Below are 276,569 nucleotides of genomic sequence, written 5' to 3'. Positions count from 1 at the left end.
TGTACAGTATAACCTATACATAGGAAAAGATAATTCTAGAAGGGGAAAACCCTTCCCTTGGCCAGTTGTGTTTTTAAGCTTGGTAAATTGAGTTCCCTGCATCTCCCTCTTTTGCTGGAAGCACCAGGCCTGCAGCGAGGCAATGTTGTGGCAACCGGGCTCAAGCCAGGTGGCTGAACCTGTCCCTTGCCCACGGGCTGGTCGAAGGAGCCATTCTTCATCTCCTCTAGCCCTGTATAGGTCAGAGCACTCAAACTGCTGTCAGCTGCAGCAGAGGCCATGCTGGAGGTGAGGGGACAGGTGAGGTTTGTGGCTGGGTTCGTTTCCATCACAAAGAGACGAAGGAGAGTGGTGGCAAAAAGTCGAGTGGGAAGGTGGTGAGCGGTCCCTCGGTGGGGATGCGGGGGACAGGGACATGGCAACGCCCGGGGTGGTTACAAAGCGGCAGGACCACCTCCAGGGACTCAGGAGGTGAAACTGCCAAGGGGCAGTAATTTCTAAGCGGAGATTTCGGGAGCGCACGCTGGCAGCACCTAACACACAGCTGCGGCATTGCAGGCACGCACGCCCCACACGCAGTGCGGCACACGCTCCCCAGGTAACGCGTGGGCAGCATAGCACGTGTTCACCTGCCCTCCAATCTGGCCTGGCTGTTTGCATTATTTTTTCATCATCCCTGAGCTCTGCAATCATGGAGGGAAACCAAAAAGAAGGCTGAGGTCCTTTCCTGTCGCTGTCCTTGGGGTCCTGGTTTTAATAAAGGGCTCATATGCTGCTCCAGTCCTTCCAAAAGGCACTAAGCCCTGGGCCTGCTCACAGCTGGCCAAAATAACGCTGAAGGTTTGAGGGCTTTTTTTTTTTTTTTTTTTTTTTTCTTTTCCTTTTTTTCCTCTTTCTTGATTTGGTGCTGCCTGGTGAGGCTGGACTGGGGACCTGCGGCACAGAATAATTCAAAGATGTGGCCACAGCCACACCATGGCACCCAATATGTGGCATGGGAAGTTACTACCAGCTCATCCTCAACAGCAGCCAGTCAAGAATCCCCCCTGGTGTTTAAGGATGCTCCTATCTGGCCTGCACAGACACGACTCTCCTCTGCCACCGGAGGAACCACCGGGACGGGTCAATGCACCTCCCGGGAACAGACCCACCATCAAGTTTCTGCTCCAGCACCAGTCATGTTGGGCAACCCCCAGCAGTTTAGCTACAAGATCAGTGAAGACAGTTGCTGGTGATGGGCAAGTTTATAGGCAATGACAAGCTGTGAATCACAGGAAAATCAGCAGGAAGCAGATGCGCGAGACTTCTGGTCCATTAGGCTCCCAGCCCAATGCACCTCTCCCCACATTACAGGCTATTTTGGGAGCATTAACAGTAGGCAAAATTTCAAACTTTGCATGCGACTTGTTCTGCTCTTGCCATGAAAAGCAGCGGCCATTTTCCTAGACTGGGAGTCCCCTACCATGAGCAGCTCTGAAAAGGGAATAGCCACTGGGCAGGGAAAGGAAGCTGCTTTTTTTGGGGGGGGTGGGGGGGTGAGCTGGCACCACATTGGATGTGTGCCAAAGCAAACCAGCCCATGGGCTTCCAGCCACAGCAGCATGTCCCTGCTTGCAGGGCTGCGGGGAGATGCAGCTCTCCCTTGCCTGGCCCAGTCCTGCACCCCGCGCTTCCCCGGCTCCAGCCCAGCTCTGCGCTTTTCTGGGAAGTCAGGGAGCACCCCTGTCCAGGTACGCAGACACCCCCGGGTGCTGCAACCCCCTGCCGGCTCAGAGGCATTGCCAGCCAGCTTTAGCTGTTATACATTCAAACCCGTCCTTCTGTAGGGTTTTACCTGTATTTTAACTACTCCATCCTAAGCCGTGAGCTGGCTTTTTGTGCAGTTCTCCAGCAAACTGAGTGGTTCTGCTGAGTACACTCTTCTGGAGCAGCTATAAATGATTGCACCCCACTAGCACACACTGGGACAGGCGTGAAAAGCAGACCTTCCCAGGGCACTGGACCTTCCCAGCCCTCTTCTTATGCCTCATTTTTGCTCACAGACTCAAACCGCCTTTGCCTTTGGCTCCTGCGCTAAGAAGAAATTAGCTGTTGTCCACAGGCATGGTAAAAATTGTCTTACCTTTCAGGCTGCGTGGCATAAACCAGACACAAACCCTCCCTTTGAGAAGCATTTCCGAGCAGGTCTTCAGCTCTGGTGTAATTCAGCCCTGGGAGCTCATAAAAGGCATGTCTATGCTTTCACTGAGGCACTAATTGCTTCCACATTACAATCCCCTGCATGCCGAGGTTTAGCGTCTGTCAGGAGCACCCGTTTTTGTTCCCGGCTGGTGCTGTTGCTAGCTGGCTGCTGCTCTCGTGGCACGGTGTGACTTTTGCAAAAGCCCTTCAACACCCACACAACTCGAGCCCCTGCACTGGCCCAGCTCACCGCTCGCCCGCCTGGGTTGGACCCAAGAGGATGCTGGGCATGGAGTCACGCACACCCCTCCCCGCACATCCCCATGTTGGCAGCAAGCCTGGGTATGGCTCCGGCTCCCCCTGAACCCACGTGCAGCCCACCCATCCTTGTGAAAAGGCTTTTTTTTTTTTCAAAACTAGGGGACCTGCTACACCAATCACTTGCCTTGGCTGCAATTCTTCATGTCCAGCCCCTGGGCTAAGGACCACCGCTGTAAGAGAGCCAGGTCTTCCAGTCACTCTTTCTGCATGCAGAGCTGTTTGCCTTTCATGTTGTGTCTTTCCTGGACTTAGAGCGGCAGAGGAATGTTACATGGGATGCCTGGTTTGGATTTGTCAAGCTAGTTTGAACAGACTGCAGCCAGACCCTTTTCCTGCTTCCCACTTTTGCTGAGAGCACTCTGCCTTTTTCCATGCCTGCTTTCCTAGGGCTGCTCCGCATAACCCCCCAGATGAGGAGGTGCAAGCAGAAGAGGCACTTTCCACTGTCTTCTCCTACACCCTCTGTTAAATCAAGGGTGTTAACGGCATGAGACAGGTTCTCCTCAAGGCACAAAACATCGTGTATCTGTGTGACGGCGTAAGTAAAAACCGATGCCTGTGGTTAGCTCCGTCTGGAAATGCCGTTGTAGGCAGCAAGATGGGGCTGGTGCCGGGTTTCTGCCGGCTGGCCCTGTTGAGCTGTCTGAACATAGCTGCAGTGCAGGCCAGTGAAGACCATCTTTAAGCATCATCTAAACTACAGCAACTTCTCCAGCCCAGGCTGCGCACCCACAGAGGAGCACACAGAGGCAGTGGTGGGAGAGGGAGCCCAAGCGATGCCCTGCCAGGCTACTCCCGGGCCCATCATTGGGGCCATCAGCCCGTCAAAGGCCCATCTGCACAAGCCTCGAGCTGCAGAGGCAGACAGGAACCCAACTGAAGGACTCCTGAGGAATGAATGCCCTGTCTGGGCCCCTTTCAGGGCTGTGTTTGCAGAGCCACCAGCTGAAACCCATCACCATAAGTCTTTGTCTTGGGGGGATCTCATCAATGTTTACAAACACCTGAAAGGAGGGTGCAAAGAGGAGGGAGCCAGGCTCTTTTCAGTGGTGTCCAGCGACAGGACCAGAGGCAATGGGCACAACCTGAAACACAGGAGGCTCCCTCTGAGCATCAGGAAACACTTGCACTGTGAGGGTGACGGAGCGCTGGCGCAGGTGTTGCACAGGGCGGTTGTGGAGTCACCATCCTTGGAGATCGTAAAAAAACATCTCGACACAGTCCTGGGCAGGCTGCTTTAGGTGGCCCTGCTTGAGCAGGGGGGGTTGGACCAGAGGACCTCCAGAGGTCCCTTCAACCTCAACCATGCTGTGAGTCTGTGTGTCACCAAGCTCTCCAGGTCACCTTCTGGGACAAGGGGGAATTGCTGTCTAGGGGTGTGGGACACATCAGGGGATGCAGGGGAAGAACATTTTGGGATTGCACAGGACTTATTGTGGGATGTTCGGGGGAGGAATCAAAGGCGGGAAAAGGGAGGGATTTAGGTGATTTGGGGAACAAGTGTGGGAAATAGAGAGGTAAGGGGATAAAGAGGGCTAGTTGCGTGTAAATAGTTGGCTAGTTGGTATGCTTGTCTGGCCATGCCCTGCACCTGATCAGCACAATCTCTCCTGTCCCCTTATTAAATTCCTTTCTAACTTTCCTGGGTGAGGGCTCTCTATTCTGTGTCCATGCGCACATATGGGGACAGCAACTGGAGTCAGACGGTGGGTCGGAGGAGCTGCGTGTCCACGGTGCAACATCTGAAGTGGGGAGGGGGGTGCAATCGCTAGTGAAGATCAAGCTGGACTAGCTGGAGAGCAGGTGAAGTGGCCTGGGATAAAAGGGGCATGGGGGTCTCTAAGGGCCAGCTCAGGGTATCAGAGCACCTGGATGTCTCCAGGAGTGAGAGCACACGGCTGTAGGACCAGGGGAGCCCTGGCCAGTTGTGTGTCTGAGCGAGACTGCCTGTGCTGGTGCCAACTGGAGTGGGGCTGCAGCCTCAGGGGCTCCCATCTCCAGGTGCCAGCAACTGGGAGAATGGCATCCAGGGACCAGCAGTTACTGGGCAGATTGAGTGTGTGAGCCCAGCAGCTGGAGCGATCCACCATGTACGTACATGTGTGCGTCTGTGTGCGCATACAGGCCGTTGGTGCTGTCCGTTCGCTTTAAGTGCTGCGTGTCTGTGATCTGTGTGGCCAGACGCGCATGTATGCGGTGTGTACGCGTGCTCTGTGCCTACTGGGAATACCTCGTCAGCCTCACGAGTGGTTGGACCTGGCAGGATGGAGCTGGAGCAGCCTCACCTCCTGTCACCTGTCAGATCTGGCATGATATGCTTTCCTCGAACACTGGCCTTCCTGCTGGAGCTTTTGTTTAGTTAGCAGGATGCTTATGCCCACACAAGAGTGCTTTGTCAGCGATTTGAAAAGGATACAAAGGAGTAAGTGCCTTTGAGAAGTTTTATTCTACACTCTCAGTTTCAGAAACCTTTACACAAACTACAGAAACCAAATCAAAGCAGAGAGTTGCAGAAGTTTCCTCTTCAGGCGTATGAGCAGCCTACTTTTCATTAATTCACCTTTCCTGTGTCCAAAAGCAGGGCATTGTGCTCCCTCATCTTGCCCAGATGTTGAAGGACTGAAAGGACCTAATTTTTCGTTAATGTTGTTGAATTACTATCATACCCACACTGGAGCATTCCCTGCTCCTCCCCGCTCCCCCCCCACCTCCTTCAACTCTGGAAACACCATAAAGCCTCCAAGAACAAGGTGATGATTTCTGGCCTGTGGGAGCATGTCCGCAAGAGAAGACCTGCCCTACGAGCAGCAAAGCCAGCCCAGGGCAGGCAGGCAAGTTTCCATCCCGTATTTCAAGAGGGAACAGGTAAAGGGATTTGCTCATAGATACCGGCAGGTCCCAGGGAGAAGCTGTTTCACCTCTCATAGCAAGGTACCAGCCACTCAGCTCATTCAAAACGGCTGCGGTTCAGTAGCTGGATCAGGCATGGACTTGTGGAGTCCCGAATCAGGCACTTTACTTCCCCCCAGGCCTGCTTTCAAAAAATGTGCCTGTCTGCCTTTAAAAAGCAGTCCAAGCTCTCCTGAATATCAGTAAGCAACAAGGTTCTCCAGAGGCTGTTCTGTCTTCTGCCTTGCTCAGATGAAGTGCTATTTCCTCCCTGTGCTTTTCAGGTTTTCCACCAGGGAAGGAGGCTTTTTGGTCCTATAAGCAGCAGTGCCTGGGATCCGGGCCCCTCTGATGGTACTGATGTACGGCAGAAGGGGAGGCTCCCGCACCACCAACGCGGTGCCCTTGGGAGTATAGGCTCGGAGCAGCAGTTTCTCTTCCGCATGAGCTGTCACTGCCACCCAACCTGCACAGCCAAAAAAAATGCAGACAGTCAGCAAGACGAGTGACTACTATCGGAACGAGGGTTCTGACGCAAACTCAGTGCCTCCTGTGTTGGCTCAGAACCTCAGCTACCCAGGTGAGATTCTTTGAGAAACCAAGCTCAAAGGTAATATCCAGCCCTTCCTCAGTAGAAGGCAGCACCTAAAGCCACATCTTACTCTCCCCAGACACAGCTCTTTTCTGGTGAACTTAAGAGGGATGGTGGGAACTACCAAAACCACAATAATAAAACTTTCCAGTCCATGGCCCTTTCCCTCTCACCTGGACAGCGGACAGTGTCACAGCCATTCCAGATGCTGTGGAACTTGTATGGCAGCCAGAGCATAAAATATTCCAATGTGGTCATCCTGTACAAGCATGGTTGTTAATCTCCATTCTTGGAGGTTGCCAAGCCTCAGTCGGACAAAGTCATGGCTGCCCTGATTTTGTGTTGGTGACAGTCCTGCTCTGAGCAGGAAACAGGGCTTCATCCCTTCAGAGGCCTCTTCCCATCAATGTTTTTAGGATGTAGACCCTGCAAAGCAAACTAATGAAGAAATATTAAATTACCTGCAGAGGAAAGCTTGATATCTGCGACTGCCTCAGTGGTACCAATTCCTTTCAGTGTAATGTCCTGAGGGACAAGCGGGGGGAACTCTTTCATTCGCTCTTCCCCACCCATGGGAACCTAACATCAAAACATGGAGAAAAGACTTAAGTTGAGAGATGCTTCAGCACTCCCACCTTAAACTGGCAAGCAAGGTACAAGGGGGAATAAAGGTATTAGGCCATGGTTATCCAAGTAAGAGCTGGCTTGAATACCTACAGGAGCTATTTCACGTTTGCCAAGAACAGAATCGGGATCACATCCAGAGCGATCCAGCGGGAGCTCAGAGGTGAGCAAAGATGGAGTGCCCACTGCAGGACCCTGCTGCTGGCTCAAGCCAGCTGCCTTGATGTGAGCGACAGCACTTGTTCTCAATGTGGGCAGGAAGGGAGCTGCCAGGACAAGGACAGCTCACCCCATCCCCCATCAATCTGCATGTGCTATACAGTACGTGGCAATACCAAGGGAAAAGTCAGACCACCAAAATATGCAGGGCTGTGCAGAGGATCCAGTGGGGAAAGAATAAGAAAGGTACATTTTTCAACTGCAATCTGTTCTGAAACCCCAGTCTGAAGTTTGCCATGGAAAATACCCCCATTGCTGCCTGCACTTTAAGGCTTTTCAAGAAAAGCCAAGCATCAGAGAGCAGAGAACCGCAAATCATCATCTTAGCCTGAATGCTAGAAACAGAAACTTGGCCGAAATGCATCATCTTGGGTGCTCTCTCCTAACACAGCTGCAGCCACGCAGTCTGTACAGGACTGTTCCACACCGCAGATCTCCACTCTCCCACTGCAGAAGTCCCCTGACATGGGCTGGTTTTCCCCATGAACTTTTCCCCAGCCAGGGCGCTTCACCAGGCAGGACAGCCTGCCTATCTGCAAGCAAGAGCCCATGACAGCACCTCCTCTTACCTTTAGTAACTCTTGGCCAGCCTGCTTCTCGTAGATGGCATCTGCATTACTCAGGGTAGAAATGTGGACTGGCAATAGGTTAGAAGCCACGACAGAAAACCAGGCAGGCTTTTCTCCCTGAAATAGATGGCAAGAGGAGGGTGTTACTTACGATAACAGAAAAGTAGCCCTGATTTGCTCTCTCCTGCTCTGTTTCTTTCCTGCATGTTGAAAACCTGTTTGACTGATGCCCTGTCTTTGTCCAAGGAGGGGTCCTTGCCTCTGTCACTGCAGAGCAGCCAGAGTTTACATAAACAGGGGAGCTGAGCTTCCAGGAGAGAAGCGCCCATGGCTTCACCATCCTGCCTCAAAGCACCCTCAACACCATATCCCTGCCATCACATCTGCTCAGCTCAGGCAAATCATCTAAGGGATATCTTTGCTCAAGTTCAATTCCCACGGACAAACTCAGTGTGGTTATTTAGCAAGAGAGGTGATGGACATCTGTTTGGTGCTTCTTTTCTTATCACTTTACATTTCTAACATGCATCTCTCATCAAATGGTACATGGTTCCAAGCTGCTCTCAAGCTATGCAAAGACCAAATGTGGAGCAATTTCAGCAGGCACTCTCATAACTTTTGCACTTAAAGCAAACAAGGTTACAGAGGGGAAAGACCTCTACAAACACTGCTAGCAGCCTGAAATAAGGAAACCCAAGTGCAGCAATTCCTCCAAGCTCCTCACAGATTTAATCTGAGGCAGGGGGTCCTCTATCATGGTCTGAGCACAACTGTCTTCCTTCAAGGTCTCTGGAAGATGTAGATATGCAAGACTGATACAGCAACGGGCTGAGACAGATACTGAGAATCTCTGGGGCCTTAAAAGTCCTAAATGTCTACCGTCTGCTGTCCTAAAATAGCCACAGCTGAGCTTGCTAGGAGCACCATTACATGGAGAATGGGCTTATAGCACAAAGCCTAACTGTCAGCTCTGCTGCACTGGACATGTCTCTCAGCCTGATTCTCTCTCACCAGGAGGTGGTGTGACACTCCTTTACCCTGACCTCAGGTTCCCCAGGCTGCCAACACCAGCTGCATTCTCCACAACTCCCAAGAACAAAAATCATCCCTCATGACAAAACAACCCCTTGGGCAGCCCTGTGGCCAGACTGCCTGCCCTGTCCTCTTCATCGTGTGAAAGGCCTCGTCCATGCTCACAGGCTGGCCTGATCTCGCAGCGTTTCCGCAGAGGGTGTTTACTGCCAGCAAGATGTCACCACCTGTACCGCTGTCCTCCTTTGTCAGGGATGCGAATCCAGGTGCTTTCTCAAGTGCCTGACAGCACCCAACCAACATGCCTAGTTGTTTTCTGAGACAGTATGGATAAAGACAGTTTTGTTTGTTTTTATTTTTTCTGCTGGGTTGCTCTCCTCACAAACAGCACTTTTTCTGAGTGACGCGTTACTCCTCTGTACTGCCCAAGCTGTGTTTTGAGCTGGGGCTCTGGATTCTCACCTTAACTATGATGGAGCTCTCCTGCCACACTGGCACACTATTACTTACAGAATCCTGTTCCCTTCACTTTTTTGCTTTTCTTCCAGCAGGTCAAGAGTGTCCTCAGCAAAGTACCAATTCAACATTTCTATAGTGATCTTGGAAAGCTGACGGAAACAAAGGAATAGCCATACACGCCCTTCCCAAAATGGGGAAAACTACTGAGAAAGGCATTATCCTAAGCGCTAGACCCATATCTGGAAGAAACCACCCCTTCCAGAGGAAACATCATGGGAGGTCAGCTCCACACAACTCTATAAAGGTGTATAGCATGAGCTTTCTAATAAATGGAAGAAATTGGCAGGGACACACACACAGAGCACCTTTAAAAATATTTTTACAGAAACTAAAATATATGTACATTTAATTGCTTCCTTGGGCAAATTCTTCAGAGAGGTCTGGGTCAGGAAAGAAAATGCTCATGCTTTTTTCTCTTGGCAGACAGCTTTCACGAAACACAGAAATGAGGAAACCCACCTATCTTCCCAGTTAATTCTGGCACTGTCCTTCTTCCCTCCCTCCCTGGTGCCTTTGTATGTTATGGGAAGCATATCAAGCTGAAGGCGTTTGTCAGCATTCAAAAGCAGTTACCATTACACAATATAAAATACTGCAAACTGGTAACAAGTATCAAACCTTTCAACTGCAACTCCCCATCCCAACTCATTTTGACTTTATGCAGTGCTTTATTAACAGACTCATCATCTCAAAAGCAGCAAAGAAAGGGTCTGGGAAAGCTACCCAGAAAGCTTTTTACTGCATGGTACTATAACAAGAGATGAAGCAGCTGCTCAAAAAATCCTTTCTCCCCTTACCTCTAAGTAGTCTACACGTCCCAAGGCTGCTAAAAACAAGACCATTCCTGGCTTGAGAATGAAGGTCCGTGGAATGATGGCATGTGTTGGCAAAACCAGCTTTACTTCTTTCTCTGTCAGGAGATTTAAAACCTGCAAAATAAATTGCACTGCCATAACTCATTCCAGATGTGTCAATGGGGACAATGAAATTAATATTGGTATTACATCGCTAGAGGAAAAATATCAGTGTGAGGAATGTCTAACAGAACAGTTCAATTCTGGTCCACGCAGTAAGTGAGAAATGGGAGGAGGTAGGGATGTCACCAGTCTCCATGGCAATGCAGGGTCCATAGCAAAGTAAAACAGCTGCCAGGAGCCTGCTAGACCACGGGTTTGGGAATCCTGGATCTGGCTGGAACAAGCTCACACAAGATTTACTGTGCTTTAGCATGAGCGCAGCCATGTGCAGAACTGGCAACCACCTTTGGCTATGACATTTGAGTTACTCCACTTAGGCAGTGATGCAAAGTGCTGAATCATTACTAGCAGCAAAGCGAGTCTCAAATATCTCACTGAGAGAAAAGTGCTGGATCAGACTGTGAAACAACTAAAACTGCAGGATGACCAGCCTGCCCCACAGTGTGGATCCCCACCCCAGGCACCGCGAAACAAGCTCTCCCATCTGCGAGGGCTCCCAAATGCTCCTGCTGCTTGTATTCCTCTCTTCCCTTTCATCTCTTGGCTTAACTGGCTCATCTGTTTAGGTGCTAACTTGTTTCAGTAAAATGATCCACCCCAAAGTCTACTGAAAAGCCAGCGACTTAACCAGCAGTGCCGCAGCCACAGCGGTCTGATTGCTTCCTAGAGGAGCACTGTTCAAACCCAGCTAAGAAACAACGTGCAGGCACAGAAATTCAGCGCCTTGAAGGAAATAACTAGTCTCCAGGTTGGTGGTGACTCTTTCCTAGAGACAGGGAACTGACAGCAGAAATGTTTCCAACTGTGCCCCCCATGCATGCAACAGTCATGCAAATGCAAGTTTGTAGCAGTCTGGCCATGAGGATTAACCTCAATTCAGCATTAAAAGACCAAACTAACAAGGGTTGTGGTGCAGCCAGAACCCCGAATGCTCTTCCTGTGTTCACAAGCAGACAAGCTTTAGCTTGAAAGTCAGGGCAGCCTTCAACACCAATTCTAAAAGACTGGGAGGCTTTGCCCTGCTAGCTGCAGGTTTTCTAATGTGTTTGGCAATGCTTACACCAAAATTTGAGAGTCATCAGTAATCCTTTTCTATGCTTTCCACAAGTTTGGCTTTGGAAGGAGTCATGAGGAAGCAGCTGAAAACAAACCTCCAAGGAACAATGACAAAAATGTAATTCCATCACATGCTAACAGCCACTTTCCCTCTCTCTTCTTCCAAAATAAAAAACAACCTGCTCGTAACTAGAAATCTCCCCTGCCAAAATCTGCCACATAGACCATCTACTTGTCCTCCAGCCAGATCGAACACTGACCACAGAAACAAAATTTGATCTGAGACTTGGCATGTAGCTCTCCAAAGGCACAGCAATGATAACCGAAATCAGAAACAGCAGCAAGTATTTCTGGATGCAGGAAAGCCCACTTGTTTTCCACACTTATTCAACTCCAGAAGAGGGGAAGAACACATCCAATCTCCAGTTACCAAACCAGGTCTCTAAGCTGATGACTGTCTTTACACTGGACACTAACTAGCTATCAGAGAGCAAAGTTCCACAGTAAAGTGGGTTATGATCTAGCAAACATATCTACTAGAAGACCAGTAGTGTTCTAGTGTTCATGAAAGCAGCATCTGCACTTGAGCTGTGCAGTCTCAGTACAGCTCTTGCACTTCCTTCTCTTCACAACTTTCCTATCTCCTTGTACTTTTTCATCTTCCCAAAGAGATGACCTGCAGCTCTGCATAGATATCAAAGAGATCAAAAAATCAAAACATGACTTTTTTGGATGTGTGCACTACATCGGCACTGGCTTTAGAGCCATTGCTCTACTGAAACATTGAGGTACTGGAGCTATTAACAGGAACACTGCAGATCCTGTTAGCTTCAGGAAACCGCTTTCTCAAAGATTTGGTTCAGTCACACAACGCTGGTTATCGTCCTAAGCTCCACCTTCTTCAGTAGACCAGCAATGCTAAAAAAGTGCAAACTTCTTTGGGTGATGCTGGTATAAACTTGCTTATAGCACTATTGCTTGCTTCCCTTCATTCAGATGTTAAGAAAGCTTGCTGACGCAGTCATACAGTTCCTTTGCAAAGATCACAGTATGCGCTATTCAGAAATGCAACAGCGCTAACACAATGAACCCTTCCTAAGTAAATACAAACCATATTTTAACACAATTGCCCAAAACAAAAGAATCCTAACGCCAGGACTGCAGCAGACGTACTCTCCCACGCGCACAGCTAAGACGGAACAGTCCTCCCAAACCCTGACCTCCTGAAACACAGCACCACAGAGTACCTACGCAGTTTTCCTTTACAATCCCTGGAGTATCAAAACACCAGCGAGCATCCTTCACTTCGTTGTATGTGAACTCTTCCCTTTCCTCACGCTTCCTCGGGGAATGCCTGGGATCTTCATCTATGCTGTATGAGAGCACGTCAGGGTCAAAGTCAACCACATGGCTAGACTTCTGGCGTTGAAATGTTCTTCCAACTCTGCCTGGATTGAAACGAAAGGTTTCCTGGTAATTAATTTATTAATGTGCTTTTCCTTCAACTAGACACCTGTTCCTTCCCTTGATTAAAAAAGATGCACGTTGGTAATATAAAGGTGATAAAGATGCTATGTGGCTAGAAATTTGTGTGTTCAAAAGCCAAGATGCTAAGAAATTCCTTCTATAACTCTTGCTTAGCACTCCTGAAGCCTAAAAACCTTAGCAGGGACCGGATCACAGATACCTCATTATTTCCATTTTACAGTAAAGCACGCCGCCTTCTTTTTTCACTGCCTTAGACTGTCAAACACAGAATTATTTGAAAATCAGAGCTATCTTCTGGCAACCCCCTCTTTTGGATACATGCTAAAATGATGCACAACCGCTGCGGCCTGCAGCCAAAACGTCATTATTTAAAAATGAAACTTGTTTTCTTCCTTTGGGAATGAGAGATGGCCTACATTGCAGTATCATTCTAAACCACTAAGCTATCTGAACTAGGTTAGTAAATGCCTGGCTGATGGGAGGTGCACTGCACAGAGGAAACCTCTGCGATGATACTACAACAGCTGAAAAACAAGTACTCGAAAGAAATACTAACGATGCTACTTACAGAGGAGCTAGAGGTCTTGCACCCACTACTCTGGGAACAAAAACTGGCCAAAATAAAAGTTTGGAAATTTTCTATTGCTACTACAGATAGCATGTTTTTCCCATAATTAAATGGAAATGAGTTCTTTCAGAATGGGAAGAAATTACCTGCCAAAATCAGCTGGATCCTACAGCAAATTAAGGAGTTAACAGTCCTTTGTGTAATGCGGTATTTTCATCAGGGCAGAGGGGCAATACCTTTACTCAGGCAATACTCACCCACTAAGTAACCTTCCTTTTTAAGGCGATTAAGGTACTTTTTTTCTTCACTGCTTAGCTCATCTTCTGTTTTTGTTGCCTCCTCTTTCAGCCTCTCCTGCCTTCGGAATATCCTGTCACATGTAGGATTAATAATTGGAAATTTCAACAGGTTCAGTGTTGTTCCTGGAAAAAACAGAAGGCATGTTTGGGCTTCTGACTACCTGGCACATTTGAGCTCTGAGGAACACGGGAAAAAAAATTGCTTCTCCAGCTTTTGGGTGAAACTCAGTAACACAAGGTTGGAGGTCGAACTACAGATGCTCTCATAAAGTACTAGCCTCCCAAGCCAGGGTGGCAGAAATGAGGCATCCATCTGCTTGAGATCTGCTCTCCCTGTGGTTTGATGAAACAGGTCTCAAAGCCAAGTGGTGCCAAGACTGGCTTAACACACCCCAGGCAAGTCCCACCTCCAGGCAGCTTCGTTTGGCCTACGATTGTTTTACAGGTATGCGCCAGTCCACCTCCAGGTCTCTCTCTAGACTGGAGGACAGCCCTGATCGATAGGGAGATGGCAAGGCATGCAGATCAGGTACCGTCCCCACTGGCAGGGGAGCACCCGGGCTGGCTCTGGTTTACCAGCCCCCTTAGTGCTACGAGACACACAGCACCCTCTGCGCAAGCCTCGCGCCCTTGCCGCCCTGAGGAAGGCGATGATTCGAAGCATGGCGCAGCACCGGAGCTCGCTGCCCACAATGGTGATGCTTCGGGGTGGCGGGCGCCCGTTCGGTGACAGGTCCCCCTGCCCCAGGGGTGGCCGAGGGGAGCCCTGCAGAAGGCCCAGGGCTAGCTGGCCTCCAAGTGCCCGACCCCGTGCGTGACCCCAGTGCGATGGGAAGAGCTGTGTCCCCAACCTGGCCAGGGGGAGACGGTGGCCCTGTCGACGGCATCGCGGGCACGGGACTTGCAGTAGTCGGAGCACAGCAGGGTGTTGAAGAGCGTCGACTTGCCGGAGTTGGTGGCGCCCAGCAGGTAGACGTCGCCGGCGCACCTCCAGGAGCGCTGCAGCCGGCTGACCAGCCCCTCCATGCCGAAGCCCGTCTTGGCGCTCACCAGGCGGACGTCCACCAGCGGGGCTCCGCGCAGGCCGGCCTGGGCGCAGGCCGCCTCCACCCGCTGCCGCAGCCGCCCCAGGTGGCCGGGGGAGTCGGCGGGCAGCAGGTCCACCTTGTTGCCCACCACCAGCAGCCCGGCGGCGGGGACGTCGGGGCCCAGCAGCGCCGGCAGCTGGGGCAGCACCGGGTCGGGCAGCTCCATCACGTCGAGGAGGTAGAGGAGGAGCGGGCCGCGGCCGTGGCGCGGGGGGCGGCGCAGGGCGGCGCTGACCACCAGGCGGTGCTGCTCGGGCGGCAGCCGCAGCCGCAGGGCCCGGCCGTGGTGGGCCAGCAGCCAGCAGCGCTGGCAGACGGCGCCCCGCAGCCCGGCCGCGCCGGCCAGGCCCTCCGACAGGCTCTGGTACTTCTCCGCCGGGACGAAGCCCGGCGCCGCGTCGTCCCGGCACTGCAGCTCGGCCCCGCAGCCCGAGCAGTTCACGCCGCTCGGCGACACCGAGGGGTCGGGCCGCCCCACCGGGCCCCGCTCCCGCCGCTGCCCGCCCCGCTCCCGCTCCCGGCGGGGCGCTGCCGCTGCCGCCGCCGCCGCTGCTGCCGCTGCCGCTGCCGCCCCGCCCCGCTCCGGCTCCGGCTCGTACTCGGGGAAGACAAACGGCTCCTCCTCGCCGCCGGCTGCCGCCCCGCGCCGCCGCAGCGGGGCCCAGGGCCGGGCGCGCGCCAGGCGGGACAGGAGCGCGGGGGCCAGGCGCTGCATGGCGGGGCCGGCGCCGGGCGCGGGGCGCGGGGGCGGGGCTCGGCAGCCGCGCATGCGCGGCCTCCTGGGGGACGGCGCGCGCAGCCGCCCCGCGCGTGACGCCAGCAGCGTGCGCGGGCGCCGCTCCGCCGCCATCTCGCCGCCGCTGAGCCCCGCCGTCCTCCTCCTCCTCCTCGCTCCCCTCTCCCCTCCCGGCCGCCGCCGCCCGCGGCTCTTCCCGCCGCCACCATGTACGACGCGGACGAAGGTGAGGGCGCTGCGGCTGCAGGCCGCTCCCCGCCGGGCCTGTTCCCCCGCTTCATCCAGGCGAGGCGGGCCGGGGAGCCGTCGGGCGCCCGCGGGGCCCGCGGAAGGCGGGAGCGGGGGTGCTCCGGGCCTGGTGGGGTCTCCCGCAGGGTTGTGTGGCCCTCCGGCGTCCGGGAGCGCTGATGGGGTGCCGGAGGGTCCCTCAGGCCGCCGTCTGCCGCCTGCCCCCCCACCCCCGCAGCAGGTGAGGAGAGACACCGGGGTGGTTGGAGCCGGACTTAAACGTTGTGCTTCCTCGGCAGATATGCAGTATGATGAAGACGATGATGAAATCACCCCCGATTTGTGGCAAGAAGCCTGCTGGATTGTTATTAGGTGACTTTTTAAAACTTGCTGTTCTTAACACTTCAGCGTGCGTGCTCTTGGTCTTACAGGTAACATCCAGTTTGCTAGCAGCGTGTCATGGAAGCTGCAGGCTTGTGTAGCAGCAGTGTTATCCTTAGGGATTAAGAAGCCCTACTGACCCCCAGTGGGGTACGCTGTTTTGAATGAAGTAAGAAGTGATTTTGATTCAATATCAAGCACATGATGTTGCCTGGTACTCTCACAGCTGATGCTGGCATTAAGAAATCATTACTTAGCTATTTCACCATGTTAGTGTTTTTCTAGCAAGACATGAACGTCTAAGACCTGCAGCTTCTTGTGACTGTTAAGGAGTGGGATGCTGTGTGGAACTGAGTAAAAAAGCGTTTCTCCGGCTAATTGCATCATTCATAATATGTATACGGGTGGTGTCTTAGGGCAATAGTTGCAAACGGAACAGTAGATCTTCCGGGGGTGGTCTTGCAAGCAGTCTGGATGAAGAGCAGAGATGAGAAGCTTTGGAGGCAGGAGGAGGTCCTTTCTCTTGCAGTCCAGTGGAGAGAGCTACCTTTGCTTTCAGTTGGGTAGGAGGTAACGGAGGCAAGTCCTTCAGCTGAGGCTGCACCTCACTCTGTATGAGGAAACGCTTTTTTACTATGAGGGTGACCGAGCACTGGCATGGGTTGTCCAGGAAGGTTATGGAGTCTCCATCCTTGGTCGTATTCAAAAGCCATCTGGACGTGGTCTTGGGCAGTCAGCTCTGGGTGACCCTGCTTGAGCGGGGTGAGAGGACAAGGTGACTTCCAGAGGTCCCGTCCAACCTCAACCGTTCTGCGATACAGATTGCCCTTTCCCTTCCTCCTTCCCCTTGTGCAATAGCAGACCGTGCTAGCAAGATTCACTGTGGCAACAGCACGATAGACGAGGGTGTGTTCTCCTTCTTGGGGAAGCCTGAGGTTATTGGTAGGGAGGTAGATCTTACCAGTTTTCTCTAGAGATCTTGGCAGCGATGGGGCAGAAGCTGAGGTAGTGGTGGGTTCCCTGGCTGGCTTCAGGAATGTGAGGTAGAGGAGCTTGCTGGCAGGAGCTCATGCAGCAGATGTGTTTAGGTCATCCCATTAAAAGTTAGGCTGTGGGGCTTTGAATTTAGGCTTCGATTTTTACGGTTAGGTTATGCTGGGTTGAAGCTGGGTGACACAAAGGCTAAGGGAAATCCAGAGAAGGAGTGAAGCAGGGAATCTCTGTGTGGCTGGAGCAGGGGGAATCCAAGCTAAGAAAAGTTCTGAGAACTGTTACCTTGACTTAGGGGCATGCACTCAGTTTATTGCAGCTTGGAAAATTAGTTAAAGCAAAGTAATTGATATACATTGTTGAAAACTTCAGCTGAAGCCACTTTTAATGAGGTTTCAGTCATTGGGTTTCCCTTCTAATTTAAGGTAGACTGTGCGTTCAGTCATGGCTTAGCCAAGAGGTGGCAGCAAGCCTGACGCTTTGTGGTGTCTGTGCCTTCAAACACTGAGAGAGAATTGTTTAGCATTTTTCAGCATCTGTGTTTGAAACTCATGCCTTGGGAAAAGTGAATGAATTTGTTTCTGTACTGTATTTCATGGCTTTTGAAGGTTTTGTAATAAATAAATCTTAAGCTTGTTGATGTATAAAATACATGAATTAAATTAAGATCTCTTGTTCACTAATTCACTCGTTTTTTTTTAGCTCCTATTTTGATGAAAAAGGTTTAGTCAGGCAACAGTTGGATTCTTTTGATGAGTTTATTCAGATGTCTGTGCAGAGAATTGTTGAAGATGCTCCACCAATTGATTTACAAGCTGAAGCCCAGCATGCCACAGGAGAAGTGGAAGAGCCGGTAAGTGGAGACCCCCAGCAGAGGGGATGTGTTTTTACAATGCAAAATGATTTTAGGTGGGTTTTATTCAGCCCCCATCTCAAGAGACGGAAACACACCCGAGTTATGACGCTGCTCGTGCAGTCAGTAGGACAGAAGTATGAACTCTTTGGAGTCTGAGGTACATGGCTAAGTCTCCAGATAGTCAGGTATATGGCTGAGAAACATATGCCAGAGCTTTGTTATCCATGGCATCGAACCTCCCTCTCCTATAGAGTTACTCTCACTGGCTGGTTAAATTGTTGGTTGAGTTGAGAACTGACCAAGAACAACTGGCTGCTGCAGCTCATGTTGTCAGTTACTCTACGAAACTGCACTGACAGGGATGTAGTAGAGCAAGTCAGGTAGCCAAAAGCAAACCATGTTTTGGTGGGATTTTGATTTTTCACTAGCTTTACCATAGCAAGAAAGGTTTATGACGGAAAACTTCTCAGTTAGCTTTCTTTGGCTGAAGTCAGGTCCAGGTTTTCCAAGGGTGCCGTTGCTCATCATCTTCCATTGGCACCGTGTTCCAAAGGAGAACAAATTGCCTAAGGTCTGCGCTGTGCGATGGCTCTTCTGCAAGGAGTGTGCACCTTCTGCAGTGGCTGCGGTGCTTTCATCCTTATCCCTCGTGATGTGGTCCCTGTTCTGTAGGTCATCGGTTCCCCTGCTATCAGTCACTACCTTGCTGCTACCTTGTAAAGATTTAAAGGAACTTTAGGACACCTGAGCATTGAATTGTTATGCGTTTTGACTGTTCCTTTGTATTTTTTTTGCAGGCAAACATCTCTACTTCCTGTAGAGAGAATAACTGAGATTTCTTTTAGTTTCTTTGTTAGACAAACAGTTCATAAGGAGAATCACAGTGAGATAAATGCTTAATGTTTCTTCTGTTATTCCTTGTATATTGTGGAATTCTCTAGCTGTGCAGTTCTGCAGTTGCTGTATATGCTCTATGTGGTTAAGGGTCAGATCGCAAGCGTGGTATGTGCCTGGCTTCTTTTTGCCCAAAAGCTAGTATTTTACATTCTCAAATCAGAGAGGTTAGTTTCTTATTCTTATTTATCAAATTAAAGTTTTTAGGAATAGGCCTAGGTGTGAGAAAAAGGAAACTTGCTTTTTCCTTCAGTCACTTGCAGGCAAACTATTGCCTCATTTCAAGATACTGGATCAATTTAAGGAGACTGAGTGTATTGGACTAATTTGACTTTTTGTTTCTTTGTCCCTCCACTTCTCAGCCTCAAATTTTGAAGGCAATTTGGGCAATTTATAGCACATGAGAGGGTTTAACAACCATGCTCAGAGATAGGAATTATGGTAAACACGTTCTCCATGAGAGCGCTTGCATGAGAACTTGGGAAACTTGGTACTATACCTGGCTGCTGCTGCAAATCCAGGAAAAAGGTGTTTCTTTGGGTAAAAGTTGAGAGAATTTTTCTGGCCTACAAAATGTTTGCCAACAAGTCTCTGCTACCTACTATTGTAGGAAGCTTTTGTGCCTTTCTGAAATCGGATTGTTTTCAGGTCTTTTCCGATAACTCAAGTCTTACTTTGTTTATTGATCCTATAGAATCATCCTAGGAACTGGTGTTACCCAACTTGCTGTGTTTTCAGTTACTGATAATGGTTATCCTTCTCCAGTAGCAGTTTTGGTTAGTAATAAGTAAGAGAGAATATCTTGAATGCAGAAGGCTAGTTATTAGTGTATCTTGTGGGTAGAGCAGCAATGATGCTTCTGTTTGTCTGAAAGCAGTGGGTTTTTTTGTTAAATTGATACAGTAATCTGTTTAATCTGCACTAGGTGGTTTTGTTTCCTCTGGAGATGTTAAAAAGATGGTTTCTGAGGCTCTGTGTAAGACAGAATGTATGGGATGGGTAATTTGCACCTTTGCCATTAGTGGTGAGTCCAGAGAAAGGGCTGAATGTGAGGATTTTGAAAATATATTTTAGAAAGGGTAAACCAACTTGTGGCATAAACCATAAGCTGACTTTCTTCCCTGCATTGGAGCTTGCTCTGCTAAAGCAAGCATTGCTTTGGTGGTGTGCTACAGCAGAGTCCTTATGGCTGAGATATGGTAAAATGCCTGCATGGAATTCAGGTTTTGTTCTAGTAATAGATATTCTCAGCTGGCTTCTAGGCAGATGCTTAGTAGGGGTGGCAGCACTGTAGTTCTTTATTTGTGTTAGCTTTTGTTCTGCAAAGGGGCATGGTGGAAAATAGCAACTTGAAGTAAAGGTTGTAAGGCAGCAAGCCTTTCAATTTGTATACATGCAGGTCTGGTGATTTGCTCATGTTTCCCTACCCGCCTTGATTTTGGTCTGTGAAGGACTGCTTTGTGAATAGAGTGGCTCATGTCTAGGTCCTTTTGCATGCAAGGAGGCCAAGAGCCGAGTTGCCTCGGCATGCTTGTGCACCACACGTAGAAAACACTTGAACAAAGCTACTATTTTATAACTGCTTACTTTCTTTTAAGTTCTAGCTCCCCCTGCCAGATACACAAATGCACTTTGATAAGAGTATTGTTTTAAAACTTTTACCCCTTTATTTTAAATGCAAGGCTTTTGATGTAAGTGAACTGAGTGCTCTAAATCTCATTGCAGTAGGATTCTGAGGGGCGAGTGGCTCTCAGAGCAAAATGAAGATCCTGAGAATTGTTCTGTTGCTGAAAGGTATCTGTCCTTTCATGCTCATGGTTTCACTGCAACACATGGAAGGATTTCTGTGGAACCAAAACAAAGCTACTAAATTTAATGTTTTATGCACGGGAGCAAAGCTTTACAAAAACTTGTACCTTGTTTGATATTTCAGCTATCTCATTGTATGTGTTGAAGCAGATTCAGATTTTTGCATCATAAAACTAGCAGTTTTATCTAACGTTACATAAACAATAGATATCTAAGTAGGCATATGTAAGGCATATTCTATTTGTTAATATATTCACTGACTTGGCAGATTTTGAGTTTGTTAGCTATTTTAGGGGAAGAAGATGACCTATTTGGGTACTTTATTCTTCTCTTACCAATGGTGTTGACCCTTCAGTTTCCTCTGTTCTTTTTTTTTTTTTTTTTTTTTAATTAATGAAGTGTTTAGAAATTATTGGAAGTTTTTGAGTGGTTTTTTTTTTTTTTTTTCTTTGATCTAGTCATCTGAAGCAGGATTGTTTCCATACCTTTAGCTCAGGACATGCGGCAACATTGGGTACTGAGCTCTAGGGCTGCTTTTGAACAAGCAAAATGGATGTTTCTTCCATTTCAGGTAAATGCCTTCTTGTTTTCCAGCCCCGGTATCTGTTGAAGTTTGAACAAATCTATCTCTCCAAACCTACACATTGGGAAAGAGATGGAGCGCCCTCACCTATGATGCCCAATGAAGCCAGACTGAGAAACCTAACGTAAGAACGAACTCTGTAGTGGATAAACACATGGAAAGACTGGCCCTGCATTATAAATTGATAGTCTTTTTCAATTTAGTAGTGCCTTGAAAATGTAATAATTACTGCTCTATTTAAATTTTGATGTCTAGTTGTTAAATCCAGACAGTGGTTTGGTAATAATGCTTAATATTACCAGTGAGTGCTTGAATAACTGCATTTGTTATCTTTCTGTACAACCCGGAGTAATAACTGACGGATAACACAATGGTGTTTTTATTCTGTAGGTATTCAGCCCCCTTGTATGTGGATATAACTAAAACGGTTATTAAAGAAGGGGAGGATCAGTTACAGACACAGCATCAGAAAACTTTTATAGGAAAAATTCCTATTATGTTACGTTCAACATACTGTTTGTTGAATGGCTTAACTGACCGTGATCTTTGTGAACTGAATGAATGCCCGCTTGATCCTGGTGGCTACTTCATCATTAATGGATCAGAAAAGGTAAGGGATTATACCTTGCACAGTCATCTTTACAGACACTGAAAGTTCTGGTACTTGTTTCCATATGCTTTGCCAGGAACGTAAGCATTTTTATTCCAGTGTATCACAGTTACTGCAGGCACTCGTAATCTTATAGAAAGATGGGCTTTTAGTCCTCTGTTAGGACTTGCTCGAGCCACCTTTTCTTTTTCTCTGAGGCACGTTTCCCTTCTTCAGTTTCATAAACTGTTTTGCATTGAATGCCATGAAGTACTCTAGATATTTTCCTTTCCATTTTCAATGCTGCAGAGCAGCATGCACTCTAAAATGAGGTTCTACTTCACTTGGAGTCTCCTCCAGTGTGTTCACAGCTGTATAGATGCATTTTGTTATAAGAATAGGTTCTTCCCTCCATTGCTGTGGATTCAGCTTTAGCAAATCATATCCTCTCCATGCTTGTGCCTCACCAATGAAACTGCCAGTTTTTTGTAACTGATACAAAAACCTGTATTTTTCTTCTTGGGGGGGACGAAAGAATCTGTCTTTGACCATCAGAGCTGGCATTTAAATTTAAATGCCTGTGTAGTGCGTTGGCCTTGGAAACAGATAGTGAAATGCTTTCTGTATCAGTGTTGTGCCTAAAGCTAGCACAAATGTCTCAGAACAACTAGCAGATGCAGTAAGTACGTCATAGAAAACAGTGCTCTCAGAGTCTTTTGTTTTGGTTATTCTGTCTTAACTAGGTGTATGTTTTGCTTAATACTGTATTTTTAAAATGTAGAGTATAATCCAGCTGAGTTTGGCAAATTGACTTCATGCTGTGCAGCGCTCTTAAAGTTCAGGCACCTGAGGGAATAGCAGTAACACACTGTGCTTGTTACTGACAGCGTGCCCTTTTGTCAGTTATTTACTAGTGTTCTTTTTTCTAACACAGGTTCTGATTGCTCAAGAGAAAATGGCTACAAACACAGTATATGTGTTTGCAAAGAAGGATTCAAAATATGCCTACACAGGAGAGTGTAGATCTTGTCTGGAAAATTCCTCTCGACCAACAAGTACTATATGGGTTAGCATGCTGGCCAGAGGTGGGCAGGTATGCCTAAGCAGTAATAACCCCTGCCCTGGGGCTTACAATAAAGATTGTTTTAGGAGTTTTGTTACTCCTGTCTCTTCATGTCATTTACTTTCGGGATTTTGAGCAGAAATTTCTTCTGATGCTAAGTTGTAAAGAAGGTAGAATTAAATGAAAATGTATTCTGTTTGTCATAGATTACACCTGTCTCTGGGACAAATAATTTGAGGATTGAAATGAAGACTCAATTTGTGGCAGGTTTTAGGGCGAGGCTAAAAAAAAATTTTAGAATTACTGCGAGCGAGTTTTTGGAAAATCCAAACAAGCTGTGTCCTGTTTTTTTGACAAAGGATAAGAATAGGAGCAGGGACCCTGTCTTTGCTGATGGCCAGGCTAGTGTTTGGATGTGTTTTGCAGACAACATATTAATTCATATTTAACATCTAATTGTGCCATCTGTGAGAGGGAATAAGTGCTATTAATAACTTCAAAAGCAGAAGGTATCAGTACTCATTTACCATTGCACTGATGCTTGGAAATTCCCAAATGTTCCAGGAGTAACTTTAATAGAAGCCTTACACCACTCTCGCTCCTGATGCCTGGGGCACTCTTGAGTGGCTGTCCCTCTGCATCCCACAATGTTTGTTTCTTTCTGGGAGGAGGGGGGAGCAGCTACTTGAATAATCTTGAGAATGGAGAGTCTTACACAGTGGATTAGAAAAGCTGGGCTTGAGCTGACAGAAGGAAAGCTGAAGGTGGATAGGATTGCTCTTTGCAAAAGGGAGAGATATTATGCATATGGGTGAATGAGCAATATTATTTAAATTCCTTTGTGTCAGCAAAAACTTTCAAGTTTTTGCAGACTTCTAAAGTTAGAAATGTTTTTAAAATAAAAAAAGTCACTGCTGGAGTAAGGTTTCAGAGTAGCTCCTGAGTTGACCTGCTAAGAAGTCATAGTTTCCTGTAGTGCTTGAATAAATACACTTATACTGTATCATCCAAATCCAGAGACATATTTTTATGTAAAGGCAAGATCATTTAAGACTAATATATGTTTTTCCCCATCTTTTCAGGGTGCAAAGAAGAGTGCTATTGGTCAGCGCATTGTAGCAACTTTGCCATATATCAAACAAGAAGTCCCCATCATAATTGTCTTTCGTGCACTAGGCTTTGTGTCCGACAGGGACATTTTGGAGCACATAATATATGATTTTGAAGATCCAGAAATGATGGAAATGGTAATATATGTTAAATAAGTTATTTCCTGGCTGGACATTTGGTGATGTGTAGGTGTGGCTAAACATCATTCAAAGTTTTGTTCATTTGCCAATTGTAATTTATTACTTTATTATTTTGGGGGGTTGTCTGTTAGAAATGTCAAAAGTTCTCTGCCTGAACCTATTCTAATGAGTATTTTAAGTGAACAGAGTGCAATGGAAATTTCAAAGAGTTCATGTGTATCTGGAGAGGTACCGTCTTACTTGCTGCCGTTAACTTTAATTGTAAAATCCCGATTTATAGCGGAAACAGTAAAAGGTCTAGAATGTACTTGAACGAGAACTATTTTCTGAAGTTCAAACTATTTTTTTTATGCTTCCTGAGTGCTCCATTACTGTTTTCTGCTGCTCTTCAAAGAGCTACTATATTAAAGCCAGAAAGAACTGGATCAGTAACTGGCAGTTCCTGAAAAGAATCCTCAGCAAACTACTGCTTATTTTCCTTCAATGCCAACAGGCACTGGGTGCTACAGGATTTTGCTGTATTTTGTGCATTAGGTCAAACCTTCTCTGGATGAAGCATTTGTCATTCAGGAGCAAAATGTTGCTCTAAACTTCATTGGATCAAGAGGTGCAAAGCCAGGTGTCACCAAAGAAAAGAGAATCAAGTACGCTAAAGAAGTCCTGCAGAAAGAAATGCTCCCGCATGTTGGTGTCAGTGACTTCTGCGAAACCAAAAAGGCCTATTTTCTAGGGTATGTCTATGTATTTTCTGTCACACATCTGCAAAGGCACCCTGAATACAGATTTTGTTCACATAAACTTCAGGGCACTGATATATTTTTTTTTGTAGCTGAGAAAATGCAAATGTTGATAAAATAGAGAAAAAAAAAATTGAAACAAAACAAGCCTGCAACACATTCTGGATCTTAAGTTAGATGTGATGGTAGTGATAAATGACTCTTTTTGGCATTGCGTTGCATGGACAACATATACAGGTCGATAACTAATGTGTAGATAACTACTAATAAGCTGTTTGTAATGTCTTTAAAACAACTAGCACATCTCTTGATCGCTGCTTATTGGTGTGCAGATGAACTGTACATCAGAAGACTTACCATTTTACACCGGATTCCACATGCTTAAGCATAGCCCATATTACAGCACAGGACAGACATGTAGCAGAAGATGCATTGCCATCATGATGTAAATATTAAATTCTCTCTGTAGTTACCTGAACTTTCAGTGGGTCGTGCACCTCTGTGTCCTGAAGAGGTCTGTTTTAGATCAGCAGTATCCTAAAGATCTAGAATGGACAACCTTTAGGAAACGGTTCACTCATTTATCTATGAAAGCCTGTAATCTTTGTTGTGAATGTCTGAGATCAGTTTAAAACATGAACTATCTTATTTGCTTAGGTATATGGTTCATAGATTGTTGCTGGCAGCACTGGGAAGAAGAGAGCTTGATGACAGAGATCACTATGGCAACAAAAGACTGGATCTTGCTGGGCCACTGTTAGCTTTCCTGTTCAGAGGGTAACTATAATATATACATTTTCTTCAGAGATAATTAATGGTAGAGGCATTGCCAGCTCTGTGCTTCTAAATCAATCAGACTATTCTGTTGTGTCTGATATCTGGTCTTGGGCAACACAGCCTGTGTATGATTATGACTTTTTCATGGAGTGGGTAAGTTTCCTTTAATAGTAGGTGGCTAGCATCAGCTTGTTTTGAAGCATATTTTGTGCATGTTCACAAACAGGTTAATTTGTTTTGTTTTTTTGCCCCCCTTCCTCCTCTAGTTACAGATTACTTGCTTCTGTTCAGGAGGCCAGTGACATTTTTTCCAGATAGTGCTGGGTAGGCTGAATTGCTACAGTACTGTTTAATCATGTTTCTTGGCATCTTCTTCTACAGAATGTTTAAGAATTTGCTGAAGGAAGTGAGAATATATGCACAAAAGTTTATTGACAGAGGGAAAGATTTCAACTTGGAACTGGCAATTAAAACGAGAATTATTTCAGATGGTTTGAAGTATTCATTGGCAACTGGAAACTGGGGTGACCAGAAGAAAGCTCATCAGGCCAGAGCAGGAGTATCTCAGGTACAATAGCTGAATAAGGCGTGGTAGCGTTTGTCAGGTTTATGGAAGAGTTTAACATTGCTTGGCAGCCATGCATGTTGTATGTTAAATAGAGCCATTTTTAAAAGGAAACTTCCATAGCTGAAACAGATGAAGATCCAAATAGTTGAGTCTGGCGTGGGGTTTGGTTTTTTTTTTGTTGTTGTTTGGTTTTGGTTTTAGCTGTTGTGCTCACTGCTAAACAGTTGGTGTAACTCTTGTAAAGACTTTTTGTGTTAGAGCATATGCTTGTGTGTCTGGTCAAGTCCTACTCCCAGGGAACCTTTAGGGAGGATGGATTTCTTTAATTGCTTCCAGTGCTTCACAGGTGGTTAAAGAAACTTGAGTGATACCTTGTAATATAATAGTTACGTATTCCACAGCTAATGAATGATGAGGAGCACTGACTTTATTAGCCCACAGCAGTGCTTAGTTGACCTTATTTCTCATAAAGGTGGAAACAGGAAAGAGGTGAGAGTTTTTAAATGCCAGCACATTTTGTTGTCTGGAGCCCTGGTGAGATCATAATTTGGGGAAAGCAAAGTTAGGAAAGGGGCGAAGATGGTAGCTGTCCCTGGGTGGTGTGTTGTTGGTGTATGTGTATGAGGGGCTTGTTTGCTTTTTAAATAAACTCTCACATTTCAGGCTGTAAAATTAAATTTTCTTAAATTTTTAAGAAGCCTTGAGCAGACTCTGAAAAGAATGTAAATGCTGATTTGCTCCTAATAACTAAGTCGTCTTAGTTTTTCAAACTAAGTTTGAAAAGATCTCTGTGTCATTGTACTGGCAAACCTTCCTGGTGAAAATGCAGCTTAAAGTATTTTTACGAGTATCACTCATTCTAGTTACCTGATCAGAGTAAGCTATACTATAAAAAACAGATTTTAAGGGTAAGCTTAGTCTAAGATTAATGAAGGTGAACTAAAAAGTGTAGCTAGCAAAAATCAGAGCTATTTTAGTTCTTTTGAGGTACATAATTTCTAGAGGGCATTGATCCTTTGCTCTAATATATCATGATGCCTGTCAACAACATAGTTAAGAAGCTTTGACTAACTGAATTCCTTACTACGTGCAGGTGTTAAACCGCCTGACTTTTGCATCTACGCTTTCCCATCTGAGACGCCTGAATTCTCCAATTGGTAGAGATGGTAAACTGGCAAAGCCCAGACAGCTGCACAATACGCTATGGGGAATGGTTTGCCCTGCTGAGACTCCAGAGGTAACGAAAGTAGTGTTTATGTCAGTGCTTACTCATGCCTAACTGCTTTTATACGCTAGTTGTTTTATAGCCATGACACTTGTGATGATCACTTGAACTTTTTTTGAAAGGCTGACATGAATATTTAGCTTTATAGTTAACTCTGTAGTTGAACGGTAGCAATTAGTAAAGTAGATAGTGTGTTTTGTGTCCAGTTCCTTGAGGACTTGAGGTTTAAGTTCTTGGATCTTCTTGGGGGAATCTCTTGATTTGGAAAAGCAAGTTAACTTTGTGTTTCTACTAGGGTCATGCGGTAGGACTTGTGAAGAACTTAGCCCTCATGGCTTACATTTCTGTGGGGTCTCAGCCATCCCCAATTTTGGAGTTCTTGGAAGAGTGGAGTATGGAAAACCTGGAAGAAATATCTCCAGCAGCAATAGCTGAGTACGTGCAAATTAAACTATTTAAACAGACTTAAGCTTTTTATCCTGCACAGTGCTTCAAGGGTTTGGGTTTTTTTTGTTTTTGTTTTTGTTTTTTTTTTTTTTGGTCTTCTTTCTAGTGCTACCAAGATCTTTGTTAACGGCTGCTGGGTAGGAATACACAAAGATCCGGAGCAACTCATGAATACCCTAAGGAAGCTCCGTCGTCAGATGGACATCATTGTGTCGGAGGTATAAATTTTACACCTAGAGTTTGGGTGTCTTTTTAGATGAGAGAGGATAGTGCCTTGATACTACTTTGCAAGCTCTAAATAGCATTATTTGCAAGTCTCTTTCTGAACATACTTCACATTGCTTGTTTGGGTTTTTTTTGTTTGTTTGTTTTGGGAGGTTTTGGAGGTTTGGTGCTTTGGAGTTTTTTGTTTTTGTTTGATGTTGTGTGTGGTTGTTTGTTTTTTTTTTTTAAAAGAGGATGTAGTTGAAAAAAACAGATGAAAGTAGTCTTGTGAAATGCTTCTGTTTCTAGGAGTGTTAATGTTTGGTCTGTGCTGCTGATAGCACCTGTAAGGCCTTTGCTTTAGGGAACTTTGTTATCCTATTTTGTGTTCCGTAGGTTTGATTCCAGGCTGAGACTTTACTCACAGTGTGCTGCTTTCTTGTACAGGTCTCAATGATTAGGGATATTCGTGAGCGAGAAATCCGCATCTATACTGATGCAGGCAGAATTTGCCGACCTCTTTTAATTGTGGAAAAACAGAAGTTGCTGTTGAAGAAAAGGCACATTGACCAACTGAAGGAACGAGAGTATAACAATTACAGGTGAGATATGTTCCTGAAATTCAACTGAATGTCTAATTTTCCACCTTGGAAGCTGCAGGTTCCCCCAGATTGGAGAGGGAAATGTTTAAAGCTTTGTGCAGCACAAAGATGCTTTCTCTGCCTGGTAGCTTAATTCATTTTTGTATCACACTGAGGCAGTGGTAGTAATAATAAGCCAGGGACGTCCTTGTTCTTGTAACTGCTGAAGAGACCCATTTTGTGTGTTAGTTGAGTATTTCAAACACTGGTTATTCAGTTGGCAGGATCTCGTGGCCAGTGGTGTAGTAGAGTACATTGATACACTGGAAGAAGAGACTGTGATGCTGGCAATGACTCCAGATGACTTGCAAGAGAAAGGTGTGGCATATTGTTCAACATACACGCACTGTGAGATTCACCCATCTATGATCCTGGGAGTATGTGCATCTATTATCCCTTTCCCTGATCACAACCAGGTCAGTGCATCACTTCTGACATCCTGCCTTTAATGTTGATAGAAACCCCACAGGTTTATGTGTAAAGAGCTTTATGTACATATATACTGGTCTTCCTTTGTCTAGTCTCCCAGGAACACATACCAGTCTGCTATGGGTAAACAGGCTATGGGAGTTTACATTACAAACTTTCATGTTCGTATGGATACGCTGGCACATGTGTTGTATTACCCTCAGAAGCCCCTTGTAACAACACGCTCCATGGAGTACTTGCGATTTAGAGAGTTACCAGCAGGTATGTTGCTAGTTAATGTTTATTAAACAAAAATACTACTGTTTAAACTATGTCACAAATGTTGTGTGTAGAATATTTAGCAAATATTTAGCAATATTTAGCAAATGTATGTAATTTAAAAATTAATTATAGGTTAAATGTTAGCTTGTAGCTGGACACCTAGACTGCAAAAAATACATTGCTAGTGTTGCAGCTGAAATGACTTTACCCATATAGTCTGCTAAAATCTAACTGGAAAAACGCATTTGCTGTATTGATATTTGCTAGGTTCTTCACAAGGGGTCACTCCTGACTCTGTTTTCTACCCAAAGCTGCATTTGCTGATGCTGTGTGGTTTTTGTGTGTGGGACATGGGAGATTTTATCTCGCAAAGGGTAGAACAGCTTCGCTGTAGAGAATACATCTTGTTTTGAGTTACAAGTAATGCCTGTCTGGCATGTGTGTATCCTTTCGAAGTATTTGCTCTGCGTATTACAGGTATCAACTCGATTGTAGCCATCGCATCATACACAGGCTATAACCAGGAAGACTCTGTCATCATGAACCGTTCTGCTGTTGACAGAGGCTTTTTCAGGTAAGACTTTGTAAATTTTTGTAACTGATTGGAAGCAATAAAAAAACCCAAACAAACAAACATTTACTGAGTTGTCCAGAGTTCATCTTACATTGGAAGACACCATTCTCCAAATCTTTCCAACCTGAGAAGCTATTTAATTTTTTTTTTTTTAATGGGGCTGGAGGGAGCAGCACAATGAATACGGTGACTGTGTATCTTAGCAAAACACAGTGAGGAATGGTTCATCGTTTGTGTAACCTGATTTTCCACTCTGTCTTCCCAACTCTTCCATTTTGGTCTTTACTCTGTTTACTGTTTTTTGTATGATGGTTAAATGAAGAACTATTTGGACCTTTGCCGTTATGTTTTCATATAACTCTTGCCAGTTACATGAACCCCTTAAGGGCAATGTTGCAGCTTTGTAATATAGTCTTGTCTTTAGTAGCATGACAGTTGCTACCAGTGAGGTTTGGCATGTTCCTCTCCTCAGTCGGAAGTGCTGTTGGGACAACTGGCAACTGATGCGACTTTGTGCATTATAGGTTTTAGGTGGCTGTGGTTAGCTGTGTAGCTGGTCAGTGGGTTTCTAGTTTTGTTCATTTTCTTTTGTCCAAGTTCAGCCCAAGCAGTGTGTGCTTGGTATCTTGGATCTACTGCCTTCCAATGTAGAATAAGTATGAGACTATTAGATTTTTATGGCTCATGTGAAGCTTTTATAGGACATCCTGTGTGCATGGGAGCAATTAAATGTGGATATTATTTATCTGAAAGGCTGTGGCTTTGGTGTGCTGGCAGCAAACAAAAACACCTAAAGCCCCAGAAAGAGGCCTATATAAATTGAAAGTTTTCCACTGCAGCTCAGTTGTACTGAGTGTGGCACTGCAAGGCAGCAGTAGAAGCCTAAAAATGCTTGCAAAATGGCAGGTATAAGGAGAAAAGTAATATGAGAATGGTATGATGATACTGTGAATAATCTTTAGGAATAATAACTACTTTTGAGATGTCAGGCAGATCCGAAGGTCTCTGCAGTTAATCAAGAATTAGCACGTTATCTATAGATTACTTTGGCAATACCTGAAAAATGACCATCAAAATCCCATCTGAAACTGGTTTTTGTTTGTTTGGTGGGGTGTTTTTTGTTTTCCCCTCCTCAGTGATGGTCAGATTAACAAGACTTTAGAGGAAAGGTTGTGTGGCGTATGAACATTAGTTGTTTTGGTTGTCATTAGTAACAGTGGCCATAATATGTGATAAAAGGGTGATTATAGTGAAATTGAGATGTACAGGTGAGGAAAAATGATGCTGGTTTCACTGGAGAAGGCTTTATAACTTTGTTTCAGATCTGTGTTCTATCGCTCGTACAAAGAGCAAGAGTCTAAAAAAGGGTATGACCAAGAGGAAGTTTTTGAAAAGCCTACGCGTGAAACTTGCCAAGGTAAGATATAGGAGCGTACGAAGACTGAGGTTTTTAAATTAAATTTTTGTGGGCAAGGTTGTTAATGTTGTTGAACTGATTCAGTCTTTATTTTGGGACATATAAAAATAGCAGCAATGCCTGGATTAATAGCAAAATACATCAGTGAGATATTTGCATAAAATTATCTTTAGACATTTTAGCAGTAGTCTGAAGTTGTACGCAGACTTGTTTAATTTCTACAGAACATCAAAGCCAATATGTTGAAAAATTTGGGAGTCTACTTTTTTCTTTTTTTTTTTTTCCCCAAGGTATGAGACATGCAATCTATGACAAACTTGATGATGATGGTTTGATAGCGCCTGGGGTACGTGTGTCTGGGGATGATGTCATCATTGGCAAAACAGTAACGCTCCCAGAAAATGAAGATGAACTGGAAAGCACTAACAGACGTTTCACGAAGAGAGACTGTAGCACTTTTCTGCGAACTAGTGAGACTGGGATTGTAGATCAGGTCATGGTAACCCTTAACCAGGAAGGATACAAGTTCTGCAAGATTAGGGTGAGCACTGATCTGTGTCTGCTTTCTACTTCTAATCATTTTTGTTCTGTGTTTAAGTTACCAATTGAATGTTTTCCTGTGGCTTACAGGTACGCTCTGTAAGAATCCCACAAATTGGAGATAAATTTGCTAGCAGACATGGTCAGAAAGGAACATGTGGTATCCAGTACAGGCAAGAGGTAGTGATTTTTTTTTTTTCTTCCTTGTTAACATTTTCTCTCCGATCTTTTTAGCATTGGAACTGCCTTAAGTGAGCTGTCTGTGTAATATCTACTCAGGTGCAATATATTGGCTTAAATTTAGCTAAAATATGTTTAGAAAGAGACACAGCTGCTTCTTATGTTGGTACTTCAGTGCGTTTGAAATGTTTTAAAAGATTTAATTTGAATCCACTCAACTGCTTTTCTTAAAGCTGATATTCTGGGAAGTACTGACTGTCTGTTTCCCTGCTCCAGGATATGCCTTTCACCTGTGAAGGCATCACACCTGATATAATTATCAACCCCCATGCCATCCCTTCCCGCATGACCATTGGTCACTTGATTGAGTGTCTTCAGGGGAAGGTAAGAAGAATCTTTTATGCTGCATGTCTGAGCAATATGAATTAAAATGTTTTTTTGTTTGTTTTGTTCTGTTTTGGTTAGGCTTTTTTTGGTAAAGATACTACTCCCTGGTATGTGTTAATCCACTAAAAAATAAGGATTGTTTTCCAGGTACTTGATAGCAAAAGCAGGTTTCTTGGGGAAGACCTACAATCCTGTAAATTTTGTCCAGCAAGTCAGACTACAGTGTACTCTCTCATCTGTTGCTTTTATTCCAAAATGTCCTGTGACCTAGAAAAAGGAGTAGCAAAATTGTTGATACTGTGTATTTTTTAAAATCTCACTATAAATTGTGTAGCAATAAACAAAGCAAGATAGAGTACTGTCATGGGCATGGAATCTCAAGTTCTGGCATTAAGAGTTAGAACTGTTTGAAACAGCTTAGTGTTATCTGACCAGTCCTTCAGAAATCTGACAAGCTTTTGCAAATCTCTTCTCCGTAGGTGTCTGCGAACAAGGGAGAAATTGGTGATGCTACACCTTTTAATGATGCTGTCAATGTGCAGAAGATTTCCAATCTTTTATCAGATTATGGCTATCATCTAAGAGGAAATGAGGTATAATCGAAATATCAATTCACTGTAATTTTTTTAATATACATTTGATGGATAGTAAGGCTTATGATTCAGCAATTGCATTGACTACTTCAGGTCCTCTACAATGGCTTCACTGGTCGAAAAATCACATCACAGATCTTCATTGGTCCTACATATTATCAGCGGTTGAAGCACATGGTAGATGACAAAATCCATTCTCGTGCAAGAGGGCCAATCCAGATACTTAACAGACAGCCCATGGAAGGTAGATCTCGGTAAGGATGTTTATTAGTTTCTATATAGTGTTTTCTTTTTCTTTGAAGTTTTTAGCCCTAAAAATTAGCTGCCTCAACTTTGCAACTAGAACTTAATTAGCTGACCCCAACTAGCCATCTATTTTCATGTTAAGCCATCCATTTTCATGGCTTAAGATGATGTACTGGGTGCAGGTGTCAAGGTTTTGGTAGCAGGAGGTGCTGCTGGGGTGGCCTCTCTGAGAAAGGACCAGGGGTTGCCCTGTGCTGGACAAAGCCACTCGCAGCCGGCTCAAACAGACCCGCCGCTGGCCAAAGCTGAGTCCCTCTCTAACACCGGTGGCGCCTCTGTGGTAACATATTTAAGAAAGGGTAAAAAATGCTGTGCAGCAGCTGTGAGAGAGGAGTGACAAATGTGAGAGGAACAGCCCTGCAGACACCAAGGTCAGAGAAGGAGGAGGGGAGTTGGTGCTCCAAGCGCTGGAGCAGAGATTCCCCTGCAGCCTGTGGAGAGACCATGGTGAGGCAGGCTGTCCCCCTGCAGCCCATGGAGGACCATGGTAGAGCAGAGATCCACCTGCAGCCTGTGGGAAGCCCATGCTGAAGCAGGCTCCTGGCAGGAGCTGTGATCTGTGGGGGACCCATGCTGCAGCAATCTGTTCCTGAAGGATTGTACCCCGTGGGAAGGGCCCATGCTGGAGCAGTTTGTGAAGGACTATCCCATGGGAGGGACCCCACACTGGAGCAGGGAAAAAGTCTAAGGAGGAAGGAGGAGCAGAGAGGAGCTCTTATGCACTGACTGCATGACCCCATTCCCCATTCTCCCTGTGACCGTGGGGAGTGGAGGAAGGAGTTGGGAATGAAGGAGTGAAGTTGAGCCTGGGAAGAAGGTAGGGGAGATGTTTTTAGTTTTGTCTTTGGTTCTCACCATCCTACTCTAGTTTCATTTATTGCTCATTAAAAATAATTTTTCCCATGCTGAGTCTCTTTTGCTTGTGATGGTAATTGATAAGTGATCTCTCTGTTTTTATCTTGACCCATGAGCCTTTCCATCTTATTTTCTCCCCCTGTCCTGTCAAAATGGGGGAGCGAGAGCTGCTTGGTGGGCATCTGGCAGCCAGCCAGGGTTAAACCCACCACAGATAAGTAGAGAATAATTTAATTGTTTACTTCATTTTGCTATACAGTTGTGCTGTGGCTCTTAGGTGTCTGACATCTGCTTTAGAAATGCTCAGCAGCAGTTACAAATTATTGTGTTTGCATTCTCTCTATAACAGTTTTATTCTGATGCGTTAGAGGAAAATTACTGCACAGCTTTACTCCTGTCTTGTAATACTGCTGTTGTGTTTCTGATAAGTTACTTATTCCACCACCAAGAACTGATGTATTTTGCCAATGAACTCAAAAATTGAGTTTGTTTTCTTTTCTTTTCCTGTTTTCAGTGATGGTGGCCTTCGTTTTGGAGAAATGGAACGAGATTGCCAGATTGCTCATGGAGCAGCCCAGTTCCTGAGAGAAAGATTGTTTGAAGCTTCAGACCCGTACCAAGTCCATGTCTGTAACCTCTGTGGAATCATGGCGATTGCAAACACAAGGACTCACACCTATGAATGCCGGGGATGCCGCAATAAAACTCAGGTACGTGTGGTTTTCATCAACCAGTGTTTCTCTTTGTGGCTAAGAGGAAATGCCACTCAGGTGAACAGGAGGATGGGGAAGTAAATATTTAAAGAAGCACCACAACGATTGCTGTTTTAGTTTCATAACTGCTTTAAGTGTTTATAGTGTCCTAGTTAATTTGGATGTTTCCTTATTAATTTTACAGTGTTGGCTTGTCACTTGGCAGGAAATGCTGTTCAAGTATTTTGCAGTGCAGAGTTTTCAGAGACTTTAAAAGTAAATCCTTGAGAGCTTATTTTTAGAAGTAAAACTCAGAATCGCAGGAATTTAGAGCCATTGCCCTTGTGACTGTCCCCATGAAGACATTTATGCTTGCAGAGCTGGGTCCCCATGGGAGGTCTTTTGTGTTGCTTTTTTTTTTTAATTAAAAAAAGCTCTGTACTGTGTGCTTGGTTACAGAACTATGTCAAGGGAGAGTGGCAGCAGATATAAAAATAGTTGCCTTAAACAGGCTTGTTCTTGTGCTAAGGACTGACTGCTCCAACTCTAGTAACAGCATTGGGGTTACTGAAGAGATGTGTGCTGGAAATTTTAACTGCATTTACCGCACATCAGGCACGCTTCGCTATGCATATGTTCCCTTGTTAAACGGCTCTTACTTAAGATCCAATCCCTTGGCTGCAGGTTTTATCATTAAAAATGCATTCTGGATAGCTGCTGTGTAGCCTCCACAGACAGTCTCAACTTTCCTCTTGCTTTGTTACTGTCTGTGAGCAAGTCTTGTCAAATGCTTTCATGCGTAACTTCAGATTCACTTTTGAGCCAAAAACTTGACAAGTTATTTGTGTAGAGGGTGGTGGTAGGAGTGCTTATCACAAGCCTTTTGAAATCTCTTTCCAGATATCTTTGGTTCGGATGCCCTACGCCTGCAAACTCCTCTTCCAAGAACTGATGTCTATGAGTATTGCACCTCGTATGATGAGTGTTTAGCCTTTTAAAATTTTTTTTTTAAAGTGATGAGACTGAAGTACTCGGGTTTTGTTTCACTTTGTGTAGGTTGAATTTAGCAGATAAGTAAAACTGTATTTTATGTGCTGTTTAAAAGTATGTTTATTTCCTGTAAATAGAATTAAAATTTGTAATTAAACTTGTGAATCTCTTTATTTGTGTATCTGTGAAAGAAGTGTGCAAGCAGATTGGTAATCAAAGACTAAGGGAGTTAAGAAGGAATGATTAGTGAGCTAAAGAAGCCAAGAGGTTGTAGCTAATTTAAAACTGTGCATAAGTGAAAGTCTTCACATCGCATCACAGCTCTGCACCATCATCTGTGGAAAAACAAAAACACGTTACGCTCTGTACTGTTCCAAGGGGTAACATCACAACATGGGCAGAAGCACAGCGAGTGAGTGAGCTGAGGGTGAGACCTGAAACCCCCTTCCCTTCCTTCCCTTCCTTCCCTTCCTTCCCTTCCTTCCCTTCCTTCCCTTCCTTCCCTTCCTTCCCTTCCTTCCCTTCCTTCCCTTCCTTCCCTTCCTTCCCTTCCTTCCCTTCCTTCCCTTCCTTCCCTTCCTTCCCTTCCTTCCCTTCCTTCCCTTCCTTCCCTTCCTTCCCTTCCTTCCCTGCAGCAGCAGGGGGATGGTAATAGATGGCATTTTTCTGTGCTGAGATCACCTGGACATGGGCCGCAGACTCCCTAACGGCGTAGTGTGTAGCTATGATGTCTGACACTTTGTTCCATTAAGGCTATTAATTTCCTTTAAGTAGTCGTGGACTGCCAGCTTACTGCTTAGCTACAGCATGCTTACTTGAGAGCTTTCCTACAGCTGAAAAGAAACAGCTGTGACATGTGGTGTGCACAAAAGAAATAAACCATGAGGCGATACAGGCGGCACTACGGCCTCGCAGTAGAGTTACTGTGAGAGTGGGGGCGAACATCTCCTCTTCTGGGGTATACGTGTGCTGCTCATGGCGCGACTCGGTAAAACTCAATTTCATTCACATCCATAAATAAGATGTTTGAAAAGGAATTGGAGACTAGCTAAAAACCTTTAGCAAAGTTGCTATGCATAAGTGATATTGGGATTCATTTTATGCTCTTATTTCAATGCCGGGTCCTGTTAATAGGAAGTCTTTCAGCTATTCAGGGATAGAAGGATACAGAAAGTCAAGACTGTATCATTTGGATAAAGCTACTGGGATTATAACTAAGGATTATGTCCAAAAGTGGATTTGGGCAGCACAGTGGTCTCTAGCTGGATGCTTTGTTCCCAGTGCCTCTGCCTCTAGCACAGCTACACTTACTGCTCCAGCTCTCCGGATTTATTCCGGAGCACACTAAGCCATCCTCTTTGCAGCTGGAATGAGGGTGGTTGGTTTGCCATCGGCTTTGTACACAGCCTGGCAAAGAGGACCTGGGTTTGAAAACTGGCTGAGGGCTGGAGGGTAAAGGCTTCAGGTCTTGCTTCAAGGCCTGCTGTGGCCTATATGTCCCCTCCCAGGTTTGAGACTCCAGTATGCAGAGAGAACGGCAGGGACGGGGATGTTTGCCGGATGGGCAAGAATAAGGAGGTGGCAGGGACTTGGGAGGAATTTAAGTGCCTGGAGTTGCCCCTCTGTTTTGGGGCTGGTTGTGCCAATGATGCTCCCAGGAGAGACGGGCAGGTTTGGAAGCATCCTGAGAACAGTGAAAGGAAGATACAAATTTAGGGCTGGAAAACTACTGAAAGTTGCTTTGTAAAAACCCCAAAAGGTGTTTTTAATTTGGTATCTTCATCTCCAGTACTTTACAGCACTTGGGGGGTTATTTAACAATCCCTTGAGAACTCGAGCAGCTGAGATTTGCTGGGGATGTTTTGCCAAACCCAGTAAAAGCTGCACGTTAAACTGATACTTTTAGCGTGCATTTTTTTTTTCAGAAAGCATTAAGCAGAGGTGGTCATTCCGTATCAAATAACTGAGTAAACTGTTAGGGGAAAGAGCTGCTGCGTGTTCAACCACACAACCTACCTTTGGTCAGGGCTATTTCGTGCAGAGTTTCCACAACGTGGATTTTTGCAGAAGCTGTTGCCTCTCCTTTGGCATTCGATGCGTGACACTCATACTCTCCAGCGTCCTCTTTGCTCAGAGGAGATATCTAGGGGAAGAAACACACACTCTCATCCTCCAGTAAGAATCCTGTGCATAGGTGGAGGTGATTTTGTTTTAAAGTATCTTTATATAACTCGTTAATTGCTTGAGACACAATGAAATGAACAGAGTGCATGAAGTAACAGTTAACCCTTAGGGACCATGCTGACTGCATGATTTCTTCCGTCTGCTCTAAACAGCCTGGTTCAGATTGCGGTGGCTCTCTCCAGTAAGGTTTTGGACAAGCACCTACTCCTGTGGATCAGCCTAGCTTTCTTCTCCTCTGCTAGGCCAGATTACCTGTGCTGTAACGCTCCCTCCTTTTCTTTTATTGTTTACTTAGTCTGGAGATGTGTCAGACCACTGCATGCTTGGGAAGGGGAGGGAGGCGGGAAGAAAAAGCCTTCCTACAATATGCTGCATCCAGTCAGTCAGCTCAGCAAAATCATCAGCTCAAATCTTTCCCTCTCCTTGTCTGCACCTCTGCTTTTGCAAGTGGTGCGGGAACCAACGCCCTGAGCCACAGCTCCCCTGCTGCCAGCTTCTCTGCAGCTGAGAGCTGTCATACTTGCAATTTCTTCACCGGGATGCCTGGCAGCTCCCTCTGGCCACCCTCCCGCTTCCCTCTGATGGCGGCGGTCGCTGGTTAGCCCGCAGGTACTCCTGGAGCTTAGGAGCTCTGCTGAGCGAGAGCTGATGGCTTCTGCGCTGTGCAGGTCTCAGGCAGGTGATGTGCTTCACCGAGGAAAGGACAGTTCTGCCAGATCTACAAGGGCTCCTCGGCTGTGGGTCTGTCTTAGGGATGCCTTGCCTCTGTACTGATTCCTTCCTAGACGTGGAGCAGGTCTCCTTCCCGCTAATGGCAGCAGGAAAGGAATGACATACAGAAAGGAGATCTTATATTTAAGTCTCGCCTTGTCTGACTGTAGAATGCATGCTTTTACCGCATGCTAGACAGAGGTGAAAAACTGCAATGGGTGAGGCCAGAGCCAGCAGCCACCCCTACCCTTCATGCCTAATTCACGCAGGTTGTTTTCCTCTAAATGCCCTGGTTGTTGCCGTGTGTCGTCTGTACTGTTCTCTGTTCGTGAGTTGTTTGCAAACCGCACTGTACTGTTTGTGCAGCTCTGTGCACACACAAAGTACTTACCAGCACCCAGCCAGTCACTTCGTGTTTCTCAGGGCCCCCTCGGGTCTGGATAGCTAAGTTTTCCCGGTCCCCAGGCAGAAGCTCCATCCTCTGGACACCATACTGCCCCCGAATTATCTAAACGGAAAGGCAGAAAGGTGTGAGAACTTTGGGGCTTATTTATGCTAGAACTGTTAGGACCATACCCGCACACAGACAAGAGAGAGCAACAGTAGTTTTACCTGAATGTGTTTTGTGCAGGAGCAGTGGTTTTTCTAGTGCCAGCAGTTCACCTTATCCTCCGTGTACTGCAGCCCCACGACCCAGTGCCTCAGCGTCCGCGCTGGGGCTGCATTCGCCTTGCCTCAGCCGGAATGGATAGAGCAGCACCGCTTTCTGGTGTGGACGGTGCTGGGCAGTGGGGTGTGCAGACCTGCCCTGCACTGACGGTCTCACAGAACTCATGTGCGTGTTCCCAAGGGTGCGTTTAACCCATCAAACGATGCCTGTGCTGAACAAGGAAGATTCGGCTGCCTGCAGCTGCTGGCGGCCGTACATCAACCCAGTTCAGCAGGCTGGAGCAGCTGCCTTCTGGCCTGGGACTGGGGGTCAGCAGGAGCTGACTGTTGTCCCGGTTTGGAGAGGCTCCCCTGCAGCTTTCCTGATGATCAGGCTTAGCGTGGCAGTAGCAGAGAACTGAGTGTCTGACTGTTGCTCCTGGAATGGGCTCTCCCTGCATGACCTACCCTCTTCCCGACAGGCCAGGGGCAGCCCTGTCGGTCTCTGCTGCAGCAAACCGGGCAGTCCCTCCTGCTGGGCACAGCGCCGATGGGAGAGCAGCAGTGCGGTCATTCCTCAGCACTGCCTATCCGAGCCCAGAGCACGGCACGGGATAAGTGGTGCTCAGCCCTCGTTATCACCAGGTCAAGCAGTCTCTCGGCCATGAGGAAGAGGCACGAAAAGCAGAGCAGCACTGACAGTCCGTGTAAACACAGCATCTGCTTGTAAACAAGCAGAAAATGCTGCCTGGGTCAACATGCCTACATTGCGTGCTCACCTGACAGTCTGCTCTGGGGCCCCTATGAATAGTTTGCCGTCTCAGAAAAGAGCAATCTCTGGGCCAATCTAGTTTTTTTCCCCTGTAGTATTCTTAATGTAGTACTGTTTCAGCTTAATTTTAAGACCCCTCCCACGCGCTCACAAACCTGCAGCATTTGAAGAGGCTACAGGGGCCATGCAGTGGCTCTCAGCCTTACGGCTGGGATCCCCTCTGCTCAAGACTGGCCCCTGCCCTAAGCCAGGCGTTACCAAAATCAGCACGCTGCCAGCTAAGGGAGGTAACTGCCCCATGCGGTTCCTGTCCCTGACGTGGGCGAGCCCTGACCAGCCACCTCGGAGTCACTGCCAGCAGCAGGGTGACAGCAGGTCAAAGGACATTCCCTGCCTGCTCTGAACACCAGGCGCTACCAAGAGAAATGCAAGTCCTGGTCTGCCTTGGGATCAACAAGAGTTTAGAAAAAGATTAAGCAAAGCCAGATGTTCGGGGGTGGACAGAACTGCACTCGCCAAAGACGTGTGTTTCTGAGGAGGGCTCTGCTATGGCCTTTGTGCTTAGCAGGCAGTTCCAGCTGCCTCAGGTTTGCTGTGCTCTAGGAGCTCCTAGCAGGGCCCTTACCTTGTTCCAGATGAGGACAGGGGTTGGGATGCCTATGACTTCACAGCTCAGGTAGATCTGTGCTCCTGTCACATTCCAGATGTCCTTAGGAGGGGTCACGATGGAGGGTCCTGCAAAAAGGGAGAAATGCTGTTAAGCACCAGGTGACTGCAAGCCTGTCTCCTTGCTAGCCTAAGTGGGGCCAGTCGCTTCTGACAGGTTTTGAGGATAAGGTGAAGGAGGACCCTCCTTGGAGCAAAGCTTGCTGGACTGATTGCGCATCACAGCACTTCTCCCTCCAAAGCTACACACGCATCCGACCTTAAGCTGTTCAGGCTGATGGGCACTTGCCCCAGATGGAAACTCAGGTGTTGAGCGGTTCAGGGGATCAGCCCATCTACTTGCAAGACTTGAGGTCAGAGGTAAGACAGTGTTTGTATCCTGTTACCTCAGGGCTGAGCGGGACTTTACAAACCGCTGCCTTTGCTCACCACGCAGCCACCGAGGGCATCGTTGACACTCAGCTGGCATGGAGGAGAGGACACCCCCAGGAGGCAGGGTGGGTCCCACTCACTCTCCCACGCCACAGAGAGCTCGGCCAGCTTTGCAGCATCCTTTTTCCCAGCATGATTTTAATCTGCAGCAAAGCCCACGGCAGCTGCCTAGCTGAATTCAGTGTAACGCTGCTCCTGTTTTACCTGTGTGCAACACTCAGCCAAAGGAGGCTGGCTGGAGGGTGGCAGAGCTCTCCCTGGGGGGACCCAGGAAGGGACCAGGTGAATGAAGAGCTCCGTTTTCCCCAGAGAGCTCCAATCCCTGGTTAAACAGGGAGTTGTTTCCAAAGCCAGAAGGGAACAGAGCTGTTTTGCAGATCTGGCTGGAGATGTTTACCCCTCAGGCTGGGAAATGTTGGAGACGTAATCCATATCCTAGGAAGGGAAGAATGGCCTTTTCTGTTCAATCTGTCTTTAGTGGGGCTGTTTTGCAAAATGCAGCTATTAATTCCCCACAATAGGAAGCGCAGACCAAAAGGAGCACATAGTGTTTATTTCCACTTATTGATAGCTTGAAGAATGCGGCAGATTTTCACCGCCTGCTCTGAAGATGCAGGCAGTAACAGGAAACTGAAGCTCCCATTAGGCTCCACCAGAGGAAGGCATTTCCCATGCAAACAACTACTCCAAAGCCAGCCTGACTGAAGCCCCTGGGTATGCTGGCTCACAGACCATGGCTCATTCCCAGCCCCACAGAAGAGGGGCAGGTTTGGGTCCTGATGCCCCTTCTGGGGTCCTGAACATGCACTGTCCTCAGCCCTGCACGTGCGCTCTGCCCTGCAGCGCTCTTGCAGGCAGCGAGGAGCAGGTTTCAGGTGCATCCTGCTGCACCAACATCTTCCAGCAGAAAGCTGGAGTCTTTTTTCCTCCTCAGGATCTGGGAGCAGATCCACACTGGTATCACCAGCCAGAGGACATCAGCCGTGTCTCTGTCTCAGCACAAGGGATGCTGAGGTGGGTCCCCACTCCTGAGCAGCTGATGTGACCCCAGACAAGTATTTGCTCCTCTCTTCTGCGACTTCCCTCTCCAGGAACGACTATACACAGCCTGTTGGTGGAAAGCTGCTAAGAGACCAGGGGTGGCTGCAATCCAAATTCTCCCTTACAGAGGTATCCCAGTGCTGGTTTTAACAGGAGGTAGCTGCATAGAAGCAGGGAATTTTTATGTGTAGCCCCAGGTGATGGTTAAAACCACACCTAATGTAAGGGCTGGTTTCCTGGCAGACATCACAACCCAGGTGCTCCTCATCTGCACAGAACTGAGACTCAGCTGAGAAAAGGATTTAAGCAGCGTTTCATTACATCATTTACCCTGTTGCTGGCTGTGCTGCTGCATGAATTGATTCCTGCGCACTGGCCAGGAGAGGGGTGCGTCAGAGTCACAGCACCCTTTCCTGTATGGAAGGGTGCTGGAGTTATCCTTGCTCCAGGTGGCCCAGAGCAGATCCATACCTCCAGACCGTGGCCAGCTCTGCACTCTCAGCAACACCCCGCTGGAGGTTGTTCCCCCTGAGAACAGCCGTAGCGTAGTATGGCGGGGTGATCCATGGGGCTAGCACCCCCAGCGCCCTCCTGCCTGAAGCACTGCCTGGCTCCTGCGCAGCAGCAGGGCTGTGGCCAGCCCAGGGTATTGCCGTCCCCATGACGGGGCCACCTGAGGTCACGCACTCTGCTCCCCTTCCCCAGGGTGGCCGTTTCCTCCACAGCCCTGCTGTTCTTTTTCTGGTGTCCCTCGAACAATAGGGACAATGGGGCGCCTGGCAGCTCCGGCAGGACACGGATGTCCCCCGGCGGCTTGGCTCATCCTGTGCTCTGCAAGGGCCTCCAGCAGATGTGCACCCAGCACAGCCAGCTGCTGCTGCCGCCTTCTGCAAAACCCTCCACGTGCAAGGTGCCCTTCCTAGGGCAGAGCTGGGGGCCTGTCCCCGAGAGGCAGGGCTACGTTTGCCCCCATATTACACCGTCCTCTTTATCACCGGTTGCTGGGGTTCTCCATGAGGCAGGAAAAACACAGCTGCCCCCACATGACCACCATCTCCCACCGCAGAAAAGGAGAGATCCTGATTCTTACGTTAAAAGCCAGGTGGACTTCAAGGCACCGTTACACTCTTCCAGGATCTGGCTCGATTCTTCCCTGGCTGGGAACTGGCAGCATTCAACACACCACTAAACCCACTGCCTGAGGTGCCTTCAGTATCAGCTGCCACTGAGTTTCCCCCTGTATCAAGGGCCTGGACGCCCTCTGCCTATGGATGTTTGCTTGCCCTGCCAGGAGCAGGTCACACCAGGATTTTTCTGCAGCAACTGCTGACAGGGGAAAAGAGAGAGGGAACTTCTACCCAGGCGAGGAGAAATCATTTCTCTTCCCTGGAAAGGGGAATTGCCTGCACGGCTTCACAGCGAAGCTCCGGCTGGCTCGGCACAGCAGGCACAGCACAGCTGGAGCTGGAGCTGGGGACGTACATCCTGATCTAACCAGGAGGAACGTGAGAGTCTGCCTTTGGCTGCAAAATGAACCAGGAGCATTCACAGGCCTCTGCCTCTGTCCGGCGCAGCCCTGAGGACGGAAGGGAATACACATCCCCAGAGATGCAACCGTGTCATGCAAAGAGTCAGCGTGGTCTCTCCGGATATTTGACTTCAATCCAGACAGCCAAAACTCTAGAGCTGGGCTTCTTCCTCCACTAAAAATAAATGAGAAAGGCCAAGAAGTCAGCAGATTTAAAGTCAAACCACCACAGGCCGCAGCAGTAGCTAGACTCCCACCACAGCGAGCTGACGCCCAGGTGCGTGGCAGCCACCCTGCTTACTGCCTCTTTTGGTCCCACTCATGCTCTCTCCCACAGTCCCCCGAAGCAGCCAGAGATGGACAGGGGACACGGCAACCTGCCACAACAGGAGAGGCAGGGGACACCTGAGCCTTGCAGGGGCTTCAGAGGATGCAAGGACATTCCCTCCTGCAAGTCACCCCTCTTGCTTCGGGGGTCCTTGTGAAGGGAGCAAGGCCACCATGCACTCAGCAGGACTGGAAACAAGCCCACCTTGTAGAGAGCAGATGATTCCTGCCGGCAAGGAGCCCCTTGGCCCTTGCCCTGCAGCCTGCATCTCGGAGACCTTGCTGCTCTACTTGCAGCACTGCCCACAAAGGGGAACATTTCTCCATCTGCTTCTTTTGGGCTGGGGACTTGTGGGTTGCACCCGCTGATGAAAATGGTCACCACCATCAACGTGGCTGAGCGGTCTCTGCTCCCCGGCAGGGCCTGAGCCCGGGGCTCTGTGGATGTACGGGACGCTCCCTGCCCGTACTTGCCCCGACGGCGCAGGAGCTCCTTGGCCAAGGGGACAGCGCAGGCGGCTGATGGAGATCAGCTGCTCTTCGCAGGCACTTCAGGCATTTCCTCCCTGCTCTGCCCATTGTTCCTAAGACAAACAGCTCTCCCCGGCCCGGGAAGGGGCTGATTACAGAGCCAGAGAGCTCATTCACCCCGGGAGAGGAGCCTGAAAGCACAGGGATTGTTTTTTCTGCAGATCACAGGGAGCTGACAGCCTGCGTTATGTCAAAAGCAGCAGCCGGAGAGGAGTTCCCACTGCTGCTATGCAGTTGCTTTTCTGCCACAGCAGCATGCGGCAGAGCCTGTGATTTCCTCGATGAGGCCATCACTTGGCATCTGTTCCCGACACCCCTCCCGCCCCGGGCACCTCAGCCCGCTCAGCCAGAGCAGGCAGAGATCGGGCATCTCCCAGCCTGCCCCTCGCTGGGACCAGGACGGTCTGTCACAGCTCAGGGTTAGCTGGTCCTCACTGATCTTCCTTTCGTGTCCACACACACGAATAAATCACACCCCAGCGAGCAGAGCAATAACTTTTTTGCTAAAATCAATGGGGCTACAGGTATGTCACTAAAGGCAAAAATAAGCTCGTCACTAAGCACTGTGGGGTACGCCCTGGCGCTTAGGAGCGCGTGGGAAGTCCCGACCACGAGCACACAAAGCTGCGTACTGCACGCTGAAGCTGGTGCCAGCCTGGTTCCCAGCCAGCCCTCCTGAGCACTGCATCGCCGTGCCACAGCCCCGGATGAAACACAGACTGGGAACGTTCCCCGTGAGACAGCAAATCAAAGCAAAAGCTAGACATGGTTCACCCTCACAAGCTCTTGCAAGTCTGAAAATAGACCCAGTCCAGTCTCCTAAGTTGCTGGGAAAGTATTTTCCCTTCAAAATTACTTTATATGGAGAAGGGGAAGCCTTCCGTAAGCAGCATCTGCTCATTCTAGCTGACATGGCCTCAGCTGCTCCCTCCCAGGTCAGCGCTCTGCAAGACGCAGCAGCAGATGGGAAGCGCAAGCAGCTTCTGTCCTTCACCATTCCCAAAGCTGCCTGCTGCTTTCTGGCAGATTTACAAGCATCCTTCTTTACCTCTTTCTGAAAGCACTTCTCCCTCTCCTTTAACCTGGCCTTGAAGAGACTAAGGAGTTACAGAGAGAAGCTCTGAGCCATCCAGACCAAAGGAGATGCTGGATGCCAAGCCTGTTCGGATGCTCCCTCTCAGACTTCAGCAGCCCAGTGACCCTGGAAAGGCTGCAAACATGAATGCAGCTTTGCCCCAAGCCCTGGAGACTTGAGACTGAGTCAGCGTGAGGCAGGACCCCGGGTCACCATCTATCTGCCATGGATCTCCTCCTGCTTCCCACCCCACCAGGTTCATCATGGAGCAGACCGGTACAGCTGGAAATCCCACCCCTGCTGTTTTACCATGGTTCGGGAACGCTGCCTTCGGAGACCTTGTGCATGACCTTTATAGGGCTACTTATCGGTCCTCCGTGGAGTTACATATAGGTGGGAGGGAGAACAGGGCGGCACTGCAAAGAATAAAACCCCAAGCCCTTTCTCCCTTACTTAGCACGCAGGATGGGTCTGTGCTGGCCCCAGCATTGCACCCAGGGAAAGGGCCGTGCCTCTGCATGCCTCGTGCCCAGCTCAGTGGTCTGCCACATCCAGCAGCGTCCTCCACGCCATCCGAATCTCAAAGCTGGGGTAATGGGGAGGCCAGTGTGGCTGAGGCTGCTCTGAAGCTCAACTGAAAGCTGATAACCACACTTGCCCCTGGAAGCAGCCAAATGGGGAAAGGGTAAGCCCTCTGAGCGGAGATGACATGGCCCTGGCTAGCAGACCGCCACAAGCCAACCTCTCTCCTGCCTCTTCCCCCCGTCCTGCCCTTTTTCCCCACCTCCCCTTCCTTTTGCCAGTCTCCGAAGTATGCTGTCCCTGGGCTCAAACAGGCAGTGGCTTTCTGCAAACATGCCTGCTGCTTCCCAGCCATATCTGGATGCGTGTTTGGGTTTTTTTGTCCCGGACTTCTCAGATAAGCTCTATCAAGAAACTTCTCTCCTCCTGGCCATCATCTCCCCTCTTCTCTTTGTGTGACCTTGGCTCAGTTTTACTGTCATTATGGCACAAGGAGGACCACGAGCTAGGGCCTGGAAAGAATGCAAAAAGCTTGCAGTGGGAGACACAGAAAAAAGGCATGGCAGCATTTATGCACGGAAAAGCAAGTAGGGCTTTCAAAAGTCCGTCCTGATTAGACTTGTTACGTGGTAATCTCCTATTTAGTATGAACCTCAATCAACCTCAGCCCAACAAAGGATTAAACGCATTTTTTTAAACACAGCATGCCTTTCCAGCAACAGAAAAAACAAACATGGGGAGGAATTTGCTGATCTGTAATCATTCCTTCCTAGTGATTTTGGATATGCTATGATGATTGAGAATGAAGACACAGGTGAAATATGGGATCCTCTTGGGCAATGGAGGCATTTGCAGAGTCTCCGGCATTACTGGTGCTCTCCAAGACTCTGAGCTGCCGAGTAATATATTAAACAGCTTCCCTAACAAGATTTTAGCACAGTAACCATAAAAACTCAAGCTCCAATGAACCAAAACCTTTTCAAATAACTCAATGCCTTTTAAGGAGGAATTTATGGCCTATCCTACAACAGCGGAAAAACCCAAAGTTACAGATGAATTTCAAAAACACAAGCATAAAGCTTCAGCCCTTAAAGCTCTGTCTCAAAATCCCAATGGGCCGTATGCTGGAAAAGCAAGCACCACACTGAATCACATCACATCCCCACGTCATGCTCCATCTGAAAGGACCTGGGGTACAAAACAAAAGGTGTAATCCCACCACACACCTGCGCAGCTCTGCTCTGCCACAGACCCTCTGGATGCAGCACAAAAGTGCTGGCAAGGTCCACCTGCAAATGCAACGCTTTCCTTTGCGGTGGGAGAAAGCCACTGCTGCAAGACCCCCACTCCCAGCTGATGCAGAAACCCAAACCAGCTTCCCAGGAGAATGAGGGAATTTGGTACATTTCCAACCACAGATAACTTAGGAAAAACTTGTCTAAATCTCTCTTTCCCCGGCAAAGAAGAAAGCATTCATAAAATGTGGATATTCTTTTAAGTCCCTTAAAATCCAGGAAAGGAAGAACAGGAGGAAAGATCTAAAGCAATCTAAGCCACTTGTTAACTAAAAAGCACAAAACCAGAAGAGTTTCTTGCAAAATGTGATCGGATATGAACTATGTTCTCTGGTGTCTGAGTTGGGAGCCTTTGAATTTAAGGCAGCTGTATCGGGAGAAGATGAGCCAACATCAGAGATAAGAGCAGTCCACCGTCTCCCAGAAGGCCTTCCCCCAAACCCCTCTTTCTGCTCTACTCTGGCAGTGGATTAAAAAAACAAAACAAAACAAAACAAACCACCCTCAAAACTAAAATACTTCTGGCAAAGCCTCAACAGCTGAATTTGGATGGAACGAGACCACAGACGTGATTTCTGTTTCTTGTTTTAAAATTAACCTGTGGGAACTTGGCACCTCTTTGTTTGTAGTTTTATGGGACATCAAGGCACCAGCAAAGCAAAACCACTGCTGGGGTAAAGTGGTGGGAATCTGCGGGGGTGTACTTGCCCCTGGGGCTGCCAGTCTCCACAAGAGCCCAGCAGCCACAATCCTACATCCATCAGCCCATTTTTTAAGCCCTGTGGACAGCCAAGAAACCTTGCACCCACCTTTCCCTGAGCCCCAGAGCTGGTGGGTGGCACCTTAGCAAAAAAACCCTTCTAGGAGGGATGCTGTCTGTGCTTCTGGCAAGCCAAAATGATACCCCTCTGGGGGGCACAGCTCAGCTCCAGTGACTGGGATCTCTTTGCTGGTGAAAGGCAGATTTAGGCAAGGTTATTACTGGTTACAGCCAGCTTCAAAAGAATCTCTCTCCTGGTCCTGCTGTTCATAAGCTCTGCAGCCTGCGGGATGGATCCTGCAAGGTGCTGAGCGCTCGTCACCATAGGGAAAACCCCTGCACGTTCCCAACGCTGGGAAAAGACCTTCATGGAGCCACGGAGATTCAAGCCACGTTCAGATCAATAGAAATAAAGCAGGCTGCTTGGTGAGCCAGCAAATCTACCCTTCACCCAGAGAGGCCCTGAGTTTCTACCTCCGGGAGGTCTTTGTAGGTAGGTACAAAGCAGCACCAGCTCCCTGGAGAGTGAAACGCTGTTCTCTGATGTCCGCCGAGAGCCACTTCGTGGTACGCTGCGTTTGGGCAAGAACAGCCACTTGGCTTCCACCAAGAGAGAAGTGAGCATGAAACACAGACAAAGCCTTGACTGACAATGGCAAAACAACCTGGAGACCCCAGCCCTGCTGGAACAAGTATCAGGGACTTCAAAACATAAGGCCTTTGGGCTGTAATGAGGCAACTTCAGCAGTATTTCCAGCAGTCATGACATGTCCCTCGAAGCAGGTATTTGCTGGTAGCTAATGATAAGAGAGACTCAGGGGTATGTGTCCCTTCTTGCACTGGTTAGGCAACAAGTCCGTGCCCGGCATTTTTCAGCTCAGAGAGATCGTCATGCCATAAATCCTGCTAGCTTTTTGATGGGGGTTGGTGCTTTGAGGTTGTTTTTCTGCCTGGCTTGAGCTGAGCCACGCAACCCTAATTCTTTATGCCAGTTGGCTTTGCATGGCAGTGGGTACCATGGTCCTCCTGCCCCAGCTCCTAGCTGGCCGTAAACAGCCTCAGTGCGTGCACTGCAAAATTAATTTCACCCTAAATTACTGAAGCCACCACCTCCGTAAGAGGCTCTTCTGAACATCTGTGCACAGCTGGGTGATGGCAGCAGCAGAGGGCAGCGCCCTGGCTGTTACTGCAGCCTCCCCTCCTGCCGAGGGGACCACCGGAGGTGGCACCCCTGACCACCTGTACCTGCCCCCCCAGCAGGCTTCTGCGTTGTGTCCAGGCCTGCCCTGCCTGCAAGACCTGGCAGCAGACCTGAGTGTAGATATGCATATTCATAGGCAGAGAGCAATGGGCCAATCCATTTAAAGGCAATGCTGGAAAGCAGATGGAAAACTTCACAGCATCCATCTCCTGCATGGCCTCGCCACTGGGATTAGCTACAAAGAGGCTGCTGGGGTGCGAGGGTAGTGATGGGATGCGGGTAGTGGCTCCCTGGCAGGGAGCGGGGCAAACCCCGAGCCAGCTGTGAGCACAAAAGTGAGGGCAAAGCACGAGCCCAGCCAGGAGCGAGCACCACGGCATCGCTACCTGCTCCCCCAGAGCAAATGCAGGCAGCTTTTCTGTGCCCTGCTGACACAGCACCGACAGCAGCCAGGCAGCCTCAAGGAGTTGGGAATCAAGCAGGGTGCCTTTTTCCAGCCGTTTCCAACGGTCCTGCCCGTGTGCAACCCACTCCAGGAAGGACTGGTCGGATCCCCACACCTGCCAAGCGCAGGTATAGCACGTTATTATATAGCAAGTTATATAACTGGACGTTATTTCCATCCTCTTTAACTCTTCTCAACTGTGTCTTCCCTTTGTCCTCCAGCAGGAAGCTTTGGCTGCAACGGAAATACCTTTTTCTGCACGGCTTCACTATTTTTGTACAAAGAACACAGGCATCAGATCCAAGAGGTCTGGGAAACAGGCAGTGGAAAGAGAATCCCAAGGACAAGGTCAAGGCGAATTATGTAGGGCCAAGAACCGGCTCCTTCCTTTTGCTATTTAACAACTAAGAAACATCCAAGTTGTTCCCAGTTGGGCAGTATCTCTCAGCAAGCAAAAACTGCTGAGCATTGCACAGAAAACCCTGCAACAGGCACCATGATGAATATGAAAAACTCAACTGGACATGCATTTGGTCAGCTTTGCCAAATATAATTTTAATGAACTTTTATCCCCTTGGAAATATCTCTATGGTGGAAGAAGATGTGTGTCTCAAGGAGTATTTTGCATGTTAAGCCTTATGTAGCCGAGTGCTTTGTTTCCAGGCTGCTTTACTCATGCCCGCATGGTGTTGCCTATAAGAAATCAGTAGGACTGCCCCTCCCAGCAGGTATGCCTTCTTCAGACCCTTTGAATACCTGGTACATACAGGACAGAGAGGGAGACAAGGCGAGAGAGAGGGTATGAAATGCAACCCCAGTTAACCAAGGAATAGGAGCCCAAGTCTTTTAATTGCTTGTGGCCGATGCCTGTGTCTCAAGCACATATTTTAAGGCAGAAGAAGCGGAGGTAGCTGCAGTAAGACTCCTTCCCACCTTGCCTGTGAGGTGAGGCTTGAGCAAACAGTGGCAGGAATCAAGAAGGGGATAAATTGGCGGCATTTGCCCCATTTGCATCTGTCCCTGTCCTGTCTCCCGCCCTGCCACCCCCAGCATGTCGCGGTGCGAGGGTGGGTGAGGAGGAGCATCTACCAACAAGCCGTTCCCAGACATGCTCCCTTCTTCCGCCGGATGCCCCATCCCCAGCGGCCGCCCTTCCTGCCGAGGGCAGCCGGGGCCAACAGCAGTGGCAGCTCTGCATTTCCTCCTCCCGAGGACCAGCTTTCAAATAGGATGGGCAAAACAAGCCCTCCCTCCCCTGCTCCACTTGGGGCGGGGGGAGCAATCAAACAGAGTCAGGAACTGCTGCGGGTGGAAACGTGGTTTTCTGGATCTCTTCTCAGACTTTCTGGATTTTCTCAGACACGATCCTGATAGCCCAGCGAGCACATGCAGGCACCTCAGAGTCCATCTGCCGGGAGCAGGAAGCCCAAGTCCCCTGTCCCTCAAGGACTTCTTTCTATGCAAAAGCTGTCACACAAATGACTGATGCAGGCAGGATCCTGCCTGTTTGTGGTCTCCCTGTGCAGGATCCCACCCTAGACAGCGCCTTAAGGAGATCACGTCCGTTTGTGGTGGGAAATGGCAAAGGCCAGAACTTCTACTCTTTGGCTGCCCCAGCATTTAGGTTCTTGTAGAAACCCAGAAAAGTGCTGTCTCCTATCTGGAAAGAGGCTCTACCCTGTGGGGCTGATGGGATGGATGTCCTCTCCTGCGATTGTTTCAAAATTAGTGTGGAGATTACAACTCCCCTCCCCACCCAACAGTCCTCACTGCCAGGAGGTCCTGAGGGCTGCAGAAATACTTCCAGATGTCTACCACATGTGCGGGCTGAGTCCCTGCCCCAGCTGCAAGTTGGCCTCAAGCTGCGCCAGAGGAAGTTTAGGTTGGATATTAGGAAAAACTTCTTCACCGAAAGGGTAGTCAGGCACTGGAACAGGCTGCCCAGGGAAGTGGTTGAGTCTCCATCCCTGGAGGATATTTAAAAGAAGGGTAGACGTGGTGCTTGAGGACATGGTTTAGTGGTGGACTTGGCAGTGCTAGGTTAACGGTTGGACTTGATGATCTTAAGGGTGTTTTCCAACCTTAAGGATTCTATGATTCTAAGTTACAGAGCGATGCGTATCACCAGAAGAAGGTCCACAGCACGATGAAGGTTCACGCAGCCGAGGGAAGTCTCAGAAGAGTCGGTTGCAACACCACTGCTGAGCAGTCCGCGTCCCTCCTGCTCCCTTCCCCGAGATGCTGGGTCAGAGCTCTCCCAGCAGCAGGACCCAAAAGAAGAGCGGCTCCCCAGAGTGACACGGGAGGCGACGTTTTGCCAGTGGCTTGGCATCACATGCTCCAGCAAAGTTCTTGAACAACGGGTAACAGCCTGCAAAGGTGCCTCGCTGCACATCTGCACACCCGAAGGGACCTCTTCTGAGGAAGGGATGCAGTTTGTGCATGGAGTGGCTGTCCCGCACTGTGGCCCTCTTCAGAGAAGCTGCCACTGTGATGACCAGAGGACGGAGAAAGTCTCAGGGGAGCTGCTTGAGGCTAGCGGGTCGGTGGCCTCCCACCATCCTGCCTAGTGGCTCGTGTTTGCATTGACCTCATCAAACTCTGTCTCCACAGTCTGGGTCAAAGCCCCAGCAGGCCAAGCCAGTAGCCGGTCTGGCGTGGACACAGGGCAAGTGCAGCCAAGGGCTGGGCACTAGCTTACAACATGAGCATCAATACCTGCTTTGCCATGAACTCCTGGGTGACTTTGGGCAGAGGTCCTTTCCAACCTTCACGATTCTATGATTCTATGGTAAGTGAGAACGCAGCCCTCTGCTCAAGGACACACCTGAAGCACGACCTCAGACATCTTTCAAACACATCTGCTTGCTCGGCCTGGGCTGGTAGGGCCAAGAAGCAGCACGCATTTTTAGGACTGCTGTGACCATCTCCTGAGTCCGCTGGGCAGGAAAGGCTCTTTCCAAAAATGCTAGATGGCTCATGCTGCATTGGCCTGAGAGCTGAAGCTTCTTCCCTCCAGGATTTAACACTCTGTACCACAATGTTTCTGGCTAATACATAATCCTGATGTTCTACACAAGGTTTGTGAAAAGCCATGCAGGGCATTTAATGGGCAACATCAAAGTGCATGACCCAATCCTTACCCAGCCTTTCACGCTCTCCTTGGGAGTTTCAGAAACATTGTTTTGCAAGACATACTTGGCCTCGGTTATGGGAAGAAAGAGAAGGAGGAGGTGGAGGTTGTGACCCTACACATACTGTGTTTATGAAAATACTCCTCCACCAAAACGGCACTGGCGCTGCAATATTGTCCTTGAGACGTTCAGCAAATGGCTTGTGTGCTATGTCCCACCCCTCCCTCCCCCCCAGCAGAACCCACTCTCCTAACTGCTCGCCTCCAGCAAGGTCAGAAGCCAGGGTTTCTCGTAGAGGCTCCACAGCCCAGCAATTTCTTCCTTGAGCACCATCCCCAAGCAAAAGCTTGGGAAGAATCGAGCTCCTGGCTGAAAATGCTGCAAGTGCAAACTGTTATGTGCAGCTCACAGGAAAGTCACTGCTTTTTTTTCATTTTGAACCAAAGCAAGCCAGTGAATGTTGGCTCTGAATTTCTGTGGCTTTCACATCCATTTAATCATTTCCTTTTCTCACTGTTTGCAACCTTCCGCTGCCGAACCCTCCCCTGGATGGCTCAACCCTTTTGTCCCATGTCACAGCATCCCAAATTGCAAGCTGCCGGCAACGTATTAAAAACGGGGCAGCGTAGTTCCAGCACAGCTGGGAGCCAACAGAGAGCGGCTAAGTTTCTCTGCACTTCTGGGGCCGGTCCAAAGTCTTACTCCAAGTTTAGGCAGCATCACCCGGCTGGGACTCTCGAGTCCATTTAAGGTGGTTTGGAAATCATCTTGACTGCACGAACACGCATCCCGATGGGGCAAAACCGTACGAGGAGCACTTGGGACCGGCTTTTTCACCGTGGAGTCGGACAGCGCGGCCGGCCGCCCCCCCTCCCGGGCCGCCCCCCCGCCCCGCGCCCCCGCGCCCCCGCACCTTGCTCGCAGGCCCCCTTGCTGCGCTGGCTGACGGCGGGCTCGCCGCGGCTCTGGGCGCGCAGGCTGGCGGCGCGGAGCTGGCAGCCGCTGCCGTAGGTGAGCCCGTCGCTGCCGCACACCGGGTAGCGGCTCTTGCAGAGGCAGACGCCGGGCGGCCCGGCGGCGGCGAGGGGGGGTCCCGGGGCCGGGCCGCCCTTGGCCTTACGGCGCTGGCGGCTCTTCACGCACTCGAGGCCGGGGGCGCAGCGCCCGCCCGCCGCGCCGCCGCCGCCGCACGCCTCGCCCTCGCCGCGGCCGCACTGCCAGCAGCAGCCGCAGGCGTCCCGCACCCGGCCCAGCGGGCAGCCCCGCGGCGGCAGGGCCGGGCACCGCGCCGCCTCGCAGGGCCCGCAGCCCCCCGCCGCCGCCGCCGCCGCCGGGGCGGGCGCCGCCAGCAGCAGCAGCAGCAGCCGCAGCAGCAGCGCGCAGGGCGGCATGGCGGCACGGCGCCGCCCGCCCCCGGCAGGCACTTAAGCCGCGGCGGGGGAAACCCCTCCCCGGCGGCGCCGGCCCGGCCCCGGCCACGGCCCCCGCCGCCCTCCCGCGGCCGCCGGCCCCTCCGCACCGCCGGCCTCGGGCCCCGTCGTGTGCCGTCCCGGCTGCCCCCAGCTCTGGCATCGGGCCGGTCCCCTCCCTTCTTGCCGCCCGCCGGCGCTCAGCTCGCAGCCGTCAGCCCCGAGGGGCTGCAGAGGCCCCGGTCGGCCCCGGGGACGGGTCGGTCTCCTGCGGGAGCGGGGGCGGGAGAGAAAAGGAGAGCTGTCAGGTGTCTTTTGTACATCGCGGGACAACGGTGTTGCCCGCTGCCTTCTTGCGCCTTGGCTTGTGGCACCTGCCCTGGGATAGCTCCCGAGGGGCTGAGGGCGGGGGGCTGCTGCCACCAGCAGAAACTGGGAATGTTCTGATGCTGCTTGAGTCTGTGGGGACAGTGCCCGGCACCCCAGCATGCAAGTCCAACCGTAAACCTAGCGCTGCCGAGTCCACCACTAAACCATGTCCCCAAGCACCGCGTCTACACATCTTTTAATACCTCCAGGGATGGGGACCCGATCGCTTCCCTGGGCAGCCTGGTCCAGTGCTCCCTCACTGTGAAACTGGGGGATGCGGCACTGCCCGGTACGGGTTGCCAGCGGCTGAGCCCAGCTGCGTGGCCCCCGGGTCACCGTGTCCCTTGCCATGCAGAGCAGCTGGGGGCCGTGAGGCAGGCCGGCTGAGCGGGGCTGCAAGGTCCGGATCTGCGCTGGAGGGATTGACCCACTCACGCCCGTTCAGCTGCCGACACTGCGGGAATGGGCTTCCGCCGCACGCTTCCTCGGCTCCCGGGGGCCCGCCGTGGGACATTCCTCCTGGGACATCATGGCATCCGCATACATTTCCTTGGATTTCTCCATTCCCCTCGCCCTGGAATCGCTCCATGCTGTCCTCCTGGGAGAAGAGCTGCCCTCATAAGCAAGCACTACACTGAACTCGAGGTATTTGACACATGGGGGTTTGGGTTTTTTCTTTTTTGTATGGGTAAGTCACTATAGAAGTGATGAAAAGGGGTGAAATGGCCAAAGTACGGACAGACACATCTGTCAAACCCAGTTCTAGCTATGAAAACCATTTTGCACAGTTCAGCTCTTTCCTCTGTCTCCTGCCAGTTGCCAGGCATCTCCCTCATGGGCTCCCAGATTCCTTTTGGTCAGACTATCACAAGCCCTGATACCTCTTGGGCAGAGAACCGCAGGGCGTTTAAGGAACCTGCCGTAGCTTACCAGAGCAAGCCTTTCTGACATGAGGTCACTGTCAGCGGTCCGCTTGGCAGAAGGAAAAATGTAGCTCCGAAAGGAAGAAGGACATCAAGGCGTTTCCTTTCCTCCCCTCAAATCTCTTCATTTCTGTGCCAAACAAGAGGTGAGTGCCCTTGCCTCTGCTTGGAGCACAGTTTTTCCTCCTAGGGAGGAGGCGTTAGTTCATGCTTTGGTGCAGAAGGACCTCTAGCGTCCCTTCGTAGCTCACGCTTTGGCCTCACAGCTCTAGCTTGGTATTTCTTGATCTCAAGACCTTCCTAGGTACCGTGGAAGGAGATAAGATGCCCATAGGGCGTGTATGGAAGTGGCTGGGAAAAACAGGCTGGGTTGCTCCTCCCTGGGGAGAAGTCAATTACTGTCCGCCCCAGGTTCACCTCGCTTTGCTTCTGCGGCTCCTCCACATCCTTTTTTCTTCACCCCCGGGGCCTCTGTGTGCCTTTTTGTGCGCCACGGGCTGCTCCATTCAAATATATTACATGACATGCTTCTGGTGTCTCAGTAACAAATTTTCCACTGCGTTTCAGTGAATGCCAGTATAAAGCTGTAGATTCATGTTGTGCTTCTTGGGACTTTTGCTGAGTGCCACGCTAAAATCTGTGCTTAGTATTCAGCAGCATAAAATTTTCTTAAGCAGATTGAATTTAATTTATCAGTGGAAGCTATTAGGAATACAACAACAATGCTCTTATGTGTTCTGATCCATGTCATCGTTCGCATGGGTATCCATTATTTCAGCATCAAGACGGTCCTGCGTGCATCACTCCAGCACGAAAGCGTGGGAGGCGGGGCAGGCTGGGTGGCCTTTCCTGGGGGAAAGCTTCCAGGGTCTTGGAAGGCAGGGGGAGATTCAGCAGACGATAGGAGAGAGGCTATGTGAGAGTGGAAGCAGATGGATTTTAGTTGTTCATGGATTTCTAAACCGGGCATTTCACTCGCTGCTTGACTTCCGACAGCCCAGTAGGCCCTCTGAATTTGCGCGGGCTCTTACTCGGGATACAAGGAGCAGCAGCAGGATGCAGGGAACAGCAGAGTAGGTCTCTGAGCTTACAGAAGCCTATAAAGGATGGACACAGGCGCGTCACTCTCCGCTCCGAGGCGAGTAATGAAGTCAAACGGGTGCCTTTTCCACATGGAAAACCCCAGCATCCCTCTGCCCGCTCTCTGCTTTCCCCTCTCCCCCCAGCCCGAGCAGCAGCCGCCCCCCGCAGCCCGGCAGCTCCTCGCAGCCCGGCAGCTCCCGCGTTTGCGGTGCAGGGGTCGGCGTTTGCCAGCTGCGGGCTTGCAGGCGCCGGGGACCCGGGAACCGGCCGCGCCCGCTCCGCCTCCCGCTGCCGCGGCACCGCCAAGTTTCGGTTCCCGTTTCCCCGCCGGGGCGGGGCGTTCGTCCCCGGCGCCGTCGAGCTGTCGGGCGGCCGGCGAGCGGGGGATGGCGGCGGGCCGGCAGCAGCGGCGGCGGCGGCGGGGCCGGGGGAGCGGCCGGCGGCGGGGGGCGGGAGGTACCGAGCGGCGGCGGCGGGGGCGGCCGGCGCGGGGGTGGGAGCCTCCCGGGCGAGGGCGGCGGGACCCCGCGGGCCGGGCCGGCGGGGATGGAGCCGCTCGGGTTGCAGTAACCCGCCGTGCTGCCTCCCGGGGGGAGCGGGCCGCTGCGTGAGGTGCCTGAGCGTGTCCCGGTGCGCGGCGGTCGGGGGAGGCTGGGAGCAGGCGGACAGGGCCGGGGGACAGACGTGGATTTTCCTCGCCGGTTACCTGTTGTGATTGAGCTGGGGAGGTGTGAGGAGGGTGGACAGAGAGTCTCCAGAGGTGTTAGGTAAATCGGGGAAGGCGCTGCTGATGGCTGCCTTTCAGGCTTGGGCATCCTGGCTCTCGGACGCTTGGGCTGCAGTAGGGCCACGGGCGAGTGACTGAGTGAATCTGGTGCCTTCGGCTCAGGAAAGCACCTGCAGCCCATCAGCTGCAGGCAAGAAGGGACTTCCCTCTGCTGCAAACAGGCAATGCATGGATTTTCCATCATTGCTGCTCCAGTGTCGTGTAAAACATCTGACTTCAAGGCATCCCGTCCCCAAAGCTGTGACAAATCTGGGGCGGTCAGATACCTCAGGGAGTGCTTTATCTCCCCAGGGCTTCTGCTGACGTTTTGCGGGTCGTCTTGGGAGCTGGTGGCGCAGCAGCCTAAGAGATGGAGAAATGTCTTTTAGTGATAGCCAGGAGAGTTGCCTGGCGTGAGATAAAGCAGCGGGTAGGACCCTGAAACCCCAAGGGGCCGGGGAAAATAAGTCATACACACTTGTGTCACTTCTTCCTGAGGAGCAGAAGCTCTTGCTGAAAGCAGTAGCACACAGAGATCTTGGGGAGGGGACCGAGATGGTTACGATGCCCGCTGCCTTAGCGCGACCGTCGTGCCTGTCCATATTTGTTCTGCAGAACTCGTGCAGCCGCAGAGGAATGAAAAGGTGCAATGTTCAAACCATGATGCAACACATACGCTCATTCTCTCCCCCGATGGGAAGCTTTCTGAAGAGTGGGCTACAGCTTCAGCTGACTGCTCTAAGACAAGGTAAGAAACTTTAATGGAGTGGAGGTGTGGGTGGTAACGGTCAGAGAAGGTGGCCCATTTTTCCTAAAGGTAACATCCAACAGACTGAGGTGTGTTCCTGTTGTAGAGAGGGAACTGGAACACATTCATTCCTAGTACCCAAAACGTTATCTTCTTTTGTTACCCAGCAAGAAGTGCATTGATTTTGAGGATGATACCAAAATCTGAGCTGCTTGAGATGCATGAGACAGCTTTCTCTCAAACTTAGTAAGGATTGGTAGCATATACCAGAGTAATGTAGATGACTTGCAAACCACACGTGGCTTGGGAAAGCTGCAGGTGTAAGACCCAAGCACATCTGAACCTTGCCACCTTCTGATTAAGCTGTGAGGGTAACCATCATCTAAAAATGGCAGAGCAGTTTGCTGTGGGATTTTCTGTTAACTTGCCCAGGGCTGAGCCCCGTTCTCTCCCAGCTTCCCATGGTGCAAACCACAATCAAATCAGTTAGCACAGCTGCAGTAGGCTAGCATAAGAGCAGGTCAACTTACAGGTGACCTATATTTTTCCACGTAATTCCCACTAAACATGCTAGGACTTGGTGAGCAGAGGATCTTCTTCCTTTACTTTGTCTCATGGCACAGCATCTATCTATTTTCACTTGGTTTTTTTTTTTTTTTTTTTCCTTATTTTTGTAGGCTGGTGAAAGAACTAGGAAACCAAGATATTGTTCAAATAGCATGTGGGGACCAGCACGCCATGGCACTGTCCAGAGGTAGCCTCTTTGAAGCACACTTCTCCAACCGGGAGTCACATTATGGCAGGCTTGCTCTTGGAAGGGAGTGTCTGAACCCCTTCCAGTAGTTGGTGACACCATTAGAGAGTAATGAGCGATGGGTGGGGGACACAAAGTGCGCTGGCTATCAGCCTTGCCCTTTCCTCCCGGCAAAAAGAGACCTGCAGCTCTGTCTCTCTCTGGTTCCTGAGCACCACGCCTCTGCAAAGGTGTGTTGTGGAGAGCAGACGTGGCTGCCCCACTCTGCAGTCACCAGACCTGATCATTCTTAAGTTGGAGCACCTTTCTGGTTGGGAACTTCTTGCAAGTATGGCTTTAGAGGTGGAAACACCCTGCCTTTATTCTCGCCCTGCTGGGTCACACAGGCAGCATGGGACTGCCCCAAAGGGTTCAGAACCAAACAGGGAGATTTGGCTGCTGCTGCTGGTCTCACCTTGCAGCTAGATACCTGAAAACAGCACTAATTTTTGCTCCCATTCTCAAAGCGCAAAGACTTGAGGGAAGCAGTGAGGCTGAGCTGTTTTCTTTTGTTCTGTGTGTGAAGGAGGTGGGCTCTTCACCTGGGGCCAGAACGCCCACGGACAGCTTGGAGTGGGGAGCCAAACCACGCTGGTCTGCCAGCCACAGCTGGTGGAAAGACTAAAGGGCATCCCACTCGCTCAGATTGCTGCTGGAGGAGCTCACAGCGCCGCCGTGTCACTCTCTGGAGCTGTGTACTCCTGGGGAAAGAACGATTTTGGTCAGCTGGGACTCGGAGACACAGAAGGTAAGGAAGGACAGCAGCAGGAATGTGCTTTCCTGCTCAGTGAGCTTACTGCAGACACAGGAGGGGCTCCTCAGGACTGTCAAGCCCCTTTGGAGCAGCAGTGGACAGTAAAGTCTTTTGAAGAAAGTAGATCTGGATAACTTGTTTCCTGACCAGAAAAGGCATGCAGGGACAAGGGATTTAGGGGTTGTATTTCTACAGAGAACTTCCAGTCATTTTGTGTGGCCAACTGGATTGCGTGGGCTCTTAAAACCATATGTTTCAGAGGCCTCTTTCCATGCCTTTCTCCAGGCAGTCTTCCATGAAGGAAACTAATTTTATACCTCTTTGCCTTCTTTAATTCCCTGTCAACAGAAGGTGAGAGAAGAATTAAAATCACCCATTGCCTTCAAACCTGGAGGGCTGGGGCAGATTTGCTCTCGCCAGACAGAACCTGAAGTCAGGGGGATCTGAATGAGTCCACACCCTTGAGAGTCAGATATTTTGAAGCCAAGTACCTTTTGGCAAGCAGATGTAAAAGTGCTGCGTTTTGTTTCAGATTGAATGTAAATGAAAAGAAAATACTATGAAAAAGACAGAAGATTATGACAAAGAGTATGTTATAGTGGAGGGTAGAAAACAACTCAAAAACAAGTTGTAAATACATGAATTGCTGTAAGAGAGGACTGAAAAGCGCTAAACCCACCTATTTTCTAAATCTTTCTTTGTGTGAGACCCTCCAGTACTCTTTCACTTTAGCAGTGCTGTCTTCTTTCCAGACAGGGACCACCCATCATACGTTGGAGCGTTAGAGCACTGGAAGACTGTATTTATCTCATGCGGGGCAGATCATACTGCAGTTCTCTCCAAGGTGAGTCTGAAATGGAAAGTCAGCACCTGAGACCTCACCCTGCGAGAAAAGATACACTGCTAAAAGCCAGCATGGAGAAACTGGGATGGCAACGCCTGCTTCCATCTGAGTCTGAAGACTATCCCCAAGGCACGCTAACTAAGCTATTGGGAAAACTGGCCTTTTCTCAGGTTCCTGTCACCTGCACGCAAACTTTTGCAGGGAGATGGTGAATGGGAATCCTGGGGCAAAGAAGTGCAGTTCAACTCTCAGTATCTCGGTACTTTTAGAAAATATTTTCTTTTTTATAGCATGTTGGGAGCTTCAGAAAATGTGAACAATAGCTAATTCACTAGGGTTTACTCATACAAGTAAAATTCATAAGCAACAGGGAGTTATTCTCAGGAGTTAAATTGCTTTTCTCAGGAGTTAAATGATTTGGACATTAGACAGTGTAAGATTAGGCTTGATGCAAAGCACACTCTACCTGTGTTCGAATCAGGGATGTTTTGAACCAAGTCCCATGTAACACATTGTGTCATGCTCGCTCTCACTCTCGGTGGTGACCATTTGAATGCCATTAATAACGCAGTGATCCTGTTGTTTGTTTCTTCATCTTCAAGGATGGGCTGGTGTGCACCTTTGGAGCAGGAGGGGCTGGCCAGCTTGGTCACAACTCTACACGAAATGAACTCATGCCTCGCGTGGTGGCCGAGCTGTGGGGAGCAAGAGTTTCGCAGGTTGCCTGTGGCAGGTGGGAAAGTACCAGTGACATGCCTTCTAAGGTCAAGGTCTTAGGGGAATCACTGAAGAACAGTAGGGAGGGGAGTCACCAAGATGTTCAAAAAGTCTGGAGAAGAGGAGGCTCGGGGGAGACCTTATTGCTCTCTACAACTACCTGAAAGGAGGTTGTAGCGAGGTGGGGGTCGGTCTCTTCTCCCAAGTAACAAGCTATAGGACAAGAGGAAATGGCCCCAAGGTTTAGGCTGGATATTAGAAAAAATTTCTTCACCGAAAGGGCAGTCAGGCACTGGACCAGGCTGCCCAGGGAAGTGGTTGAATCCCCATCCCTGGAAGTATTTAAAAGACGTGCAGACGTGGTGCTTAGGGACATGGTTTAGTGGTGGGCTTGGCCGTGCTAGGTTAACGGTTGGACTTGATGATCTTAAAGGTCTTTTCCAACGTAAACGATTCTATGATTTTATGAAATCCCTGTATCCCAGTGTGTCAGCACTGTCAGAATATCATCCACTCTTCAAGTGCAAGCCACCCTCCTGCCACAGCCCCAGTGAAAGCAGAACCCTCAGCCCATGCCAAGCAGAGGGAGAGGGCTGCAAAAACACCAGAAGCCCTTGGGTTTTTGCTCTTTTAAGAAACGAAGGGTGTACTGGGTTCCAAAGGGCAAAAGACTGTCAAAAGCCTGTGTCAGGAAAGTCACCGAATTCCCATCCATTCTGACAAACTGGCAGGTCCTTAGAAAGAACTGAAGAGTGGTGATAATTATCTAATTTCATTCTGGCTTTCTGGAACTGGGCCAGAAAAAGTCTCCTGTTGACTTTCCTGGGCTTTGTGTCAGGCCCAGCAGCGTAGAAGTTGCACTTTTAAAAATGGAAGGGCGTGAAGCTAGCAAGGCATAACACTTTATTTTTGTATGTGGAACCAGGGTAAATCACAAACTTTAGAGGATAGTATAGGAAATTTGAGTCCATATGTTTCTTTATTGCTGAATGTTTATGCAAGGAAGGGTCTTAAGCCTTTGGTTAAAGGGATTCTATAGCTGGACTGTCAGGACTTTTAAAGACAAGCCTCAGCTATCCACTCTGAAAACATATCTGTAAATTTTATTCTGACTAGCCCAGTGGTATTAGCTTATTATGACCATTTTTCTTTTTCTGAACAGACAGCACACCCTGGTCTATGTCCCCTCCTTGGACAAAGTCTATTTGTTTGGTTCTGGTGAAGAAGGACAGCTGGGAGACGAGAGGAAGCCTAATCAGTTGATACCACTTCCCATCAATTTACCAGTGAATACTGGAAAATCCTGTTGGGGTAATGACCATTGCAGATGTGTACAATCTATATTGGTTTCTTCCAGGGAGATGCTTGTTTTCTTGATTCCATGTTTACACTGAGAGGCTAATATTATGTCTCCTGCTTGCTTGCCCATCCCAACAGATTCTACAATGGATAATTCCATTTGCTGCTTGATTTATCATCACGGGTAATGGCCACACAGAATCAACTTTTAGACAGACAGCTACTATCTGAGGGTTTTTTTTCCTGTTCCACATCTGTGCACTGAACTCTCTGAAGATAATGACTGTCTCTTCAAATGTTCCTTTGAAAATCTTTTCATTCTTTCACAGAAAACAACAGGTCACGAAAGGTGATTGAAATTATTGCAAGAGGAAACAAAGGCATTGTCCTTTGCAAGAAGAACAAGGTATGTGCCTATTTGATCATGGCTTCTAATTTTACCATTGTTCACATTACTGCTGGAAACATTTGGATTTTCCATCCTGCTCTTAGTGCGCCAAGTTCATATATGTCTCTTGCAGTTCTTTCCATGCTTACCCAGAAACTAACTCGTATTGCAATTTATGTCTGTTCTGTGGTTAATGCATCTGGATCATGCTGGATGACCATTAATTTGTTCATACTTAGGCTGAAATCTTCTTGTAATGATTGACTTGAAAAAAAGAATCCCATCTGCTAAACCTGTAACCTTGTCAATATTTTCATGCATTTCACACAGAATTCCTATTTGAACGGAATTGCCACTCTGAAGGATAAAGAAGTGGATGTGTGGTTTTCTAATTCCAGTTCGCAACATTGGGAGAGTATAAAAAAGTAAGTCAGAAACCTGAGGGTTTTTTTTTTTTCCCTGATACATGATTTTCTCTAAAAATTATTATTCTTTGGAGACTACTGTAGGAACTGACGTTCAAGAATTTAGCTGAGACAGAATCTTGTACCAGCCCTGCTTACCTAGTTTTTGGACAGGAAAAAGAGAGGTTGAGAAGCAATGGCCCTTTGATAACCCTCTTGCAGAAACAGAGCAGACGCACTGCCTGGCTTCGGAAGCCTGTCCTCCTCTCCTTGTACAGAATGGTTGTTAAGTTGATGAAGAGCCAACAAGCTAAATCAGTGAAAGATTCGGTCTGCAGACTGAGGCCTTGTGCAAAAATCATAATCCAGAGTACCCAAACTGGAATGTTTTGTGTGTGTCAGCATTTAAAAATTAGTGATCCCTTCTTTAGTTACCCATTTGCAAAAGCAGTAAGTATATATTACTGTGGGAAGCCTTACACTTAGGGCTGAGAATTGTGATTACGTAGTCTTTTTTCAAATCTTACAAGGGAGGTTATTTTCTTTGGGCAAGTCTGACTCCAGCTGCTGATTCTGAGCATTTAAAAATCTTGTCTAATTTGGATCTAAATGTTTCCCTGACCACTTTTATTACAATTTGGATCATATGGAAAGTGGTTATTCAGAGGGTGAGAGAGAGAGGGTTCTTTCCAGATCTCCCTAGGAAGGGCCTGACAACAAATCTCTTGATACAGTAGCTGCTTTAATAAGAATAGAACCAAGAATACAGGTAGTGAGTAAGTCTAATGTCCCTTCAGACGCTGGGAACCCAGCTTTCGTGCGGCAGCAAATGGATACCCTGATGGATGTTCCCTCAGTGTGCTACAAAGATCCCCTCCGTGGGGGGGTTCCTCAGTGCCTTTTATTTTGCATAACAAACAAAACCAGATAACATCCCAACCTGTCAGGAGAAGATATCTCCACCATAACACCCGCCGGCATGCAACACAGGCTGGCATGGGGCGCTTGAGCAGGTTCCCTTGCAAGGCCCAGGAGAGCAGAGGAGGCTTGCCGGAGATCACGGGCTCCTCGAATACAGTGTCTTCTGCAACGCTGCCAATAAAGTGGTGCTAAGAAAAGTTTTATGTGGTCAGGTGCAGGCACACTCGTACACACGTTCTTGTTCTCTCAGAATTAAAAACCTGAAGTTGCTACTCATGTTGAGAGGATTGACTTTGGTTTGTTTTTACTATCAGGAATATCAGGCTGATCTTTTCATCTGAGGCTTGCATCAGTGGAAGCTTCCTGGAGAAAAGGTAGCGTGCACTGACTTAGACGTAACAGAATAAATTAGCTGCATGTAAACTGACCAGAAAGTGTTATTTTAGGCCACATATGTGGAGAAGATTAGTCGTATCTGAATTTGCAAGAAGCAAGTCTGTAGTTTTCAAAGCCCTTGCTAAAATTAAGTTTTTTATCCCCCCAGTCCTATTGAAATTTGCTATAGAAGCTCACATTGTAGCAGATTATCCCATAGTCACATTTGACAGATGATGATAAAGGTTGAATCCCCTTCCCTGGAGGTATTTAAAAGACGTGTAGATGTGACACTTAGGGACATGGTTTAGCGATGGACTTGGCAGTGTTATGTTTATGGTTGGACCTGATGACCTTAAGGGTCTTTTCCAACGTAAATGATTCTGTGGTTCTATGATAAGCCCTTTAGGCTATATTACAGCTCCCAAAGGATCCATAATAGCTCCTCCCGGCACTGAAGTGCAAGTTGTTTTAGGGTGAGATACAGGAAGCCTGCCATTAACAGTGCACAGCTACACAAGACAGAAGGACAGAATATTAATCAGGTCACACCACAGTGAGAATATCTTCTTAGAACAGATGAAATTATACCCGCTGGAGCTGGGGCTGAACTTTCCAAGTATTTTCTCATGTTAGGATGCTTCACTATTCAGTCAGTAAGAAAAAAACAGCTTCTCACATCATTTGGTGTTCTTTATTTCGTTTGTGATAGAGACAAACATTTCAAAACTTCCAAAGAAGTCTCAGGTGTAGACATATCGGCAGTGCAACATTTTTATAAGAAGATCAGCAAGAAGCCAGAAGTCTTCCAGGAGGTAAGGATTTGATATAAGGATTCTCACTACACAGATATGGAGGACCTCTGGATTTGTGCATGAAACTTGGGAATTCTGTGCCCACCTAATTCATAGATGATTCTTGGCAAACATAATTGCATTTTTAACCCTTGTCTCTTTTTTTTTTTTTCCTCTGAAGGTGCAAAAGGAGATTGAGAAATTACTGCCGTCATTGTCTTCCTCTCCCGACTCACCTGAAAACTTCAGAGTCTACTTGATCTTGCCTTTCCTTCTGCAGGGAGAAGATGACAGCTCTTTCCGTTCTCTCAGGCTGCTAGCACAAGCCATCACAAAGCTCCAGCCAAAGTACCTGCAAACTCTTGGTAGGGTTTTGTGATGACAGAACTGAATGATTTAAATGCTTGGTCGTTTTCAGCTGTGGAGCAAGAATTAGTATTGCCGATGTAATTTGTTCCAGAGTTCGGCCTGGAAGAAATGCTTTCGGTAGAAGTAGAAACACGGGGACTACACTGCAAGACACAAGAAAAAAAAATAATTCTCAGTCTGAGGTTTACTAATTTTTGTAGTGTAAAATTAAGCATTTTTTTTGCTTTAGTTCATTTGATAAAAAGAGAAAATGCAGCTTCATCCAGAAATTGCAGTTATTTGCATGTTACCTGTGATGGGTACTTCCCTAGCTGTTTTCTTTACAGAATGCCTGTGGTCAAACCTAGAAACATCCTTTTTCAAGGAGCTGGTCATTCTATATCAGAGGGTTTCCCAGAAAAACCTGTCTCAATTTGTCATGGAAGTCAGAACTGGGCAAAGAAACACCTACAGCCTGCACCCAGATGAAACAGAGACTCTGCAGATACTGCAGATTCTTTACCAGGTGAGAAAGCGTTTGGATCCTGATTAGATAGGATGTATCAGTACGAGTTAGAGTATTTTAACCCTTTTTACTTGTTGAATTCTCTGAGTTTCCTTCTTACAAGGGAACATGGGCCCTCGCCCTTTGACATTGCTTCACGAATCTCTTTGGCTCTGCACCAGCATAGCTTTGAAGGAGTCCTGCTCTTGACTTGTGCCTGGCTGACCCTCTGTAGAAATGAAGAGTTGAAGCACGTTATAGTCCCTGGCAGGGGGCAGGGAGCAGAGGGTTGCTTTCAGTGGTGTAAGGAGTGCATGCATTGATGCGTGCAGAGCTATGGATGTGCTGTCCATTACGTAGCATGCCCGTTCCCCTTTCTGCCGGTGAGATCCCTCACCCCAGTAAATGCTCACAGCATTTAAAAAACAACCCACCGGCTTGGCACAGCGCAGCTGCTACGGTAACGCTGCGTGATGCTTTAAGAGCCTGCTACCCAAGAAATTTTCTGGGACAACAGAATTAGAGCATCTTTAGCTGCATATAAACAAGGGGAAGAAGGGGGGCAATAACTGTATTCTTCTCAACAACCATCCTTTCTCCTGCTGAGATGTTCAAAGTTTAGGAAAGTCAAGAGCTCAAGCATGCACTTAGCATGAATCAGAGAGAGCTGTTAAATTTTGTTCAGAATTGAATATCCTTTTGGCTGAGAATGCAGATTTGGGCCTCAAAGCTTAGGCTCTTGAATATGCATTTATCCAGATAAATAAACTCAAAAGTGCAGCAGGCCTACTCTTCTGTAAGTGGTTACATCATTTGGAGCTTTATATGTTCACTGTCCCCCCAGAATTCATATCTTTGCCAGGCAACAAGTACGAACATGAACAGGGAACTTCAGATTGTCCTGCAACATGAAAGACACTCAAAGGGAAACACACCTTTCCTGATGGAGTCCTGTTAAGGGGTCGTCATTGTAAATGCAGATTGCTTTCCTGCTAGTTTGTACGTGCCTTTCTGAGACTTCTCGCTGTCGAGTGCTGTGCTACTCGTAGCACTTCTATCCTTCCACTTCTGTGCCGGGCCTCAGAGCTCTTTCTGCAGAAAGCCCTGTTACTCCTTAGTCCTGCCCTGCCACACAGACACATAGCTCACTAGATCTGCTCATGCCCCTTTTCATATTGCATGTATCAATGCAGGTGAACTCCAGAACTGGTTTCAGAGTACAAGAGAACAACTTCTATGTGCCTCAAGTGAAAGAGATTATCCAATCGTGTTGGACCTTTAATGTGAAAGTAAGTATAAAATCTTACCAGCAGTGCAAAACACTTTTTTTTCTGTTTTATTTAAATGAGTCAATATATGTGAAAGTCAACTCTAGACTCTAGCCCAGTACATCTCAAAGACAACACATCTTCCCTACTTCTTCAGCTGTTTAAATTATGCAAGCCATTTACTATCCCAGTATTTTAGAAGCTATATAGTTCCTTTCCTGAGATCACCCCTGGTTCTGAGAGCCGGAGCTGTCCTCCAGCATCTTAAGCGGCTTGATTTGCTTTGAACTGATGATCAGTGTGAAATAGCACCTTGAGGGATGGTTGCTATACTTCTTGTTACTCTGGGTTTTATTATGTTGAATTAACAAATATTGTGAGGTCTCTTTAAACTTTTATGTAGAAACCCTATTGAGCATTTCAATTTACTTACATCTAAACCCAAAGCTGTGGTAATAAAAAATAATCTGTGAAATGGTTCATTTCTTGATGACATGAAGGAGTGAAAATTAGCTACCAAATGAAATCCACATCACAGGAAGCAGTACGAAATAGAAATGTGGATAGGAGGGGCTTCCTTAGGCAAAAAATGCAGTTTTCTGGCAACGTGGCTGGAATTCGCAGGGCAACTGCCTAATTCTTTCACGAGCTTTTGTTTGCTAATGTACCAATTTTGTACCAATTAACCAGAGCGGAGGAGGAGGTTTGAGAAACAGTATAGAATCAAAAGCCAAATAGGACATTACCTGAAGTTGCTGCCTTATCACACTGGAGGTGTAACACTTTGAATTAGATTAATTTGTGTATCAATATCTACTTTTGGTATTACAGATAATAAACCCAACAGTTTTTAACAACAATGTACCATAACCTGGGTGTCCAGGACATTTTTACTATGTGTTTTAGTTTAGCTGAATTACAGAAGATGCTATTAAAGTCACTATGTCTCTGTTTCATTCTTGGGGCACTGTAACACAAGTGTCTGCCAGCACAGACAGTTCAGATGCCTCTCTTGTCAGGGTCTCCCACTCACAGGAGCGTTTAGAAGCTGCTTTTAGAAAGCGTGCCTCTGTTGGTGTAGTGGTCACGTACACAACGAGGGCATGTTTCAGAGACGGAGGAGTTTGCCGGGGTACAGACTGGCAGTTCAGTCTGCACATGTACCCCCGAACTCTGATGTTGCAAGAGAAAATCAACATGTCTCTTTCTTTTTTCCTTGCCATTTCAGATGGCCCTATGGAAGATGACCAAATATCCATGCATCTTTGACATGCAAAACAAGATCTTAGTTCACAATATGGAATGCAACACTCTGTCCAGCCCCTTTTGTGATGTAAGTGTGGCCGATTTTTTTACAATTTAGAAGAGAGAAACACACTGCTGACATGCTGTTACTTTGATCTTCAGATACGCTCAATGCTGATGGAAGTCTGGTACTTTCCGGTCAGGAGACAGTGCCTTCTGCAAGACATATGGACCCATTTAGAACACGCACCAAACAAGCAATTCAGCAAGATGTTAATGGTAAGATACCAAATTGTATTATTTGTTAGCTCTGAATATATTGCTGCAGTGTTCTTTGGTTTTCAGTGTTACTGAACTATTGGTAGAAGGGTTTCAGTATTCATTGAACATACAACAAAACTACTACTCATCACATTATTATAAAACATATTCCACGGGGGATGTAGAGTAAATCTGGAGGGCAGTATCTTACATTCTTACTGCGGGTAGCCATCAAGCTTTGTTGGCCTAAGTTAAATGCAAGTGGCAGTGCTATTTACTGTGAGGTTGCTTTGGGGTAATGTAATAGGATTGCTCAGGAAACTGGTAATTGGCAAAGTCCGTTACTATTGCTGCTAGACTGACTTTAAAGACTCTAGGCTAGTTTGCTGTATGTGAAAAACCTGGTGGCTGGTGGGCCAGCAAGCAACATAGCCACAAAAGCCATTTCTCTCATGGAGATGCTGCCTGAAGGGAAGGGAAGGATAGTGCCAGCAAGAGAGATGAAAAGTTGATTATAATGCTGCTGTCTCCATGTGGCTTTAGTCTGTGGTTCCCACACAAACCCAAAGGTTCTGGCAGCTGTATTTTCTTCGGGTATCGCAATGCTAGCTCTGTCCTGCAAAAGCCGTTAGATGGCTGGCGTGGGAACAGGGCCCCTGGCCAGAGCAGAGCTCAGCTCAGGGAGCGCGTGCCTTATCAGTCACTAACACGAGGGCTGTAGGAGCCTGGCACCACGCCTGTGCAGCAGGAGCTATCCACCTCAGTGCCCTGTTACCCAAGCTCTGGTTCTTTCCCGGTGAGCCTTCTTGCCAGCCAGAGCTGTCAAAGCTTTTCCTTCCTCGACACTTAGGAGAAGACTCACAGTGGTTCCTAGAGCTACCTTTCCTTCCCCCTTCCTCACGACATCAGCAGAAAGAGGCATTTACTTACGGAGACAATAAGGCTTGTGCTCTGTACTGTCCCCCAGATCTAGAGTCTCTCTCCACTGATTGTGCAAAACCAGCTGCCCTTAGCTAGTCAGCCTTCAAATACACCTCTTGTGGGCACTGCCTTTCAGACTCTGCATCACAGCACTATTTGCCCAGCAGCAGCCGGATCAATTCGACGGCATTGTTAGTATCCCACCAAGAGACACAGAGGTCTGCAGTATTTACCACTTGGTGCTGCATTTCTGAATTTTTTCAGCAGGTAAAGGACATCTGTGTCCGCGTTGCAGATGTAAACCACCCAGTAGCAAAACATAAAAAAGAAACCCTTGTAATAGATTATCATAGCATTAACCTGTGTCCCCTTCATAGCTGTGTCCTGTTAAGACATTTTGTCAGACGGTAGCGAGACCTTTGCACATTGACACCCTCATAGTGGTCTGTCACTCCATTCTCTAGCGTTGCTGTAAATGAAGACAGGGAAGGTTGAAGTATTTAGCAGAACCATCTTCTGTTCCCTCTCTACTGAGCAGGATAGGGATAAGGGGAAAGATACTCCACATACTTAAACAGCATTTGTAGCGGCCGACTTGGCTACTAGATCCTGGGCTCAGCTGGAGTTATTTTTCCTCTAACCTGTCAGGAGATGCCTCTTGAACGAAGCTGACCCAGCCTGGCTATGAAACTTGGGCACTCAGACACACTTAACAAATAGCACAGGGACATACATCTCCTAAGCAGACATTGGAATGTGTTCTAGGCCACTCTAACAAAACCCCCAAACACAGAAGTATGTCTTTTCTGCAGCACTGTCATTTTCCCATCTTTTTCTTAAAAAAAAGAGGCAAGCAGCTACTGGACATACAGACATAGGTATCATCCAAGTAAATTTCTTCATTTAACTCAAGCTTTGTTATTAAACATCAGCCTAATTTATTTTATGTTCTTCTGACAGTGAGGCAAATACATTTCAATACACACATCAGTTCAAAACAAAACCAAAGCTCGTAATTCAAAGATTCATATCGCTGCATGTTGTCATTGCTTATTATTTAGGATCAGTTATTTCAGTCAGGGTACAGGTCTTCCTCATAAAAATGATCACCACCTAGAAGATTTTAATTCGTGCCACTACAAACGCACAACACTCTTGAAGGGATACACTAGAAGGAATTAGTGCTTCTTGTTATTCCTCCTCTTTACCTACCTTTGCAGTAATTAAGCAACAGGCTGCTGCAGAGGACTTCATACAGTTCCAGATACTACTAGGAAAATTACAACAGACAGAAGGGAACTCTCAAATCAATACCTGATGAGATTAAATAAACTGTGTTGCCTTAGAGAAGCCCAGGAGTTAGCAAATGCATGGCACTAGTTGTGCCTAAAAAGCTTAATCCCCATCCAGGTCCACAGGTGGAAGAATACATACACCGGTATTGTAACAGGAAGGAGGAGACTGTAGAAACACAAGCTGTTTGTGCTGGTGCAGCCCTGTGGGAAGGTTTCATCTACGCTGGCTGAGTAAAACAAGCCTGCTAGGGAGAGGAGGGGGACAAGTACAGTCAGGGTGGGCAGGGAGGGCAGCATGCCTCCTCCGGCCATCAGTCCCAGTTCGCTGCTGTGGCTGGGGGGTCCTCAGGGCTGCTGCGAGCCTTCGGCTGGGGGCTTCTTCCGAGTCGTCCTGGCAGCCTCTGGGATCATGTTCGGGATGCCGTCGATGATGGGGTACGCAATGCCCAGCTCCTCGTTAATGAGCTCGTGGGTAGCCTCCTCGTACCTGGCCAGGCGAGTCAGGGAAAAAACAAAACAAAACGAAAGAAGTGAATAGCCTGGGTGTGCCCTTCGGCAGCCCCTCCCGCTGGACTCGGGCAGCAGCAGGCCAAGGGCGGCCCCCGTCCCTCACCTCAGCGGCCGCTTGGAGAGCGGGCACACCAGGAAGCGCAGCAGCGACGGCTCCAGCGGCTGCGGCCGCGCCGAGCCCGAGCCCTGCCCCTGCCGCTGCCCCGGCTCCTCTCCCTGCCCGCCGCCGCCGCCGGCTGCGCGGCCTCCCGCCGCCGCCGCCCCCCGCAGCACCGCCGCCGCGCCGCGCCCGCCGCCGCGCAGCATGGCCGCTACCCCCGCCGCGCATCCGGCGCGCCCGCCAACCCGCCCCGGGCGGCGCTGCGGTGCGCGCACAGTGGTTCCGCTCCCCCCCGCCCCCTTCCCCCCCCGGTGCCGGTGCCGGTGCCGGTCTCCCCGGCGCTATGGGTTTCTCGGGGCTCGCAGGTGTCGTTCGTGGGCGAGGCAGGAGTGGACGAAGGCGGGCTGTCCCAGGAGCTTTTCAGCGTCGCCGCCAGGACCCTCTGCCAGCCCAGCAGCGGGGTCTTCCGCCGCCTCGGCTCCGGCCTGGCGTGGTTCCCCAGCCAGGTAAGGGGCGGGCCCGGGGAGGCGGGGAGCCGGCGCCCGGGCAAGGGCGGTCACGGCTCCTCGAACGTGCTCGTTCGTGCCCAGGCCTCGAGCTGCAAGGACACCTTCCTCCGGATCGGGACGCTGTGCGGGATGGCGCTGTACAACAGGTGCACGGCGCCCTTCCCCTTCCCCCGGGCGCTCTACAAGAAGCTGCTGGGCGTCGCGCCCGCCCCGGAGGACCTGGAGGAGCTGCGGCCAGCCGCCGGCCGGTACGTGCCGGCCACGGCCCCAGCCGCTGCGGGAAGCGGCGGCCGAGGCGGGTCTCCTGGCTCGACGGCGGGCGCGGAGATCTCCGAGGCCGCGTTCGGGGCACTCGCGGCGGCTACCTTTGCCGTTGCGGAGCTGCTGAAAGCCACAGGTTTCCAAGGTAGCCCTCGTCCGGGGCACGGATGTCGCTCTCGAGCAGAGGTCGGCATCGACAAAATATAAAAGCCAAGCCCCGTGGCTTAGAAGGGGTCAGATTCCTGCTCCCCATGGGCTTAAGTCCATGCTGTGAATATATAGTTCAAAACCACTTTGAGCTGTAGTTCGGACTTGGAAGAACTAAGCTCCCAATTACTAATGTTGGGTTTTTTTGCAATTTACTAATTACCAGTTTCCACAACGATGTTATGCACAAGCACAGTACTACCATATGCTGCGGTTGTGCCAAATCTAAGAACCCGCATGTGGGTTTTCCATGTGCTGGGAGAGGAGATTTCAGGCAGATATAGCCGGGAGAGGAGCTGCTGCCACCAACGTAAAGCTCCTAGGCCCCTGAAGCCCAGCTTCCACACAAGTGCTGTAAACAGCCGAGAAGATGAGAACCCCTTCCCACGAGCCAGCGACTGTTGAGGGGGACTGAAACGTCAGGTTGCCTGCAGTACTTTGAGAGGTGCTGCCCCCCAAAACAGTTCTGCCAGACCATCCCACTGGTCCACACTTAATTCCTCACTAGATGATATTTGGAAGAACAAGGCTGTGGTCCAAGCCCACTTGCCAGGGAACTTTGTGTAGTTATCCCCACAGGGCGTGGGGATGGACTTGCCTGGAATCCTTCGCGGTGAAGGCACTTGCCCTCAGCTCATGGCAGCAGTGGGAATAAGGGTGCAGATCAGTTTAGGGCCATATATGAAGGTTCTGTTGTGAGTATAGGTGTTCTGTATGTATACGCGTTTAAATACTGCTTGTCAAAGGATGGGTTTTGGTGCATTAAATGGTCATGTTTCTTCTCTCTTTTTTCCCCTTTGTTTTTTCAACAGGAGCCTTCAGAGAATTTTGGATGAAGAACATGATCATATCCTTGAGAGCCTGGACATGAACTTCACGGTAAGGCATTATTGTGCCGTTCAGATGTGCCATGCATGTACTCAGGCAAGACAATGTCCCACTGCAAACAGCACAACTTGTCTGTAAACTCAAACTAGTAAGAGTGATATGACAGGCCCTACAGAAAGCAAGAATGATAGATGTAGCACATATATATCTGTCATATATAGATACAGCATCCAATGTTTTCATTTATTTGCGTAGATAATGGAAGAAGGAGGTTCCATGGCTGCTGTTGAACTTAAAAAAAATGGTGCCAACATTCCTGTCACTAAGGATAACAGGTTGGTCTTCTTTTTCTTATCCTGTTGTCTTGTTATGAGTGTATGAAATACCATATCTATACCCATCCCCATATACTCTTAGAAAATATTGAACAACAACATTATGCCTTTGGTCTTGGTCCAGTAAGTTGTATGCTTTCGGTTCTTGCTGTATGTGCTCCATATGTGCTCCATATGTGCCAGACATCGGCAGTTTTTGTGCAAGCAGTGGATAAGAAGTGGATCCTTGGCCATCCCGGCATCTGCATATACAGAGATGCCTGGCCTTATCAGGGAAATTCCTAACGAATGTATAAAATACCCCTGAATAATATTTTCAGGGAAATACAGACAACTTGTCTGGGAAATCCCGCTGTAGGTACACCTCTAAGATTTTTTTCATGAGCAAAATGTTTCCTGCTTAGTTATGTATATGGAATGTATCTTGTATATGACAGAGAAGGAGTAATCTGTCAATAAGGTATTGTGTCAGTATTAACCTCAGCACAGGGGACAAAGAGAAATTCTGTGGCCTGAGTTCTGCAGATGACCTGAGGACCCATAGGGTGCATGAAAGGGCTGTTTAGGAAGCTTAGAGTATAGCGTTTACATTGAGTTGATTGTACAAGTAAAACATCACTAAACAAATCCCCATCACAAACAGAGGAAAGAGTGAAACTGTGCTGACTAGCAGGTGTGCAAATGTTTGTTTTGATTTCAGGGTAATTCTTGGGCGTTCAGTGGGAGTTTTGCTGAATTTACACCACTTAGGTCTGCTAGGTTCCATCTTAATAGTGAGGTGTCTGATAGGATTTCATTGGAGAGTTCAGGTGAAGTACAAGGACCGTTATCAAAATGAATCCATGTTGGCCAGCATTCTCTTTTATTCGTGATGATCCTCCCAGCTTATTCAGTGAATAAATAATAGCTGGTGATGACTGCTTTCGGTAAAGTCTGAGTCTTTGCAGTAGACTCAGTATATGGAACAAAGGAATAAGGAATAAAGTTCTCTATAATTCTCTTTTTAAAAAAGCACCTATTGCATTGCTTGTTTGATTCCAAATATCTTTGCAGGAAGGAATTTGTTGACTTGTATGTGAATTACGTGTTCAATGAGTCGATACGGAAGCCATTTGCGGACTTTATGCAAGGGTTTTTAAGAGGCTGCCCAGCTAGAAAGTGGAAGATGTTTCTCCCTGCAGAGCTCCAGATTGTTCTCCAGGGACACACAAAATTTGACTGGCATCTGCTGGAAGAGGTATTGGATAGGAGCACGGTGTACTTCTGCTATATCTGCTGAACGTAAACTCTTTCTGACCTGTTCTTGTGTTGAGTGCTATAGGTCACGAACAGAAAAACAGAAGCTCGAGGACTTTCTCTTCTCTCGATTTGTGTCTTTGTTTTGAGTCTGTTTCTAATCTACATCAGGTACAAGAATAAAGGGGACTGAAAATCAAGTCGTAGCTCAAGGATTGTCATATGAATCTTTGAAAAACAAATGAACAAGCAGATTTCAGAGGTTAAGAGGATTTGAATATCTATGAACAGGATTATAAAATTTATCAGATAAGCTGTAGTTTCTTTAAATAAAAATGGAAATAGCGAGGATTAACTGGCCTGTTTTATTTTTATGTCTTCAACAGAATGTGACGTACGAACGGTATACAAGGTTAGATCGAACCATCAGGAATTTTTGGACTGTGTTTCACAAACTCCCAGAAGAAAAAAAGAAAATGTTTCTTGGTAATATATCAGGCATTTTAAACTTTTCATAGCCCTTCTTTCTCCCCCACAACACACAGTTTAGATGCCTGCACATGAAAAATACTATAGTTCCAAACTGCTTTTCAACATGTTTCCCCCTCCGCCACATTTTCTAGTGAAAGCCACAAAGAAGTAATACAAAGAATTGCACAGACACAGTTCTGACCCTTCTCACATCCCTCGAGGCTTGCCCGAGTGCATCTGACTGCGTCGAACCTTGCCATTGCTTTATCCTTTACTTTTGTGGTTATCAGTTGTTGGTCAGAGGCCTCAACTTGTGTGAGCAGACTATGCCAATGTAAGCAGTTTAGCTTTCTCAAAGGATCGCAGAAGCTAGCTCATCCTTTTTAAATGTAGAAGGTCAAACCTAGCCGGGCCTTTCGCATCCACAAGGTCTATATAAGTAAAAGTAAAAGAGCGCTTATGAATCAGCAAGAGACTTTATTATATTCAGGTACAAATTCAACAAAGCAAAATAATTAGCTTATGGAAATAGCCATATTTTTACACTAATTTTCCCTCATGATTTTCATCCTCTGACAACATTATCTTGTTTATTTTTTTTCAATTTGGTAACTTGTTTTTGTTTTTCTTTTTCCCCTTCCTTCAGCTTTTGTGTCAGGATCTGATCGAATCCCTGGCTATGGACTGGAACATTTTAAATTTTCTATTGTAGATCCTGGAGCACGCAATCCAGATGAGCATTATCCCTTTGCCAATACCTGCAGCCACATTTTGTTCCTCCCCAGATACAGCAGGAAAAGAATACTCAAGAAAATGTTGCTCTGTGCCACAGAGCATAATGAAAATTTTGGCTTGGCCTAACTCTGGGTCAGGAGCACTTTAAAGCAAAAATAAGAAAACAAGTCTCTGTTTCACTCGTCATATTTTTCTCTTAATAATTCCAATTTACTGGTTTCTACCCTGCCTTATTTTTACTGCACTTTATAAACACTCGAGTGTGTGTATTCACTGAGATTTTATATTGATTATAAAAATGAGCTTAGACCAGAAACCTGGTTGTTAGATTATAAAGTTAGTAAAGAAGAATCCTATTTAACACGCTTCCAAGAAGCAAGCTGATAACCAAGTGTATTTACGTGTATGTCCATCCTGTCTGCACTGTGCTGGTCTTCTTTAGTTGGTGAGCTTCCAGCAGCAGGGATTCTGTGATTTGTACGTTACCGAGCATACAGGCAGTATATGCTAAGCAGTCATCGTTGCAAGGGGAAGCTAGGGTAAAGTTTTCATCTGTATTAGTTAAGGATTCTCTTGGGGAGCAACTAACGCTAAGGAGGCGTGTTCCTGCAAACTGTGAATTGAAGGAGCAGCCTGTGCTCACCTGGATATGGCCTTTGACTTATCTGAGAGAAGTTCTTAGGATGAGGATTTGATCGTTCCTAAACTTTGTCAAAAGCTGTATTTGTAAAGCATTACTGGACTTTTTATTATTTAATACGACAACACTGTGATATTTGCCATGTTTCTTTGTATCTTCTAAGGAGATTTTGGCAATTAAACAAAATTTTAGGCTTGCGGAACAGGTCTGTCTACAGAAGCCTGCGGACATGAGGCTTGCAGGGCTGCTGGAGGCTCCTTGTCAAAACAGTGCATAGCACTGGCAGGATATCCACAATGTCGGGCAGGATGCAAAGGCAGGATGTGCATTTCTCTGTATATTTTACTTTGTGTAAAAATATATTTATAGAGAGAAAGAGAGACAACGATCATGATCTTTCAGCAGTCCCCTTTGGTGTGTTAATGTGTCAGTGGACGTATATTTGTAAATAAGGCTTTTACTGTGTTGAATTAAATGATGATCGGTTAAATTTGCACACCTGTAGTTGTGTTCTTCCTTCGTTATGCAGCTGCCTGCGCGTGACAGTGTATCCGTGTTTTCTGTCCTCGTTGACAGGGGAAAGCCGTGCACAAGAGGAGTCAAAGGCTGATATAAGTCTGTTTCAAACAGATGCATTGCGTAGGCTGAACAAGTCAAGGTCTTTCACGTTTGGTGCAGAATACGCTTTAGATGAACGAAAAATTGAGAGTGAGGAGACGACAGCAATTCCTACCTGCTGTTCTGTCTTGACTTTGTGTTGGGTTTCACATGCACACCTTCTTGGACCTTTGAAATGCCAGGAAATTCTATAAACCTTTTTTAGGAGTGACTGTTAGACTAGTGCTTTTTTTCCTTTAGGAAAGTAAACGTTTCATAGGAAAGACATAGGCATTATTTATGAATTTCCAGCTCAGTAAAAAGGACATTGTTACATACTAAGAAAATGAAAGCTTCCTTTTAAGTTACGGTATAGTAATTAGTAAAGAAAAGCTTCAAGCACTCGCCTCAAGCGCCAGGGTGGTACAAAGGAGCGAGGGGACACGTGGCCTCTGCAGAGCTAATCCCTGGCCCCCTCGCCCGCCTGGGGCGGACAAGACATCACAGGGATGCTTGCATCCTTTGGGAAAGGCACCAGCCTGCTGCAGGTGTATTTTTGTGGAATGAGGGAACTGGCAGAAGCCCAAGCTGTTGTCCCCATTGAGGCGGAGGGTCCCCATCCCGTGCCCGGCTGATGCTGCCACACCATCGCAGCTGTCTGTCGTGGCAGCTTAGCCTGCTGCTCTTCACCAGCCTGCTCCTGGCTGCTTGTTTCCTTTTTTATGGTTTTCTAAGCCTCCGTTAGGGCTTGGAAATCCAGAGTGATCTTCTGTGCTCTGCAAGTGTACAAAAGATGTATTCTTTTTGGATTTCAAAATAACCCATTAGAGATTAAGTGATAATAGGTTTATTTAGAGCCTGAAGGAATTTCCTTCTCATCATGTATGATGCAACATCACATGGGAGATTAAAGCCCAGAGTAACTTTCAAGGCTATTTTTAATTTGTCCTCAAATAAGCCCTGCTTTTATAAAAAAGAAAAAAAAGACCTTCAGAGGGAGCAGAGTAGAGTGCTCTTCTGTCATTTTCTGCAATGAATTTGAGCACCAAGCTGTGTCTACATTTTCTCAAGCAATGCTCATTATAAAGTATGCAGGGGAATGCCACGTGAGTGAGCCTTGCACTCAGCTATGAGTTTAAAAGGCTTTACACAGGCAGCGAGAGTATATCGGACCTGCAGCAGGAATTTTTTTTTTAGACCATTCGTCTGATCTGAACGTCACCTGTAGAGAAGTGCAAGAGCCTGGCAGAGCAGCTGATGTAACCAGGGTGGTTCTGGGGTGACCAGGACATCCCGGCAGCTTGTAAGCCATAAGAATTGAAGGAGGTGGCCTGGTGAAGTGTGGCAGGGGTGAGCTTCGTGCTGGATTTGGTGCAGGGAGGACAGCACGCAGGAATACCGCTTCCATGGGAGGTAGCGGGACCTCGCCTTGGCTGGCTAATCCCCAGCTGAGCCCCTCTGAAAAGCTCTTCCCTAACATGGGAAGGGCCAAAAAAGACAAAATACAGAAGAGTTCATTGCTTCCAGAGCAACACAGAGACATCAATGGCCACACGTAAGGATTTTTCCTACCCACAACAGCTTTCTGGCCCAGATGCCTGGGGCATAGACTTGTGGCCCCCGCGGCAGTTTCCCTGTGGCGGCGTGCTCTGCGACTAGCTTTCCTGCCCTCCTCAGGCTGGTGGAAAGCTCTGACAACGGGCAGGACTGACTAGGCATAAAGCATCGCTGCCTCTGCACAGCCCCGTTAAAAGGTCTGTGCCGTGGCCCGTTGTAGCAGAAGGCTACCAACGGCACCCGGTGAAGGGCTCTGGAGGACAACACCTGCTGGAAGAGGGTTCGCAGGGCAGGGGAAAGCTGCCACCCTGCCTTCCTTCGTGGAGAGAAGGCGAATGAATGGTAACGCGTATTGCCACAACATTCAGGAGACCTCAGCACATGCTTGCCCGTGTGGTTCCTGATGCTGGGCTGCTGTTCAGCTGCTTGCGGGAGAAGAGAGGTGCTCTGGAAATCAGGGCGAGCTGCGGGTTTTGGCACCTCTGGATATCTTCAGACCTGGTCTCTGGGTGACCTAACCCCTCAAGGAAACGGTGAGCTACCTGCTCTTCTGGCGAAGGTCCAGCCTCGCCGTCGGCCCTCCTAGGGCAGCCCTTGGCCAGCAGGGAGACGTGGGCTCCAGCCTGACCACCCCCAGGTGAGGAAGACCCACGGTGCGATGGGACCTGGGCTCTGAGGAAGACCTCGGCCGAGGCAGCGGCCTCCAGAGGGAGCTGTGCACGGCGGAGTGCAGGGGCACAAACAGGACGGCTGTGTTTTCGGGTCTTCGTTTCGTTTTATCCATTTATGAAGGACCAGCCCTCCACGAACCTGAAATGTAGCCAGCCAGAAACTGGTTTAAGCAAGAGATTCCTGGCTCCCTAGGACAAATTGCAGGTTTTGCTCCCTCATCTATTTCTTTTTTTTTTCACTTTTTTGCGTGTATCTTCCCCTCCTTGATTACTCAATCAGAAACAAACAGAGGCAAACGAGTGTAAAGGGAAACGCTGGCTATTTTGCAAAGGTCTCCAGATGACGAAATAAATAAAACAAAAACAAACACAGGAAATATTTTTTCCTCTACGCTTTCAGTTATTCTAGAAGCTGCTTGTAACACTGGTTGAGTAAAAGCTATTACGTCACAGGTGTAATTTTACACTAGAGAGTAGCTCTCTTTATGCTAAACACTCATGATCCATGCAAATACAGGTGAATTTTTATCCGATACGTGACACATTGCACGCTAAGTACGCAAACACTGCAAACTGCCAGAGGTGTAGCGTAAGGGAGGTAAACGCTGCGGGCACTGGGCTTGCTTTAGGGACCTCTTCTCCCCACCCCGAGCCCTCGCAAACACCTCTCTCTGGTTTGCTCAAATACCGACTGTTGTTTTGATGGTCTGAGTGGGATCCAGCTTGTGCATTGCTCTTGTGGCGTGCAGAGCCTTTTTCTAATGGATGGCATTAAAATCAGAAAATGAGTACTCGGGAGTTATGTAATTGCTTGCTCATTGGCCTCTCTTTTTTTTTTTTTTAAGCTCTTTCTCCCAGCAGAGATTTATACTTCGACCACAAATATTTTCCTAAGGTTGAAACTTTGTATAAAATGTATGAGCTCCTAAACAAACAAGCCTCTCAGGTGCCTAGAGGCCATGTAAAATGCAAGATGCAAAAAAGGCGAGGGGAAAGGAACTGGCTATTGTTATTAATAAGTGGTATTTCATGCTTAACAAAACCAAGAGAGTCATTTTAAACAGCTGAAAGCTGGCTTTCCCTTGAGACCTTCATTTCGAATAGCTTAAATTCTAGAATATTTGCATATGCTTAACTTTGCCCGTTGATTTGTATCGTCTTTAGCGCAGCTGCTGATCTGCTTAGCCTGTAGGGCTTCCTCAGCCTCTGCGGTCCCAGCCCCGGGCCGCTGGCTACCCACAGCGCTCGGCCTTGGGCCGCAGCTCCCGCGGCCCTCCACCGGCGGCGGCGGGAAGGCGGGCACGCCGGGTGGCCGCGAGCAGCCCTGGCCCCCGGGAAAGGAGATGCCCCGAGCAGGCCTTCCCGGGGGGCGAGGCAGAAACACGGCGCCCCCCAGGACGCGTCGCCCCGCCAGCCCCAAGAAGCAGGCCACGGGCGCTGCCAGGCGCCGGCAGGCCGGGGAGCCCCGGAGAGCCGGCTGCTCCCTCCTCGCCGCTGCTGCCGCCAGGCCGGCCGGCCCCTCGGCACCGGCAGCCGGGCCCGGCCCGGCCCGAGCGAGCCACGGCAGCCGCCCGCGCAGGCGACGCCAGCCTGAAGCAGCGCGTCCCGCCGCCGGCCGGTGCCGTGGGCTGTTCGGGCGGTGCGTGCCCCACGGGCCCGGGGAAAGCGCTGAGACGGCGGGGGGCGAGAGGCGGGGGACAGCGGCGGCGGCGGACAGCGGCAGCCGCCACCGGGCGCCGGCGGCGGGGCTCCACCGACTGACAGAGCGCCCCGCCCCGCGTGGGGCGGGGCGGGGCGGGGCGCAGCGCCCGCCGCCGATTTGTGCTCGGGGGCCGGCCCCGCGCTTCCTATTGGCCGCCCTGCGCCGTCACTCCCGCCGGCGGCGGCGGCATCGGGGGGCTGGACTTCCTCGTTGCCGTGGCGGCAGCGGCGGGGCCGGCGGTAGGTGAGCGGCGGGGAGCGGGGCCGCCGTAGCGGCGGCCGGGGAACGGGGGGCGCGGGGTCGGCGGCAGCTGCTTGCCCCGGGCGCCCCGCTTGGCGCGGTCAGAGCCCCGCCGGCGTAGCCCCGAGCCCGTTGCCCTGAGGTCGGGCCTGGCCGGGCGCGGCGGGTGAAAGCCCGGCTCCCCGGCGGGGCCGCTGCCGGCGCTGGTACCGAAGCGGTGTGTGGGGGAGACGGGGCGAAAAGGCAACAGCGGCAGCGCGGCGGAGCCCCGCGGCCCCCCCCGCTCGCCGCCCTCCCTGGCGCAGGACGCGCGGCCCCGGGCGGGGCCTCCCCGGGCCGGTGCGGGGAGCCGGGGCCGGTGCGGGGAGCCGGGGGCGGCGGCGGGGCTGCGGCAGGAGCCGCTCGGGGCGGCCGCTGCTGCTGAACGGCCTGGCGCGGCTGGCCGCGGGGCGGGCAGGGGGGTGCCGGGGCAGCGGGTGTCCGAGGCCGCTGCTGTCGCTCCCCGGCGCCGGGGGGCCGGTGTGGCCGCCGGGCCCCGCCGAGCCGGCTGGGAACGCCGGTCTGGGTGCGGGGGCAGCGGCGGTAAGCGCGGAGGCGGAGGAGGCTGTGTGGGGGTGAAGGCGGGGAGGTGTTCTTGCTGCCACCGCGACGTGGGGATGATGTGGGCCTTCACAGAACGGCTTGGCTTGGAAGGGACCTTCAAGAGCACCTGGTCCCAACCCCCCCGCCCTGGGCGGGGACACCTCCCCCTACACCAGCTTGCTCAAAGCCCCATCCAGCCTGGCCCTGAACGTTTCCAGGGATGGGGCATCCATACTTCTCTGGGCAACCTGTTCGGTGCCTCACCGCCCTCCTAGTGAAGGATTCCTTCCTTATATCTGATCTAAATCTCTCTCAGTTTGTAGCCATTACCCCTTGTCCTATCGCTATGCTCCTTTGTCAAAGGTCCATCTCCAGCTTTCTCGTAGGCCCGCTTCGGCTACTGTCTTGTTTGATTTTATTTATCTGTTTTCAAGTGTTTTCTATGGGGACACCTCGAGCTGAGGGCCTGTGGTTATACAATGGAAATACTCTGTTTCTGCTTTAACTCATTCGCTGTTACACCTTGCATTCTCTTGCTCTGTAGCCTGGCCTACATTGGACATTGAGTTGGAGCAAAATGAAGACAAAAGGAAGAAGGTGGGCTTGGAGGCTTAGTGGCAGAAAGAAGCAGTAAATTCCTTCATTATTGGGCAATGATGATAAAAGCAGCACATTTCCTAGCTGAAATCTCACAGACAACAGGGAAGGAAAAAGCGTGTTTATTCATGCCCTGCCAGTTGGCATATCTCTTTGTTTAGAGAGCACTCAGCCTTGAGTGTTGCTTGTTGCAACAAACTTGTCTAGAAAGGGTGCAGTTGGGGTTGCAGCTATGGCTTTAGAACATGTTTGTACGATTGTGTGAAGAGACTGTGTATGTCAGGATGGCTATTAAAAAGAAGAACAAAAAAAAAGGCAAAGTAAAACACATCCTGTCATGATCTTACATGCAGCATTATTATTATACCAAACCACCAGGGTTATTTTCTCACCAAAGGATATATACTTAGTATATCAGCTGACCTGCCTTATAGCAGAGGGTGGATCTTCCACCCACAATAGATTTCCTCAAAATATTCCTCACAGTGTGAGGTTTTCCTCTCTCTAGCTGTGCTGTGTACATCCTTCACTGTTTTGATGGTGAATTATTCCTGGAATGTCAGGGTTTGAGGATGTTGGGTTATACCTTCTCCCCCTTCCCCCCCCCCCCCCCCCCTTTTCTTTTTTATTATTATATATGGGGAGTGTCCACAAATGACCAGCTTTGCTGCATTGCATTTGTTCTTATCTCTGAACCATGAATACCAAGTTGGCTGTGTTGTGATCTGTGAAGAACAGGAATAGGTAATGTGGTTGGGTACTGCATCTCTTATACTGTTCGCAATCCAATTTTTAAAACTGACTGGGAACTTTAATGCCCTAACTGATGCATTTAAAAAAAGCCACCTTCCTTAAGGGTTTGTCCTCTGAAGATAAAAATTCAGCTTTAAGGTGTATTGAGCTGAGCACTAGGAATACTCACTTCTAAAATTTCAGATAAATGAGTATAAACCTTATCTATATTTTACATATATGTGTGTGTTTATGTGCAGACACACATCTGTGTTAGTGCCTGCCCACACTAGAAACTTTTTATATAATTGTTTTAGTATAAGGAGGGTATGTAGCTTGTAGAGGTAGTTTGCAGCATAACATGCATTTTTACTTTGTCCGCTAGTGTCAAAGAAGAGTAACTGCCTTAACCAGACTGGAAACGGAGCGTGAAATTGTCATTGGAAGCTTTGTTGTGTTTCAGGACACAGCTCCTACTTGAACACATGATGCAGCAGCTTTTCTGGGGGGAGGAAAAAACCAAGCATTAAAACAGTTGTGGTTTTAAAAATGGGCTACGTCTTCAAAATAAGTAAATCAAAAATGTGGCGCACCAGGCCATTGGAAAATATTTAGCTGTGCCTGTACACTCAAATGGAAAGTGGCTATGTTGGCTTTCACTCTTGAGTGGAAAGTGCTGCTCTGTCCCCTTGGAACAGAGCTGCACAGCGATTTATCAGCAAAACGCGTGGAGGATGGGGGGGTAGGATTCAATGGAGATAATGTTAAAAAAACTAACCAAAAATATAGTTAAGATCAGATTTTCTAAAGGGTCTGGTGTGCCTCATCATCTGCCGTGGGGATTGTTAAACTTCAGGGTACTTCAGAAAATCTGTCTGCTAGTATGAATGAGGGTTGAACTCCTCTGAAATATCACCCTAGTGTGCATATGAATTACTGGGTGGTCGAACTCTTCCTATTTTAAATAGTGTCTTACCCAGAGGAAAAACCATCTCTTACCAATCATATCACATCCCCCTGCCCATTACAGCAACTTCTTGTGTGGAATATGAACACAAGGAAAGTAATTAAAGTATTTTTAGCATTTTAAATGGAATTAGCACTAGGAAAGATGACTCTAGTCTATGGGGAGCAGGCTGTTCAGGAACCCATTTAGAACGATATCCCAAATTAATATTTAGCTCATGTTGTACAATGTCATTGTAGTTCAAGTCATAATGGTGAAATCTTTTCAGCTCAGAGGGCAGCATCCACTTATACTAGCAGGGAATGGGATCTTTGGATCTTCATGTTTGCTGCTATTGTGCTGCTTATATCTTCGTAACAAGGTAATTCCCCAGGCTGAGAGAAATGGCAGTCCCAGATTTCTGCTGTTTCAGATTTCAGTTTTGAAATGATTCCCTGCCTTACTGTTGCCACCTTCAGGGTGTTGCTTATGCCGTATTTTCTTTTGAGGCAGAACATGAAGTTCGCTATAAATATAGCAGTTGTGTCATTTAAAGCACATGCACGCACTGCAATTTTACTGTGTCCCACGGCATTCCTATTCTTAGCGTAGGAAATCATGTAGCCAGCGTAGAGGGTATCTTCCATCAGGCTTTTGTGCGGAGGGCAACCAAGTACAGAGTGTACACAAGGACTGATTTAACTAGACAGAGCCTTGTAGCCTCCTGCTTTTTCCTCTGGGTGCTTTGGAGCTGGCCAGTGATCAGCACACATGTGGATGTGAGTGAATTGAATTATGCTATAAAGGAGCAAGGGCTGTTAGAGATAAATGGGATTCATAGCATGCTTTAAAGCACCTAATAAGAGATCCTAGTAAATGGAAATTGCACCACTGATGAAATACAACTGGAAAATCCTCTCCCTCCCCCATGCAGCTCAGTCCTGCCTCAGTAGAAGGGACTGTGGCTGACAGGCAAGGATAGCGGGGTAAGAGATGAACACCCGTTGCTTAGGGCGTAGATTAGGAAAGGTTTTATTGCTAATACCTGGAGCTTGAATTAGCACCAGGCTTTGGAAACAAACCAAATGCATGTGTTTCCTATCTGCTCAGAGTGGAAGAAGGATTCTTGTTTCCTTGAGGAATCTTTGGCGCTTCAAGGGTTACCTTTTGCTTTTCAATCCTGTGCTGAGATAGTAAATGCTGCCGCTGTAAATTGCCTTAGTTTAAAACTTGGCATGGTGAGTCATAAGACTTGATACCTCGAATCTTTCATTTTCTTCTCTTCTTTTTCCTTCCCTTTACAAAAAAGTTTTAATCGGTTTCTGGTTCAAGCAGAGGAGTTCTCAATGTCTTATTAGTATAGCATGTTTAACAAATAACCCAAAACTATTGAGATTAGGAGTGACAAGGGAGTGTTACTAAAGCCTTTCACATGCTGCTTCTGGAATGAGAGCTGTTTCCCTCCTCCCAGCTTTTATGCATTAGCATCCTGTTGTCGTTATCAAGTTCAGGCTGAGTAATTCCTTGGGCCGTTTATATTGCTATGTTTTTTTTCCCTTCCCATGTTACCCCACTCTCTGAAATCCTTGATTTTCACTGAGTGCAGCACAAAAGATAATACCTGGCTGCTAGCAAGTTGCGTCAGCCTTATCTGTCCATTGCTGTCAGGGCCAAGCTGTCAGTGTGCTGCTTCTTGGGAAGTTCTTGCTGCGGTTTAGAGAGGGGAGTGTGTGTGTATACATGCATATATTTCGTTTGCAAGAACGTGTTTGGTTGAGCAAAATACTTCTTAATCTGGATTTATCAGGAATAATACAGTTCTGCATTGGCCAGTATACCACAAGTACCTATGTTGGTCTGTTCAGGACTAGTCTGACCACCTTTGAGATAGTTTTTAAAGATTTCTTTAAGCAGTGGTCCCAAATGTGACACTATAACTCTAGAAGTTCAGGTTTGGACATGTTAGTCTAAAAAGCATTACAGTTGGTTTGGGGAGTTTGTTGATTTCTTTGGTTTTCAAAGCAGAGTGATTTTGCTGAAATAAAAGCTCAGGTCTGCTGGGTTTCAGAACACTTCTGCCTTGCGCATGGAGATGGCCAGGGCATGAAGGTGCTGACTCAGTACCTGAGCTGAGCTGTCTCAATTCCTCTTTCTTTGTCTGCATAATGGTGGAAATCCCTTTTTACTGGCAGTCCACAAGCCTGACAGTCATGCAGGAAATGCCTTTTTTTGGTTGTTTCCACCTCCTGCTCCGAGCAGCTTATCTCTGTAAGATCACTTGTTGAGTACTTGCTTCATTCACACTCCTTCCCCCGTTTCTCTTGCACAGGAAGGATACATGACTTGCTGAAAAGAGAGAAAATGCTATGCTGGGGATACTCGTCTTTTGGACAACCTGGGATAGGTAGCAACCTCCAGGTCATCATTCCTGAACCGCAGGTGTATGGATTCATTCATGACAGAAATGTCAAGGAGGTGGCATGCGGAGGAAACCACTCTGTGTTCCTGTTGGAAGATGGGGAAGTGTATACCTGTGGCTTGAACACCAAAGGCCAACTGGGACATGACTGTGAAGGAAGCAAGCCAGGTAAGTCTGGTTTTTATATGTGCTTCAAACTGTCTTGAGGCTGGTGGGCTGAGAAGATCATGGAAGCTGCCTTGTGTTGATTGCTCTGGAGCTGGAGCAGCTAACAGAGCTGAAGATCATGTGTAATAACACAATAATGATGCTGAATAATATTTGCTGGCTCTGGAAAGATAAAGCTGAGCAGCATGGGTGGGGAGACAGATCTGCTCAGTTTGTCTGGGAAATGCATCAAAACAGAGGCGAGCACAGATGGTCTCGGGGCAGGTTTTGATTTTTGGCATTATGTTGCCTTTTTATAAAAGGGAAGAGAGGGCCATGAGTCACAAGTGTCTTCTGCTTTGTCTTTCCAATGGCACTGCATCCTTATGTCTACTCTTGTTCAGTTATTGTTGGGAATTTTGTCTTTTACTTCAAAGAGAAGAGATCGGTGTTGAGTGTGGTTTTGGAGAACAAATTTGGTTTTGGCCAAGAAGGCTTATAAATTTTGTTTTCCCCTCTTGGAAGTCTCTTGTTGACTTGTGCCTTCATGCTTTCTTAGTCTAGAAGAAGGTCATTGTAGCCTTGTGTTCCCCAGACTGAAATTGCATTTTCTTTATTGTGTTCCAATGGACAGAACCTGCGTGCACAGAACCGCAGGCAGCTAATGCCTCTCCTTCCCAGGGTGAAGGAGTGGTTTAATTGTGTACTGTTATTTTGAGAAACCCCGAAGCCTTTCTTATGGACTACCTTTTGAATGTTGGCCTTCCAATTCACCTTCCATTAACTTCTTGATTTTGGCATGTGGTAAAGATACAGGTTCTGTAATATAATAAAAATCCCTTTGTGGGTAATTAGAGCAATAAGATATCATCTGTCCTCAAACTGCATGCTACCCTCTGTAGGGCTTGGGGCTTCTGTAGTGTACCTTATTATTGCATGATAGACATATGATGTGTACAAAGTAGCCACAGTTTCTCATGTAGTATGTGCAAATCTGACCTGACTGATTCCACTGCTCCTTTTTTCTGTCAGTGTGTCTTTTGTCTCTTTCTCTCAACATGGGGTGGTAGATGTTGGATGCTGGATGTCTGTGGTGCTGGATTAGAGAAGTTGACCTTGAATCTGGCCTCTCTCTTTTCCTACAAGTGGTTTCCAGACAATTACTAAAAGAGGCTGGGATTATCAGGAATGCTTAAGTCCTCTCTGTGCACAGCCACTGTTAATCTTCTGACGACTCGTAAATTTAGGCCCTGGAATAAATGAGATGCTTACTAAAAGGAAGCCAAGCCTGGTGAATATTCTGCCCAACCTGATGAGGATACTTCATCCTGCAAATCACCTGACTAGCTGCATGACTCTTAGTGCAGAGGCCCCAGAAATTCAGTACTGTTCTGAGTGCTGTAAAGATGTGTACTCTGAGAAACATCTTTGGGCTAGCCTGCCATTTGCCTATAAAATAAAGCAAGCATAAGACGATGACGAAAATGGAGGCTTCACAGTGAGTAGAAGATCAGTGCTGGAAATGGATCTCCTGAATCCTGAATGCTGAAGTGTAGACTTCTAGCAACTAGGTAATCCTGCCTTCAGCTAGGGCTGTAGAAGAGAGGCAGTCTGCGATTTGGAAATAGAAATAAAGTTCTTTGGGTTTGATCCCAAGTGCCCTTCTTCTACCCCTTAAATTAAGGGACTGTCACTAAGATGTGACACCAACTCCCAGTTATCCTGCAGGTTTCACTTATTCTGAAAAAGGTTCTGCAGTGCTGCTCTCTGAGGAGCCTGTCACCATCCTTGAGAAACTGTTTCTCTACTGACACAGCACCACCGGCTGTGCCTGCAGTGGGGTTTCTGCTGGCTGGGGCAGGTGGGAGGGATGCGCTGTAAGGCAAGGAACGGCTTCCCTTTTTAGCTCATGGTGAACAGTCACAGCAGTCTCTATGATAACAACAGTAAACTGGGAGAGAGTCCCATCCCACATGCTGCTTTGTGTCGGTCTGCTTTGGCTTGCAGCAATGGGAACTGAATTTCTTAGTTCTCCTTTTGCAAATAGGAACAAGAGAATCAAGCCCTCCTCTGTCATTCCTACCTCCCCTGCATGGGATAAAGACAACCTTACACCTTCTGTATGGAATGGCATGTCAAAGATCATCTTATTTTTCATTAGTTGTGGACCTATGAATGAAGCCATGTCTGATAGGGAGTGAAGATGTATTTGTGGGGCGTAGGGTCCTGAGCTGATGAAGATGATAGAAGACTGTCAGGCGGTCTCTGAGGTAGAGAATGGGAGAAATACCTGGAACTGGGAGTCTTGCTGCATCTCTCCAGCCTCTGCCAGACAGGGCAGCGTGAGCTGTGGCCTCTTGGTTTTACTGCCTTATGGCTTGGTTCTGCCTAGCCTCTGTGGGCAGCTGGAAGCGGCTGACCTCTGCCCGGCTCTGGAAGCGAGCTGCATCTCCTGCGGCGGGAGGCTGTGCCACGGTGCTGATCGTCCCCTCCAGGCAGCCCCCGGAGAGCCCCCTCTGGACTTCAGAAATGCTTACCATGGCCTGCAGGGTGGCTTGGTTGTGTTTGAGAGTAACATCAAGACATGAAAATGTGCAGGGGGTCTTGAACCTTTTGAAGGCTAGATGACTTCAGAGAGGTGGAGCGATCTCCTTCCTGCTGCCCAGGTCTGCGCTCATGAGAGGAAACGCCCTTTTATCTCTCACTTGCTCTGTGTGTGTGTGTGTACGTGAGGCTTATGCTGCCAGCATTGCTAAAAGCTTCAATTAGTGTTTTCAGAATACATGATCATGTTGTTTAATTAGAGGTGGTTATTTCCCAGGATGATGTCTGCTTGTGAATAAAATTCTGGGACTTTGCAATGCACCGAACATGGATCTAACCCTGTTCTCCTTGCAAAGCTTTCAGGTTTTACTAATGTATTCCAGTGGGAAAAGAGTTGTTATACTTGCAGTGAGTGCTTTTGAAGACTTTGCCTCTCATTCTTCCCTTACTACATATTCCAAACAATTATTTTTTTCTCTTGTTCTGCTGCCCATTTACACCTATCTGTAGCAGGAGGATTCAATTTAGCTTCTCATTCATGCTGCTCACAAAAATGTTTAACAGTGGCACGGAATTGTTTCAGCAATCCTGCTTAGAGGAGTGCTTCAGAGAGCACCTTTTGAAATGAAAGAAACTTGTTAATTAAAAAGCCGTGTTTACTGTCACATCAGCTGAGCTTGTGGATGTAATGCAGAGACAGGATAGCAGCTGGTGAAGTGATTCTTGTGCCTCTCCACTACAGGGAACAGAGATTACTGGGAGAGCGCATGCCACTGAAAAGAGTGTGAGTCAACAGAGGTTTATTTTCTGGAAGTGCCCTTTCCTTGGATTTTACATGGTGGTGGTAAAATTAATATTAAAGATGTCTAAGAAGTTTATCCTAACTAAACATTCCTTTCAACTAAAAGCTAACAGCCTGTGATGGGCTCCACTAAGAGCCATCTCCCCACATTGTCATGCTATTTACTGTTTCATTCCTTCTTTGAATTGTGGTGGTTAGCAAGCTACTTAAGGAGTCCCTCCCTCTCAGGGATGGATACCTGGCTTTGTTAATATTGAAATGATTGTTTTTCTCACTTTTTTCCCCCTGAAACAGTCTATAGTTTGTCTCTGCAGCAATCACTTGGTATGGATGCAGAGGCGGAGACGCTGTCCCAGTGTTCCCTCACCATGACCATAGTTAATAAAGCCTGTCTGACCCGTCCTAACTCTTACTTGTGTTGTTAGGCTCTTGGATTCCCCAGTGTCTCTTACAATGCCTTAGGAGAAGCAACTTGGCGATCTTAGTTGTGAACTATTGAGCCCACTGTTCTGTAAAATCAGTCTGAGTTTGCATTAATTTCCTGAGCATCGTCAGGTGTTAACATACATTATGTCTCTAATAGGAAGTGATAATTTTGTACTGTAGTAATTTTAGGAAACAAGAAATTTATTCTCTAACTATTTAAATTTCCACTTCTTCAGCCCTGTAATTTAACTTGGATTGATTTTCTTCAGGTCTGACATGGTGTCTTGATTCCCTGTGATGATTCTTGGATAAATGTGTTTTATCTGAATGTGCATACATATGCTGGGGAACAAAACAGGCCGAGGTACCTAAGGTAAAGGCTCTTTTGGGATATGGGCTGAATTATAGAGGAGTGTGAAATAACTAGCTGGTTGTTTGCCATTTATAAAGCTTTAAAAGCGTGCTTGAGTCTGAGATGTGGAACTTTTCTGGTCTAGAGGTTTGTTCTCTGTAAGTCATTTGGACTTCATTTGACTTCTAGGGAGAAGACTTGTGCTTTGGTAATTAGTGTCTCAGTTAAAAGAAAATGTCTGGTGCCAAATTTGCCTTGAACCTTTGGTAACATACAGCAGACAAAACCATGCTTTTTTACCAAATTTCTTGTCTGGATGCGAAGGTGCGGGGTAGCATTGCTTCTGTGTGCATTGTGGAATCTGTCTGCTCATAGCTGCAGGGCTAGAAATATCGTCATTATGTTCAATCTCTTTCAAAAAGCAGGAAAAAACCCCACCAAACCAAAAAACCACTACATGATCCAGATCCCCTGGATTTCTCTGAACTTGGTGGCCTTTCTTTTCAAACATAAATCCACTTGTCCTGAACTTCAGCACAGGGTTACAGTGACCGGAGACCTTGGTTCTCATTGCAGTATGCCTGTTAATCATAAACCCTGTAACAGCTGAGAATTCAGATGTGTGACCTGCTTGGAAGGACAGGCTGTATGGATCTTCCTCTTTTAGCCTCTTCCTGGTGGGTGAGAAGTCAGCCAGGAGGCCCTGGTTGCTCAGGAGGAGGAGGAGGAAGAGAGGTGGTGGGGCTTGTGTTTGTTGGAAGCAGCTGTGGAAGTGAGCAGGTTGCAGACAAGGAGGTATGGCTGCTGCCTTGAATAGGTAAGGTTGAGAGCTGCTCACAGGTGGGATGACAGTGCCAGGAGAATGGTTAGTTCCCCCTGGCTTCCTCCTCTTTGCATGAGGAGTGAAACAAGAAAAAAAAGAGCTTGAACACCAGTAACTCCAGGAGGTTCTGCTAAGCAGGCTTTTCACAGAGGGTCGGAGACAGTTTTGTCCCCCTGTTTGGGCACGGAGCTGAGGCTCAGCACACAGCTATTGCCACACTTCCCAAGTGCTGTGGTCTGGGAGAGTCCTGCTGTGCATTCATCACCCTTTTCTCTCTTTTTTCTTCCCCCCTCCCCGAAGTAGAGCTGCAAGCTGCAAAAGATACAGTAGAGGCATGGCAGCCCTGCTTGTAGGCATCGGTCCTGCCAAAGCCTGGGAGGACGTGCCTGGAAATGAGCGTGCTGAGGGACCTGCAGGGAGGGATGGAGCCATCTGGGGGACAGAGGGGCCCTTGCAGAGCCAGGCCTTCAGTGCTGGCCTGCAGCAGCTGACTTTAAACCAGAAAAATAATAAAGGAAGGGTTAGGACACAATTTATGTTTCAGTACCTGTTGTAAATCTTATTTGCAAAGAGTCGGATTATTAAACTGGCTACCCCTTGCAGAGCCGTGTATGTTCATTTGTACTCATCCCTTTCCTTCCTTTGATCACTCACAGGATCTGACCAAGGTATTTGAGGTTGTTATGGCTTCACTAGTGACTACAACAATGTGGACTTGCGTTATGGTGTGTCCGTCTCAGCTGAATTGGTGCAATTTGGGCTTCAGGATGATTTTAGGTTTCAAAATTAGAAGGCTGGATTTAAAAATTACTTCATTTAGAAACAATATGTATCTGGTCAAATGAGAAATAAAATCAAAGGAAGTGCTTTCCCTTAGGTATTTTAAATATGCATGTGTTGTGTTGAATTGATTGGCTGAGGGCTCTGAATGTGCCAGATACTTATAGTGGGCAGTTGTTTTAAAACTTGCATGGTCTGGATCATGAGAACTGACTTCTACCAATACTCTCTGAGACCGCAGGATTAGGAGAGCGTAAACTGAGGAGAGAGAAGGCTCTTTAGGAGAACCTAAACCAGTAGAAATCTGGTTTCTTGTCAGTACAGAAATCTATAGTCTGAGCCTGAAATGGCTGTAATGTGTTCTCAGATCTAACTCTGAAGTGCTGTCTCTAAAAACACATGTATTTATTCCAACCATCAGATTTCTCTCTTGATTTCACGTTGCTAAGGGGTGAAAATAAGAGTGAGCTCAGTGAAGCAAGATACTGTTTTTCTTAGAATCAGTACAGCCTGTTTTACTGAGGGTATGAGGGACCATTTTAATGTCTCTTGTCTCAAAAGGGAAGTTTTCTGAATGCCCCAACCTTTTTTAACTCAGAATAGTTGGCTGTGCTGGACAAAAGTGATGACTTCATTAAGCTGAATGTTTAAGTAGGGCTTCTAGGAGAGATTTCAGTAGTTCGGTGGCTGTTGATGCTGCAAGTTCATCGTTCTTGTCTTCAAGATGTGTTATGTGGCATAACCACAGATGATAATATACAGTTATTGGGCAGCTTTTGTATAGGTGGGGGTCTATGAATAGATGTCTGAAAGAAGAAATCTCTCCCCACCAACTCCAGAGATTCTGTTCTCGCTCCCAATAAAGCAGCCCAGGTGCTTTTCCTCACTAAGGATGGCTTTTTCTCTTGCCTTAATATCCTATGTTTCCTTTGCATGAAAACATGCAGGCATGTGTTTTGAGGTAACAAAGCCTGAGTTTGGTAAAGGTGAATGTAGAGCATTCTGTATGATTTGATCTTGAAGGCTCACAAGAGTGTGTAGGGTGTGTAGGATGACTGTCCTCTTTCCTGATGGAAAAGGGGTTGGCTTGTTTTTCAGCGTGTAACTATTACATGGAAAGACTGAGTTTGATTCTGGCTCATGGTGCATGCTTGTTGCTTGCTCTGTTGTCTATAGGCATCAAATCTTCCAGAAGATGCGTAACTGTCTGTGATGATTTTGACTCAGTCAACATTAAACAGCCTGATACTCTTCCTTAAGCTGTATTGGAAAGAAGAATTTATCTCAAAGATCTTTGTGAAACTTCTTTTTCTTCTCAGAAATCAAGTATTTTTGACACTTAAGGCTGCTAGCAGAAAACAGCTGATCCTACAGCAGAGCTGTGCAGAAATGCTCACTCTCTTAACAGCTGACCTGCCTTTTAAACAGCTGCCTGCCTATATAGACTTGCCAAAAAGGAATGTACAGATGCTCATATCTCCTTTTCTCAGAATGCCCTTCAACTCTTAAAGTAGAGAAAATAAACTTTTGTAGATGTTTAATAGGACTGCATTAATTACCTCTTTCCCATCACCCTGCTTCTTTGTAGTAACATATTTTTCAAGCAGTATTTGTGAACCTGATGGGGATGTCATTGAAAGCAAGGGTAAGGATGCTGTACTGAGCCTGCACTGTGCAGGTGTGGCTTTTCAGGAACGTGTGCCTTTGTCCTGCTCCCATGCAAATTGCTGCAGGATTGAAATAAATGGGATCAGAGTGAGGAGCACACCAAGTGCTTTTGAAAATCACATGCTACTTCGTCAAAGCCTGGTGCTGCCACAAGTGAGACTCAGCCAAATGTGGCTACCTAGAAAATGTAGCCTCCCTTCTAGAAGAAAATATGAAATGCCCATGTGAAGGCTAAATGATTCCTGTTGTGCAAAACTGCCCTGATAATGTGAAAAGATGGCAAAATAGCACCTGTCCAGAGGCAAAAAGTGGAGCAAAGCCCTTGTGGCTTGCTTGCAGTGTGTATGGTATACAGCAATGCTCTCTGTCTTGCAGGGACTTGGAGGTGCTTCACTTTGAGCCCTCTGCTCAGACGTGATCACCTGCTGCGGAAGGACACTCGTACAGCAGTGATTGCAGGATTGAGCACAGCAGATGGATAACAGTAAACTCTTATCTTACCTCCTGGGGCAGTGATTTGCTGCCTGGAGCAACTGACCGAGCTGGAAGGATGGGCTGTGGATGTTCCTGGTCTTTGAGCCTTAAATCCGTTGTGGCCTGCCAGCAGGTATGCTGGAAGGGGCTGTGTTAAGGCAGCTGGGAAGGGAGCGGTGCTTTGTTTGGGGGAGCACTGCAGGGAAGAAACGAACAGATCTCTCTTCCTTGCAGTGCTAGGAGGTGAAAGTGCTGGTTTTTAAGCAGAGCTGTCAGTTTTACACTGGTTGCCTTTTCTTTTGCGTTTACAAGGTTGGCTCAACAGTTGCGACAGGACGGTGTTAACTACTCCATGTGGCTATGATGGCCTGTAGTGAAGGGTTTATTCTTCCTTTTTCCCAGTCTGCTGTCCCTGCTTACTGCCATCGACTTTTGTCACAACTCTCAAGATTGCTGTGGCTTTGCTTGGGATTTCTCAGGCAGAAATACAGCTTTGCACTGTAGTACCAGCATATCAAACCCACTATCTAGGCACCCACCTCCCTAATTCCTCCTTCCACCTCTGACGTCCATCCTCAGCACGTCACCCCGAGCTCTAGTGCATCCTGCCTGTGCCGGAGTTGCTGCCCTGGAGCCGTGGCATTTGCTGGGGTGTGCATGGTGGACCTTGGGGTTTCTCAGCAGTCACGGCCCAGCTGTAGCTTCTGTGCTGCCAGTGGCCAGCAGGCCTGGCCGAGTGACCACCTTTACAGCTCTCTGCAGTAACCTGAAGAGGAAAACAGGCTCTGCCTGGGTTTCCTGAACATACATTTTTCCTGTGTTTCTTTCACAGGTCTTGGTGCCTTCCCTCTTTGAAAGAGCTGCCCTTACATGTTTACTTCCAAGGTCTGAAGGTGTATTCTTCCCTCTGCCAGCTGATGCTGGTCGGACTGAAGCCTTCTTTGCCTGCCCAGCCCTTTCCAAGAGCCTTCTCTGGCTGGCTGCTGGCTCTGCCCATGCCAGTCCGCTTATGGCTCCTCAGAGAGGTGCTCGGAGAGGCCGTGTCCCCTAGAAAAAAGGCAGCAATGTGGGCAAGTAGAAGGCTTTCTATGGCTATGTCTGAGGAAGGGGTTTGCTTTCTCAGGGTAGGTGTCTGCTTTCGTGGCTGTGAGGGGGAGTAGTTGGCAAAGCCCATGCGAAGTGACACCCTGGGGTGTCGCAGTGGCCTCTCGCTTCTTGCTCTGACATTCCTGCCTTGATGTGACCACAGGCAGCTTTGTAGAGTGAAGGCAGTGCTAATAACTAAACGAGCCTCTCAGATTTAAGCCTGTAAGCAGCTATGCTAAATAAATTAATGAGCAGTACTGTACGTGTTGTGCAGGGAAGCAGTCACCTCAGTAAGCGTCACTAGTGTCTGTGGATGAAAGGGGACTGCAGAATCACAGTCTCTGTTATTGGAGCTTCTTAGCCTTGACCTACGGACAGTCTTCCCACGCCTGTGAGCAACAGTGTTCCTGGGAACGTCACCTGCTTTGGGCTGTCCTCTGTCCTTTACTGTCCTCTCCCCCCTCTATTTTCTGGTCGGTGAGTCTACTCTACGTTTACATTTCCTCCTTTGTAACCAAATTATCAGAGCCTTATCAGCTTCAGTGCTGCTGCTGTTAGTCTCTCTAATCAGGCTGCTCTTGGTACTGCTCAGCTTTCTGCTGCAAGTGTAGTGGCAGTTCACGAAGTTAATGAAAGGAAGGCTTCAAGGTTTGTGAGTTGGACTTGTAAAACCCAGCCTCCTCGATGGATATAGTGAGCTTCAATGGCTGAAAGTCGGAGGAGGTTACATGCCGATGCAAACATTTGCTTGCTGCATACTTCAAAGCTTTTGCCCCATACTAAGAGAAGTTTGAGAATAAGGTGGGCTGCCATACATGGGTGAGAACAGCAGGCAGAAAGCGAGGGTAGCTGTTATGCAGCGGGGATGTGGTCTCCCCATGGGGTTTGCCCTTGTAGTCTTGTGCCACGCAGGTGCAGAGCACAGTGTTTCCCACACCCTTGCATGCGGTAGTCTCACGTAGTCTGAATGCAAGACACAACAAGCACGTAATGCCTTCTCAGAGAGGCTCGGCAAGGAGAAGGAAAGTAGTGGCGGCGAAATTGTGGGGCTGGTGTTGGGCAGGGTGGTTCCAGCTGCCTACGTGTTGTGCGTGTCGTACGGCCGGCCATGCCAGAGACTGTCTGCAGTCAAAGGCGTGTTCCTGAGACGGTCCTTCAGCCCTCGCCTCCTCCCTGCAAGCCTTCCTCCGGTGTTACTGCTGACAAACCACAGCTTGCAGAGGTGGTGTGAGAAGCAGTTTTAGCTGGCTGGGTTAGATTATGTTTTCAAAAGCACCTGATAGCTTCGGGAAGTCTGTATTTTGCTTAAGTGGTTTATAGAATGTGATTCCTTCCTGCCAGTCCCAGACTCCACATGTTGTCTGTGGCAGCTGTGAGCACGAGATGCCTAGGTGGTCGGAGTTGAAAGTGTGCAGAGGGAAATCAGATGCTTGTTCTTGGGGGCTTTAAAGGAGAGAGGAAGAGGCAAAAAGGCCCTGACAAACAGCATGATTTTCCCCTCCCCAGTTACCAGTTTCCAAGTGGCAGAATCAGCTTCCACTGGGGATGGTGTTTCCTGGAAAAGTAGGTGAGTGTACTCACGCTGCTAATACTGGTAAAAGCATTGAATAGCTAAGATGATGTTGAAGTTATGCTGACAAAAAGGAGAAACCTTCATAAGGGGAGGGAGAAATCTTGGGTGAACTTCTTTGTGCACTTTGGATTGCAAGCATTTCAGTTGCTGCACTTTGTTTTTTCTCTTTTCCTCTTTCCAGTTTCATTAAAACACTCAGACGTGTTTTAATGCTCAGCTGACTTCATCAGGATGGGAATCACGAAGCTCATCACAGCCTAGAAATACAACCAGGATGTGCATGTGCAGAACATCTCCGGGATTTGCTGGCGGAGACTGGGGAATTGGCAGTCAGCTGAACTTTCCTACTTAATATATAAAAATCTTGTCAGGGAGTTTGGTGATCCACTGTTGTTTACTTGCTTTTTGTACAGTGGTTTAATGAAATGCTGGTGACTGATAAGTTTGGGCCATAGCGTTTTTCTCATTTTCTTGTACTATCTACGGAAGGCAGTAGCAGTTTTTTTACGGAGTTTTTGGCTGTTGGATCAGCCTTCCATAAGTGCTAATGCTGTTAGTGTCACCTTGTTAGATGGTTTAATGTGTTCGTGTAATTAATCTTCAAAAGGAGAGAACTCGGCTCTGTTCCTGTAAGAATTAGGCTTTCCAGTACTCGGAACAGAAAGACCATATGGGTGAAGTTTAGGTTGCTATTGCTGTCTGTTTAAATATTCAGCTGCCTTGTGCATTAAAATGTTGTATCTCGCACTTCTGATTTTTAGATCTTCGTTGCACAATGCTCAGGTACCCTCTGTGGACTGTGTTAACAAGCATGGCAATGCAAAGAAATTGGCTCATCTGTCCTCAGACTTGCCAGCTGCTAGCATTTAACCCACAGGAATTTCTTGCCAACAGTTTTTTCTACCACCATCTCTTTCTTATCCAGGCAAGCTAGTAAGACACCTATCTTAGAGTCTGTGGGCACTTACCTAGCAGGCAGCAACAACCAAGATGAACAAATGCTCTGAGTTGCTTATTGTCAGGCTGGGGAGGCAATGAGGTGTTTTGGCCAGGTGTCCAAGCAGACTGAAATCACTTGAAACTCTTCCAAGCCGCAGCTTTTTCTCACCGTCAGAGAAATCCAGATTTTGCCACTGAAGGTGTAACCTCAGGGCTGATAGTTTCTCTATGTCACATTCAGACAGTAGAAGCCATCTGGTGCTGTTTGTGTACATCCCAGTACACATATGGTTGAAGGATTCTGCCATGTCCTCTAGCAAAAGCCTGTCTTGTGAGCAGCTGGAAGCTATATGTAAAAAGGGTGTACCAACTCTCTGATAAACTTACTAGGAGTAGGAAAACTAATTAATCATTCATTGAGTGCTTTGTGCTTCCAGCAGTTGCAGATGCTGGAGATCTTGTATAGGTTTCCAACACTGCAGGGACAAAGTATAAGCCCTGTTTTATAAATCGTGAAGCTATGGACTGAAGGTGGGCTTTTCAGGGGTTTTCATTCTTGGCCCAGCTTTACTGCCATTTCCAAGCCTTCAAGCTAAATGTGCCAACTGTCAGAAAACTGAGTTACAGAAACACATAGCACCTGTCCTCAAATTTTGCTGGAGTGTCCCTGCAAACCACAGACAGGCAAGAAAACACAAGAGCGGTCCTGGGAACCAGGCCTGTCACCCTCCAGAGAGGGGTGGTCCTGAAGGTGTTTTGCCTAGACATAATTCTTTGGTCCAATGTGTATTTTATGAAAAGATCTAACAAGGTTAAGACAAAAAGAAGTCAAACCTTGATAAACTTGTTTATGCTGAGATCCATGAGTTAAAGTGGACAGAAGAGAGAAATGAAAAATGAAACTCCACCAGATACAGAGAATGGATAAATGACTTCCGAGCATTGGTGCTGTTTTGAGACAGCTGCTGGCTTCAGAAAGAAAAGATTGGGTCAATGTATACTTCTTGGAATGTGGGCTTTTTTGTTTGTTTTTTTTTTTTGAAAGTTTTTTATGACATGTTGAAACACTGTATTGCATAACTCTTTCAGCCCTTCCCTGTTGCTTTCAGGGTTGGTTTTTTTTTCTGCTTAGCTTTGTATGTAATTGTGCCTATTAAGCTCCATTTGACTGGTTTTATTCATCAGTTACTGAAGACACAATACTAAGAATAAACTTCACCCTTTGTACCCTTCATCTCAGTGCAGTGATGAATAATGGTGGTGTGATGCTCTGGAAATTAAAACAAATGTATACCAACCACTAACACACCTCATATTTTGATGTGAGGAAGGGGTGGGAGGTCACCAAAGAAGGAATTATCAGATGTTTTTGATAACACCACCCATGTTAGCAGGCAGATGGTACATTTGGTGGCTTGGCAAGCCTGGCAGTTAACTTGAACTGCCTGGGCAGTCTGCACCCCCAGAGGAAGGCTGGCTTTTTTCCATCTCTGGAAAGAGATGTGTGAGAGCATCTAAAACTTAAACAGTTTAGTGTTTACACTTCATGACTTTGCAGGCAAGCTGCCATTGACAAGGTCTTAGGAATGTACTATGCTGAGGTGCGCCATATGTGTACATCTCTAAAGGCAAAGATCTTCAGCTCCAAGACAGGCATGTTTCTTCTGTCTGTGGTCATCCAGCGAGTCCAGGTGAGGCTGTATTCTGCTTCTTGGGTGAGCAGTGCAGTCACTGAAGGCTTTCAGTGTCACAGGGCAGCCTTTCAAACAAGTTGCTATTTATTAGCCCCTTGGGATGGCACATAGAGCAAGGTCAGGTTTGTGTTGCCAAATTAAACTTAAGATGGAGTCTGTGGGGACCAAAGCAACCACTCTGGATTTCTAAACCAGTTGGATGTCCTCTCTGTGTCGCGGTGTGTGAAGCCCTTGCTATGTGGTCCTTGCCACAGCCTCCTGGTACCTTGGGGCGCTTTTTCACCAGTTGCGGTACTGCTGTGGTCAGTCCTGCCTCCTCTAGCTCCTGATGCTGATCTTTGGTCACTGGAGTCTCCTGTCGCCTCCCCAAGGTGCTCCAATGGCTCAGGGGCAGCTCACAGTAGTCCTTCCACAGCAAATGAGGCGTGTATACTTATTGTGGCAAATACTGCCTTCCCAGGGAAGAAATTAGCTCAGTCACACCGGCAGGTAGCAAGAGTCTGTTTTGGATGCCCTAGCTTCCCACATTGTCCACATTTGTTGTTTTGACACACTCATGTTATCCCCTGGAGTGTTTGGCAGTGTGCAGGGACAAGCTTTGGAAGAAAGGCAGGCTGGTGAGTTTGTGACCAGTTTTAAGAGCTCAGGTGCTCTGGATAACAGCCAGTCCCAGTGCACCCTGGCCAGCAAGCTTATAGCAAAGTGATGGGTTCATGAATCAAAGGGATTTCCTGTGGAGATGAGGATGGCTTCATCCCTCTCTTCTGTTGATGGTAGGATCCTCTCTAGCAGGAGCTTTAGTTTTGGACCTTCAGGTCCCAGTACAGAAACACGCTTGGCTGAACATAGGTGCTGTGTCAGGCACACTGCAGTGGGTATTTTTTTGTCTTGCTGGCTGACTAAGAGGAAGAGACTATAGCCACATGCGCTGTTGAGATACCTTGTCTGTTGTTTCCGATTTGACCTTGACCAGCCCATACAGCTGCTGGTTGTTTAGAGCTCATGGATAAAAATAGGCTTCCTCAATTATATATGCAAATGAACATAAAACAGGCTGCCAAGCAGTGCTACAGTTGGACGCTTTATGGGCCCAAGCATGGAAACTGCACGTGTAAATTGAGTTACCATCCTCAAAACCTGTCTGTGTCTTTGTATAGGGTTGGCAGTGGGACTGGGTGAAATTAGTCCTGCTGGAAAGAGCTGCAGGGCAAAGGGCGTTATTAGATGGCAGGGCTAAAGGATGGCCAGATGGCAGGCAGGCCCAGTCCTTGAGCCCTCCTAGATGTTTGTGTGCTTGTTACTTGTAAACTGTACCTCTGTTGCCATTTATTTTGAGTTAAAGGAAACACACGTTCGGGTAGCATTTTCCTCTATTAGAATACATATTTAAATAATTGTCATCTTTCTCTTCTATAACATCCATTAGGGATTCTTCTCCTCCTCATTTTTTGACTCCCAGACTTAGAAGGCAAGCCCTCCCAGGGGTGCTAAGTATGGTAATGATTTCTGGATGCCCTTGATGTGGGGTATCATTTTCATAGAATGATATGTAACTACCCTTCCCTCATGTCGCAGGCAAGTGGAACTTTAATGAAACTGATCACTGCCTTGTAGCTTACAGGGTGAAATCTTTCTTCATCCGCCTGAAACATTTATATTTATTCAGGGAAGAAAAAAGAAAATTAACTTTGTTTCTGTCTGCCTTGTGGGGTGTTTTTCCATCAGATATGTGGCATTTCCAATGTTTTATTGCAAAACAAGACTTTCATGTCCATTTATAAAAACACTGCATAACGAATAAGATTTGGTTGTTGATGTTGTACAAGTAGTTGTCACACCTACTTCAGTTGCCTAACATGATGTAATGATGAAAAGTCAGTTGTGGGTGATCTTCTAGAGGACTAAGTGATTTTTCTTTTTTATTCTCTAAGGCCTTCTTGCTTTGCTTCCTTCTTATGGGACTTTTTTATGAGTGTCTGACAGTTGTAGTAATAGGTTGATAGGTTCAAACCTGTTCCAAGCTTAGCACAGAGGATGTTGTAACACACATGCTTTCACGCATCAAGCAATAAAGCAAGGGGAGGATGAGTTGATTAGCTTTGTGGATGACTCGTCTTCATTGCACTTGAGAGCTGTGGAAGGTCAAATATGTTTTACAGGGTCTGCCAAGTTCTGGGTGCTGGCTAATCCCCACATCAAAACTGAGTGAGAAAACCTCAAATCTGGGAAGTCTGGGTGTTCCTAGATAACTTGATAGGTTTCCCTGTATCTGTGAGGCTGGCTGCGTGTAGACAGTCATTCTGCTTGGGGGCACGTACCTGCCTTTCTCCTTTGATTTGCAGGCCAGGCTTTCAGAAGAGCTCAGCAGCTACCTGTTTTCAGTAAAACCTGGTGCTTTCCTCTTGTAGGAAGTGTTTTAAAACTAAATTGGGGATCAGTGCACCCATCTGAATGGCTTTGCATACAGATTTGCCTAGACCTGATGCCTGCATGTCACTGTGAGATGAATCCTGTGACCAGAGAGGTTTTCTGTTTTCCTCAGAGCAAATCGGAGCCCTGGCCGGGCAGCACATCGTGCACGTGGCCTGCGGAGAGTCTCACAGCGTGGCGCTCAGCGACCAGGGCCAGCTCTTCTCCTGGGGCGCCGGCAGCGATGGACAGCTGGGCCTCACCACTATAGAAGACGCAGTGACGGTGCCAAGGTAAATTTTTAACAGGTTCAGGTTTCCTTGAGGCAGCTCCTTGGAGGCGATGCGTCAAGGGTTGCTCGTCTTCCAGCCTGGAGTCAGTGGGAGCACTTTCTCTCAGAGGGGCAGTAATTGGGTAATTGGACACTTCTCACATGGGGATATAAGGGTGACGACTTCTCTTTTTCGTGCTGTACTTATACTCCCTGAGCCCCGCTGGGGTTCAGACAAGTCCTCAGGAGGTTTGGGCAGGACAGGCCTTCTGCCCGTGGGTGCTTGGGGCACAGAGAAGAAAATCAGAGCGTGCTTGGCTTCCTCAGTGAAAAATGCTACTGTGTTTTGTACAGAGCAAGGAGGTGCACAAGGGAGGACCCAAAAATAGAAATGCTGTGTGTGATACCCGTCTCTCAGTCCCTAGGAAGTCCTATGAGATAGGAGATACATTTCAAGAACAGGAAAAAAGTATATGGTTGCATGAACTTGCACCTCAGCTCTGAGACTCTCTTGCAGTGTTGCCCGTTAGCAGCGAAGTTACTAAGCCAGCCTACTGCAATTCTGAATAGTCAATGTTGCTCAGAAACTTTAGGGTAGTGCTCAATTTTCTTCATCTGCATACTTATTTAATGTATCTTAACTGTGTCAGAGCACTAGTAGGGTTAAGTGCACGGACATGTAGATGGTGACAGTGGCCAGTGGCAGACACTAAAACTTCTGCATCCAAAGCAGTTCACAGATGATAGGTCTCAGCTTATCACCATAATAAAGGTAACTGGTCTCTTTGTACTTAATGGTGTTGTATCATGCTACATTAATAACAGATGTAGTCTGTCTCTTACTTGGTCTGCCACTGCAGATCCATTGCAGAGCAGAAGTTTGTGACATCTGTCTAGGGTGGCTGTCATTGTTGAAACAATATTTAAAGGAAAAGAGTTTCAGTCACAAAACATTCATGTTTGAGCTGCAGGGCTCTGTGGGAAGACAGTCCTTAACTTGCAGGTGGCTCTGATGTAACAGAGAGAGACAGGCTCACATGTCAATGTGATGGTGCCATTTTAAAAATAACATTTATGTGAAATAACTTGAACCTTTGACATGCTATTCTCTGTACAAAGCACTGAAGAGGTTTTGATGCTGTAACTCATAGGAACTGCTAGGCCTCTGACAGCATGAAGAATCTTGATGCCTGAAAAAGAATAGTGAGAGAGAGACCAAGAACCAGCTATTTTGACCATTTCCAGATGGCTGGATTCAGCGTTATGGCAGTAAATGTAGTTGGAGTTAGTAGTCAAGTATCTAAAGGTCTCTGCAGATCTGCATCTGTTATGTATGGGTCTGCATCACCTTCAAAACCCTGTTCCTCAGTCTCAAAACAGTAGGTTATGCGTATGTGTAGAACAAATATCTGAATGGAAATCATAATTTTGACCTAAGGTGATACTGTATTTGTGGATACTTATTCTAAAATACTGTCGTCTTCTTTAGGTTGATAAAGAAATTGAACCAACAGACAATACTGCAGGTTTCCTGTGGAAATTGGCATTGCATGGCTTTGGCAGCAGGTACTGTAACATTCATTATTTATTACCAAGATTTGTGCTGTTGTTTTGCACAGTGTCCAAGATTGTATATTTCTGCGTAATTAAACCAAGGACATCCCTGTCCCAACTGCTTTCAGGCCAAATGGGAGGCTACAAAATGAATCAGGTACCATGAATATTGAAGAAGAGCTTTGCCAGTACTGTCAAGAAAGAAAACATGACACATAGGCCACCCACTGTCTCACTGGTGAATGCTGGCAGGAACACTTAGAAGCTTTCTATCTTGATGTAGAAAAATCCGTGTAATTAATTTCTTTGTGATGAAATTATCCTTGGCTATTACTCTTCTGTATGCACCATATGGACCATTCTTTGTTATGCTGTTTAAGTTACAGCAGTCTGATATTGTATTTTGCACTTAGTTGCACGTCTGTTTATTTTCCTGATGGCTTCAGATTGTGCTTTTATTTTGGCAAAGACTGTCTTGCTTGATTTTTCCATCATGAGGCTTGGGTAGGAGCAAAGTCCCCAGCACCAGTTCTTGTTCATTTTGACAAACTTGCTTTTCTCTTGACCAGCTTCTACTCGCCGTTCTCTTTCTTTCCTTGTTTCAGATGGCCAGTTCTTCACATGGGGGCAGAACAGCTATGGTCAGCTGGGCTTGGGTAAAGAATGTCCCTCCCAAGCCAGTCCACAACGTGTCAAGTCTCTTGATGGGATCCCTTTGGCTCAGGTTGCTGCGGGTGGAGCCCACAGTTTTGCCCTCTCTCTCTCAGGAGCTGTGTTTGGCTGGGGGAAGAACAGCTCAGGACAGCTGGGACTAAGTGATGAACGAGGTATCAAAATTATGCTCCTAGGTGAAAGGAGGGTAGACTTTTTTGGCCTAGTGTCTCTTCACATCAACAGTATATTTTTACTGAGCGAATATGTAACCCTCAGCAACTCCTCTTAGGAGGAGAGGGCAGAGGAACAGTCTCTGATGGACTCTACAGTCTTTTCATACTTAGTAGGAACGGAAACACTTTTTTTTTTTTCCCCTTGTGGATGTTAGTGGAAGTGAGAAAGGTCAAAAAGAGAGATCTTTCAAATGTGAGCGTGAACATGCAGGCATTGAAGGGAGTGCTCATTCTTTCTTCCTCCTCTCAAAAATGCTTTGTCCAAATTTTGTTTGAAGTTGATGTGGAGGAAAGGCTCTCCCTGCAGAACAGCAGGCTGAACCCATCCCCTTATTTGCCAGCATCTTTTTGACTGGTGAGCAACTGTATGCTACAAAATGATGGCAACACTGAGTATCTCAGTATTGTAAAATGTTGTCTAGTTTATTGGTGACGTGATTTGCAAGACACACAGGGCCAATGGTAGTTTTTTTCAGGTGGCCATGTTCAGTGAAGCGTAGCCATCAACAGACTTGAAGACAGGTTTATAAATGAGGCTGAAGAGTGGGTATGACTTTACTACTAGTCTGAAAAGCCCAGGTCTCCCCTCCTTGTTGTTAACACATTCTTAACTTTTTTGCAAAAGCAAGTGAGTGAAAGATTTTCTTTGGAGCTTTAAATCAACCTCTTCATAGTTTTCTGCATAGTTGATGAGTAGCTTTAAATATCAAGGCAAGTTACCGAGTGTGGGTGTGATACCTACCATGCATGGATAATTTATTTTGCATGGGTGAGTACATGAGGCGTATATATCTGTAAATGTTAGGTTGCAGAATGTAGTAGCATATAAATACTGGATGTTGCAAGAGAAAAGCGTTGTGTCACAATTTGTGTACCTATAACGGAATGACGCATTTTGACAACCCACCCTACCAATTGAAACATATATTTAAAGCGATTACTCAAAAGCAGCCTGTAGTTTAGCAAAGGGTGCTCAAATGTTGTATGCATCATTTCACCTTGCTTTACACTTTTAGGAGTATGAAACACAACTGTAAGACTTGTTACATATCTTGCATTCTCTCAAAAATGCTCCAGGTCTATTCTCTTGTACTGTATGTAAGCTAGAGCTGATCTTGTATAAGAGCAGCTATGTTCTTTCCATGCAGACTGGCAGATAAATGCTTCTCATTTCAACAAAGCTGCAGTTTATATATGAGAGGCTTGCTTTGACATGGGGCTAATCTTAGATGAACATATAAGGGGCATCTACTGGTGGGGCTGTGTTGGCCAGGGATCATACTCTGCTTACCCTTGATACATGACACTGTAGTAAATACTTGATATTTATGGTAAGTGAATCATGGTAAGGCAGTGTGAATTATACTTGGTGAACATGAATAGCAAAGTCTGCAAACATGAGTAGTCTGCAGCACTGTTACTTAAACAATTATGCTGTAGAGGTAAGAAGTATCATTCCTATCAAAATAAAGATCAGAGTGCTAAAATACAGAACAAAGTAAATGAAAAAATCTGCTCTCATTTCTAAATCCATGAAAATGTGACCGTTTTCCTTTCACTACCCAGAAAAAAGCACCTGTCATATCCTTGGGTGAGAGTCTTAAAAAATGGACAACTTCTATAGGTAGGAACCTGATTTTTTGTTGGTATGAAGTAAGCAGCTGCTTCCCTTACTATCTAACTGGTTTGGGGTGCCTACTGCTCCTTGAAATGCTCAGCTTTTATTTCATTTTTACATCAGGAAAACATGTAACCTTGCTTAGTGTATTCATCCTTGGGAGACCCACTTTTAATGATTAGAATGTCAGAGGGAAGGAGAAAAGCATCATTTAACGGTTGGCAGAGATTAGCCTTTGCAAGTAGGAGGATCTTCTTAAAGGATGACAACAGAAGGAAGGCTAGGCATTTAAATACACCTTGGGATTCAGCTTGTCATGTGTGTTGCACTGGTGTCTCCCACGTGTCAGGATTGTTCTGTATGGAAAAGGTCTAAGCAAGGTTTTGGAAACAAATGTTTGCAGTTGTCAGTGAGGAGTCTGTAATGGAGCATGAGGCTGAAGGTGGGTGTAGGTAGGCTGCACTCCTCATACCTCCCAAACTGCAAGTGCATGCTGAGTTTATACAAGATTCTCAATATTTGCATTCTTGCTCTGGACAATTTTCCTTGAGCCAGGACAAATCTTTTAAGAATTGGAGGAGGAAAGCAGCAGCAAAGTACTCAAGGACATGGGTTTTTTTCCCGCAGTTGTTAAAACTTCCATTGCACACACAGACCACATCTGAAAATCAAACTGCCAGTGGTTTTCTCAGACACTTAGGTTTGTGTTTATGAAACAGCTCCTTTATTTTCTTTGTCTTCAACGCAGACCGAGAATCCCCTTGTCATGTGAAGCTGTTGCGGTCTCAGAAGGTTGTTTACATCAGCTGTGGAGAGGAACACACAGCAGTTCTGACAAAGGTAAAGATGCTCACCTGGGAACCTTGGCTGCTATCTCACCTGCCTGATGGTTTCACATTAGTTTCCTGGGTAATGGTAGAAAAGAATAGATTGACTTAACCATGTTCCATCCGACTCCAGTAAAAGAAACTAAATGGAAAGTATAGTCTTATTATAATGTATTCTGAGATTCATTGCCAAGATGTTCCATTGCTGTCTTTGAAGATGATGATGTTAGTAATCCATGACAATGAATAGTAAAACTCAGGTGAATTGCTCAAAGAAAATAGCTTTGAGCAAAAAAATTAACAAACTTATATCCAAAGGGGTAAAAATAGCATTTTGTTGGAAGATAAAAGGAGAGTGGTATTGTGCATCAGAATAAAAGGCAAGTCAAAACGAATGGGTGTTTAAATGAAACATTAGTGTCCCTTGCAGCATTTACAAGAGGTTTTCAGTTCCAAACCTGCTGTTTCCAAGTGGTGTATAGCTTAGTGGACAGAGGACAGGGCTAGGTTTTGGTGGATCACTGCTCAGTTCTTGCCTTGCCTCTGCCGCTTCCTAGGTGTTGCTTCCTTTTTTGGTGCCTCAGTGTTCTTCACTGTAAAATGAATTAAAACAGCTGACACTGGGATTCCCGTGGGAAACACACTGTAGAAGATCAGTTATGTAGAAGCTCTTCTTCAAGGAAAAAGGTCACAGTCCTTTTGATCAGCAGCTGACAGAGATGGGTGTAAAGTACTGTGGAAATGGGCACTACTCAGCCATGTTTAAACCTGCTGGGATTTCAGACTTATCTTGTGATGGTGGGGGGAAGCTGGATTAGTGTAGACATACCTAAAGATAATTCTGTCAGTCTCTGATGGGTGGCAAGGTAGATATTTGGAAGCTGCATTAGCAGAACCCAGGTTTCTTTTCTGAATCCTTTGGAAATCCCCAGCAATCTCTGCCTAAGCTTGGGCTCGTACTGCAACTGTAGTCAGAGAGAAACTACTGGGTTATGGGTCCCTAAATGGAGAATATGCTGTTTGATTTGCTAACAGAGTGGAGGGGTGTTCACGTTCGGTGCAGGTTCCTGCGGGCAACTGGGACATGACTCCATGAATGATGAAGTGAACCCCCGAAGAGTTCTTGAGCTAATGGGCAGTGAAGTATCCCAGATTGCTTGTGGCAGGTGAGTCCTGTGTGCAGTCAGAAATTTTCTTTGGTGGAGGTTAACGCTGACACCGAGTCTTGTAAATAGGTGGAATAGTCTTCTGCATCCTACGTGTCAAAACTAAGTTAATTTAAATTTTACTTCCCGTAAGAATTTCAAGGCCCTCTAAAGGAGGTTGTTTTTTAATTGGGGTTGATCGCTGTGCTGTAACCTGGTAAAAGATACCTTTCCATCTTAATAATTCAGCAAGACTTTAGAGCAGCAGCCCCTTTGGTGACAAGTTTCCAGCCTCTTTCATGAAAAGAGAGCTAGTAACACTGGTGCTGTGTTGTTGCCTTTTGATATATAAAGGCTTAGCAAATGACTAAGCTAATTCCATCTGTGAGCCCGATACCAGCCGTATGCTGGCACATGCTGCTCTCTGTCACTTCCACCTAAAGAGCTCCATCCCATAAACTGGTGCCATCAGGTGGCAAAAACTGAGCATTGGTGCTAGTGTAAAGATGCTGCTTTGCACCAGCTTCTGGCCTAGGGGAGCCGAGAATAAGTTTTAGGCTGTGTGTGTTTGTTTTGTTTTGTTTTTTTTTTTTCCCCTCTTTTAATTGTTAAACAAGGCCCAAACTTTGTACCTGTCTCTGTTACAGACATCACACTTTAGCCTTTGTGCCTTCTTCAGGAATGATCTATGCATTTGGCTGTGGAACAAGAGGCCAGCTGGGAACGGGGCACACTTGCAATGTTAAGTGTCCCTCTCCTGTCAAGGGTCACTGGGCAGCTCACAATGGGCAACTCTCAGGGAAACCTGGTATGTACTATGCGTGATTTGGAGTCGCAGATGGACATAAATAATTTCATTTTGCCCATGGTTGTCTAAAGACATCTTGACATTGTTCTGTGAAAGTTCTTGGAATAGCAAAAGAAACTCATGCTCCTGTCCCAAATGCACTACGGAAATTACTGGGTGACCTCTTGCTCTCTCTGTTAATGTGTGCCCTCTTCCTTTCTCTTTTCATGGCAGAGCTCAACATTTGGCGATCTTGAGCCTTCATGAAATTGTACTAATACTGATTTCTGAGGGCTTTATTTTCTCTGTAAAACCCCCATTGCGGTTTAAAAATTACAACTTTTCCCTCCTGCCAGGCGCCGTGTATCTCTCAAGAAAGTGTTACAGTACTTGAATTCTAACTGATTTCAGCCTGGCCTTCAAGGGACCCCAGAGCTCCTTGTAGTGTAAAGCCTGAGACACTGGCAGTGCAGATGTGGGGGAAAAGGCAGAGTAGGAATTTGATTCATCAACCTCTAACACAACTGTGTCTCTTTCTTCAACAGATGCCTGTAAATATCACATTGTTAAACATATCTTCTCTGGAGGAGACCAAACATTTGTGCTTTGCTCCAAATATGAGGTAAAACAAATTAAGTACCTCTCAAGTCTGCTCCCCTGTCCCAGCCTTCACAATGCATCTTTTGTTTTTGGTAATACCTCCTGAAAATGAAGTGTTGCTTTGGAGTCCATTCTGCCTTCTGAACCTTACCAAAGGTGACAGTTTTTACAGGGATTTACAACTTTTAGGAGTGGCTGAAAGTTGCCTTCCTTTAGAGGCATGTCAAAGAGTCGTTGGGAAGACACTGATTTCAGTTTGATCAGCAGGGAGGGGAGTCCAGTCTCCTTTGCAGACTGGAAACGAGGGGCTGCTTTCCTCCTGAGACACTGGGGTCCACATGTAGGGCCGTCGACCATGTACACTGGGGTTTTGCCAAGATATACTAGATGGAGGGCTGAATGCTAAATTGGTTTTTCTCCTTCTGTCTTCTTATTTCTTTCAAGAAGTGTTTGGCATACACTTTTGAGGTGTGGAAATAGGTCTAGGATAAATGTACTAAGACTGTAGTGATATGTGGTGGTATTTAAGAGGGCTTTGGTATGTTTAAGGAAATGATATTTTGTTTTTTTCCTTTTCCTCTTTTTAAAAATGTATTTGATGATGATCTTTTTTTTTTCCATACCTTTCCATGCCTTTCCTTTTGGACTTCTTAGTAATGCCACAGCTTCCTAACCAAGCCTGTTCAGAGACCACACTAAGGAAGCTGTCAGTTTATATATAGAAAACAGATTATGAATAAGAAGGAATTGTTTTACAAGCCTTGTCTTTGCTGAAATCTGTATCTTCTCACAGAATTCCTTGCCTGCTGATGATTTCCGGACCATAAATGAAACACGTTACACCTGTTTAATAAATGATGAAACTATAGATGTCTGGAGGCAAAAGCTTTTAGAAAAGAACAGTTCTAATTCTGTCAAGTAGGTATTGTGGCACTGGACAAGCCTTTTGTTGAAAGTTCTATTTAAATAATTTTGTTGGCTTCCGTGCCATGCTTTCACTTGAAATTTAGCAGCCTTTTCAAGTGTGGTTCTTGGTCGTATCCAAGGGGAGGACAGTTGCCAGTCACAAGGCTGCCAGGTTAGAGCTTCCGAGCAAAACCAGAGGAATTTGAGGCTGCCTCAGAACATTGCAAATGGTGGGTGGGAAATGGATTTTGAAGTTGTCCTTTGTTGTGTGCTTCCAGTTCATGAAAAGCAGCAAGAACTTGTGAACAGACTGACTAAATTCCTTCCCCTGTATGCCTGCCATGAGAAGGGCAGAATAGGTGGAAAGGAGGCACTGCTAACATCCCTCCTTTCAAAGAGGGATGTTTCATGATCCTGAATGAACCACTTACCCTCTATGCCTCTGAAGAGGTGATCGTGACATTGTTTCCCATAGAAGGAAGAGAGCTGAAGAGATTTGTTGGGGCTTCTGTTCATAACCTCTATCTCTGTTTTCTTTTATCTTCCTGCTGCAAACAGTAATGTTGTCCAGATACTGTCCTCAGCTGCCTGCTGGAATGGAAGCTTCTTGGAGAAGAAGTAAGTGGCAAACAGAGTCCAGAAGTGTGGCTTTCCCTTGAGGCAGGCTGGAATCCCTTTACTTCACTCACTGCTGCACTGGGATTTGATTTTTCTGATCAGACAGGCGACGGGGGCAGAGAGTGTCCACTAAAGAGGTGGGTGGTCAGAGCTGGGTAAGGAAGGCAAATGGTCTAAGAAAGTGCATGGTGAGTGTATTGTAAGCGGCACAGATTCCTCGGAGTTGTCACAACTGTTATTTTTCCTTTTGAAATGAATATCAACATCTTTAAAAGAGAAGGATAGGAATACAACATTAAAGGAAGTGGGTGATGCCAAGTATCTGAAGTCTCTTACCCAGCAGAGCTAGCTGGTGGGGGCTGGTGCGTGTGGAGGTATACTTCAACACAGGCTGTACTTGAAAAATACATCTGGGCAGCATCGAAGCACTTTCCTGTTAGGTGACATCAGTTGTGGAAAGCTTTGTGCTCCTGCTTACAAGAGCAGAAATTTCAAATGGGTGTAACCAACAATAGGTGGTGACAAGGTTGTAATGGGCGTAGCTGAGTCAAAGGCTGTGCGTTGGGAAGGGTTGTGTTGCCTGCGTCTGTAAATGCTGGGGAGGTAACAGCATAAGATGAGGAGGAGGAGAAATTTTTTATGGTAATGTGATGAGTAAATGACCTGTAACTAGGTGAAGTAAAGCTTTGTTACTTTGAGTAATCTTTGAGTAATATTTTCCAAGAGCAACTTTAAGAAGAAAACAATTTGCTCATTATACTTGTGTTTTTCCGCTTGTCCAATGATTTCTTCTTTAGTGTTGTGACAAGGCAGCGTGTTACTGCATCAGAAGAGTTGTATCATGTTGGTTTAAAACACTTGTTGAGATATCCAAGTTGTTGAGTCACTGTAAATAGTCCCACGTCTCCTTTGAATGTGGAAATGAGTGAAGTTTATGACTTCATCACCCCAATGCAGTTCTCCTTCCACTTTAATGATGTCTTGGCTAGTGCAGGACTTCACTTTTACAGAAAATCTTTGACCAAATGAATGATAAAATTTGAAGCCACCATACACCAAAGTGAGGCTGTATTTAACCACGTACCTTTATATGTGAAGCCTTATGTCATGGTGCACTTGATAGAAGTACCCTAGTATATCCTTCCAATATCCTAATGCCATATAGGCCTGTTTGCAATACAGCATTGTGGCACACAGGGTTGGATGGAAAAGCAGCTTTTCTATGGCTGTGTGACGGGGCACGCTCCAGTACTACTGCACATCACAGCCTGAAGCGCTCTGTACCGCAGTGTGACTCTTGAGGAGCTGTTTCCATCCTGGTGCCTGTGCTGGTACGGAAATAGCCATCCTACTACAGCAGGCTATGTTTAGCTTCTCGTGTCGTTATAGCCACAACAGCAAACTGACAAATGCACCCCATCTTTAATAGCTACCTTTTCCTTCGGTGTCTAATACAGCACAGTATCAGATGAGTAGTGACAGACTCGGGAAATCCTTGAGGTCAATGGAATTGTAGCAATGACCTTTTTTACTAGCAACTGCAAGGTTTTATGTGCAGCTTTACTGCAGACAATGGTGCTGAGAGCCTCTGCTACAGATGCCGATCATGCTCTAGATGCTGAGCTAGGTAACTTACCTGCTGGCCTGGGCATTCAGTGTTGCTAGATCTGGCTGTTAGGCTATTGTCCTCCACAGGCTTGCCTTCGTTATCCCTCTTACACAGGTAGCCTAAGTAAATTCCAGCCTTTCAAGCACAGCAGAAAGGACAGCACATGTTTGCTGCAGCTAAAGACCATGTGAAGACTGTTCTCAGCTGTGCTGTGTTTTGATTGTGGTCATTGTTCAGTTTTAGAAAATTTGAGAGCAGAATTGCCATCAAGCTACTCTGAATATCTTCCCCTGTTTTCTTTCAAAAACCCTCATCTGATGTTCCCTTGTATAGCAGTCAATGTTCTCCTATGCATCACCCTTCCTTTTCTTACTGAGTGTGATTAAACAGATTTTGCTATAAAAGTAGTGTATATGAAAACAACACAGAGGATCGTGATACATACGATCGAGACATATTTTATAGGCTTTTAAGCAGTCCGGCCTGTCTAGGCAGGCTCTTAGGTCAGTGAAGGAGTCCTGGGGAAATCAAAGGCTTCAACAAAGTGTTTCTCTTTAAGAATCCCAACTCTAATCAAGGCCCAGAGGAGTTCAGAACAGAGAGTTGTGCATCTTGTCTTTAGCAAGAAGATTGCAACTTCTGCTTTGTTTCTAGTCTGATTAATTCCCTAGAGGTAATTTCCCCATTGCTTGCTCTCAGGCCATGCCAATACACGGGTAATGGTGTCTCTTCCTTAAACTTAAGCCTGTTTGTCTGGGATTTTTTTAAAGAATTGATGAACATTTTAAAACCAGTCCGAAGATCCCAGGGATTGACCTGAACTCCACCCGAGTGCTGTTTGAGAAGCTGATGAACTCTCAGCACTCCATTCTCCTAGACCAGGTATTGCACCTCTAGTGTTCTGGGTATTGAGAGGGGAAATAAAGCCTTTGTCCCTCTGTAATGTGCAAGTAACGGCAGCTTTTCTGGGGAAGGGTTGTATTGCAAATCCGCAGGCCACATCCTTCATAGTGTCAATGGATACTTCTCCACTGACCTGGGCTGATTTTCACCTTCTCAGAATGTGTCTCTAAGACTTGTTTTTTAAAAAGTTTTATCTCATGGCGTTTAATACTTGAAATGGCTGCTGAAATTAATTCTGTGTATGTTATGCTTGTAAATAACGACTATGTGCTCATTTATTCCCTGTCAGGAGTTGAGTACTTTATGGCTGTATAGTTTATTCTAACTATTTTTCTCATGCGTGCAGAGCTGTTAGATAAAATTGTGTTTGTTTCCCATGCTGTTTTTTAGCTATAATCTTTATAGGTGGAGTTTTTTTACTCTGGGTTTGACTTTTAAAGCAGGGATGTGACCTTAACAAGAGGGGTTAACTAACCTCTAACCAGCCCTCGAAAAACCTACCCAAAGGTTTGTGCATTTTGGAAAAATCAGAGTTTAGTCCTGTCCTGTGGAGTATTCTTAAGAGCTCATCAGCAAAAGCTGTTAAGTCCACCCATGCTGAGTGTGCTCCATTTCATCAGTTCTTACACATCGTCTACATTGTAGGTTCTCTGTCGCCCAGGATAAGTTGCCTTCTTTTGTCTTGTTTTCCTCTAGATACTGAAGAGCTTTGAAAGTTTTTTGATTCCTCAGCTGTCCAGCTCACCACCAGATGTCGAGGCAATGAGGATCTATCTGATTCTCCCTGAATTCCCACCCTTCCAAGACTCAAAGTATTATATCACATTAACGCTTCCTCTAGCAATGGCTATTCTGCGCCTAGATACCAACCCCAGCAAAGTTCTTGGTAAGAGGCTGGCATTTAAGATGCATGCTGCTCTCAGCATCCAGCTGGAACACAGGGTTGCCTTTAGGATTTTCAGTCATGTTTTCGTGTTGGTTTAATTTTTCTGTTACAACGACTGCAATGATAATCGGGTATTATTTGTGGTATAGTGTTGTTATGAAGCAGTCACCTCTAAAAAGCAGCTGTCAACCAAAAGCATTCAAGGAATCCTCCCTCCAAAACCTATGTTCCCATGAAAAAGAATTATAAACATTAAATTTGAATTTTAAACGTGAACTGTGAGGAAATGAAGAATGTGCCATACAGGTAAGATATGGGAAGTTAGTTACAATAATATAAAACGTATAAAATTTACAGTGGTGTGGATAATAAATGAGAAAGAATATTCATGTTAAGAATTGTTTTAATTTGAAGTAAAATATCATTTCAAAGAACACTTACTAGGGAGGTTAATCTAATTTACCTTATCTAGTTTACCTACATTCAGAGACTCAGTTCCAGATAAATTTTCATGCCTCTCTGTGAACACAGATTTTGTATATCTTGAAGATTAAATGATCTTATTCTCTTAAATTTGTCCACATTAGAATATCCTTTCTGTGTAAGGTAAATAAAAGGATATACTAAATATAACATAAAGTTACCTTATCCTATATAAGGTGCAGAAAAACCTATTGGCTAGTCCGTGACCAAGCTGAACACCCCAGTTCTTTTTCAACTTCTGAGTCTTCTTATTTCTGCTAATATTATTTCCTATGAGCTCATTTTAAGTTAAGCAGAACATATGCTGCTTAATGATTGTTACTCATGTTTGCTAAGCTGTTACTTTTCTTGTTATCTTACTCTGTTTCATAAGGTTATCTTACACTAAATCTCGTATTATAATGTAAAATGCTATGTAATGCATTCAGACCTCCAGGAGTATTGCTCCAGTGAAATCTGTTTTGAGGTTTAGTGATTTTTTTTTTTTTTTTTAATTATTCAAAGAGGCTTTGGAACCCAGTTTTCTCCTCTGCTCAGTGTACGTAGTCCACTATGGTTGTTAGCATACAGAAATGTAAAGGTAGTGATACAGAAATCATACTTTTGCCTGCCAGAATCTGTAGTTGTGCTGACACTTGAGAGGATAAATTGGTGTTTGTTTCTAACAGTTGATGTGATGGTTTCCCAGGCTCCAGCTTCTAATTTGCAGGTAGATTGGTTCTAGCAAAGAAGCTAATAGTCAGGGTCCCTTCAGAGGAGGGGTGAGGGTTACCTGTCCGTGGCAAGAAAGAAGTCAGCCTTTCTAAAGAGGGGGAGTTCAGACTGTTAGTGCAGATGTGCCAGGTGATGTGCTCTGACACCTGCTAGAAAAGTATGTGGTACTACAGAGAATTGCCCAGGCAAGTGCTTTCTTATCACTCATGAGAGACAATGGTTTGCCCGCAAGATCACAGTATCTTGCATACAAGATATTTGAAACAGTATCTTGAATTGAAGGTTGAAAAACCTTGAATTCAGGCTCTCACACTGATCAGGGATTGGAGCTTGATAATGACTGGGGTGGGTGTATGAGAGTGGAAAGGGAAGAGCTTTTCAATTTCTGGTATCTAGCTGACTCTTTGCTCGCTTTCCTGTTGCTACAGTTAGGAGAGAAATAGGGAAGTTTTTTGAATTAATCTTTAGGGGCGTTCCCCTATTTTCAGCTGTAACCCCTTACTGTGGCCTTTAATTCAGGATTTATATTGATGTTCCTCTGCTTTCCAGATAACTGGTGGTCTCAAGTGTGCCCAAGATATTTCCTCAGGCTAGTGGACCTCTATAAAGGTGCCGTGGTTTACCTCCTCAGTGGAAGAAAAACACTGTTGATCCCAGTCCTGTTCAGTAGCTACATTACAGCTGCTCTCAGACTTCTGGAGAAACTCCACAAGGTAGGAGGAAAGCCTGGACGTGTGTTGGCTCAAGATGATTCAGTCTTGTCTGCCCTTTGCCAGTTGGCAGGGGCAGAGTGGTCATGGCCATGGCTTGTGAGCTGTGTCATTGTCCACCAAGACACCACGTGGGGAAAACATTAGTGGTTTTCCTGAATTCAAGGTACTTGAAGATTGTTTAGTCCTGTCTCAAACACTAGGAAAAAATTACCCCAAAGAACGCTGCTGCTGAGCCACCAGACTGTGTGCACTGTCTCATGATGCTTTCTGTGCCCACTGTGTTGGTGCTGGTTAGTCTGGGTGAGGTGGAGGGGGAACTAAAATAAATCAGAAAGAGGTTTATCTCAATTCTTCTTGGTTCGTACTAAAATATAAGCGACTATGTGATTTTGCAAGACTTTCTGGGACCTATTTAATGGTTGGACTCTATGATCTTAAGGGTCTTTTCCAACCTTAACGATTCTATGATTCTGTTGTTGCAAGCTGCTATAATTGCTTTTATTAAAGCAAACCTGCGTGCTCTAAGAAAAATGCTGGATGTATCCATATTTTAAAAACCATCTGTTTTCTTCACCAGGTAAATCAGAAGGTTAAACACGTAGAATATGATAAGTTTTATATCCCTGAGATTTCCAGCTTGGTGGACATTCAGGAGGATTATCTCATGTGGTTCTTACATCAGGCTGGAATGGTAAGAAGTTTTATATATAGTCATTGAAATAGCTGTCCATGTTTGTGTCTCTGGTTGTAGAGATCTGTATTTTTAATATCCTTAATGAGAGTGTAATGTGTTCAGTATAGGAACATCTATATGTTAAGTCTCTCAGATTTGGGTACTCAGTGGCTTGACAAAGTTGACTTAAAATAAGGCTGTCGGAAGAGCTGGAGCTAACAATATTTACCTAACGCTTGCAACAATCACTGTGATTATTCATGTGAATCTCATTCTGTCCTTGCACAAGGGGATTAATTCAGTCACTGGATCCTTTTAATGTAATCGAGACCTCAGGAGCCAAATCCTATATTCTAAAATTATAATTTTTACCCTTTACTTCTGCTGTTTAGGCAGGTATTGTGAATAATGTAGCCAGTGATCTTAAAATGTTGCTCTGTAAGAGGAGGCAGTGTGGCGTTCTGGCTAGGGGACTGAACCAAGACTCAAGAGATGTGGGTTCTATTCCTGGCTCTTCCAGTAACCTGCTGGGTGACCTTGGGTAAGACCCTTCACCTCTTTTCTGCCTCACTTTCCCATCTGTAAGAAAGGAGATAGATAACTAAACTTAGGGCTGGAATATGCTGTGTAGGAACCCAGTGAGATTGATTAATTATAGCAAGGAAAGGAATCCCAAGTGTGAGAAAACACCAAAAAACATCTGCCAAGGGATGCTGCAAGAGTAAAACATGACTGTAGCAAGAATTTTTGTGTGTTTTTATGGACTTTCTAAATGTTCTGTGTGCTGTGTCCCCTGTCCCCCACTTTCCATCATTGAAATAGTGCTGCTCTGTGCTTACTTTTAGTGAGCAGAGCAATAATTGACTCAAATTTATGTAACAGTGATAGTTAAAAAGAGTTAAAAATGTATTGATATGGCTAATGAGAGGAGTAATTTGCATTGCAGAAGTGGTCATATATTGTCCTGTTGTGGCCTTATGGTCTCTCCTGTTGTATGGTCTCTGCCTTGGAGGTAGTTTTCTTCATAAGAGTAGGTTTCACTTATGGCAGGCTAGCACAGGCTTCTGTGCCAGTTAGTCCTCTTAGTAACGTTTGATGTGCAAGTTTTGAATTAGACCTGTGCATTTTCTTGAGAAGGAAGTTCCCATGCTTTTCTTTAAGAGGAAAAAACTGGGTTGTTGGTCCCAGAGGAGAAAAATTTTCTTTGGGTCACCTTTGAACTAGTCTGTCCAAAAAAATACAAGACGCAAAATCAAAAGAGTAAAAGATTTTCATATTTCTCTCTTTACTTCACAGAAAGTAAGACCATCTATCATGCAGGTAAGACAATTGTTCTTCATTACTCTTACTTAAAGAAGTGCTATGGAAGCTGTGAAGAGGAACCAATGTGCCTGCCTTTTTTGCAGGATGCTGTGACACTCTGTTCTTATCCTTTCATCTTTGATGCTCAGGCTAAGACCAAAATGTTACAGACAGACGCAGAACTACAGATGCAGGTAATCCTTCTCTCTCCCAATTTACCTGCCCCATTTCATTTTTCCTGCCTTTTGCATTGGTGCCTGCAAGGAAAGGAGTTCACTGGGAGTTAGTGTGTACAGCACTTTATTGTTTCCAAGATACAGGAGAGCAGAGTAGCTGGAGAACCTCTTTGTCCTGGATATTGCAGAGGCAGTGCTTGGTGTCTTTCAGTTCAAAATCTTTGGTAACATCAGAACTGCCAGATGTGCATGTGGTGGAAATTTAAACTGTATAGGGAAGGAGTGCTTGTGTATTTATGGTAGTCCAAGGATAAGAAGTAAGGTGAGGTGTCTATTAGAGGAGCTGTAAGGCTGGAAAAGTAGACAAGCTTTCAGCTAAGTGGGCACTTTTTCCAAGTTTCTGCCTGGTGTAGGAGGAGCGGTTGTCAGAAGTGAGGGTTGAAGACCAGCTCCTGACACTGTTCGTGGTTGCAAGCAGCAGCTGTTGTCAGCAGCTCACCCACCCATTTGCAGTGAAGGGCGCAGACCCGAGGCTCTCTGGGAGCGTGTTCACAGCAGGTTTTCGGCTCCAGCACCCTTGCCCTGTAGGTGGCAGCCAAGCCAGCTCCCAGCCAGGCTGTGACAGGGACAGCTGGCCTCTGTGCCAGTGTAAACCTTCCAGCGCCAGGCATTGCTCATGCAGGTGGCTCTTGGGAGGCGCATAGCATTGGGCACTGGGCCCTCATCCAGTGCAGCTGGGGTCTAGGACTAGCCCCGTCCTCTGTGAAACGAGTTTGCCGAGGTCCTTGCTTGTCAGGTTCCTTCAGGGTGGAAACTGTCATCATAGTTACTTGTGGCCATGGTGCTGGTTCCATGTAATATCTGTCTCTTAGCTTTTCTATGGCTGCTTGAACACATAGCCCGCAGCAAGGCAGAGGAGGCTTGGCCTACACTCAGAAGCTGGAGTCACCTTCTCCTGCTTTCGTTTTGCCACCCTCTTCTGTGTGTTTCCAGCCTCCCAGTTTGCGAGCAGCACACTGCTGTGAGGAGGGCATCTACCTTACCTTGGCAGGACAGCAGGCTGGTAAAGGTTTTGTTGCCCTGAGAGATAGGATCTTCATGAAGAGAACCACTTAGAGGCCAAGGAAACCAGTACTTCTGTGAGGCTGGAATGGAAGAAGCCTGGTTTCCAATGGATTTCTGTCTCTGGGCCAACTGACTTTTAAACGGAATTTACAAATGTGAATTTGCCACTTACTATGGATGATTCATGAGAGTGACTATACTATGTGTGGTCAAAGCTTTGACTGGACTTTGTGCTTTACCCAATGCCAGAAAATCCATGTAGATGAGAGCTTTGAATTGTATGCAATAGGTTCCCTGGTGCCTTGCAAGGTGTGGTTATCAACTGACTCCCTGCCTGGTGTGTTAGTAACACTGCTTTCCCTTGGGGACTCTCTGACTCTTATCAGGGTTGTGTTCACACTGAGTTTCTTGAATAAAGTGTCTTTCCCACCCACCTGCCTAATGTCAAAACGTTCAGGAATTTGTTCTCTGTTGTTCAAATTTGGTGAGTCAACCAGTGGACTCAGAAGGTACTGGTGTGGGAAATGGCGGGGGGGGGGGGGGGGGCAGGTAGGCACACATGCACACACGCTTGTACAGAGCGAGCACATAATCCTTGTACCCTAGGGAAATCAAACTAAAAGAGTAAGGAAGAAGGGAACACCAGGCATACAGTTGTTAACTGTTTTCCTTCCATAGGAAGAAAGGAGCAGAGCAGCAGCTGTTTTTCACCCCTGTCTTATTTACAGGTTGCAATAAATGGTGCAAATTTGCAGAATGTCTTCATGCTTCTCACCCTGGAGCCTCTGCTGGCCAGAAGCCCTTTCCTGGTACTTCATGTTCGCAGGAGTAACTTAGTCGGTGATGCTTTGAGGGAGTTGAGCATCCATTCAGACATTGATTTGAAAAAGCCTCTTAAAGTAAGTTTTCCCCACACCTTTAGCACCCTCTTATTGAGCTGACATTTCTGCAGCCTTTCAGCCCTTCACGTTACCGCTTCACCAGTGTACAGTGGCTTATCCATAGGTGTAGCACGCAGGGACACTTGATCTAATCAAGGCAGGGGTTGGGTCTTTCTCCTCTCTGACTCCCAGAGTGTTTTGGCAGTGGATAGTTTACAAGAAGGCAAGGAGGGGGTTTACTCTCTTTTCCTGGTGTGTCTACTGTATAAGGGGTGGGGGAGGAAACATTTCTATGATATTATGCAGTCTCTGTTTTGCTCTTCTGCAGGAGCAGGCCACTTAGAATAGGACATGTTTTATCTCTGAGAGGTTGCTACAAAATTCATCAGCTGCTGTCATGTTGCTGCTTCTGTTGTTGGGAGGACAGGTGGTTACTTATGATTTGCATAAGGAGTTAAACATTTTCAAAATATCTCATTTGCCACCCCCTGTTCCCTTTCCCTCCCTGCAAGCAGAGCACTGAAACAGGCTCATGGGTTGCAGTGGGTTTGGGCATGTCGATTGCTTTGCGTGGCTCCCCATTAGAAAGGTGTCTGCTTCACTCAGTCTCAGCTCTGCATCCCTGTTACTGATCTGCTTTTTCTACAGGTCATCTTTGATGGAGAGGAAGCTGTTGATGCTGGAGGAGTGACAAAGGAATTTTTCCTCCTGTTGTTAAAAGAACTCCTCAACCCCATCTATGGCATGTTCACTTACTACCCAGAGTCAAACTTGCTGTGGTTTTCAGACACGGTAAGCCCTCGCCCTTTATACACATAGGTTGAAATAATATACTGCATTTAAATGACAAGTGGTGAACTATGGGAAAGAAATTATCTTCCTCTCATTTTACACCCATGAGCTCTGTTTTCAGTCAGTGGAAATTAGTATAGGTCCATTAACTTCAGTAGGACGGTGATGATTGTGCCAGTTAAGGAGTTGGCTCTTTCTCTGTATTCTTATCCCATAATAAAACTTGTATTAAGTATCAGATGACAGTTAATAGAACTCTTATTATCATGAATGTGATAATCATGTGCTGTTTTACAGAACCAGCAGTTTAGGTCGTAATGGCATTAGAATTCTGTGCTTCCCTTGCTTTTCATGTAATTACACCAATCCACTTAGTCATGCATCACTGTCACCTTCAGGGTCTAAACTTGTTAATGCTTTATGTGAGGAAGCTCTTAAATGGCAAGAAACACGGTTTGTAGTGAAAGTTGGTTGATTTCGAAAGGGTGTGGAGTGCGAGTTCTGTACCTGTCAGGTAGCATTATGCTGGGGGTGGTGGTTTATGTCCTTTTTTTCTTCACCTGCCTGGCTAGCAAGATGGAAAATGGTGTTGTCAGTCTTCCGTTAAGGTGCAGGTGCTCTGGTGGGGGTTCTTTTAATTTATTAATTACATTTTAGAAGGAAGGAAATTACATGGCACCTTCCGTAACTTGTAAACAGTATTACAGAGCAATTACTCCTCATGTTAATGCTATAAAAACAGCAAGTCTTTTGCCACTAAGAATAATGACAGTGTAAGCACTGAAGATATGAGAGTCATGTATTTACAACATTTAACAAATACAGGCAGCCAGTCTGTGACTGACATACCAGTGTGAGAGTAAATATGCAAAGGAATGAAGGCTGGTATACTAACACCTATGTTGGTATATTTGCCTGGGTGGCACTGTGGTTATGCATAAGCTTTTAATAGAAAATAGGATGGGTGATAGGGAGAGAATTGTTAACACATTTTCTTGCAGTACATAGACAGCAAATGTTGAAGCTTTGTTAATGTCTAAATGCAGAGGTATGAAAAGAGGAAATAAAAGGCAGATAAGGTGGAAAGCAGCTGTTGCTGTTTCCACAGCTGATCACGGTGTACAAAAGTAACAGGGTTTGGTTTCTGAATCTTCATTTCTGTGCCACACTCCAGCAAGGAATTCGCAACCAAACTGGGACGCGATGGCAGCTCTGATTTTGTCCCGGTTGGAAAAGCAGGCGCTGGCTTCTTAGTGCATGGGGGAAAGGGTACTGTGCGTTGCACCCATGACAGTGTCTCTCATCAGGATTTCTCTGTGTGGTTTTGCAGTGTTTTGTAGAACACAACTGGTTTCACTTGATTGGCATCATATGCGGTCTTGCAATATACAACTTCACAGTGGTAGACCTTCACTTTCCCTTGGCTCTGTACAAAAAACTCTTGAACGTGAAGCCCTGCCTAGAGGATTTGAAGGAGCTATCCCCTACGGAAGGAAGGTATGAAAACCAAAATTTGCCGCCTTTCTGGGAAGGGAGATCATTCATCTGAGAACAAGAAAACTGAGTAAAAGCTGTTCAATAAAACACCTCCTGATCCTTCTAAGTGACTGATTAATTTGGGGGGCTGTGGTGAATTTCATGTAAGACTTCTCTCCTGCAGGCTATCAGATCCATCTGCTTAGGCTCTAACCTCTGTACTCACCTTCCTGACCCCCCGAAAGTGGATATCAACATAGCCAAAAGATACCTGCCACGCTTCTTTGAAAACAGGGATGGGGACCTGTCCCTCCACTGTGTAATTGCGTGCGTGATCCCAGATCCTAGCCTCAGCCTTTCCTCCCAAGCCAGGCTTGGGTTAGCAAGCAGATCCGCTGCACGCCTCACGATGTAGCCCAGGATGGGAACTGTGCGTAGGATGGGAACTGTCCCATCCCTGAACCTGTGTAACTGACCTGCTCCCAGGCCAGAAAGAAGGGAGTTGAGTGGAGTGAAGGAATGACTTTTTTTTAAATGGCGTAGCGAATCTTTTCTGCCTAATTGCATGAGGATATTGGTTCCCTCTGACACTGAGAGGTTAAGATCCCACTGTCTGACTGCTGTCTTCTTTTTTCTTCTGAGTTGCTGTCTGATTTATCAGCACAAAGCAACAGCTGTATTTAACAAGAATGAGGTAAAATGCCAGGAAGACAGCAGCAGGATTTTGAGGGATAGGAGAAGAATATTTTCTGCATGATGGGGATACAGATATAACCCACCACCCTCTCTTCCTCCACTCCCTCAGGTGTTTGTGTTGTGATGGCATAAATACCTAGCACTCCTTAAGAACTAGAAATGTAATTCTATTCTAAGGCCAGGATCATTAAAGGGAATCCATGTACTAGGTAGGCAAGGACGATATTGATAATTTGTGTGGACAGGTATTAATCATGCTTCTAACAAAGCATCTCTTTATTTGAGGTGTATTTCTTTCTTACCCCTTCAGGTGACTGAGAGATTCTCTCTCTTGCAGTCCGGTTACCCAGATGTATGATGCTGTTTACTTCTGCTGAATTTCTTTTCGCCTTTAGATGTATGGCTTTTTGAAGCTCTGATTTTTTTTCTCATTTCTTTCCCTGCCTGTCACATAGGAGTCTTCAGCAACTTTTGGATTACCCAGGGGAAGATGTAGAAGAGACATTCTGCTTGAATTTTACAGTAAGACACATTTAACATATCAGCTCTGTAATTGCTATGGTATAGTTGAAGCCCATCTACTTATTCATGTATATTATGATTTATTCCAAACGGTGCCTGTAGCACATACCCCATGTTAATGTTGAATGTTAAAATGTTAAAATTCTTTGCTGTCAACTCCCTTGTTCTTTTGTATGTGGTCATGAAAACTGAGCTAGTAAGATTAAGCAAAGTGGTTTTCAAAATAGCCTTGTTGTCACTGTGGCATGTGACTCACATGCCAGTGGCCAACTTCTCACACTAGACAGTGAGAAGTAGATTCCTGAATCCTCCTTCAAAATGGAAGTTAGGCTTTCACATCACTAGGTCAATTCTTGAAATGCTAACACGATTTAGAATTTTCCTTGCTGTCATAATATTAATACTTTTTAACTTAAAAATTTATGGTGAGTGTACTTGGTCAGACTTTCTTAGAAACAAAATGCTGGAGGCTATGGCTAGGAGAATGCTGAGGTAGTCAGCTTTCCTGTGCTACTTATGGCAGTAAAAGAATTTTTTTTCTAGCTAGTAACCTAGATCCAATAGTTTCTATTACACAGTGGAGATTCCCTGAAATTAAGAGTTCGATCTTGATGTACATTGGAATAGCAGGTACATCCCTCATCACGTGCAAACATTTAGAACCTCACAAAGAGATACGGCATCATTATTCTCCAAGCTACATTTTCCTCTGTTGACTCAGGCAGGGTAAGGACTTCCATGTTTCAATGTCTTTGCTTTAAAGTCCTGATGCTGTACCAGGTTGTGAGTGATGGGTTCATCTTAAGCTTGATCTGGGTTCTTGACTCTGTCCAGGGCCTGCCTGGAGTGAAAACAAGGTACCAGGAAACTCTGCTACACACTGTGAAGAAAATCCTTGCTGAGCTAGGAGAGTGTTGTCTATTTCCTTGTTTCATAAATGAGAACACACAAAGTCTCTTAGATCAGACTTACCTCTGGAGTGAGTCAGACCTGCATCTGACTGTGTCTCATGCACGTCAGAGCTGCAATTCAGGGTGAGGTAATGAAGCCATGACGATGATAACGCAGACTGTGTAAAAAAGAATGCCTTTGAAGTAACACAAGAGATTTCTCTCCGAATTCTGTTTTCACACAAAAGGATATTCTTACTCTGTCTTTCTTGCACTATATACTGCATAATTTATAAAGACATACGGATACATCTGCTAAAACTTTGAAATTAATAAATAACTGTTATCCCAAACCTTGAAATTAATAACTCATCTTGCATGTCAAAATATGAGCCTCTTTTGTGTATGGCAACTTGAAAATTGACCCTTTTGTATTTTCTCCATATGACCAATTTTGTATATACAGACTACATGTTTGTACTGGTGCCATCCTAGGCCAGGCAAAAGCAGGAGGCTGGCTGTGGTCGTGCCGTCTTGCAATGAGAGTGAGTGAATAAACCTACTGAGCCTCTGTTGAAAGAATTCTGTTTTCTAAAAAGAGAGTCCTTTTATTGCCAGAGCATGTAGGCTTAGTTAAATACAGTTTTTTAGTTATCAATCTTTTTTTCACAGGAAATTTACCTAAAAGGATAACTTTTTACTTTCTGAGTTTGCATTTAGACTTAATAGCAGTCCTACAGCAACTGTAAGTGATGGAAGGTGGTGAAGGATGCAGGGCATTTGGAGCAGAGAAAACATGTTCTGCATATACCCTTTTCTCTGGCCCACCCTTCACATGCCAGTCATCAACTGTGCAAGAGAACTCTGTATCTTTCTGCAGGCATATGGCCTGAAAAGTACTGCTGGTAAAAGTAGTTTTCTGGTTTTGTATAGATCTGCAGGGAAAGCTATGGTGTGACAGAGCAGAAGAACCTGATTGAAGATGGAGATAAAATTCTGGTGCAGAAGGACAACAGGTAAGTGGGGCATACGTGGGGATGGACTCCTACTTGTGGTGAAGTCAGGTACAACGCCATGGAAAATTTGGCTGAGGTGAAATGTGGGATAGGATTAGAAGTCACTGCAAACAAATTCTAAGACCAGTTGTTCAAAAGTTACTGGGTGCCAGTGGCACTTGAATAAAAAGCAAGTTTTCATCATCTTTCCATCAATGTTTGGAAAATGTCCCACACCCTTTTGGATGGACATCTTCCCTGTAAAAGGTCTTCTTATAGACCCTTGGCAGTTTTCTCATGGTAAATAGAAATTGCAACATGATTTTGGCCCTTCAAGGTTAATCTCCCTGACGGTTTAGAGAGGAACTGTACGTGACCAAAAAAACCTGAGCCTGACAAACTTGTTTATGCTGTTATTTCTGGAGCCGGAAACACTTTCCCTTGAGTGTGCCTGGTAGAGGACCACCATCCCTGATGAGGCCCATAAGGCCCTGCTGTGTACATAGATTCCTTTCTGTTTGACTGAACACCTGAGAGTTATTACTAGCACAGCTACCATTTCACACCCCCCCTTTTTTTTCCTAGCTGCTAAACTATTTTCTTCTCATAATCCTGTAATTGGATTTCTACAAATGCCTTTATTACTTGAAGCAGCGTTCAAATTCTTTTTCTGCTGGCAAAACAGTGTGATCCAGTGACTAGTCAGCAGCATGGTTAGGGGCTTGTGCTGGGATTGCTGAAGACCTTGCTGGCAAGCCTGGAGATGAAGTCATTTCCTATTAATCTGATTATTTAAAAGGATTCTGATTGTGTCTAAAGCCATTGCTGTAACAAAAGCTTTGTCCGTATTACCTTCTTACCTACTTTACTGCTGCCCCAAAGGGTGCAATTTTACAGCTAAATAGCTGCCTCCATGCAAAACCCACATGGAGATGGAGAAGTGTAAGTCTGTCTCCCTGCAAAGAGAAGATGAGCTTCAGGTAAATAGAAGAGAGTTTAATCTACACTTGTGATGGTGAAGTATAAGATGAAAATGCCAGTGATAGTATCCTTTAGGTTTTTAGGCTGGGCATGTAGGCTCAGAAGAAAACTGGGCATTTTTCTACTGTGTGCCATACTGGCCTAGGGGGAGGGAGCAAAGATTTTAGCTGAGCAGATGTTTGGGAAGAGCACCCAGGCTAGCTTCTGCAACTGTTTATTAAGTCAGGATAGGCAACAAGAGAAGAAAATCCTTAAGGAGAAAGGCTAGTGTGTAGTTCCACCGGCTTAACACATTCCAGAATGCAATTGCTTCGTCTTGACCAGAGTTTTGAACTCAAGCTAACCTCTAAATCCAAGTCTAGACATGGCTGTCAATTCATCCACCTTACAGTGCTTAATGACTTCCTCCACCCCTACATTTAGAGGCCAGGGACCAATTTGCTGCCCTCCTGGCCTGAATAGTTTGCTGTGTGCATGTCTTTGGGCACTGCCCTTCCCCCTTGAGGAAAGTTGACTGGGAACTGAAGAATGCACAGGATTGCTTTGACTGAAAAATGCCAAGTAGGAAATGCCTGCATTTTCCCTTTCTCCTTTGGAGTTCATATTGCATGTCACAACATAAAATGTTCTTAATAAAGGGTTCATGACCGTAACAGCCAGAGAGGTATTAAGCAACAGTTAAGTGCTTAATCAGCTTGGATTTCCCTAATGCTCAGGTGACTATCAGGAAAATGAAAATAAAACAAATGCACTGGAAAATAACTCCCCCTTGACTATATGATTTCTTATTCCAAGTTTTCATATTTGTCCGTCTGCTTCCTTATTTTTCTTTTTTGCTTTCTCACCCATCCCTCGCTGCTTTTACATAGCATGCATTGAGAATTCCTCCACCAAAAGGTCAAAATATTTCTTTCCATTGTGACCTCCTCAGCTAGAGATTGAGATATCGGATTCTGTGGTGTTCCCTGATCTGCTTATCCTCTGAGTGCAGGTGTGAGCTGCTCTCAAATGTCAGGCAAAAACGACACCTCCACCCACAGAGAATAGTTTCGTGTCCCAGTTTGCCACAGTGGCTGGTGCATTATTGTCAGGGGCCGATAAAAAAAAGTAGTCAGGGGAAATATTTTAAGTCATTGCACAAATAAAATTCTAGTGTTGCACTCAGATCATGGTGCTTTGAGAATAGGAAAGAGAGAGTAGAATAAAGATGCTTAACCTCCTAACAAAATCCAGAGACAGGGTTTGGCCAGGCCCTGCCGCAAGTTTCTTGCCAATGACTACAGAATGGTGTTTTTATTTTAATGCTGTTCTTGGGAACCCTTGAAGCAAAACAGGGTTGTCATTCTGAGAGGAGTCATTCTCTTTGCCACGTACTCCAAATGCACAAGTCCTGTATTTATTTATCCAGAGTGTGAAGGCTGAAGAGGAGGTTTCCTAAGGCTATTTTCTTGCTCTGTAGTGAGGGGTGTTTCTTGATTGCTTTCAGTTGCTTTCTCTTTGGGACCAGGAGGGAGGGAATTGGCTGTATGGTTTCAGATCAAGACTTTTCAGAGCAGGATTTCCTCAGTCTGCCTCTAGGCTACAGCTTTGGCTTTGAAAGTGCCGAACCACTGGCAAGACTCGTTGGGGACTGGGTCAGCAGCAGCTGCCTCTGAAAATTCACCGTGTACCCAGCTAGAGCTCCGTGAGGCTCTTGGTTTTGGCAGTGGGCGTCTTCTGGGCACTGTCTGATTTGGCTCCTTCTCCCCAGCAGAGCACTGGCTGACAGCAGCCGGGCAGTCCGAGGGCATTGCAGGTGGGCACAGAGCCCTGTGCTGAGTAACTGGGCACCTGCGGACTGAGCAGAGCCGTAGGTTATTTCCTGGACTTACTAAACGTAGGGCTGCAGGAGCTGGGCTGGGGGGTGGGCGTGTTCCTCTGGTGACTGAATCCTGATATTTGCTTAACACAACCTCTGTGCAGGCATGGCTTCCACGGGGAAGAGGGCTCTGTTCCTGACACCTCCCCAGCGCTTGGTGTCACCCTGGCTCCCTCCCGGCCCTGTGGGCAACTGGATGCAAGGCCACTGGCTGGGTTTATTGGTAGTATAGAGCCTGGGCTGCTGGGGACCCCCCACGCTGCCACTGCCGGGGAATAAGCAGACACATGGTGGTACTTGCTGCCTAATACTTGGTCCATGTTGCAGTGACTCAGCTCAGCGAGAGGAGGGCAGTGGGTTGAACCTGTTGGAGACTCATGTTTGCAAGACGCATTACAGGCAAAACCAGGAGAACTTAGCAGTGCTGCTGCTCAGGCATATGATTAAAAGTGCTTTCCTTTGCCTGCTCTCTCCCAATGCACTAGGGAAGAATTTGTTGAAGCCTACGTAAATTACATCTTCAACCTCTCCATCCATGAGTGGTACACGGCCTTTTCCACTGGCTTCCTGAAAGTGTGTGGTGGGAAAGTCCTGGAACTCTTCCAGCCCACAGAGCTCAGGGCCATGATAGTTGGAAACAGTAACTACAACTGGGAGGAACTGGAGGAGGTAAAGCTTCCCTCTTGTCGTATTTTTCTTCTTTTTCACAAGTACCATGATTGTGCAGTTGTATGAGGTGGGCACTAGCCCGGGACATGAGATGCGATGAGCCACGGATGTCTTTTTTTATGCTCCTTGTACACCTTGCCATCATTCACACAAAAAGTTTCTTACTGGGCTGTCCTGCTACTGATAAAGCTCAGGGAGGAAATTCAGGATGAGAAAGGACAGGGGAGAAGGACATCCATCTGCTGTTTTTAGGGATGAAACCTAAGACCGAAGGGAAGAGACAAAGTCAGGATCTTCACCTATAGTAAAACTCACTCCACTGCACAAGGGCAAAAAGTACACAGCCAAGAGTTCAAAGGGGAGTCTGGACACAAAGTAGGAGTAGTATCTTTTCAAAATGCATAGATCAGCAAGTTACTTGCTCTGTCTCAGCCTCAGCAGTGAAAGTGGCTTTGCAATGCAGAACATGTGATCCTGTTCAGGAGTCCAACCTGTGAACAGGTACGCCAGGATTCCTCACGACACGTGTAAGTAGCTGAATAGCTAGAAGCCTAATGCCTGCCTTCCACATATTGCTAGGAGAACCCTTTGCTGGGTCTTTGAGCCATGCTATTGCCCATGACCCATCCTGTGCTCCGTTTCATAACTGTCAGACATTGATCTGATGTCAGATACCAGAAGTATCTGATTTCTGCTTAGTCTTTGCTTTCTAGTGCCAGATGAAATGATGTGCCTTTTTGGTTTTTAATAGAGCGCTGTCTATAAGGGAGACTACACTGCGACACACCCAACTGTGAGAATGTTTTGGGAAACCTTTCATGCATTTCCCTTGGAAAAGAAGAAGAAATTTCTCTGTAAGTATCTTGCAGTGATGCAGAGTGTCTCCTTAAATTGAAGACTCAGGTGGGAGTGTCTGCAGAGCTCCAGGGTTATGGCACATTGCATTAAGGGCTAGAAGATGAATGGCTACCCCGAGTTATCTGCTAGTCAGATAATCCGTTTTCTCCCTCACTTTTTTTTTTTCCTTTGTGTTCATTTTTACCCTCAAAATCACTGGGTGATATCTGCTGTGCAAGATCCAACGCGGTCTCTCACAAGGGAGCGCAGTATCCATCCGTTCGCATTGCCAGGAGGTGAATTCGTAGCAGTCCCCGGTGCCCAGACTTAATCTGGTTCCTTCTTCTGCAAGCTGAGCTTGCAGGCATTGCAGCGCTCTTTTTAAGGGCAACAGGGCAGTTGTAGGGTGCCAGCTGAGTGGAGAAGCTAGCGTATAATGTGACAGGAAAATGAGACCACGTATTAGTGTGACTGGGTAGCAGATACCTCCCCTCCTGACGGTGGTCTCACTGTGCCAGTGTGGTGGGTGGCATGCTGAGAAGGAGAGGAAATCCCCTGCAGAAGTGGCCTTGGGAAGTGCACGTCCGTGTGTGTGTGTGTGTTGCTTCAAGTGTCCCAGCCACCCACGGATCTGAGCTGCTGTGTGGGGGTCGCTTTATTTGGGGACAAAAGGGGAGATGAGGAGAAATACATGGTTTTAAGGGCAGGTGTTTCCGAGTTTGTTGCTACAGCCAGCAACTTTTGCTCCCTTGGGCGTCCTGGTGGACACCAAGTTGACCATGAACCAACAATGTGCCCCTGCTGCAAAGGAGGCGAGTGGCATCCTGGGTTCCATGACGAGGGGTGTTGCCAGCAGGTCGAGGCGGGTGATCTTTCCCCTCTACCTGGAGTGCTGTGACCAGTTCTGGACTCCCCCGTGTACGAGAGAGATGTGGACTTACTGGAGAGAGACCAGCGAAGGGCTGCTAAGGTGACTGGGGGACTGGAACATCCCTCCTATCAGGAAAGGCTGTGAGAGCTGGGACTGTTCAGCCTGGAGAAGAGAAGGCTCACGGGACTTCGTCAGTGTATATAATTACTTGAATGGAGGGTGCAAAGAGGATGTAGCCGGGCTCTTTTCGGTGGTGCCCAGTGACAGGACCAGAGGCAATGGGCACAAACTGAAACACGGCAGGTTCCTTCTGAACATCAGGAAACACTTTTTCCCTGTGAGGGTGACCGAGCACTGGCGCAGTTGCCCAGAGAGGTTGTGGAGTCTCCATCCTTGGAGATAGATACTCAAAAGCGGGACACAGTCCTGGGCAGGGTGGTTGGCCTAGAGGACCTCCAGAAGTCCCTTCAACCTCAGCCACTCTGGGATTCTGGGACTGCTGGAAAGATAAAGGCCAGTGTTTTTATGTGTGGGTTTTTTTCCCCAAAGAAATGAGCCGTCAGCTCAGCTAGTTGTCCCGTGTGTTTGAGTTTGAAAAATGGCTTGGCCAAAACTTGCATGCTGAAGTTAGCAGCTGTGTAGTGAGAGTCCCGGGAATCCCAGTTCACAGCAGAGACTTTTGTGGGTAACTCCCTCGTCAGAGGGAGCTTTCAAGGGAAGAGGGACCCATGGGCTGCTTTATTTACTCATCTGTGCACCCAGCACCAGCCTTGCTTCTTGCCTCTGCTCTCCTGCACCTCCCCTGCGAGGCCAGCTGTGCCCTGCATGGCGTTCAGTCAGTGTTTTGGCCCCTCCAGGCAGGGTCCCGCCGTGCAGGTGGGGATGGAGTTTGCCTTCAGGTGCAGCCCTTGGTGCGAGGTCACCTGCCCAAACTCTCCAACCTTCCCTCTGCTTCTCCTAGTGTTTCTGACGGGCAGCGACCGCATTCCCATCTACGGCATGTCCAGCCTGCGCATCGTCATCCAGTCCACTGCCAGCGGGGAGCAGTACCTGCCCGTGGCCCACACCTGCTACAACCTCCTGGACCTGCCCAAGTACAGCAGCAAGGAGATCCTCAGCGCCCGGCTGGTGCAAGCCATCGATCACTACGAGGGCTTTAGCTTAGCTTGACCAGTGCGGGAGAGGCAGAGACGCTTTGGTACGGAGAAAGAGAACGATGGGCTTGGCTTTATTTTTTAAGGGAATGGATCAGAACATTTGGGGGAAAATATAATTAATAATAACAGATGGAGATGATGCAGTCTCAGCCTGATGCTGCCAGCGTTTTGTGGGGCTTCAGCAGGGAGAGGCTATTGCTTTGAATTTTCTCATCTACTGAACAAAATCAGTTCAGTGGGCATTTTTGTTGTTTCACCACTGCCCTCCTGGCAGTACCTTGTAGTTTGCTTTTATTGCCCCTACACACACACACACACACACACACACACACACACACACACACACACACTTACCTCTCCTTTTAGTCCAGTTTAAATATTTTGATGTTCCTTGCATTTAGGCCATGGTGGAAATTGAGGATGAAATAGTGATCTCCTTTTTGAAAAGCTGTGATTTCCCCCCACCCTTTTTTCCTCCCTTTTTAAATGCAAGCTGGTTCTTGCTTGCTTTGAATGGAAATATCCCCTCTTTGGTCCTTGGCGGATGGTACTGGGCTGGGACGTCATTGGTGACCCCCAGGGCGGCGTATTAGTGATACTCTGTCTTTTTGCACCAGGATGTCTCATGGAGAATATGGCAGTTTTGGGGGGAGTTGGCTCGTTTTTCCTCACTTGTCTTGAATTTTGTTTCCAAGCAGCGTCTTTTTAAACAAGCGTCAGACGCCTCTGGAGCGGGGTTTGTGTTCAGGCTTGTGGAAGGACAAACCCTACCTATAATAACGGGTTTCTCAAATTGCATCTCTCTTGTGTTGTGTTGCTATCTTGGCGAGTCTGCAAGTTAGACGGGTGAGCTTTGCCGAGCCCTGTTTTTCCATCCGAAGAGACCTGTTATTCCAATACAAGGTGAGGTGGCTGCTTTTGCCACTGCCGCCTTTCTCCAGAGGAGTCACACGTGTGTGAATGCGTGTGGGTGTGGGAGTGTATGAGGTGTGTTCAAGCTCTCCAGTCTCATCGGGTCAGAGCAAAGGGATAAGCATGAGATCGACATTTGAGTGATAAAATTCGTTTTATTTTTGCAGTTAGGGTTACTTTATTTTGCTGTTTGAGAGGAGCCCTTTCACTTGACAGCTGTTTTTGCTAGGGGGCCCTAAAGGACAATCTGTATGAATTAGACTGGAAATGTACATTAGCACTGGAGTAGGCAAAGTCATTCCCTAAATCTATCCTGTAAGATTGGAGAGCCTTTATCCTCTTTCCCCCAGTCTCACCCCGCCATTAAATGGAAGTTTGAATGATTTCCCCCCCATTTTTCAGGTCTTGATGTAAATCTCATTTTAAGCCTAGGGTGGTTTTGACATTGACTTGTTATTAGGATATAGTATTTATGCACCATGTTCAATATCCAGTATTGAACTTTGCACCTCGTAACAAAAGGTTTTAGGCTTCTGGGTTTTTTTTAAGACAAGCTGTGGGCTACACTGAGAGCCCTCCAGCTTCTTTCTAATGCAGCATTGAAGACAAATATACAATTATATCAAATGTTTATTTTCGATGTGTGTGTACATAGTACGGTATTATGCAATAAATTTGATGTTTAATTCTGACAAATGGCTGCCTTTGTGTCAGGAGGCAAAGGAGCGTCTGGACGAAGGGTGCTGCTTACCCCCGCCGGGGCCCTGCTGCTGGTGAGCACCCCAGCCCGGCCCGGCCCGGCCCGGCCCGGCCCGGCCCCTTGTCGCCGGCTGCGGGCAAACGCTGCCCTTCCCCTTCCTCAGCCCGGTTCAACCCGGTGCGCTGGCTGCTAAATGAGAGCAAGGCAGGACACAGCCCCTGCCCCAGGACTTGCTGTCTCCACAGGCAGAGCGGGAGGAGTTTCACCTGCCCGTCCTGGCTCAGCCCAAGTCAGGCAAGTCCTCTGTGGAAGAGCTGGGAATTGAGACCAGACCTGAGTCTATCCATCCCTATCCCTTCATCCCCGCATCCCTGCTCTTTCTCCTCCCTTCCTCCCACCTGGCAGGCAGCAGGGCGTGCAGCGGTGCCTTTCCTCACGGCACTGAAGGCCACCAAGGCTTCTCCAGCTGGTGCCCTCTCCTGCCCGGCCCCGCAGGTGTAGGCAGGACCCTGGGGGCAACGTCCCCGTGGTCCCAGCACCCCGAGGTGCCTGGGGGCCCCAGCTGGGTGCTGGAGGCAGCGAGGCTGTGGCAGCCCTGCAATACCCCGCACCCTTCCTCTGCTTAATGGTTATGTTAAAAAAGACACTGTAGATGATTGAAATTAAACTTGCTTACATAAATCACGTAAACACAGACCCAAGCCCATATTTGCTAAGGCTTCATTAGCTGTGGAATGCACTGGCTGCATGACAGTTGTCGAGTTGCTTTTATACAGCAAATGCAGTCTGAAAAAAATGATTAATAGTATTAATTTTTTTTCAGTCAGGCACAAAGCACCCCCAGTGGCTTCTGCACTCCAACCAACTCAGCTGGTCGATATACACCAAGTTATTTGCATAAATATATCTTGTTTGGTGTATAGACATATCCATATACTAGGAGATGGGTCACCACTGCGTGCAGGTGTCCAAAGGGAGGCACAAGGATCACCCTGAACATCCAAGGTCCAGCAAGCGTCCAACAGGCCGTGCTGCGAGTGACCGTACAGGTTGGTGAGACGCACCTGCCCCCTGCAATAGCTGGAGATGTCGATCCACTCCCATCTCCAAGGGCAAGTTTTCCATGAATCTTCTTAACGTGGGGCACCAAGACGCACGGGGTGGAGGCGGGCTGCTCACGGTTGGGCTCGCGGAGCCAATTTGTGTGTCTCACACCCCAGGCAAAGGGCCTTCGACACTGCAGGCTGTGATGGGCAATGGCAACTGTACCTTAGTAGCCCCTGAAGGAGAAAGGGGAGGCGAGCAGCAAACCCTGCTTAGCTGTCGGCCTGCCTCGCTCTCGTTTTGCATCTCTGCTTGTTGCCGCTCTCTCCTATGGCCATTGGCAAAGTTAATTAAGCTGCTATGATACACCGGGCGCACACTGCCCCACTTACTCCCCTTCTACTGACCGTGGGTTACTTTGTACTTTCCCAGGCATTGAAACCAGTGCAAAATTTATTTTTGGCTCAGTGACAATTTCAGTTCCCCCCCCCACCTTTTTTTTCCCCCCCAAAAGTGGCAAGAAAGAGGAGTTGTTCATCACAGCCACCTGTGGCTGGACTAACTTCATTACTCCTTTCTTAAAAAAAAAGAATTGCCGAAGTGTAGTTGAGCACTGTTGCAGAACTAACAAACACCAACACTTGCTTTCCATAGGGCCAGGATTTCACCCACTGCGCTTACGGAACATAAGCTCCCTTGCTTTTTCAGTAGTTGCACTCTCCAAGTTACCATTTTATGGTGGGAAAAGAGTTGTTTTAGGCAGTTTAAATGTTTGTTTGCAAGGGAAATCCCATGCAGAAACAGATCTCTTCTTCAGCCCCTGAACCCCCCAGACCCTGTTTACCAGAACATCATTACATTTAGCATTAATACAGCTCACCCCCTCCTAAGCAGGGACCACAGGCAACAAATACGAAAAGCAGCTACTCTTCAGAGGTGTGAGAGAGGGATTTAGGTGACTCAGATGTAGAGCGAGATTTCTCTCTACGCATAAATTTTGCCATCAGACCAGTATCGCAAAATGCACGGCGAAGGGCCTGGAAGAGCGGCACCCCGGCGAGCACCGGCACACCTACCGCGCGCGTGCCGCGCACCAAGGGTTGTCCTCCTGCTGCAGGCAGTAAGGAGACGGCTGTTCACGCCAGCAGCTGCGGGGCCAGGCTCCGTGCACAGGCACCGCCGGAGTGTTTCCCGAGGGCGAGTGACCAGCGGCACTGCCCCGCGCACAACCGTGAGAGCAGCCCAGCCCAGCAGGCACGCAACAGGCGCACGGCCCAGGTTTCGCTCCGGTTCTGCTGATGCTCCGGGTGCTAACTGCGCTTTTTGTAACAACACATGCAGGGGATATTGCTGGAATCAGCCTCCTCTGCCAAACCGGAGGGCACGTTGTAAGGAAGTGCACCCACTGGGATAAGGGTCTTTTTGCCCTTCAGGAATACGGCAGCATCCAGAGATAGGAAGGAAGTGAGCCACCATTTCCACCGAGTTATCCCACCCTAGAGGGTCAATGAATGCACCACTTTTTTTTTGTTACAGCTTTCAAATGTAAAATTAACATCCCCATCTGCACATGAGCAAGCAAATCCCCTCCTATGCCTTGCCTTAGAGAAACAAGCCTAGACCCAAATTCCCTCCCCAACAGCCAGAAGCCCTTGGATCCCTTCCCCAAGAGCTGGAAAACAAACAGAAACAGCACAGCCAAAGGAAGCTGAAGAATGAGCTGAAGTACAACTCCACACCCTGCACACCAAGCACCAGCTGGTCTCATGCGTGACAAAACCCACGCCAGGTGCCCAGCCCCTGGCAGCTGTGCTTCTGCGTGGTTGCCACCAGCCAGCAAGGGCCACTGGTGGCAAGGGCAACTCGGCAGCCCCGGGATGACCCTGCCGACCAGCCAGCGCCGCAGCCCCAGCACTGGGCCAGCGGCTGGCACGGCCCCGCAAACAGGGGGGGCTTCGGAACAGGGGGAGCTTCGCCACCAGGCATCGAGGGGAGGGTCGCAGGCTCCAGCCTGGCTCCAGCCTCGTCAGCTCATTTCAAGTGCCGGTGAATCACCGATTTGCAAACATCTCCAAAGAGGACGCAGGAAGCACCTCAGGCTGGAGGACGTCCAGCAGCACGCACTTACCCTCTGAAACTTGCACATGCCAGGAATAACAACGGATGTCTTAGCAGAATGATTAAAAGATAAGATGCTTTAATTTCACTGCCTTTAACATAAACATCCATTATTTGACTGTTTACTCGGGAGTAAACAGAATAAAACCAAATGCAACTTGTAAGAATGACAAGTTTTTCCTCTATCTTTAACTCTTGCAGTCTTATTTTGTCCACAACCCGTTCATCGTCATCATTCAAATAAACTGCAAAGATTTATTGTACCACAACGTGGTAACGGACAGGCATGCGTCTGAAACGGCCCCAGAGGCTGGGAAGCCCAACAGACCGCACTGCCATCCTACAGCAGACAGTTTGGAAACAGGTTGTCTTGTTCTAACAGCTTATTTATATCACATAAAGTAGATTTTTGTACAGTACTTCACACCTTTTAAAAACATAATCTTTTATTTAATGTTCTCCAGTCAACAGCCACTGATGTTGGCATAGACAAATCATCAAACAAAACGCACAGATGTTGCTTAGATTGACTGAGAGGAGTGTGGCGGGGCGAACATCATTTCTGGCTGTTTGTGGTTAGTGGGAAGTCAAATCATCCGTGGGAGATACAAAGACAACATTTTGGTGCTCAGGTCTTGGAGCCCTCCTCCTGTGCAGGCCTGGGAGAGGGGAGTCACAGCATCTGCAAACCCAGGACAGAAAGCTGAGCATTTGTACCTGTCTTTCCAGGACTGGAATATTAAAATTCACTACTTCTCTATGATGGTCTTTCCTAGCAGTTCCCTTCGCAACTAGGTGGATGATGGTTTGTTTGGTGGTTTGTTTTTTTTTTTTTTGCCACGGGGAAAGACTTGAAAAGAACAGTTTTAAAAGAGATGGCTAGGCATGGTGGTTTTTTTTTCCTTTTAATGTACAATCTCAGTTAACAGGTTTTGTTACTTTTAGCTTTTAAAGTTCAAAAATATAAACTCTCTAAAGTGCATAATCGTACTTACATTTCATATAAACTATCTGAAATTCTAGCAATATACCATGTAAACAGCGGTAACTAAGCATCAGAAAATGCTACAATCTCATCAGTTTAAAAAATAAAATGGACTGTTCCCTACACATCATTTATCAAGATTTGTCAGGGGCAAAACCCAGCAAAACAGATAATTTATCAGTACACAGTGCAAACAGGCTTTTAAAAACAAGCAGAGAAAACATACTCCTGGGAAGCCTTGGCCCACTGGAAAAACGTATGACTACGAAGAAAGGGCAGAAACTGCTTCTCCTGTCCATATAAAGATGTCCAGGCCCAGATTCAGCAAAGCACCCAAGCTTTAGTCCATCGTAATTCAGCAAAATCCCAAATGCAGAGCAGCTCGAGGCACATGCTCAACCACGCATGCTTTTGCCTTGCTGCACTGGGCCTGAACAATACCAAACTAAGCCAGCGCTAAGGACTTCTTTGTAACCCACCACCCTTTCTCATCCCACACTTCTACCAGTAGAGTGACACCGCAGCCAGTTTGGCTCAGCGGCTGTATCTAAAACAACCAGGGAGAGCTGACTGTGGACTCCGAGAGGAAGAGCCCGTAAGAGCAGGCTGAAGGATAAAGGCACAGCTCTCTTTTCCTGGGCTGCCCTGTGTTCAGACAGGGGTTTACCCTGCTCAGGCTTCCCTTCCAGTCAAACATCTTCAAAAGCAGTTTTTGAGCCCATCCGTCAGCCCAGTTAACACGCTCAAAGGATCAGTTTGGCAGAGCCCCACATCTCTCAAGTGATGGAAACTCAGCATCTCTGAAAAGCCAAGCCCCAGGTCGGCATGCAAGCCCTCCAGACTCTTTGGAAATACAAAATTCAGCCTTCACTGATTTTATATAGAAAGGGCAATTCTGCAATCAGTAAACAAAAAACAAAACAAAACAAAACCAACCCAACCTGGGAGTCCCCCTCCTAAGCGCTTTCACTAACTAACACGCATCACTGCCTCACCCATCCAGACTAGTAACGGGCATGTGCAAACCCAGTGGGAGAAGGTTGCCTTTTGGTGTGCTTATGGGATCCTGAAGAGACCAAAACACCCTCAGCATCAGTTTTGGCAAGAATTAACGTAGTGCATACAGCAAGTGGAAGCAGGTAAGTCTAAGCACCACAACCCAAATATATCTATTTGTGAGCCCACTTGCTCATATAAAGAAGAAAGGGGGAGAAGCTGTTCTGGGGGTCCTCTTCCCGCCTCCTCCGGCGTGACCTGCGTGAGGCCTGGCTACGACGACTGGCACTGCGTTTGATCTCAGCCATTTGGCTTCCGCACATTAGCTCCCTGGGGATCAACGCAAAAGAAAGCACTCCAGAAATGCTCTCTCTGGGACACCAGGGTTGAGCCCTGGCTGGGGGCAGAGCGAGTTGGTGCACACAAACCTCGCGTGGGAGAGCGAGCCCAGGTGGCCCGGGGCTGCAGAACTGTGAGCCCTCAGCTACTTGGTGCGTTCCTGAACTCGCCGCCTTTCACTCCTTCAGGCAGCATCTGTCCGAGACGAGCACCTGAATCGGGTGTCCCAGGACTTTCTTTTCTGAAAGTCATAAACGAATTTGAAAACGTTGAATTGTCAAAACCTGCACCTGAGACACGGGCCCTTTCTACAGGCAGAGCACGGCTCTAGGCTTTCCATTCCCTGCAGTATCCTCTGCGCTGCTATACCACCAATGCACACCGGGAAGAAAAGGCCACCCTCTGTCACCACCATCACACTGTCATTGCTGCAGCCCACATAGTCTGATTGACGGTGTATAGAAAAGAACAAAATTTAGGCTAGCTAGCATGTACGACACCCACACGGACTGTTCAGCTTGGACTCTGACGTCTGTATCAGATGATGAAGCACACGTGCTGATGGGGTGCGTCTTCCAGATATCTTCCAGATACTTGACACCAGACGTTTAACCGATCAGCTACCAAAATCCCAAGGGATTCTGACTTAAAGCTTTTAAAACCTCTTTTCCTCCCAGTTACCTAAACATGGTCATAATGTTACAGTATCACCTTCCAAGCGCAACAAGCTGGCAAGAACCTTGCTGCGCGGCTCATTTTCTTCGCTATCCCAAAGAGATGCAAGTACTTTCTTCTACTTCAGTTGAATTGGCCATCAGAAAAATGGGAAACACACCCAACTCAAGCCTAAGCAAAACCGTAACTCACACCAGCTCTGGGTGATGACCGGGAGATTCTTACAGCATTTAGCGAGAGCAACAGAAGATGCTGGACTGACTCCAAACAGCTAGGCCAAAAGTCTGAGCAAATCTTTACTGCAGCTACAAGAGAAGAGTCTTGGCGCTATCTGACCTGTGCCTTCACATGAGATCAGTCAGGGCACTTTGTTAAACTAAAGTAGAAGCTATTTGATGATTTAATCACTATTCATCCTACTTTGCCTCTTGCTATGATATCCTGGGAAAAAAGAATAGCATGGCTGGCTTTGATATTCTAAATATTACAGGATCTGTAAGCAAATCAAAACAGAAGGATCCCTTCAGTGAAGTCACTGAGCGCGGCGTCATGTCTCCTACGCTGGCAAACTCCATTTTGGGCATCAGGCCTGGAGAGAGTGGGCAACAGCAAGTGCAGAGAGTGATGGAAAGCCACTTTTCCTCCCCCTCCCGCCTGTGGGAATGGCCCTTCAGTTCCCAGGGAGCTCCTCAGCTCTCCCCAGCCAGCTCCCGCTGCATCCACTTCATGCATTTGTCCATTTGGTGCTCTCTCCTCTTCATTTACTGGTAAAACCAATCTCCTCCTTTACATGATCTTGGAGCTAATATCTCTTTTACTGATCAGGACCTCCAGCAGCCTCAGCTTGGCCTTAACCTGCTTGTATTCATTGTATTCTTCAGCCATAGGAGTGCGGTCTTCTTTCTGCACGTTCCTAGCGGGAGCGAAAGCAGATCATGAGGATTTCTGTAACAGGACATCTTCCCTCAGCAGTCTCCCTCCGTCCCCCAACAAGACCTACAAAGCAGCTCCTCTCCTCCGCTCCCCATCAGGGAACAAAACCAAAACTTTTATCCTTGGGCGGGGGGAAGAGAGGCAAACAAACTGCCCCAACAAAGCGTGGGACGCTTGCATATGGAGGCTGAACACAATCCCATGGTTCCAAGTGCAAAGCCTTATTTGAAGCATGCCCTACTTCTCTGAAATTGCCAGCCTCTACATGACAATTGAAAAACATTTCAGGAGCCATCTGAACATCAGCCTGCTAGCACGGCAAAATAAAATACAGCTTCGCCCGGCTTGGCACTACATCACTTACGTGAACAGGCACATTTGTGAAAAGGAAGATGATACCTGATCACGTTTCTTTTAGCTACATGAAACTTTTAAGTTTTCAGCGATTCTACAAGAACCTCTAAGGATGACCGCTGGTGGCAAGCAACTAACGAGATAATTCAAGTGTATAAATATATTGAAACATTCTGTCAGCTCATTAATGAGGGACATTTTCTGAAAACAACAAACCCAGCTACACTAAAGCAGAAATGCTTGTGAAACTAGTATCTAAATACCTCACAGACAAGCAAGAATAGGACAGAAATCTAGACATACATCATTAGGAAAAAAAAAACCCAATTATTCTATCGCTAGGAAACTCTTCCATCGTTCCTGTCAGCTGTGCTAGAGGCAGCTAGATTTTCACAATCTATACTTTTGCTTCCCACTGCTTATCCTAAGACAAAGTTTCCAAGGAGGCTGTGGTCCCTGAAGTTCTTTGGCGGGGGTGGAGGGACAGGAACTATTTAATTTTAATGGACAACTGTAATGACTGTGGATAAAATACTGATGATGATGATGATGATGATGAAGAAATATGTAATAGTGAAATCAGGTAACTTTCCATATTTGAAAGTCTTTGTAGATGCCAAACAGATTAAAAATAGTTGAAGGACAGAGAGACAGCTGAGAAATTATTACCTTCCATTTTGTCGGAAAAAATTATCTTCAAAGTCTCTCAATTTTTTTCTGATTCGCTTTTTCTCTTCCCTGACTTCTTGGAGCTGCTCTAAGAGTTCAGGGCTGTTGGGTTTAAATATAAAGAAGTTTATACATATGTACACAATTATAACAGGAAACATACAGTAAATCTACAAATGTATGGTTGTATGTATGCCAAGCAATGGAGCTGCTCCTGCAAGCAGCTCTGGCAAACTGATGTTACTTGCAACAAAAGGCGCTCTGAATTTAGTTCAGCAAAACGATCATACACTTAAGCTGAAGCCTCTAAGGAGATCAAGTGTACATTTCACAATTCACCACTAACTTCTATGAAACTTACTTGGTGAAGATGGGTCTGGTTATGGTGACTTCTACAGGACTAAGATTCAATGGTCACGACTTAAGGCTATGACCTACACCAGACTTACGTGCTTGAAACTAGCGAAGCTAGTTCAACTTGACCTCTACAAAACCTGAAAAACCTTGTACAAAACCTTGTACAAAACCTTCTCAAACCCTTTCATATGAGCGTCTATTGCATTTAAAAATAAAGCGCAAAAATTTCTGATTCGGATCATAACTGGAAAAAAAAATCTACACACTTTTCTGACAAATAAAATGCTATCTTAGCAAGAAATAACTTTTTGATGTTGCCTGTGAATTCAACATACATGGATGCTTCATGGAGATTTGAAAGCCCCATATCCTGATTGCTCCTAGATGGCATCTTATCATCCACCGGGGAAACAAAGCCGTCAGCATCGTCTTCTAGCTGATCCAAGAAGCTACGCACGTTGAAATCTGTTTTCATGGTAATTGTGAAATCTGGCTTCACGTTGCTGTCCTCCTCGGACCCCTCCTCTTCCTCCTACAGAGAAGGACAGAGCACGCCCGTAACAGAATATGTTACTGCTTCCCTTCTCAGAAACAGGTACCTCCTTTCACCACATGCACTGGGGAACAGATATGACAAGTGGATAGGCAGAGCAAGCACTTTAGTTGCTAAGCAATACAGGACACCAGAAGACCACCAGTAAGACACCTTACACCCAAAGCACGTCAGAAAAACTGCTACCACCAAGTCAGACTGGTTAATGAGACCCAAGGCAACAAAACGGAGTGAAAAAATACCGTGGGTTCTTAGCAACCTGTTGCTTTGTTTAATTTATGTATTCTGATGTAAATAAAACCACTTACAGCCATTATGCACACTGCATAAAGCACACCCACCATCCTCTACCTTTTCCTACAAATACACCTGGCAGCACACAGATTGCCAGGTTAAAATGCAAAATGTTCTCTCAATAGATGCAGATCAACAGCTCGCTCTAATGGCCGAGTTCAAGGCCTCAAATGCTTGTACAGTGATATCCATGAGCTCAGATCAGTCTTTCAATGGCCCAAATGCAGGATATGACTTACTGCAAAAGGACTGCTGTTGCTAACATGTTCCTGACATCAGCCCTGTACCATTTAGCTGGAATACACTAAAAACTGGAGTGGAAACACTCTGCCGAGTGCAATTTCCCCAAAATACACTGACGAATTGGTTGCGTTCAAATTTTTTGCAAGATTTATAGGCATTTGGAAGTCTCTGCTGAACTTGGTATTTGCTAATTCATAACGTTCTCGAATATAGGGCTTGTCCTGCGACACTGTCCAGAAATCATTTGGATTTTCAGGGAACAAGGCCCAGTTTTCTCTTACTTGCAGAGACATTTCTAGAAGGCAATATTCAACCTTAATACAACAAATAAGGCATGAGCATTAGAGGAAGGTAATAAATGCCAGCATGGACAGCAAGTCTCTTTTAAATGTGTATGTATGTGTATATATATTTTACAACCATGTAACTCTAGCTAGGAAGGATCTAAGCACATGCATATCTTTAAAAGCTTTTGAGGGCTAGTATCACTGAATTCTTCAAGTATATGCAAAAATATATTGTTGCACTGGGATCAAAAGAAGCCATTTGCTTTACTTTTTTTCATGCGATTCCTTGTGAATAGTTCAATTATTCCTACGAGACTGCTCCCACATTTCAAGCAAAAGGGGAGAAAGTAACACTAGGACCTGGCATAGTCCCATTAAACTCTCAAAGTCAATGATTTATAAATGCAAACATTTACATGAAATCAGAGTTTGACCAGAGTTTTCTTTTTATGTTAAAGCTCTAGGCCATGAAAATGCAATGCAAAGCCACAGGCTGAGAATTACAACCAAGATGGAGGCTTGAGGATGAAAAAAAAAAAAAAAAAAAAGAGATTAGCTGGAGACAAGTTTTGAGTAATCATAATAATAAAAGATACAGAGAAGTCTGAAAACATCTCAGGAAAATCTGCAGGGAACTTGTGAAAGTTAAAGCAATATTTAGCATATGATTAGGTAAGAGTGTTTCTCCAGACGTAAATTATATAGCTTAAACAGAAGGCATAAGACAGCAGTCACGTATCGTCCTTAAACCCTGCAAACAACTTGAGGCTGGGCTGGGGAAGGGAGACCATCGCTCACTGCCATTTACCAGTCCCCACGCATGCTGTCCTGCCCTGCCAGGTAAGGGCAACTAGGACTGAAGCAGGAGAACGCCGATCCTGCTGCAGCACGGAGGAGGATTTGCTAAGTCAATCTAAGCAGTAATAATGGTATGCTTTATTTTAGGGGAATCTCTCTGGCACCAGAGGAGGAGCTCCCACGTCCTTTCCTGGGAGAGCAAGTTGCTTCTGGACTCCCCTTCTGGAGAGAAAGGAAAGGGACAATTTTCATAAGCAGTGTGACAAATTGCTCCTGAGGACAGATGCAAAGTGTAACTTGAATCTGTAAACCTGGCAGCAGTCTCTTCCCCATAGACGCCCATGAGCCTGGTCTCACCAGCGCGCTGCCCAGGCCAGCAAGGATTACTCTGGCCCAGAGCTCGGGAGCGAGCCTCCTGCCAATGGAAGCCCATGGGAGGAAAAGAAAGTGTAGAAATTTCACTTGTTTAGACCTCAGTGCCAAAACACTACATCTGGCTGTCACAAGACGTCTTAAAGCATTTTGCTGTTCAAAATGAAGGAGGGAATTAAAAGGATTCTTAGCGAGAACTCGAATGGAAAAGGCCATCTAAGGCCTTCGCTTTAAACAAGCGTCACATGGGAATCTTATTTTAAACCTGCACTGGCATTCACACCTCGCACCAGAATGGTCTTCATTGACTAGATCCATTTGGCTTGCACCTGCTTGGATCTTTAGGCAATCATGAGGCATTTAAATCATTAAACATAAAATCTCCAGAGTATCCCATCATCAGCACTCCCAGCAAGCAAGCTTCCCAGTGATTTTTTCAACACAGACAATATTCAAGATACTATACCCAAGTGTTTGGTAAGGCTTCACCTCAAATCACCTTTCAAGCTTTTATTCAATTCTCCCAAATGCTTCAAAAACCCACAAAAATCAAAAAACCTGACAGTGTCAGGGGCCTGTCGAGATAGGTAGTGCTCTGCCCGTAGTGGAAAGTTTTGAGGCCTTCTGGCAATTTCCTCTCTCTAGTTCTGAGTGTAGCTCAGTGCGAAGCTGCCACAGCAGCTTCACAGGGCCCCGTTTAAGAGTTAATAGGCATGTAAGTGTTAAGAGGCTTAAGGCTGCCACCCTGATCTTCAGTCAGAAACCTCTCCTGCAGGACGCTGCCGAGCTGGTGCGATGCTGCCCCGGCACAGCACCAGCCACGCTGGTCAGCAGAGATCACCATAACCGATAGCTCCAAGTTTTGACTCTGGGTGCAAGCACAGGTGAAAAATGGAGAACACACTAAAAGAAAAAAACAAAACCACCCCCCCACCAGACCACTATTGCAGATTTGATCCAGCAGTTATCTAGAAAATACGGAGAGCTCAGTCATGATTAACCAGCCTCCAAACAGCAGATTAACATCTTCCATCTGCAATCTGGTTTTAAAGAATATGTGCCTTCGATAGTCCATTAATATACAATCTACTGTAATGGGCTAATAATCAAATCACCTTGGATGTCTAGGTCTGCAGTATTTACACCATTAACCAAACTCTGGCTGGATAACGGCTAAGTGACCCAAGTGTGCTGAAGCACTTTTTTCCCCCTGTTACTTTGCAAGGGTAACAAAAGCAAGCCAGGGCCCAGCTCCACGCTGCGTGTCCTGGTCAACTGTTGGACTTCTCCCTTCTTCTCTAGGGAAGAAGGCCCAATATTGTAGCAGTCTTCACCACCAAGAATTACTACCCCACAGCAGCACGAGAAAGAAACACAACAATCCTGCCATCCAAATCTGACCAAGCGTTAACTAGCAGAACCGAGTTGTTCTTACTTCCATCCTCATGTGACTTGGCTAGAAATACCATTCACAAGGTGGTGACAAAGAGCCCTGGATAAAATAAGCACGTGAATGGGAGTAGGTATGGATCCCGTAAGTGCCCCAGTTGGCTCCATGTGCAGGTGTTAGTTTTGTGAGAGCTCATTCCTGCCACAGTGCTGTGTGCAAGCCACAGAGCTTTGGAGTGAGAGAAACTACCGCAAGACAGGTTAGTGTCATTAAAAAGAAAGGAGGAAAGCAAGAAAAAAGCAATGTACAAAGGTAATTGTGATTTGTTTTTTTTAAAGCAAAATAAAATATATTATGTGCAGGTGGAGGGGCAAGGAGAAGGATGGGAAAGAATGCAAAGCCAAGGAAATACTGTAGTCTTATCTACAACAAGGGAAGAATTTGATCAGAACTGGCGAGGCTTAAAGCAGCTACTGATTTTTCAGGAGGACACTGCAAAAAAATCAACACTGATGGAAAAAAAAATATCAATCATTCAATCATTCTCTTTCATTTGTATAAGGGGAAAATTGATGCAAACTGAGCAATTAGTTAGCAGCTGGAGGTCTTCACCTTTATCTCCTTGAAGAAGGAAGCAGTTTCGCCCTCGATAATTGGCTGCAGCAAAGGGCTTCTCCGCTTGCTGGAGGGGGAACCCTGTGACAGGTGTTAACAAGTACGTTACATTATGAACCCCTTTCTCCTCCACCACCTGCTCTCAGCTCATTCTCACCCACACATTCACTCTCAGCTCATCGCTGGACCGTCAGGAGAAATCTACTTCTTGAAGAAAAACATGCCCGGCAAACCCCCTGAACCTTGGGCTGTTTTTTCTAAAGATGTTGCTCAGCAAGGAACATCACTGCCAAACACTTTTAAGAAAAAACGCTTGGATGCTGGAATACTAGCTGGGCAGGAACTACAAAGTAAAGGCTGCAAGAAAATAATCCCCAGCCCGAGGCCCAGACACACACACATCATCTGGTTGGCTCTCCAGAGCTACAGTGTAAGCCCAGCTAGACTCTCCAGGCTTGCTTTCCAGGAGCCTGGTTTCCCACTGATGTGCTTAATGATGTAGAGCTGGATTTTCAAATGCATCCTGGCTCTGCATGAGCCTCTCACTGTTCCCACTAGAGCAGCTGGGGAAAGCCAGTCTTGTCTCTCCTCTGCTAGCCACTGTGCAATTTCAGTTTTGTGTCTAAATAGGACCTGAGCTCTCTTTTGAGAGCTTTCCATTAAACTGCCCGTGCACGGCTACACGGTTCCTTCCTCCTGATGGCCGGCACCATCTTCACAGCACACATTTTGGGGAGTACTTTGCATGTTTAAGCAGGAACAGCTTTTTGTTTTGTTTTAAATGCAGGACCACCTCCCACTATTTGCAGAAAAAAACTCCACTTCTCAGTGTGACTGCACTGAGTAATGCTGTGCCAGTCCATTCACTTCACTGGCGGTCTACAAAAAGCAGCCAGGACACGAGCGCTGCTTGGGAACAGCAAAAAAAGTAAAGGATCATACATGACAGACAGAGTAAACAGGAACCATCATAAAACAATTTGCTTTCCATAGACAGGCTAAAAGTATTCTGTGTGTATTTTTTAGATCAAACAATTTTTTAAAAAGTAGCCTACACAAGTTGTCTAAAATTAGAGATAGTGCATTTGCTCCCTAGAGGGCCGCATTGGATTACTTGCTGGTGGCAGTGCCTCCCTGCCCAAAGCACCACCTCAAATGAGGGAATATCCACCACTTGCACGATCTTTTTAATACAAATGAAGTGTTAGGAGACTGTTGGCTCTTTCTCTCAGCCAAGAAGACTGGTACCTCCTTTGGGACCCACACAAGTCTGTGTTCCTGACATAATCCTGTGTAACCAAGCAGCATGGAAGACCTACAGCTCAGAGTGGATTGGGAAGGAAAGGGAAGTGAGGCTGTAGCCAAACACAAGATGATGAAATAACAGCAGCAGCCCAATGGAAAGAGGAGAAACAACACAAGGTGAAATGTGCCCCGTGGCTCATGAGTGGGCAGTAGAGTCCCTTGAGCAGCTTTGCCTGACTTAAGTATACAGCGTGTCATCGATTCACTCATTTGCTTGGTCTTTGAGTGATAAGGGAGGTTGGGACCTGGCCTTAGTGATTGTGTCGTATGCAAAAGTGTGGTGACTCATGTTTCCTCAGCTCAAACCAAAGAAATAGCCCCCGAAAGAATGCTTGACTCACAATGATAGGGATGGTGTTGGCTCTGGAGAGGATCTGCTTGACCAAGCGATACCTGTCATACAATGGCTTCATCACCTGTCGTTCATTTTTGGTAACCTGAAAAGGAAAAAGAAGTGAGATCCATGAAGCCTGCAGCAGATACTCCACTCTATAATGCATGTGCCTGTGATCGCCGTTAGTCAGAGTGGGCCTAAAGGGAACTTCATGAGGATGACAGGTTAGCAGCATTAGCCCAGAAACTGGTAATGCAAGTGCTCTTGTATGTCATTGCATCTCCTGTCCCAGGTGCCAGATGAAGCAGCACCCAAACTGTGGGGTGGCTGTATGAGACAGGTGCTTTAAATGCCCAACTTAGGTATCATATGTCCACAGCACCAAATGACCCATAGAGGCAGCAGCCTGTGCTTGTAATCATGTCTACCATTATAAGGCACAACATGAGGCTTCCCACCCTTATTCTTGTCGCTAGGACCTCAGAGGTAGTGTTTATGACCCAGGAAAAGAGAAAGGAGCTGCAATGACTGGATACTGCAATGAAAGGAGACTTTCTCAGGGTAGGTTAAACTACAGATTTCACAAAAGCTGACTTTCCGGCTTTGCTATTCCTCCTAATTTCCTGTTCAAGCCAGCAATTCTTCATTTTTTTTAACCTCTAACCTTTCGCTCCACCCCTCCTCCCAGCAACCTTGCTGGGGAGAAGTTACCACAGAGCTGAGACGGGATGAAGGTGCCAGGGCTGCGTGGACTATGGAAGACGGAATAGTGCTGTGATGCCCACCCCAAGCCTGCCTTACATTGCTCTGTCCCTAACTCCGCTCCTCCTAGCTGCACGTCGTGCTCCCTCCTCAGTTTGAGTGTATTGCAAACTGCGCATGTTCATTTCTGGTTTTCTTTCAGATCCAAGCTAAGCCGAAAAAATCTCAGTAGTACTGACAGTGCAGGAGAGGGGAAGTTGGGCACGGTTTGAAAACAAAAAAACCAAAATACTCAACAGAACCAACCTAATCATCACCTTTCCTTGTATTCAGCACCGTCTGACCCACATTCTACGACTGTCCTTCCATTAGATCTTTTGTCTAACTTTAGCTTATAAAGCACTCATGAGGGGAAGCTTTAACTGATTCTGATGTCATGCCTATTTGCCTCAAGGTTTTTTACCGCTGCTAATCACCAGAGCATCTGAACAGCTGCCATATAAAAATCAACATCAACAGTGTAATCCCTAGCGAGCTTTGTACAGTCTCTCTTTCTACAATAGTTATAGGAGGAAATGGAATACAGCTTGAGACAGGGAGGAAATTTTAAAATGAACTGTCTTTTATTTTGTCTGCAGTTGACTTTCACTGGAGTAAGCTTTCTAAAGCTTTCACATCTTCCCTCCAGAGCAGGAGAGGGTGTTGGTTTGCAAGGGGCAGAAGAACTGTAAGTATTGCCAGGAGTAAGACTGGCAGGGATGAACTCTAAGAATCTTGAGGCAGCATCTTCCTCCTGATAACCAAGCCTATTTCCTATTTTGGGGGCAGATGAATAGGGAGGAAGAGGAAGGAAGGCCTTTTTATTCCTTTCTGGGTTCGATGCAAACATCCCCGAGCCTGATAAGGGGCATACAGACGGACAGTCTGAGCTCTAGGGCCTGCATGTCCCACACCTCCGAAGCACAGTTGGGCTCCAATACCCAATAGCCTCAAGCTGGCTGTTCGTTGAGTAAGCAGCTCACACGGATTAGAGGGATGTGAGCAGCATCAAACAATTCACTCAGCCCTCTCTGTATTGAGTTTCGCGTTGATGTGTCTGCATTCAATTGCACTGGATAGCAAGTTGCCTCCAACTTTGGATGTTTCTCTGCAACCAATCAAACATACAACTGGAGAAACTGGGTAGCCTATATATATATAAAATATTATTCCTAGCTCTACTAGGTTAGCAGATAGTAGAACAGGAGGCACAGCACTACTGTTGGCTCAGACAGTCTTTGTTACTTAAAAAAAAAGACTCTACTGAGGCTTATGCTGAGGCTGAGAACCAAACCTTCAATTAACGACATTTCGAAGTCAATAAATAGCACTGTTCTGTACAGAAAAATAAACATAAGACTTGGAATGGGCAAAAAATCCTTAGGCATGTTGAAGAATGGAAAAAATAAATGACATGCTTCAGCGCCTGAATATCAGTATGGAGGAAGAACACACACAATTAATTTAGGCATTGGAAGTTAAGTGTAGGGGGCCTGAGTCAGACCTGCAGACTTAGACCAGCACACTTAACAGAAAGCAGATTCTGAAAGAAAACGTTTAGCACATGGGCAAACTGTCTCACTAGGTAAACATAAGTAATACCAGCAAAGCCTGAGTATATTTTGGGAGAACATCAAAATGCAAAAAGACTGATGGAATAATGGAGCCTTTGACACAACTCTGGGGCACACTCCACATGGCAAAAGAGCCGCAGCCGAGGAACAGACCATTGCTTGCATTGTTAGAGCAGCTCAAGAATTTCTGCAGAGATGGTCTTTCTGGCTTAACTGAAACATTCAGTTCCACCTTTGCAGGTTCATCTATCACGGGTGCAGAAAGACCCAGTTGCACAATACATCTGAGCTCCATTGTTTTTCTTTAGTTAAATATCTTTAAGAAAAAAAGAAATTACTTGGCTGAACTATCCCCATTCTCCTCAAGCTCTCAGTACTTTTCCACTGCTGCAGTGCCAGGAGCTGGGAACAGCAAAAGCTGATCAGCTGCAGTCTTCCTTGCCATGCAGTTCAGTGTTGCTAGGTATAGACTGCTTACTTAAAAACAAACAAATTAAAAAGCAGTTGTATAAATAAAGCACCAGAAAGGGGAGGGAAAAAAAGGTATGCTGACAAGCTAGGCTCTGGGCTTGTTCTCTTTTTAAACAGATTTAAGTGAGTTCACTTCAACGAGATGCCACCTGTTGATTTATATCATTGTAAAAGCGGCAAAAGCAGACTCGGTCTCATGAAAAAGACAGGGAAGGTTAAACGGATTCCCTTGTGCTGGCCTTTTGCTATTTTACACAAGAATAGAACTGCATGTCCTCTCATACAAACTACGCTGTCTTCAGTTGCTGCGTATGTGACTGTACAATATTAGCACTTCATGAAGGCATTTAAATAAATTAGTGAGACTTTTTTAAAACAATGGACAAAGGAGGAAATAATTCAGGAGCAAAAGGAAGGAAGAGATCAGGAATCCCATGCAGCAGCAGAATGACAGATTTGTCAGCTGCACTAATCAAGTACTCCTTATAAGCAGTAATTTGCTGCTCCCCAGCCACTGCTCAAGGGATTAGCTCTGCTCTGAAATTAAGTTACTTTACCTATACAGCTGGTAGCAAAGATTATAATGCCATCAGTGAAAGAGGAAGAGGGATTCATACAAAGCCAACTTGGTGGCCTGGAAGCCACCGTGTTTCTGCCACAGCAGGGATCAATAGGACACAATACTTAATTCTCTGTCTTCACAAATAATTTTCCTTTGTTAAGATGAAATGTGCAAGAAACCTCATGCCCTTTGCTTCCACTGGCACATGGAAAAAAACATCTGTTTCTCAGGGGAAGAATGAAGTCTCCTCTCAACTTATGCCGTGATGCTCAGGAGACAAACTGTTTCATGAATCATTTGGCACAAGAGATTTGTGCAATAGCAAGGTGCAGGTGCCTCCCTGCAAAGAGGAAGGTGCTGGGAGAAACACGGTGTAGATCCTGTAAGAAGGAGCAATGTATGCACACCTATTTTCCCAGTTAATCATTAATACTGGCACATTGCAAAATTCCCAGTTGGATGGGGGACCACACACAACTATTCTCGTGCAGACTGTATCCCCGGCAAAGCTGGTGAGTCTGCCGGGCCATAAACTGGATGTCTGTGGATCGTGGCAAGCGTGATGCCACAATAATGCACGTTCAGCCTCACTCAGCCTGTAGGCTCAGTCCTACAGGTATCCGGCAAGCCCAGTGCTGCGTGCAGATGTCACCTTGCTGAGAACAGACTCCTCAGTAGCAGCGGTACTGAAGGATCAGGGAGGCGGAGTAGAGGATGCATGTGTGGTTTGAACAGCAAGAAATTCTAATGACTGTGACATCAAAGGAGCATTAGGGGGATCATTTACCACAGACAAAGACATATAAAGATGTACTTTGAAAAAAAATGCTGCTGTACATACCGGTCTGCCATGAATGCTTTCATAATACAGCAAAGCTTTTTGAAGAGCCACTTTTTCAGCTGCTATCTGATCTCTTGTCATGTCCTACAAAAAGTGGCACAGAGAGAGGAGGAAGAAAAAAAAGTTAGGTTTCTGAACTAAAACAATACTGATTTGTGGCCTAACCAAAGTCATGTCATTTTGCCATTAACATTTTGAAGGCTCATCTCTGCCTTCCAGTCCTCTTTTCGCAGCTATATTGCCAAAGAGACTGTTAACGTGAGTGGCACCCTATGCACAATGCAGGCAGATTAAAACCACATAAACTTTCCATATGAAGGTATTTTATGTACATCAGGGGGATTTATCGATTATCAGTGTGCTTTGAAAAAACAATGGTATGCAACTTTTAATGATGGTGGCTCTTTTTCAGTTAAGATCTGAAGTGTAAATTCTACAACAAAACACATGTTCTTTCTTTTTCTCCAAATCTGAGACAAGCTCCAGTACCTCTTGCAAAGCTTGCCATCTTTGCTTTGACTGCCACAAACACGCTTTACGAAGAACTGAAGTGCAGTCAGACTGTCTCCTCCTGCCAATTCTGCTACGGAGTGAAAAGCTCTGGCAGACAGGCTGAGGGGACCAAGCCAAAAAAAGGGCAGACAGTTGGAGAAGACTTCCCTAACTAAGTTTGCCAGAGTTCCCCCACTGAACTTGCCTGACACTGAGCCTTCTCTCCCTATCACAGCACCAAATACTATCACAGGCCCTCTTTAAACAGCCAGGCTGTGGATTCTTGCTACTGTCAGAGAAGAGCCAAACACACACTGTGTGTATCATCATCTTCTGCAGATCTAGTAAACAAAGATAATGCTGTCTGCCCCTCTCTTACAAAGCACTGCACAATTTACATGTCAGCAGACTCAAGGACTTCACTTACAAGGCTGTCCAAACCTCAGGAACTAGCAACATCAGACACAAAGACCTCCCCTGCTGATAACCCTCAGAGATTACAACAGCTAACAGAGCTCAATGTGAAATTCTGAAGAGCAGTGATAAAATGCCCTAAGTAAAGAAAGAGCATTCAGCTTTGGAGTGAACTAGAAGAAAACGGATGACCCAATCTCCAGAATCACTGGAAGATTCAGAATTTGCCAAAAGCCTTTGCACATAACAACAGAAATAGCCAAATACAGCGCAGGAAATATTGCAGTAATTCAGAAGCATTACTTGGAATATACAAGGATCAGAAAAAGAACACATAATGACATTCAATAGAAACCGAGCTCTGGAAAAAAAGTCAGATACTAAAGGCAGAGGGAAAGAAACTAAAGCAAGTGAACCAGGAGTAAAGGTTGCAGACTTTGACAAAACATAGAAGATTACAGGGCTTTCACAAGTTACTGTGCAGCCACGAGTTGCCTACTTGTACTTAACGGCCTAAATCTGATCTGTCTACATTGTACCTTAATATCTTCAGGTCGGTTTGTCTCTGTTCGTTTTTCTTGAAGCTTCTTCTGGATAGAATCAAGGGTCGCTTCCACGGCAGGCTTGGCAGATTTATCTGACAGGTCTTGCTTCTTGTCATCGTCCTTTTCGAGCTGAGAGCCGAAGCTCTTGGGGAGCGTGTTGCTCCGCTGACGCACAACAGGGCCAAGGTCTTCCTCCGATATCTTCAGTTTTGACTCTAAATAGGGACATTTGGGGGAAAATGAATAATTTTTCTTTTTAAAAACGCGACAGGGACAGGATCACTGCCTAACATCAAATTTTAATGAGGCAGAGTCCAGCTGCCCCCCAAAGGTGCACCAGGGATGGCTGCTCACCTTTAAGTTGCTTTCGGAATTTGGCTAAATCATTTGTCCATTTGAGCACTTCAGGGTTCGCTGCTTTGTCACTGTGGGAAGGCTGGGAGGAAAGAACAGTCATGCTGAATCTGTGTTAAACCAACAGGAGAGACCCACTGAAACAAGCGTGTGTCACAAAAAGATGTACAACAGAATTTGGACCCAGCATAGAGCATGGGCACTGGCTTCTGACTGGCACCTGCATACCTCTGACCAGCTCATTTCAGCCCTTGCTTTAATTGCTCCTGCCTGTCACAACACTGTCTCTTAGGGGCATCATGAGATTGATTTTCTTTTTAGAAAACACAAAACTTTTGATGGCAAACATTAAGTTGTTGGAGTGGCTCAGAGGGCCAGATGCACACTGGAATCCTTGTGCCTATTGTTTCCTAACAAAAGGGCACCTCCAAAATAGAGGAAGCCTAGCATGAACAGTTTGAGAAGTGTTAGGATGCATGTATCCACACCAAAGGCTGCATTACATCCAAAGACACTGAAATAACCCAAATGCTAGGCTACAGCAGGCTCCGAGCATTTCTTCCAGCTGTTTCTACTGCAGGCAAGATCCTTTCAGTACAATCCTTTGTGGTTTAGATCACCAACAAAGATGCATACAGGCAAAGCTTTCGTTCCTTAAAAAGCTTTCTGTGTATCAGAAGGGCATGTCAGGAATAATTAGAGTACAGTACACTGCCACTGCTCAGCAGCACTTGACTGTGGTTCCTTGCTCAGGAGTAAAGGTGGCTGCTTGCTTTCCTCTGCAATGCACTGGTGTCCTGGGATTACCATCATGCAAATGAGATGCGCAATTGTGCTTCCCATAAGCTGAACTTGAGTAAATAAACAAACAAGTTTAACACAGCTATTCCTACACACTGAGCGTATGCTTTTGGCACGCTGCCTTAAGCAGTGATAAAAATCCCATGAGTTTATTAGGCTATCTCTTATGTTGCACTGATGGTACATAATGCCTGGAAAGGTAATTTCCTTGGTATGGATGCACATTTTCTGTCTTTGCGCAGCAGCTTTTTTCTTCTTATAAAAGCTTTCAAGCCCTCTGTACATTTGACAGACTTCCCTGGTGTCCCTTCCCTTTGTTGCTAATGAATACCCCTCCATACAAATGCTTAACTCCTAGAGACTCACTCTGTATTTCCTCTCCTCTTCGAATTTGTCCTCAAATCTCCTGATCTTTTTCTTCAGTCCCTGAATCCTCCGGGTGAGTTGTGCAGGGGTAAGGTCCTCTCTGTCATCTTCATAAGATCCCAAAGATGAACTCCGCCTCCTACCAAGAGCAGAGATTGCAGCAAGAGCTTATCCAAATAGCCGCAATACACCTTCATGCAGAGAAGGCCACTTACACTTTGTGTAAATAAAGGCAAATCCCACAGAAGTGAGAAAGCTATGTTGCTACTCTGTATGACAGATAGCAAATGTAACAGCCTCTTTCCCTAGGTATTAATTCACAAATCCAGAAACAATAAGTTACCAAGAACTTTTCTAAAAATATTAGTTTCCCGTTAGTAGGAACAGAAACCCAATGCAGCATAGCTATCTGGTATGTGATCCAAAGAGATGTTGCTTGATGCAAGTGTGCAAACCCTTTACAGCTGGGTGCGAAAGTCAGCACAGGCAAATCACAACCCACCTCATGAAGGAATGAGAATTAGGAGGGGAAGGAGGCACTTCTGTATCATCCAGGTACTGTTGGCTCTGTCCATAGGCATAGAAGCGAGGGGACAGCATAGGATCACTGTCCTCATCCAGAAGCTGGCGAATCAAGCGACCGGCCTGCGGGGAAAGGCGAGCCTCATCTGAGTCTAAGCCGTCTCGCTGCCATGAGGAAAGAGCAGGGATGGGCTCTGGGAACAGTAAGACAAAGGCTGGTTTTATCGTTTTTGTTTTACATGTATGACAGACTCCAGGCAACTTTTCTAATGAACCCCGACCGACCTGTTTGTCCTGGACTGCGATTCCTTTGTCAGGTATTTTCTGGGTCATTACTCACATCTGCCCAGTGTGCAAAGCAATGCAAAGCATTGCCTGGCCACAGTGGGTACTCTACACAAACATAAATCATCTCCTAGGTGCAACAGAAAACTGTACCCAAAAGTTGGCCAGTAATTACCACGGACTGACATCAAACGAGGCTATCACCAGCCAGCACCTTTGAGGAAAAAGTTATGCTGGACAAGAGACAATTATTGGCACATGGCAGTATAAAGGAGGCAACTGGATTACGGGAGGATTTTTTTCCAGTTTCAGGATGTACAAATGCTGTAAATGAATAGCATATTAATTGTCCTCCCATAGCCTCCAGCACTCCAGTACGACCCTGCCGCCTGCTATTGGAAATTCAAAGACTAGGAGTAAGCATAGGTTCCTCCAGTCTGCAAGAACAAGGTGTCTCACACTACTACCTGTTCCACAAAGTGCCTAGCCTGTAAATTAACAATGACGGTAATAGGGTCTGAGTTCCCCCCTTTTCTCTTTCACATGCAATCCTGCAGCTTAACAGCATGGTAGAAAAGTGAGGAAATCTTCAGTCCCCTGGACAATCTAACCAGCTGGAAGTAAAAGCAATGTTCTATAGAGAGACGGTGGACTGGGAGAGAAAGGGAAACCTAACTTAGCATTTCTGATTAGCATAGCGGAGCCCACGGAAAGCAATCGCCTCAATCTTGTGATCACTCCCTCCAGATGCCATAAGGAGTCTAACGTTTTGTGTTCAGATAGTTTACTAAGCTGATTTGCATGCTCCTACTTAGCACCACAGGATTAGACAGTTTAAGAGCCAGGCTTTGAACTTCTAAATCTAACAAATAGTTCTAGAGTCAAGTAACAAAACAAAAACCTTATAGAAAGCTCTCAGACAAGTCGCAGAGCTATGGACTCATTATTTCCCATGCCTAGTGTGTCTACTCTTCGTCTACAAAGTGAAGGGGCTTTTGAAGTTATCAATTTTTGAATAAAAAGCAGTATTTTCTTTTGCTGAGCAAGGTTAACATTTTCATAGCTCAGAATGGATTGCATGAGGATTCCCTTACAGAACCTCTACGCTGTTTAATATTCCTCCCACGTACAATTTGGACAGCGCAAGGTCATCCACAATTTGGTAACGACAGGCTCAGTGGTATTTTGCCTGTACGCAGCGTCAAACGATGCTCTCCTCCTCTTCCCTTCTTCCTCAGCACATGAATATAAACGGCATGCCTCTGCTTAGAGGTTGGTGCTGCATGCAAACTGATACGTTGCTCTGAAAGGGATGCCTCGAGGTTTTTGCATGAGCCTCTCGCAGGTGTTGTGATAAGCAAAGCACATACAAAAGCCTGGCTCACAGAGGCTACTTTGGTGAGGTGTGCAAGTCCTGAGTGTACATAGGCTGTTTTGCCATAGATTGGAAAACTTATGCAGCCTGCACTTCTCTCAGTTAATTTCTGGAACAAGAGTTTTTTCTAAGCTGTGCTCAACCTTGGCAGTTCCTAATACCTGAAATATTTTGCTCAAGGAATCTGATAAGAAGGAAGGTGAAATGAAGGGCAAACTCTTCAGCCAAACTGCGACACTTTGGTGTCGCACACTTCCCTGAATCTCTCATGATTTCAGGAAGGTCCTCAACACGATCTCTTGTAGCAAAATAAAGGCTAATAACGCAAAATGAACAAATTTGATACATTTGACTAGCAGGAATGAGGTTAAGTGATGCACACAATTCTTCCAGGCATCTCTCGCTTCCAATTTTTGGAATACACTCTCACCCCCAAACAGAATATCCTCTTGGAAATTGTTAAATCACGCCTCCACGGGATTTACACAGATGGAATAAGCTTAGAAGAAATCAGAAGCATATTTAGCAGTAACCAAATTAAGCTCCTACTACACCAGCTAACAAAGCCATTATTAATCATGCATGATGCATGTGACTTTGTCCCAAGGTGGATTTATACACCAGATAGCACGCGACATTCAGGGAATTGCAATGTCTCAAAGAGACTCTGATCAAACTCCAAAGGACACCACAGCACTTTATGCGAGCTAGCGGAGACCGAGGTATGTGTACTTTCTATTTTGTTGATTTCAAAATACTGCCCAAAACCAGAAACTCATGTTCCAAAGGAGAAAGTGGTAAAAAGGAGAAGAGAAAAAAGTCCTAGAAGGAAAAACCAAATTTAAGACTTGACAGAGGAAATGGCTGCTACAGAAAATCAGCTCTTTTTAACCCTCGCTCCTGGAAGGCCTGACTCTACTGGTAACTTGTTTCCCTTGCTGACTGTAAGTATTTAAAAGAAAAAAATCTCATCTGGACACAAAATGGCTAACAGCCTTCCCCCCCCCCCCCCCCCCCCCCCAAGTAACACAGTAATTAATTAAAGAATATATTTAGGTATGTAGAATTATGGATTTTATCTACATCAGATCATGAAGTGGACCAGAGCTGTAGTCCAATTGCCTTCTCTCTCATACTGGCCAGCTGCCAGGCACTTCAGCTGGAAGCACTGGAATTGCTGGATTGCACAAATACACAGGAACCTGCTAAGGGTAAGCTGCCACTTTTTCTGACAGTGCACAATCAATCAAGTTCCTGCTTAACAGAATGCATAATATCTTTTATTATTAATTTATCCAAGATAGCTATCAAGTGTTGAGCCTTTCTGAATTCTGCTAAATTCCTGGACTTAATGGTTGAGGTTCGAAATCTTGAAATATTGAAATATCAGGATTAATGTTGTCACCCTTTCCCCTTTCTGCTAATTGAAGAAGAAAATCTCAGTAAAGAATACAAATGTTTTACCTTTTCTTTGCCACTGACTTGACAGAGCAGTTACCCTTACTCATCTTCTGTCTTGAATAGATCTCTCCTGCTCAGAGAAAACTCTCAGTTTTCTACTCATCTCCACATTCTTTCAACGTGCTATTTTTTCCCCTATTTTCCATAATGACAAGCTCCCATGAAAAAAAGATATTTGGGAATATTTAACCACCATGGCTGTACTAGTACAGAGAAAGGGTGAAAAAGTTTTCTATTTCTTGGTCAGACTCTCAATGCATTTCTTTTAGGTACACCTTTTCTAAGTTGGCGCAGATGAAGTGAAATATGCTGGTATTGAGTCTGCAGTCCTTCAGAAGTAAAAAAATCTCTCCAAAAAATCTCTCAAAATCCCACAACCAGCTAATCTTTCAACAAAGCTGTCAGCCATCTGCCAGGTGTTGCTCTGCAGAACTCTGTAGGCACACATACGCCTACGGCAATACAACCTCTCTGCCAACCTGCTGCATAAAGGGCAGGAGATATTAATAAACCTCTGTCACGCGAGAAGGAAGAAAGATTAATTGTATCAAACCGGTGTACTATTGGTGAGCTCCAAGCCGCCTTGCTGACAAAAACTGACTTTTTTTTATCATTACATTATGTATTTGCCACAGGGTTACTGGGGGCTGCAGGGCCACCAGAGGGGTGCCCACACACACGTCCCACCTGAGGTGCAGCTGGCAAAATGCCCCAGGCATCTCCTCCTTCCCTCTCTGCAGCCACACAGCTGATACATGCTGCTAACACTGCTTTTACACACACCCATCTGACAAACAAAGGAGGCCAAATCTTAGCTGCTGTAAACGGAAGCAGGTCTGGAGGGATTAAAAAGACTAAACTAATTACAACACCTGAGGTCCTAGCATCAGATCCCGCTTGAAAGACCCCAGAAAGACCTCTCATAATGAAGTGAATGAAGCAATTTAAAACCCCATAACATTCACTAGCTCAGTAACAACCTATTTTATTCATCTTATAAATAACTGTTGGAAAATATCCTTGTTTGAATACATCAGGAGGTATTCTTCCTACGTAGATCAAAAAGAATGGCCCAAATAAAGCACTACCATGCTTTTTCAGTTAGTGAGATGACACATCTCTCAGCTAGCAAGCCAAGTTTGCATTTTGTTTATAACATAACGTCATAATAAACAATGAAAAAATACATTTTTAAAATACTGATGCTATAAAATAAAATCAGTAAACAATGCAATTATTCTTTTCTACACATAGTAATAAAAATGCAGCGTGCTTCATCACCTTTTGATTTCTTATGCTGAAGAGCGTTACATACAAATACACCGACTTATCTAAGTCCACAGTGTTGAAAAAAGGAAATCTAAATCCAGCTTCCCGGTTGCTATACTCTTTGGATTTTTTTGCATTACTCTTTTTTTTTTTTTTTTTTTTTTTAATGGGAAAGTATCAATTAAGTCAGTGCCAAAAGCATTTGTATAACAGCTTCACCCTCAGGGTCTCAGTGCTGTAATACTTGAGTTCTCAATGCTGAGAAATCAAATTGTGTTTTAAACTTCTGCTTTTATTCTTTCCTTTTTAAGCTTGAAAGTTTGCAGAAAAATGTCCGCTGATTGTTTCATAAGTGCTTGTTACTGCAAACTCTGCTTGAAATCTCATCTACAGAACTTTTTTTTTAAAACATTGGTAATCAGGCGACATAGGCAGCAATCACACGCGTCGTATCCATTTACTGAACTGCCTGTTCAGCTCCGAGCTGCTGACAGGGCCAGACGCTTTTACGGAGAGCAACATACTTCCAGATTTTTCTTCAGGGCAGGATAGCAAGTTCTGGGCTTAAATTAGAAACATTTGGTGAGAAATCTGCACAATAGTGCTGGACGGTGAGAGAACATTCTGTCCTCCTCACTCACAGCACTCGATCCAAACGTAATCCACAACAATTAAAAAGCTTTGCTATGGAAGTAGCTCTGGAAACGCTTGCTTGCAAGCCGTCTCAGCTGGCACCGACTGACTGGCTTAGCAGGCCAGCCTAGCAGTCAGACATCCCAGCTCCCAGAGACAGCTCGGTCCACATCCAGCCTGAGAATAAAACTATCTGATTTGCATCCACCAAATGCACACTAGTAAAATACTTCTCTCGGACCATGGGAAATGCACCTAGGCTAAGTGTTCAGCATTTGAATTTGGCCGGAGCACTGCTCACACCCTGTATACTACACCAATAGCCTGATGATCACTACACATATGCCCCTTTACGTAGCAGGCAAGGCGGATGCAGAAAGCAAGCACGTGGCAGAATGGGAGCCTATGTACTGGAGGAGCTGGGAAGCAAATTTCTCTTTCCGCTCAGCTTTAAGTAAAGGGAACATAGCCCAGAGAAGCGCAGCAAATCTCTCCTCTTGCGTACAGATTTCACTATGCGGTGAACCTCAAAAAAAACCCAAACCCAAACCTGGTAAAAATTACTTCCAGCATAACATAAAAGACAGTGGACCCTGCCAGCTCACCTGGCAGCAGTTATCACAGTTCTGTGCCCCTGAATGAGGGTTTTTAAGGCAGCTCTGGTCTTAACATGATGGAGAGTCTGCCTGCGTGACAAATAAAAGCTAGTCAATGGACAAGGCTGTCTCGCATAATCTTGTGCCCATTCTTCAAAGCCCTTTCCTAACATTTGACTGGAGGCAGTGACAGCTACAGCTGAAGGCAACCCCTCAACCTGTAATTGTTCTCACAAGCAAAGGCCCAGCAGTTGCCCTGGTCACTAGATGCTTTGTATCTCCTGCAGTATGGTACAGAGGACCCTGCCCCCAAAAGTCAGCTCAGCTATGTCCTGGAGGAATGGGTAATTTCCTGAGAGATGCACCTACCAAATTTGCTAGAGCAAAGCAAGCAGTAACTCAGTGTTACTGCATTTGGAGGCACAGTCCTTTCCCTCTTCCCTGGGGATGTAACCAGAGCCTGCGGCACAGATCATGAAGAGACGTGTGAAGGTTTGAGTGACACAGGCTGGCAGGGGAAGGGAGGCTGCCATGGCTGCTAGAGCCGTGGCTGAGTGGTACAACACCGCCTTGCAAAGCCAGTCTCAACGACAGACTCTGCCGTTAGTTGCAGAAGCAGCCTAAGAGCTGACGTTAACATCTTCCCCTTCCTGGTTACTGCGAGCTTGATTTCACATCCACAGCTAAGAAAGACTCAAGTCTTTCCTTGCTGAGACACAGAAGGCACCATTTTGCTGCTCTTTCATCTCTGCCAACAAAATGGTGATTCTGGAAGGCGAGTATTTTAGATGACATCTCTCTCACCCCAGACAGCTGATGCTTTTGCAACTGCCCACCTCCTCCTCTTGTGAAATACATGTGAACAGAGCAGAGGAAGGAAGAATCACAGAGAAGCACTCTTCAAGCACAGTCACACGTGCTCATAATCCTGTTTCATATTTGCAGGGGAAGAAAGCTAGAATCCAAACATAAGGGCATGCCTACAAAGAGGGAGTTGTACCAAAGGTGCAACTTATTTCATACGATGGGAAAGCCTCTAGCAGACAGAAAGGAGCTGTGTTCTCACCTTCATGCATTCATATGACTCCCATTAGTAACCCAGGAATTAAAAAAAAAAAAAAAAAAAAAGAAAGAAAAGAGTCATTTCCAGAGGTTCACATGATGGCGGAAGCCACACATCACCTCTGAGAGCACAGACCTGCTCACCCTGGCTCGAGACCCTGCAGGGCAGTGCTAATTAGCATCTCAGCAAACACATAAGGCGGCCAAGGCCTCCTGAGAGCCCTTCCATGGCGCTTTGATCAGCCATGCTCCATGCATGGTGATAGCGTCCAGGGAATCCCCGCCCAGCAAGCAAGTGGAGAAATTCTCTCCTGTCCATGGTGACTAGCTGCCTGGCTGAATCAAAGGCAGCCACGGCTGCGGGTTTTCTTTACTCATGCTCGAAGTTTCATAACTACTCCCCTCCTAGGGGGAAAGGCAAAATATACTAGGTCACGTATACTGTGGAAGCAGGAGCAGAGAACTTAACTTCTCAGTGTTCCTCAGAGATTGTTTTTTTTAGAGCAAAAAATTAGTTACATATTTTCCCTCTCTTGCTTTATTAAAATACCATACTTGCATTTTCCTGTTTCTTCCCTGTCAAAGCCCCTCTTGCACTCCTAAAGCACAAACTAACAGAAGAATTCTTGCTTTTACACAGAGACATACTGAGTAATTGGAAAAGGGTTTGATCCCAGGGGTGCTGGACACCTTCAATTCATCTCAGTTTCAAATGAAATTGACGTTCGTGGCATCCACAGAGTTCCCCCAGATTTCCCACTCTTAAGCAAGTCAGAGCAAACAGCCAACCAAGCATGCACGCTCGAGATGAGAGCTAAGAAACAGCATTAAAATAATTTAAACCACATGCAATTTAACATTGCCGTTTGAGCTGGTGGATCAGAATTTTTTCACAGCATACATAAAAATAGAGTTGTTTGTAAGAGCCATCAAAAGACAAAGTAGCAGATAGACAGCCTTTTTTCCAGCTGTGCTTTTCAGATCCAAATCATTATTGCCAAATAGTGATTGAAGTGGAAGAAAAGGGCAAAAGAAGGAAGTTCCTTTTAGACTGTGAAATACGCAGTTTCTTTGAAGTGTAGGGCAGTCTAGCTTAATACTCGAGTGACCAGCCACCAAGAAATAATTTATCCTGAAACACTCAGAGACTTAACAGTACTAAACAGCACATGAAAGTAACTTCAAGAACAAAAGAATTAATTTTCTTCCTTTAAGTGACAATTAGAATTGGCACCCATCCTGTATTTTCCTTCCAGTTTCTCCAAACTTTCAGTTCCACATTCAGGACAAAACTGCTTTCCTGGTGTTTTTGGCAAGGGAACACGATCACATAAAGATACACCCAGCCCACTCAGGTTTCCCTCTCTCTCGTTTCACTCATACAACCAGCCATCACACAATCCTACCTTCCCAGTTGTTGTCATCACACAGCGCTGTCAAATCCAGCCGAGGCACTTCTGACACAAAGCTGTTTTCCTGATCATCAGCATCTTGATTCCTTTGCAACTTGTTTTCAGGAATGCCTGGATGCTCTTGAATCTTCATACTTGAAGTCAGCTATATTCCCATACACCCACAGAAATGAGAGAGGGAGAAAGAAAAAAAAAAAGAGTTTCAGGAGGCAGAGGAGGAAAAAAATCCCCTGCAGTCACAGCAGCAGTAAGCTCATGCCTTTAGCTAAAAAGATCCAAACATACAGACCCTGACGTTTCCCGCTCCAAATCCAAATCCCCTGCTCGGTGACCCTTACGTACTAATTGCTCACTCACACCGGTAAAAACATCCGTCCATCTGCCTTCCTTGAATTTTTCCTTCTTTAGGAAGCCACTGCAAGGTCCCGAGACCGCCTGCCCTGACAACTGCGTGCAGCTGAAAAAGCCTCCAGTAATCGATTGGTATGAAAAGGGAGGGAGGAAGGCAGGGAGAAAGGCAGGGAGAGGGGGCGGCTACGTACACTTCCTACAGGAGTGCAACTCCTTGGAACAACAACAAAAACGCTGCTGCCGTTGTAAGGCTGTAGCAATATGGTGTCTTCTAAAAAGCAGGCACCGGAGCTCCTGAGGTAGCAGCCGCAGACAGCAAGCGGTGCAGGCTGCGTACATGAATGCTCTCATGCAGGCTGCGCTGGCTCAGATCAATTACTGCCAGCTAAGCTGTGCTGGCTGCACATTCCCCGATTTCCTGTGGTTGTTTTCTAGCTGGGTGTGGGGAGAGCAGAACTATTTATGGAGGAGCTCTGGGTATTAAAGCAGCGTTGCGCAAATCCAAATGGCAGTGGGGTTTGGCATCTCAGCTGGAAGCAGTGTGGACTCTGGGAAAAAGCCAAAAAATTCACACAAGCATCCAATGACTTAGGGAAAAAAAAAAAAGGCCAAATGCTGTCAAGTAAATGATTCATCATTTAGCACTACCTAGAAGCAGCTGCTGTTTGTCTCACCACTATTCATCCCTGCACATACCACACGTCCTGTGCATTTATGCAGAAATCACTGCCATTCCCACAATCCAGATACACAGTGCGCGTGTCTGTAACAGTGCTTGATGACACGAGCAGTTTTGTCACTCTGAAATAAATTAGCTGTAATGCCTCACAGAGGGCAGCAGGGAAAAGGAAGCGTAAAGCACGTACATAAACATGTAGTGTGATATGTATAAACCCACCACCAAACACACAGCTATCCAAATAGACAGCATTACATTACTACATAAACTATTTGATCTTGGTAAGAACAGCTTAGGCATAATTCTCTCAAATATAGTCTAGCAGGTACTCAACAAGCAGATTTTCCCCCTACAGGTATTTTGATAATCTAGTTAGCAATCTGCGTATGCTGATGTGTGAAGAAAACAGGCCTAAAGAAAATACCCGGTACATTTGGACGTATTTTACTTGTGAATCCAGCAGCATGGCCAAACTGTACTAAATCAATATCCTTAGTACATGACACTAAGGCACGCTTAGTTTTTTTCATCTGCATAATGATGTGAGTTTTTTTTCCCCTTTGAGCGAAGAAAACCAAGTAAGCTTCATCATGTAGAGAAGGAAAAAAACCTGCTCAGCAGACAAATCATATGAATAAATGTTTTGATCTGGATTCAATCCCATCAATCCCTGCAACTAGACAGGGTGCTAGATAATCTCACCTAGGCTCCCCTTCCCACGAAAGGTTGGACCAGGTGATCTTTCGAGGTCCCTTTCAACTTGGGCTGCCCTACGGTTCTAAAAACCTGGGTGGTGAAGACGCTCGTATTTGTAAATAGTGTTCTGCACTGTATTTGTATAAGATTTGTATTTCCTTTTCGTTTCAATAAATGGCCTTGTTGAAACATTATAACAAAAGGAAACACTAGATGACAGTTTGCCAAGGACTAATAACTCATACAGCTTGACACTAAATCTGATTACAAACGTGTTTATTGTGAGAGCTGTACATGGAAAAATGCTAATTCACCATTCGATATCTTTTAAGCTGCTTCCAGGTTGGGAGGACTTAAATATTTCTTTAGGGTCCAGTGACAAGTTTCTTGCCAGGATCTAAATAGTCAGTGTACATTACAAACAGAAAGACTGGTCAGTGGCCAGAAACAGGCAGTCTTCTACATTTACTAAAGAACAAACTGTACCAGTTGATAAACTGCGTGTAAATTGCCAGCACAGTATTTTAAGGCTGAAAGAAATAAAGCACTAAGTTTCAAAATAGGTGCTATTTGTAATAACATCAAGAAGTGTGAAGAGAGGAACTTACCTAGATTTTAACAATTTCAAAGGGAGCAACCTGAAAATACCATCTCATCACCACCACTGATACTAATTACAGAGTTAAATGTCTTTCTGTGAAGAGTGTACAATCTCCTGACTTATTAAGACTCTTAAAAGATAACTGTAGCAGATATAAGAGCGCTTCCCAGATGGGTAAACATTTTCATTACAGATATATTAGAAAGATCATATCAATATCTTCTTCCTTCTAAAGTCACTTCAGTTGTTGGAAATATTTAAAAGCTGTTTTAAAACAGGCCTGTGCTGTGCCTGCAGCCAGTTACTCTCCTTTCCTTGCTCACTGATGTAGCCTCTAATACAATGAATAAATCATTAGGTGTTCTGAAGAACAATGGTGGTACAAACCCAGGAGACTCCAGAAAGCAGATGTTTAACCTTCTTTGCATTAATGCTCCAAACCTATAGAGTGGTAGATAATTCAGTATTCCCAGCACTTACTTTCCTATTTGATTTCCTGATGCCACCAATTGCCAACCTCCAGGACAAAAATGAAGTAAAGGAGAACTACTGTGCTTTAGGTATGGATATGCCATGATTTCTTACAAACCAAAAGGGCAGCAAGTTCATGATCTCAGTAGCAGTTGGCAGTCACAGTGCACTGCGGATATTACATAAATGACCACAAAAAAAAAATATCTTCAAACCAGGCACTTGAGTTCTGCTTTTTAGAAGCTGCTTCTGCGGTCATGCTTTGCAGGTACCAGTAACTACAGATCTACGTAACTTGCGGTAAGTCAGCTGCTTTCATTCTCCCTGCTCCAAAGGAGATTCAGCATAAAGAATATCTCAAGCAGCTAGAAATAAATGGCAACAGAAAGATCTTTGAATTCTGATCAGGAAGTTGTATTCTGTTCGATTACATGGGGATTCAAATCAGCTTTATTTAAAAGGCTTGCTTCCCCTGCATCTGATCACCCACTACAACCACAAGCAGGCAGCATCCTTAAGCACCTCTGGGTAACAAAACCTGATGCAAGAACGCAGCCATTCTGTTGCCTGACTCCTGAGCCATGCCAATCCCCCTCTACCCGTGTTGCCATCTTGGTGTGGATCTTAAACACCCCTTCCTTATCAAAACCTGGGTACTAGAAACCTGTGTTTTTCAAATCACAGTCTACATCCTGGAGCTTAGCTACTTCCAAGGGCAGATTATGAAGGCTACAAAAGCACTGAAAATGCATTTGGGACACGTGTTTCAAGGTACTTTTACTGCCTCATGGAGACCCAAGTCTGCACAACTGGTAGCGATGGCAAATTCCAAATGCCTTTCCTAACATCTTCAGAGTGGAGACAGGGTGAGAAAGAGAAAAGAGTAAGAAAGTCCCTGTCCGTTCCCCATCCTGAATGAGTTGTTTTTTTACAAAAGGTATGTCTTTAAGCTGCCCTAAGCAAAAGGCTTATAAGGGACAAGGAATGTAAAACTACCCTGCAGGAATGTAACATTTTCTTGACCTTGTAATTCCTATATAATACAGTCTCTAGGTTAAGGCTATGTCTTCTCCTGCAGTTAACATTCTAAATTTTAAAACTCTTCCTAAGGAGAAGTTTATTTTAAGATTACGATTTCATATTCAAATATACCTCCCCCAGACTAATTGAAAAGCTTAATGGGAGTATTGTGTGGCATGGCAGTGACAGCACCTTCTCTACATGCCAGCCGGTACGTGAGGAACAAGGTATTGCAAAATCCATGCTCCAGAAAACACAACAGCTCATGAGCAAGTGCAGGATCATTGGGGATTACTGACTCTCTGGGAGCAAAGTAGGAGATCCATCTAGGCTCAGTCAGAGCAGTGACCAAAGGCAGCACTGAACACCCCTTGCAGGTTACATGTTTCAGTGTCCCATGAACTTCTCCAGCTACAACACAGCTGGTGAGAGCCCAGCTGTTGGCAAGTAATCCCTTTTACCTTTCCTGCTAGATGGAAATAATACCTACCAGAAATGAAGTCTTTCAAAGGCAATAAACGCATAGTGGCTTTTATTTTTAAAAACACACAAAAGCAGGCTAGTTTAAAAATACTGTCAGCCCTCAGTTAACTCCAGATGGCCAGAGAAACCAGCCATTGTCCACAGCTGTTTTACTGTGCTCCTCTAAAATGGGTGCACAACTGAGGGAGAGGCACCTCACATAACTCTCCTTAGTATTTTAAATGCTTGGCTGTCTAGAGGTGTTTCAAGCAAACCCAAATGAACCAGTGACTGCAAAGGTGTTCACCTAACCCAACCCCAAACTTTGCTTTGCTGAACAATTAGATGAAAAACACCATAAAGCGAATGAAGGAGGTGGGTGTTGAGCAGAAATGGAAAATTGGGAAAAAACCTGTTGCTATCAATGTCACATCTCACCTCCTGACACCCATCCCAGTCACCAACCCTTAGAGAGAAGCAAGAGATGATCCAGTTTTCTAAGACAAATGGATCACAGACACCTATGTTCAAAGGCAACAGGCCGCATTGGGAAATCATAAATAAAAGACCAAATGATTTTAGAGAAATCAAGAGAGACAAGCTCATCTTACTACCCTGGGAGATAACCAGTCACACACCCTGTTTGCAATGATTAACAAGGGAACTTGGCGTCACTTAAACCAAAGTGCTGACTTCAGTGACGCTTCCCTTTTTGGCAAGGAGGGACTGAAGGGACTGAAGCAGATGCTTTCAGCCTCTTAAGTGGCTGAGAGGCTACCTAAATTATGTTAAAAAAAAGCAGAGGGAAGGGAAAGAAAAAGCAAGCGCTAACTCAATTTCTCTGGGAGAAACAAAATTTCACAGAACTATATGCCTAACTACTTGTTTCTACTCAATAAAAAGCCCATTTAGAGACCACAAAACTGAAACACAAAAAGCAAAAAATACCAACCTGAGAGTGCCTGAAAAAAACCTCATCGTTTTCACTTTCTTTGCTACAAAAAACAAAAACAAACCAACATATTACAAATACAAAACCAGACTTGTCTTGTAACAAAAACAAGCAGGACTTCTGCACACACAGGTTTTTAGATTCTTGCTACTGCTGCACACTTACTGATTCATTCAGTAAATGAAGGGACACTCTGGGCTGCAGCACTTCAGGCTGCTAAACTATGTATTTTTGCTTCCTCTCAGGAGCTATTTGTGAAAAATATAATGCCATTTAATTCCAGCGCCTTTAATCCAAACCAGTACAACTCTCCCAACAAACATAACAGTGGAAAGAAATTGTCATCTTAGGCAAGCAGAGTGGGGCTGTACAGCTCTTGCAGAAGAGCAAGGCACAAAGAAAAGGGCTGTATTCCCAACCCAGAGGCCACGTGAAACAGGCCCTGCAGTCCCCTGTGTGGAGCGTGCTCGTTCAGGTGCTTCACAGCTGACTTCTTTTCAAGTCTGCACCATCAGCATCTCCAGTGCCATTCCTAACAGGCTGGGAGAAGAGTCTTGGTGGCGTATGCTGCTGGGCAGAGCCCATACAACATACGTGGTGTCTCCATACAGTTCTACTTTGAAGCTAACACAGTGGGTAATGCTGTTCTGCAGCATAAGTAAATGTCACCCTCATAGTCCGTGGTGGAAGATCTCTTAGGCTGTACTACAACTACAGGGAAAGTAAAACATACATATATTAAAAAAAAAAAAAAAAAAATCACCTTTCTTCAGATAAAATTTCCATGTCATCAGGTCCTGTTCTGTCTATAGGCCTGGATGAGCTAAAGCTTTCCATACTCTGTAATACAGTAAATGTTAAAGCAGTAAGATTCAGAAGAGAAACAGATTCAAGCTGCAGGCCATTAAACAGATCAAATATAGAAATATCCAACAGGACTTCTAGAAACAAGACAACAATCAGACTACTGCCTGCTGCACATTTATAACAAAACAAAATCCACACTTTATTGCCCAAAGAAACCCCAGCTGCTCACTGCTTCGTCTCTTTCATCAGACAACCTCAAAACGTCTAACAAAATAACGCTGCATGATACCCCGTCAGTTCCCATTTTACAGACTGACAGACAGGCTGAGCTTGAGAGCAATTCTGTGGCGTGCATAAGTCCTGTAAGAGCAGGTAGCAAAATCCGCAACACCTTCCCAGCAGGACTCCTTAGGCTCATCTTTGAAAATACTCTCCTTCTCAGCCAAACCCTTCCCTAGTTTCTTCTTAAATGGGCAGAGGAATGCAAAGAGACTGCCATATGGACACACGTAAGGTTAAGTTGTGCTAATACGAATGCAGGGCAAGAAATTCAACTGGTTACGACAACTTGTTCTGAAATTTGTCTTGGCTACCATTAGGAACCTTAACGCTGTTGTCCTCTAAGAGCTTGAGAAAGTAATGTGAAGACAAGCCACATTGTCACTTTGGACATATGTCCAGGAGGTCTTCTACTCTGTCTTTTGGGCAAGTCCCTCTTAAATAGAAGAAAGTCAGTCAGTAGAATGGAGCATGGTTCCTGCCCTGGCCCCGGGAACTGTGCGCACAGACCTCCTGGGGCAGTCACAGCCCTCCCTTACCTGCTACACCTCCGGCCCCATAAGGCGACACAGCTCAGTCATCCAGCCTTGCTTAATGGGATTCCTCAAGTCCTACTGGTACCTGGCTACTGTGTCTCTGAAATGCAGTTACAAGCTTTTAATGCTTTGTGGTTGGTTTGCTCAGGAGAGTAAGTGGAACTGACAGTTTTTCCACCGCTGACTTACGCTTTTGAGTCAGATGCAATTAGACAGCTAAGAGGAAAGCTTCCACACACTGTCCTACATACTCTTTCAGGCTTTGAAAAGCAGGAAGGCTCAGAAAACGGTGGCTAAGAAGGTACAACATCACCAACTTGTTTACATGACGAAGACCTATTAGTAAATGCTAAGGTGCAGGTTATGTCCTTTGATACTCCAAGTAGGCAGTTTAATTTGGGTTATTATTTGAAGCGTAAAGATGTAGCCAAAAGAGAGTTAAACCACCACACATCCTGCTGGCAGTCTCTGAAAGGCAAGTGTGAAATAATCGCACTCATGAAAACTTAAAAAGCAGCCTTTGCTCTTCAAAAAGAGTAGCACTGTGGTCTCTGCAAGCTGTTCCGTAACAATACTCCCAGTTGACAAACCCACTGCGACACTTCCTCTAGCAACGCAGGCAACAACCACACTGATGGTCATCTTGGTCAAAGTGCTTTTTGTGCAAGGTTAGTCCATGTTATGTTCCTTTCAGCCTTTGCCCCTCAAGAGATCCAAAAATGAGGGGCAGGGCGAAGGCCAGTGGACACAGGTAAGCTTGAGGACACTTCTTCTGGGCATGTTTTAAGACTTCATGAATGTTTTTCAGGTCCACAGTAAAATTGGACACTTCTGTTAGTCTTTCCCAAATCCTGAGTCAAATTCTCATTTAAACTGCTTTACACAGGTGCAGAGAAGAGGTGCAGAAAAGAGTGTAAACACTTGACCTTTGACTATCTTAAAAGTCCATTGCTACAAGCAAAGACACAAAGTGAGTGTGTCTGTCTCACTGTGCTCTTTCATGAAGTATCACATGAGTAGGTTACTGATATTGAGCACTAAATCTAAGCACAGCCTACAATTTTTGGCATCTTGCCTTCTTTTTATCACAAAGAGAAGCCAAATCTGCTGCTCTCTACAATCTCTGCATAGGGTAAGAGCAACAGATCATTGCAATTTTGACACCTAAACAAAACGAGTCCCAGCACAATGTCACATTAGGAAGGAACTCACTCACAGCAGGCTCTAAAACTAATCAAGTACATCTGAAGGAAATGCCCTACAGCTCAGATGGACAGTCTTTTCACACAGCTTTCACTGTTACTAGCAACCACGTAACGCGTGCCTGGTGCCAGGCACTGGGATGCATTAGCACTTCTGCCACTCTAAGCAGACCCTGTGTTGAAGCACAGTACAGCTTCTCAACTGCTGACACTATAATCAGCGTCTGGTTTGGTTACGAGGGAAAGAGGGTGCATCAGTTTTATTCTACAACTTGTAAAAGCTGGCAAACTGTCTTCTGCTGTGAAGGTCACACAAGAATATGCTGGGCAAATTCTACAGTATTCCAGATTTTTAGGACATTATATCAGTGTCATTTACCTCCTCAGTAAAGCGTAGCTAGAGGGATCATCTTTTGGACCAACACACTCCAAAGTGTTTTGCAAATCGCAAACACCACAGTAACACACAGACTTTAGGGAAAAGGCATAAAACACCTTTGTCTTCTCATTATCAAGGAGTTACTTGCAATCTATGGTTTCAGAACTTAGCAGGAATATAAAAAGAAACTTGACCTAAACATGTGAACCTACATCTAAGCTTCCAGCCTCCCTGCAAGACTTTTGAAAGACTGGGAAAAAGACTTACTTCCTTTTTCCAAAATGCTTTGCTGAATTCAGAAGAAAAAAGCAAAAAGTCGTGGAAAGAGAAAATGACTATAGATGGAATAAGAGAATCACAGCAGAAATACGGCTTCTCAGTTGCCTCATCACAAAGGTTACAAGTACGGGATCCAGTGTTCCCCATAGGCCAAAATAGCCACTTATGCTTGGACTGTAGGCAAAAACAGCAACCCAAAGGAACCAGATGTGCGCTGAAATAAAAAAAGACTTTTTCCCACCCTAGTACTAGGTATCAAATAGTACAGCATGCCAGCTTACCACAGGACTGTCCTGGTTGTCATTAAGCTCTGAAAGCTTGGTGCTGGATTTCTGCCTTTTTGGTTTATTCCTTTCACTAAGATATCCGGAGCTGTTGTCTTGTAATTTTTCTACTTCTTGAGCAGCTATAATACAGTCTTCAAGATTGTTGAATCCAGAGGGGATGTTTTCTTTGTTGACGACTTCCCTAAAAAGAAAAGGGACGTTACAACAAGAGGTTGTTTAAAACACTCTCCCGCTACATTTATGGTAGCAATAGAGAAATGGATCACGCTGACTGGTGCAGTTCCGGCAACATCTTCTACGCCCTATGAAACCAGTATCTCTGGTTCTTCCTACTGCAGCAAACACCACACACTGTGCAATGCTAGATCCCACTGAGGACTGAAAGCCAGGTGTATACACCTCAGGTGAGAAAGCTGTGAGGATCAACGTTTGGGACTTGATTCACTTCCCACTAAAGCCAATGCAGAGAATCCCATTGACTTCACATGGAAGCTGGACTAGTTCCTGGCTGTCTGTGGTATTTTTATAGAGAATACGCCGCATATTTTCCTTTGAGACACGTGCTTTTAATTTAGAAAAGTGATTCACAGCTGCGGTCTAAGGATCTCCTTTGGTGCATGACACCGCATAATCGTCCCTCTTACTCATATTCTCAAATGCAAGAGCAGGACTGTGGTGCTTTAGCCAAACATTTGATTCCTATTTGGGAATTACACAAAACAGAAAAGGGAATGCATCTCTGCAATAGCAACACAGCTTCTAGGACAGAGGACTGTTCTGCTCTGTTGGGAAGTGAACGGGACAGCTAGCTTTAAGTCACCACGTGATGCGCTAGCGGGGACTCTGGGCTAGCAGGGTTCGCGCATGTTTTCCAGAAGCCTGGTGTATGGCTTATCTTCCCTGCACAATTAGCCTGCTGGGTCCTTCAGCATGCAGTCTTCCCTTCATAACCTGTTTATTAGTTCTCCCTCTGTGCAATAATGAAGACGTACATACATAACACGTCACTACGTTATGGGAACAGGAGAAACACAGTGCATCTCATTCTTCACCATCCTACCCTGCGAGAGCCTACAGGCAGGCTGCTTACACTCCACATTGAAACTGGAACGGTTGCTAACTGTTGTATGTGCGGCTGCCTTATACAGTGCTGTATGACTCCAAAGCCTGCTTTCACGAACAGCAGGGGAAGTTACCTAGACTTGCACTGGTGGGACAAGAAACCAGTTACTCTGTAGTATCTGGACTGTGCCAGCATGCCAAAGTATTCAGATCAAAAACAAAACTAGAGAGTTTCAGTGATTATCTAGATCATGAATCTCTAGGTTTTGTTGGTAGAAGAGAGATAAAGAGGTATTACAAATCTATGGTTAAACTTCTAAGATAACACACTTGCCTTTGTGGAAGTTTTTACAACCCCCTGAGCAGACCAGTTACATATACATAGCCTGTAGATCATGTAGTCTGCACATCCAGGGAGTTCACATATGCGTTTTTGTGATAAACACTCTTCCTAGCTGAAGTCCCATCTTGTGACACTACAAATCCTCTTGTGATCCATCACAAGGCAAGGCAATGAAGTCACTGACAATCAAAACAACAACAGAAAGAAGTTTTGAAAGGAATTCCCAGTTTTGGTAATTCACCCAAAGGAGTTCCATCAATCTGACCTAAGGGAACCAGGGAAAACAATTTGAACCCCAGCCAGCATTCAAAACTTCCGATGTGCTTTAAATCCTTGGCTCCAGCTTTACGGGCCGAACCTGAACAACTGTGTCAACCCTGTCTAAAGGCAGCTCTGTAATGCAATGTTGAAAAAAAGCCCTGCAGTACTATATGCTTCCAAACACGTACACTAGCCAGTCTCTGACCTACTTACCTGAGAAGCCTGTCAGCAGGGCTACTGAACAAGAAAAACTACTTCAGAGCTGCTGCCAGACACTTTGGTGACTTGCAAGTGCCTATTTCCCGGTCCATTTTCACAGCATATTTTCCTTCACTATGGAAATGGCTTTTTATTTTGTAACTATGGATTTTTTTACAACAGTTTTGGGAAATAGCATGGCTGCAATATTAACACGAGGTACTGATAGTTATGCACCTGTGTAAAAGTGGCTTTGTATAGGAAGGTGCAGATCCAACAGGATTTGGGGAATTCAGCACCCAGGAAAAAACAAGAGACTAGATGTTTATTTGGGAATCTAACTTGAAATCCTAGCAATCCAATACTACAGTCAAGTATACACATTCTTTACAAGAACTAGTGCTGTGTTAAAGCTACATGTGTAAGCACTGATTAGATCATGGCCTTGCGAAGTCTGTAGTTACAGTTCCTCAAAGATAGCTATGCCTTGGGCAAGTGTTTGTTACGGCTGTGGTGGTAATACATTTGTACCACACAATATCTACCACAAGTAGAGGAGTATCACAGGAAAAATGGGTATTAATTTTAGTCTTTGACAGACATTTAATGAAATTCAGCACTAAATCATGTTTAAACTTTGTATAACAGAGTGGGTAAAAATTCTTAAATTCTGATTAATTGAAAGGAAGATTTTTCTACTTTCAGACAAACTCCCAGGGGTCCTCAATAAACCCAAACACAGGCTGTGCCTCCACATACAAAAGGGGAACCTGATCTCATTTTTTAAGACATTCTGAATTCAGAAAAGCATCTAAACCAAATATTTTTATGTAAAGAAAGTTACAGGCAATAGGGTCAGCTGTTTGGGAATTTCCACTAAAGCAACAAATACTGTAATTAAACAATTCCAAATACTGTAATTAAAAAGTCTACTATACGGCATAAAAAAAAAAAGGATCCTTACCACGCTTTGCCCCGCTCCATGACCTCTAATAAACTCTACCTTTCCCAGCTCTAACTGATGCAATGGAACTCTGCACTTTCAACTCAGGGCAAGGGCCAGTGCATTTCATAACAGAACTAAGCATTGCCTTGATAAGAGGACACGACTAGGGTACACTTAATCAAATATACTTTCCAAAACAAAGAAATCAGTCTCGTACATGTCTCTGTTTCTCCAGGCTTCCTCCTGCTCTTTGTGGTGTCGCCTCCTCTGCCTGGCAGACACATTAGAAGAGGCTGAAGATGTTCCCGATTCAGAGTCCTCTGAACTCTGGCCGCCTGAGCCATGAACATCAAAGAGATGCTGCTCCACGGCTGAGCGGATTGTCTTCTCTAAATACCTGTCAAGCCGAAAAATAAGGTCAATTGAGCTCAAAGACTTTGTGGAGCTCCCTCTCTGCAACAATAAATAAAGCAAGGGTATCCGAGGGTTATGTTTTATTATGATGGCTAGGGCTGTGACATCTGCAAAGAGCTAAGCCAAAATCTTCAGATACCCTGATGTTCAGGTCCCTCAGAAGAGCCGAGCCTTCCTAATTCATCTTGCTCTTTTTTATTTCTAGGGATGTTTGAACCTTCTGTAAAACAGCTAATTTTACTTACTGCAACTATAGACGTGGGTGCCTAACTTTCATCCTCCGCTTCAACAGTCCTTGGCCCTGACAAAATTGTATTTGAGACCCAGCCATGTTGACACCGGGTCAAGCCTCCTGTGCAATCTGAGCTCAGCAAGGCAATGGATCATCTGCAAGAAGGTGATTCACTGCTGTCTCACAGGGGAATGAGAACACGCACACAGTACCTCACTACAAACTCCTCACATGCTTATCTCGGTGACCAAGCATGGATTTGATTCTGAGTTCATGCTGTTTTCGCACTGTTCTTGTGCCATGAATGCACCCACAGCCACCCCTGACTTACTCTGGTGTGAGATCACCATCACGCCCACTGGCAGTAAGAGGGCTTCCACACAAGCTACAGCAAGGGAGCCCCTGCAGTTGCATCAATTAAAGATGTGAGACTATTTGAACTTTCAACACAATCAAATCTCCTTCATTTTGGTACTGACATTTTCTTGTAATATTTCCTTCCTTCCTTAATCAGAGGAAGCTTTTATGGGCAAAATAAATTCCCCCCCCCCCCCGATCATTTGGAAACACATCTTTGTACATCTCTGCCCCATCCCTGTTTCTTGCAATGCTTTAAGTAGTCTGCTGAAGAATGAGTCTTCCAAACACACCTGTCCAAAGTCCATATATAGCTTCTAGTGCCTTTTCCCTAAGTAAAAAGGTTATTTGCAGGATTTGCTAGTTAATTTTCAACTGAGTAGCTATGAGTATGGGAACCTGTACCTGGACTGACTTCTCCAGAGAATTTACAAAAGTTGTTGCTAAGTTGCTACAGCTGTAAGCCTGCTGAGACTGGAGTTCCCGAAAAAGTCAAAAGATCTTAGCAACTGCAAAAAACCCACATGGTTTAACTAGGCAAGTATGTCTGTTTCATGTATTGACAAGAATCAGTTCTGCAAACCCATCAGCCATTGGGAATTTCCAGCTCTGGCAAGGGAGCCAACTCATTAGCTCCACTGCTCCCAGTTATGGTAGTGGGGTCAAGCCCTATCCTCTGCTGGGATGCAACAGGGCGCAAACAAGAGCAAGAGGATGATACAGTGCTAATGGCATCTCTAAATATGCAAGTTCTGCCGAATCAAAACATTGCAGGCACAGTGTGAGGAACGAACCAAGGGCCTGAGAATTTTTCAGCAGGAAGTGATTTATTATCATTGCAGATGCTTTGGTTTGGGAAACTGTCTTTTTTTTGTTTGTGTAAGAACAACCCTTAAAGACAAATCAAAGAATAACCAGCAATATTTTAAAAAGCTCCAACATACAAAAAGGTAGCTACAAAATTGTGAAAGAGACACTTACTCTCCTGTAGCGGGAATGTTACTACTGACTTGTGATACATGGGCACTGTGTAAAAGAAAAAAAGAGGAGAATGTTAGATCTAATTATCACAATAAGGTCTTAAAAACCCTTGTTCTTTGCAGCACTAAGATTTAAAGGTCTGAGCTGTCTCAACAACAATTGCATGTGCATGCCACAAGTTTTCCCCTTAAGGAATTTTCACTCCCATGGTGACGTGGCGCATTTTGACAATGCCAATATCCTCAAGAATTAATTTCCCTGTCATTCCCTTGCAGCAGGCCAAGCTCTAACGGAAAGTATTTCAATCTCAGCACGTTGCAGATTTTTTTGCTTTCCTCTGAGCTTTCTGCTGCTGCAGGTTGTTTTAGCCTCATCACAAAAGACCTTGCCTTTTGAGGCCGACTTGAAAATGTATACGCTGTGAAAGGGCACTTAAGAATCTTTAAATATTTACGGAAGACAAAGGCAAAATACAGGCTTTTCACAGTTCTGCTGCTGCTCTCTGATATTCATGCTCTTTGCTTCACATTTTTAAAAACAAAATGCATGCTCTCTTCTTTCCCTTTTACCTCAGTCTGTTTTCAGGCTCAGGAAGAGCTGACGCGACTGTAGGTGTCATTGCTTGCTGTTTAAAGCCCTTCTGAACAAGCTGACGTGCCACCTCGCACAGCTGTCACCGCTTTCCTCCCTCTGCCAAGCTGAGTCCCATCCTGCCCCCTCTTCCCCCACGCTGACTTGGCTCTGCAGGTAAGGTGACACTTTTTTGCCTAAGTTACAGGCCTAGGGGTTTCATTTCGATTTATCCCTGTATCAGCAGAGGAATTAGCAGTACAACTAGCTGATATATCCCAATAAAATGGCACTGCGTGGCCAGGGTACGAGCCAGGCTGGATGCAAGATGTGCCTCCTGCCAAAACAGCCATTCATTGCTTTCAGTCTTTACCAGTTTCTCCCAAACCGTTTCAATGCAGAAGAACCAACGACAGCCGACTTCCCTTCACTAACCACAGGTTTCCTCTCTGCTTCCCTCAAATATTTCGCACTTCACCGTGCAGATCTAGAGCTAGCTAAGAAGCTGCAGCGCTCTCAGATAACCACTCTGTGGCTTTCCTGGGTTTGCGTGTCACTTGTGGCAGAAGGTGGGCAACGGAGGACGAGGAGGGTAAACGAGGGGCCACTACATCCAGTTTAACAAAGCCAACAAAACAGCCTAATGCCTGTGGTGAAGTACAAACCCCACAAACACCCAGCTGCAAATCAGACTCGCAATACGCTTCAGCTTCCTTCGTCTGAGCCAGCGTGTTCACCTTGGTGTGGTTAAAGCAGGGTGCCCTAACCACACGCACATCCCTTCCAGTCCCGGCTTCACTCGGCGCTCATCTCCAGCCCAGGCACAGGTCCCTGGAGCGCTGGCACAGCATGAAAAGAGTCATGGATTTGCCAGCATATCCCACATTACCTGCACAGCACCCGAGCAGCGGGCGAAATCATCGTTCAGATGATTTCATGAACAGAAGACATAAAAACAAGTATTATTGTACTTACTACAGACATGCAATCTGCATATAGGAAAAAAAAAATTTGCAAGATCTCTTCCCACACGTGACATCTTGGCTATTAACTACTGGATGGCTTTGGAATTTGAAGTGCATTTTTCAAGCACCCTACTTGCTCTCCTGTTCACTTACATAAACTATTTGGCCTCTTCCCACCCCAAAACTATTTTTTAAGACCTGGCCTCCCATGGGAGATGGATTAGCAAGTAAGATGCTACTGTGGTAGGCTAAACCACATTATAAGATAAAATTCATGCGCTGGCTACCGTTCCTACATGTGTGGGAGTAAGTTAATTTTGTATCAACTTTCTGCAATATTTACACAAAATCCATACTGAGTGGGGGCGGCTTTCATATCGCACCTTTCTTCTCTGTTTTCATGTCAGGAAAGTGGTAGCGGAGAGGGAGACAGGACTGTCTGGATTCTAGTTTTTTTTAAAACATCCCTAGGATGTAGGTATATCTACCCATCAGACAAGACAGAAGATCTCAAGGAACAGCTCTTCCCTCTACTTCCACCAGGATTAATACTGTGCAAAAACGCAAACTCCTGTTTCACATAAACTTAATGAAAGGCTCATTACTGTATGGGAGTAACACTTCATGCCCTTAACTCTGCGGTGTTCAAGGCCAATAAGTCACAATAAGTCACTATCTGCAAACCACTCGCGTCGTTACTGAAAACACACCAGCTTCTTTACACAAAAAGCAGTAAGAAGAAGAAACAAAAGATAAAGCTGCAAAAATATGTAAGTAAAATGCCAAAAATTTTCATGACATCCCAATACATTCTGTAGTTGTCTAATTCTCAGTTAACTGTGTGATTTACTAACACCAATTCAGTTTTAAGTCCATTAACCTTGCTAATTCACAATGATGCATATCTGCGTAACAATTACTTTGTGGTACTAGAAAAGGCCTACTCAGACAATACAGATTCTGAGAGCCAGTAATATGGTTATTTTCAAACTACTGACAAATAACAAGGAAATATGTATACAGCTACATGCCAGCTGAGTGGATGACTATAAAATGAAGCTCTGACATTCTGATTTTATTATATTACCCTTCTAAACATTGCTTCCTTGTATACTGAATATACCTTTGTTCTTAGCCCTATTATATTTTAATGCTCTTTAATTAGCCCCCTCTCAATAAGATGGAGATTTTAAATCAGAGTTTTTCCAGATATACTAAATTTCTTTTAATTCCACAATTGGTAACTTCCCTTGCTATTTCATTTTGAAGCTTAATTTAAACGCATTGCTAAATGACTTGATTTACTCTGCACCAACCTTTTTTACATCGAGGAAGTTCACATCCAAAACAAATGGTGGAGGGGAGAGAGTTACACAGTGGCTTTAGGATTCGAGCCTGCCCAGGGACAGGGCAGGAGGTGCTCGGGCGCATTAGCAAACTCAGGGAAAGGCACAGCCCTGTAAGGATTTCACAATCCAGAAGAGCAACCAGGCAGGCGGGGTGTATCCTGCGGGGTTTTCCAAACTTCTTGGGTGGCAAAAGCTGCTCTGCCCTTGGATTTATGCTTCACAGAGCAGACGAGGCGAGCCGTGCCCAGAAGAGCCCTCTTGGCATGCCTGCCTGTGCAGGCAGCTGCCTCGGAAGGTCTGCTTTGCTCAGTAAATCAGCCGGACAACGGGAACTCCTGTTCTGCTTTGGTTAATTATTTTCTCTTCATGTCTGCTCCATTCCACTGATATGTACGGTCAATTATCTTCACAGCTAGATTATTAAATTATGCAGCTGCTTCAGAGCACGCTGAGAAATAGCGACTTTCGATAGAAATTAAAGGTTCTCCCCAGGTGACAGAAAGCAGCAGGAGAGTTTCCCAGTGCTGGGGACTTTTACTTTCAGAGAGCCAGCCACAAAACCTGCATCAAGGTACACAGCTCTTTTAAGCGCTATAAACTTTTGAACTGGCTTCTTATGACCCTCACGCTTTTCCTTTTGAGAAGTCTGACCTCTAGCACTTCCCAGTGTTGTCTAACTTGTTTACCGAAGTCGTCTGCTCACTTTCAGAGGTGCCCCAGCAGCTCTGGTAAATGTCTTGCTTCACATGTAAGGTAAACTCGTACTGCATGGCCTCTTCTCCCGTTCCATTTCAACCTCAAGTATGGGAAGGTGGTATTTTCCATCACCTTTAAGGACACTGAATCTCCCCTGCCCCTCGGTTTAAAATATATGCACCAGAGTGAGAATTATCTCATGCAATACCTGCACCCTGTCTGGTCTACACTGGGCGTCTTGTGACAGCAGGCAAATAACTGAGTCGGGTATCAAACCCCCTCTCCTTTTTTTTTTCATTCAAGGCACTATTGAGCAAAATGTATTAGCATCCAGGTATTAAAAAAGCAAAGTAAAAACATCAACCAGAGCAAACTGACTTACTGACATAGTATTTTCCCAGATTGGGTTTTCATTTATGAAGTCAATGAATTAATTCCTGAGCATACTTAATGGCCTAAATCATAAGCTGTACTTGCAATCTGGAACGAAGGCCACTCATTGCTGACATTTATTTACAATCCATCTGCTTTATTCAGGAAGCAAAGCTATTTTTTTTTTCCTGTTTTTTGGGGTTTCTTTAAAAGCCAAGCACAACAGTAAGAAAGCCTCAATAGATGCAAAAACTCTTTATCATTTTGCCATTCCAGCAAAGTAGAGGATGTTCAAACAGCTTTGACATTTCAGATGGGAAATTTCTGAAGTCCTCCCGAATATATTATTCCAACCTCTGACCTATGAAATTCCTTTGTCATAGGTATTTATATAGTCTGAACACTGTTTACTCTCCACAACTGTTGCACACTGCGAGATGGAATACTGCAGACTCACATGGGATCTGTTTTAAGACAACTACTTCATTTGACACACATTCCCCGAAGAGAAGGATTGTGTCTGCATATAAAACATGAAAATAATGAGTTTAAAAATAAAGAGATGTGCTCTTAGTTACCGGGATGTCCCATCACACAGAGGACACACTGCCAATGTTTTCTCAGCACCTTCATGCTTTCACAAGCTCAGATCCAATTATCCTTCCTTTAAATGTGGTACATTATATGTGACACTACCTTCTTACTATGCAGAAAACTAACCCCACTAAAAGGAATTGTCTTGTTTTCTTCAGGATTCCTGCTGGTTTTCACTTGCACCCTTTATGATGGCTGCACACTGACACCTACTGCTTGGAGCAGAGACAACCCTGAAGGGGATTCATACACGCCACCCAATTTATCTCGGTGAATTTGGATGGCTGCATCTGTACAGGTTTCTCTGCAGAGAAGGGAAATACTCCTGTGGGGGCTTCAGACCCGCACTGCTGGACACTGCGAGCAGGGGCACCCAGCAGCCTGCTGTTTATTTTCAGCCACTGCTGATGTGATGCAGGACATTAACGTGCATCGCACAACGTAATCATGATTTGTAGAAGGGCCTAGCACTCCTGTGGGCCTTAGGACCTCTTATGGCATGTCCCACCAAGGAGGAAGCATCCAGTGGGAAGGCAGCCAAGCAAATTTCTGAGCAGGCGTAGAATCTAGAACAAGATTTTTCAGTTTCTTCAGAAAATTGACCTGAGAACAGACAGAGTAAAACATCTTACCCAATATACTACAGGCTAAGAATACTTGACTTGCGTTATATAAAAAGAGTTGTCTCAAATAACAACTGTTAAAAGGAGAAACAGTCAGCTGTACTGAATACTGCCAACAGGATATTAGTACTTGAAGAGAAAAGAAGTACTAAAACAGGCGAAACTGCCCAACGTCTTGCCCTGCACTCACGGGTATCTAACGCAATTTTTGGCATTGCTTGTGATGTCAGCTCTCACCCCAATTTCAGTTTAATGCTCTGCATGTTAAAAAGGAAGCTCCACACTACAAAGCTTTTGTTTTTTTCCCCTGTAATAATCACTCTGGCTTATCTCAGGATGTACTCATCAGGGAACTCCTCTGAAACCATCTACGTGACTAATGTCAAATCTAAAGCGTATACGCCAGCACAAAGCACGTCTGTAGATTCCCTGTCTTCTAAAAACTCGTTGCACGCATTGAGTAGAAGCGTGCTTACAGGGAATTGCTGTTGCCAGATGCTGCTTCATTACCTGAAACTGCACACTGTTTCTTAGCACTGATTACTCGGTACAGCAGGCATTCATTGCCTTATTACAGAATTATACAAGGACCAGTGCTACACATTTTTTAACAATCAACTACCCTTACCAGAAAGTTTCGTTACAAAAGGTTTTGGAACGTAAATACCCTTCAGGCATGACTCCTTGAAACAATCAATCACCCAGCAAGGCTTTCCTCTTCTTTTAACAGTGGCAGAAATCTCCTTGCCTGGTATTGAGCACAGCTGAGTCAACAAATTGTCTTACCAAGGAGTACAGAGAGGGAGAGGACAACCCTGGTCAGCAGCAGGTGAATGGATTCAAGCCCCAGACCTCATGAACTGGTCAAGCTTACGTCATCCTTGCAATGCCCAACAAAAGAGGGCTCCAGCTATGAAATTTCTAATTTTCTGCCCAAATTTATTCATAGCCTGTTCGTATACATTTTCTCTTGCATCAGCATTGTTACTTAACATAAACAATCCTTCCCCTCTGTTTAAAACCCAGAGGGAATATGTGTACTCTGGTTCACTTCTTATGGTAAATAAGCCTTCCCTGCTCTTTTCTCTATCTTGTAACAGGGTCTGCCGACTTCTTTAATTATCTTCACTAATCTAATACCATTGGAACATGAGTTACTGAAACTGTATGAGGCCTCATCTGACTCTTGTACAAGGGCATCCATGCTTCCTCTAAGTATACTGAAAATACTTCACTTTATATATCCATTGTCATGTGATTACTTCATTGTGCCTATTTTCGTCCCATGCCTCCCTCCACAAACAAGTATGCCCACGTCCTTTTCTTCCCTGGCATTTCCAAATGTGAGGAACTCCTCTTTCATGTAATGGATTTTCATTATTAGTCCTCAGATGTATGACTTTATTACCTATGTTATTATTTTTCATCCTATATCTTATATTTCATGCTTATCTTTATATATATCTATATCTATCTCAATCATCCTATATCATATCTCATGGTCATATATTTTCTCCCAGAGGACACCCCCATCCCATTCACCCCTCCTAAATTTCTGCTATAAACCCAATTCATGGGCATGATTCTATTTTATTATGCCAGTGGCTATTAAAGAAAAGAAGTCCATGACACTTAAGGAGTTCCACTAGCTATCTCCCTCCTCTCCTGCCAGCAATACCTGTGGGTCTCACCCCCTCCCTACCCATCCTTAAGCTCTAGTACTAATGCCCATTTTCTCCATACAGATGGCATAATATAAAGCATTTTGCTGACATCAGACAGATTAGGTATACTCCTTTTCTTCCTCCCTCTGCAAAGTCTCATAAAAAATAATTTGGTTGTACTGCTATCACCTCTCTTGACAAACCTATGTCACGTTTTGCCTCATTTACCACTTACTCTCATGCCATTAATGACTGTTATTCCCCTACAGAGCAGCAGTGGTGATTAATTCTATACTTGGTCATAACTATCCCAATGTCTAAAGAAAAAAAGCCCAAACAAATCCACAACCCTAAATCAGTGCCATTTTAAGAAATAGTGTATTGGTGGTACTCTGACAGTTCTGAGTTAAAGTTAAGACCTCGAGCATTTGCCTTGTTGTTAAAAATAACATCCAGGGAAACATTTCCATTGCTAGCTGACATGGTACAGCACTGAAGAATCAAGTCTCTGGTTTGATCCTACCAAAACTGGTTTACAGAGGGACACAATGCTCCTTCAGTCTGGCAAAAGCCAAGTATTATGCAGTGTTTGGAAACTAAAGAGCTCTTGTTCCCATTTAATTAACTTGTTACATAATTATCTGTATGGAACTACTCCATAAATGCAGCAGCGACCGCTCTGTACGTACACACTGATGATTCACTTGAAGGATTACTTGAATAGTATTTCAAACTACGTAAGTGTGGCTGGTAGCAATACAAATAGATTTGACCATCAGACGGCTAAAGGAGACAGTGTCCCCTTCCTTTTCCATGGTGTGAAACGCAGTTCCTACATATGTCATGCACAGCTCTGCAGCAACAATTAGAACATTCAAAGTCGCACAGAAAAAACTGGCCACCCACTCAAGTCCTCCGTTGTTGAAGCACCGTGAATTGCCCAGCCAGCACCAGCTCTCCTGCCAAATGAACTGTACTTGGCAGCTGACCTCAGGAGTACACATTTTTGATGTGTGATAAATAGCGGCAAGACTTACAAGCTGTTAGCTTTATTTACAAGTAATTGTGTCTCAGCAATGTTACAAAAGATGCAAGCTTGGCATGAAGCCTTATGTTGCAAGGTGTGCTACTCCCTCTCTGCTCCTACTAGCCATTTCTTCACTTTCCAACTACGTGTTTATTCCTGACTGTTCCCTTCCTTTTTGCAAGATATATTCCCACGGAAAGCCACCCCTTCATTCCAATGGACACACTCATTCTTTGTTCCCCATCCTAATATGCCCACATCTCTATTTAAATTTTCCAAACCTGCTTCCTCCCTCTCAGAAGTGTCCTGCTTTGATACCAGTTTCCTCAGGTCCACTCCTTGCTCCTAATCTCAGCGGCAACCCTGACAAGGTCAGCTGAAGAGAATCTCCTTCCTGGATCATTTTTCCATGATCCAGGAAAGCACTTGGAAGGAGAGTTTTAAGCAGTAAGACAGATGGAAATGTAATGAAAGCCTACAATCATCTGAAGGTCACATCTAGCCGAGAGAGAAAGAGGGGGACTATTTTCAATGGAAAGACAGGATGAGGATTTAAACTGGGGAAAACTTGTGACAGGGGAATGTATGCAGCTACAAAATAATCTCCCAAAGGGAAAGGCAGAACCTCCTTGGACAGTCTGAAGCTTCTGAAGCACAGACTAGGCAACATCTTCACAAATACACTGCAGGGAACGATGGTGAATCAACAGGAAGGCCGACAAGGCCATGCAACCAGGCTAGACCAAGAACAGTTCACTGACACATATTTCTGCACAGTTTTAATGAAAGTGTCCATATTAAGAGTACACGTGAAACGCACACTTTTTGTAGTTTACGTTAGAAAAATTCTCTAAGAAAAAACTCAAGCTACAAAGATAAATAGGAATATATGCAAGAGAATTAACAAATTCAAGAGAACACTGTAAGAATTTCAAATATCGCTGCTCTCACAAAAAGCACGACAGGGATTTCTTTTTATTTGTTTAAATTCCGCAGAGATCAAAGAACCCAATTATAATATCTGGCCCTTCCTCCTCTGCAGCCCTTCACTGTTAATTGCCCTGGCTCCTGTTCTTCCACTAAGTATAAATGAAAGCACTGGAATTGAGCCTGCTACTGAAGCAAGCAGAGCAAACTTTCACTGATGTCAACAGAATTAGGCCACTTTTACAAGCAGTGACTTTGCCCTCCAGTTGGCAAAACAAGAAATGCAATTTGTTCAAACGCAGCGCGAGCGCCATTCCCTCCAGGCAGGCACGCTGGGGACCCAGGCACTCTCCTGCTTTTCTGGGCTGCAGCAGAGGAGCAGTTGCTGTATGGGCTGCTGACTCACCATCTGGTTCCTGGTTTCTTTCTGAGCAGCACATGCTGCCAGTTCCTCAAAGCTTGTGGCAAAAATCTCTCCTGTGCCCACAGATTATAAGCTACTCATGACAGGCATCTAAGCTACATGATGAACTGAAGAAAAGAGGAAACGAACGTCCATCTTCTAATTAAGAATTTACAAGACTGGCCTTAAAGCCTGAGCCTCATCTCTAAATAAAAAAAAAAATTGCAACAGAGTTTGTATCTCCAAAGACTCATTCATCCCACTAGCTGAGCAATAATTACAAACTTAACATTAATCTTCAGTTTGATTACAGTCTGTTCAGCATTTCTGGCATCACTCCCCACATTTAATTCCAATAACGAGTCAATCCCGCACAGAAAAATAAATTAAAACAATTGAGTAAATACCTCACATAGAAGGGTGACATAGGCCGCTCGTCTTCTTGGGAGCTAAAAACAAAACATATTTTTTAAAGTTAGTATGCAGCTTTGTCTTGTATTTGCAGTTCAAGATACTCACTCTTAAAAAGCAGAGATAACAAAAGTGAAACAGTTCACCACCTGTTACAGAGGTAACACTCATGTTACTTTGTGTTCTGGTTGTACTCCTGGAAGAAAGGTTTAAGTTACATTCCTTAAATCCTGAGAATCCAACTCATTTCTCAGTGTCCACAAACGTGGTGTAACAGATCTCCTGCTAGACAGCCGGGAGTCACTCTGGCTCTGCAGCCGTGCAAGGACTATTCCCATAGCAACAATAAAGCATTTTGCCAGCAAAACCACCAGAGCCTTTTGCCGTCTGCTGTTCCAGAATTAAACAACCTGCCTATTAAAGCAAAATTTGAGAAAAAAACAAATGACATCTCGAGAGACCAAAGAAACAGCCATGGGTGTATGCATGAGGCTACGAATTCCCCAGTTTTATCGCTCCTGTGGAAAGCCGATTTGGCTATGCTGAAATCTCCCTAGGCTTGAGATCAGGGGCTGCCATCGGCTGGCGTGGAGCTCCCCTGACGAAATGGTGTTTCAGTGGTCAACTGACCTGGCCCAGACGTAACTACCTGGTGTGTGGCTGACCAGTTCCCCGATCCAGCTCATGGTGCCTGTGCTGGCAGAAGGGTAAGAATGAGCTGCTGGGGTGCTGAAGCTTAAAGGTGTGGTGGACTGATGGTTTAAGTCTAAGAATGTGCCGCTGTAAGAAGGGGTTCAAACAAATTTCACCTAGTCATTCCAACCAGATAAATGGTCAGCCTTGCAGGGCATTTAAGCCTTGTAACTCTCTAGAGCAGGACACTCGCCTTCCTCCAAGCATGCAAGAAATGCCACTGAGGTCGATTCGTCCCCAAGGGACTTTTAATTGGGTCTGCTGAAGAGCATAGCAAGTTCGGCAGAAAGGCAAAAAAGACGGGAAGCTGTATAAATTACTTTAAACAAAAGCAGCAAGGATAACATCCCACAGGCGCTGGACACCAAGCACCTCCCTGCTGCTTTCCCGCTGTTCCAGCAGCCTGGGACTGAGCCAGCAGTCACAGCCATTTGCCACAGGTACTCAGCCACAGGTCCCGGGGCACTGCCAGGCTGTGAAGGCATCCCATCGCTTTTGAGCTTGCTCAGAGGATGAGAGAATATGGGAGAACGCTCTAGGTGAGGTGAGCTCAGCTGCAAACGCAAGTCACTTACGGGCTTTGATTGCCCCGACACCCCAACTAACTTCAAGAGGGATCTGCAGTAGATCAAGCTTGAACCATTTTTGAAAAGCCAGCTTGAGTCCATTAATCTCTTGAATTTTGAAGGATTTTATTTATTGGTTTATAAAAGCTTCTCTAAGCACAAAATAAAGGAGAAAGGAACATCTCCGTGGGTTTTGTAGCTAGGAGATCAAATACTCACAGGTGCATTCCACAACTTCCACAGGAGCCAGCAGGAAGCTCCCTCAGCAGAGGAGCTGAAACTGGCCTGCAGCCAGGTAAGCACCCTGCTCTCACACTGAATATAGCCAGAGGCAGATTTCACCGTGGCTCGTTTCGAACACAGCCAATGTTATAACAGATCCACAAATATGAACGCCAAATTCATCTGGGGGGCAAGAGCACAAGGGAAGAGGCAAGATGCAAGGGAGTCGGAAAGGCCAGGAAGGCAGACAGACAGATGAGCAAGCCAGTGTGCCAGAAAAAAAATATCATAGGGGTTTAATTCTGCATCATTTTGACCCCCCCCCTACAGTACGCAGAGATGCACAAAGAGACAACTACAGGCATGTACAGAAAAGACCTTCCAGCACGTGGGAAGCCCAAAATACTGATTCAAGGGTAACACCAAATACCACGGACCGGAAGGAAGAGAAGCTGCTTCCGAAATCAGTGCTGTCTGCCAAAACTCACATCGCCTCTGTAACGCAACAGTGACGGGGCAGTTTTCAGCAGCTCCCCAAGAAGACTGGGAGCACAGCTGCTACTGGAAACTTTGCTGCCACTTCCACCAGCCCGTCTTCAGCAGCTCAAGAAAGTTGCAGTCGGCTGCTGCTGCGGGAGCACTGAACGCCGCTTTCACCCTCCTCCGAGACCCGGCCAGCACACGGAGCAGTGCAAGGCAGGCTGACAGCACCTGCCTGCAGCAAGGTAGGTAATGTGCTGCCTGTGTGTGAACTGAGGCAAACATCACCTGAAGGGTCTTTGCAAGAAACTGCTATGGTGTTGAGACTGCATAGAAAGAGTGGAGGGAAACATGGAAGTGCCCATCATTGCCCTTCCCAGAAGATGACCTGCAACAAAGGCACAGGTAAGGACCTCTGCCAGGTACAGGCTCCCTCCCCTGACAGCATGCAGAGTCTCTCAGCTTGTGTGCATAAGTTCTCTCTTTACCTAGCACTTACAGAATATACTTTTTTTTAAAAAAAGTGCAAAGAAGCTACTTTAAACTCACAAAGCTGCTGGTAAAGTTTTTTGCTATGTTCAGTTCATTACGTTAATGGCTGTACTTGTAATCTCAATGCAGACAAATCCCAGTGGCGGACACAAAACATGAAAAATGTTTCTCGTGTAGAGAAAAGTTCACAGAGTCATCAAGATCTCTGTGTATCAATGCAACTTCAAATAACAACACCAAATGCTGCTTTGTGTGCAAGTGGCAGTTGTCAAAGCTGCACCAAACATGCTTTCTTTTCCATCGTAAAAAACCCTTCCTCATCTCAGGATTTGTAATTAAATTCCAAGCCACAGAAGCACAATGATACTGAAAAAGCTCAAATAACTTTCTTATATTCATACTCCCACTAGTTGCTTTGACAGATCAGACGGAAAAGTAGTATTCAGCAGGGACTCTGAAACCTCTTGCATTTCCTTCCTTTTCTTCCACAACCGCTGCTCCACAAGTTCAAGCAAGTTTTATATCTGTACAAAAAACCATTATCCACTCACACAAAGTAACTGAGGAGAAACAAATATTTTAAGAACAGTAGCTGGGAATGGGGGGGAAGGAAGCTCTACGGAAGTCAGAAACCAAATAACAGTTTCTTTTAAATCATCATGTTTCAAAATTTCACATGGTTGATACTATTTGTAGCTGTGCATAACCTCTCTTATCCAACAGTGCTTTATAGTTTTACACATGCAGCACTGATCAGTAGCTGCATCTGGGATGAACAGCTCCAAGCTAACCGGTATGAAATCTAGACTTTTGAGAAAACCATACAAATCTTTTAACTATAAAAAGATCTCCTGCATCTGAGTAAAGCACATTATTCATTTCCCCCCTAAATCATTAAAAACAACATATCCCAAACATCTTTCCCTAACTTCATGCACCTTAGTCAACTCATCTGTGCAAGCTGGAAGACACGAGTTGTGCAAATTACAAACAGATTTAAACCAGCTATTCCACATAATTCACAATCCCTCAAATTAGATGTGTGACTATCAAGCCCTACTGCCATCGCTTAGCACACAAGGATTCTGTTTTGATTCAAATACTTTACGAAATCATGAATTATTTGTGTTGCAGTTAATAAACTGATGTGCTTATATTATACACACAGGCACAGATTAGTTTAATGAAAGAAATGAAAATTGTGAGAGGTTTTAAACCTGTGTATACCTAATCACGTGGTTTGCGATATAAAAGAGACAGGCAAGCAAGTAAAAATGTACAAGATATGAATCATAAATGATCATCAGTTGCTATTACGCAATAAACAGGCTAGAAATTGGTTTAAAACCTTCCACGCAGGACCCTTCGTCACTATCACTCACACTATGCTGATTAAAAAACAACTGCTTACTTGTTTTTAAAACACCTTGTATGGAAGAGTTTATTAGTATTGCTAGGAAGCCCTTTCTACCATGAATACTTTCAAAAGAAAATGCTAGAAGTCATTAAGATATGTTTAACATTTAACTGTACTGTATTTGGGCAGCATAGTTCCGCTTTGGTCAAAGGGATATACAGCCCTTCCAGAAAGGAAGGAAAGCTTAATACCTGGTACAGTGACCTGGCAAACCGAAGTCAGCTGTCCACAGTATGGAGGGGACAAGTCATTTTGATGTTCATCTCTTACACAGTCTAAATTTTTACCTTGCCCAGCTATGAATTTATCCATTAGGCAAGCAGGTTTAGTGGTAAATTAGGTGTGGGTTTGTTTTTTTTTTTAATGCCCTCAAAGTTTTGTACAGCTTTACACATGCTTTATGGCCAGAAGGCACTGAAGGGATGAAATATCTTTTAAAAAAAAAAAAAAAAAAAAAAATCAGTTATTTATTCAACTATCACTGGTTACCTGGCCAAGCAGGTGAGTGCAAAATACAGAAGTCTCTTCTCAGACATAGCTCCTCTAAGCCAAGGGATTAAACAGAAATTAATTGCTCTTTCATGCAATACTTGGGAGAGCAATTTCTCACACTCCTAAAGGACACCTAAATATCTAATCACTTCCTTCTTGCTAAAAACCAAAACAAATACCAGCCAAACTGAAAAAACTTGTTCTCTTTATTTTACGGGTGAAGAAGGACTATTGTTGTGTTTGTTACCTCCACTGAGCTAACAAAAAAGTTTGTCAGACTGGAAGGAACGCCAGTAGTGCCCACCAGTTAGTTTAGCACATCTTAGGATTTTCAGGCACTTGTATTTTTACAGCATTTACGCAACGTATCCTTTCTGTCTCTAAAGAAGGAAATAGGAAAGCTTGGGTGAAGTCTAACTGTTAAACGACAAATTTCCATTACAGAACCACAGTTACCTTTTTTGTCTCCCCCTTTTGCAACAGGAACATTACAGGCAACCGTTCACCCATCACATTCTCAAATATGCAAACATTTTCCTTCCCCCCCTGCTCTGATGTCTCATCTTGCCCTTCAGAAATAAGGGAGCTGCTGATCCCATGCCAGAGCTGAAGCTGTAAAACACCCATGCAGATGAAGAGTTCCCAATTTATTTACATGCCCGTCCAGCCCTCTCGCTGGCCTGAGCTCTCACCCCAGGTCAGAGGGTGGCTCAGGGCCCTTCCCCCTTGTTTTATTTGCACTTAATTCTCAGCAGTTCTTCTGTCCTGGCCTGCTGGCTCTGGAACCTCCATTGTAAAGCTACTGCTGCTTTCCTACTCCACATCTCTTTTCAAAAGTTAAATGGGACATTTAGTTGATTAAAATATTTTTTTTTTTTTTTTTAAATCATGAAAATGTACTTTGACTCAAGTGTCAACATTTTGCACCAGAGATGAAGGGCCTAGACACTGGCAGGGTCATGCTGCTCAGCCAAGGTCATGTTTTCCTAATGCTTTGCCATAGGCTCTATTTGTTCTGACCTCAAAAGTTAGATAAAGAAATGGCTCACTTTCTATTCCACCACAGATATTCTGGACTTCAAAAGAAATTATTTTTTTAGTGAGAATACTTCCTTCAGGCAATGAGATAGCTGCTTCTAATTTTAATGCAATCAAACAAAAAGGCATTGAAAATTCAGTGGCGTCAAATTACTAATGATATCAAAAGTTAATGCAGCTTTTGGGGGGGGAGGAGAAGGAAGGCTAAGCTTGGGTGACTTGTTAAGACTTCAAAGTTATCTCCCTCTTGTTTTCTTCTCACCATTTAGAACCACTGTGGCACCTTGGATTAACAGACATGCCATTTTTGCAATTGCAGAGGATTTCAACAATACTGTTGATTTACTTATTCTGACATTCCACATTAACAACACTAAAAACAGCTTCAAGGAAGCCTCAATTTTGAGGCCATAGTAGTGCTTTTTGCTGGATGCCTTGTCTTACTCACAAATTTTTCAGCACTTCTTTTTTTTCCCCCAAGTCATTTCCCCATAAAAGTTATTTCAAGCTTGCGACAAATGCAGGATTGAAACTGCTCATGAAAATTTATTACGTACTCGTTTTCTCAATGGAGTGATTTACTCATAGTTTGTGCTTCACAGCAGTAGGTAAAAGGTAATGTTTTTGCAAATGAGAAATGGCAGGCAATAGAAGCTTCTTCCTTCAAATAAAGCCTTCAAAATAAATTTCCTTCAAATAAATATTGAGGTATGTTATGCAAAAGAAGAAAGAATAATACCATCCTTGATGCAAGAGTAACCATAAATTTAATCTAATGTGATAACACTATGGTGATACAATGGTCATCATTAGAAGTCAGCACTTACCATCAATTGTTGTGCAATGCCACCCTTGCTCTACACGCTGGATCCGAGGGGGCGGGAGGAGGAACGCGCTATATAGTAACTATCTAAGAAACAAATATTTAACAGCTATTTCTCCGTGCAAGTTACTTCCACGCAAACATCTGCATTCTCCCTGAAGAGTAACTTTTATAGTCAAAACCATAACACTTTGTTTCAGATATTTATCTCCAGTCTTCACAACAGTTAATTTATACCTAACCATGCTTACCACTTAAAAAAAGTTAAGCTCATGCTTAAGTACCTGTGTAAGCTACTCGCCAAATGAGCCACATGTCAAAACACTAGGTGGACAACCCGGCTTCTTTATTCTGAACTCAAATACTCTGCAAAATATCTCCAATAACTTGGGCGGGGGTGGATTGGTATTGGTTTAAATATTAATCTCCAAGGGATCCTGCCGTCTTCCCCAAAGCTGTTTCTTCAGCATTGTTTTTCCTAAACATCTCTCAAATAAGTTATGTCTTAAGCCTGCGAGATCACAGTGTCCATCAATGTAACTGTGGGGCCACAGAAAGGGGGAGAGTTTCCTATTGGCCTTCCAAGAGCATGAGCTTCAGTCTCCTGTTTTAGCTGGCATTCAAAATACCAGTATTACTATTTCATAGAGACGAGCTGAAGTGAATATGAAGGATCACTCTGTCACACACCTGAGGAGCACATACTATTTCTTGTTCTATTTTCCGCAGCCAAGATTAAGGCACGAGTACCTAAGCCTAGAGTAGGAGCCTTTTAATTCTAGGAAACATTAACATACAGCACAGCCATACACAACGAGAATATACTGTGTTATCCACAGGTGTAAGTGTGCAGGCTGTGCGTGAGGGGCACAGAGACTGAGGCACCAAAGCCTTTATGCACACCTCCTCCCACTTCAAAGGAACATCAGGGAAGTACAAGCTATCCCATGGCAAGCTGAAATGAACAGAACCTCTTGCTGATTAAATGCCACTGTGAGTGAGAGGCTGATTTTCCATTTATATTAACATACCTGAATCTACTGGAACTCTTGACAGCATAATTTTGTGTAATTATTTTCTACTCACTATCCTCCTGGATTGCAAATATGTTTATCTTTTATAAAATGACGTCAATGTTAAACAGCTTGCTTTTGTTGTTTTACTTCTTAAACTAGTTGGGGCTTATTATGAAAGACAGGGCAGTGTCTTTTCTTGTACTTGCGGTTTGGCAACAGTCCTCACTACGATAAAACTAAAAAATGGGTCAGAAAGAGGCAAAATGAATGTACCAGCCAAAGTCTCACCTCTTCTCAGAATTTAACAGTGTGAAGTTGCATAACGCGCACATACCTGTTGCATTATAATGGTGAAGAACTGTTACTAGGTAACCAGCGATTTCAATTTCAGTATTGTTTGTTAAAAGCCTGCAGGCTTCAAATAAAGATCTATAAAAGCCCAGTTTTTAGGTAAATATTCGTATTTTCTTGCTTAATCCGGTGGACACCCTGGAGACAAACACCGCAGAAAATATCCACACAAATTTCCACTTTTAATCGGAGCCCCCCACCGCCCCCGCCGTGGTCCCCAGGAAGGGCTTCCACAGGCTCCTACACCCATCACGCTACAGCTGCGACAGGACAGGCCACCCAGCTGTGGGTCAAGCGCGAGCCTGGAAGGCCAAAAACTCACACAGCATTTTGAAACAGGCTATGACTATGACTTGAGGAAGATGAGAACCACAGGTTCGAATCTCTCTCCATTCTTCCACTAGGAAAAAAAAACCAAACAACCCAAACCCAAACCAATCAAACAAAAAAAATCAGATACAAGTTCTCCCCACCCTCAGAGAACATACTTCGCTTCACATACATATTCCAGAACATACTTCACTAGGGCTTGTCAAGCACTCCCAGTACCTTGGATAGAATGATAACAAAGTCCAAAGGATCAGCCTTATTTATGATACAAGTTTACAAACGCAAGTGTTCACTAATCTGTTAAAGAGAACACAGCGGTCATTGCAAAAAAAGAAGAAAGTGTGGTGGAATACAAACAGTGTTCTCAGGCTAAAATATGGGGTATTTGTGAAAGACCCAAAGCAAACAAACCAGTAAAGTAACTCAAACAACCCCGATGATGACTGCAAGCGAGACAGTCCATGCAGACAACTGCTACTGTACAGGTTAGAAACCGATCAGTCACACTCCCTACTTCTATCAGATGCACGTTCTAAAAATATTTGTGATGGCTTCACTCTGCCTTGATTTGTTTCAGCAAAGTGCAAAGCGAGAGCGGCCACTGATCACAAACAAGGCCCGAGTGTGTACCTGCCTTTCTTATCTCATACGGAAACTGCCAGATGCAATAGGCAAAGGCGGCCGCCACAGGTTTCAGCTTTGCACAGCTTTTGTTAAATCTGCAATAGACTGAGCTACAATAAATGAATTAAAACATACATTAACAGCATTAGTAATGCTCTAACTAGGAATCTAGGTTATTAAAGCAAGCTGATGCTATTCAGAAAACATGTTAGCCTATTAGCAATAGAAGAGACAATTACTGGTGGATAGGTTGTTGGAAAATCACTAATGCAACCTGTGTGACATTCAGAGGTGCCTTTTACAGTGCTTGGGCGATATAGTACCTATTGTAGTGGAGGGTTCAACACATTCGGCCTTGCACCTCTTCCCATGCAACGAAACATAACCCTGATGTCCCCATTGTCACTCCCTCGCAGCAGGCCACCATATTCCATCATGTGCCATTCCACAGACATCTATATATAGAATAAAATGACACCGTATAGTACATATGACTCTATGCAAGGACAGTATATGATTTTTAGGAAGACAGACTCACAGCTTACAGATACCTTGGTAGATACAATACTTTGCCGCTCTAGTGACAAATGTTATTTAAATGTTACAGCTTCTTAAATAGAGCCTTTCTCCCTCTCCCAAGTTTTACATGCCACCCACACAGAGATGCATTTGTTATCACTTCAGCACGGGAGGGCTCCCGTGGCAGGCGCGGCACGGCCAGCTCGTGGCCCAAAGAGAGCACAGAGCGGGACACCTGCAGGAGATGGGCAGGAGGGAGTTTATCCGCCCAGGAAGGCAACCAAGCGCCATCATTGCTGGCAGCTCATTCCCTTTCTTGAGAGGGGAAGATGGATGCTCTCAGTTTGGGAACTGCCCCAAGCCGCAGCACCTGGAGGTTGCTGCTCGTCTGCTTTAGACCCAGGCCCAGGAATCGTGCCCTGCGAGTTGTCCATGCCCTCAGCTGGAACAGCAGCATCAGCTTGTCCACCTCACAGGAACGACAGGCACAGTGCTACCCGCGCTGGTACTAACCATTACCAGGCATCACCTTTCCTGAAGCTAAAAAAAATGCCCGAAGCTGGCAAGACCCTCTTCCATGGCAAAACTCTACACTAAGAAGGGAGGAGGCAACATTCCAAGGGGAAGAATAGGAAAGTAAAGGTGCAACCTGGAGAATGCTGCTGTGAAGGGATCTGGGAGTCTGTGCTTGTCTGCCCCTAGGTCAAAAGAAAATTAGGTGCTAAAAGTATAGTACACATCCTAAAAATAGATCAAGGAGATAGAAGACAAAATTTTCTGAATTTTTTTTTTTTAACTGCAAAGCTCAAACAATTCTGTACCATGCTCAAGGTTTAATGGGAGTTTGAAGAAAAATCTTCAGTTTTCAAGTGCAGAGCGCACTTCTAACTGATCAAGAGTTAATCCTTGCAACAACAAAACCCCAAAGAGTCTAATTAGAGCTACCCTGTGAAACCTATCTTCCCCTGGGGTGAACAGTCAAGAGCACAATAACAACCACTTGTTCCGACCTCCGCTATGACAGATCCTTGGGAAAACAAGAAGGTTAAAAATATTATGTGATACTGGTCCTTCGAATAGGAAGGATGCACTATGACTACTTCTTTAAGACATTCAAACTGCATTTCTGTTTTTCTACAGTCACCAACATGGAAGCCCACGACTGCGTTACTGCAAAAGAGACTTCCTCTGCATCTATCTGCAGAGGACCCCGCGCTTTATCAACACAATAACAGCTTGGGCAGCAATTTCAGTTACTACTTTATCGTGTTCAACGCCGCAGCTTGCGCTGAAACAGCACCACCACAGTGATGAAATGTCACGTTAAATTACTTATTTACTGTTTTGTAGATTACACAGAGATTGATATTCAGCCTGTTCGAATAAGGCTAAGAAGATATGGAACACGTTATTTTGAGAACTGAAAGAACCATCCAAAAAATATAATTATGACTCGGTAAAAGGAGCGTGTACACCTCTCCCCGCCCGCCAGTGGGTCTGTGCACTGCCATTTCAAAAGCCCGACTGCAGCAGTCCCTGCCATGCCGTGGCGGGAGCACATGCCAGCACAGGTAGGCGCTCACAGCTGGCGCTGAAGGGAGGTGTGTCTCGGCACCCTGGAAACAAACCAGCCCTTTTCCTCCGAAAACCAAACCTCTCGCCCATGCCGTGCAGCCAGCTGCAAAGGCAGACCGCGCCGGGTGTGCGAGCAGACAGCTGTAGGTGGGGTGTGCACAGGGGCCAGCTCGGCCGGGCTCGGCTGGGCTCCCTTACCGCATTACAGCCCCTGCTGCAGTGAAGCGGCGGGAGGGAGAGGTTTGCTCGGGCGCAGGGAGCCGCCAGACCCCCACGGCTGCCCGGGAGGGGGTGGCCCCGCAGCACCTAAATCCCTATGAACCTCCGAGCTGCTCCCACCCCGCGGCAGGCTCCCCCCAGGGCTGCGCGGATTTCGGGGCGCTACATCGAGCCCCCCCCCGCCCCAGGAGGAAGGCAGCGATCTCCCCCAGCCCCGCTAACACACTGACCTGTTACACTGCCCGGCAGCCGGCCCGGAGCGGCGCTGCCCTGCCCGGCAGGGCCGGAGCCGCGGCTCCCCCGTGCCCCGGCCCGGGCAGCCCGGCAGAAGCCCCGCGCCCCGCCTGCCCGCGCAGCCTTTTGGGCCGGGGCTGCCCCGGCCGGACACGTACCTCTGCAGGGGCATGACCTCGCAAGCCATGCTGGCCATGGGGCCGCCGCCCGCCCAGCCGCGCCGAGCCCAGCCGCGCCGCGCCGCGCCTGCAGCCCCGCCAGCGCCGCGCCGCGGGGAGCCGGCGGCCAGGCCCGGCCCCGGGGAGGGGCGAAGGGGCCGCCAGCCCCGGGTTGGAGGCGGACGGCGACCCGCCCCGCCGACGAGGTGCCCGGCCGGGCCCCGGCCCCTCTCGCTGCCGCCGGGGAGCGAGGGACACCCGCCCCTCCCGGCCCCGGCCTTGGCAGACACAGGTTAACCAAACGATGTCCAGTTGGTCCTGGACCTGCCAGAAATGCCACAAGCCGAGCGCTGATTACCGCAGGATACCTTTTAACAAGAACACCCCACGGGGTCTTCCGTATCGCTTTTAGGAACTGTGACTCGCCCTCTGCGAGCTGCACCGGGCCGCGCTGCTGCATCCACGTTGCCTTCACCATGTAGAGGTGTCTGCAGGGGCTGGCACAACGGGGCGTTTGAACTCACCCCCCCTTTGCCTTGCAGTAGATGCAACTGGGGTTCAGCGGGTTTACGCGGTAGTTGGTCAACCGATTCGGACACGCAGGGAAGAGGAGCATATGAGAACTCTTCCCTTAATATTCGAAATGAAGAGATAAGTGTCGCAGAAACCAAACTGATTTTTACTGATGTTCCCGGTGGGCCACCCTCAAGCACTCCTGCTTCTACATCTGTGGCTGCTGACCAAATACTGCTCTGAAACAACGAATCACACCATTTTATTTGGTGGAAATTCGGGGCTGGGAAGAGCGGTAACAAAAGAACCCCACGCAACGGGTGTGCCGCTTTCCAGGACATAGCAGCCTTGGAAAACGAACAGTACACAAGCTGTCGGAAAGTCTTGCACTGAAATGTTTGATGGCTGCTGAAGGAGCATATCCAAAGTTTTATTTTTTTACCTTTGCACCTCCTCTGCCCAGAACGCCTAAGGAATCACCTTCAGCTTCCCCCTGACACTGGACAGAAACATTCCTGCTGCTGCCCTACCTGCGAACGACGTTACCACGCCGCACGCTTTATGCGACGGAGAAGCGGACAATCTCAAATGGATAAAGGGGCATAAGAGAATGGATCCTTTCAACATTTTAGGTGGTAAAAGCCTAATGGCTAATTCTGGCACAGCCAGACATGCCAATCTTCAAAAACTCAAGTCACTATTAAAAGCACTGTCACCTTCAACCCCAGCAAAGACTGGCACTGGATTGGAAGAAAGCTGTGGCAAAAGCTTAGTACCTATATGTTTAAGTCTTTCATACAGATGTAGGTCATGCGAACGAGACACATCAGCCTTCTTGAGAAGCAGCAGACAGTCACAGGTTAGCAGAAGAATATCAGACATTTCACAGGGATGCCTAACAGATCCTGACCTTTGTCAGCAGGAGGCAGGGGCATTTTCTGTCTTAAAAACAAGAGCAGCGGGTAGCTGCAGCCTGAGAAAGCGGTGGCGTGGAGCAGAGGCGCAGAGGTCAATCAAGAAGCGGCTCCGCTTCAGCACGTTGAGCTGTTTAATATTTGCTCCTGTCAGCAGTCCGACTGGAAGAAGTGCATTAGTAATGCTTCTGCCCATTGCCTCAGCACAAGCCCGTTCCGCTGCGCCACAGTCACGCCAGGCACAGCACAGGGCCCCTTTTTAGGAAAGTCAGCAGTGCTGATAAAGCGCTCTGCCATCATGGATCTGGGCTGCTCTTATCTGTGGCAATTAAATGAATATCTTGATGACTTCCTGTTAAATTAAATGCGCCATATGTGCTCTTAAGCAACTGAAGCCAGGAGAGAAAGATTTTACTCCGATACATAAAACTGCTTCAGTATAAAACAAAAGCACCTTGTACTGTTTCACAATTTGACAATAAATCAAATTGCCTCTTCCTGGCCAGTCTTTTTTTATACACACACAATTATTCATAGTTTACTACACTTCTATAAACTGAGTGTTACCATCAGGATGCCAATAAAAAAAATTAATTTTCCACATTTAACTAAGGACTCATCTACATGGGGAAGGAGTCAGGGTTCTCCAGAGCAGCTTGCTGAATAAACAGAAGTGGAATAACTCAAATAGCTGCTGTACTCTGAATTTATACCCTGGCTATTTTGTCCTAACTTCCATGGGACTTGCCTGTATAAATGAGCTTAGAAGTACTAAGATCCTCGACAAAGAATTCACTAACAAAAAGAGATGCTGTAATAACCAGAAAGATTAATTTCTGAATTAGCACCAGTGAAGAAGGTTAGTTCATGGCATCATGCTAAAGTCAACCAGATGCCTTGGGAGAACATTAAAGTTGCCCAGGGCTCCCTGGGCCATCAGCACCTTCAGATCCACTTTCTGTTTCTGTTCTCTTCTTTTGGAGTCCCCTCAATGGGGTATCAGTTTTCTCCTCTCCTTCCTTGTCTGCCTCTTTAACACTGCCAAAACCATCATGACTAAGAAAAGGTACCCTAGCTCGTGTTTCCCTGCACACCTGCTGGCATGCAGCTTCAACACCTATTAAAGGAGATCAAAGATGAAAAAATGCAGCTGGTGGACTTTTGCTAGCACTCCTGGTTTCCCAAGGTTTTAATTATTTCTGGAGCAGCTGTAGATATTGCAATAAAAGATTTTAACATGGAGAAATGTCATAGAGAGTGAAATTTAGAAAAGCACTTTGGGGCACAGTGGCCAACCATCGGTAAGAGCAGTAGTACCTGCTACTCAGACAGTGGGAAAACGCCCCATGGTGCATGTCACCTTACTTCAGTTCGCATCATCTCAATGGGCCCTCTGAATCTCCCACTCTGCTAAAGGAGCACGCAACTCCTTAATTCTTCATGGGTACGGACCACAAGTGATGTATTTGTGGCACGAAGTAGGCAGACAAAAGCTACCAGAAAACTGCAGCCTTATCTCCAAACAATTCCACTTCCTTCTCACAGCTGTTTATGTTAAAGCCAACTTGCTACTTGACAGAGGCAGGAATTCCTACCCTCCCCCTGCCCTCTTACATCCTTTTTAACTTGCATAATTCAAGCTGGGTTATTACGTATAAGACCTGGGATTATACAACATTTTGTTTTGGATTTGTTTGTACTTGTTGAATTTGTTCTCCCACGTTAAACATGAAAAACAAAACCTCTTCTGCAAGTTTCATACAATTCTTGCATTCCTATTGCTCAGAAAAGCCAAACTTATCTGTTGGCAGCAACAATGCACCGCAGTGGCTATTTATGGTACCACCAGACATACATACAGAGGATGGGGAAAAAAGCCCTCTCTCAGGAGAGGCACAGCATCCTCTCCACTGACTGTATGCTCCTTAGTGTGTCGTGAGTACTTCAGGAAGATAGACAGCAAATAACAATAAAAATTATAAAGCCCCCTAAAATACCAACACATATCGTCACACTTCAGCACCTACGCCAAGGCAACACCTGGGTTCAAACTATTTGGTTTGCAAAGTTCTTACTGAGATTCAAAAAAGGAAGACAGACACTGGCTGGAACCAAATATGAATAATCACTTTTCTCTACCACCATCAACGTTTAAAGAATGAACACACGTTTGGAAAGGAAGTCTGTCAATCATCATTACAGAAGTGCTTTCTCCTCTTTCTTTCCTTTTCATACTTAGCTGCACACCAAGTAATTTTCTCAGTGTATAAAGCAACAAGAGAAGAGGATCTGTGAACAGCACCAGAGGATACGAGACACAAGTGATCTAGATAATGGATTTTATGAGGATGTGGCTGCGTCTGCCTCCTGAAAAGCAGTTATCCCTTGCCTCGCTGCACTGTCATACACAAATTAGATACTATTTTTTAAAAAAAGAAAAATAAAAGATCTTGCCTGGTCTGATAAAATCTGAGGGTTTTTAAGATGCTGGAGCTCTGCTCAATACCATCAATTTATTCCCACAGTGGTTACTAAGTTATGCAATAATTTCCCCCTGGCAGAGACATGAAATGCAAAGCAAAGATATCATCAGACTGAAAATTAAAGAATGTACTTTTCAAAATACCACCAATACAAAATTTAAAATGCCATTATTTATGTACACATACATGCGTTGATACATGCATTTTTCTCTTTAAAATACCTGCGCATATAAACATCTGCAATTACAAATGATAAATACCCTGGAAAATCTCCCCCAGGCCAGAAGATTTGTGTGCACACATGAAATAAGCAAGTCACATGTAAATAGAAACCATATTTGGAAACTGTAGCCCTTCATGTCCAAACAAAGCAGACAGAAAATTAAATAGGCCCTGTCCAAAAGAGCACAAATGGGAAGAAAGAGCAACTAATATGTCAAAAATGTAATTTAGTAAAAGGGGAATCCTCAGAAAGGGGGTAAGTACTAACAGTGACTTTCCAAGGCTGGTACTCAGCTCTGTATCAGTTAATGCTTTTATCAATGATCTAAAAGGAAATGTAAAATAATACTGGTGGTTCTTTTTGTATGTTGTGCGCAAGCAAGCATTAGAAGTTTCCATACAGCCATGTAAGAGCCAAATCTGGGAACTATATGCAAGATGACGGGTCCTACTGAGGGACACAACATCACACCGCATCAGCACTTCTATACATGCTCCGAGTGACTGTGCGGCTAAAGAAATTAACATCGTCTTTGGAGGCATCAACATGGATATTGTGTGGAAAAGGTGTATTATGTCTGTATTGCCTACTGGAGTGGTTGCTACAGAAGAGACTGATCAGTTCAGGAATTCCCATTCTCAAGCAAGTTGTGAAAAACTGAAGAGTACTCAGAGACAACCCATGAAGGGAATGCAAGAACTAAACCCCATATGTTTAGTGCTTTTCAAAGAAAACAGCCTATGCATGCAGGAAACGTTAATATTTGACCTAGTACTCACAGGCTGAACAAGATCCAATGGCTGGGAGTCAAAGACAGACAAATTATGACTAGAAATGAGCCATTTTTAAACAGTGAGGATAACTAACTACTGACACAATTCATCAAAGATGACGGTGAATTTTTAACATTCTTACAACTTACAGTTGCTTCTGTTCAGGAACACCAAGCCCTAGACAAACTGCCCAGATGTTATTTGCAGAATTCTGTTACTCATTTTCGTGACTTATACTCCTCTCATCCAAAAGAGAAGCAGGTTGCTCTCAGCTGCTGACTTCACTTTACCCCTTTTATTTTTTGCACTGGCATAGAAATACAAGTTCTGTTGGCATATCCATGGGGAATATACTGGTTTTTTGCACTGTAGCTCCTCTGCTCCTTCCTGCAACTTGGAGGCCAAATTACCTTTTAAACAAAGCTAGTTAAAATCTGTTAAGGAAGAAACATATTCCAGCATTGTTCCTTAAACTTGCTGTGACAGGAGAAAAGCAAATACCAAGCTGAAAGCTTCTCGGAGCTTCAGGTTCTCAGAGTTCCTGATCTCAGCCAACAGATAAGCATGCAAGCACATTTCCCATTGAGAGGGACACCCCAAGCTCCCAGGAGACCTGGATTAGGTGCTGTGGCTGCTCTTCATCAAGCAGCAGTGTCCTTTGCAAGCAGTGCCACACCCGCTTGTCAGCCGCTTTAACTTGTTCCAAAGGGCTCTCGCCCCATGGGATAGCCCAGAAATTATTTCTTGGCCTCCCTCCTGCAGAAGGGGGAGGATTGGGAGTAGGTTCCTAAAGGGTTTTACTGGGAAAGCATCAAGTAATGAATGGTTGTGCCAGCTAATCTGCTGTGGGAACAGGGTAAAGCATGCTGTGCGACAGGTCACTACGTTCTTCATTTGCACCAGTTAGTTCGAGTGCCAGAGCATGGGAGAGCAAGCAAACAAGCAGGAGTCCGGTCACGTATAAGTTGTTTTCAAAGCAGACTTTTTCCAAAGCTCTGCTAATCTAATGGAATTCCTAAATATTAATGTCTAATGAAACTTTTCCCATTCCTCTAAACCATTATTTTTATAAAACGGTCTGCACAAAGACCCTTTAAAAATTCAGCTGTTTCAGACCAATGAAAATGTTTGCCATAGAAAACACTGAAGAAAAAAAACATACATTTGTCAGCAAAAAGATTCCAAAAATTTTTAAATGAGCCCTTGGTACTCCCTGCATTATTTATATTCCCTACCAAAAATGTCACTGGTTTCACACTTTATCACCTTCCAAAAACATCCTTCCGAACCTGTACAAAATTACTATCCTTTGAACTCCATGCCTCTGCACCCACCATGTTTCCTGCGTTCTAAAGCATCTTCAAGTAAAATGCTTGTAGTTCACCCTCAGCCATATGAAAATAACAACCGTATCAGAAGGGGCTGAGCAAAGTGGAGGAGCAGGCCACAGCATTCACGTTTGGTGCACGCGGCTTTCTACTCCACTGAAAGATAAACTGCCATCTGTGTTGGCAAGGGAGTTAGTCTGGCAGACTTACCCTCCAGAAAAACCCTCTAGAAATAGCTCCTCTTCTTCAGCTGATGATGTGACTGAAAGGAGTCCTCCCTTTGCACAAGCGCCCCAGTGGCCGGCCTGGCTCCCAGGAGAGGCAGTGGGAAAAGAGGACTTGGCGGGAGAGACCAGCTCTGTCTGGGAGGCACTAAGAAAAGAGTGAGCTGGGTGAGAATAACTCCATCTCTCTGCCTAGACCTGGGAGATGCATCTGCCATGGAAGCAAGGGGGATCCTGGCCAAAAGACAACTTTGACCAGATCTATTAAAACGTGACTGTATTTGACTGGAGCACAGCCCCCTCAGGCCAGTCCTAGAGCTTTTTCCTGCACCCAGCTGTGTATACATCAAGAAATACAAATTATTGTTTATGCGCAGCCAGATACAATGATGCTCAATCAGCGCAGCTCACTGCTGTGCCCCTCATTTGCAACATCAGCTTTGAGTCTAACCACTCCGTACGTGTCCAGGCTGCGCAAACACGCTCCTATCCTGCTGCAGGCCAGTCTGAGCAATGCTAGGAGTGGCACAAGTGGATACTGAAGGGAAACAAAGTTCAGTATAAGCCTACATTTAGTTATCAGGAGCATTCAGAACAACAAGAGAAAGGTCTGGAAGCTTGCAACTTCCCAACCCGCCTTCACAGTCCTGAGAAAAAATCCAAGCTTTTCTACCCAAGGGGCATAAATCCAGGAAAAGCTAACAAGAGTTTAGGGGAAAACTCATTTTCTGTGGTGCTCACTAGCCCTCTCAGAATGGTGGTCACTTGATCTTTTTTGCAATTTGACACTTTCTGGAGTTTTGGCATGTTTTTTTTTTTTTTTTGAAGGAAACTTCTATAAATTATATAAAACATGGTGCACTGTTAGCAGTGCTCCCAAGAGAGTAATAATTTCATGCTGGTTAGGTGGTTAACCATAATGCAGGAGAATAAAAGTCTTATTGTATTGGATATTAATCCTCCCTACGTGTCTCAAACTTTCTGAATGCAGAGAGCTTGGAGACTGTGAAAGGGCCTGAGGAACTGGTGGTGGAATCTCTTTCCAGGAGTCCTGTCAAAGCCTTAATGACTGGAAGTCATTAATGTCCAAGCGGCCTTTAGTAGTTTCTTTGCAATTACCTAGTGGTCTCTCTTTGCAGTCATCCCTAGCGCAAATACACTTATTGCAGCAGGTGCAGAATGAAAAGGAAAGCTTTGGTACAGAAACAGAACTATCTTCACACCTCCTAACTGCAACCCTCTCAGGCCAGGAGGAAGGCACTGAGCCAATGTGAGAAAGTGCAATTTGTAGATAAGCAGTCAGCTTGGGATCACATTCTGCACAACAGATAAAATGAGAGGAAATCTCTCATGGCCACTGACCATGAAAGAGGAGGATTTTACAACACTGAAGCAGCTCAGAGACAAGCAGATGCAAGCAAAGTGACAAGAGCAGTGAGTGACAACCCTGCCCTGCCACCCCCAGCCTTTTCTTATTAGACAGCCAGCTGACCACTTTGATTAAAAATATACATGTGTGTCATGGGAAGTCACAGCTGAACTCATTCAGCCTGCACTGCAACGTGCTGAACACAATGTCCAAATGCACAGTTCTTTCAGCTGAACCGGGAAATTGCAGCAGCAAAAAAGCCTGGCTGAGAACTCTGTGACCTCTGCCCGCTGATCTTCCTGCAGACTGCCTGCAGGACGCGGGCCCAGGTCCCCCCTGGGAAGCCGCGCAGGAAGGAGAACCTCACAGCTTCAGGTGGTAGAAAACTGCTTGCTCTGCAAAGCCACTGGAAACACGGCGCGCTATACTGAACAATGCACCAGGCACTTCAGGAGACAGGCTAAGGAAGCTACAGGAGAGGGAACTACTCGCTTACTGCAGTAAAAATAAGTCACAGTGCAGAGGCTCTGCCTCTTTCCTAGTCGCTAGTAAGACAGGTTAGTGATGGGTTTCTTGGTTTTTGTAAACACAAATATTAAAAGCACAAAGATATCCAAGGCTGGCTTAAATTCCTTATTATCCACTGTGTTCTGCCATAAGAGGCTACTGATCCTTTTGTTTGAAAATGACTTCAAAATTGTCACAGATGTTTGCACCTTATTTCCTATAGCAAAAACTATTACCTGACCCGTTGCTATCAGAAAGGTACCAGCCTCATGAGATGAAGGGACTTTCTTCTCACAGCAAAAGCAGATACAAAAACAATGAATAAGATGACAAAATAAAGAATCCTTCTAGCTGAGAGGGCAATGCCTCAGATATAGAAAGGGAGTCAGTTTTTTTAGCTTTGTTACTCAATTGGTGTGAACTTACTGTAGTCCCTTTCTGGTTTCTAAGGCTGCTGGATGGTGTCCCAGGGAACAGGAAAAGCTAATATACTTGGCTCATGGACGGAAAGAACAACTTTTGTTTCCATATGCCCGTTATGGCATTAAAGTGCTGCTTTCTACATTTAACAGTCGTCAGATCTTTGTTTCATTTACGATTCTTGTTGCTTCCAAGATGAGCCCCCACTTCTGTGGCACAGGTCAGGGCATCAGATTCAAAATGTTCTCCATCCCACAAGCCATGATTTGTCACCAGGTAAATCTTGCATAGAGAGGGAAAGATAAGATGGCTAGAGGTGAACAGGAAGGTTAGAACAGTATAATGGATAAAGTCTAATCTAAAGGAGTAACCTGTGCAGGGTGGAAGAGAGAGGGCAAATGCTTGGAAAAGTAAACTGAAATCCACCCGGTGACTTGCACGGAAAAAAAATCTACATAATTACATGTTTCTGTGACTGTCATTACATCTTGGCTGTAGACAGGGAGAAGAACCCAGGAAGAGCCGAGACCACACCCTGACTCGCCATTCACAGTCACCTACCTCGGAGAGACACATAAATCATGTGTCTTTGTAGCTGTGTTTTTAGAAAACTGAATGCTTTTCTTAACAACTCATTATGTAAGGCAGTTCCTACTGCCAGCATCTCACAATGCAAGAAAGAAGGGAATTGATTGCATAGGAGGGTGGAGACAAATGTACTCTCAAAGTTAAATGAGTCAGCTTGGAAAAACTAACTCAACACAACCTAAAGAGAGAAAGTGACAAACAGCAACAATACCTTACATAAAAAGTCCTCTCTGAGGGCTCAGAGTAGGGCCCACCAGCGGCTGCTGTGCAACGATGCAGAAGGCAACCGCCCTCACCACCTCCCCACCGACCTCATTCCAGACCTTTGCTCCTTTCCTGAGCAGTTTTCTCGAAGAATCCACGGCTGTCGGAAGGCAGCCCTGCCGGCTGCCTGGCTGCAATCCTTTATGTAAACCTGGCAGCAAGGCTCCTGAGCGATAAGGCAAATTATTACTTTGGATAGGGACTGAATGTACTGGCATGACAGACTTCAAAAACAAAAAAACCCCAAACCTAAACAAAAATAGTCAGCTAAGCAAACACCAGCCCCCCTTTTTGATTTGTTCTGGCAACAACAGGCACCCAAGTTCTTATCACACGCCAGAGAATAATGGTAAGTTTTGGCTTGCCTTGGTTTTAAACCGCAGCTGCTAAGAGGAAAGCCAACAAATAGGGAAAGTGTTTATAGTAAGCACAAACTTCTCAGTGTACAAATACATGGGTTTTCATACCTCAACAATTAACAGCGAGAACATGCAGTGTCATTATGAAGAGGGTGCAGCAGGGTACATTAACCCACCCCTTATTTTAGGGAGGCTGCTACAGCATGTGATTCCTTTATTTGCAGGACATGGGCCAGATATAAGGATCTTTGTGAACAAAAGGTTGGTATAAACAAACCTTCTCTTTGAGAACGTGCACATGTTAGAAAGCCAGCACGGGGTATCTGTGCTGGCAAATCTCACTGCAGCTGTGACTGCAGCCACAAACAGGACTTTATGATCTTTGGCACACAAAGACATGTTTAGAAAGTACTGGAGAAGGCAGCTTACTTACTGAACAACTGCTGTGGTTGCTCTAAGCTTTGGCTCTCTGGAACTGCACAACGTTTTTCACAAAGTTTGGCTGCCATACACGCACCCATTGCCCAGCACCTGACCACTACTAGCAAGGAAGGGTACCCCGTCGCACTCCTTGGATTGGTATTTCCACCTAAGGAACACGCACAGAACCTAACAGCACTGCAAACAGCAGGGTGCCCTCCCACTGAGGGATCCTCCTTCAAAACAGTACTAGGACTGCAAGGAGATGCAGCTCCAGCAAGTGCTAGAACAGCCATGTACAACAGCAAAGCCTATTTCAGCACCCTTTCCTGGGCAAAAGATCCCGGATGGTGACAACAAAAGTCTCCAGACAGCACGCACCTCTGAGCCAGCATCGGAAATACATTTCTGCTCACCGTCAACAACCCCCTGCCTCACCTTTTGGCTGCAGGAAGCATCTTCCCTCCTGCCTGAAGGCTATCCTTTTTCTTTGCTTGCATATGAAGTTTAGCATGAAAGGCTACGAACATTGCTTGCAGGAGGCCCTCCTAACTTTGTATCCACTTAAATCTTAATATATCCTATCCCTGAAGTAAAATCCATTCGACTCTGTTATTTGAAGCACTTAAGTTTTAGCACCTCTAGGCACATCCAAAATCACTCCAGCTCCTACTGCAGTTATGTATGCCCCTTCTGAATCAGAGCTTTGAGCAGACATTTTCCTTCTAAATAGTAGAAAGAAAGAAGGACCCAAACAGAGACTTGGAGCTTCACAGAACTGCAAGCCCACCCTAGCCCCCTCTCACTGGTAAGGCCCCAGGGAGCCCCTGCCTACACCCTAGTCCCAAAGCTGCTGCCTTCCCCGGCTCCTGAGGTCTGCAGTGTGGGTCTTGTGGCTCTCAACCAGGTCAAGATAAAGTAAGTGTGTGGTTCCCAGGGTCCGGAAGTTTGGCTGCCCTGCTCTGAAGCTCTGCACAGGAGCTCTTGCAAAAATGAGATAAGCCTCACAGAAATATGTAACAGGCTGCCTACTGCCTGCAGACTTTCATTCTTCTTTCAGAGGACCAGTCTCTTCTCTCCTGCCCTTTCCTTTCTTTCTTTGTCCACTGCTCTGGGATTTACTTGAAGACTGCATTACAGACACGTTTTTCTGCTACTGCATAATTAGCTGTTCGCCCTTGGCACACAGCTGTAATAATGAGGCAATTTTCAAGAGAACACATACATTGTGTGCTAGTGGGGATTATGGGTACATATAGTTAATCCGCCTACTTTGGTCAGAAAAAAGAACATATCAACTTTACAAATACCATTTTCTTAAGATAACAGTTGTGAACAGAAGGTGATACAGATTTTATGCTCTGCAATATGTTTTGACTGCAACTGATATTTCACATATTTCAAATGACAGCAGCACCTTCAAAAAATTCCTGCAATGAGGAATATCATACCTGTATGGAGGCATAACATGTCTTTCAATATTTAAAAAACTGGTAAGCCATTCTAGAAGACATAGTCACAACTGTAGCTGCTACTTAATATGCGGGTCTTCATTTTTAGGTCAACTGCTTGAAGACACATACTGAGAGGTATTTTAAATAGTATCAAAAATTACTAATCAACCAGAAGTCTCTCATTTTCTCCCTGAAGACCTCTGCTCCAGTGTCAAATGAAACTGAATGAAAATTTATTAAAGATTACAGTCCTTGCTGGGGGAGGCCTTACAGGCTTAGTGTGTGTGGTTATTTCTTCACTATTACACTTGTGAGACTGCTAAAGGTGGAGTTCTGCACCTATCGTTCTGTGTAGCCCTTCATCCTCTTCTAATTCACCCATATCCTGATATCTGAGCATGGAAAGGAAACAAACCACAGGTGTTTTCATGAAACAGCAAATGGTTATCATTGCCAAGAACAACCTTTATTCTTCTCTAACAAAGATCATATGATAGCTGAGCAGATACAGTCATTTCACTAAAAGATATCTGATAATTACATATAATTAATGATAACATTTATTTAAGAACTGTTAGTACTTTGTGACACAAAACCCCCCAACAAGAATAGCAGCGTGTTTGCAAAGCACTTTATAATCTAAGTCAGATGCCAGAGTCCTTCTGCTAAAAAAGGTGAAAACTCCTAATGTAGTCTGGCACTGAGATAACAGCGAGCTCACTGTGAGCTTAGATTACACAGGAGTGACACAAGGCTGCCAAAAGCATGTTTAAAACCACTCCTGATATATCAGAGCACTACATTAATGCCAGGGAACTGAGGTTTCTGACTGTTGCATAGACAGCTGTCCCCCAAGTGTGTTAGGTCTGGTAGAGACCTCTCTCCCTCTTCCTCTTAGGGGTGGCCCAGGGTCTCCTCTGCCATCCAGGAGCTGGATAGAAAAGAGCAAGCACTACCTGCTTCAGCAGCAGCAGTAGATCACTGACAGAAAAGTACTGGAAGCTAACAGCAGTGCAGATACTCAACCCAATTAGGTAAATATGCACAGAAGTGTGATACAGGACAGAAAACTAGGGCATTCTTGAACAAAACGGGATTACGAGAGAATTAATTTCTACAGTTTATTAATTTCCCAGATAAAATTAGAGATGCAGACATCTTTCATCTCAAGGCCTAAGCATGGAGATTAGGCTTCTGCCTAATTACAAACACATCTCATTTGGTGCTTAATGTCCTGTGCCAGTATTGGCCCAACTGTCCTGTACTTCAACCATACTCTTCTAAGGAATTACACATTGATGGGGAAGTATGAATTCCTACAGCAAATGATTACATCTTTTGGGGAACGTTCTCCTAAAAGAATCACCATTTCTTGGGGCACTTCATGAAGTATGTCAGTCACACATACCTTCCCAGACATGAGACTCGGCAGTCCTTTGTTTCAACTCTCGAGCACTTGATTTCTCTTCATGCCTCACAACATGTAGTGGCGTACGGGCAGGGGCACACTCTCTGCCAAGCTCCAGCATATCAATACAAGAGGCCGTAACTTCTGATCCAGCCCCACCTGCTTGGCCCTGTCTAGCTGGTAGAACTGTATTGCTTTCTCAGTTTTGCTAGCTGACCTGCTTTGGTAATAGTTTCCTAATTCATCTCAAAAGGAGCTGGATTAATGAAGACATGTAAACGAAACTGATGTCTTCTAGCTGCAGGAGTTTTGCGGGCAGGCTTGGGGACAGTGAACCACAAAGCTAGAAGGTAAAGAGCATGTGTGCCTGTAAGGGCTAGAAACCGGATTTGACATCTTATTTGACAGCCTTACTACCATCATTATGATTCAAAATCTGGTGTTAGTGCATAATTTCCTAACTCGTCCCACCATTATTATGAATCAAAATCTGGTGTTAGTGCATAATTTGCTAACTCATATTGTACGCTGAGTGCTGTCTGTCTGTCTGTGCTAGTGCTGAGAATAGCACTTGTCTCCTGCTTACACAGTGAAGTCACTCAGTTACGTGTCTGGCAGCACTGCCTCTGCTTTGTGTTCTGCATTGGTATGCAGAGACACCGTGGTGTCATGTTTCGTGACATGTAAATAGCACTATTTCCCACATTAGGCCAACCCCATATTTCAGTAGCATACAGCAATTTCCCACAGTAACCTGAATCCTTCATGCGCTGCACTAGACACAAGAAGAAAGGGAATGACAGACTCAATTCCGTATCCTGAGAACAGCGAAAAGATACTGGTTCAGTCTGATGTTCAGGGAAGGACTTTATAAGAAACCAAATTGCCCATTACCTGTTCACCTCATTGACAAAGTGCCAGCAATCAAAACTCAAGATACTCTTTTTGATAGATACTCTTATAGATGCTCTAGGCAGATAGACTCTTATAGATAAATTCAGATAGATACTCTTATAGATACTCTCTAGATACTCTTCTTATCTCTGTCTTGTCTGAACAACACTAGTACTATGAACATTCCTGCCAGAAAGATAAAACCCCTCAAAAGCCCCTTCCTTTCTGGATTAGGAGTGGGAATAAAGTCAGCCATCTGTTAAGACTTAAACTGGGTAGATCATATATGCTTAATTACTCAGAGGAGACACCGCACATTTCGTTTCCTTCTTGTGCTCGGTGTCATTTCTAGTGCCTGATCTTAGATTAGTCCTGTCCATCTGCACTCCTTCACCAAGCAGGCCACCTTCATATGCTTGAAAATTTATATTGGAAAGGCAAACTAAAGCACACAGCTGGCTTTGTAAGGAACCTGTTGGAATGCGTGGCTTCAACAGGGATACACACATTAATTTGCCTTACATCCCAGCATACTGACTTTGTAAGCATCAATGGAAAAAAGGTGTTCAAAATGCTCAAGAGTGGGAGGTGCAGGTACAGAACAAACAAACACACACATACAAAGACAAAAAAGGAGCACTAACCTGGAGAAAAATGCATCACTGTTAATGAAGGAAATTTCATCTGTTAAATCTATCTCCTTCCAACATGAACCACCATCTGTTAATCGGAGGCTGACCTGAGGTATTCCATCTGACAGGCCTGGTTGTGGCACTAGGCACGTTTGGCTGGATCCTTCCATTGTGGACTTTGTCATCTACAGAAGCAAAGAGGGAGAAAAATGAAATGTGAAAGGAAGAGAGGGCTGAGCAGCCTTTTCAGATAATCTGTAACAGAAAGACATTCCGTACTCGCGTACAAACAGCAAAGGATACGACAAGGTGCAAAATAATAATATAAAATGCATATAACTCAATCATTCTGCTTGATAAAGACTATTTAAAGAAAAATAAAGTTGTGTCTATTGAAAGAACAGGGGCAAGAGTGAAATTAAAAAAAAAGGAAGGTAACTAAAATAAAGTTATTTTCTGTGGCACAGAAGACAGACTAAAAAACTTCTCATTGAATTTGCTTCTTGACACAACTAGAGAAACAGATGGTAAAAGCAGTTATACACCTCTTCTCAACCCCCCTCCCATCCTTTTTAATGGCAATTGATGTCAATAGGTGCCCTGGAAGGAAATTTCTCAGGCCGTGAACATTCTGGATTGGCATTCTCTGCCGAAGCAGCCAGGACACAGAGTTGGAAGCTGGGCTCCCTAAATCCAAGACAAAGTTTCCAAGTATCACTGAGCCCATCTACAGAAAGGCCAAGGCTCTTGCTCTGACCCTTCAGCAGAAGCATAAAGAACATCAGAGGAGACAGTGCTGCATCAGACAGGTAGGTAAAGGATGCTTAGGGGAGAAGGAGAGCAAGTCCAAAGATCTGCCCCTCATGCACTGCCCCAGCTTTTGGCAGTCTGTGGTTTAGGGTTTGTTTTTTTTTTTTGACTTGGAGGTTGCACCTGGTTCACTGTGTTTAACAGCAAACATTGAACCTAACCTTTGTGATTACGTTGTTTTCTCTTGCGTTCACTTCTATCTTTAGCCTTTGCAAGATCCTATGGCTGGGAGTTTCACAACATTGTTACACGTTGATTAAAATCGAGACAAAAAGTACTTCTATTTTAGATATGGTGACAGATAGTATTTCCCTTGCTTTTGAATTATGAGAGTTTGCAAATAGTTTTTCCTTACCCACCTTCCCCATACCATTCTTAACTTTATACTGCTCCAGTAGTAGTCTCTAATCAGACAGAAAAATCCCAGTTTATATGGTCTCTCATTTTACAGAAGTCATTCTGATGCGTTTGATCTTTTTTTGCTGCTTTTCTCTACACCATTTCACCTTCTACTAAGTCCTTTTTGAAATGCAGCCAGAACTGCAGGCAGCATTATGTATGTAGGCAGATTTAGTGGTGGCTTCTTACCAAACCCCAACTTTTTATTTGCTTTCACGATTGCTTACTGAGCTGACAGCTTTGTGACATTTCTGCAGTATCAAGATCTCTTTTCTGAAAACAATAGCTAATTTGGAGCTCATCAGTATACACATTTATATAATTTGTGGGTTTGTGTGGACATTAGTTAGCATATAGTGACAGAAATTCAACTAATCATTTTTTTACCCAATACAGAGTAAATTAAGAGCCAGCTTTTAGTTTTTCCTACCTTGAATAATTTTCTATTATCAGCACATTCAGGCTCTTTCTGGGTCATTACTGAAGCAGTTGAATAGCACAGATTCCAACAGAGATCCTTGAGGGACTTCACAGGAAACATCTCTCCACTGATAAACCAACCATATATTTTTATTGCTTTCTAATTATTAATCCATAAAAAGTCTTTCCTTCTAATCACAAGACATCTTTGCTTCTTTAAAAAACTTTGATAATCTTATCTAAACCTTTTGAAAATTCAAGTGCACTACATTGACTATACCTATCCACATGTTCACTGGCTCCTCTGTGACAATTTTTTCTCTGAAGAAGTAATGCTGGTGCCTCCTAATGACTCTAATTACCCATTTGTTTATTAATTCTGCTGCCTGCTATAGTTTCTACAAATCTGCTGGACAGTAAGTCAGACTTTCTGGATCACTCCTGAACCCTTTCATACCTGTCTTACCCTAAGATTTTTTGTAAAATTCTTGGTTTTACCTTGTTTCGTAATGCTTTATTTTGCTCACAGTTGTTTTCTAATGCTTTGTGTGCATTGAAAAGTTTCATGGGACAGAAAGCTGCTTCTTACTGAGCTCTGAAAAGAATAAACTGAAAAATAATATGTCTATCAGAGGCAAAGGGAAACCAGACAGATACATTGAGAGAGCTTCCCAGTTTCAGCTTCTGGACTGCACGCTCTTGGTGAGATCCTGCCTTTGCCGACATCAACAGGCATTTTGCCCGGAGTCAAGATCTCACCTTTGGACCACCACTGGCTTCCAGCAATACTCTGTTACGTCTCTGCCTGCAGCAGTCACTGACTGTTGACACCACAGGAACTGGGCACACAGCATGTGGACACCAGGCCGTGGCTCTCAGATGCTACAAAATGGCAGCAGTGCTGCGATTTAAAAGGGGAAGACCGTGTCTGGAGAAGGGGAGAAGGGGAGAAGGGGAGGCAGGGAGCTACACATCAGCAGCATTACAGGAGGGAATCACAAAGGGAGGCAAGCAGGGCCTGGGATCTGGAGGTACCAAATCACTGAATTCTGCTGGAATGGCTGTTAAGCCTTTCTTCCCCACTGAAAACTTGCAGTCAATCATTTAGCTCTTCTGCAGCTGGAGGCTGACCGTTGTCTGTCGTGCCTGCACAGGGACATCTCTCACCGTGGCCTTTTGGTGCTACTTCACCACCACCTGCTAGAGCTGATGCCACGCACACCAGAAAAGCTCTCCACCACAGTAACAAGAAATGGTGCCTATACATATGCACAAACCTCTACACTAAAACAGTTCCTACACTGTCCTATTAGTACTTTACAGAAGCACACGTGAGTGTAAGCAAAACATGCAACTCCTATGATGTACCACATATGCCAGCAACGGCCGAAGCCTGGAAAACAGCAGGAAGCCAGCCTTTCCACCCCTGCCATACCACATGCATCCTGATTTTAAGAATGCAGTTAACGAAGCTAAATAATTTTGCTGCCAGGTACTGCATTTGTAGAATCTGCCTTACCCAACAAGAAGCACTAGGAAACAGGCGACATCTGCTGAACAGCATGTATCAGATTCCCTCTGTGCAAACTGTTCATGAACCTTACACTGATTTACAGAAGCTCCTCATACTGGAGAATTCCATAAAAAAACCTAGTTATTATTCTGGTGCTCTAAAAGGAAAAAAAAAAGTTTTGGTACAGTCTTCAATTCTTCTTGTTTTCTGGCAGTAAAAGATCACTTGGATGCAGGCACTTCCAACAAAAGGCATGCCAATCACATACAAGCTCTGCAGGGAAACTCTGTTTGAAAGATCAGATTCAAATTTAGGATTACCAATGCATTTTTAGGGCACTTCAAAATCATTAAGAAGTGGAAGGAACCAGTGTTCTCCATCCTCTGTTCCAGATGATCTATAAGCTAGTATTTTGATAACTTTGGAAAACTGTATCGTAGCATTGTAGTTATTTCTTTAGCAATATAGTCTACAAGTAATGGCAACTTATATCTGAATTAAACTTACATTTATCTTCTTTCTGTGCAAAACTGCTTTCAGTTGCGTCAGTATAAAAATACATGTAAGAAAAAGGTAATCCTTGAACTCATATGTATTAAAAGTTAAATAAACTTTTTCATTTAAATAATGTGTCCTTAATCCTTATTAACAATAGGAAGGAACAATGTTCACTATCTCATTCTACAGTTTTTAGTGACCCTGTGAAAAAGCCACCTGCACAACTATCGTAACACCAGCACTTCACTGCGGTGCCACTGAGATGAAGACACGCCCGTGGGTAGACAAAGCCTTCTGTAATTTGAATTCCTTACAAAGCAGATTAAAGAACTATGGACAGAGGCATCTTAAATGTTTTTTGGGTGGTGGAGCTCTCAAGAGAAAATATGTTGGCAGATTTCTTTGTTCATGCACGAGCATATGTTTCATGCAGTGAAGTTTGAGAGAACAATACCTTATGAAACAGCAATGCTATAGGTCATTCATTATCAAGGTGATACTGGGAAGACAAGCGCATTCAGTTGTTAAATGATGGAAAAGAGAAGGAAAAAAAAAAAAACCACCACCACCACTTTATAAAGGGTATTCCAATTTTCTCCAACAAACCCCGTTTTGCGAGCAGCCTAAGGTGCAACCTTACTCTCTGGGGGATGTGAAGGATAGCAAGTGAAACCCTCGGGAGGGCTACTACAAAGGCACAAAAGAGATCTGTAAGAAGGTCAAGCATTAGTTTAAAAGGAAACAAAAAAAAGCCCCTATGGAAACTTGTTGCATGTTGTAACACATTTCTACAGGCTGTATCTTGTTACACTCTGTACCAAGTATTGTAGGAGGTTTGTAGTTACCTGTGCAGCACACCTTCATTTGCATTTTGCCTCCAGAGCAGCTAATCCGCTGAATGACAAAGAAAGATTCAAGTGAGGTTTATAAAAGGTTGTGTGTGTAAGAATCCTCCTATTCCCCAGGTAAGGACTACCCTTAACTACAAGGCAGTTGTTTTCAGTTCATAATGTTCTTAAAAATATTAACGAACAGAAAAGAAAGCCACTGCCTATTCATTAAAATACCATCTTGTACAGCAGCTGTTTTGCTTCTCTCAGGAAGACTTTTGGAAACAGTATCATGCTTTGTGTTTTAGCTCACAGCCCTTCACATTTGGTTTATGCTGCTTTTAGGTTTTTTTTTCCTTTAGATTTAACAACAATCAACAAGCAAATGTTAACCTGACTTCATTGCGCTTATCTGTTTGATCACTGTTACGAAGTCTAGTTGGAGGCAAGTCACTAGCCTTAATGATCTGGATGATGGGGCAGAGTGTACCATCAGCAAGTTTGTGAATGACACAAAACTGGGAGGAGTGACTGACATGAGGGTCACGCTGCCATCCAGAGGGACCTCAACAGGCTGGAGAAATGGGCTGACAACAACCTCATCCAGTTCAACAAGGGGAAGTGCAAACTCCTGCACCTCGGGAAGAATAACCAGTACATGCTAGGGGCTACCCCGCTGGAAAGCAACTTGGTAGAGAAGGACCTGGGAGTCCTGGTGGACAACAAGTTGACCATGAGCCAGCAATGTGCCCTTGCTGCACAGAAGGCCAACGGTGTCCTGTGCTGCATTAGGAGGAGTGTTGCCAGCAGGTCAAGGGAGGTGACCCTTCCCCTCTACCCAGCACCGATGAGCCCACACCTGGAGTGCTGGGACCAGTTCTGGGCTCCGCACTGTTGTACAAGAAAGACATGAACATACTGGAGAGACTCCAACGAAGGGCCATGAAGATGATGAATGGTGCATCTCTCCTCTCAGGGAAGGCTGAGAGAGCTGGGATTGTTCAACCTGGAGAAGAGAAGGCTCAGGAGGGATCTTATCAAGTGTACAAATACCTTAAGGGAGGGTGTAAAGAAGATGGACCCAGGCTCTTCTCAGTGGTGCCCAGTGACAGGACAGGTGGCAATGAGCACAAATTGAAACACAGGAGGTTCCCTCTGAATATCAGGAAACACTTTCACTGTGAAGGTGACCAAGCGCTGGCACAGGCTGCCCAGGGAGGTTCTGGAGTCTCCATCCATGGAGGTATTCAAAAGCCATCTGGACATGGTCCTATGCAATTGGCTCTGGGTGATCGTGCTTGAGCAGGGGCGTTGGACAACATGACCCTCAGAGGTTCGCCTTCAACCTCAACCACTCTGTGATTTTGTAATTTCCTCTTTGACATTCCCATCTATCCAGCAAATGAACTGAACATATGAATTGCTGCATACTGAGATGCCTAATGTGGTGTGGAATGTGTCAAAGGAGCATTTTGTCCCAGGTGAAATCTGATTGATATGGTCTGCCAAAGAGAAATCTATAAATCTTTGTAAATACATAAAAAGCTTCACTTTGGAAGACGACACCAATAAATCCAAGGACAACCTCAAAGAACAGGGATGTTTTGGCTGAAGAGCAAATCATATGATATTTGTCTCCTGAAAGTTTTTTATCTGGTGAAGCTTAACCTCAAACTGCATTTGACAAAGATCAGATTCAGCCTGAACCAGGTATGCTGTGGGCTGTTACATTACAGTTACAGGCTGTGGCCGCTGAAAGCATGGGCTATGCTGAAGTCTGCTACTCTGTAATTTAAAATACATCTTCATTCTCAGCTATATACAAGTAAAATAGTATCAGATGCTAGTGATGATCAAAGGGACCATCCTAATAAAGGATAATCAAAACACCAAAGAGCAGACAACTACAAGGAATTATTACACCACACATCCTGCATTTGGCTTTCAAGTTTTGCTGTCTCAGAAAGTTCAGATGCAAGGAACTGTGTTTGCAGTTTTAACAGAGACTAGTCAGTTTTATGACCAGGATAAACATACATCATGATGAGTGTTGAAGAAAGTGCAAGAAAACCTTTCCCCTAGAGGCACAAGCTGACCAGTCAAGGTGGCATCATCCCACACATACCACTGCCAAGACTCATCATAACTGACTGGGTGCATCATAGAGATGTTTCATCTTCCTGTGAGGCGTCAGAAGTTCCTGGGTTCAAAGATCAAAGATAAATATGCCACATATTCTAAAGATCTGATGTGGCATGGTGACTCTAATCTTTCTCTGTTCTTGAAGAACAGGGACTGCTCCACACCAAGATGAGTCTGAAGTCCTCTGTGCATATGCATCTACATGGAGTAAAGATACAGATCCTTAGCCTAGGTCATCCTGCTGTTTTGAGTACCTCACTCATCTTCTCAAGGAGGAAAAAGAAAAACTTCCATTATCCCAAGCTATGCATAAACATGTAAATAATTAGGGCAATTCGTACCTATTTGAGTAAGTAATTATGAAGTCTAAATGCAGAACTTTTGGAAGAAGCTAGCTGTGTGTTTATATTTAAAAGTCATAATTGAAAGGATGATAAAGATGTTTCCATAACGTTATCATCAAAAAAACAGGAGGTATTTAAAACACATACAGCACATTCTTTCATTTAATACTGCATGAACATAGTATTCTTCCAGACAAGAAAGAAACCTCACTCAAAAACTTTTTTAATAAACAAATGGTACTCAGACTTGTCCCCCAAAACTAACAGGTCCATATTACCTTTTAAAGGGCTTCATATTTTGTCAGCCTACAAGTTGTGTATGTCAATACAAATATTCTACAGAATAGAAAAAGGCATGTTTCTTTGCAAAAACCTAGGCATGGCTGAGCGATGCAGGGAAATTTAGAATGTTGTTTTCTTTCTCACCCTAGTCACAATTTGGCTAGCTATCAGCACAAACCTTACATGTCAATCTATCCACTCATCAGCGTTACCTCTGCTTCATGAACTGAGAAAGGGAGACCATTAGCCAGATGTACCTCTTGCCTGACAGCTAACCAACCTGATTCAACCAGTTCTGTCCAGTCAAATAACCAGGGAATGAGCCACCTGCCGGAGTTACCCAGGCTTGGTATTTGGCCACTGATACCTCTTGAAACAAATATATTACATTCACTCCATTTAAAACACCAACTATTTCAATGGGATTTCTAATCATACATACACAGAGCTGTAATCTCTCTACCAAGATTACTTAATGGTAATGACAATGACAGTGAATTATATCAGGCCTTGCTTGGAGACGCAGCCTTTTGCTGGAGGGTTTAGGTCATTCCAAGTTTTCCCAGAGAATCAGGTGGAAACCCCTGCTGAGATAGCAAAGCCCTTCAAGTCATTCAGTGAACAGACCAAGTATTTATGCTGTACTTGCGTTGTTCTCCAAAGCTTCATAGAGCAGCCAGCTCTCACACAACACCAGCTTCAACACCATCTTATTGCAGTCAGGGACTTCTGGAATGAATCTAGATGGGATGAGTCTCCTGCAGCTGTGAGGACCATATATCTTCCAGGTCCAAAGGGTTTTCAAAGGCAGGGATAATTCTGCAGTGAGATTTTTCAGTTACATTCCTCTCACACTTCTTATATTATTCTCTCACTTTCTATTCCCATGCTCTAAAGGAGGGCCCAATTCATTACATTACTGGCCATGGCACAGAATTTCTGTGTGTGAGGAAGCAAGTGCCAAAGTCGTGGTTTGAATGCTATGTGTACTGCACTAGTAGGGGCAAAGATGTCAGAAAGGCTGTGAAACAACATTAAATATACCTAAACTATGCTGGCATTTCTTTCCATAATAGTAGAACTTAAGGCAAGGGAAGAGCTATGGATATCATCTATCTGGACTTCTGTAAGGCCTTTGATACAGTCCCCCACAACATCCTTCTCTCTAAATTGGAGAGATATGGATTTGATGGAAGGACTGTTCGGTGGATAAGGAATTGTCTGGATGGCCACATCCAGAGGATAGTCATCAATGGCTCCATGTCTGGATGGAAATTGGTGAAACGTGGTGTCCCTCAGGGGTCCATATTGGGACCAGTACTGTTTAATATCTTTGACAATGTCATAGATAGTGGGATCGAGTGCACCCTCAGCAAGCTGCAGATGACACCAAGCGGAGTGGTGCAGATGACACGCCTGAGGGAAGGGATGCCATCCAGAGGGACACGGACAAGCTTGAGAAGTGCACTCACATGAACCTCATGAGGTTCAACAAGGCCAAGTGCAAGGTCCTGCACCTGGGTCAGGGCAAACCCTGGTATCGATACAGGCTGGGGGATGAAGGGATTGAGAGCAGCCCTGTGGAGAAGGACTTGGGGGTACTGGTGGATGAAAAGCTGGACACGAGCCAGCAATGTGCCCTTGCAGCACAGAAAGCCAATCGTATCCTGGGTTGCATCAAAAGAAGCATGGGCAGCAGGTCGAGGGAGGTGATTCCACCTCTCTACTCCACTCTGGTGAGACCCCACCTGGAGAACTGCATCCAGCTCTGGAGCCCTCAGCACAGGAGGACATGGACCTGTTGGAGCAGGTCCAGAAGAGGGCCACAAAAATGATCAGAGGGATGGAAATCCTCTCCTGCGAGGAAACGTTGAGAGAGTTGGGGTTGTTTAGCCTGGAGAAGAAAAGGCTCCGGGGAGACCTTAGTGCGGCCTTTCAGTATTTAAAGGGGGTTTATAAGAAAGATGACAACAGACTTTTTAGTAGGGCCTGCTGTGATAGGACAAGGGGTAATGGTTTTAAACTAAAAGAGGGTAGATTCAGACTAGATATAAGGAAGAAATTTTTTACAATGAGGGTGGTAAAACACTGGAACAGGTTGCTCAGAGAGACGGTAGATGTCCCATCCCTGGAAACATCCAAGGTCAGGGTGGACAGAGCTCTGAGCAACCTGATCTAGTTGAAGATGTCCCTGCTCATTGCAGGGCAGTTGGACTAGGTGACCTTTAAAGGTCCCTTCCAACTCAGACCATTCTATGATTCTAAGTCCTAAAGCCTGGACTGAACTTAAAGCAAGAGAACAGTCGCCTTTAGTAAGACTGCTTTAAGTGCTAAAAATGGGCTTGTGCTCAAATACTTGCCGAAGCATAGATTCAGCTCAGAAAGTAATAAAATGTAAAAACGTAATTAAAAAACACCTCGATTTGTCAACTCACCTACCACCTACAATATTGATTTTAAAACCACATAGGTATATTACAGCTGACAAGTTCTTCTCAAAGAAAAAATGCCTCATGATCCTAAATTACCGATACTGGGAGACAACGATCAATAGCTCTATAATTCTTACCAGGTTTAGCAGAGAGTCAGCACAGATAACATAAGCAATAACACATACTTGCAAAATTCAGTTACCAGCTCTCTTCCATACTCAGAACCAAGTCCCAAATCCTTCCTTGATTAACTGCCACACTGAAATCATAAAGTCACGATAAATGCAGTCATCCTTACAATCTGTGCAGCTGCCACTGCCAAATTTGGATTTCTCTTACTCTACTTGTATTTTTAGGCATTAGATCACTAAAACACCTCCTCTGTACTCCGCCCTACTCAGATATCAAAGTTACAAACTTGATGCAATCCTAAAGTGTATGAAGCTTTAAAGTTCCACCAAGTTATGATGTTTTATGCAAATTCCTGTGTCTTAATGAGGACAAGACCCTTTGGATTCAAAGAGCTGAGTATTATCTTCCTTTAAACCACATCACTACAGCCTCCGTATTTGACAGAAGCCACTGCAAACAGCAGAACTGCTTAAATGCTTAAAAGTAAACACATACTTAAAAAATTTGTTAACACTGCATGATTCCAGACGTAGGGAGCTAGCAAATGGTCTCAGAAAGCCTACGAAATTCAAGCACACCTATGCAGTTATCGCATTTCTGGCTCCATAGTTAGTTCACATGGGCTGTGAATCCCATAGTTTTGTTTCAGTAAACTTTCTCAAAGTTAAAGTCATGACTGTGTTATAGAGCGGTCAAAGCCCATGGACTTCAAATCGTACAGGAATTACTTGTGTCAGACTTAGGACCATTTTCCTGTTTGTAACTGCTGTACCGAATTTTGTCCGTCTTCAGTGAAGTTTTAAATTAATGTTGTAACAGCAAGTTAATTACTAATGGTGTTGCAGGTATCCAAAACACAATAAACTCACTGTCTCTAACACCACCAGATCTACAGAGCTAATCCAAATGAAGAGCAGTAGATACTTATTTTACTTATTAAAGTTAATAGACAGGATTCTGAATATAGACTGAGATTCATTTAGATGGTAACAGTTTTCCCCAGTTACTTCTCTATAAAACAAATTTCTTGAAATTTTAGAAATGCTGCCGATGATAGAAAAGTCTGAAGAAAAAGAAATCAGTACAATATGGCTGATTCTGGTCTATAGCCACAAGATACAACTCTAGGAGACTGTACCTGTGGTTTATCAGAGCTGTTTAAATTATGATGTCTCAGTGGATGTATTTGAGCTTTCTACTCACTGTTCTTTGTACCAGCAAGATGAAAAGGAAGATGTATAGAGGAATCAGTTCCAGCTACCCTCATCTTTAAACAAGTCTACAGAAATGGGGCATCCAGAATCTGCATACTTTGGCTACATAGTTCAAATCCCTGCACTAAATTTAAGGCATCAATGAAAGGTAGTGGTACCTACCCTGTGGTAGGGTACCTACCACATACTGTTACCCCGGCCTCCAGCTGCATTAGCTGGAACATGGTTAAATTTATCTTTTTCCCAGACTTGCTTCCCAAACACTAAATCAAACCAGCCCACTCAGTGAATCCCCTAATATAGAAAGGCATAGGAAGGGAGAAGCCCGATGCATATGTTCACTGTGTCTTCATTTCCAAGAGTTTACCTATGCTACCTGTGTTTCCATACTTATTTATTTAGGCAGTCACTATCTTGGTTTGAACTGTTCGTATCTGACTAAGAAGGCTAGACTTAATGACAAGTAGAAGCTCCCTAAAAGACTTCAATACTGACCTCATTTTTTCCCCATTAGCTCTATTCCCTAAGACATATATAACTTACTGAATCATTTCACCACCAGTGAAAAAGGCCTTTTACTGTAAATACATTGCCGCATGATATGTAGGAAAAATAAATGCAATACAAAATACTTTGATAGCAAAGTGGCCATTTATTATGACCTGGGACAACACTCACATTCTTGATATTTAAGGAAAACAAAATTTGCCTGTTTTCTCTGTGCAACTGGCAATTCCAAATATCAAAGCTCTTGATTAAGTGCTTTACAAAAAATAACTAACACTCCAGTGCTCAAGTAAGTTCTGGATGAACAGTGAAAAAGTCACGCTGGAGACACTTCCGCTAAGGCAGATTCAGTGAACAAATTCCAAATTCTCCCTGAAGGCTAAACATAAAAATTGTACACTCCAGAAAGATGTAATTTGAACCCAAAGCTATCTTATCCTAAAAACATTCAAATTCAAGAAATCAACCCAGTAGTAAGATTATCTTCAAACCTGGGACTCTCGATGGTACATAACAAGAGGTTGTTGGGAGTGAATCAGCAACACCTTAAGGCCCCTTTTCTGCAGGAGGCCAGGTGCGTTTGCCTAAGGGAATCCCTTCAGCCTCCTACCCTGTGCAGCTCTACAGGCAGCTTTGTCAAAACGCTGCAAGCGTGCAGCAGGCATGGGATGGAGGCCAAAAAGCGACAAGATGCATGGGCCTCAAGCCAGAAGATACAACAAGCTCCCAGCGATTGCCGACTGCTGCGTGACATCTGTTTGCACAAGGAAACCTAGCACGGGCAATGTTCTGAATTGGGGTGGAGAGAACTTTCTCCAAGCGGAGAGGAAAGAGTGGGATTGATGTAGACCTCACAAGTCAGTGGTCTGCAGGTGTGGCAACGAATAGCGGCCCGCAGCTGAGCGCACAGCCAGTTCACTGCAAATTGAAATGAAACGTTTAAGTCTGATTTGGCAACTGCACCCATCAAGGAGTAATCTGAGCAAAAGGTATATTGAGGACTCCCTGATGGACTAAAAAAAAAAATAAAGCTCAAAAGCAAAACAAGCATGCATGCCTTCACATCAGGGACATATACTGCCTAGTTTCGAAGTAATATACAGGAAAAATTACATAATAACAAAAATACCTCCTCCTTCTTGAGGAATACCAAATTCCTTATGTGTATGTTTTCCAGGACAATATGAAATAATCTTCTTTTGCACTCCTTCCTAGAGATTTCCATCAGCTAACAGTTTGGCACATACTGTCTTTGTGTCACAGATGGTCTTAATGCACTGAGAAAGACTCTAACCTTTGGTATTTTTTTTCCAGTTTCCCCTTTTAAATTTATGGAATTGCTTCAGCACACGAACTGGTAGTAACTTAAATCTGCCCCATGTATAAACCTGGTTCCACATACTCTTGCAAAGTCATTCACAAATTCATTTTTGAACTCCAAGGACCTCAAACTCCCCCTTCTCAACTCCTGTGTCTGCACTCCCAGGCAACGCACTAGCACATCAGGCTGGCTGTGTTTTCTCTTATGCTCTGGCATTGAGTCTATGCACATGTGAACATCACCATCAAGTATAAAGCAGGGACAAACCAGCCTCATAGGTATAACCAGTTAGTGGACTGTAAATGGTGTTTACCTTCTTTCCCTTGCATTTCTGTTTCACACATGGAGACTGGAAAGATGGATCTACCATTGCTTGGCCACGGCAAGTAACTGAGTATTTCTTATGGCCTTTGCTCTGTACCAGTGCTATCCTTCAGCTTCAGTATTTTTAAGCAGTATCATACACAGTAGAGATGCTGATGAGATATCAGGCATCCTGCTATCTCAAATTACCACGTGAAGCTTTGGTAATGAGTCCCAAGGTTGCTGTCATAAGCAGACACCTTGCACCAATGAGGAATTCTGTCACAGGCTCTGACAAAGGCAACTGGACACTATGAGCATGAAGAATCAGCTTAACTCTCTTTTGGGCATGCTTAGGTGGGGACAGCACTGCAGGTCAAGCAATTACTGCTGAACAGTTGGTGTGTACCAACTCCTTGTGTGGATGTATCTAGTCCATAGTCAGAGTACTTGTGCGCAGCAGCAAAGCTTAAGGCCTCTTGAGAAACATAAAAACCAAGCCTCAGTTGCTATCCTGAATGTAGAGTCAGAGCATCCCCACAGACAGCAAGGATAACATAAGTATTTGTATCCAAATCTTAGAGTTCTCACCTGACTACAGAGACACTGCTCCTCTGGGAATAACTTCTGGCTTTCATTCACTTGGTTTCTTTGGACTCTCCTAGCTTGAACAGAAGATGTGGCAAGAGTAAGAAGCACAAATATGGCCAGGCGATCAGAGGAGAGATGTACGAATGAACTTAGAAGGCTGACTATGGCGATGATTTCTGTTTTCAGTTTTCTACAGGGCAGACTTTCTGCTCATGCCTGTATTCAGCTGTCCATTCAGAACAATAGTGAGAGCAATAAAAATTAATGGTAGGTTACTGTAGTTACAATGGGCATCGTTTGATATTTCAATATATTCTTAAAATAAATATGCCACCTCCAGTGAAGGTATCTTAAAGCAAACGCTCTGTAAATATCAGCTGTGCTGTTAAAGGGCAAATGTTAATGAGACCATCAAAAGCCAAGGAACAGAGGTAAGTCAGTACAGCACCCATCACATTCCTCCATCTTTCCTGTTGGCTAACTGTTTGAGGTGTAAACAAGTAAGTGTTTGCCAAAGGATTTCTGCGTTAGAAAAGCGTGAAGCAGTGCCAAAATTCAGAGCTGCTCCACTGAAGTCCATGTAAGTAGGTTGGAAAGTCTCAGACAAGCTGCTGAGAAACCTGTCTTTCTCCATGTATGGTACTTCTCCCGTTCACAGCATGACAATGAATTACACAGTAATGAAAGAATTTGCTGCCTAAAAGACACTGTTGGCACTGGCTTGAACCGTACTATATCCCATAAAGTGCAGACAGATCCTTCAAGGAAAATAAATTAGTTTTACCTCTGTATTTCTCCTGCCCTGCAATACCATATGGCCAACTAATTAACAAAGGAACCTGAAGAACTGAAAGGATGAATGCAAATGTTCACTCCAGCTACCCACCCTTCAATCACTTTTCCTTCTCAGCAATAAAGAATACTGTTTACGAACTGTGTAAAAAAAGCAGGTTCAGGCTTTAGGGATTTTGAAGAGAGGGGAAACAGCACTTTCAAGCATAAACTGGCACTACGCGTGCCCGAGCTCAACTAGTACGTTTTTTTTAGGGTCCTCTGAATCAACACTAGGTAATACAGATAAGCTGAGACTGCACTAGAAATTCCACTAGACCATGTAACAATCCAGCAAAAAAGGGTCATAAACGTCCTGTTCTTGGAGCATTCTCCTCTGAACCAGAAAAAGAATGAGAAAATACATTCTGTACTGTAAAAAGATCTTCAAGGTGATCTTATAGGTCTTTTCCATCTCCCATTTTCATGGCATTGTATCTTTATTATAAGTATACCTCTAACTTTAAGTACAAGTCATTGCAGACAAATGACTCAAGTGAGTCATATAGGTGTGTTAGATCAGATTCTTCTGTCACTTGCTATCTTATTTGCACTGGCCAGAGTGCACACAAGTATATTTTTGTGGTTCTCTAAAAAAAAGGTCATATTTACAGTTTATTCCAACACTTGCAAATCTCCTGTCCCCTCCCTATTGTCCTCCAATCCATGCTGTTTTTTACAAGGCAATCATTAGCACAAGATTACACCACTCCTCCTACAAACTGGCTGTTTTCTCTTACGGTAACTTTACAGCGTATCTTGACGTTAATTAAGACAAGGGGAAGAACTCGCCACCATTAAAACAAAAGATGCAAGTTGAAAGACAAAAGCTACTAGAAGGTACCAGGCAGGCTTAACAGTCACATTTTTGGGCTGTCGAAGTTCCTAGGCTACTTGGAAAACTTAGAACAAACAAACCAAAAGCAGAACCTCAAACACAGTTCAAGCTGAGAGTCCACTGTTGTCAATGTTTTATTCTCACACATTAGCTCCTGAAGGACTGGCAATCTGTTTGATGTTACCCTTTAAAATCCAGAAAGTAGAAAGAACACGTGCTCATTTCCAATAATACGTCACACTTCAGCAGCTAAGCATATTTTGGAATATATTTTGTTTTCTAAACATCCTGTGAACTTGCAGCTCAAAAAAATTCATTAAAGATATTTTTGACTGTAGTTATACTGATTCCTAACAGAGATTAAATAACTGTACATCTTCAGAAATCTGACCCTGGCCCTATTGGTATTGGGATTCAAACAATAGGCGTAAGTCATAATTTTCAAATGTAAGTATTTAAAGCCAGGCACCTGCATTCTGCATGGACTACTAAAAATGTCAAAATTTAGTCAAGTCACATTTGCAAAGACTTAAAGAACAGGTGTCTGTCTGTATTTCTGATAAGAAAGATCATGCAATTACACGAACTTTTGTACTTGCATAAAAATTAGTTTTATTATGTAATTACCTATATGCATTTCTGTGCATCTCTGAATTACTGAAGCTTGAGAATTCTTTGAGATTTCTATTTATTCACTTTTAGTGTTGCTTGTGAAATTTGTGAAACTATGGTATGAAATCTGTTGTGCTTTAAAGGCTAATTTCCTTTAAAACCAATGACATGGCTACTATACAGCTGAGATAAATCAACTTGGAGCCATAAAATGACTAGCGTACATCTCATTCAGAAGTACTACCTGAGCACCGCTCTTCTAAACCATTACGGACCTCCAGAGAATGCTGTGAGGAGTAAGGCTTATTAGCAATTACATACTTTCCATTCTCATATGAAGAAAAAAATCTCCAGTACAGCATACTGGATACAAAACAAGCTTAAGCTTTGTTTTGCTCAGCTGTGTGTGCTCAATGATCAGTGTAGCCTAACTCCTTACATCTGAAAAATTACCCAAGTCCTGCTTACTGTCAATAGCTGCCAGCAACCACCTCTCCATCCCATGCTCCCCAAAAAGACAATCTCACCTGGAAAAACTGCCAGCTCCCACCTATCAACTCTGAATGATGCAGCAGAGTCTCTTCAAAACCTGCGCAGATGAGAGTACCTGCTCATCATGGCATCAAGTTTCACCATCAAGCCCCACCACTGTTACTAAGGGAAATTTTCTACTATCAAGAGTACTTGGGCCAAAGTAAATAGTCAGCATCTGTACAGAACACTGTCAAAACCCAGGATTTGAATTAAGTTTCTTTAATGATTTCTAAGCAAGAATTGAGAAGATCATAGGGAAAGCCAGAGAGTATTCATTTAATTTCCTAACTTTGATAGGCAATATTTATTGGCAAATAGTCCAGTCAGAAGTACATCAGAACAAAGCAAAGCTTCTAGTCATCTCCTACATCTGCGAATGTAGCAAATTTAGAGACTTTCAGATCTTCCTAATCTTTCACTGTAATAATAACTTCCACTGGCCCATTCTAAATCATGGACTGTTATTTTCCATGAGATGCATTACCATCGTACCAAAACTCCTAGATGCTTTATATTGCTCAAACAGCTCAACAAGTTTATAAGCTCCCTCAGGCACGCCTGAGACCATCTATTTAGCTCTCGGTTAACATAGGAGTGCTTCCTGACTCTCAAATAAGATTCTTAGGTAAGAGTCTGCTACAAACACTAATAATTATCAAAAAACACTACAGAGCACAGCTGACTTGTCCATACCCTCCCAAACAGAAAAGAACTACTTCATTCAAATCCCTGCCCAGCGTTCTTACACCTAGATCGGATGAATTATACTGGCCCAAGGAACAGGTCCTCTTCCTTAGGAAGCCTATTGTGTTGGTAAAGAAATTTTTCTCTCTCTGGCAGATTCTTTGCAAGTCATACAAAATGCAGCTTTTGCAATGCATTAGACTCCGCCTCAATAAAAGCTTTAAACCAATTAACTATGGAGACCTCAATGATTAGGAAAGATTAGAACATCCCTAGAATACTCTTTGACCTATTTATTCTTCAAGAGAATAATCCTTTCACGTCAAGAAGTGCTGATGCTAATAAAGACAGGTGGTTGAGTAGTCCAGCCGCTAGCTTCCTCCCACATGAATGAAGAAACACAATAGGTCAAGGGCATCCTTAAAGGAGAAACTAAATCACGGGGAGGGTATAAGATACTTAGAAATGTCTCTTACTCAGTTACTCTTCCTGCACTTATTTCTCTTCATGTTTATCTCTTTGGACAGACAGACCAAGCAGGATTATTGGTGGAAGGGTGAGAGTGTTCAATTACATATTTATTTTCAATTCCGTACTTGAATTAATTTTAGGGAGATGACTAACATCAGCAGAAAAGACTGAGAAAGACCCTAGCACAAAAAGACCTTGTGTCCCACATCCTGAAGAGTTAGCACTACTGGCTCTAGATGAGAACTGTGGCAAATTTTTGGTAAATTTCAATGGAATGAGAAAATACTTGCTACAGTAGTTCAGCTTTAGTTATTCTTTATACCTTTTCTTCAAACAGAATAAACTGTACTGGTTCCTTTATCCATTCCTATTATAAGTAAGAGGGATTCATACAGCATACTTGCATCTTGCACTGTTATCTGGCTGGGATACAAAGTTCAAACCGAACAGAATACTACCCTTGTTTTTATCCTTTTCAACAAATTATTGAATGGGCATAAAAATTGTTAAGTTTCAGCCTCAGTCAACTGTAGTCCCAGAGATACTGAACTGCACAGTGAATTTACCGTCTTTTGTATTTGCAGCACACTCCCATGCTGTAACACAAGAGTTTAAATGATTACAATTGCCCCAGGAAGGAATTAGGAAAAAGAGTTAGTAAAAACAATGGTTATTTACTGTGCTCTCTTTTAATGATAGGGATAAACTTATTTGTTGATAATTTGGTATTCCAAGACATCTTTGTAGCAATCTCATTATTATTGCTGTGCTCACCCTCTCTTTTCTACTTGGTTCAGTAATTAATCTCTTTTTGGCCTCACAAACCGCATAATCAGAGGAAAGTGGCCTTTGGGATTTTCAGTTCAAGTTTTAAATGCTGCTAGAAAGCATCAGATCTATTTTGTTAGCTATTAATACCTAGAAGATGACTTTTAATTAAAAGAAACTCAAACTTTATCAATGTGAATCTTTTTCTTAACTAAGGCACAGATCAGTTTTTTTTACAGAAACAAGGAGTCAGATTCCCTTTGGATATAAAGAAGGTGCAGCTCTGAACTTCCCTAGTTACTGCATCAAAGTATTTGGCCTCATGCCCCAAAAGGGAAGAGCCATTACACATGATTGTTTGCTCACTGACTCTATGCAGGGGCTTTGACAGAAAAAACAGTTGTTGTCAGTGCAGTGATTAAGGCTGCAAATGTCAGTACAAATTTTTCATTAGAAAAAAAATCATGGTAACTTGTAGGGAGGATCTGACGGAGATATACAAAGTCATGGGTGGTGGAGAGATGGACTGTTCACTATCTCTTTCAGTTAAAAACAAAACAAGAAAAAAAAAGAAAGAAAAAAAACAGGTGACCTTCAAATGACATGAGTAAAAGCCATGTTTATAACAAACAAAAGGAGTCAGTTCTTCACATGAGAGGAAGCAATTTGTGGCACTCTTTGCCAGATGACATGTTGGAAGCAAAAAGCTTACACATGTGCAAGGGGTACACAAGACAATTACTTTGGACATCACTAAATACACAAACCACATCAAGATCAGGAAAGCCTCTGAGAATAGTCACGAATTGGTAGAGTAATTGAAGGAAACACCTTGCTGCCCTATTCTTACTCCTCCCTGCACATCCGCTTAGGGCCAGCGTGGGAGGCAGGACACTAGGCTAGATGGATCTCAAGTCTGAGCCAGTACTGCCACTCTTATGTAGGATGAGCAACTATCAAGAGGATTATTCAGTGAATTCAACACTGCGAACGATTGCAGAAATGGTGCATTAGCTGATTGCACTGGGATAGCCTGCAACAGCTGACTCTTTACTGGGTCAGCAGCTGTACACCACAGAGGAGGGAATATTCTGTTTCTCTCAGCAGCACCCCCCGTAACAGTGCAATACAGCCTTTGCTTCAGGTAGGTGTCAGCAGGGTCACACCTGCGATTTTTCCCCAGGCTACAACAAAAGTGCACAACAGTGTTGTCCATGGAGCAGTGCAGAAGAAACAGTGAATTTCAGAGTTCCTGGCTCTCCCTTTTTTTGATGTTGGAGTGTTGAATATTACCCAAACCAATGCTGTCCCCTGCACAAAGTTCCCCGGAGCACAGTAGTGCAGACATGACATGCAGCAGTGTTGTCAAGGGTGCCAATGCAGAAGCAAAAGGGCCACAGTAATTACAGAGCGGCTCTTCCTCCTACTCACAAGGAGAAGAAAATATGGAATCTCTTGTCCTCTGTGACCATGCAAAATAGCTCATGGCTGATTAAGGCTCCATAAGACAGGCAAAATATCAAATAATCTGTTTTTAAGACTAAAATTGTGTAGCCGATGGCATGGGGATTTTCAAAGGCATTTTCTAATTCATGTGGTCACAGGTATTTTAATGAATGTTAACTGGATGGAATAACTAATTTTTATTCAGATACCAGTTCACAGAGTCGTCATTCAGTGGCACAGATACCTTCAGGAAAAATACACGCAGTGATTTAACATGAACAGTAATTAAAAAAAAGAAAAATCTTTTCACAATGTATTAGGTATCCCTTCCATTTTGTACCCAGAAACATCCTGGTTAGAGGGGGGAACAATGTTAGCAAAGCTGTTAAACATTCTCTTATCTAAACAAACGATGTAACAAAGATGGAAACAGCTGGTATTTATATATGGGATTTTTGCCTTGGTTGCTATTGGCATATAGGAAGAAGAGTAAAGCTGACTCGGTATCTATCTGCTGTTCTACCTTGCTATCATTTACACTATACTTTAATAACCAGAATTCAGCAGAGCTGTTTCAGACAGAAATAATAAAAAGCAAAATCTCACGTTTGCACAAAACACATCACTGCTTTTCAATATGAAACTAATACCCTATTCAGTTCCCCTTTCATTTCCTTTTGTTCTCCCAAGACTATTTATATATATGACCTTTTACCTGAGACCATATCTCTTAATAAACAGCTAAAGGTTACTCTGTTTCACTTCAGTACAACCTTAACCTACTGCAATTATTGCCTCGAAACACGTACAAAGGTCATGAATTGTGATACGAATGCAAGAGAGAGATGTGGAAATCCATTATTTTTAGAGAGGACTGCAATATAGAAAAGGAAATGACAAACATAGTAATAATCCCACGATATACCTCAATGCCGGCAACTACATCTGTGGAATATCATGGTATTTTCTAGGAGGAAAAGAAAAATGTGTCTCCAGCCATCCAAGAGGACTGGTTACTGAATGCTGCAAAAAGTTAAACTAGTAATGCTGGGATCAAATATAGTTCCAGAACTTGTAAAAGGTTACAAAGACTTCACGGAGTGAAAACATTCATCTTCCATGGCCATCCCCGAAACTTGTAAGTGCCCATTATGTATTAGCTGGCAAGGTTAAGGTGTCATACAATAGGTTAATGACCACAACTCAGCTTCTCATGGCTGAGGTACAAATAAGGAGCCTGCAGCAGAATTTAAGATTAAAATAACGAATCAAACATTTACACAGTGACACAACAACAGTGCTCTCTTGCTGGGTGTACCTAATATGTGTGTGTCTTCAATAACAACAGAGCTAAGACGAGTTCCAGGGGAACATTTTATTCTCCCTTGCAATTTTTAAAACTGGAGTCTGATTTATCTATTTACTGTAATGTTATTCATAAATAGAAAAAGTATGATCTAAAAGAAAAACATGACCTAGCTATGGGAGAAACCCAGGCTCTCCAGACCTGCATCTCATGTTACAGTTACTTAAACTCAGTCTTGGAAAAGCTAAATTGCATTTCTGGTCTAAAAATCAAAATACAAGGAAAAAGCTTTTTCACACGTGGAATTCAGCAATGTTACTTTTAAAAGGAGCATCTGACGTTGCAGTAAATTAGGGGGTTCTAAGCATCTCTATATTGTTCTAGTTACCAATGTAAGATTTCTAGCATACAGAGAAGAGAACCCTTTCTTAATAGTGAAACTGAGATGTTCACTGCCGGCAATTAAGGTCAAATGCTGCTGGGATCTGCTGGATAGATCAGATTTTCAAGAGCGTACATATTCAGACACATATAGAGCGTCTGGCCCCATGTGTCCCTTGCATCACATACTCCTGTTGCTCTTAGACTGCCCTGAGCCCTGTTGATTACAAGTAAGTTTTGGGGCACCAGAAATCCTGCAAAGCAGTGAGTGGATGTTACAGCCGCACCAGTGTGTATCAACCAGCTTCTCCTGGACAAACTGAGCTTCGCAGTACTCAAAGGAGGGCTTTTGAAAAATGCATAGGACTTATACTGAAGTCAATGAGCATTTCACTACTCTCTTATAATGGGAAAAATAATTAACTCAGCACTGAGCCCTTCTGAAGGGCTTCCACCTTGAAAGTACTATAGGTGAAGCTAATGGCAGAGGTCAGCAAGAATTAAACCCCCACATGCTGAAAAATGTCTTACACCTCATCACTTTGGATCTGTTCTGACTGCCTGCAATATGTCCTTGTTACAAAGACAGCACTGATTGCCAATTTATACAGTGGGAATAATGCTGATCATTTTGTGTAACCTGATTAACTGAACGACTAATTAATGAGAAACAGAATAAACATTGGGGAACCTGAACAGAAGGAACTGAGAGATTTGTCTTAGTAGAAAAATTCTCATTCTCCTCCTAACCTCCTTTTTTCTCCATGGGTACACCAAGGATGCTCAGCAACAGCTGGCTAGAGCAGGGGTTCATATGCTTATTTCACTCTACCTTGTTTCTTGGTGCTGACTTTGATGCTTCCCTTTTGAAAGATGTTGTTGTACTGACTGAGAAGGACTGCTCACAAGTGCTAAATCACGATGTTACTCCTCCCCCCAAAAAAACCCCACCCCACAACAAAACAACAACAGACAATGAATGAAAAACATTTCAAGTAAAACGTGCAAATACAGACCAGGACACACGCATATGGATCTTATTTTCTCTACATTTTGGCTATGTGGTATCATAGGGCAATGATAATATCACTGGGTATTTGTTTAAACAAAAAATTGTGAGAGAGTAAAAGCAAAGTTCCTAAGCACCTCAACTGCAAAATTTGCCAGCTGGGGTCAAAAAAATTTATAGTATACTAGAAATATGGACAGCAGGATAGAGAGACGTTTGTTATATGTCCCTGTTCCCTTTAAACGTGCTAAATCTTAATGTGCTAAAACGAAAGTATTGTCGGTGAACTTGTAACTAAAGAAATAGCAGCATAATCATTTATTACTTTATAGAGTTTAGCATTAACATATTTGTGTAAATATTCAGGATTGCATTTAGTAACACCACAAGTGACAGATTTATAATCTCATGAATGCTTTAATGAACTTCAAGAGCAGAAAAATTCTGGTTTAATACCACATATACAGAGTTATCAAAAACAGCAGAGCTAGAAGCACTGGAATACTATTTCAAAATTACACAAGGGATTGTTTGGGGATCATCTGATTTTTCACTTGCCTTTCTGAATCACAGCCTAAACATAACTGTCCTCCTCACTCCAGATTGAATCTGCTATAGGTGAAGGGTTTGGAGGTCTATAAACTTTCCCCTACAAATCTCATATTGCTCATTTCCTGTCAACTCGCATCTTAAAATGTCATTCTGGCTGAATCACTATATACCCTTACTATAAACATCCCCATCTGCTCACTGGTGGACAACTGCGACGTGAATACTAGCTGAAGAAATACTAAACAGAAAACCGGAGACAGACTTCCACAGGTGCTCCTTCTCCTCACGCATTTTCCACCCATCTTGTCATCTCCCATGTGAACCCACTCCTACCCTGGGGGGCTCCCTGGCCCAGGCAGGAGAAAACTGGTGTGACTTGCCCAAATAAGGGGATACTGAACGAAATGGAAATGTTTGTTGAGACCTTCAGAAAGGATTTTCAAAGGAGATCAGTTCTCGCTGCCTCCTGATGGGAAGGAATTAATCCAGTACTGAAAGCTGACCATTAACACGATGCTAAAATGGTCCCAGACATGAAAGAAGAATAAAGGAAACTATCTAGACCCTGCATGCTTAGCCAGGGCAGCATAACGCGGATTAGAAGCGGATGCCTTTTTTTCTGACGTAAGTGAGGGATTGCTCTCGTGTCTGCTGAATGTATAACCATGAGGGCGAGAGCACTGAGGTGCCAGGGAAGGGTGACTTATTTAGGGGGGGCCCACTCAGCCATGGAGTTGGTGAGTTTTCAGCAGTTTCTCCTGGATCTTGTCAAGGGATTAGATCCTCATGCTAAGGTATTTAAGTGAAAACAGCTGAGGAAGGCAAAGAAACACTTAGTAATGAAGATCTAGCTTTACGCATCTGGGGAAATAATCTGAAACTTCGTGGCTTTCAGTGGAGATGGAGCTTTACAACTGACTGCAAAGGGAGCAAAGTAAAGCCAAGAGAGAGAACTTTTTGACCATCTTACCTTTCCTACCTCTTGCCAGGAATGAAGGGCTCAAATCCTACCAAGGGCTGAATGATCTGATCTGAGTGTTCAATCAGAAGGAGCAAGCAAGCACTCAGCTTTAAAATAATGCCGCCAAAGTCAGCTGGAGCTTGACATAAAAAAAATGCACTTAGGAGCTTGCCTGGCTGGGTTGGGCACCACACACTTTGTGCACACCAAGCACCAACAGTTGCAGCTACACATGGTGGATTGCTTGCCTCCTTAGAAATCTAACAGCAGGCTTGCAGAGCACAGTGCATGCACTTATGCAGCCATTTAAAGTATTATTTTGCCAACTAATCCTCCCAGCTGAAGCGGCAGCTTTTGTTAGAAGACCGGAAACAAACAGGATAAAAACACAAGAAGTTTATTGCATCTAAAATAAAAGGGTTATTTTGAAACCACTGGTTTTCGCAAAAGCCAGCAAGAGACCAATTTCTGTAGCTCTTCAGGGAGTGAAATCTCCCTGTTCAGAGGTCATCAGAATGCACCTACATTATATTCACAATGTTGAAATTGCACCTTTATAATTTTACTTGACTTTGTGACTTTGAATTCTGATTTAATTTTAATGTTATAATTTTAATTTTTATAAATGGACTTGCTTTCTCTTCTGCATCAGGTGAACAGGGGTATGTATTCTACCACCTAGCGGGGGAAGAAAGGGAAAAGCCTTTTGCATTCCTGTCCCAAATATGTAATCAAGCCAGGAACAGCATTACCTCCTCATCAGGCCAGTGCTTGTGTTCCAGTGCAAACATTTATGCGCGCTGAGCTGACTGGTTCTTAAAACTGAAAGTGCTCTTCAAGAAGGCATTAGGGGAAAAAGGTGATAAAAAAGAAAAAAAAAAACAACTCGTAACTCCGCATAACTAGGCAGTAGGTTGTATGTTTTATTTGAAGACAATACTGAGCTAAAACCCATCATGCTACTAAAGATGACATGTTTCACCTGAAACCAGTGGAAGGGGTAATTCCAGAAATCTCCCAAGAGTGAGTCTCAGAATAGTTTGCCTGCCCAGACTTCCCTGGCCACTTGAACTAAATAAAAATCCTCTTCACTGCCTATTTTTGATCATCAGGAGAAGCCTTATCACTCTTCAAAGGTCCCAATTCTTTACAGTTATAACACGACAACACTGGCTAACTCTATAACATAGGACTACACGCAGTTGCATTTTGAACAGCACTTTAAGACCTTTGGAAATTGAAGGCCCTCGTTCAAAATTATTATTCTTGTTTGTACTGTAGGTTTCATAAACTTCTTTATTCAAGAAGATGATAAAATTGGCAATACTGCAACTCAAGACTGACTAATCTTTAATTACATGAGTTATCACTCAGTTTAGTGCCACAAAAATCTATCAGGACCATACCTAAACACACTAGAAATTCTGTTCCAAAGCAAAACATAAGCAACATTTTATTATAATACCCTGACACTTGTAACGTGATAAATGCAGACCAGTACAGATATACTGTCAGAGACTTAATTGTTCACACATAACAGTGCCTGAAAAAAAATAGCTATTTATGATCCTGAAAAACTGAAAAATACAACACAGACCAGACAGCTAATCAGAACACTCAACCCATTTGTCCAGCCATTTCTCTCTAACTAGCAGAGCCTATTGATCAACAGACTGAGACTCTTGCAGACCTTCACTGGGTTAGGAAATAAATTAAACTGAAGCTTGTATAAAAGTCTTAAGGATTGTAATAATAGCTGGCTACAAATGAGACCTGTAAACCCCAACAAACTTCAACTTAATTTGGAATGTAAAAAAAAAAAAAAAAAAAAAAAAAATCAAACTACGTAATTCTTTTATGGGAAGCAATATATATATATATATATATTTCTAAAGAAAGTACATGTTATACTTCCACCTGCTGGCCACCTGCCTGGAAGATTGTATGGATCTCATTCTACTAGGTGGAGTGAGAAACTAATGTAGTCCTTCCAGGCAAGGCATCAGGAACCTGATAATTCAATTTCCCATTGAAACAGAAACTGTTCTAAAATAAATTTTCTATTTCATGAAAATTGCACCTTTTTTTTTTTTCTTAACATAGAGGTTTCCAAAGAAAAACTCTCCACCATTTCTAAGTATAATCCTACCATATGCCTGAGCAATGAGCAAGAGGAGGCTTTACGGTCCTGGGAACAAAGCAGGGACTGGAATGCAGCTTGCAGAGATTTCCGGCTCCCTTACTTTCTGAATTATGATCCCCTGAGAAAGCAAGCTAAGAAATCCCTTTACCTGGCACAACTTCTCTTTCCCAATCACTGAGTAATCTTTGAAAGAAGAAACATAACTGGAGTGAAGGTGTTCCTGTGCCACCTCAGTGCACATACACAGCAAGAATGGCTGTTCAGTTACCAAGAGCCTTACAGAATCACGTCTCTCTCCCATCTGTAAAATTTATTAAGTTTTGCTTTCCTTAAACCAGATTTTCTTTGAGCTGCTGCAATCTGTACCCAACTGAAATGCTCCTACTCCTTCTGGAAGTCTGTAGCACTGTGGATTTACCCTACCTGTGACCAACATGGTAGACAAGATGCTACTTGCACCACATGAGCTTTCCAATACACTGCTCAAAGAAGCTTGATGCTTTCATGACTTTATCCGAATGATCTACATATTCTTGTTTTCATTTTAAAAGAGCAGTATTTTCTCCTTTTAAAAATCCACTGATTTTATGGCCGAAGTGTGAGAAAATCTTAAGATACCCAGACCATGAAGTGCCAGGAGTCACGCAAGTTCGGGAAGATGGTAAACATCACTGAGCACATGAGAGGAGGTACATTCCCTTATTGGGATGGGATGGCATGAGCCTACTCCCCTGTTTCTGGGCATTTGCTCAAAATTAATGACTAGGGTTGATGTCGACTTCAAAAAAGATGATTATGAGTGGATGATGTGGAGCAACAGGCACCTAAGCCATCTCAACAATGACCAAAGACTGCAGGAAGAAATAATATTTTTGCAATACCTTTAGACACTAACTAAAGATAGGTTCCTGTTTTTCCAGTTGAGATTTCAGCACCAAAGAAAGAGCCTAAAGCCACGAAAAAGAGATAAGAAAAAGCAGAGCTAATTTTGTAATGCAGTAAGCTGGAAAGGCATATTAGAGCACTGGGAGAAGTGCATTGTTCGATGTTGTACTTTTTGATGTCTTTCCTTATGTTTTTAAATCACTGTCATTGGGTTTCAAATTTTAATTCAAGTTAGTCCTTCTGCAAATTTGTGGCATTCTTCTCCCTGTATAAGAAGTTTCATGCTTACAGGTGCTCTTTCCAAATTCTTAATCAAGAAACACCAGGATCAGCACTGATGGCTTTGACCATCGTGAGGCTAATCTCTTAACACAATGTAAAAAGTAATTTCTTTCTATAAGTACCTCCATCCCCATTTTGGGAACCTTACCTTTGGATAAGAATAACAGCAGCATTCCACCAAAAGGAGGCATTAATGCTTGTCTAGGAAAAGTGTCTCAATAAGCCCTAGCCCCACACAGCACACCCAGGAGAACATGTAAGGAAGGTCACATTATCACAAGCACTGTACCAACCTAGAGGAAAAGTTATCTCCACATTCAAGAACATGAAAGACAGGATGGCAAAGAAATACGGTCTGTGGATGGGCTACAGCATGTGTGCACAGTGGCTGGAGGTGAAGGAAGGCCCTGTATCAAGAGTCCTGCAGCTTTTGCACTTTACTACAGACTGCCAGCCTTTTCTCTGGAGTGGGAATGAAGGGCTATCAGATTTGAGTACAGGAAGAATAGTGGGACAGGGCTGTGGGAATTCGGGAGAAAAATGTAAACATGGAAAGGCAAAAAAGGAGAGAGAGTGAAGGCAATCATGGGAAAGGTAGCAGTGTAGTGACTCAGGGTGAAATACTGGCAATAAAGCGAGTGATTTGCAGGAGGGTATGACAGAAATATCCCAGAAGGAAGTGAGCGAGGCCATCTAAATCTCCCCTCCTTACTCTCCCGCTGCTCACAATGTAAAAGCAAAAAAAGCCATTTAGATAAATGCAGCTGAGTTTGGTAAAGGGCAGGTCCTCATTTTCTTCCCTTTCCTTGCTGTCTGCTCTCTCATTCCACCATGGTTCATGCTTGAGTGCAACACCCTTAAAATCAACAGGGCCTCAGTTTATAAGAGCGCTGTCCTGAGCATCCTACATTTTCCACTCCTTCCAACAGGATTACTCTCTCCAGCTTCCTCTAGATATGAATTCATCAATGGCTTTTCAAGAAGCAGTAACTTTGCTTACAAATGGCTTGCTATTTTCTGGACACTGTGACCCAGGTCATGCCAAATAATTCTCTGATGCATTTGTTCTTTTATGACACACACCAGCTAACTCCTATTGTATGTAACAGTTCATGTATTAGCAAACTAGCAATCACTTTTCTCTACTGAATCTCATGTATTACCACTTGGTTTTCTTTTTGAGTGCACCATCTCTAATTTATTATACAAATTGGCTAGGATAGGGGATATCTAGGATACAAGAAAAGAAACCTTTGGGAATGGTATAAAGCATCCTTTCAAAGAGCCACCTGACAAATCTCAACAAGCACTTCTTATGTAGCTTTGCTACATGAAGTTAGAAGCTTTTATTTCTTGTGTTTGAGTATGTGTCTTGGTTAAGCTAGAAAACTTCCCACCCAAATTAGATGGACAAGGAACAAGGTCAAATTTTTGCAGCTGACTGCCAGCAGGATTTGGAAGCTATCAACAAGATCCAAAGACACAAACACAATGTAAGCCCTTGTGTTTAGTCACGGCTCATTCCTCTCAGGCAGTCATCTGTCTCCTGAGGCAAAGCCATGGGCAACATTTTTCATCTCACTTGAGTAACTATATCTTTCAGGCTATTTTGTTGGAGTAATTCTGGTTGTCACCATGTACTTTGATAGCTCAGATCTCTGAACTGCTGTGGGAAATCTCCCAGGTCTCCACCTTTGTGCATTCCCAATTACTAATAAGTCCTTAGAAGTGAAAGACTATTTTGGCTTTTGCAACTGGCTGAGGCTTGAAGGAGATGGAGACATATCAGAAGCCTTTCTTCTGGGTTCTTTAAACTACTGCGTCTTTTTACAATTACATTCTTCTTAACCTGTTTTTGTTACTGAAGTGACCATCAGCTGCTAAACATCACTCTCATCTGCCAGGCAGATCATTTCCATTACCCAGAAGTTACTGTGACTTCAGTAACATCTATGAGGGAGGCCACCGCAAGTCATCAGTCATTCTGTCTCCTTCCACAGAAGAATTTTAGGTGAATGTTAGTAACAGCTAACAGACTAAACAGCTAAAGACTTCCTCACTGATTCACCACATAAGAAAACAACCAACCCTTCTGAAGGCAGCTGGGTCCAAGTCACACAGATTGCCCTGAAGCTCAGATTTAACAGATCCTCCTGTGATACACTGCAAAGGAAGAGACGTTTTCAACTGATTTCACTTGACTGGCAGAACTTGGGCTCACACCAAACTTCTTGTTCTGCCAAGGCCAAAGACACTATATTTTTGTAACATTTTCTGATGTCTCCATTCCAGCCAGTGAAGGCTAAGGTGATTTTATCAGTGGGTGCTCGCAAAACTCTACCAACGGAAGGCATGTAGTTCAACCCTCTCAAACTCAAGAGCTCACACCTTGGAAGGGAGTAATTACATGCACAGCTAACACACAAAAGGAAATAAGGCAATTGCAAACTGTCCTCACGACCACTTCCTGCACAGACTTCAGGTTGCTTCCTGTAGTAGAGACAGCACAAGCCAGAACAAGGCACTTCTGGCTGCCCTACTTATTTTTGTCAACTATTTCTGAATTTTAGAATCCTCTGATGTTACACACATGCCCTCTTCCCCCCAAAGGTATCATACTTTAACTATATTACTTTTATTTAATAGCTCCAATGTACTTCCTTCAAATAGTAACTACTATTTAATACTTGTCTTCAAGTGTACTCAGAAAAAGCTGTTCTGATGTGTGAACATGTGATTTTTAAATTCAGGTACGTGTTTGAAACAAGCAGACTTCATAGTGGCAAAGGCTAGAGACCTCATACTGTCCTAAAGCATGAAAGCTCATCATCACTGATGTACATCATAAATGATCATCATGTCAGAAAACTTGAATATTTCCTAGAATTGTTCTGCCTCCTCATTTAAAAACTTTTAATTTTCAGCAGATATATTTCCTATATAAATAACAGCGAGTAGCTAACAAAGAATAAAGATGTTTAATAGAATCAACTTCCAGACTAGTAATGAAAATTGGCCTATCAGCAGAATCGATTTGTAAAGTGTATACCAATCAATAACACAGAACATTTTAACAACAGTGCCTGCCTTCCACTTACCTAAAAGATTTCTGAATTGAAGCCTGCAATAAGCCTGCATTATTGATTTGCTATAAGAAAATGAAATATTAGAGATACTCACTTTTACCAAAATAATTCTTGCTAGCTCTTCACATACAGGCTTTTCTTCATCCTTCTTCAGACCTTCTAATTCAAACAAGGTATTGTAGTTTTCCAGCATTTTTGTCATTATCTTATTGCAGATCTCCTGTTCTTTTATACCTTCAAATCCAGAGGGCACACTAAAATTGGAAAGAACATACAGCAGAGTGTTATAGGTACTCAACATATAAAAGTTCCTGCACAGAGTCTCTGTAACATTTCAGTTGTGGATACAGGCTGGCTGTATCTTTGTCTTGGAAAGGAGGATTGCGTCTATGTTGGTAACAACTATCACGGCTCATTTGCAGTTTTTCTTTCCGATATTAAATACCATATCGGTTGGTCAAACTATCTACTCCACACAATCTAGGTAAAGATCTAATTCAGACAACCACCAAATAAGATACCACCAACTTTGCTAAAAGTTGGGTTCACGACTGCAACACAGACAGCATGAGACATTTAAATGCTCTGAACTCTTAATGGGAAGAGTCAGATTTCTCCAAAAATTGGTTTGTGATGACCTCAAAGGTATACAAGAAGGATCAGTCAAAAAATTAAGAAAACCCACAGGCTGAGCGGAACACTAAAAGTAAAAGTTAAGCAAGATCTTCGCAGCTTCAGGTGACCCCATGCTGTACACCAGATTTCTTAATCTAATTTTTGAGTTGACATTTCTTTAGAAAGTAGGCTCATAACTCACAGGGCTTTTTAAAACACGGAGATGGAGGCTGCCTTCTGCAGAAGAGCTTAAAAGCTTCACATAAAAAGAGGTTTCCAACCTCCACTTTCTGGGAGAATAACCAACTACTTGGCTGCAGAAGAAGCAACTTCTTGCTCTCTTGAAACAGGCCCCTGTGCAGCCAGGAATTGCTTGCCACAGACCTTAAAGGCACACATAAAAGAAAAGGCAAGGTAGAAGCATTGTATTCCGGTCTATGCTCCTTTACCTTCCTTATGTGTTTCACACAACCGTGTCATGTGGTAAAAACCACATATTACTCACAACAGAGCACACAATTAATTGAAGCATCTAATGATCATCTCCTGGAATGTAGGCTGTATGTTTTTTGGACTTTGGTGCCCAAAACTGACTTAAATTCTGTTTTAATGCAAAAGTAAGATCTCTGAAGAATCTTCTTCAGCATTTAAAATACTTCTCCAATCATCCAGTGTTTGCTGTTGTACAGCATTTCCAGCAGACGCACTTTTCTCTCAATAATCCACAAAGTAGCTGCATGGATGTGAATTTTCTAAAGACCTTATAAAGCGGCAGAGACTGCAGATGAGGAAGTACAGAAAACACTGGAAAGATTTAAAGGGAAGAAGCAGGGGAACAAAAACCAGAAACCAAAAAAGTTTCTAGTATTTTTTGGCTGAGGACAGCTAGTGATTGTATGAGAGGAAAAAAACAACCCAACCCTCCAAAAATTAAACAAATGCCATCTGAGCTATTTTACTGGGATGCAACTTGAAAGTAAACTATTGTTTACTACAACCAGCAAATTAAAATTTACAAATAACTATCTACTGTAAAACTGTAACTGTAGTTTATTGGGGCCAGATGTGCATTTCAACAAGAAGGCTCTGAAAGCAGATGCCCCCAGAAATTTGCCATCAAAAAGTGCCTTCTTGTAGGGGTTGCATGCCATTGATCCTTCTCAATATTTTACTCTCTGCAGTACATCTACATGTCAACATGGAGAGGATCCCACTGCAGCAGAATGCATCTTTGCAAACTCCGGAGGAGAATCTTTACTGCTGTCATTTCAACATTCAATACATGCTAGAGTCACAGGACCTGAAGTTTAAATGAACTGGATTATTTTATACTGCGGAACATCGGCCAGCTGTAAAATGGGTCAGCCTCAGCTGCCTTAAATAAATCCATTGATTTCATTAATGTGGAACCTGGCCTCAGACTAAATAAAGAAAAAACGTGACAACTTCTGTTGATGGATGTGCATGCATACTTGGGCCAATTCACTTCAAAGAATGTCACATATTCACTAAAAGATAGTAACTGGCCTCAACAAAAGAAAGTCTATGTGTGCAACAGGTTCACGCGACCATCCTGATCTAAGGAAACCCCGTTTCCCATACTAAATGCTGTTGGCTAAATGAGTTGGCACGGCTCAGAGCTTGCTTGAAATTCAGGCAAATCCTGACTGCTACCTTCCTGATGTGTTTCTCCAAAACAGGGTACCACAGGCCACAGGGTAAGCCTGGCACCCATATCAACCTCATTCCTAGGAAATGGACTGAAAATGTACTAGAGCGAGTTCAAGCCAAAATAAAGCTTCCAGATAGCTTCAATGAGTTTTAGAGCAGAACCTTGACTTAAACCACATCTGCTGACAACTACAGCCAACACCTCCCTACTGGCAACAGCTAACACCAAAAAACCCTTCCTTGTTGAAAAACAGCCCCGTTTATAAAGTTTCCACAAAGCACACAAACAGTATTTAATTCCTGCACAATTCCATGGCTTTCTTGCCCTCCCTTCCCTACATTACTTTGTCAGTTAAACTTTATTAAATCAAATTTGTGAAAAGTCCAACATCTTATTCTGAACAATTCTGTACGTGTATGGTAAGATGCATATGCCGAACACTTTGTGGTATGCATATGCAGAACACAAGGCTAAAGCTCATGGCTTTAGTCTTTTTTATCACCCCTCTCTGAATGCAACCAAGCAGAGCAGCATGAATGGTTTTATTTTAATGGCAGTGTAACATACTTTATCCACAGCCATCTCTCTGGCACTTAAACAGGCGTATTTTACAAAGTTTCTCATTTATTTTTTCCTTTAATTGCGGTTATTAGACCTCCATCATGGCAATGACTATAATACTCTTTGAGCTATCAATGGTAACCTTTTCCTTGCAATAAATCTTCAGCTCAGCATATATAAGAAGTTTAGATTATGAGCATGCACCACCCTGCATATTTATACAAGTTAAAACCCATCTGTTGCCACACTGCCTGATCCACCAGTCTGACTAGACTTTTCTGGAAATGTGTGTAAAAAAAGAATATCTTACTTCAGCTTTTCTTAGTCTGAAAAGACATAATATCTAAAAATTTCACTTCAACTCAGTAGAAAAACCCAGTCCTATGAGAAAGTATTCTCTCACAGCACCACTTTCATGATCCACACCCTATTCCTTGGAAATTTTTCATATTCTTTTGTGAAGACCTTGTTAAAACATTACAGTAAAACTGTGTTCATAGTCATGGTTCCTTCATGTCTAATTAGCATGTTAATTAGATGCTATAACTGTGTTGCTTTTAGAGTTAGATGCACATCTTGCTCCAGTTACAAAATCCTCAATGGTGGGACTTGATCCCCTTATAGCCATGTATGTACGAACTACTTCAGTAGCAGCACCAGAAACAGCAGTAGAACATCAGTTTCACTACCAGAAACACTTTATAGAAGGGAGGCATAAACCTGTAATTTCTGTGGTCATTTCTAGAAGAAAAAATATTGATGGGTTCAGTTCTATCTTAGACATTTGAGCTGGAAAACTCCCACTGAGTTCTCACAGTAGCTTGCAAAGTCACAAAGAGGTAAATAGCATAGGCAGTTACAGAAGCAAATTTTCTAGTGTCCCCCCTTAGGTTCCTTGGACACCCTGCCCTTCCCAGAGACATGCTCAGAGTGATCTGTGCGCAAAGCACAGCGGCTCCACATTAAGTATTTGGAAAAAATGTGCTTTGTCTAAATGAGGCATCAGCATTAACAGTATCTGACTCAGTCAAGCAGGGCCAAGGGCAAAGGTGCATTAGTACCACAAGTTTTACAAGATATTAAAGATTGAAATTATTGGCGAAGCCACTTTAAAGCAGAAAAAGCAGTAGTTCTCAAAGTCAAAACATTACCTGGGAATAGGATCAAGTTCTTAGCCCTTCATTTCAAAATATGACACCCAGCGGTATTTCATACTTCTGCACAATGTCCTACCAGCATGCCTGGCCCACTCACCGCAGCTCCATGCCACTCACATCCATGCAGTCCAGTGCTCACTTGTGCTTTTGGTTCTTCCAGACCACTCTAAGCCAAAAGTGTGTCTGCTTCCATAGGGATGCTCAAGAAAGCTAGTCTCAAGTGGGTTAAACCACATCAAAGCCCTGTGTCACAACTCTTACTCAGAACTGGAGTGACCTGAGGTCAGATTAACTCACTGTGAATGCATTACTTACATTTCATACGTTAGTTAAATGAATTTACCTCAGGGTCCCTGTAAACAAGCTGTAACAGGCTAAACACAGAGTGGGCTTATGAGAGAGTGAATCTCCAGACTCTGCTGTGAGTGGTGCAGTAATACACCCAAACATGACTGCATCCAGCACGAGATAGGTCTCACTATAAGGCTCTGTCACCATCCACCACACCTGAGAAACTTGCTTCAAGTGGAAACGAGGGCCAGGAGGACTTGGGATGTAGTCATCTGCCTGTAATGACCTGGACTGAGATCACTGAACTGATTTCCCCAGGTAACAACTGCTGACAGCTCCCTGTCACAACTGAGAACCAGCAATTTCCATGTGAAACAGCGCGTCTGGTTACGAATTCCCGACAGTGTTTGACCCCACCCTGTCTGAGATGAAGAATGCACATTACCATTTCCTTAAGTGGCTTTGAAGAAGTAGCTTCCATAGAATGATAGCACCGTAATCCTAATTTACAAACCACTGAGGGCTCTATGCTCTGTCTTCTCTGACTGCTACTTTCGCTGTTCGTACAGTACCTTTTGTAGAAGAGCACCACAAAGTCACCTTACCATCCTCCTAGGGGATCCCACAAAAAATGAAGGGACTCAAGAGGACAGGGAACACTACATGGGTTTTTTGTTTCTCCAGCCCTCGCAAAACATTTTCATTAGTACCTCAGATGCCCATGAGCCCCTCAACAAGCACGAGTGAAGGTTTTTAGAGAAGACCTGCAGTAATCTTAAGAGGTTACAACTTCACGCAGTCTGCTCTGTCCCTATAGACAGATATTACTGTGTCTATAGCAGATGTGACCTCATGGCCACAACTCGGTCCTGTACTTCAGCTGATAAAAGTGATTTGTCTTAACACACTGGACCACAAACTGGTGCAGCTGAAAACAGGCACATATTTGTGTCTGCAGACTCTGCTGCAAGATCAGAGGCTAACAGGTAGCTAAAGATACAGCAACGCTAACTTGAGGCAGGTGTTCATCTCTGAGTCATTTACATGCCGTAAATGCTCTGCATCATTTACAGACATGTCTCACCAGTTTGGACCAAATGCAAGGACATACGTCACTACTGAGATTTTACAGAAGTGTCTTGGCTTCTGAGGCACTGGAGAATCCCACTAGGCATCTGACTGCCTCCCTTTTAAAATAAATTATTTTCTGTAACATCAGATTTAGGAGCCTAAATCAACTCGGTAATTCCATCTCTGTCTACATTACTTGCAGTAGATGCATAATGCAAAATGCAGGTAATGCAGGTAACGCAAAGCAGTTGGAGTGATGCTGCCACAAAGACTTTACTGACTGGCTTCATTTTTATGCAAAATCTTTTGCTCCAGCAAAAGCTCCATTTTTAATCAGGAAATTGCAGTAATAGTAGGCAGCTTTGGAAGTGCAGCCTACACAAAGGGGGACAAAGGGCAGTCCATAGCCTAACACCCACTCACAAAGTACATCACTCGCCTCCAAACACTTCTAAACAGAGGTTCTTCAAAAATGCTCCTTGTGATTGTATTTGAGCTGTATTGTTGAGTTCAAACGCCATTTTGTTTTGCACATATTAGGAAAAAGTTCTTCACTAAGAGGGTGGCCAAGCACTGGAACAAGGTCCCCAGGGAAGTAATCATGGCCTCAAGCCTGTCGGTGTTCAGGAAGCATTTGGACAACATTCTTAGATACATGGTTTAACTTTTAGGTTGCCCTGAGTGAAGACAGGAGTTGGACTCTATGATCCTCCCGAGCCTCTTCCAACTCAGGAGATTCTATGATTCTATGATTGCAGTTTTTCCTGTGAAACTGCTCCTCCACTTAAATTCTGTGAAGCACTCCTCCACTTAAACACAGTCAGGTTAGTGAGGGCTTGAATGATGGAGGCCACATACACAGAGAGAGCTGCAAAAAAGGGTGCAAATGGATCCTCTGCTTACTCTAACTGGTAGACCTCACATCTTTTACCATCCCAACCAAAGGACAGGATGAGTGCAGCAGCCCCTCTGATACCCAGCACCTAGAGAACAGAGAGGAGGAGAGAAAACCCAGCTGGTCCTCTCCTTCCTCTTCAGCACAAGCTGTGAGAGTCGAGTGGAGACACACAGCAGGCCATAACTAAGGCTACGGCTCCACAGGAGCTGAAATTCAGGTCAATAGACAATAACTTCCTCCAAGAGTAACCATGCTGCAAGTGTTAATAACCCACACAGATTAGCCCAGTGACAGAAGAGACAACTATTTATATTCCTACACCTTCATACTTGTTGTTCCTCAAGGGCTGTATTTCTCTGTATACTTGACCTTTGGCTTCCATCACAATAAATCTGAACAATTCAAGTTGGAAGAAAACAGTGCACTAAATCTCAAACCATCATATTTTCCTTTTTTGAGCTGTTTGACCTTGCCCTTTACATTTTCCTACATCTTACATCACACTTCATTACAAGGAATGCAAATAGCCGTTTTCTCCCCTCTTCTATTCATTAGGAATACAGAAAGCACAAGATAACATTTCATTAGAAAAGCACCAGTGCAGATTGTCAAACAGCAAGTAAGGAAGCAGGGGAAGTAGTGGATAAGATAAAAGCAATAAGGGTTGAAAGTTTAGGAAATGAGATAAATTACTGAGAACATGATGTAGAAAAATAGAATGAGATGAAGAGAATTAAAACAAAGTCTAAATGTCTGGAAAGTGGCCCAACAGAGAGATTTATTCAATTGTTAAACAGCCTTACTTATGAAGTAGCAGATAATATGTTTAAATAGCTAAAATGACACTAAAAATACCTTGTAGAAAGCAATCCTTCACTATCAGCAGATGGGCTTTATCTTCTCTGACACTGTGCATTAACTACACAGACTCGAATGCTGATTTTAGACATGAGTGTGAATTTCTGACAGAAAAATCTCAGATCTTCCTGCTTCAGCAGTGTAATTGCTGACAAGCTGTATGCTAAGCCTTCTTTCCTTGTCCCAGAGAAATACCCCATAAACTGCTCTGAACAAACAATGCCAAGTGAGAGAAGTGTTTGCTTCAACCACCTGCTGATATTTAATTTCTGCAGCTAGTCTTTCTAGGGGCTGCCTGTAGCCATATAGTAAGACAGCCCTTACCAAGCAGGCTTCAGGCAGCCTTACTCTGGAGCATCTGAGCATCTCTCTCTGGCTGCTTGGCCAACCAGCTGGCTAAGCCCAATGCCTAAAGTTCAGAGCTGCAAGTTTTTTCCTCCTCCTATCAAATCTTTGTTGATACAGATGGTCACAGTTCCAGCAATTTAAGACTGCATCCATTAACATATGAGAAAAGAGTATTTGAACTGTTGCTCACAATCTTTGTGTCTGGACCACAATCCTGAACTACCTTGGAAAGATCAAGATCTGATGAAACACAACTGAATTACTAGATGGTGAAACTTAGTTTAAACAAAAATCTACATCCATAATTCTGACATATTTGGGTCTTCTAAAAACCATATTAGCAATTTGTGAAGTGTCAAGCCTTGCTTTCCTTGCCTCTTTTGCTAAACGACCATTTATTTCAAAGCGTGTCACAACTGCAGGGCTGGCTGTGGTCATATACAGCCACGAGAGCCCTTGTGTTTTCATCTCCAGTGAACTCTGCCTTTCTCAGTCTTCTGCAATGGAATGATGCAATTCCACCCCTCTTAGACACAGGCCCTATACATTACAAAAATTGTTACGTCTTTTCTATGTCATCTTAGGAGCAGAGATCAGTTGAGGCAACAACTATGCAGCTTTTAAGTATGCTTTGTTTTAATCTTAGGAATGCCAATTTCAATTCTAAACTGCAACACTCTGCATTCTACACCAAAAAGTATGCAGAGCTAATTTTTAAACTTTCCTAAACAAAGTGATGAGTAAACTAAAAATTATTCTAATAGCCACTTGGGAATTTGAGTCATAGAGATTCAGCCATTGGACTCAGATTCTTCTAATTTATTTTGTTTGTTCATAACTCCACTAATACATTTACACAGAAATTCCCAAACTGCCCATACAAATGTAATCTTTAGAAATTGTTTTGCTTTTCCTTGTCAGAAATTTGCAGTATGGTGCTTCCACTAACTCTCATATTCATGTGTTCCTGCACATACTGCTGTCTTTTGAGTTTTCTTTCTTTTGGAGAGGAAGATAATTCTTTTCAAAATATGCTTTATCTTTTTGTATTAACACAGTGAATGCTTTAATCGTGACATATTCACCTTCATCATCCATGAGCAACATCTTAAGACGAGGCAGCAGTGTAGTCACAAGGACAAGCTTTTGTTTAAACGTCTCATCTCTGCGTGTTTTTTCCCTAATCAATGGGAAAAGATATGCTCCTTTAAAAAGACAGCAGGCAGCATCTAGCCTAGGTATGTGGAACTGGCTCAATACATTACAAGGAACCTAATATCTGTTTTCTCTCTTTAAAGAGGTCTCCTTTTTTCCACTGGCTACAGAGGAAGCCTAGGGAGAAAGTCTCATTAGGCAATTAATCTAATCTAAGTCTCATTAGGCAACTCAGTATTATTCCAGAGCGAAATTTTAAAAGGATCAATAAAAATCCAACATTTGCTACAAGGAACCCGCTTGTCTCTTTTCGCTGATATCACACATCTTTCAAGACTGATGACTGAACCAAACTCCCTATGTGTCTCTCATGTCTTAGATCTTAGATGCCAGCCAGCAGGTGTATTACAGACAAGACCAGGGTGAAGATGCTAACGGTGCATTGCATCACAGCAGTGACTCAACAGAAACATTCTCACTCAACTGTGTTCTTGCACCTGGAAATAAATCTTCTCGCTACTGCTGCAAGCTCGATTAGCATGTACAACATGTCTTCACCACAAGCACCAAGGAACTGGGGCCAGTGAAAGAAACCAGTAAAACTAGTGAGTTCAGTAAGAAGTCTCAAGAGGCCAGTGGAACCCCCATAACCTCCGGACCAGTTTCCGAATATACTAGAAGGATAAAGAGCCCAGAATCATCGGCATCTTGAGGACAGACACCAGATCACAAAGCCAAATCTGCAGAGAGTATGCAGTATCCATCTCTAGAAATTATACAGCACCTGGGTGCTGCATAGGAGTCCTTTTCCCCAGGTATCCTTTCTCAACGCCTTCTACAGAGAAGCATCCGTATTATCTGATGGCAAAGGAAGAAAGCTGTATGAGCACAAGTCTCCTTGCACTATACAGTCTGAAGGCCTTTCATTGTTATACTCCTGCTCTGCTGTCGATGCAGCAATAGAAAACTGACCAACCGTTTAACAAAGTAGCAAGAGGAGATGGGAGAGCAACTCAACTCCCATTCAGCTCAAACAATAGCTTTAGCACTAAAATTTATCACGAAGCCCCAGTCATTGCCTCCATTTGATCACCCTAACAAATTAGGGTTCTGAGCTACATTTCTGGCCATCTGCTCTTTTACACTCTCCATCAACATATGGGGAAAAGTGAAAACCCCAACTTACTGAAAGCAGTTTGGTCCAAATACAGTGGCAAGATTGCAAAGGTTCATCCTGTTCTCTACATGATGTTCAGCAACCTTTATCAGGAACTGGCATAGATACTTCAGCAGGCAGTAATGAGCATCGGGCAGTTCTTTAAGGAGTTCTTTCAAGTTACTTTCCTTCTGCATGTCGTTTCTAGTGTCTAGGAAAAACAAGAGAAGAAAAAACATATGTATATGGTTTTCTACATTGCTGCCAATTTACTTACTTAGGTGAGCAAGCAGTGGGATCTAAAATTTAGTCTTACTTCTGTTCAGAGACACAGAATCCTCCAAACCCCTCAATTTTCCTCAGGGAACCTGCTCCTTTCTCCTGAGGCTCACTTTGGCCACCACTGGCACTGTTTCATGTTCACCTTTATGTTGTAACTGTTTTCCTGAGCAGAATCAGCAGTGGTCATAGCTAACAGCATCAGAGCATGTTTTTTCCCACCCAGTACACAGCTATATCTGCTTTAACTCCAGCTCTACCAGATCTCCTGCTTCCATGCTTCTTCTGGATGTTATCTTTGCTTCCCAAAAGCCATCTCATACTCTGTTTTAGTTTTCCCTCCCATGAAAAACTTCAAAAAGAAGAAAGCAAGAACAGCAAAAAAAACAGGCTCCTGAAATGCAGGTGTTGTTAGAATAACAGTACTACAGTACTTGCTGTGGGTACACTTTAAGAAAAGCTCAATTTCATATCTTTTGTCAGAGTGACAACTCTGTACTAAATCCTAGGTGAGGAGTGCTGCTTACGGAAAAAAGGCTGTTACACTCCATAATGAGCGAAAACGGCATAATGTTAGAGAGTAGCCTTGTTATACTGTACAACCTTCTAGAATTTAAGTATGGATAAAAGTCTCCCTTACTGAACCGAGTAATATCAAAGTATGACTAAGATCAATTTTCTTTTGTGCAGGTTTTTGTTGTCATTGTTTGTTTTTTTTTTAAAGCAAAAATTGCCCGAACTTCACAGATGCTGTGTTTATACAGACCCAGGCAGCAAACACAAGCCTCGCCTCCCACACAGCTTCTATTCAATTGTGTTCTGCTTCTGGAACTGAACTTAAAATCTGCAAATTCTTTGCTCCCCTCCTCCAACCCAAAAACACTTTCCAAAAAGTAATTTGTACCCACCAAAATGTTGGGTTTACATGTTAATAAAAGCAAACTTTTGAAAACAATTCAGTATTTCCTTCCCTTTATGCCAAAACAGGACACCTGAATGCTTGGAAATACTCATTTCTGCTCTCTACCAAAATGAAATTTCACTGAAACTCTCACATATGCAGAGTTCTTGGGCTTTTGTGCAACAGCGTTTTCAGACAGAAGACCTCAGGCCCTAATAGTTTTACTCACTGATCTAATTACAAGCAGTGTCCATTGACATGAGGGCAGCTATGCATTTCTAGTACTTTTTTTCTTTATTTATCAGCCTTATAGGTTGATGGTGTTAATGCTGTAAGACTTGTTGGGTAATTGCTTTTTCCTTAGAGATGTACTTTAAAGTTTAAAAACTGTTCTAGTGGTTGGAAGGATGTATTTATTCCACAAAGCCAAAGTGAGCTCACACTAAATGCTAACCCTCTGTGTTCTCTATAACCGATTGCCTTGTCCCAAAGTAGCTGCTGGCTTGCCATGGGAATACAGACATCCTCCCCATGCTTAGGGTAACAAGGTATTTTTTTCATTCAGAGGACTTAGCAATGAGATTCACCCAGCATTCAATCAAAACCAAACCTTGCTCAGTCTTCAAGACTTGTTTTTACTCAAGAAGTTGTAATATAACAGGCTGCATGTGAAAGAGATGAGCAACTAGCTGCTGCCTCTGCTGTACAGCCTGCTACCAGCACGCAGAGGAGAAGACGTCCCATGCCTTGTGTTGCAGGGACAAAGAACATTTTACATCTACCCAACATTTTTGCAAAGGAGAAAAACGGAGGGGGGGAAAGGAAAAGCTTTAAACACAGTGTAGTGTAAGGTATGTATAAATGCTTCAGAAGTTTTCTTGTTGTTTTTACTTTTCATTTCCCAGAAATATTCCAGGGCTGGATTGTACAGTATTCCAGGGGTAGAATGCTTTGAACAGTGGTTAGCTGTGTAAATTAGCAGTCTGTGTGAAAATATCTGAAAGTGACTCCTGAGAACTCAACCATTAAGTCACAATATGATTTCTGTTTTACAATCAGACATTTTTGTGGCTAATAAACAGGATTTATCCCACATATAGTTTGGGAAACAAATGAGTTTTGTGTGTACATACTTGCCGCTTCATACAGTTGAACTTGTGGGATTTCACCTGCTTCCAGGCTTAGGTTTCCTGCCATACATAACATGCATAATACAGTACGTGGCGAGAGAAGCCTTTTTAAGTTTTATACGCATGAAGAATTCATTTTTATGCATCTGTTTTAATATGAATTCTTTCATGACAGCAGGCCAAAGTTTAAAATACCAGTCAAATTACAGGATCAAACACTTCAACCAACTGATTAATTATATCCTTCTCTTCTACAGCTACAAAATTAGCTCCTTCAGAAAAGTCAAATATCAAATATGCATGGAGCAGATGAGCAAAAATCTTATTTGCTTATTTATCACAAGTATTTCTTTCAAAATTTTTTTAGAGTTATACAGAATAAAACCAGTCATGACTTCACTACCATGAATCAGCTTGGTAACAGTAAGAAATCTGATTTTTCAGTTATATTTCTGCAGCAAAATTTCAGGATGCTTCTGAAGGCTGTATTAAATGGAATAACAATATGGAATTTAATTGTATTTGCACTGATCAAAGTGGACTGGACAGTCTCTGACCTGATTACTAATTATCTTTTCATGAAGCTAAAAGAAAAACAAAACACAACTAATTTCTACACAGCCAGAACATTAAAATTCACCTCCTAACATACTTTTCTTTGGATAACAAAACAACTAGCACATAATGTTTTCTACTATAAATTGCTTACAGTTATGATAAGGAAAGCCAAAACCATCTCAGAAAAAAAATGCACCTCTTCCACCACCATCACTCCACCACCTAATTAGCAAATGCCCTTGAGAACTAATTGCCTCTCTGAGCCTCCCACTGGGGCTTTAGATTGACAGGTACTTTTCCATTTACTGAAGGATTTTCCATTGCTTCTAAACTAGAAAGATGCTAATAACCTCCACAAAACATTCTGAACACAGGTTTGCACTCTGACAACAAACAAAGCTATTGGGCTCGTGGCATCAGTTGTATTTGACAGGTAGGATGTCCCTGTTCATTAACCATGATATATTATGTAGCGCATATCAACATCAGAGATGCTTATCGCTGGGCACAGCCAAACCTTTGTTCATTTCTGTACTTTCAAGAAGAGAGACAGATATCAGATCACAAGATCTTGAGAAATTACCCTAATTGAAGGACACAGAGACACTGAACAACATGAGGCAGCAAGCCCCATTTACTGAACCATGAAATTCCTTGTCCTTGTGAAATGGGAGAAAGAAAATATGGCTTTCCTCTCTCCCTTTTCCAGTGAACAAGCAAGGGAAGGAACTCAAGCCTTTCTCCCAATACAATCCAAAAATCAAAACTAATTGGATAATTCTCTTGCTGCTTATTTCACAGATTTCAGCTTTATGTATAAAAATTACTATTACCATTTGTGGTGAATTTAGAGAGTGACATGCATACACAGTATTCCATGCACTTCGTACATTTTTCAAGACAAGTATACATCTGCTCTCCATGACCATATTACTTCAAATAAAACAGCTTTTCAACTTATTAGAGAGCAAAAATAGTCTTGAGTCATGACAACCAATTGCTTGGAGCATTCCTCCTCCTTTTGTCCACCTGCTAGACAATTTTTCAATTTGCTTCAAAGTCAATCACTAAGGTTTACTCAGCTGGTACTGACCATCAGAGAGACATTAGAGCACCAGAGCTGTTTATGCTACAGTGCAGACAAGCATCAAGTGTACCAAAGCCTTAAGCTTATGTACCTGCCTAATTTTGTGAAGTACAAGCTGTCCCGTGGAAGTCAAGATTACCAAGTGCAGTCTTTCTTAGTCAGTCAGATTAAAGAGGGTGGCATGAAGCTAAGCATATGCTTCAGTCTCTGCAGCATCCTGAGATGAGACAAATGAGCTTGTCAATAATGGAAACAGCATAGTGCCAGGCAATTCAGGAACCAATTCAAGCCATATTTTCAGATATGCCCAGCTACCAACACACTTGTGATTTTCAAGCACGATACATGAAGGTGTTTTGAAAATTTTGCCCAATACAGCAGAGAGAAGGAGAAAGGAGTAAAAGAAGAATGAAGGCTAAGGGGAAGGTGCTTTGAAGGCAGAGTCAAAGGCATTTGCTTTTCTGTTTTGGGAGCCTGCCAGAAGCCATGTGAAGCAGACGGCACCCCAGCAGAGGTCTGCAAGAGAAGCCTAGCTTAGACGAGCAGCCAGGAAGGGCTTGAAACCAGGGATGAAATGGTGGTTTCTGGGCTGAGGAAGGGATCAAAACCAGCAGCCTCAGGCCATGTCTAAGCTTAGCAGCCAGAGGACACAGAACACAGCGTGACAGGCAGAGGGCCAAGGAAGCCAGCAAGGGCAGCGCAGGACCTCAGAACTGAGCTAGGGACTTGCTACTGAGGGACCAGTGAAGGAGACAACTGAAAAGGACAGGCAGTGTCTCTAAAAATGTTAATTAACTAGAAACAGGAGCCTCAACAGTGTAGGAGGCACAAACACATTTGCAAGGGTGTTTTCAGTCTCATTTAATTTCAGTATACACCCACAGATCACAACAAGAGGGACATATTTTCCAATGGTTCATCCTATTTCTGAACATATTGAGTTTCTTTGACATGCTACAGACACGATCTAATTCCCCAATTCATCCCTCTTCGTGCTACTCCTTCCTCCTGCAGAGCATGCTGCCTGAACATCACTAAAGGTACGGATGCCTGCAGACAGGTGTGTGTCACTGCTTTGCTCATGTCTCAAATGGTCCGACCCCAAACAACTCCAGCCTGGAAGCACTGAAACAGTGCCATGCCCTAGCTAATTATCTCTGCTGTGAGGCAAGGAAGCGAGCCTAGGGCTCGGTGTCATGCTACCACGTCTGCATAGCTTTCAGCTGCCTTGCATACTACCAGCTTGGAGAGCAGACAGAAAAGCTTGCATCTGTCTGTAGCTATCAACGTGCCCTAGGAAGTTAATCTTCGGCACATAGGCAGCAGGTTGTACATTGCAGTACCACTGCACCCACCGGGCCGTTGGAGGAATCAAGGCATTTCTTTCCACCTCCACAATTTATGGGAAGTGGGACTCCAGCCTCTCTCTGCCAAGAAGCAATCTGCTTCAGACACGATCCTGCCTCAGAGGCGGGGGGTGGGGGGGGGAAATCATGCCTTGTTGCCATCAGTAGCAGAAATGCTGGAAGTTCTCATCATAAGAAGGTTGTCATCACAATCCAACTTGAGACCTCTCACTCTGCATCATTAAGGCACTTTGCAGAGCTGTATTTATGCTTCATTCCGACATACTGGGAACAGAGCACTCCCGCTTCTTTTGTGGCTCTGCTGAGTGTCATCATCTGCATAAGAAATCCAGTTCCAAGAGATTTTACTGCATAACAAACATCATCTGCGTGTGGAAAACAGAAGTTATTTCTCTAGTTTGCAACTAGTCCTGATAACACCACAACGACAACAAAACCCAAAGGAAAAGGTTAAAATCATGCCACAAGATCCTGGAGAACCACAGACAACTAGTGAATCTGATTTGCTGCGCTGCTGCAGTTAACAGTGGTTAAAGCATCAGCTCCCATCTACTCATTTTCACACTCATTTATTCATTTTCACAGTCACTGTTCAGGTTGAAATTTGACCTCTGAACTCCTCCAACACAACCTATATTTTTGGTTCTGCCTGTTCACGTAACTCAAACAGCTGCTGGCTACTAAGCATTCCCTAAAGTGACTTGTTGGTCCAGAAGGGAGCTGCTCCTTCCCTTCCACCACCTCCCATCCCTCTCCCTGAAACTAGCAGGGCTGTTCATGGGCACCAGACAAAACATTGCCAGCCGTGGTAGGCGGTGAGCAGAAGAAGGTATGTGGGATAGAACTCGCATCTAGCTGCTGCCCACTGAAAAATATAAATTCCCTAGGATGGAGCAATGTCAAGAAGCCAGAGTGATCAAATATCATTCAACTTAATTAGACTGAGTACCAAAGGAAGACAGAAGCCCACATTTCACTGTACCCCCGTTGGAGGAGGGAATGCAACAATGACAAAAAAGAAATTCACATAAGGGAAAAGCTTTCTGTATGCTAAAAAGTAAAAGTACAACAGCAACCTGTCTTACTGAAAGCAAGTGACCTGTGAAAGGGGACAAGAGCTGGGCATACAGTTCCTAGTATGTACAAATGTCTTAAGAGTCAGTGATCATGATATAAAAGATAAGGAATGAAAAGCCAAAAGGAATAAACAAGCTCAAGCAGGGATTGCTGTATGGGAGCTGCTGATTTCTTCCAGCTGAGGTTTCTGAAAGAAACTTTCACCACTCTGTAAGCACGACCCGTTTCGCATGGGCAGGCACAGCTCTGCTCTGCAGTGAAGCCTCAGTCACAAAAGAGATTGTGATGGACATTTTTTACCCCAGGACTCCCTGCAAGGAGCAGCCTTCATGTTTGTCAGGCGCTCTGAGGAGAGCGGCCAACACAAAGATCACTATCATTGTGTCCCTGGCCTGCACTTGCTACACACATCTCCGATCAACATCATTTACAGAGCGAGCCCTTCTCAGCTCCCACTGCCCTTCTCCAAGGGCAGAGAGAGAACATCAGGACACACCAAACGGCCTTTAGGATACACTATGTGATGTTTTCTGGAACTGAATAGTCTTGGCATTACGCTGAATATTTATATAAACAGCAACGCGTCAGGATTTGGAGGCAGCATGCAGAGCTCTGTTTCACACGACATTGCACAGGCTGCAGACAGCATGCCAAACCAGCTGCTCGGACTTCCTGAACTACCAATGGGTCAGGTTCTCTCTTTTTCATAAAAGGGCAGATTATTTACTCTTTGGTTTGGTAACAAAGACTATACCCAGAATTAAAAAGGGTTACTGCTACAGGTAAAATTTGTAATTTTCAGTCCAGCTATTTTTAACTAGAGGAATCACTCCCTAACAATTTTTATAGGAAGTAAAGTAATGGTGTATTATTCTCAGGCCAAGATCTCAGCTGTCTTAAAAAAATGCTGATACCAATCCCTGAAAATATTCCAAAGGAACTCTAACATAATCACAAAAACACCATTTCCCATGCAAAACATCAACAGGAGGGAATACAGAGATTGTAACTGAGCTTGTAATTGCCTTCAGTGTAGACATGCAGCAAAGTGGCTCCAGATTCAAAGTTATATTTTAATAACCTGTTGGCTCAGAAACAACTTGACCTACTTTCTTCGTAGTTTGCAAAAAGAACACCCATGCACGCACCCTCTTGGTACCATTTTGCAACGAATACCCTTGTACATACTTTGATAAGTGAATAGATAACTGCTCCAATCCTGCATAGCTGGTTGATCATTTAACTGTAAACAAAGGCCCATCTACCACTTAAGCTAATCTGAACCCGATGAAAGTCATCAGTGCTTTTCATAGCAACTCATTTATGCCGTATTTTCTAGGGCATGAAAAAACCCTCAGCTTTCTTCAAACTTTACAAAAGCCTTCCCCTTGCCATAACAGCCAATCTGGCATTTTTCAAATCAGATTTTTTTTTTCCTAATCAAAATTATAATGGGACTATAACTGGAGCTTATTGTGCAATACAGGCAAACTTAGCTATGAAGACATGTCACAGTTGTACTGACTTTTGCAGAACTGGGTTCATAAGTTACATGGTAACTGCTTTTGAAACAAGAAAGCTTAGTGGGTAAATCTGTGAAGTAAGGATATCTATCACATTTCCATCTAAAGTACTGAGGAGATTTTGCATTTCCTGTGGGAAGCGGGAATGAATGAAACTTTCCACAAACAGCACTGCTCACAAAGTACCTCAGTATTTCCTGGTGCAATACACTGATATGACCTTTGTGGGGACAAGGATGTAGAACAGCGAAGGTGCAACTTAAACAAAATTTCCACTTAAATGGTGATTTATGAGAAAGAACATAATTAAATACAGCTCATGAGTCAGACCTGGTGAAATCTAAAAGACCCAAAAGAAAGCACAGCTATAACCAGAAAAAAGGGACTTTCTAAAACAACAGCACCTTCCTACACAACACTTCCAGGACCCTATCCTTGGGCCCCAGACAACTTTACTAAATAAGGAAGGTATTTTACACAGCCCACATACAACCTGATTACAGCTGAAACGCCTGCACTCAAGCAAAGGCACAGAGCTCTTCTCCAATGCACCCTTGACAGTCTGTACAGCCCCAAACAGGAAGGCAAAGACAGACACGGTCACATTCTCCCTCCTCCAGGCAAGGGCTAAACTTCATCTCCACTGCAGGCAAGAAAAGCAGAAGACCGACCTCAGGACAAGAGTGTGAGAACTTTGCACCATCTTCCGCTAGGGATGCATGTCAGCGTGCACGTTCCTCCTCTGCATCATGCATCACATTTGCCTGCTTTACGGTAAAGAGCACATCTCAAGTAACATTTACCCAGTCACTTTGGAGCTTCTTAGGAAGATAGCAAGAAGAGGCATCAACCGCCTGCAGCAAGAAAGAAGAACTGCCACTGACCCACGCGGTCAAGGAGCAGGGCCAACCACCACCTACCTATTCCACAGAACAACAACCTGGACTGTCTGATACAGATTAATTACATTGAGAAATCATTTGACAGACAGTTGTGCAAGTTTCAACTTTCTAAAGCAGAAGTGATGTTCATTCTTATGCTTGATCCACCACTTGGGGGGGGGGGAGAAAGAAAAAAGAAGTCTTCTAGGTTGTGTGCTATGATGGGGAATAAAAGGTGAAGTCTGCTGTTACTTGCAAACTGGCTCATTTTTTGATGGGCAATCACATTACCTGGTGAGAAGTAGATACTTACACAACATATACTTTGGGCTCAACAGATATTCAATTTGATTAGCAGATGAAGTTGTTATAACTTTTCAGAGTCCATTAGAATGGAACTGCCAGAAATCACCCTAGCAAAACAGAAGCAAATGTGTGTCCTAAAAAGACTGCAGCTATTGTCTACAAGCTTGCTCAAAGAAACCAGGTGATCATTTCAGTTTATATTCAGCAGATACAACTGGATTAGAAAATCATAAATCATCCAGACTTCACCAAACATATACAAAACAATTTTCTGTCTCTTGTAATGGAATTGCACATCTGTGAGCACTCTGGGAGCAGGTGAGAGCTAAAGTCAAAGGAAATGCAGAACAAAGTAGGTAAACTAAGAAACAGAGAGTATCGGTTATGCTCACTGCATAACCGATTATCCAGAAAGAAAGCGCATTGAAAGATGGAGATTTTACCTCTCACTTACCCTGGTAAAGCTGAATGAACCTGGGATGTAAGGCGGAGGTGATAATCCCATCTGGCAACTCTCTCAAAAATAATTTCAACAGACTGGCTGCTGAGTACACATCACCATCTTTAACAAGTTCCACCTCTTCTCCACGCTCGTATTGCAGACGCAACTGTTCCACCATTTTCATGCTGCCATTTACCCTGAAGAGGCCTTCCTGCGTCATACCTGTAATTATATATTGCATATGAGATTGATCTGAACTGAGGCATCCCAGTGATATGATGAAACAGATATTCTAGTGTGAATAATAAACTTGTAGTAATAAAAAGGAGGGCAATTAATACAACACAGTTTAAAAAAAAAATTACTGTTTTCCCCCCAGAACCTCCCTCTAGTCAAGAAATTGGATTATGATAATTAACAAATACCAGCAACCAGATCTTGAGGCCTGGGATACTCTTTGAGAACCCACAAAACTCAGTGCCATTGCTGTAACCTCACACCATGCAGAAATCAACTGAGACAGCCACATTTTGTATTGGTATATTTCAACAGAAAAGGATCCAGATTCTACGAGACAGTTCTGTTGTTTCACTTTTGCAAGTAGCCCGTTACCTTGAGCGGGACTCTGCCAAATTCACATGTGTGACTACTTCCAGCTTCACATTTTAGGGTAACAGCTTCTTACTTGTGACCATCACAAAGCAAAACCACCTGAACATGTGCTGATTGCAGCAGCAACTCCATAATGAGCACGGCAACTTTATGATAGCAGAAAATCTCAGTGAGCAAACATATATTTTGGACAGCACGAAGCCCAAAGTATTTCACAATGAAAAAGAAAAGGTATCGATCACTTCAGACCAGGCACCCCACACCCAGTGAAGGAGATGCAGAAAGAAGGAGGTTTCCATGGAGGAAGCCAGATGAATCATACTGTATCAAACATCACTTTCTAGGCATATGCTGAGATTCAAATCCTTCAGTAAAGTGCCTAAAACTGAACTCAATAAATTAATTTTTCTCTATAACACTTTCACCACAAAAATTCTGCTTTTCTAATACTATGTGTATAGACCTGCTTAGTTTTCTTCAGAAGTGTAACACTGAAAGGATCAAAATATATATGGTTTTCATCAGTTCAGAGCAGACATCACAAAACAGTAGTCTGACAGAATGCTTCCAGTCCCAGAAATCAATACTAATGCAGCAGAGTTTGTAGAGAGAAATAGTCTCTTTTATCGGACCAGAAGACAAACTGATCTAGTAAGGAAAAAAAACAATAATAAATGGACAAGAACTCAAGCATTTTACTTGACTCATATAAGATACTGCTTACAGATCTTGCATTCCTGTACTCACAACAAAATGCATTCTTATGTGGTATGCTGTACTGCCATCTTGGGGGCAGCAGAAAATACCACATCTCAATAATGATTTTCATTTCTGCAGCACTAAGTGAGCAAAGGACACAGTCCCCACGCAGATAAAACTTCCTTTCCTCTTCCTCAGTTATTTATGGAAGTAAAGAGAAGCTAGAACATACTGATAACAGTAATCAGATACTACTAAATTCAGCATAGGAAAACTTGGCTTCACCTATAAATTTGCAAATAGGCAGCTTAATGCAAACTTAGTTCAAGGATGTAGCTGCCTGACGGTCAGCTCAGCTTTTTCAAGTGGGTGGTCAGTTCCTCATGAGCTAGAAGAGAGACACTGAAATAGTCTGGCTTTAAAAAGCCCTACAATGTCTATTACAGTATCTTTGCAGAGTAGGACTTGTAAGACAATACTGAACAAACAGTAACCATGATTCACAGAACACTGCCTCCAAATAGTTTGAATTCATACCTGGGCTGCTGTTAAAAATGTCTTCACAGTTAACCAACTTCACCATTAATTCACAAAACAAACCTTAGGCAAGCACGGGACACCCATTTCAAGAACTTCCTATGTAAGAGGGCATCTTTGAGATCTTGCTTGCACTTTTGAGAACGAGAACGGATTGTATCTTTATCGGGGCTGGATAATCACCTCGGCATTCAGAAGCCTAGCTAATCTTGCTGCAGAGTAGAGGACTTGGCTTGTTTAGTTCATATTTGGGACACAGTCATGTGGGATTCAGGTCCTTTTATGGAACACAGAGCACAGCCCACAATTTGCAGTCAAGAGTGTGTGTCAGCTTCTGGCTTTGAACAAAACCTAAATGATGCAAAAACTTTTTCCATCCTTGCTCTTTCAGTGTTCCAGCAGACCACTTTAAGGCAAGTTGAAGTAGATCAAGCAAGATGCTGCTGTGTAAAGGTAGGATCATGTTTTAAATTTGCATTGTACCTTAATCCAAGCTAATTTGCAAGCCATGTTTGCATAGACTTAGAATCATAGAACCATTTAGGTTGGAGAAGACCTTTAAGATCATCGAGTCCAACCACTAACCTAGCACTGCCAACTCCGCCACTAAACCATGTCCCAAAGCACCACATCTACCCATCTTTTAAATACCTCCAGGGATGGGGACTCGACCACTTCCCTGGGCAGCCTGGTCCAATGCTTGACAACCCTTTCAGTGAAGAAATGTTTCCCAATATCCAATCTAAACCTCCCCTGGCACAACTTGAGGCCATTTCCTCTCGTCCTATCGCTTGTTACTTGGCAGAAGAGACCGACACCCACCTCACTACAACCTCCTTTCAGGTAGTTGTAGAGAGCAATAAGGTCTTTGCTGAGCCTCCTTCCCTCCAGGCTAAACAACCCCAGCTCCCTCAGCCGCTCCTCATAAGACTTGTGCTCCAGGCCCTTCACCAGCTTCCTTGCCCTTCTTTGGACTCAATCCAGCACCTCAGTGTCCTTCCTGTAGTGAGGGGCACAAAACTGAACACAGTACTCGAGGTGTGGCCTCACCAGTGCAGAGTACAAGGCACAAGATCACCTCCCTGGTCCTGCTGGCCACACTATTCCTGATACAAGCCAGGATGCCATTGGCCTTTTTGGCCACCTGGGCACACTGATGGCTCACGTTCAGGTGGCTGTCGACCAACACCCCCAGGTCCTCTTCCACCAGGCAGCTCTCCAGCCACTCCTCCCCAAGCCTGTAGCGTTGCATGGGGTTGTTGTGAGCCAAGCGCAGGACCCGGCACAGAGCCTTGTTGAACCTCATACAGCTGGCCTCGGCCCAGTGATCCAGCCTGCCCAGGTCCCTCTGCAGAGCCTTCCTACCCTCCAGCAGATCGACACTTCCACCCAACTTGGTGTTGTCTGCAAACTTACTGAGGGTGCACTCAATCCCCTCATCCAGATCATTAATAAAGGTATTAAACAGACGTGGCCCCAATACTTCTGTTTAATACTTCTCTTCCCTGGGGAACACCACCTGTGACCAGCCACCAACTGGTTTTCATTCCATTCATCACAACTCTTTGGGCCCGGCCATCCAGCCAGTGTTTTACCCAGCAAAGCGTACACCCATCCAAGCCACGAGCAGCCACTTTCTCCAGGAGAATGCTGTGGGAAATGGTGTCAAAGGCTTTACTAAAGTCCAGGTAGACAACATCCACAGCCTTTCTCTCATCCACTAAGCGCGTCACCTCGTCCTAGAAGGAGATCAGGTTAGTCAAGCAGGACCTGCCTTTCATAAACCCATGCTGACTGGGCCCAATCCCCTGGTTGTCCTGTACATGCCGCGTGATGGCACTTAAGATGATCTGCTCCGTAGCCCTCCCTGGCACTGAGGTCAGACTGACAGGCCTGGAGTTCCCCGGGTCCTCCTTCCAGCCCTTCCTGTAGATGGGCATCACATTTGCTAACCTCCAGTCAACTGGGACCTCCCCGGTTAGCCAGGACTGCTGGCAGATGAGGGGAAGTGGCTTGGTGAGCCCTTCTGCCAGCTCCCTCGGTACCCTTGGGTGGATCCCATCCAGCCCCATAGACTTCTGTGTGTCTAAGCGGTGTAGCAGGTCGCTGACCATTTCCCCTTGGGTTACGGGGGCTTCATTCTGCTCCCCGTCCCTGTCTTCCAGCTCAGAGCGCTGGGTACCCCGAGAACAACTGGTCTGACTGCTAAAGACTGAGGCAAGGAAAGCATTAAGCACCTCTGCCTTTTCCTCATCCTTCATCGCTATGTTTGCCCCTGCACACAATAAAGGATGGAGATTCTCCTTGGCCCTCCTTTTGTTGCTAATGGATTTATAGAAACATATTTTCTTGTCTTTTATGGCAGAAGCCAGATTAAGTGCGAGTTGGGCTTTGGCCCTTCTAATTTTCTCCCTGCATCACCTCACGACTTCCTTGCAGGCCTCCTGAGTGGCCTGCCCCTTCTTCCAAAGGTCGTAAACTCTCCTTTTTTTCCTGAGTTCCAGCCAAAGCTCCCTGCTCAGCCAGGCCAGTCGTCTGCCCCGCCAGCTCATCTTTCGGCACATGGGCACAGCCTGCTCCTGCGCGTTTGAGATTTCCTTCTTGAAGCATGTCCAGCCTTCCTGGACTCCTTTGCCCTTCAGGACTGCCTCCCAAGGGTCTCTGTCAACCAGGCCCCTAAACAGGCCAACGTCTGCCCTCCGCAAGTCCAAAGTAGCAGCAATTCTGCTGACCCCCCTCCTTACTTCTCTGAGAATCAAAAACTCTGTCATTTTGTGATCGCTGTGCCTGAGACAGCCTCCGACCACCACATCACCCACCAGTCCTCCTCCGTTCGCAAACAACAGGCCTTCCCCACTTGGCTCCCTCACCAGCTGCGTCAGGAAGTTATCATCTTCCACACACGCCAGGAACCTCCTAGACTGTTTCCTCTCTGCTGTGTTGTATTTCCAGCAGACACCTGGTAAGCTGAAGTCCCCCACAAGAAGCATCTATCAGCTTCTAAAGGTCTATCAAGATACAGACATGGAATCTAAGGCTCTGCAATTGGATTATCATTACTGAGTAGCTAAGAGGGTAAGAGCAGATGCAGCTTCTTACAAGGTGAAATTACCTCCACAAAATCTTTTCCATTGCTGAACAGCTACCACAGAATACATCTGTGCACCAGTGGTGCTCTAGATTTGTGCAAAGAGGTGTATTTCAACAACAGGAACTAAAGTCCCATTAAATGAATGCAAAGAGAAGCTAAGAATTGGACACCTACTTCCTTGAGGGGGTTAATAATAACTGGAATCTATCTGAAAACCTGTAAGAACATGTATTCCTATTCAGTTATGTTCTCCGATGTGGTGTGTGTGTGCACATGAATATCTCTGTATAGATACTTGTGTCTTCTCACTGTCAGAAAACGTTAAAGACAAATGTTTTTCAAATAGAAAATGACACAAACCTTCACAAATGAAATACATTCCATTTATAAACTGAACAGCTTGTTTATGAGAGCGTGCTGCTTCATAACAGTGTAGTTTACCTTTATAAACATCCTATTAAAAAGTAAGTTCAGCATCAAGACAGAAGAAAAAAAATGAAGCAAACCACATACAGTAATATTCTTTGCCCGTGGTTAGTGCCACAACCTTATTTAGCCCCTGTACCATAAAAAAGATGGATCCCTCCATTTGAAGACTCTTACATAAAGAGTGCTACTAATCAAAAGTGACCCTATTAAGCTTACCATGCTGGGTGAGGTACTCGACTATATTCCACACAACTACTGGGATGCCATTCTTGCTCAGTCCCTGCTGCTGGAGCTCCAGAAGACTCACACCAAACACCTTTGGACAGGTCGTGTCCCTCTGCTTGTTCAGTGGAAGTGCAGCTATCTTTTTCATGTCCTCCTTCAATCTCACAGCCGATTTGCTTTGCTTAAGGGAGCAGATGAAAAAAAGTGCATTAGTCACATTTGCTGCAGAAGGTTGCATATTCACAACATAAGCACATCCATCAAAACTGGCTTCTATGCTCCAGAATAAGGTTTTGGTCTTACTTCCTTTTAATCCGCAGGAAAACCTCTGTGAAGTAGGGAAATAAAAATGAACAGTGAAAAAACTAGAAAAGTAACTAACAGGAAAAGAGTGTAAGTACTCTCTGATTAAGATAAGGGAGAAAAACACACTTTTGTATGTGAGCTTGTTACTAGAGTAACAAGTAATTGGGAATCGCAGGAGACTGCTGTTGTAACTCATGCAGTTCACATGGGTTACAAAAGCAACTGGACAAACAAACACGAAAAATGCCAATACACCACCATTAGTTCAGGTTGTCTCCAGGATGCCTGTCGCAGTCTGAGCGAGTACTCTGGGGAAGGTTCACTGCACCCTTCTTCCAGATGCTGTTCCCTAGGGATTCGTTTTGGCCACTGTCAGCTGAGATCATAGAATCATAGAATCATTAAGGTTGGAAAAGACCCTTAAGATCATCGAGTCCAACCATTAACCTGTCACTGCCAAGTCCACCACTAAACCATGTCCTCAAGCACCACGTCTACCCTTCTTTTAAATACCTCCAGGGATGGAGACTCGACCACTTCCCTGGGCAGCCTGGTCCAATGCCGATAGATCCTTATGAAAGATTTTATGTTACGTTGCGTACCTGCTAAGTGTGAAATTTAATTACCAAGGTTTTAAGGTTAGAAAGGGACTATGTAATCTAATCACAGGTAGGTGGGGGTGGAAATCTAATCACGTAAGGGGGGTGGAAAAACCACTCCACAATAAACCCTTAATTGCATATGTCCCATAGGTTCTTCTGGAGGCACAGCATTCTCACAAGTTTTGAGTTGCAGTGACAGAGAAAACAAGAGAGCATAGCCAATAAAACCCAAGGGAATAACATAATATCGGATTAATTTATAGGATGAATGACAGGCAGAAGTCTAAATCAGCATACACTGTTACACGTTTGGAAAGACAGCTCAAGGCAGAGCAGCAGCATCACCCACCACAGCTGTGATTTCCATACACACCAAAGCATTATTTCACTAATATGGACAAGCACAGTACAACTCAGCAAACCTCACTCAAAAAAAAAAAAAAAAAGTAAGTTTTTCTATTGATGACTTTCCTCATGTGTCTGACATCACACTGCAGGAACTGGCGGCTACTGCTACCACAGAGTTTAATCTATTTGTTTAAGAAGTCCACCACTAGCACGATGCTTAAAAATGAACTTATTCCTACTGTGTTTTATTAACGAACTGGTAGTAGAAACTTTACATATAGAGAATATTGTACAGTAACACAAAGCAGTGCTCAGACTCTTGCCTAGGTCTTGGCACTTAACTGCATTAAGACAGATTTTAGCAAGGCATACATCTTTTATTTCCAACAAACCCTTGAAATCTCTTCATTTGTGAGATGATATTTTTACTGCAGTCTGTAAGCAATGGAACATCTGCATCAGTGCTGCTATTAAGCATGACTGTCCTTCTTTCAGATATAAAACGATCTGGCAGTTAATTTCCCCCACTTTGCTGTGTTTTTCCTATTAAACACAGCTATTCGGAGCACATGTGTGTTCTATAGTCCCAGGTCCTATGCAACACTTATCTGATCTTTACAAAATACGTTGCTTGTATAAATGTCATAAATATGTTTTGTTACTTGTGAAACAGAATTGCAATATATAAATAAACCCAGCATTATTGTGACCACCTTATAAATATTTACAATAAACAGTACATGGTTCAGTGTTTGAACTAAAATTTGACTGACTTATTAAAATATCACATCTCTTTTAAAAAAGAGATGTTTTTAAAAAAGAGATGTTCCCATTCAGGATTAAATGAGTAACATGATTTTCACTCCAGGCAGACGCATGCCAAAGCAAAAATCATGTAGCCTGGGTTAAATTCAGAAGACAGCAAAAATCCTTTGAGCAGTTCCTGAGCAGCTGTGATGCTCAGAGAGCTTTTCCAATTAAGGCCTCCAATTAGCCTCACAGTCTTGCTCAGTTACAGGTTTCCATCCTGTTTCCATTCCAGCATTCAAAAACCTGAGTCACGAAGCTGGATTTACTTGGGGAAACTCACAATTTAAATTTGCAAGAGAACCAAGAGACATTCCCCGTGTCCACAGTGACAGCAGAGGAAATTTTTTAGCTTGTTTAAGGATCTGGAGAGGATGTGCTAACTAGGAACAAAAAATTACGCATAGTTATCCAAAATATGCATCTAACCAAAATCAAAATTAAATCACCCCCTCAAGAGAGCGCCAAAACCAGGAGTTGAATGTTATATATCTTATAGAGGGAAGATCGACTTTACACAGGGAAAATTTGTCCAAACATTAATGCAACTTTTACTGATCACCAAGACTGGAAAAAGCAACTCAATCATCTCTGCACGATGCCGCCGCAAAGTGCCGCCCAGACAGCATGACTGGAGTTGAGAAAAGCTATTTATATGCCACAGGGACGCACTTTTTCGGCTCATCCAACAACCTTAACACAGAGAACGACGCAGCGCGGATGCTCGCTGGCTGGAAAAATGGAAAAAGAAAAAAAAAAAAAAAGGCGCCTGGAATCGCCTTTATTAACCTCCACCTTTCCCAAGGGAGCGGCAGCTGCCGAGGGGGGAGAGGCCCAGGCGGCCTCTCTTCGCCCCCGCCCCGCCAGGGACCCCAGCGGAGGGCGGGAGGGAGGCGGCCGCCCGCCGCCCCCCGCTCCCCACCGCGCTCCGCAGCCGCTCCCCGGGCAGCGCCGCCCCCGGCCCCGGCCCCGGCCCCCCGGCCCCTACTCACGCATATGGCCAGCGCCCCGGCCCCCATGCCGGCCGGCGGCTGGACCGGCTCCCGCAGCCCGCCCTGGGCGCCCGCCTTCGCTGGGCCCGGCGGCCCCCTCAAGGCGGGAGGCCCGGCCCCAGGGCGCCGCCCGCCCTGCCGGCCCGCCCCCGCGGCCTGCGAGGGGAGCAGGGCCTGCCCCCCGCCCCTCCCGCGGGAGCCGCCGGGAGCGCTCGGCGAGGAGGGCTCTCCCTCACGAAGGCTCCGCGGGCCATGGCGGGCGAGGGGCAGGCCCCGCGGCTGCCCCGGGCGACCCCAGGCCGGGCAGCCGGCCGCTGCCGCTCGGTGCCGGGCGGTAAGAGGCGGCACTCCGCCTGCGCGAGGGTCCGGGCTCGGTCAGAACCGGGCCGCTGCGGAAAACGTCACCACAAAACCCGCTCTCAGCCACGTAACGTTGGCGGGGCTGCGGTGAAAACACAGGCGAGGTCCCTCGCCTTCGCATGCCCAAAGGTTGGCAGAGCCGGCCAGCATGGCGCGGAGTCAAGTCAGCGAGGCAAAACAGACCCCGGTGCCAGGGAAGCCTCCGACGGCACGGCCAGACGGGCCAGGGCCCAGCAGAGCACGGCGCGGTGCAGTACTTGGCCTGGGTTTAGAACGTGTGAAGCGGCGTAAGCGTAACCCCCCCTGTGATTTTCCATCTGGAGATATGTTGGTGAAATAAGAGAAAGGTTAAAGAGAAAAGGGGAGGGGGACGACACCCCGCACGGCTAGCCGCTGCGGCAGTCTCCTCATGGCAGTGGCGGGAAGAGGAATTCATTCCCCCAGCGCTCTGCTCCCGGTCACCGCAGGCTGGAAGCAGAGTTTGTCCTAGAAATTTAAAGCACGTTTCAAAACAGAACTGTGGCGTTTCAAATGTTTGACCCTTTTTTGTGGAAGAAAAGCACATACGCACATGCTTATTTCTGTATCCGCTCAGATGCAAGCATTGCTCAGCAGGGCCTTAGCATCAGGGTGGGAGCTAAGGTCTTTGGAAAAAGCCTCTCAGAAATACCTGCCTCTGGTACACGGACAAAAGAAAGTCTGTCCAAGTAGGAAAAAAGGAAGGAAGAAGAAGATTTTATCAAGCTTTCCATCAGAGGGAAAATGCTACCTGCAGATTTGAGTTTTCACTCACAATTTATTTTTTATTAAGTACTGCAATCAGAATCTCCTTCATACTCAGCTTCTGTTTTCCTCTCTAAGCCAGTCTAACCCAAAATGACTACTTTCCCAGTTTGCGAGTTTACAACAGAAAGTTAGACTGTGGCATCAGTGTTTCCTTTTAAGTCCACTATGGGACTCTCACAGTGAGCTGATGTAACATCCTCCTCCTCCTCCTCTATCCCCCTCTTTACTGTAAGCCTCCAACATGCTTTTCACATAAATCACACACAGCTCTCTTCTTAGTACTAATTGCAGCTTCACAGTAAAACCCAATGGCATGCTTCAAACTGTAATCTGGAGAGTGAACGATGAGAAACTGCAATTCCCTGGAGACTTTGAGGGTGAAGAGTTCAGACATGAACCCGCAGTGAACAGCAGCTATGGCATTAAGGCTTTTATAAATGTATGTTGAGAGGCAGCAAGTGCATTCTCATTCTATAAAAAGCAAGACCAGAAGACAAGCACTAGCGGCAGCAGCCCCAGAGCCAGTACTCTGGCTGGACTACAGTATTTTTCCACCACAGCTGTTTGTCAGAGCCGGGAAAGTCACACTTTCTGTTAAGTCACTGGAGCACCTGGGGATGCGACATGCTCCGAGTTAATAAAGACACTTTTGTACTTGCTTCAAGTCTTGAGAGACCTGAAGGCCCGCATACTTGTCTCCTGCATGGCAGAAGAATGGAAACCGCGCTGAAGCTTCCTCAACGCCTTTGTCCCCTCCTAACTTTTCCTCATCAGTGCCCCACAGGGTGCTACCCCTGTGCAGGGCAGAGTAAGATTTACCTGAACTTTTCCTTAACCTCAGCCTAGAAGTAAGTGGATTCCTTCCTACACCTTCCACCCTTCCCACAGAGACACGTTTCTATATGCCCTGATCTTCCTCCTCTCCTTTCACTGAACCACTGCCCCTCAGGAAGACTGTTCAAAAGAAAGGTGTGATGAAAGGGGAACACCAGTATATACTTCTGGCACCACAGAAACCAGCAAAGACCTGCTGTGGTATTTGACTGTATGTTGCACCCTTCTCAGGAAACCTTCACTGTTTTCCTGCAAGCAATTCAGAAAAACCCTTAGAAAACAAAAAATCAGAAGCGGTCATGCCTATCACAGAGAAACAAAAAACTCCCAAAAAGCACACCTCTGTATAACATTCCCATGATGCTGTTTCATGTTCTCTGGCTAAGGTGTTGCATCAAACCACTGTCTCTTCCCTTTTCTATTCCTGAGGAATTTTGTGCTGCATGGGCAGTACACCTGCAGGATGAATATTTATGCAATTTGTCATAAATATGTCTAGAGCCATGAGAGCTCAAATCAGAGCAAAAGCGTTGTGAAAGACTGATGAGAAGTCTGAGACCCACTAGTTGAGTACCTCTTAGCTTTTGTGAGGTACCATGCCTACCTCCCTTTGGTCACATTGTTGCTTCCTATAGTTCTCAGCTACGCTGTTATCAGCTGTGTGCAAGAAGTGCTCGATGGCTTTTCAACATGCCTGTCTTTTAAGGGTAGCCAACAGGATACATTCTCTGGCTGAGATACACACCTCCATCACCTACTCCCTGATTCCACGTAACAGCTAAAAGCTAATGTAAAAACACTGCAAAGGACAGGCTAATAAAATCACGCAATGAATCGAGAAAGGAAAAAAATAATTTTTTTTCCCCTTCCACTTGTTTACAAATAAGGCATTTAACCTCAGATGTTGAAATAACATTCCCACAGGGGAAGAACAGCTGGGGAAGTGTTAGAAGTTCAAAGGAACTTCCTCATGCCACTTCTGTGAATAATCCCATTATCTCTGCTACGCAATACGTTGCTTTAACCTGACTATTATTCATCATTTCCACTGTGAGATCAGAATTCAGCACTCATTTCACAACAGCCTGTGTAAAAGCGGGCTGCTGTGAAATAAATGTCTGCTGCCAGCTCTGGCATCCTTGAACATTACTCTGTTCTCTCCTGGCTAGCCCAAGTAGCCAGCCGCAGGACACTTGCTGTGACCTTCCAGGGCACTCATGAGAAGGCCAGTCCAGCTACACGCGGGGCATACTCCAGTGCCAGTGACCAGCATGGCGTAAGACCTGGCAACTACAGGTGAGAGGAGGAGACAAATCAAGAAACCAATAAGCACG

The 276,569-nt window shown here is 45.0% G+C and overlaps 8 protein-coding genes across 25 annotated transcripts; 3 read left to right on the top strand and 5 right to left on the bottom strand.

The window, feature by feature from the left end:
* Nucleotides 1-5,017: 5,017 nt before the first annotated feature.
* NOA1 (nitric oxide associated 1) lies at nucleotides 5,018-15,137 on the bottom strand (the record flags this gene model as incomplete). Of its 3 annotated transcripts, XM_082315941.1 has the most annotated exons (7): nucleotides 5,018-5,857; nucleotides 6,445-6,562; nucleotides 7,396-7,512; nucleotides 9,744-9,875; nucleotides 12,231-12,427; nucleotides 13,293-13,457; nucleotides 14,186-15,137. In XM_082315941.1, 7 exons carry the CDS (start codon nucleotides 15,135-15,137, stop codon nucleotides 5,652-5,654), a joined length of 1,887 nt encoding a protein of 628 aa, XP_082172067.1. In that variant the 3' UTR covers nucleotides 5,018-5,651. The 3 variants fall into 3 exon arrangements, with proteins under 3 accessions (XP_082172067.1, XP_082172068.1, XP_082172069.1); XM_082315942.1 differs by lacking the exons at nucleotides 5,018-5,857; nucleotides 6,445-6,562 and adding an exon at nucleotides 6,248-6,421; XM_082315943.1 differs by lacking the exons at nucleotides 5,018-5,857; nucleotides 6,445-6,562 and adding an exon at nucleotides 6,248-6,409.
* A 95-nt stretch (nucleotides 15,138-15,232) lies between these two features.
* POLR2B (RNA polymerase II subunit B) lies at nucleotides 15,233-35,670 on the top strand. Of its 3 annotated transcripts, XM_082315186.1 has the most exons (25): nucleotides 15,233-15,384; nucleotides 15,686-15,758; nucleotides 17,460-17,610; nucleotides 20,911-21,023; nucleotides 21,290-21,509; nucleotides 22,423-22,581; nucleotides 23,634-23,798; nucleotides 24,336-24,532; nucleotides 25,196-25,315; nucleotides 25,697-25,883; nucleotides 26,977-27,120; nucleotides 27,404-27,543; nucleotides 27,662-27,773; nucleotides 28,207-28,361; nucleotides 28,618-28,816; nucleotides 28,922-29,090; nucleotides 29,568-29,664; nucleotides 30,987-31,081; nucleotides 31,372-31,622; nucleotides 31,712-31,801; nucleotides 32,078-32,185; nucleotides 32,668-32,781; nucleotides 32,875-33,035; nucleotides 34,457-34,652; nucleotides 35,535-35,670. In XM_082315186.1, the coding sequence occupies exons 1-25, from the start codon at nucleotides 15,366-15,368 to the stop codon at nucleotides 35,622-35,624; spliced, it is 3,525 nt and encodes a 1,174-aa protein (XP_082171312.1). In that variant the 5' UTR covers nucleotides 15,233-15,365; the 3' UTR covers nucleotides 35,625-35,670. The 3 variants fall into 3 exon arrangements, with proteins under 3 accessions (XP_082171312.1, XP_082171313.1, XP_082171314.1); XM_082315187.1 differs by lacking the exons at nucleotides 34,457-34,652; nucleotides 35,535-35,670 and adding an exon at nucleotides 33,210-34,438; XM_082315188.1 differs by lacking the exons at nucleotides 15,233-15,384; nucleotides 17,460-17,610 and having other exon boundaries at nucleotides 15,684-15,758.
* Nucleotides 35,671-35,820: 150 nt separating this feature from the next.
* On the bottom strand, nucleotides 35,821-54,287 carry IGFBP7 (insulin like growth factor binding protein 7; the record flags this gene model as incomplete). Its single annotated transcript, XM_082315191.1, has 5 exons — nucleotides 35,821-35,959; nucleotides 37,641-37,767; nucleotides 38,911-39,027; nucleotides 40,565-40,674; nucleotides 53,810-54,287. 5 exons carry the CDS (start codon nucleotides 54,285-54,287, stop codon nucleotides 35,940-35,942), a joined length of 852 nt encoding a protein of 283 aa, XP_082171317.1. The 3' UTR covers nucleotides 35,821-35,939.
* Nucleotides 54,288-57,059: 2,772 nt separating this feature from the next.
* Nucleotides 57,060-77,607, top strand: LOC309592222 (putative E3 ubiquitin-protein ligase HERC4). 6 transcript variants are annotated; one of them, XM_082315405.1, is made up of 23 exons: nucleotides 57,060-57,136; nucleotides 58,062-58,194; nucleotides 58,872-58,948; nucleotides 59,514-59,735; nucleotides 60,494-60,585; nucleotides 61,188-61,318; nucleotides 62,465-62,613; nucleotides 62,931-63,007; nucleotides 63,320-63,414; nucleotides 64,629-64,688; nucleotides 65,402-65,504; nucleotides 65,665-65,848; nucleotides 66,179-66,357; nucleotides 67,530-67,625; nucleotides 68,833-68,937; nucleotides 69,012-69,128; nucleotides 72,302-72,442; nucleotides 72,527-72,693; nucleotides 73,726-73,792; nucleotides 73,997-74,076; nucleotides 75,130-75,313; nucleotides 75,699-75,798; nucleotides 76,430-77,607. In XM_082315405.1, the coding sequence occupies exons 1-23, from the start codon at nucleotides 57,067-57,069 to the stop codon at nucleotides 76,642-76,644; spliced, it is 2,844 nt and encodes a 947-aa protein (XP_082171531.1). In that variant the 5' UTR covers nucleotides 57,060-57,066; the 3' UTR covers nucleotides 76,645-77,607. The 6 variants fall into 6 exon arrangements, with proteins under 6 accessions (XP_082171531.1, XP_082171532.1, XP_082171528.1 ...); XM_082315406.1 differs by having other exon boundaries at nucleotides 65,764-65,848; nucleotides 72,302-72,693; XM_082315402.1 differs by having other exon boundaries at nucleotides 72,302-72,693.
* PIGY (phosphatidylinositol glycan anchor biosynthesis class Y) lies at nucleotides 71,247-71,638 on the bottom strand (the record flags this gene model as incomplete). Its single annotated transcript, XM_082315409.1, has 1 exon — nucleotides 71,247-71,638. The coding sequence occupies one exon, from the start codon at nucleotides 71,636-71,638 to the stop codon at nucleotides 71,408-71,410; it is 231 nt and encodes a 76-aa protein (XP_082171535.1). The 3' UTR covers nucleotides 71,247-71,407.
* Nucleotides 71,672-72,152, bottom strand: PYURF (PIGY upstream open reading frame; the record flags this gene model as incomplete). Its single annotated transcript, XM_082315408.1, has 2 exons — nucleotides 71,940-72,152; nucleotides 71,672-71,813 (listed from the first exon to the last, which is right to left on the bottom strand). The coding sequence occupies exons 1-2, from the start codon at nucleotides 72,140-72,142 to the stop codon at nucleotides 71,672-71,674; spliced, it is 345 nt and encodes a 114-aa protein (XP_082171534.1). The 5' UTR covers nucleotides 72,143-72,152.
* Nucleotides 77,608-81,872: 4,265 nt separating the features above from the next.
* HERC3 (HECT and RLD domain containing E3 ubiquitin protein ligase 3) lies at nucleotides 81,873-134,852 on the top strand. Of its 9 annotated transcripts, none has more exons than XM_082316233.1 (25): nucleotides 81,873-81,928; nucleotides 87,116-87,369; nucleotides 103,052-103,211; nucleotides 104,679-104,755; nucleotides 105,349-105,570; nucleotides 107,997-108,088; nucleotides 109,111-109,241; nucleotides 109,868-110,028; nucleotides 110,553-110,629; nucleotides 111,401-111,525; nucleotides 112,072-112,131; nucleotides 114,511-114,622; nucleotides 115,340-115,529; nucleotides 117,276-117,439; nucleotides 118,017-118,130; nucleotides 119,409-119,432; nucleotides 119,519-119,608; nucleotides 121,384-121,554; nucleotides 122,185-122,328; nucleotides 123,659-123,825; nucleotides 124,956-125,022; nucleotides 126,846-126,928; nucleotides 130,232-130,415; nucleotides 131,167-131,269; nucleotides 133,085-134,852. In XM_082316233.1, exons 2-25 carry the CDS (start codon nucleotides 87,144-87,146, stop codon nucleotides 133,291-133,293), a joined length of 3,153 nt encoding a protein of 1,050 aa, XP_082172359.1. In that variant the 5' UTR covers nucleotides 81,873-81,928; nucleotides 87,116-87,143; the 3' UTR covers nucleotides 133,294-134,852. The 9 variants fall into 9 exon arrangements, 8 of the variants coding, with proteins under 8 accessions (XP_082172359.1, XP_082172358.1, XP_082172357.1 ...); XM_082316232.1 differs by having other exon boundaries at nucleotides 81,883-81,924; nucleotides 87,112-87,369; XM_082316231.1 differs by having other exon boundaries at nucleotides 81,889-81,928; nucleotides 87,112-87,369.
* A 3,383-nt stretch (nucleotides 134,853-138,235) lies between these two features.
* Nucleotides 138,236-273,282, bottom strand: FAM13A (family with sequence similarity 13 member A; the record flags this gene model as incomplete). The annotated part of the gene is made up of 23 exons (XM_082314773.1): nucleotides 138,236-141,962; nucleotides 143,006-143,107; nucleotides 143,698-143,894; nucleotides 147,912-147,995; nucleotides 149,561-149,656; nucleotides 153,743-153,826; nucleotides 155,188-155,408; nucleotides 155,548-155,629; nucleotides 156,715-156,853; nucleotides 157,217-157,430; nucleotides 165,324-165,474; nucleotides 170,562-170,604; nucleotides 171,325-171,401; nucleotides 174,325-174,511; nucleotides 177,358-177,537; nucleotides 179,125-179,169; nucleotides 188,722-188,763; nucleotides 214,760-214,932; nucleotides 245,369-245,528; nucleotides 255,087-255,267; nucleotides 264,620-264,829; nucleotides 270,192-270,381; nucleotides 273,256-273,282. 23 exons carry the CDS (start codon nucleotides 273,280-273,282, stop codon nucleotides 141,836-141,838), a joined length of 3,012 nt encoding a protein of 1,003 aa, XP_082170899.1. The 3' UTR covers nucleotides 138,236-141,835.
* Between the last annotated feature and the right edge of the window lie 3,287 nt (nucleotides 273,283-276,569).

Source organism: Platalea leucorodia (assembly GCF_965183815.1).
Source record: "Platalea leucorodia genome assembly, chromosome: 6".
Classification (NCBI taxonomy): domain Eukaryota; kingdom Metazoa; phylum Chordata; class Aves; order Pelecaniformes; family Threskiornithidae; genus Platalea; species Platalea leucorodia.
This window is presented reverse-complemented; position numbering and strand designations above follow the sequence as displayed.

Bases quoted from the DNA above. Each gene is read 5' to 3' on its own strand.
- HERC3 (XM_082316233.1), top strand. From the start codon at position 87,144: ATGCTATGCTGGGGATACTCGTCTTTTGGACAACCTGGGATAGGTAGC. The intron at 87,370-103,051 runs GTAAGTCTGGTT...TGTTTTCCTCAG, and splicing joins CTGTGAAGGAAGCAAGCCAG to AGCAAATCGGAGCCCTGGCC. The intron at 123,826-124,955 runs GTATGAAAACCA...CCTGTCACATAG, and splicing joins CTATCCCCTACGGAAGGAAG to GAGTCTTCAGCAACTTTTGG.
- LOC309592222 (XM_082315402.1), top strand. From the start codon at position 57,067: ATGGCGGCGGGCCGGCAGCAGCGGCGGCGGCGGCGGGGCCGGGGGAGC. The intron at 58,195-58,871 runs GTAAGAAACTTT...TTATTTTTGTAG, and splicing joins GCTGACTGCTCTAAGACAAG to GCTGGTGAAAGAACTAGGAA. The intron at 58,949-59,513 runs GTAGCCTCTTTG...CTGTGTGTGAAG, and splicing joins CGCCATGGCACTGTCCAGAG to GAGGTGGGCTCTTCACCTGG.
- POLR2B (XM_082315186.1), top strand. The intron at 29,665-30,986 runs GTAAGACTTTGT...ACTTTGTTTCAG, and splicing joins GTTGACAGAGGCTTTTTCAG to ATCTGTGTTCTATCGCTCGT. The intron at 31,623-31,711 runs GTGAGCACTGAT...TGTGGCTTACAG, and splicing joins ACAAGTTCTGCAAGATTAGG to GTACGCTCTGTAAGAATCCC.